This window comes from Parasteatoda tepidariorum, chromosome 12 (genome assembly GCF_982258835.1).
Source record: "Parasteatoda tepidariorum strain Cologne lab strain chromosome 12, Ptep-v5.0, whole genome shotgun sequence".
NCBI lineage: Eukaryota > Metazoa > Arthropoda > Arachnida > Araneae > Theridiidae > Parasteatoda > Parasteatoda tepidariorum.
In genome coordinates, this window is record NC_141766.1 from 28512088 (window position 1) to 28800445 (window position 288358).

Consider the following 288358-nt stretch of genomic DNA (forward strand, 5'->3'; position numbering starts at 1 on the left):
TGTAATTATTAAGCTTTGTGTTGTAAATTAATAATTAAATGTTACTAAAAAATTCATCGGAACATTTCCAGTCGTTTGCTTAGAATACATTCAAGTATACACTCAGTTTCTGAAAAGTAATCAAAGCTTTTAAAATCCTAGTATCAATGTTGGTGCAAGGAGATACATGGCTTTTACGCATGATATTTTCTTTTGTTTTATCTGTTCATATTGAATTGGCATTAATATTTTTACGTAAACTGATATTAAGTTGCTCCGTATTTTGCTCTGCCATTTACTACCCAGAAATCATGGATTTTTAGCCAGTAATTATTAAGCTTAGCGTCAAAATTAATAAGGAAACGTTACCAAAAATTTCATCGGAACATTTCCAGTCGTTTACTTAGATTTCATTCAAGTATACACTCAGTTTCCGAAAAATATTCAAAGCTTTTAAAATCCTTGTATCAATGTTGATGCAAGGAGATACATGGCTTTTACATATAAATTTTTCTTACGCTTTTTCTGTATACATTCAATTGACATAAATAATTTTCACAAGCAAACATCAAGTTCCAATTTTATTTTGCTCTGCCCTGCCCCACCCTGTAATTATGGACCTTAGACTGTAATTATTAAGCTTTGTGTTGAAAATTAATAAGGAAAAATTACTAAAAATTTCATCGGAACATTTCCAGTCGTTTACTTAGATTATATTCAAGTATACACTCAGTTTCCGAAAAGTAATCAAAGCTTTTAAAATCCTAGTATCAATGTTGGTGCAAGGAAAAACATGGCTTTTATATATGATTTTTTTCTTATGTGTTATCTGTACATATTGAATTGGCATTAATATTTTTACGTAAACTGATATCAAGTTGATCCGTATTTTGCTCGCCCATTTACTACCCTGAAATCATGGATATTATCCAGTAATTATTAAGCTTTGCGTTAAAAATTAATAAGGAAACGTTACCAAAAATTTCATCGGAACATTTCCAGTCGTTTACTTAGATTTCATTCTAGTATACACTCAGTTTCCGAAAAGTAATTAAAGCTTTTAAAATCCTAGTATCAATGTTGGTGCAAGGAGATACATTGCTTTTACATATGAATTTTTCCTATGTTTTATTTGTACATATTCAATTGGCATAAATCATTTTCGCAAGCAAACATCAAGTTCCAATTTTATTTTGCTCTGTCCTTCCCCACCCTGCAATTATGGACCTTAGACAGAAATTATTAAGCTTTGTGTTGAAAATTAATAAGGAAACGCTACTAAAAATTTCATCGGAACATTTCCAGTCGTTTACTTAGATTATATTCAAGTATACACTCAGTTTCCGAAAAATAATCAAAGCTTTTAAAATCCTTGCATCAATGTTGATGCAAGGAGATACATGGCTTTTACATATAAATTTTTCTTACGCTTTTTCTGTATACATTCAATTGACATAAATAATTTTCACAACAAACATCAAGTTCCAATTTTATTTTGCTCTGCCCTGCCCCACCCTGTAATTTTGGACCTTAGACTGTAATTATTAAACTTTGTGTTGAAAATTAATAAGGAAACGTTACTAAAAATTTCATCGGAACATTTCCAGTCGTTTACTTAGATTACATTCAAGTATACACTCAGTTTCCGAAAAGTAATTAAAGCTTTTAAAATCCTAGTATCAATGCTGGTGCAAGGAGATACATTGCTTTTACAAATGATTTTTTCCTACGTTTTATTTGTACATATTCAATTGGCATTAATCATTTTCACAAGCAAGCATCAAGTTCCAATTTTATTTTGCTCTGCCCTGCCCCACCCTGTAATTATGGACCTTAGACTGTAATTATTAAGCTTTGTGTTGAAAATTAATAAGGAAAAATTACTAAAAATTTCATCGGAACATTTCCAGTCGTTTACTTAGATTATATTCAAGTATACACTCAGTTTCCGAAAAGTAATCAAAGCTTTTAAAATCCTAGTATCAATGTTGGTGCAAGGAAAAACATGGCTTTTATATATGATTTTTTTCTTATGTGTTATCTGTACATATTGAATTGGCATTAATATTTTTACGTAAACTGATATCAAGTTGATCCGTATTTTGCTCGCCCATTTACTACCCTGAAATCATGGATATTATCCAGTAATTATTAAGCTTTGCGTTAAAAATTAATAAGGAATCGTTGCCAAAAATTTCATCGGTACATTTCCAGTCGTTTACTTAGATTTCATTCTAGTATACACTCAGTTTCCGAAAAGTAATTAAAGCTTTTAAAATCCTAGTATCAATGTTGGTGCAAGGAGATATATGGCTTTTACATATGATTCTTTTCTATGTTTTATCTGTACATATTCAATTGGCATTAATCATTTTCACAAGCAAACAGGAAGTTCCAATTTTATTTTGCTCTGCCCTGATCCTCCTTGTAATTATGGACTTTGGCCTGTAATAATTAAGCTTAGTGTTGTAAATTAATAATTAAATGTTACTAAAAAATTCATCGGAACATTTCCTGTCGTTTACTTAGAATACATTCAAGTATACACTCAGTTTCCGAAAAGTAATCAAAGCTTTTAAAATCCTAGTATCAATGTTGGTGCAAGGAGATACATGGCTTTTACGCATGATATTTTCTTTCTTTTTATCTGTTCATATTGAATTGGCATTAATATTTTTACGTAAACTGATATTAAGTTGCTCCGTATTTTGCTCTGCCATTTACTACCCTGAAATCATGGATTTTTAGCCAGTAATTATTAAGCTTAGCGTTAAAAATTAATAAGGAATCGTTAATAAAAATTTTTTCGGAACTTTTCCAGTCGTGTACTTAGATTACATTAAAGTATACACTCAGTTTCCGAAAAGTAATTAAAGCCTTTAAAATCCTAGTATCAATGTTGGTGCAAGGAGATACATTGCTTTTACATATGATTTTTCCTAGGTTTTATTTGTACATATTCAATTGGCATTAATCATTTTCACAAGCAAACAGGAAGTTCCAATTTTATTTTGCTCTGCCCTGCCCCGCCCTATAATTACGGACTTTGGCCAGTAATTATTAAGCTTTGTGTTGAAAATTAATAAGGAAACGCTACTAAAAATTTCATCGGAACATTTCCAGTCGTTTACTTAGATTATTTTATAGTATACACTCAGTTTCCGAAAAGTAATCAAAGCTTTTAAAATCCTAGTATCAATGTTGGTGCAAGGAGATACATGGCTTTTACATATAAATTTTTCTTACGCTTTTTCTGTATACATTCAAATGGCATAAATCATTTTCACAAGCAAACATCAAGTTCCAATTTTATTTTGCTCTGCCCTGCCCCACCCTGAAATTATGGACCTTAGACTGGAATTATTAAGCTTAGTGTTGTAAATTAATAATTAAATGTTACTAAAAAATTCATCGGAACATTTCCAGTCGTTTACTTAGAATACATTCAAGTATACACTCAGTTTCCGAAAAGTAATCAAAGCTTTTAAAATCCTAGTATCAATGTTGGTGCAAGGAGATACATGGCTTTTACGCATGATATTTTCTTTTGTTTTATCTGTTCATATTGAATTGGCATTAATATTATAACGTAAACTGATATTAAGTTGCTCCGTATTTTGCTCTGCCATTTACTACTCTGAAATCATGGATATTATCCAGTAATTATTAAGCTTAGCGTTAAAAATTAATAAGGAAACGTTACCAAAAATTTCATCGGAACATTTCCAGTCGTTTACTTAGATTATATTCAAGTATACACTCAGTATCCGAAAAGTAATCAAAGATTTTAAAATCCTAGTATCAATGTTGGTGCAAGGAAAAACATGGCTTTTATATATGATTTTTTTCTTATGTTTTATCTGTACATATTGAATTGGCATTAATATTTTTACGTAAACTGATATCAAGTTGATCCGTATTTTGCTCTGCCATTTACTACCCTGAAATCATGGATATTATCCAGTAATTATTAAGCTTAGCGTTAAAAATTAATAAGGAAACGTTACCAAAAATTTCATCGGAACATTTCCAGTCGTTTACTTAGATTACATTCAAGTATACACTCAGTTTCCGAAAAGTAATTAAAGCCTTTAAAATCCTAGTATCAATGTTGGAGCAAGGAGATACATTGCTTTTACATATGATTTTTTCCTATGTTTTATTTGTACATATTCAATTGAAATAAATCATTTTCACAAGCAAACATCAAGTTCCAATTTTATTTTGCTCTGCCCTACCCCACCCTGCAATTATGGACCTTAGACTGAAATTATTAAGCTTTGTGTTGAAAATTAATAAGGAAACGCTACTAAAAATTTCATCGGAACATTTACAGTCGTTTACTTAGATTATATTCAAGTATACACTCAGTTTCCGAAAAGTAATCAAAGCTTTTAAAATCCTTGTATCAATGTTGGTGCAAGGAGATACATGGCTTTTACATATAAATTTTTCTTACGCTTTTTCTGTGTACATTCAATTGACATAAATCATTTTCACAAGCAAACATCAAGTTCCAATTTTATTTTGCTCTGCCCTGCCCCACCCTGTAATTATGGACCTTAGACTGTAATTATTAAACTTTGTGTTGAAAATTAGTAAGGAAATGTTACTAAAAATTTCATCGGAACCTTTTTTAGTCGTTTACTTAGATTACATTCAAGTATACACTCAGTTTCCGAAAAGTAATTAAAGCTTTTAAAATCCTAGTATCAATGTTGGTGCAAGGAGATACATTGCTTCTACATATAAATTTTTCTTACGTTTTTTCTGTATATATTCAATTGGCATAAATCATTTTCACAAGCAAACATCAAGTTCCAATTTTACTTTGCTCTGCCCTGCCCCTCCCTGTAATTATGGACCTAAGACTGTAATTATTAAGCTTTGTGTTGTAAATTAATAATCAAATGTAACTAAAAATTTCATCGGAACATTTCCAGTCGTTTACTTAGAATACATTCAAGTATACACTCAGTTTCCGAAAAGTAATCAAAGCTTTTAAAATCCTAGTATCAATGTTGGTGCAAGGAGATACATGGCTTTTACATATCAATTTTTCTTACGTTTTTTCTGTATATATTCAATTGGCATAAATCATTTTCCCAAGCAAACATCAAGTTCCAATTTTATTTTGCTCTGCCCTGCCCCACCCTGTAATCATGGACCTTAGACTGTAATTATTAAGCTTTGTGTTGAAAATTAATAAGGAAACGTTACTAAAAATTTCTTCGGAACATTTCCAGTCTTTTTCTTAGATTATATTCAAGTATACACTCAGTTTTCGAAAAGTAATCTAAGCTTTTAAAATTCTAGTATCAAAGTTGGTGCAAGGAATAACATGGCTTTTTTATATGATTTTTTTCTTATGTTTTATCTGTACAGATTGAATTGGCATTAATATTTTTACGTAAACTGATATCAAGTTGATCCGTATTTTGCTCTGCCGTACACTACCCTGAAATCATGGACTTTGGCCAGTAATTATTAAGCTTAGCGTTATAAATTAATAAGGAAACGGTACTAAAAATTTCATCGGAACATTTCCAGTCGTTTACTTAGATTACATTCAAGTATACACTCAGTTTCCGAAAAGTAATCAAAGTTTTTAAATTCCTAATATCAATATTGGTGCAAGGAGATACATAGCTTTTACATATGATTTTTTCCTATGTTTTATGTGTACATATTCAATTGGCATTAATCATTTTCACAAGTAAACATGAAGTTCCAATTTTATTTTGCTCTGTCCCGCCCCTCCCTGTATTTATGGACTTTGGCCTGTAATTATTAAGCTTTGTGTTGTTTAATAAGGAGAATTAATTTTAAATAATTAATAAGGAAACGTTACTAAAAATTTCATCGGAACATTTCCAGTCGTTTACTTAGATTACATTCAAGTATACACTCAGTTTCCGAAAAATAATCAAAGCTTTTAAAATCCTAGTATCAATGTTGGTGCAAGGCTTTAGTCAATGATTTTTTCTTCCGTTTTTTTGTGCATATTCAATTGCCATTTATCTTCTTTCGCAAACTAATATTAAGTTACGCCGTATTTTGCTCTTCCATACTCCCCCCTGAAATGAACTTTAGCCAGTAATTATTAAGCTTGTCGTTGAAAAAAAATAAAATAAAGAGATTTTACTACAAAAATCCTCGGAAAATTTCAAGTCGTTTACTTAGATTACATTCAAATATACTCTCTGGTTCCGAAAAGTAATAAAAGCTTTTAAGCTCCTAGTATCATGGTATGTAGTATGTAGTTGGTACTTCTTGTTCCCAGTATATATTATCAATGTTATCATTTTTCATTTTGCAAAGTTAAATAAAAGCATTCCAACTCCTTGTGTTTAGCTTCTTTTAGGAGAAAACTCATATTGACATATTATTGTTTATTGTAATTATTTTATCGCTTTTTAATTGTCCAAAATTTGACGCACTCAAATCGTTGCTCGTTAATAACCTGTCTTACCTTGATTAAATTTATTGCTCATGTATACTATTTGTGACTTTAACGTGATCTTTTCATACTATAATCGCTTATACTTGTTCACATAATTACACGGTAAGTTTACTTAATTAGTGATATTAATACAGTAGGGAACCGATTATCCAGATCGATCGGTACCATCGTTATTCCGGATAAATGATTTTTCTGATTTTCTGAATCGATGCAAAAAGCCGTTTTTTTATTGTTAAACCCTACTAAAAAAAACAAAAATAGTTAGAAATAATCTTAAAAAGAAGAAAAAACGAATAAGTAATACACTAATGATTATTTCCAAAATGATGGTAAGGAAAACATCTTTCAAAAAAGGAGAGAAATCCTAAAATCTTATGAGGAAAAAAAAAATTTTTTTCATCGAATTTCGTTCCGGTTTTTTGGTTTTCCGGTTTTCTGATTTCGGGATAACGGGTTCTGTACTGTATATATTTTTTTTGCATTGAATATCTTTTTTAATGGAAATTAAAACTTCTTAAAATTGTAAATAAATTTTATACGTAATGTTGTTTTAAACTGACTTTGTTATATCTTACTAATGCAGTAAGTACACATTAAAAATATTATTTTATTCCAATGTATTGTTTATTCGTATCTCGACCTGCCCTATTTAAGGGCATACGAGAGTAGATACATAAAACATATATTAAACATACATAAAACACTAGAAATTATATCAACAACAATTATTTTAAAATCACAGATGTCAGTGGCAACAGCCCGACAGAAAAAGTATAACATCACAAGTAACAACACAAAGGTATAACATCAATGGCATCTGCTAAAATTGAGCCATTATAGAATTAAAAGTAAAAGATATTTGGACCAACAGACCCTTATGACTTTTTGGAGAGATATGGGGTCTCTCAGTATTCACTGCAGGCACTTTTATAAAAAATTCTGATAAGGATTATGTACTACTGAATTGCTTAAAAACTGTGGCTTGTAGAGAGAAACTTATTACAGGTCTGCTGAAATCAGCCATTAAGTTTATTCTTATCTCGCCCCACCCTATTTTAGGGCATACGAGAGTTGATAAATACACAAATGATACCTTAAAAATACATAAATCTCTAAAAGTTACATCAACAGTGAATATAAAAATCTGAATATCTAAAATAATGTTCAGTACAATTCTATAAAACAAGTTAAAACCAAATAAAATAATAAAGTAGTAAAAAGGTTAAAAAAAAATTAAAAAAAAACACAAAATCACCCAAAAACCAATAAATGTTAAAACTTTGCAGGAACATGCAAAACAGTGATAAAATATAGAAGTTAAAATTCGATAAAGAGGTTAAAAGGCAGAACAAGTTAAGAATCAAAACAATCAGTTAAAAGTTGATAAAAGCAATGCTTGTTAAATTAAAAATTTATAAAAACAATACAAGTTAAAACGTAGAGAAGTTTAAAATGAAATTAGATTGATACACAAGACACCAGCAATAGTGTTCGCAGGCTCCGAGCATAGTTAAATGTGGTTCAGCGTGTCCTCCAATGTTACCTTTATAATTTGTTTAACTATGTTTCTACAGACCAACTTAGCAAAGCATTGGTGCAAATTTTGTCCTGCAAAATGGTTTCCACGGAGTGTCTGGAAGTGTGGGCAGTTCAAGATCAAGTGTTCGATTGTCTGATTGTCCCCACAGTAGGTACAATTTGGGTTTTTATTGAAAAGTCTATTTTGGTATTCTCCAAACACCCCGTGTCCAGTAAGTAATTGGTTTAGGTAAAAGTTGGCCTGTAGTCGTTTGGTGGAAGGGTCTTTAAAAAAAATATAGGTTTGTCGACCTCTCTTTATTCCAATGTATGCAAGAAAGATTTAAATCTTCATTTTAACACCGAAATGAAGCGAACAGTGCTACAAATTTATTTATTGCACGTATTTCTTATTTTGTATTTATTAATTTTAGCGATATTCAATTAATTTTCAATGTTTTTACTTAACTGGTTGTAACAGCGTCGCTAAATTGAAAATGTAAGCTAATTGAGCACATTATGAAATTATTCTCCAATTTCAAAAACTGTAGTTATATTTGTTATTTTAACTAATTTTAATTTATTTAGAACGCTTGACTAACCACTGTTGAATGATTATGTTTATTTATACTTCGTATATTTTAAAAGTTAGAGTTATTCTTTGCGTTTTTTTAAATTACTCTAAGTAAATTACATATATAATTTGCACAGTACACAACTCATTTGTCATTATCATTATAGCAAGTTTGAGATTCTTAATGTTTTAAAGCTAATACAATTCATTTAACAGAGTTCTACAAAATATAATTAATGAATAACTTGTACTCGTTATTGCAAGGAATCGTTTTGAATGATTTGAGCTTAAGCTATAATTATAATAAATCAAACTTCGCTATGATAATCATAATTACAACTGATATTAAAAATATTAAAGATCCATGAATGCATGAATTCCTCATTTAATAAGCATATAAGCACAACTTTTGTACTTTTTGTCATTTAGTAATACAGAACTTAAAAGTTTAAGGATTTATTATTTAGTTTCGAACAAGCATGAGCATTTAAAGCAATTCTTTTCTGTTCATAAGGTAATTTGTGTATAAAAGGGATTTTCTGTTAGAATCGTGTACTGTTATACGTTTTCACCAATCGAATATCAAGCAATATCAAGAAATTAGAAAGACATATTAAGTGTTTTTCAAAATATTTCTTGAACAAGTGATTAAATGAAAAAAGTACCTTTGAAACTTTTAGTAGTGACAATTAATAATAATTGTACAAGAGATGCGTTAATTTTTTTAATTAATTTGCACCCTTCACAATTATTTGGTATGGAAAATTAAGGTCAGAGGAAATAAAATAGAATTATTAAATTCGGGGAATTAAAATGCTTTAATTATTTAGTTTCTATAAACGGGAATTCCTCTTATAAACATGTAGTATTTACACATTTCCTTAGCTTGATTTCTGAAAGCAATGTCAGGAAAATATTAGAAAGGCATATAAAATTCTTTTCTAAATGTTTGTTATACAAGCAAATATACTTTATTAAATTTAAATTTTATATTGCACAATTTAATAATTACAATTACAATCTCGTTCCATTCACAATTAATTGGTGCAGAAAAGTAAGCTAGGTGAAACAAAAGGGTTTAATAATTTGATGTGAAAACAAGAATTTCTCTTAAAAAAGTGAAGTGTAACAATTTCTTAGTTTAAATTTCAAAAGCAATATCAAAAAATGCAGAAAAGAATTTTTTTTAAAAAACACTCTTTAAACATGTGTAGAAATAATATAAAAAATTAAAGTTAGGTTCAATTTAAAAAACATACAAGAGACAAAATTTTTAAAATTTTTGCCTCTTCATTGATCTACTATTAATAGTTTTTTTGTTTTGTTTTTTTTTCTTTTTATCAGTCCACTTTAGGATAATTTAACGAAAAGTTTAAAATGCAGCATTAACAGGAAAGACATTCAGAGTTTCTCCCATCATAATTGATTTGCGCATTTTTTCAAAAAACAAAGATGTTATCTCTAAATTTTATGTTTGTTGTGCAATGATTTTTTTACATTTACATAAGTATATTATTATATTTACATAAGTATATTATTATATTTACATAAGTATTTCAAATGTGTTCCAAGTATGGGGCGTTAACACAACATATGCAAATTTTAATGGAAAGTTTATATTCTAAATACGTTTTACGATTTTTATTTTACTCCCTTCATAGTTAATAGGTTTTTGAAATGAATGTTTTTTTCTGCTTTATTTTTTAATTTCCTAAATTAATACAAAAATTTAGGAATTGCTACCTTTTTAGACTTTAGTACAGTAAGTTTCAGTTATTACGAAGTTTTATTTGAAACTTAATGCTTTCTTAAATTCCTTTTTAACACTCTTAAATGCAATTTGCAACTGTGGATAATTTCTTTTAAGGAACCTCTATTTTTGTGACTCTAAAGAAACCTAAAGAATTCAACAAAAAATATTTAAAAATTTGGCATTCAGGGATTGTTGTGGCATTGTGATTTTGTATAGTACCCCAATAATGTACTTTGTACTTAAATTAAATATACTCAAACACAAGACGTAATTATCTTTATAAAAACATTAAGCCATGAATACATTTACATCGAAGTATTGCAAACTTTTTAAATATTTCTCATTAAGTAATTTTTCGCTAGGGAACTTATTTTTTGTTGAAGTTATGCAAATACACAATTTTTCCCAATTCGGGAGTGGAATTCTGTAATTAATTTTATTCCTTATGCTACAGATTTTTAAATGATATTTTTAGTCTAGTCTTGTCAAAATGTTTTAAATTTTTGTGTTTAAAAGGCGGAGCAGAAACGTTAAGACTAGTTTCTTAAGTAGTTAGGACACATTATAATTTAAATTGCATTAAAATCCAGACCCGGACATGGTTGGTCGTTGTAAGCAATTCGGGGAGCTTCCCTATACCTTTTCAGAATCACATGAAGAAACAGTTTATTATACTGAAGTCCCCCTTGCCGCGTATGACATTTCCGGGCAAGCAATTTCAATTCTGATGATGTGCCCTTACTCCCCCAGAAGTTTGTCGCAACATATATGCAATCCTCTGTCAAGTTATATTTTTTTGCTTTTTAACGTTTACAGTTTGACAAGAAATATACTGAAAATGTCATTAAAAAACAGTAGCTGGGAGAGAGAAACTGATTGCAGATTTGAAATCGGAGATACGAAATTATCCAATATATGTCAAAAATTCTCATGAAACAGAAAAGAAAAAAGAAACTTCGCGTAATTCATTGTTTAAGATGTTCAACTAAGATATACACGTTTGGACAGCAGCTTTAGAAAAAAGAAAATTAAAAATTTTAGTCAAAAACTTAGATCCGGAAATGTTAATTTTAATTTGTGAGTTCATCGCCATGTCTTTCTATTTAATGAAACGAATTAAATATTTTGCTCAGAGTCATAAAAATTTTTCGCTCGAAGAAAATTTCATACAATATAGGAAGCAGTCTATTAAATTTTTTCATGACAAATTTAAAATATTAGCAAAATGGACTAAATATTTGACTTGCATAAAAATCTTTAATACGGTTCTTAACACTTTTATAATTAATAAAATGCTTAAATGATTGCACTAAAAATGCCACGTATTATCATTGCGAATTGAGTCACTAAAAAGGAAACTGTATGTTTGCTAACAATTGCCGAGAAATTGGATGACACAGGATTTCAGATAAAAAATTTTATTGTTAAATGTAGCAATTTTTTGAAAAATAGTGTTAAATAAATAATGGATTTGAATTAGTTTTCATAAAATATTATTAGATAATTTAAAAACAAATTCAAAACAACGATAATGATTGTCTTCGTTCCAACTTATAATTCATAAAAATACGATGAAATACGCAGAATTTATAAGTGGTTAAACATTCAATTGATATATTCTGATATTCGATATATGATGATTATTTTATATTGTTAAAGTTTAATTAATATGCGTTCGGAAATTAAAAGGTATACATTGATTACGTTCAAGTATACTGCTCATTTTCCGAACAATAACAAAAGCATTACATCTCCTAGTGTCATTGTTGATACTAGGTAGAATCATGCTTTGACTAATATTTATTTTATTGATTATTTTATATTGTTAAAGTTTAATTAATATGTGTTCGGAAATTAAAAGGTATACATTGATTACGTTCAAGTATACTGATCATTTTCCGAAAAATAAGAAAAGCATTACATCTCCTAGTGTCATTGTTGATACTAGGTAGAATCATGCTTTGACAAATATTTATTTTATTGATTATTTTATATTGTTAAAGTTTAATTAATATGTGTTCGGAAATTAAAAGGTATACATTGATTACGTTCAAGTATACTGCTCATTTTCCGAAAAATAAGAAAAGCATTACATCTCCTAGTGTCATTGTTGATACTAGGTGGAATCATGCTTTACAAATATTTATTTTATTGATTATTTTACATTGTTAAAGTTTAATTAATATGTGTTCGGAAATTAAAAGGTATACATTTATTAATTTCAAGTATACTGCTCATTTTCCGAAAAATAACAAAAGCATTACATCTCCTAGTGTCATTGTTGATACTAGGTAGAATCATGCTTTGACTAATATTTATTTTATTGATTATTTTATATTGTTAAAGTTTAATTAATGGGTGTTCGGAAATCAAAAGGTATACATTGATTACGCTCAAGTATACTGCTCATTTTCCGAAAAATAAGAAAAGCATTACATCTCCTAGTGTCATTGTTGATACTAGGTAGAATCATGCTTTGACTAATATTTATTTTATTGATTATTTTATATTGTTAAAGTTTAATTAATATGTGTTCGGAAATTAAAAGGTATACATAGATTACGTTCAAGTATACTGCTCATTTTCCGAAAAATAAGAAAAGCATTACATCTCCTAGTGTCATTGTTGATACTAGGTGGAATCATGCTTTACAAATATTTATTTTATTGATTATTTTACATTGTTAAAGTTTAATTAATATGTGTTCGGAAATTAAAAGGTATACATTTATTAATTTCAAGTATACTGCTCATTTTCCGAAAAATAACGAAAGCATTACATATCCTAATGTCAATGTTGATACTAGGTAGAATCATGCGTTGACAAATATTTATTTTATTGATTATTTTATATTGTTAAAGTTTAATTAATGGGTGTTCGGAAATCAAAAGGTATACATTGATTACGCTCAAGTATACTGCTCATTTTCCGAAAAATAACAAAAGCATTACATCTCCTAGTGTCATTGTTGATACTAGGTAGAATCATGCTTTGAAAAATATTTATTTTATTGATTATTTTATATTGTTAAAGTTTAATTAATTGGTACTCGGAAACTAAAAGGTATACACTGATTAATTTCAAGTATACTGCTCATTTTCCGAAAAATAACAAAAGCATTACAACTCCTAGTATCATTGTTGATACTAGGTAGAATCATGCTTTGACAAATAATTATTTTATTGTTTTTCAACAGTATAAAATTTGCAGCATTTAAAGAGTAGCCCGTAAACTACTCGGTATACCTGATTGCATATAAGTTGTTATTTTCCGTTAATCAATCAAGGCTTTTTAAGTTTTAGTGCTAATATTGGGTTTTAACAATTGTTTATTTTATTGTTTCTTAATTGTATAATTTTATTTAAAGTGTGTTTGAGATTATGCGGTATGAATTGATTGCAATTAAATATACTGTTCAGTTTCCAAAAGTCAAACAAAGCTTTTAAAATTCTTGTATACTGGAGGATATCAAGCTTTAAAACTTGATGTTTTTCTTCTTATTTAGCTGTATAAATTTAATTAATAGGTTCGGAAATTGACTGCATCTGTTCTGTACTTTTAATTATTTTGATCATTTTCTGAACATTAATAAAGTAATAAAGCAACTTCGGTCTATATTGATCTAGGAGAAATCTAGCTTTGACAAATGTTAAATTTATAGTATTTTAATTGTAGGAAATTTGCTGCACTCAAATATTTGATCGGAAATAACCAGGTGATTATAATCAAATATACTACTCATTTCCGTTTTACGTTTCCTAGTTTTAAGTATACTTTCATTTTCCAAAAAACCGTCAAGGCTTTTAAAAATGACTTGAAAAGGGTGCGTTTCTGTTAAATTGGGTGAATCTTTTGAAAAGGCTAGGGAATATGGACTTTGACATTTGTTTATTTTTATGTTACTTAGTTGTATAATTAGTTGTTAAATTTATATGATCGGAAATTTCCCAGTATACATTGATTACGTTCAATTATGCTAATTATTTTCCGAAAATTATTAAAAGCAACAGAATTCCTGGTGTCGATCTTGATACTAGGAAGAAACTTGCTTTGACAATTGTTTTTTTATTGCTTTTTAATTTTATGAGACTTGTTGCACCCAAATATTTGCTTGTCAGTATTGTCAAATATTTTGAATTTTTTTTCCTTTGTTCTTATTTTGCATAAGTTCTATTAATATGTTTGTAAATTACTCGGTATACACTGATTAATTTCAATTATACTAATTATTTTTCGAATATTATTAAAAGCATTAAAATTTCTAGAGTAGATCTTGATACTAGAAGAAATCTTGCTCGGAAAATTGCTTATTTAATTATTTTTTTATTGTATAAAATTTTTTGCGCTCAAACAGCTTCTTGGAATTTTCTCGGTATGCTTTGATTACATTTAGGTATACTTTTATCATCCGAAAATCAATACAAACACTTAAATTCCATGTGCCAAAATTACAGTGTAAATGATATTGAGGTGTAATATATTTTTATTTTGTTGTTTCTTAATTGTATTAATTTATTTTAATTGTTTTGGAGATTAAGCGTATACATTGATTACATTTAAATATGCTGTTCATTTTCTAAAAGCCAAATAAAGCTCTTAAAAATCTCATGAAAAAGGTGGTACTGAGGGATATCAAGTTTTGACATTTGTTTCTTTCGTTTTTATTTAGTTGTATAAGCTGAATTTATACGTTTGGAAATTTTCCGGTATACATTGATTACTTAGTAAAATTATATTGACCATTTTCCGAAATTTGTAAAAGCTATGAAACTTCTAGTGTCTATAGGGATCTAAGAAAAATCTTCCTTTGACAAATGTTCATTTTAATCTTTCTTAATTGTATAAAATTTGTCGCTCTCAAATAATTGTTCAGAAATAACCAGTTTTACCCTGATTACATTTAGGTATGCTACTATTTTCCGAAAATCTATACAAGCTCTTAAATCCCTAGTACCAATATTGGTTATAGAAACAATGGGTTGCAACAAAATTTTATTTCATTGTTTCGTAATTTTATTTTAACCGTGTTGGAGATAAAGTGGTCTACATTGATTACATTCTAATCTACTGTTCCCTTTCCAAATGTTGAGCAAAGCTTTTAAAGTCTCGTGAAAAAGGTGGTACAGGGATATATCAGGCTTTGAAGTTTGTTTCTTTTGTTCTTATTCAGTTGTATATGTACACCAGGAGAAATCTTTCTTTGAGAAATGTTTATTTAAATGTTTTTTAATTGAATAAAATTTGAGAGACTGAAACAGTTTGCTCGGAAATAAACAGATATACCTTGAACACATTGAAGTACACTGCTCGTTTCCGTAATATTTTAAGTATACTGTTCATTTCCCAAAAACCAGTCAATGCTTTAAATAATCTCGTGAGAAAGGTAGTACTAGGGAATATCTGTCTCAGACATTTGTTATTTAGTAGTATAAGTTTAATTAGTATGTTCAGAAACTACCCGGTATACATTGCTACTTTAAATTATACTAATCATTTTTCGAAAAATATTAAAATTCCTAGTGTCGATGGTGATAGTAAGAGAAACCTTGCTTTGAAAACTGTTCTCTTTTGCTTTTTTTTCATCGTATAAAATTTTACGAAAACAAATAGTTGCTTGGAAATTACCCGGTATACCTTGATAACATTTGGGTATACTGCTATTTTCCAAAAATTAATACAAGCTCTTAAATTCCTAGTGCCAATATTGGTTGTAGGAGAAAATGAGCTTTAACAATATTTCATTTCATTTTTTTCTTATTTGCGTAATTTTATTTTAACTGCTTTATTTTCACAGTGTGAAACTGCACAATATGTAAAATAAACTTGTTCACTCATCATCCGTTTGCAACTGATGTTTGTAAATCCGATGGTAAAGGTAAATCACTTTACACCCGCACGCCTTAACACTGTTTATGAACTAATGATGTCAGAAAAATTACAAGAATTTAAAGAACGCTCTTGTTCTGCATTAGAGATCATTGACAGTATGAATCTGCAAAGTGTGTGAAACAAACTTGTTCACTAATCGTCCGTTTGTAACTGATGCTTGTAAATCCGATGGTAAAAAGTCCGTAATTCTCGTTACCCACCATCTTATTAAAGGTAAATCACTTGACACCGGCACGCCTTAGCACTGTTTATGAACCAATGATGTCAGAAAAATTACAAGAATTTAAAGAGCGCTCTTGTACTGCATTTGAGATCATTGACAGTATGAATCTGCAAAATGTGTAAAACAAACTTGTTCACTAATCGTCCGTTCGTAACTGATGTTTGTAAATTCGAAGGTAAAAGGTCTGAAATTCTCGTTACCCACCATCTTATTAAAGGTAAATCACTTTACACCCGTACACCTTAGTACTGTTTATGAACCAATGGTGTCAGAAAAATTGCAAGAATTTATAGAACTCTCTTGTACTGCATTAGAGATCATTGACAGCATGAATCTGCACAATGTGTAAAATAAACTTGTTCACTAATCGTCCGTTTGTAATTGATTTATTGAAATTACATACATTTGCTGACTTGTGTGCTCAATATAGGCTTATAAGTCATTGTCAAGTAGAAAATACAGATAGAACAATTCAGAGAAAGGCATCACAAAGAATACATCCAGGGTTACGGCGGGATTCGAACCCGCTACCTCCACGCTTAACAGAGCGTTTGGAGCGGCTTGTAATTGATGTTTGTAAATTCGATGGTAGAATGTCCGAAAACTAGGTTGCCATCGTCTTTTTAAGGATTAATCACTTTTCACCCATACTCTTTACGAACCACCAATGTCAGAAAAATTAAAGAATTTGAAGAACGCACTTATGTATGAATTATTTATGAACGCATTAGGGACCATTAACAGTGTGAAACCACAAAATGTGTAAAACTAACTTGATCACGTATCGTCCGTTTATAACTTATATTTGAAAATGATTTGGTGAAAGATCTGGAAATCGTGGTGGTCATCCTATTAAGAGTAAATCGTCACTCGCGTGTCTTAGGCTTTGTTTCTGAATCACTGATGTCGAAAACATTACAAAAATTTAAGGAACGCGCTTGTTCAAGTACTTGTATTGAGGATCAAAGACAGTGTGAAACTGAAAAATGTGTAAAACTAACTTGATCACGTATCGTCCGTTTATAACTTATATTTGAAAATGATTTGGTGAAAGATCTGGAAATCGTGGTGGTCATCCTATTAAGAGTAAATCGTCACTCGCGTGTCTTAGGCTTTGTTTTTGAATCACTGATGTCGAAAACATTACAAAAGTTTAAGGAACGCGCTTGTACAAGTACTTGAATTGAGGATCAAAGACAGTGTGAAACTGCAAAATGTGTAAACCGAATTTGTTCACGTGTCGTCCTTTTTTAACTGATGTTTGTAAATCACATGTTGAAATGCCCGGAAATGTAGGTGGCCTCCTTATTAAGGGTGAATCATTTGTCACCCGCGCACCTTAGACATTGTTTATGTACCGCCAACATCGAAAACATTAAAAGAATTTAGAGAATACATTTGTACTGAATCAGGATTCTAGCAGTAAAATACTGTAAAATGTGTAAAACGATTTTTATTATAAAAGGTGGGGCATCTTCCGTTTATATCTGAAAAATATCTTCGCATATTTTTCTTTAATAATTTGTATAATTTTCTTTTGTATATATTTCTTTAATAGTAACGTGAGTTACAGTTTTAAAAAAGGTAAACTCTTAAAATCACGTCATTCGTTTGTGCTAAATTTTTGCTTCTGAAACTCGTGTGTTACTTTACATAATACGAAGTTTTTTGAAGTGCTGCGCGTTTAATCACGTGTTATCAAAACAAAAGCAGAGCCTTCTCCAAAATCAGGATAATTAGCATGCATACTCCAGTTGACATAACCATATGGTTTTTAAATTACACCTAATATAACCGCTTCCCTGGTCATCCTGAATTAACTCGGGTATGTATATATTGCAAATATTTATTATCTCGAGTAAACCCAGGCTTTGCAGAATTTGTCAGTGAGTTTTTTTTGTTTTTGTTTATTTATTTTTCATCGCGTTTTTACTCGGCCAGAAGCAAAAAGGAAAAATAAATCTGCTGCGATTAAAAGTTAGCCAAGCTTTGTTTGGGTTGCAGTTGCGGCTCATTTACGTCGCACAAGAGCTGCACAATGGGCTATTGGCGTCGGTCTGGGAAGCATCCCTGATGATGATCCGAAGACGTGCCGTCAGTAGATTAAGTGACCGGACTAGATCTGTTCAGACAACGCCTCCTATAACTGAAAGCCTCCACATGGTTTTTTATAGGTAGTCCGATCAGACCACTGTGAAGGATATCCACTTTCCGAACGAGTCATTTAACACAAAATCCAGTTAAAATAACAAAGTGGTAGCAAATATATGACTAAAAATTTGCTTTATTTATGAATATTACTGCTTTGTCTTATTCACTTGTCAACCACTACAGATTCAATTCTCAAGTATATATGATAAATTTCTCTCAATTACTTTTATAAAAGGTTTTGGGTACATGCGCACAACTGGTTCACTTTTTAAATAGTTTGCGCGGACTACTTATAAAAGACCGTGTGGAGGCTTTTTGATGTAGGAGGTGATGGGATGGCACCCCTGCTTCGGTGGCCTGACGAGCTGCACCCAAAAATCGAGCACTTTACGGTAGAACAGTTTAACGAGGACCAATACCGCACACTCTCTGTCCCTACGAAGACTGATCCAAGTGGTCACCCGCCTGCACACTGACTCCAGCCAGTGATGCTTGACTGCTGTGATCTGCTGAGAAAGGTGTCTTAATGATTAGTCCAATGTAGGACAAGCTTTGTTTGGGAATCTTGCTGTTCGATTGTGGGACTTCACATTAGTTTTGTGCAATTATATATACGATGGTTGCTGAATTTGCATAAAAAGAGAGTGAAAAAAATGACGTGTCACTTCCATGGCGTATCACTTTATGTTGTTCTTTGCTTTAAAAACTACCATATAAAGATTAATATTTAACTTTTTTCATTAGCCTGAGATAATTCGGGATGATAAACTGATGGTAAAATAAATGTTTTTTGCGCATAAAAAAATTTAAATTTAAACTTTATAGATTAGAAGAAACATCAGTGTTTGGAGTATATATACCGGAATACCGTAAATATATACCGGACAATGGCACTTGACCTTAAAAAAACATCAGTGTAGGGTATACCGGACAAATGTATACCGGTCAGTGGCACTTAACCTTAAAAAAACATCAGTGTAGGGTATACCGGGAAAATGTATACCGAGCAGTGGCACTTAGCCTTAAAAAAACATCAGTGTAGGGTATACCGGGCAAATGTATACCGGGCAGTGGCACTTAACCTTAAAAAAACATCAGTGTAGGGTTAAAATATCGATTAAATGTAATTATATCCATGAATAAATTCATATCAAATCGAATGTAATAAATATTTCGGACATTCACCAAAGCATATCTGTGATTGTCGACATACACCGGTGAGGGTCCGAATGTTTAAGAATGTAATGAAATATTCGATCTTTCACCGACGTATTTGGTGTTTGTCGACATTCACCCGTGAAAGTCAACAACCACCGATTTCGGTCTTTCGCCGTAACATATATATTGTTCATACACATTTTAAAATAATTTTCAGGGATAAATAAATAGGCACTTTTATGACCGTTTTCTTGAAAATTAACCGATTACTAAGGGATTAAACTTCAAGTCCGATTATCTAGTACAATTCAACTTTGAATGTTTCTTTAATAATAAACATACGATCATAAGATTTCATAATAAAAAAGTACTAATAAAGTGTTACTCTTCAATCTAGATATTTCTTTAATAAATATACGTGATGGTAAATCTAAGCAAAAAAAGTATTTCACTTTGATAATTGAAGTATGTATTGGTTTTTCTCAAATTACTAATTTTAGTCTTTATATTTTTAATAGATCATTGAATACTTACCAACTTAGCAAAAATTTACTGCAGACGCAATCACTGTGAAAACAAAATTCGGAATTTAAGCTAAGAATGAAAATTTATGAAGCGTGGTCAGATATAGGCGAATGTATCAACAATCAATGGCGAAGGTATTTTTTTATGTACAAAAATCTGCAAAATCTCTTGCTTATCTTATAAGAAACGTGACGTAAATGGTAGAGATCACAATTACTAATAGATGATTTTTCGCATTTACTATTGCTTAAAGCTTGATACAAGTTCTTCCTACTTCGACAAAAAGTGAAAAATACGTGGCGATACTAAAAATTACTGATGAGTTGGTAAATTGTGAGAATATTGTTTGGTCTTGCTTCAAACAGTTCAAATTATTTGAGTGATGTTCCTTGTTTTATGGCTGATTTAAAAATAAAAAAAATCTTAGTTTTTTTTACCAGAAAAACATCGAGAATAGGCTTGTTGTCTCTGAGAAAAAATTTTTTTCTTCTAAACAAGTTTTACTTTGGTCAAGTATGATCGAGTTTGATATTATTGGATACTCTAAATATTTCACATGTGCATTAAAGAAAGTATTTTGCACGAGTGAATATTTTTCAAGATCTTTGACAGTTTTTATCCTTTTCGGACACCCTGTGTGCATTTAATATACATTTAGTATTTATTATGAAAGACTTAATATACATTTTAAGAGTCCTTGTCGAAAATTAAGCACATATTTTGACAAAGTATCAATTTTCTCTAAACAAGTTTTACTTCCTTTGAATATTTTTAATTTACTGAATGAATATTTCCAAAATATTATACTAATGAATTAAATAAAAATTTTTGTAATGTGAATGTATTTTTCAAAATGTTTGACTATGTTATAACCTGTGTACGGGAGTTTGGTATAGATCAATTTATAATATCCTTGTCGAAAATGAAGTAAGAAATTATACATATTAGAGATCATAAGTTAGTATTTAAAGGGCGAGAAAAAGCTCATTTGAAATCTGTCAAATCACTAGTGAGGAAGGTGGGATGAAAAACCAAGAAGTAGGATTGATTTTCAGAAATATTTGTGCAAATAGATTATTTTTTCTCTTGAATAAGTTGTGTCTTATTTTTACCTACAAAGACAAATTATATCAATTTAATAACTCGCAGTCTGCAGATCTATATTAACCTATATTAATCTATATAGTCCTATATTAGACCCCTTAAAATTTGTATAGCATTCTTCAACGAAAAATTTGAACCACATAATTTTTTAATGAAATATTTTTATTTTTATTTTTTTCTGAACACAGAGATACCAACTTGCTTTAGACAGTGGATAAATATTTTCGAGTGGTAGTTTCTTAATGTATTATCTTAATGATTCTTGGTTTACTGATTTCGGTTCACAGGGATTTTACTCACCACTATTTCTTAATAATTCAAGCTTTAATAAAATAGCAAAATTACAGAGATGCCAACTGCTCAGGACACGCCAAAATAATTTAAAAAACGTTAAAGAGTTACAAACTAAATTTTGCAAATACTTGACTAATTTTGCCTGCTTCTTAAAAAGTTTAGAGTGACATAAGTTTAAAGAGTTGTGAATTATATAAACCTACGAATAATTTAGAAATAGTGGTAGATAAAAATCTAATAATTTGAATTTATTTAACCAGGAATTACAATTAACAAGCTACCACTTAAAAATATTTATTCGCTGTCCGGAGCAAGTTGGCATCTCTGAAATTAACAAAAAAGCTGAAAATATTAATTTGTAGTTCTCTACCGTTTTTTCAAATATTTTTTTCGAATCCGGAGCAGTTGGCAACTTTGTTAACAGGGTGTTCTGTTATGACCACCCTTTCAATGTATTTTTGAAATTCGTGTCAAAAATTAATTAAAAAAAAGTAAACACATTTTAGCTCTGAAGTTAATATTGAAACAAAAAATCAACACAAACGCTATTGAAGTCTGAGAAATGCTAGTTAGCAAGGTAGGATCAAAAACATTAAAGCCAGTTTGACTACCTGATGAAATTTAAAGATATTTCTTTAAAGTGTCTTCAAACTCTTCTCTTTTCTCGGGAAATTAAACAAATTTTGAATTCTTATGTCCCGTATTCCTCAGTAGTGATATGTTTGATCTATATTGTATTTTGGTTTCATTTTTGACTTAAAAGTTTGTATGTCTAAATTACACATTTTTGCCGCAATTTATGACAAAGACTATTAAATATGATAACTACGAAAAACTAGGTAAGTTACAATTTATAAACTATACATTGTTACGACACTCTTCGTAATTAGAACATGCGTCCCTCTTCTCCACTCTCCTCTCTGTTCTCTCTTTTTTCCTACGGCAGTATGCTTTAGTAATGAGTTGAACTGTACTTGTGTGGAGAAGAAGTTAAATTTGCTGATACTGTGGTAATAGAGAGGGGGGAAATGTGGAGAGATGGGAAATCGCAAAATCTTGAGGTGTCTATCCTATTTACAAAAAGTGTAGTTTGGCTTCAATGCAAACTGCATGTATTGTAATAAAAATATATTAAGAGAAATAATATTTTACAATAAACTGGTTTTAATACGAAAATTTGTGAATATGAAACAAAATAACATAATTTTTTTTTCAAGAATCAACATAATTTCTAAACAAAGGACAGATTGATTTGTTCGCTTTTCAAAATAAATCACAAAAAATATAATAAATATGACTTAATAAAATATACAAATGATATTAACTCTATTTTCTTGATCTAAGGCTATACCACTTTTTCTTTGGTTTTGGCTTCTCAACTTTCTTGAAAACATATCCAGGATCTAAAGTCAGGCTTTGATGTTTGGCAATCTAAAAAATATTTAAGATATTTTTCAGATTAAAACCATTAAAAAGGAACTTATTCATATAAGCCAAAGAAAATTGAAGCATGATTTTACATATATTTAAAAACATTTTTTGATATTTTTATGACTTAATTATCCCGTTAAGGATCATGATCATATATACATCATGATTCTTTTACAGGTTACGATATTATTTATGAGACGAGCCTTAACAACACCAGCAGCCCACAGACGTCATTTTAATTTGTAAAGTTTCATTTATTTTTTTAAACGACACCAGATGGCAGTTGCACTTTGTTATAATTTCAGATAATGTCACACAGAGGGTAGATCTTCAATATGGGCTTTATGGCTCCAGTTGTTTTTATATTTGTTTATTTATTTATTTATTTTGAACCGGAATTATCTATTTGTTTATTTATTTATTTTGAACCGGAATTATATATTTGTTTATTTATTTATTTTGAACCGGAATTATATATTTGTTTATTTATTTATTTTGAACCGGAATTATATATTTGTTTATTTATTTATTTTGAACCGGAATTATATATTTGTTTATTTATTTATTTTGAACCGGAATTATATATTTGTTTATTTAAATATTTTGAACCGGAATTATATATTTGTTTATTTATATATTTTTAATTTTTTTAAGCATAATATCCAGGACTAAAGAGAAGATATAGAAGGGCTGGTTCATTCCATACTCAAAGCTGAAGATACGATTCCCCACCCCATGACGTCACGCCACACACAGAAAATCAGATCTGGAGGATATGAAAACTTTGCTGCTTTCAGTAAGAAATGAGTTGAATAATCGACGCTTTTTTGATAATAGCTGTCAAACTTTATACAGCTAATAAATTATTTCTGTTCAAAGATATAGTATTCATACTTTTTCCTGGTATTCCTTATAGTATTAAAAAAAAAAAAAAACATTTTAAAGTTCGAAAAATATCTCAATGGTTGTCGTCATTGTTTTCTTATCATTTTCTAATTTTAGTTTTTAACTCTCTCTGTTAAGTAAACGAAAGTATTTATTTATTTGACACTTTTATAGTAACATTTTGTCCGATAATACTACGTTACTATAAAAGTGTCCTTATATTTTATTAATTGGGATGCCTAATTTTAATATATTTTCTTATTTATAATTGTAATAGAAATTTTTTTGCACGTATTATCACTAGGAAACAAAAATCTTAAAATACTAATTAATAAAAAAATAATCTTTGAGAATGTAATAATAGAAAACACTTGCTCATAAATATTTAAAATTAAGGCGTTATAATCAAAACACATAAATATTCTAAATAATGACATTAAAAAATATCTTATTAAATTGAAGAGTTTTTAAGCATTAATAAGTTTTATTTTTGAAGTTCAGTACTTTTTTTTTTTTTTTTTTTTTGATCTTATACATTTTTTTTCTTTTCTGTTTAAAGTTAGACAGTATCAATTTCAATGGCGAAATTAAAAGTTCTTAAACGTCTAAACAAAAAACATGTTAATATAATGCTTTTATTCACAGCAGGACAAATTTTTCCAGTACATTTTATAATTCATTTGATGCCGCCTTTATGCTTTCTGAAATAAAACATGGTAAATTGAGTTTTCTCATTTTGTGTTCATAATAATCCTTGTCGGTCGCTATCGCGCAAACTCATATTTGACTACCACTGTTAAATTTTTGCAATTGGATGAGAGGAAAATCTCCTCAATATAAATAAAAAATACCGAAAACAATGAATGTATAGAAATAAGTTTAAAAAAGATGCTAGTTACATGCGAAATAATTTATTTTTAAGGCGAGAAGTTCATGCTTCGCCACCGTGACGTCACTGACTGAAATCAGAAGATCGGAGCGGCACGAGTCTCTTCAAAGGAGTGACCTAAGGCCTGATAATATCTGTTAAAAAATTGTTGATGCATACAAATTTCATCTGATTGTGGCCGATGGGTGATAATGTGATTTTAATTCATTGAAACATTTCAAAAACTCGTGATATGAATTTTAATTTGTTTTCTTTAATTTACAGATTATTACCTACAGAGCCATCTGTCGAAACGAACTATAAACTCAGGAACTCTGAAGCAAAAAATGAACAAATGAATGCCCAGTATGAATTTCTTGCAAGATAGGTTTTTTTTTAATCTTTATTTTTAAGAGTCTTCCCTGTCATAAATATTTAATATTTTAAATATATATTTTCCTATTATAACTTCAGTCTAATTAGGGGTACGCTGTTTATGCATGTCCGCATTGCTGTGAATGCGATCTAACTTTCTTAACTGCATCAATTTCGACTTATAATAATGCTTTTTATTATTTCTTTAAAATGTAACGCATGTGTTCCTGATCAAAAACACATCCAAACTTTTATACACTTTGGAAGTAAATTAAAATTTAAAAAAAAGAAGGAGGTAGCCGTTCATATGACATTCTAATGCTATCGCAACAAAAATTTACCCTTGGTTTATTTTAAGATGACTAAAACTTAGTCATCTTAAAATGAACCTAGGGTAAATTTTTGTTGATCTTGCATTCATTAAAGCAAATTTATAGTTTTATTGACTTTGATAAGATGTTGTTCATTACTTTATATTTTTAAAAATGATAAAATGAAAAATGAATAATCAAAATTTCTTTCAATAATTTATTCAATAATTTTATAATTTTATTCCATAATTTTTTTTTTTAACTTCATATCAGTTTATAGGCATTTCAGAAAATAAGTGACGAAGAAAATTGTTAAAGCACGATTTGGCCAAGAACCAACAATGATCCAAGGTAGTTAAATGCTTTATTTAATGTTCGGAAAAATCATTCAATATAAATAAAAAAAATATTTATATTTAGACATTTTCCGATTAAGAAACTATTTTCATGTAATATTCTCATTTGTATCAATTTCAACTTATAATAATATTTTTTAATGTTTCATTAAGAGGAAACACAGTAAACAACACAGTAAAGTTTTTGAAAAAAATTTTAAAAAATTATTTTACTCGTATTTTTCGATAGACTTTTTTTCAAAATTTATGAACGAAAATATTGAATTGAGTTTCGTAAAATGCAAAAGTTTCAACATAACAAGTCGAGCTCGGTGTGCGACGCTTGGACGCGGTGTGCGACACAGGACGCGCTGTGACATGCATGAACTAATGAACTTATGCGTTCAGTTGATTAATGGATTTGCCTCACTCATATCAAATCATTTTAGTAAAAGCCTTAGTGGTTCAGGGGATAGAGTCCTCGCCTCCCAATAAAATAAACCTAGTTAAAAAAAAAACTTGTACATTTCTACAAAAAATAGACTGAAAACGTCATTAAAAAACTGTAGCTTGAAGAGAGAAACCGATAACAGATTTGAAATCAGCGATACGAAAGTATCTCCTTCCAATGAGGTGATCGGGGTTCGAATCCCAGCGATGGCTGGTCTATACGAATTCCACACCCCACTCGCACTAACCAAAGTGCTTACGTAAAATATCGCCAGTGGTAGATGGATCATGGGTTAGAGTCCCCTTGCGGTCAGGATAACTTAGGGTGGTTTTCGTGGTTTTCCTTTCCATTTAACACAAATGCGTCTTTGTTTTATCCAAAAGTCCGCCACGAAGGCAGATTTTCTCCCAATACTTGATCCAAAAGTTCCCTTGAGGGCTATGGTGTTGAATATTGGTAGTCGTAAATCCTAAAATAGGGTCGGCTGTTCAACGACGGTAATATATTTATAAATCCAAAACCTTTTAGTAAAACACTATCATTTTTACTATTTTATAGAATTTTTTTTCTAAAATTATTTAAGAATAAGAATTAATAGTATTCTTAATATAAATGGTTTAAATTACAACTTATTTAGCTGTGATAATTTTATTGAAGGCTTCAAGAGGTCATTTGTTTCGTTTTCTAGGGACGGTAGGTCGGTACTTAATTTACGTCGCACTAGAGCAGCACATTGGCGACCGCCTGGGAAACATCCTTGAGGATGATCCGAAGACGTGCCATTGCAATTTTGATCCTGTGCAATGGGGATGGCTCCCCTGGTTTGGGAGCTCGACGACCTGTGATCGAAGACGAACACTTTAAGGTAGAGCAGTTAACGAGGACTGATACCGCGTTCCCTCGGTCCCTACGCAGGCTGATCAAAGTGATCACCCACCCACTTACTGACCGCAGCCAGTGATGCTTGACTTCGATGTTCTACTGGGAACCTCGTATTTACGATCAGTTACGACTGCTGGACTGTTTTATAGGGACAGTTTTGGAAGAATTAGAAACAAATGTGGCCCAAACAAATTTACAAAATAAAGATAACCGCAGAATTTTGATTAGCATTTGCGAAATCTAAAAGTAATGCAGAAATAGCATCTTATTGACCTGGTATTGATGTATTATAGTTGGAGGCAAAATTTTATATATTTAGATGGATTATTGATTACAAAATTTTAACGTTATTTACTCGAAATTATGTTTCTCTTACTCGCTGTATCTGCAATTAGCTCAGTTTTCAACCAATGTAATCACCAATAAGAAAAAAAATGGACCACCCAAAATAACTGTTGATTTAATGATCTGATCTTCACGTTCTAGGACTCAGTTTTAATGGTTCAAAGGGGTGACTTCACATAGTTTAATTAAATTGTGCAGCCGATATTTTAAGTTACGAAACCATGCACACAAAATTACTTTCTCTCAATAAACATACCATTTTTTTTGATGGATATGGATTTCTGACCCCAAAAATCGGTTAAATAGTTCATGAGAAATTGAATTTCAAAAATTTCGGATATTCCAAATTCGAGGTGGTTCGTTCTTGTTTTGCGCGCTGTACTTTAATATAATTTTTGTCGCATGAAGGGACTTTTAAATTAGGTTGACTTGTTTTGAGTAATCTAGAAAATTGTAACTTACTTCGTGTCACTTTTTCGAACTTTTTTTTTAGAAACACCCCCATTTTGTGAAACTAAAAATTATTTTTTTAACATCCTGAGTGCAAAGAAAATTAAATTCAAGTAATTTGAAAATATCAAAACGGAATTAAATTTGAATGATTTTTTTAACTCGAATAATTTCAGAAATAAGTTATAAACATTGTATAATATAAACGTTAATTTTTTAGTATTTTATTACTCGTTAAAATGAAGATTAAAATATATATGATAGGATAAAATGTATTAAGTTTAGTTTATCATAATAGTTGCAAAATTCATTAAAATAAACCTTTTTTACAGGCTTTTACTGTGATGTTCCTCCATACGGAAAAGTGTTTGAAAACCCAGTAAATTGACGATGGAAATTGAGCGAGACTAAAAAATCATGTAAGTTAAAAACTATAATAAGAAAAAAAGTTAAAAAAAGAGAGAAGAAAAAAAGAAAAAGTTTGAAGAAGTGGAGTAATAGAAGCCAAAATCTTCCATTGTAGCGCCAAGCAATAAGTAGGATTAGGTAATATTTCATTAAAATGTTACGCATGTTTTTTTTTTAAATCAAAAACACACCCATACTTCAACAGCATACTTCGAAAATGATTAATGAAACAAAATTACAAAAAAATAACCTTTCAGATGACCTTTTAATGTTATCGCAACTCATAATTTTATTTATTTCAAAATGAGCGTTAGATTTAAGCTGCCTCTAGTAGGTATTTATTAAAGCAAAATTATCATCCTATCAACATTAATAGGACGTTATTCATTGCTTTAAGTCTTTAAAGATGATAAAATGGAAATTATGTCAAATTTTTATTCAATAAATCGTTTTTGTATTAAATTTTATATTAGTTTAGAAGTTTTTAGAAAATATTTGTCAAAGCACGATTTGGCCTAGAACCAACAATGATACTAGGTAGTTAAATGCTTTATTTAATGTTCGGAAGATTCATTAAATATAAATAAAAAAAATATTTATATTTAGACATTCTCCGATTAAAAAGAAGCCCCCATTTTCATATAATTTTCTTACTTGTAGCAATTTAAATTTATACTAAAAAAGCTCGTTAACATTTATTTAATATTTTACACTTGTATTCTTGATCAATAGCACAGCTAGTTTCAGAATTTGTTAATAAAAGAAAGCAGTTCAGGTGATTAAATTAAGTTATTACAGCTGATAATTCTATTTATCTCAAAATGAACTTACAAGCTTTTCAGAAAATAATTGTCAGAACACGATTTGGCCTAGAACCAACAATGATCCTAGGTAGTTAAATGCTTTATTTAATTTTCGGATGATTCAGTAAATATAAATAAAAGAAATTATTTATATTTAGATGTTTTCCGATTTGAAAAACTAATGTTTTCAAGTTGACCAATGTTCTGCTGTTCTCATATAAAAATAAAAGATTATTAAGATTTTTGCTTGTAAATTTATTTTGCAAATTTTGAAAGCATAAATCTTAAGTAATGATGAAGGCAATGGTTAAATTAAAAAAAAAATAGAAAATATAATGACACAAAAAATTTATAATCTTGTACTTGTTTTTAGCATTTAAATGTGCTTTAGACATCATGTATTTCAAAATCTCAGCTGCTGAATAAAAATCTCATAAAATAATAAAAATCTCATAATAGCTTACAGTATTTTCTACTTAATGTTTGTTTCAGATAATTATGATAGGATATTAGTTTTAAACTTGGATAAAAATAAAATTAGAAAACATTACAAATAAAAAAAAAATATCTGACAAACCATTAGTGACTAATAAACACGCTAAAATCTGTTCAAAAAGTTTAAAATTAACAACTCTTTCCAGCACATTTCTTCCAGCTTATTATTGAAAGTGAATGCAATGACTTTTTCTGCTTTAATTAGGAATAATTTGAAATGGTGGTAGTTTTGATTGAATAAGATAGATTCTATTGAATAGAAGATTGAATAGATTTTTTATTTTATATTTCCAATGGCAACGGAAATTGACAAACTCTTATAAGATTAACAAAGAACAGAAATTGAGAAAATAACACTCTAAGTGAAAAAAGTCAATGTCCCAACAGCAGATGTCGAGCTTTCTAGTATCGCTTCACCAAGATTAGACCCCCACGCAGAGATTAACCCCAAGATTTGCCCTTACTGCATCCCAACAAATGGTTCCTGTACATGATTACGTCTCTTCCACAAAGATGTCAATTCGTGAAAATATCAATTCGGTGAAGATTAAAATTTCTATACAATTTGGAAACACATTCTATTTAATAGTAAGACTCTCTATTGCGTCAAATATTAACGATAAAAAAATAAGAAATTTAAAACTCGTAGCACTTTCGCATTTATACGACCACAGAAAGATAAAGAATTTACACTAGCTTTCTGCAATCTTAGAAAAATTTTGAAAGTGGTTTTTAAAGCTATTTCATTAACTCTATTCTATTCATTAGCTATTCATTAACAAATAACTTTTTATTGCCACTAATATAAATAATTCATGAGATATTTAGTACTACAAAAAGACTAAAAAAGAAAATGAAGTTGTTAATATAGCGACGAATTTGCTGTAGCCTTCATAAAATTTTGCCAACCATTTTTTTACATTTTAGTCTACGACAGTCGAAATATTAAGGGAACTGGAAAGTAATGCAGTTTCTGTGCATTTTATATTTGTTATCAAAATTTTATTTTTATTCAATAATATATTCACCCTCGTTAGCAACAACTTTTCAATGCCGGATCGAAAATGAATCAAAAAAGATGAATTAATTCTTAAGACTAACGAATATTTAATGAGCCGAAACGGCATTACTTTCCGGTCCTCCTAATAGATAAATAAATAAAAAAGAATTGAGTGTCTACCACTTCTAAGATATTTAATCGCCAGTGGCATCCTTGATTTTATAATTGATGATTATTTCAAGAATAGGAAAATAATGGAAGATATTACACTTACCATTGCAGGGTTTACTTCGTCGGTAGAAATTGTACCTGAAAGGAAAAATAATTGTTAAAAAAATGAAGAGATTCACAAACATTTATCGCGTCCTAATTTAACTAATTTTCTGAAATAGAAAGCAAATAAAACGTGAAATGCTTCGCATGGTATTAAAAAGTGTTATGCAAAAATTTTACGCTGATAATTTCAACAGTTTCGTTCACTTTCTGTACTTTATTGGCACATTTCAAATAAGACAGATAAGGCGTTCTAAGTAGGATAGATGAAACTCAATTTTATCAGAACCGTTTGTGATAAGTCAAGAGGCTAATCACGATGTGAAGAAAGCAGATTCTTCCTAACGGCCATCGTTTATATTCTTCAATGATAAATAAACAACTGATACAGATGAGAGAAGGCTCTAAAAGATGAGAGAAAGCTTACACACTGTAGAAATGCTATGTATTGTTGCGAATATAATTTTAGAATACTCAAGAAAAAAAATTAAGGAACTATTTTATGTATTATATTGAAAAACTAGTTCATAGCACATGCATTTGGATGCAATACCATTTACACATCATATAATATCATTTATGCATTTATAACAAAAGTTACAAAGATAATAACTTTTTTCACGTTTCTCGCACAAAAATCAAATGTCTAAATTTTTATTTTATAATAAAGATCAAAGTCTAATAATTCTAATCCATTTATTTTTATTTTTGCTGCATAAGAAGAATTTTCATAATTTTCAAGCACTCTTTGTATTACTGAACTTTGCTATCTGTTCTTCTTGGCGACTTTTTTTTTTCAAAACAGAAAGTTTTAACAGGAAAGAACCACTTTCTCCAACAATATCTTCTGCAATGAAAATGAATTTCGGTATGTCCCTTACATTTTTCAAATTTAATTTAAAGAGAATTTTTGCTTAAATATTTATTTACAGAATTTGCGTTTTTTTCTCATTTGAAAAAAAAAGCATTTTAACGCTATATTTCAAGCACTCTTTGTATTACTGAACTTTGCTATCTGTTCTTCTTGGCGACTTTTTTTTTTTTCGAAACAGAAAGTTTTAACAGGAAAGTACCACTTTCTCCAACAAGATCTTCTGCAATGAAAATGAATTTCGGTATGTCCCTTATACTTTTTCAATTTTATTTAAAGAGAATTTTTGCCTAAATATTTATTTGAAAAATTTGCGTTTTTTTCTCATTCGAAAAAACAAAGCATTTTAACGCTATTTTTTAAACTAAAGTCTCGTACACAACCGAATGTTTTGATGTACTTCAAAACAATAATCTATTTATCATCGTAATATCGTGTTCAGTTCTGTGTTTACAACTCTTATTTTATACAAATACACACACACATTGGTCCTGCCTAATTCGGATGGGGGAATTTCAAATCAGAAATTAATTTTGAACCTAGAGCTACAGTTTTTTTTAGTCTATGACATTTGACATTTTTAGACATCATAAATTGACATTTTTAGTTTAATTTTTGTCGAAATGTAAAAAATTAAAAACGTTATATATGGATGGGGGGGGGGGAGGACACGTAAATCTTGCAACAAACTTTCTAAGGAATCTAAGTATGAAGACTGAATTAAACAAAAATGAAGTCCAGAATTTAAGTAAAATAAGTCAAAATAGAACAGCGTTATAAGCAGCTAAAACCCTAATTGTCTTAGGTACACAAACTTAAATATAAATGTGAGAATTTAAATAAAACTGAACAAATTTTAAAGATACGCATGTTGGCACAAACAGTACTTCAGGAGACACACTGTCATGCTAACATACTAGCCAGTGGTTTACCAAAAACTAAATTGTGATCGCTGGATATTACAGGTATTGTATTATTTTCTTATTTTGTTTTCTATTTTCTTTTGCCTCGGGACATAGTCAGTTTTTTGTTTAACCACTGACTACAGAAATGTTTCAACATGTTAGCATGACAGTGAATGAACCCTAATGAAGTACTGTTACTGCTAACATGCGTATCTTAAAAATTTGTTTGGTTTTTGTGTAAATTCTCCCATTATATATTTAAACTTCTAGGGAAGTCAGCGCACATCATCAAGATTAATTTTACTTTGGAATTCATGCCCGGAAATGTTGTCGTACGCGACTAGGGGCTCCTCCCTATAACAATCTTTTCCAGAAGGACAAGAAAAATTAGTTCATAAAAGAAAGCTCCCCAAGCTGCGTAGGATGGCATTTCCGTTTTTAATCCTGAAGATTATCCTTAAATTTCAGCTAAAGAATTATGAAATATTTTAGAAATGTTTTTGGTGAAATATTTTTTTAAAAAATAATTTACCAGTTATTAAAACATACATCAAGGTCTGTCAAAATTCAAGTTTTTATGAATTAATTAAAGAAAGAATGAAAAACTTCAGCTATTTCAAATTTTCTTTAGAAAAATACATAAAACTTAGCAACTATGACACTGTTTTTAGTTTATTTTATAACCGTAGTTGAAAAGCCAACTCAATCTTGAGTTCACGAATACTGATATTCAACTCCATAGCATTGTAAATTTGAACCGAATCCAGAAGACAAGGGAACTCCTGGATCAAGTATTGGGTAGTGGAATTTTTACGGGAACTAACCCGCTATTGCGTTGCAGGAGGAGGAAAACCTCGAAAACCTTCCACGGCAAGGGGTCCATCCATGGGGTTTAATCCATGATCCGTCTACCACGGAGGATATTTTAGGTCAGCACTGTGGTCGGTGTGAGCAGGGTGTGTAATTCGTATCGACCAGCCATCGCTGGGATTCGAACCAGGGTTACCTCATTGGAAGGAGATGCTTTCATAACGTTGATTCCAAATCTACGATCGGTTTCTCTCTCCAAGCTACAATTTTTTAATAACATTTTTAAACTATTTTCTGTCAAATTGAGCAAGTTTAAAAACGTTTTATACAACAGGAGGTCGCGTAAATGTTGCAACAAGCTTTTAGGGGAGTTAAGGCACATCACAAGGATTAAAACTGCGTAGGAAGCCATGTTCGGAAATGTCCTTATACGCTGCTAGGGGCATTTTCCTATCATGAACTGTTTCTTCGTGTGCTTTCTTTGTGTGTTTCCGCATTTTTTGGCATTTCCGGGTACGGGTTATTATGCAATTTTAATCCTGATGATATGCCCTAACTCCCCTAGAAGAAGGCGCTACAATCCTAGAACATTTACGCGATTTCCAGTTATATATAACGCTTTTAAAACTTGTACATATGGACAAAAAATAGTCTAAAAATGCCATTTAAAAAAAATCCGCTGCTTTAGGAACAAAGCTAATTTAAATTTCAAATCCCCTCACTCGAATCAGGCAAGATCGAATGTTTGTATAAATGCAACCAGAAGTTTGTTCCCCAATGTAATCAATCTATATCTGTGTTTCACCGACATTGGTGAAACAGAGTAAACATGAATACTCAAAACGTTATTTCAGTATACTGTTGCTTTTTGACATACCGACTAGATCTCTAAGAAATGTTTTTATGATTCGTAGTTTTCATATTGTTTATTACAATCATATTTCCTATAAAAAGGTTTATTTACAACTACCTCGGGGAGTAGGGTGAGGATTAGTGTAGGAGTGTTGTTTATTACAATCCTATAAATAAAAAGGTTTATTTACAACTACCTCGGGGAGTAGGGTGAGGATAAGGCTGAGGGCTAGCTGTTTTTGCTTTTCTCGGTGAAATAGATATCCCACAATTACAAATTGATAATTTGTTAGCTACAAATCGTTTGCGGTCGCCCCCTTTTACATGGTGGACGCTAGAGGAAGGGGGGTTTCAACGGCGAGAGGACCACTCGTCTGGTCAGCAGATGGGGGAGATAAGGAGTTGACCCCGTTCGAGGAGTCTGTCGAGGCACACGTAGGCACAAGCCATTTTACATGCAGAAAGGTAGACCCCCTGGAATGCTGTGGTCAATGGCACGTGGCATCCATGTCTAATTGGTTGATATCCATGTCTAATGAGGGAGGGCTTTCCTTCAACTTTGCGAGGTAGTTCTCTCCGTTAGTGTAGGAGTGTTGTTTATTACAATCCTATAAATAAAAAGGTTTATTTACAACTACCTCGGGGAGTAGGGTGAGGATTAGTGTAGGAGTGTTGTTTATTACAATCCTATAAATAAAAAGGTTTATTTACAACTACCTCGGGGAGTAGGGTGAGGATTAGTGTAGGAGTGTTGTTTATTACAATCCTATAAATAAAAAGGTTTATTTACAACTACCTCGGGGAGTAGGGTGAGGATTAGTGTAGGAGTGTTGTTTATTACAATCCTATAAATAAAAAGGTTTATTTACAACTACCTCGGGGAGTAGGGTGAGGATTAGTGTAGGAGTGTTGTTCATCTTCAGATGAGGCCAAATCAGGTATTCTTTCATCTCTTAAAGTTGATAAACTTGAAGTTGAACCAGCAACCGCTATTAAAAGCAATGGTTTAAAAACAATGGTTAATGGTTAAGTAAATAAATGTTAATATTAAAATATAGTGATAGAAATAATTGTGTTTCTTTGTTTCTAAAAATTAGACTTTCTTAACTTATATCTTAATTAGGTATTTACAGTAACAGGTGGAGAAATGTTTTTAAAATTTTGCTTCTATTATAGTTGGCGCAACAAGAATACTGCTATGCAATTGATGAAACAACAGAAGAGCTTCACGATGGATTTTGTGAAAAGTTACTTGACAGCGATTTTCTTTCTATTGCTAATGCTACAAACGCTAAAATAGAATTTCAAAAAACTCATTTAACAAATTCAGATAAAAGAAAAAAATTGAGAAAAAAGAACCCGAATTTCGCTTCCATTATAGTTGATGCAACTAGAATACAGCTGTGCAATTGAAAAAACAACGTAAGTGCTTTACGATAGATTTTCAGTAATTCGAGTGATCAAAATATCAGTAAGTTTTTCCGAAGCACTTTGGTAATGGTTTTGTTAAATGCAATACAATATTTTTTTTTTACTCTATAACGATTTTTTTGACCATATGTTTAGCAGTAAATGAGGTTAAATTTGGAAATTTCACTATGTTATCTTTGAGAATTTTATAAAACGGATTTTCAGTTCTGTAATTATATCTAAATGTGCAGTAAAGTGTCGTGGTGGTGCCATCTGTTGGAAGAGTAACGAAAGTTACTGAATGCGAATTAAATTAAATAATATTTATTTCTTTTTCTTTTATTTCAAAAAATTAGAAAAAAACACGAGTTTAAAGATAAGTAAATTGAAGTATGCAGGTTATTACTTTCCAGTTTTAATTGTACTTTTACTGTGATAAATTGTTGAGCCTGAGAAAGATCCAAAACTATAATTTTGAAAACTAAACATTTCGATAAACTGTTGTCATACGAACAGAAAGAATTACCATAAGAATATTTTCAATACCGTACATGTTGACTTAACAAACCAAAATTACGCTTTTTTTTAAAAAAAATTTTTTTTTTCAAGAAATGTCATTACCAAACAGAACGGTAATTTTGTAAAATTTATTTTTCCGTGTGCAGTAATGTCTTAATGTGAAAAAGTCTCAATTATTAATCTCAATTATTTTGTCGCTTACATTGATTTTTCTATGGTACGGTAAAACAAATATATTAAAAAAAGTTTTAGTTTAGAAATATGTTAAAGATAATATCCTTTCCGTTAAGAGAGTTTCAGTTTAAAAATCATATCTTTTACTTTTAAAATAGAGTATGATAATATAAAGTAAGAAATAAATATAGTAAGAATAGAGTAAGAAATAAAATAGCGGATTGAAATAAAATAGAGGATTGGAATGAGCAAGAGGAAATAAAATAGAGGATAATAGAGAATTAAAATAGAAGATAAATCAAAATTATACATTTCCAATTTTGACCCACAACAAAATTTTATATAGATAAATCGATAAATTCTGTAGATTGAATATATCTAGGGAAGGAAATAAAGTTTTTGTGTATCATTTTATTTTATTCAAATTCTTTTGTTTGTTGTTATTTTTATTATTTATTTGTTGTTACCAAATATCACTGAGATTTCTGAAAGAAATTTTAGTGAACGAGGTATGTTTTTTCTGTTAGTGTTTTAAAATGTTCATTAAATTTATACATTTAGTGGTAAGGAAAATGTATAACAATTTGTATATGAGAGAGTTTATTGACATGCCAGTTTTTTTTTTATGTTCCTTAAGGTTTTGTCGATTAAATTCCGTACTTTTAGAAACTTAAATCAAACAAGAGAAGAAACTACCAAATTATTGGAAGATGGGATTTTATATTAAATAACTTTACGATAAAGAATCTAAAATATTTAAAAAATTGTCCAAATTGTAAAAATACTGAATAAATTATTTTATTTATTCACCATTAAATAGATATATGAATTTATGTATTTAATGGTAAGGAAATACATAACGATTTCTACGTGACTGTTTTCATGACTATTTTTTTTAAAGGTTCTTTAGGGTTTTGTAGATTAAATTCCGTGTTTTTAAAAACTTTAACTCTTCAAACGGGAGAGCAAGCTACAAAACTATTGGAAGATACAATTTTACATTAAAAAAAATTACAAAAAATAATCTAAAATATTTGAAAATTGCCCAAATTTCAAAAATAAATTTTTTTTGGTGAAAAAAATTTGGTAAGAAGAGAGTTTAATTTATGGGAGAAAAAGAAATTGTTATGATCTTACAAGGAGAGGCAATGGAAATTCTAGGGAAATTCACTTACGGATAAAATTTGGTATATTAGTAATATACTTTAAGGGTGCTAATATTTTGAATCTAGTCCTCTATTTCCGAGAAAAATCCATTTAAAAATTCAATCATATTTTATATTCTAATTAATTCTTCACTTCGATAACGGAGCAGTGGTCTAAAAGCAGAGAACCAGCCTAACAGCAAAACGGTGAGAAACGTGCAGTGGAACTGTTTTTTTTTTTTTTTTTTTTTTCCTAATAAAGTTTTTAGTTTTATTTTATCGTTTACAAGTAATTTAAATTACTATAGAAATACAATTTTTAATAAAATTGAAATGGTTTGAGTGATAATATTTAAAAAAACGTGCTTACAATGGGAAAATAGTTAGATTTTTGTTACTTAATTTAATAATAAATTTTTATGAATTTTTATTATAATTTGGAAAAAAAAATTAATCGTGAAAAAAATTAAAACAAAAAATTACTTGGCATCATTCACAAGTATTAGATATAATTGTTCACATGAACAGCGTCTATGAAGTTGATCTGTTGAAAAACATATTTCATTAACGTTCAAAAAGATTCGTCAATCTGTTGATAATTTAAATACCTTTTACAAAACATTAGCGATGAACAGTTGTTTTTATTTTAGTCTAGTATTCACGTGAATTTATTTTTTGATTTCATTCAATTAAGTATTCAGAATTCTGTAAACACTTTATTAGATTTTTCCTTGACGATAAAAACACCATAAGATTTTTGTAGATCAATGAATTTTAGATAAGCCATTATAAAATCTAACTTTTTAATTTCTCTAACCTTTCATTTATAAACATTATTATTCTTATCAATATTTAATTATGAAAGATTTAATTATTTCTATAATTCAAATGTCAATAATATCTAATAACTAAAAAAATACAACGAAAACTAAATTATATTTAAATTAATATAATTTTTAAAAATATCTATTCTTACTCTTAAATGTAAAGGAAAAAAATAAACGAATAAAGTTTTAAAAAAAATACTCTAATTTAAAATTCAAGTAATATTTAAAAATCAAAGAACTCCAACTCGTATTTAGGCAGGTAACTTGCCTCTCTCTCTCTCTCTCTCTCTCTCTCTCTCTCTCTCTCTCTATATATATATATATATATATATATATATATATATATATATATATATATATATATATATAATTTTGAATGCTATTAGAACTTTATAAGTTAGTTACACTTACGGGTAGACATAAAATTTTTAAATGAAAGATCTATTGTGTAAAATATTTACCGGTCACATAGCTGGAAGTATTTGATACTGATGATCTTGCTGATGCTGAATCATGATCGTACGACTCAGCAGAAAAAGATTGACGTGCTTCGGCAAATGGATCGTCGTAGAAAGACTCTCCTACACTTTTTACTTCAAAAACATTCGACAATCGAAATTCATCGGGTTTAATTTTCTCTTCTTCTGATGAGGAACCAAATTTGTTATCTCCATCTTCTAAATGTTCTTTGCTTTTAATCTTTTGAAGAGGTTTTTTGAACCAATTTTCTTCTGTTGATGATTTACGTTGATCATCATCAGATATTCCTGTGCTTAAATACTGTTCTTTGTGTTTCTTCCTTTCAACAGGCTTTTTGTACCAATTATCTTCCGTTGATGATTTACGCTGTTCACTAGCAGATACTCCAGCACCAATAAAGTGTTCTTTGCTCTTTTTCCTTTCAACAGGCCTTTTAAACCAACTGTCTTCAATCGATGATTTTCTTCGATCTTCATCTGACATTCCTACACCATGACTATCTTCTGATAACGTTCGTAATCGGAATTGATCATCAATTATTGATTCATCATCTTCTTCTGTCTGATATAATGAGTTACGACCAACATTTGCGTACAGCTGGCTTTCTTCTACGTCTACATCATCGTATCTCTCATACCGATCCTCTTCATAAGCGGGAGGTGCTTGTTTTTGTCCCTTGGACCTACTATAACTAGTTTGGTCATATGCAGTCGTTAATTGCCTATTTGGTGGCAAAGATGCTGCGTATTTGATTTTCTGCATCCATTCTTGTCTCTTAATGTCGCTTAAAGCTTCAAATAAAAAGGCTGATCTGTCAGATACTTCAAGTCTGAAAACATACTTCTTTTTGTGATAGTCTGATGGTATGAAACAATTGGCTTTTAATATGTTTACGGGTGGACTTGCAGCTTTACTGTTTTGGAACATTTTTTTATCTTTGAAAAAACAGAGCAACTGTCCACACAAAACTGTGTAGTAACTTTTCCACTGTCTCATTGTTGAGCGTTTGCCTCCACTTAGTACTTCTTGTTTGCGAGCAAGGAATCCTTCTGCTGTTGTAGGTGGTAATTCTTTAGGTGGCACATACGTCGGTGGTTCCTCCACAATTTCTAAAATAAAAATAAAAACATTTATAAAATAAATATAATAATTTGAATACAGACAAATTACGCTCCCATAAAAAATTGGTTCAAATTTGATCCAAAATGTCAGTACTTTTAAACATAACAAGAGGCAAACTTGATGCAAACTAAAAAAAAAAAAAGAAGGTTAAAATTAACCACTTTCCCGGTCAAGTTGAACCATAGTATCGTGTAAGCAAGTTGAGAAACGATTTTTCTTAAACTTAGTCTAACTTGACAGGTGACCAGCAGTGACAATCTGTATCTTTAGCTTCGGAGTTTTAGCGCACCCTTTAACAATTGATTCATCTTGTATTGCTCTCCATCAAGCCTGACTTGGGGCCTTGGGCCAACGAGTCCACAATTGTTTGGTGTCCTCTTGCTGTAGCAGCTACTGCCACGCTCCTGACATTATCTACGAGCCGCAACTTCAATTTTACACGAGGCCTGATATCAGGTTTATGACGTCACAAACTGAACGAAAACCTGATTTTCGACATACGATTCTCCTCAGATTTCAGACAAGCGTTGTCATAAAAAACAACAACTTCGAATCAGGCCAGAATTAAGGTTCGAGATGATTTGCTTTTTGCGCTCACGTGTTTTTTTTCCCTTGCTAATCTTCGCAAGGTGGGTTTCTTAACATCAGGAATTGTGTAAATTTGGCAAGCATTTTTCAAGTTCGTGACGTCAGAAACCTGTTTTCAGACGTCTTCTTTTAGTCTTCGTGTGAGAGCCTGGGGCGAGGCTTGATTGATCATAAGAAAAATGATAATATGGTTAAACATGAAACTAAATTAAGATTGTTGTAATTTTAAATAATATTATGGTTCAACATGCTTCAAAATTTCAAATTGTATAGTGCCCTTAAAAATATGTCTTATGCCAATATTAAAACAATGTACCTGGTATTATAGATTCTCTTTTCCCAATGACAGGTGTTCTGGGTAATACAGAACCAGGTCTTTCTCTGAGGGATCTTCTACTTCCTATTCGAGTAAATTTAGGTTCCTCTGATAATGAGTTCTCAAAATTCAAATAATCACCATCGTAGTCAATTTCACTCACTCCTGTTGGCACACGTTCTTTTTGCCGTTCCTGGAAATAAAAATAGAGTAGTCATTTCTAATTGCATATACGAAGCGTCTTTTAACCCATTTTATCTATCTATCTATCTATCTATCTATCTATCTATATATATATATATATATATATATATATATATATATATTTGGATCTAAAGTCAAAGCTCCGTCTTTTAATTAAAATGTTATTACTTATTTATTCTAACGTAAAATTAAATTGGAAGCTGTGAAAAATTATTAATCTACTTCATAAAAAATTTGAAGAATTTTTTTCTTTTTTGAAAAATAAAAGTGCCGGAAGAAAAGCTACTTAGTGCATTTTATAAAATGATATTTCAGATGTTAATTTGGAGGGTGAATAAGTATTATTATATTAAAACAGAACAAAAAATACAATTTCTGAGAAAAAAATCATTTAAAAAAAAAAATAGAATCTAATTACTTTTTCAGTGTAGGTAAAACGTGTAGCTTTGTGGATTCAATAAAAATGTATTATGAATGTAGAAAGTAAAATATACCTCTAAAAGTCTCTCTTCTTCTTTACGTCTGATTTCTTCCAGTCTTTGCTGTTCTTCTTTCTTTTCTTCTTCAATTCGTTTCTTTTCTCTTTCTACTTCATCCTCAGATGCTTTTCTTTCAACCTGAAAATCACGATCAAAAAATGATTTTAAAAAATTGAAATGAATTTTTAAAACAAAAAAATAATTTTAATAAAAAAAATAATATAAATTTTAGATTTTTCAATTCTATCTGTGGAAATTTCTAAGGCAGAGTGATCAGCCATTTCAAGTAGGAGTTCCTCTTATGTCATTACATTCATGATACATGTGCTGATGAAAGAATTAATGTATGCATGATATCCACAACTAAACTAAGGGACATACATAAAGGACAATGGCGTGGTGGTTAGGGCTCTAAGAACCATCTCGTTATACCGGAGTTCGATCCCCGGTTGCGAGTTAAAGCCCCCCCCCCCTTCTCTGCTTCAGACTGATAAGTACCAGCTTGTCTGAGAAGTATAGATGGCCGTCATATGCCGTTTGTCGCAAAATTGTGTAGACCGACAAAATAGCTGTTTGCGGGATTGTTTCGTTATGTATTGGAAGAAAATATGTCCTAGTACCTAATAAGAAAAAAATCATAAGAAAATATCGTCAAATACAAGTTACCAATCTTTATATTAAAAGCGAAATCCTTATTTCTTTGGAAAATCTTGGGTAGTTGCCGAGGGATCAATTAAATGATAACTTTAGATTGAAGACCAATCCAGAAACGATTGGTAATTACCAGGACGCATAGGCCATCACGTTAACAGATATATACAAACGTTAATTTCTTTTGGCTTAACTGATTTCACTTAACGTTAATTTCTAATTTTGATTGTAATTGTCTCCGAATTATTCCAAAAAGTTTTTTTCAAGTCATTTTGTCTTCTTTCTGCTTATTGATTTAATTTTGCGTTAAGTTAGATTTTTAATTGCGTTTTTTTTATTCTAAAATATTTTGCCATGTTTTTTAGACTTATGTTTTAACTTAATTAACTTGTAAATATTTGTACATAATTCTTGTAAATATTTGTACATAATTCTTGTAAATATTTGATTGTTTACTTTTGTATTATTTTCTCGAATTTTTTGTATTTTATAATTCAACTTATGTTTAAACATTGTGATTTAATATTTAATATCTTACTTAACTATTTATTGTTACCTGATACATTTCACATATTTATTCCCTCATTTTACAAATTGTTTATTATATGTCTATTATTTCCGACAAATCAGTTAATGTGGCTTCGTGGTTCTGTACCGAGTTGCCTATTTCCAACGTTCTAGCGTACGAACCTTTTATTCAGGCACTGGTACAGTGACAGTTAGCAGCAGATGAGTATTTCTTTAAGAAAAAAGTAATTAATTTTTTTTTTTAAATTAGCATTTTTTTCAAGCTTCAAAACAACTATTCATTCTGTTTTAATGTTTTTCCCCATTGCTTGCAAATATTAAAATCACGCTTGCCCTCTGAGTTTTAGTGAGATAAATATTTCTTTCTGAATATTAAATGTAATAATTAATATTAGGTATATTTTAACATTAAGTTAGTTAAACTTTTTTGGGGGGATCTAAGTTAAGAAATGCACTTGAACTAAACGTTAAAAAGGTAATTTTCATGTTAAAATATAAAAGACGGTTCGGTTTTAGAGTTCATTTTGAAACACGAAATTGTTGCACAGATAAATAATAACGAAAATAATGGCTTAATAATTGATTAAAAGCATTATTTAATGTATGTTTTAAGCAAAAATAGTTTTCATATCCAGATTTGAGACGCAGTAATTTAAATCTATATGAATCATTCAGTTTTAATTTATTTTTTGTCAGAGAATTTATTTTTAATCATGTTTTAAAAAAGTTTAAATATGTTTTGGGAAAACTCAAGTGTAGATAAAAATCTTTTAAATTTGGAAAGCTTACGCCAATCTTGAGTAACGAGCCATATGGAATCCTTTACATTGTATGAATAATTTTACATTGTATGAATCAAACAGAATCAGGATCAGTCGCCAAAAGCTAATTAATGTAGCCATATGAACTAACTAAAGTTATAGACTAATGCGACGTTATCTTTCAAACTAAACTTTTATGATTTGATATAAGTATTAAAGCAGTCAGCCTGTTATCCCAGTAATATATAAATTTTATTGGGCTTGATTGAAGAGAAAATTTAACTGTTACTGACTTTTCGTTTACTATAATGTTTCGACGGATGGGTCACCAATAGCTTATTAATGCAACGTAAACTAACAAAAGTTATAGACTAATGTGACGTTATCTTTCAAACTAAACTTCTATGATGGGATATAAGTATTAAACCAGTCAGCATGTCACCCCAGTAATATATAGTGAACAGTAATATATAAACTTTACTGGTCTTGACTAAAGAGAATTTTTCGTTTACAATAATGATTGTGTCGCCGATTGAAAATATACTTTCAAAAATCTAGTCCCACAGTCAACTTCATATTTTACACATCCATTTAAGTTTAAATCTATAGCTATATAATTCTATGTCAATAGAAACTCTAAAAAGCACTTCAGAAGAACAGAATATTTTTTTAAATAAAAGTTACAACACAAATGAATGATTTGAATATTTTATAGAATATTTTAAATTTTTTAATTTTAGAAATAATTAAAAACGGTAAAATAAATAAGGAATTCTATTTTGACTTTTACTATCATTCTTTGATTGTCTCTACTTCGAGATTCATTCGTAAAGATAAAGATGACGTAACACTGCACGTCAAAGAAAAAACAATAAGCACCAGAGGGCGTAAAAAAATTTGTGAGCCGATAAATATTACTTTATTTACTAAACACAGTTTCAAGATGAACGCAACACCTGTTTTTATCGGAAGAGAAGCCGTTGAATGTTGTTTGAAAGAAAAATGGGCTGATTTAGTATCTTTAATAGAAAATGCTTTGAAATCATATTCGCAAGGAAAGGTCGTTCAACCAGTACGAAGTATTGTGTCAGTAGATAAACATAATGGGTAAGTGCGACGAATTAAACTTTTTTCAGGCAAAGAGTTTTTTAAGTTTAAATAATTTTATCTGACATTTCTCTTGTTATCACAATGCTGAACTTGATTGCTAAGGGCAAAGATAATATGTACTTAAGCTATTGTATTTTAATCGCTGTCGTTATTAAGAGTTTTTTATGGGTAGGAAGTTGCTATGGAAACCGGCATAACAAATAATGAGGGGTAAAACCGAGAGAAGAAGTGAATCAAAAATTCAGTGAATCAGTGAATCAACAAATCAATAAACTGGTAAAGCAGTTTGATAATAAAAATGGTTCATAAATCTTAGTTGCGTATAAAAGAAGTTGAAAATCACACCTTCTTTAATTGCTTTGCCTCACTGGTTAATAATATATATATATATCCACAGTATTTTAAATTGCAATATTCGGGAACTTATCAACATTATATTTCAAACTTTAGTGTGATCTAATGCGTACACTTAAAGCGCTCTAATTTAGCATAAACTTACTTCGTAATAAATTAAGATCGTAGCTAAGAAATAAACTAATTAATAAGAGGTAAACTAAGAAATCGTAAGCCTGCATATTACTCTTGAAATTCTATTCTGTGATTTGGCTTAGTTAAATGGCATAACATATATCCTATAGAATATCGGATATATTTCTCCTGCTATATTAGAGATATAACATAACATATCCTATGACATGGCGAACCAATGGCACGCGTGCCATTTATGGCACCCGACACAATATTTTGGGCACGCCACCGATCACATTTGTTATTACACTATGAAGCATATGTAACAATTAAATTAAAATTCACAAAAAACACGCAAAATAATAAACAATTATTAATAAAAAAAATTAACAATTAATGCTAAAAAAGCAATTAATAACCATAAAAAACAAGCTAACAATAAATAACTAACAAAAAAAAATAAACAGTCCTGCTTAAACTAACATCTTACAACCTAATATAAGTTATTTGTCATCTAATCTGCAACAACAGAAGTCATACTGATGTTACTTTAAGTTGAATTACGCGTATAACTGAGACATTGCAAAATATTTTTTTTTCTCAATGTAATTAAAGAGTTTTGAGTTGATAGTATTTAGTATTATTATTTTCCCAATAATCACGAAGGCAAAATTATTTGACGGCACGTCTATGACCTCATTAAACAATTTTTTGGAAAAAATAGCACGTTGGTGTATAAAGGTTCGCCACCCCTGTTATAGGACATACTATTTCCAATGTTCATATGTTATATGATATTCTTTATCGAGTATAAAATTTGCTGTAAACATTTTAGACGCTTATTGACAATGCCAGCCTATGATGAAGATTCAGACAGTTTAGCTACAAAAATTGCTACTGTTTATCCAGATAACAAAAAGGAATCGATTCCAACAATTCAAACTGTTATTCTGTTATACGATGCCTCTCATGGAACTTTAAAAGCAGTAAGTATTCCTCAAGTTAATTATTCCCTATCTTATAACAAATACAATACTAAGTAAAGCTTGTAAGACTGTAAAAATTTGCAGTAAGTATTCCTCAAGTAAATTATTCTCTATCTTATAACAAATACAATGCTAAATAAAGCTTGTAAGACTGTAAAAATTTGCAGTAAGCAGTAAGTATTCCACAAGTAAATTATTCCCTATCTTATAACAAATACAATACTAAGTAAAGCTTGTAAGACTGTAAAAATTTGCAGTAAGCAGTAAGTATTCCTCAAGTAAATTATTATCTATCTTATAACAAATAAAATACTAAGTAAAGCTTCTAAAACTAAAAATTTCAAAATATCTAATATGCATACATTTTGTTCTTAGGGGTCTCCTTCAGGCAGATAATAGGATTTATTTTTTCCATATTAAACAATGGACAGTTATAAATCCAAAATTTTCTTATTTATTAAGTAATGAATGGAAATTTTTGTTTCATTTTATTCATTGAAATATTTTCTACTGAGCTTAGTAATCGAATTTTAAATTTTATGTTCTGAATATTTTTTAAACTTGAACTTTTAGACTGCGAAAAAGATTAAAAATACGTACAACCTAAAAATTTAGAATTCCTTAGATAAGATCAATAGAACAAATTTTAATGATTAAAATGAAACAAAAATTATTTTTCTTACATGATGGAAAAATGAACGCTTAATCACACGTAAATCAGTGTTCATTACTTTCTGTCATGGGGTATTTATTAATAATTATAACCGGCGTTAAGCAGCTGACCCAATTCTCAATTTACAACAATCAAGGTTCAACTCAGTTGCCTTGTAATTTTGAACCCGGTCCAGAAGATAAGGGAACTCTTGGATCTAGTATTGGGACGAACTACCCTTCGTCTAGGACTTTTAATGAAACAAACCCGCATTTGCATTACATGGTGTAAAAAAAAAAGAAAACCTCCTACTTTTATTCAGACGACAGGAGAATTTTACCCCATGAATCATCTACCACTGAGGAGATTCTTATATCAGCACTGTGATTCCAGCGTATCGTCCAGCCAACGCTGCGATTTGAACCTAGGGTACCTCATTGAGAGGTGAACAATCTATCCTTTAAACCACCGAGACTCAGCTTTAAATGTTTGAAAAAAAAGGAAAATCTAATCACAAGCCTTGAGCGTTTAAAATTTCATCTCGAAATGCATGGGGAAATTTTTCCCAGGCCAGGAGTAGAGAATGCATCGTATTAGAGAAAACTTTCAAATTGTTTTCTCTTAAACTATTTTAAGTAATGTAAAAAAGAAATTAATTAATTAATTGAGTAGTTTGTAAGAAAACTAAGTAACTAAGTAAAAAAATATTGTTCGAAAATAAATGGTTTGTTAAAAGAAGATCAGCATCTCCCTATTCCATCTTGCTCCTTTACAACGACAACAATGAATACCTTAACAGTGTTTCAAAGAAGCTTTATAGACAATTTAAGACATGCATTTATAGAAAATAAGGTAAATAAAATAAGACTAGCACATTTTCGAATTTATCACTGACCATTACTATACATCATATTCATATGACTCTTTTATTTCAGATACTGTATGCAGAAATAATAACAGATATGAGAACGGCTGCCGCTTCAATGGTTGCAACAAAAGTAACTCAGTTTTTCTTTCTTTAAATAGTTTGTTCAGTTTAAACAAAATTTTATTAGGGTTTGCTCTTTCTCTGTGTTTACGAATGATCCCAGATAAGGTCATAACATTGCAATAATCAGTGGAACTGATGAAATTTAATTTGAGTTCTGGTTCGTGACACAAAAATCATGAAAATTTTAATTTTTCAATTTTTGATGATAAAAATGTTTTTGTTTAAATTGGAAATGTTTTTCTGTAATTCTTTTTTAATTTTATGATAAAATCATCTTTAATCTATGAGAGATAATAAGACAATTGCAGAATTTGTAATATAACAAAATATTTTTGTTATTTCAATTTATTTTGCTTTTATTAAATTGAAACAGGATTTTTAAATTTTCATATATAAATCTAATCCTAAATTTAATAAAAAAAGATGGTCTGTGACCTTAAACTTAAAATGCCCGTAAATGTCATGCCCTTTTTTAATTTTCTTGAACTGATAATAGCTCAAAACTCCCCTGGAGACAATGTAGACGAGATTTTTGGTGTGTTGATTTTTCTTTCAAATCTTTTTTTTTTTTCATTTCAGCATCTGGCTCCAAAAAACGCCCAGCATATTAGTATTCTTGGAGCAGGATCTCAAGCTCGAAGCCATTATCAAGTTCTGAAGAACTTTGTGGACATTAAAAAGGTAATACTGATTTACCATCACGAGAAAAACTCTCGCAGGGATCTCAACTCGAAAACTACCAGTTTTTTCTCATTAAAAGCTACAGCTCCCACAGTTCCCATGATGTTAGGTTAAAAGTACGAAAAATGAAGCAATAGTTGTAAATTAACTTTTTTATTTGATGCAGAATAACTTTTTCTTAAAAAAAAATAAGTGAGTTGAAAATTTAAACGTTGTTATTTCTGTCAAGCCTGTAACCTTTGTTTTGTTCTTATTTAATTACAGGTTTCAGTGTGGAATGTGAATAAGGAGAGCGGAGAAAAATTGGCTGAAGAAATCAGAGCAAGTGGAATACAGTGCGAATATTATTCGAGTGTTGAGTATGCAGTAAAAGATGCCGACATTATTAATGTTGTGACAATGGCAACACAGCCCATCCTGATGAAGAAATGGATCAAGGAAGGAGCTCATATAAATGGTAACAATGAGTGCGTTTTTGCTTTGGAAGCGTAGGAAGTTCTCTACAACAATTTAAACTTAAGTGTTTGTTAAGTCTTTCAGTCACAGATAAGGTCGAGAAAGCCTCCTTGATTTCAGTTTAGATATTTGAAATTAACTAAATAATTCCTTTTCTAGTATTAAATTGTGTCTCCAAAATTAATTTTTTAAAGGTTTTCTTTTTATTATTATTTTCTAAAATTACATTTTTTGATTTTTATGAGAAGACTTAATATTACTTAAAAGTATAAAATAGTCTACTTTGAAATTTTTTAATGACATTTCATTTTACTTCATTTCCGGTGTTAAACAATTGATGGCTTTTATTTTTTTTACTATAAATACCAGTATCAGAAGAATCTCAGAGACAGGAATACTTTTTGCGTAAAAATAATCTACCTTTGCATTGCATGAAGGGAAAACCCCAAAACATCCGATGGTCAGTTAGGCTGCAATGAAATCCTATAACCTGTCTACCAATGTGCAAATCTTACACCAACACTATTGTCAATGCAGTTGGACAAATTCATGGATCAGTTCAACATACGATGGAATAAATATATAATTTAATGGAATAAGATCAGGAATTTATGTCCAAGGGCTCGGATATATAACTGACAACGCTTTCTTGTTAAACTTAGAGATTGCATGTTAATTATGTAATCAGAAAATACGTCATAAAAATAATTAAACCAGTCATTACAGGATTTTGATGGAGAACATCAAATGAAAAAATTATCTCAAAACCACTACACGACTGAGATATTCGTGCCATAAATTTGCATCTACCTCATAGAATTACTATTAACTGAAAAAGTTCGATTATATGACTGATTATTTTAAGGTCCTTAAGTGATCCATTCCCCCTTCAGTAGTAAAGTATATGTTTTTCATTAAGCGCAGGGCCGTTTTATCCATTAAGCACTGTAGGCAACTGCGTAGGGGCCCCGCCACGTTCAGGGGCCCTGTGCTACAGAGAAAAAAATTGAAATATTTCTTAAACAGTAAAAATTTAATTCGAAATTTCAATGACGATTGTCTTGCTCTATACATTAAATCGACGCTATTTTAGTACATTTCTGAACGCATTCCAAATTAGATATTAATATTATGGTAGTTAGTTCATACATAACGCAGTAATATAATCGCAAGCAATTTTATCGCGGTAATTTTAACGCCGACTAATCAGATGACTATATAGCAAGAGCAGCTTTTTTAACACAACACGCTTGAAAAACGCGAAAATTCTACATTGTGAATGCACACTTACTGTTCTGGTACCTACCATAGGTATGTATATTCTATGGCCAAGCTACCAAAGAGTATGTAAAAATAAGGTTGGCAGTACTAGTTCTTTCGTCGCATGACTGGGAAATTCCCCGATCCGCTAAATACATACGTTGTATTGTGTCATAGACAACATTTTTGAAACATTTTTAATGTAATCGTTGAATTTTCACTTCAGGATGTCTTGAACGATTTTGTAACAAAAAAAGTTAGAAGAGTTAATATTTAAGCTTATTGTATGATTTTTTTTAAATGCATATATTAATTACTTATATTCTTTTCGTTTGATTCAATATTTTTATTGAGTAATGTGATAATATACCTATGTAGTAAAAAACAACGTAATTATGAATAAAGTGTTGTGTTAGCGAAAAAATATATTAGGAAGTTAGAAGACGGTAGGGGGGGGGGCGAGACGAGCATTGCCTAGGGGCCGCGACATGCATAAGCCGGTCCTGATTAAGCGTCTCAAAAATGTTGAACGATTTGAAAATTAAGTAAAGGAAAATGGAAGAATTTAGAAATGTATTGCTTGCTGTCAGAATGTATGTATGGTTCGTATGGTGGAAATGTATGCATAGTTTGATTGTGGAAATGCATGGTTTGCTGAGAACCACTTCATTTATTCTCTTCAAGCTAAAAAATACTTACAAAATTTGGCAATAGATGGCGTTTCTAAGGGAGAAAACTAATAATGTTTCCCAAATGATCACTATTTGAAACAGCGTTTTGCAAGTATTTTAATTGCAATGGTCTGATACGAAGCTGCAATCCGGTTGTCTTACGGAAGGTTACTTTTTTTACTAGGTTCTCATTGCCATATTTATCGATATAGCCATAAAGATGTAAAAATTATTTTAATTTTCTTACACTTAGCTGCGCCATCTGTTGACAAACATAGTTAAAAAATGATATTTATGGAACATTTTTTAAGCAAACTGCAGCTAAATTTCTATCTTCTTCCATTTTCCTTTAATCGATTTTTCAATTCTTAGGAGTAAATTTTTGGGACACTCCGTGAAATGGCTATCAACAAAATTATACTTTAATTTGTGATCGAAATTTAGATTAACCATTTTTTTTTAAAAAAAATTAGCCGTGGGTGCACCGTTTCCGGATTGGCAAGAACTTGAAGAAGATCTGATGCATTCATCTGTTGTGTATGTTGACAGCTATGAAGGGGCGAAGAAAGAATCTGGAGACATAATCAAATCCGGGGTAACAATTTGCGAAATTATTTGATTTTATAAGGTATTTGCTATATAAATTTAATTCGGGAAATGATAGATATACAATAAAATTAAATAAAATTTTTTACTTATGTTTTGGTCAGAAATTTTATTATAAGCTACTAACAATTCAATATTGATTACTCGGCAATTCATTTTTTTAAAAAAAATTAGGTATTTTTTACTAATATAAATTACCTTAAATTATTTTATAATAGTTTACTACTGTAGTTTACTATCTATCCATTTATTTCAGTTTCGAATTGCACAAATCTACAATTGTCCTACACTATCCATATCTATCAATTCCGTTTCATTAATCTCAGTTTATTGCTATAACTATAAAGAAGTGGGCATTTTGATTAATTTTCTTTAGTTCTTTTCAGAGATGCAAAACAGTATAAGTAAATACCTGTTATCAAAAGTGTTAATAACCAAAGAAATGAGAGATGTAAATTTAAAAGTTTAACTTGAATAATACTACTTAAAAATTAACTTAAAAAATACTACTTTTCGCAGATTAAAAATAAATAAGTAAAGGAATAAATATTTTTTTAGTACATTTCCAGAGAGTAAAATTTTTAAAATCTGTTGGAAAACATTTTTGTAAATCAGTGTGCTGCAAGTATTCAGTGGCTACATAACAGCCTGGTTAAACAGGTTTTTGATGACTTTAAACCAATTCTTTCTTGTTATCGGCTACGATATTAATTGAGATGAATCTGATGCCATCTTTGTTTCTGTTTTTTTCTTTTTTTACTGAAATATCAATTTTTGAGCCCTAATGTCAGACTAACAGAGATTAAATTATTGTTTTAAGTGTGTTTGTTATGGATTATCCTGCATAAAGCGAGTGCGTGCTAGTTTTAATAATTGAACGTATCGTATATTTTAATTACAAAATTGGTAATTTCTTCCATAGGCAGAAATTTATGCAGAAATTGGAGAAGTGGTTTCAGGCACTAAAAAAGCATACCCAGAGAAAACAACGATATTCAAATCTTTAGGTAAAAGTACTGTTTGATTTACATTTTTATTATATAAGTTAATGCCGATACATTAATGCCGATTTCGTATTCTATTTTTAGGTATGGCAGTTGAAGATGTTGTAGCAGCTGAATTCGTTTATAAAATCTACTCTCAACTTCAAACAATATTTTGAAACACTCTGCCTTTCGTTTCCTTCAAAATGAATGTCTTATGGTGTAATTCAAATTGATTCAACTAATGCAATAAAAATTCCATCGCAAGGAAAAACTATGACTATTGATTCAGTCAATTCACTGCGAATTCTATCAGAAGACGAAAAGCTATGACTACTGATTCTGTCAATCCAATGCAAATTCTGTCAGAAGACAAAAGGCTATGACTACTGATTCAATCAATTCAATGCAAAATCTATCACAAGGCAAAAAACAAAAACAGCTATGACTACTGATTCAATCAGTCTAATGAAAATTCGATCACAAGCCAAAATTTATGGCTTGATTCGATCAATCCAATGAAAATCCAATCATATGTAAAATAAAATATGACTGTTTTGTTTAATACTTTTTATAATTAAGAAACCGGTTAGTGAAATTCACCATGTATTACAAACAGAGTAAATTTTAAAAATAAGAAAATAAAATTTTGCATGAATAAAAAATTGTATTTTTTATGCTTTGGTCATTCCTTTCATTTGTCTTCTTTTTCAAAGAAAAACAACATTTTAGTTATTTTATATGTTCTCAAAATGTTACCTACTGCCTAAAGCTTGAACTTCTGTGCTAAGAAATAACTGAATTTATAAATTCTGTATTTTTAACTACAAGTAAACTCTATGGGAATTGATCAACTAAACAAACCCATAACGCACTAGAGAAAATAACCCCAACTATTTGCAACTTTACTTTTACACACTTTTACGCAGCCCTCATTTATTCATTTACTTTTATTTTTAAAAGTTATCAACAGATGGCAGCACAGACCACATGGAGGAAAATAACTTCCCATCAACGTTTAAAAACTGATGAAGTTATTCCCACGTCCTTATAAAGTGCTAAGATAAATGAAATACTAACTTTAAATAATGCTTAATGCTAGAAGCTACTAGAGAGAACTTCTCAAAGGATTAAAAATATTTACAAACCTTTGTTGTTTCCAATAACTCTTGAAATTTCGAATTGTAGAGTTCGAGTTTCTTTTCGAATTGTTCGTGCCTCTGAATAAGATAGTCAACTTCCTCAATCGAGCGACCATTTTCTTCATTCAAATTGTGTTCTTGCGTGCTCAACCAAGTTTCTAAACCAATCAGTTTTTTCTTAAATAGCTGTAATATAAAAACTATTATCAAACCGTTATATGAAAACTATAATTTAAGGAATTACTAAATAAAATAAAATATGGCATTAAAAGTTAAATTTTAAGCATTTATTATTATTTTTTTAATTTTAATTTATAGTGAATTGAATTTTAACTTTTGATTCAGTTTATGGTTTTATAGTTATTATCAGTAAAATATAATTTTCGCATAAAATTTTAAAATTTCATTTTATATTTACTTCAAATAAAGAAGAAAACGTAATATTCGAAAAAAGCACGAACTAAAATAGAAATGTGATATTGAAAGTTAAATTTTATACATTTTTTCATTTTATTTTACATTTACTTAATTGTGAATTGAGTTTTATCTTCTGATTCAGTTTATAATATACACCAATATGGTATGTTGGTTTACAGTAGTTAAATATAATCGTGACATTGAAATTTCAAAATATTATTATGGATTTTCTTCAAATAAAAAAGAGAACATTATATTTGAGAGAATTACTAAATAAAATAAAAGTTTTGTATTGAAAGTCCAGTTTTATTGATTTATTTATTTGTTTGTTTTCATTTAATTGGCAATTGAGTTTTATCTTCTGATCAGTTTAATGTTTATTTGGTACATTGTTTACAGTAGTAAAATATAATTATCACATAAAACTTTAAAATTTCATTTTGTATTTGCTTCAAATTAAAAAAAAAACATTATATTTGAAAAGTATGAACTAAAATAAAAATTTAATATTGAAAGTTAAATTTTAAAATTTTTTTATTTGTTTCTTTTTTTCATTAAATTGTGAATTATGTTTTATCTTCTAATTCAGTTTTTTTTTATATGGTATATTGTGTTAGATTAGTAAAACATAATTACCACGTTTCCATTTTACATTTACTGCAAATAAAAAAGAAAACATTATATTTGAAAGAATTACCGCACAAAATAAAAAAATTTGGTATTGAAGTAAAACTTACGAAATTTTTTCTTTTTTATTGAAGGAATTTAAAAGTGAACTGAAATTTTACTTCTGATTCAGTTTTTTTCCCACAAAGTAAACAGCATTTTTGTTTTTTAAAATAGGTTGATGTTTTTTAATGAAAGTGCTGAAAGGATTTTTTTTTTCTAAAAAAGTGCTTATACCTTACATTAAATTATTTAAAAAACTACACTTACTTGAAGATCAAGATTTTGTTCATAAAGTGACTTTCTTTTTTCCCAAGTTTCAAGAAGTTCTTTAAAGGAAGAACTGACTGTTTCTACCTTGGTTTCAACGTCATGAGATAAAAAGTGACCACTATCTATTATTTCTTTTCCTCGAGCTTCAAAAACATAAAATGATCTCATTTGAGTGTCAATTTCCGATTTATATCCCTCATGTTGAGCTAAAAGAGCTTCACAAGCTGATACCTCTTGAGGTAAGTCTTTGTTTGTCAATAAGGCTGACATCTCATAAACCCAGGCACTGCAAGATTAGATATTTTTATAATATTTACAGACATTTAAATTAAAATTACAGTACTTACAGGGTGACAGTTATTGAACTATATGAAATAAAATCGCCATAACTTTTGAACGGTTAGCGTGATGAAGTTCAAACATCAGGGTTGGCCTAAGGGCATTTTTATTTTATATTATATAACCGTCGTTGAACAGCCAACCCAATTTTTGGGTTTACGACTACTAATGCTCAACTCCGCAGCTTTGTAATTTTGAACCCAATCCGGAAGACAAGGGAACTCCTGGATCAAGTATTGGGAGAATTTTTGCCCTCATGTAGGACTTTTTTGATGCAACTAACCCGCATTTGAGTTAAATGGAGAGGAAGACCACGAGAACCTCCCATGGTTAGCCTGACGGCAAAGGGACTCTAACCCGTGATCCGTCTACCACTGAGGATATTTCACATCTGCACTGTGGTCGATGCAAGCTGGATGCGGATTCGTATCGACCAGTCATTCGAATCCGGTTCACCTGATTGGAAGACGAACGTTCTGAGAGAACGTTTCTGAGATCCCCTGAGTCATCGCAGCTATGCGAATGCGCACATAACTTGTTGTTGTCGGCCATTTGATGAGCTGGAAAAGTACTTTGACGACGGCATTCTGGCTTTGGGGAGCGCAGAGGACACTAAAATGGGACTCACATGGCCACCATATTCTTCGGATCTAAACAATACGTGACTCATTTTTTGTAGGGCTATATAAGACAATGTGTGCATGAATTAGCCCAAAACCATTGCTGAACTGAAAACTGCCATTCAGGAGGTGAGGTTTAGACACTTGAGCTAATCATTCAAAATTTTGCTATTCGTCTACGCCACATCATAACCAATGATGACAGGCATATCAAACATGTCATTACCTAAATCCAAATGTCTGTAGTGACATTTACGTGTTGAATAAAGTTTGTGGACTCTGTAGTTTTTAAATTATTTATGTTTTATTTTATGTAACTCAATAATTATCACCCTGTATATTACCGCTATTAAACTTATGAAATCAAGTTACAGGGATATTTAGCAATATTTAGATAAATAGAATAATTATATACGTGGATTATATATTGACATACATTACGCAAATTAAACAAACATATATTTTATATTATCAAAAATAATATTTATCATTACACTACAGGATTACGGTTTCTTTTTTCGTTAGGAAAACCAACTACATGAGGTGTTAAGTTTCAATTCGGTTCAGTCAAAAATTTTTGGTAATAAACATGTTTAGTTCGAAGTCCAAAAATGATTCTTTTTCAAATTCCTGGAATGATTTTGATCAAAAACGCCTCCTTCCAAAAAAAGATAGATTTGAGGAATACGATAGATATGTTCGTAGTCAAGAATTCGAAAAACTATCAATTGCTGCACATTGTTGGAACCTTCGGCATAAATTCAATTTCGACAATTTAGAAATTATTCCCAACCCCAGTCATATAAGCTCATCTTGATGTCATGGAATTCTGTTTTATTCATATTAATGCTGATTCCTTTGTTAACGATATTAGTTCCTCACCACCTCCCGTAGCGCGTGGAAATACACGTTGCGAGAGGTGGTGACTGTGGAACAAGAAAAAACCCCAGTGATCTCTAGGTCACTGTGGTTTTTCTTGTTCTGTTTTTCTTCTTTTTTCTTTCTAGTCCATTGTGGTTTTTCTAGTTTTGTTTTATACCCTTATTTTTCCATTTTTCGTTGTTAACTTTGCATTTTTTGTTTCAAATCACTTGTGTTGGCAAGTCTTAAAAACTGGCGCCTATTTTTGAAGACACTATAATAATCTCTCATTTTTATAAGAAATAAAAACAGATTATTTTTTTGAAGAACTTTAGGTAACAAAAGAATCTGTTTTTTAATTTATTTATTTTTATTTGAAAGAAACAAAACAAAAAAAAATACATTAAAGGCTGAGTTTTGCAAAGTTTCCAAATGGAATTCTTCCATAAAACACACAATGGTTCAAACCATTGAATTGAACCATTAAAATGTAGTTTGGTTCAATGGTTTAAATCATTGAATTGAACCATTAAAATGTAGTTTGTTGTAGTTTGTAAAAAAACACGATTATTATCTGAAATCGAATTTTTGAAGTATGACTTTTTTGAAATTCGATTTCTCAGATTTGCTATATCAAATTATATTCTTTAAAATAATGTAAAAAGTTGCATACCTTACAATTTAAACTTTTTTCGACTAATATTAAATAAAATAAAGACAAATGATAAATATTTATTAAAAGTTATTATTTTTTTTTATATGAAATTATCTTTGGATATATAAATTTCATAAATGTGTGCAAAAAAGTTTTACTTCGTTAAAAAGTTCTCGAACTATGGCGAAATGTGCAAAAAGTAAAATTAAGATTAAGGGGTCCAAACTTTTGACCGCTGGCCTGGCGAAACTGTTAGGACCATATTTCCCAGATTGCGACTACCCCCTATATTTTGGGGATCAAAAATCCTAATGCGTCGAAAAAATATATGTTTATTCAGAAAAAGTATGTTTTTGTGTCTGATTTCGTAATTTAAAATATCGTCTGCACAAATTAATTTGCATATTTGAAGTATACTTATTCTTTGAGGTATACTTACTGGAAATCTCTGGCCTCGTCAAAATAGGACTGAAGTTGCTCAGATTGTAAGAGTTTATCTTTTCTTCCTGTTGATTTTTCTTTGCATTTCATCCAAGAAATTTGTACAGTTTGATGCTTGTCCTCAATTTCACCTTTTGAATCAGGGAATTGTTTTTTCAATTCAGTTGCTTCTTCGTCAAGTGCTTGTATTTGTTCTTCAATTGCTTTTAGGTCACCCTAATGGAATATTTTTTAATTATGCTTAAACATTCAATGATGAATTTTGTATGTAAGTCAGGCATGCATTAAAATGTTGAATTTGTTTTTAAGCTTGGACTACAAATTATAAACTTATTTGAAGCTTTAGCAGGTAAAACTGTATTTAGTGTAAAAGTTTTAAAAATGCAGTTAATGATGCATGCATTAGTATAGTGGTTATTAATAAATCACTTAAAAAGCAGTATAAAAAAAATTTTAAAAATTACAAATTTGTAAGATTCCAGCCTGTTTTCTTACGTTTCACATTTCAATTGAGTTTTCAGTTGATACAAGTTTATTTGTAATCTTTGCTTGTGAGGATTTTAATTCAAACTTCGAAATAATTAAAAAAAATTAATGCATAAAATATAAAACACTTAGATTATAATTCAATTCAACAGTCAGTGAAGGTAGCTAAGTTTCACTAAAATAGTCTCATACATAAATAAAAAAAAATATCAGATTTTGTAGTTTGAACTGCTCCAGCTACTTTTAAAGTACTTTAAACTACCTTTAAAGCATTTTCGTTCGTTAAATAGTTATCTAGTATAATTAAGCTGTTTAGAATATATTAACATGGCTAAAGTTAGTTATAACTGAAAAATTCAATAAATAATTCATTTGAAGTATCATAAAGAAATATGTCTTACTTCAACTGTTTCATGATGTCTTGAAAGAGTTTTTATACTTTCTAAATCATGGCCATAATCTTGTGATGAAAGAGCGACATCTTTCTCGTTTATCCAGCTTTCTGTTTCATCCACACTTTTGTAAAATGTATGAACTAACTTTTCTCGTTCCAAAACCTAAAAATAAAAGCTATTTTAAAAGTATTGCATTCCTAGTGTTTTATCAGATAATTTAATAAAATTCAGGACGAAAAATAGTTGAGAAAAACTAGTAATTTCCTTTTGTTACCGATGTTGGACAATCGATTTAGATAACAAATGAGCTGCTTTTGATGTTTAACTATGTAGCTTAATTATAAGACGAAGAGACTCCTGGATCAAACGTTAGGACAAACTTATTATTGCAGTGAATATTTTAATTAATAAATTAAAATTTAATTTGTGTTTCGAGGAAAGAAAACCTTCGAAACACTTCAACGATTAGAACAATGGCAAATGACTTCAAACCACGATCATTTCACCGCTTGAGGTTTATTTCTGTCACCAATGTGATATGTGTAACGAATCAACCAGCAATAACCAGCATTCAATTCTAGCTCCCTTTAGTCGGAAGCCAGTACTCTATTCTTTAAACTATCTATGACCATGCTGCATTATCCATCCAGCCATCGATTGCTATCAAACCTAGTCTGCATTGGTGGAAAGTCAACGCTTTATTCCTTAAGCTACCTATGACCATGCTGCATCATCCAGACATTGATAGCTGTCAAGCCTAGACCGCATTAGTGGAAAGCCAGAGCTCTATTCTTATGACCATGCTACATCATTCAGTCATCGATGGCTATCAAATCTAGACGGCATTAGTTGGAAGCCAGCTCTCTATTTTTTAAGCTATCTACTACTATGCTACATCATCCAGCCATCGATGGCTATTAAACCTCGACCGCAATAGTGGGAGGCCAGAGCTCTATTCTTTAAGCTGTCTATGATCATGCTACATCATTCAGTCATCGATGGCTATCAAACCTAGACCGCATAGGTGGAAAGCCAGCTTTTTGTTCTTTGGGTTATCTGCGACCATGCTACATCAACCACTCATCGATAGCAATCAAACCTAGGCCACATTAGTGGGTATCCAGCGTACTGTCCTTTAAGCTATCTACGACCATGCTAAATCAACCACTCATCAATGACAATCAAGTCTTAGCAGCATTAATGGTCCCAACAGTTTGGTTAGGAGAGCGTTCCAAAGTTTGGACCCCCTAATGTTAATTTTAATTTTTGCGTATTTTTGTGAATTTTAACTCAAGAAATTTTTAAGCGTATTGAAATTTTTGGCACACAAAGATAAAATTTGTTTATCCAAAGATAATTCCAAGCAAAAAATAATTTTTAGTTAATATTTATTATTTTTTATTATTTTATTTAATAATTGTCGAAAAATTTGAATTGTAAAGTGCAAAATTTATTGCATTATTTTAAAGAATGTAATTTTACATTGTAAAATACAAAATTTGAGCAAAATCCGTTGAATACTTCCTTAGAAATAGAATTTCAAAAATTCAGCTATTTAAAAGGGGTCCAAACTTTGGAAACTTGTTTTTTACAACTTGTTTACAACTTGTCTTGTTGTCAAACAAACTTGTTTTTAATCTTCTGACCAAACTATTAGAACCATATTTCCCAGAATGCTGCTACCCCCTATATTTTGGGGATCAGAAATCCGAATCCATAAAAAAAAAGTACGTTTACTCAGAGGAAATAATTTTTTGTGTCGAATTTCGTGACTTCAAATATCATCTGCACTTAATTAGCATATTTCAGGTCATTCTCTCAAGAAAGTAATATTAAGTCCTAGAACGTGAAAATCCAATCATTTGATCAAAAGTAATTCTGGGTGATTCGTTTTTTTTTTGTTCACTGTATAGGAAAAGTTTGTAGAACAACACAAAGTGTAATTATGTTTCATACCCAAAATGGATTTATTCGAAGTAAATTAGTTAAATATTCCGAACACCCACACCAATACAAAGATAATTTTGGTTGTGAATTTTATCTAGAATTCATAGATAATAGAAATAATTTATGAACGAAAATTATTTACCTGTTGTCTATTATCTACTGCTTCTTTGCATTTCAGCCATGCTACATTAAGATCTTTTAAAATTTCATTGACACTTTCTAATTCCATATGTCCTTGTTCTATTAGATAATTTCCTTTTACCTCCAATTCTGCGACATTCATTTCATAACCTCGAAGTTTATTACTGAAGAGTTCGAACTTTTGCAGCAAAGTCTGTAAACAAGATTATTTACAAAATATATAAACAATTTATTTACATTAAATAATTGAGAGATATTATAAACAAAACGCATTACTTTTCTAATTTTTTGTTGCAGAATTGTGTCAGTCAGACATCTAAATGCTATTTTTAAATTTACAAAACAAAAAAAAAAACGCATCGATAAAATAGTCGAATACAATTTTCAAAAATACATGGATATAGAAAATTGATTTAATTCTATCGACCTTAATGCTATTTTTTAATTTTTTCAAGAAAATGTATTGATGGATTAGTTGAAGACAATTTAAAAAATGTATGGATATAGAAAATTGATTTAATTCGATTAAATCCATTAATATATTCCAATAAGTGTTATTTCTAATATATATATATATATATATATATATATATATATATATATATATATATATATATATATATATATATATATATATATATATATATATATATATATATATATATATATATATATATATATATATATATATATATATATATATATATATATATATATATATATATATATATATATATATATATATATATATATATATATATATATATATATATATATATATATATATATGTATATATATATGTATATATACACTACCGGTCAAAAGTTTGCGAAAATTTTGAAATCTACAAAAAAAAGTTCTAAATTCAAATGTTCATAGAACTGCGAAAAATCATTCAAATTGCATGAAAATTTGATATGTTCTAAGGTGAACCCTCTACAGTTAGCTACATATGATCAAATTGCAATACTTTGTTTTTTGCGAACTGAATCCAGCTTTTCATCACGAGTTGTTTCTATGGTGAAAAAAATTGTTAAGTTTGAACACTTGCCAAACTTGCAAAAAAAAATTTTTTGTACTTTCTGTTAATAGAAAATAGTTATTTGAACAGTTCTATGTAAGCCCTCAAAATTTCAAATTGATTTGATTTTTTTTTGACGAAGTTATAGAATTTTGAAAAACATGTGTACTTTTCTCGATTTTTAAGCATTCCACATTTGCGGTCCTTTGGTCTATACATCTTCGACCAAAGAACTTTTTAATTTTAATGTTTTCTATATTTTCAAATAATTAATATTGATTATAAAACAAATATTCTTATTTATTATAGTAATTATTGTTACTACATAGAATTTATTATGAATAAAATTAAAACAATATCTCATAGATGTCACATTTCAGCGAAAATTTGTTTGTTCTTGCAAACGATGCTCTGATATTTGAATCGAAGTCAGTTATGGGACATTTTACAACAGGAATGGAACTCTATATCACTTGAAGTAATTACTGGTTTATTAGAACGAATGCTATGCATATGTAAGGCTATAATAAAAGCAAATGGTGGATGGTTCGAGGAATCTAAGATTTAAATGTTAATTTATTTAATTACAAAATACGAATAAGAATATGTTAAATATTTGACCTGTTGTAAATAAAATAGTTTAATAAAAATGAAAATTTTTTATACTATTGTTATTATTTTTTTAGAATTATTTATGTAATTATTGTTATAACTTTTTATTTTAATTTAATATAAAGTAAAAATATCACAACAAAACTAATACATGTAAGCAATAAATATAAACAATAAATATAAACAATAATAATTACAATAATGAATAAGAGTATTTGTTTCATAATAAATATTAATTATTTGAAAATATAGAAAACATAAAAATTAAAAAGTTCTTTGATAGAAGATGTATAGACCAGAAGACTGCATATGTGGAATGCTCAAAAATCGAGAGAAGTACACATGTTTTTCAAAATTCTATAACTTCGTCAAAAAAAAAATCGAATCGATTTGAAATTTTGAGGGCTTACATAGAACTGTTCAAATAACTATTTTCTATTAACAGAAAGTACAAAAAATATTTTTTGCAAGTTTGGCAAGTGTTCAAACTTAACAACTTTTTTCACCATAGAAACAACTCGTGATGAAAAGCTGGATTCAGTTCGCAAAAAACAAAGTATTGCAATTTGATCATATGTAACTAACAATAGAGGGTTCACTTTAGAACATATCAAATTTTCATGTCATTTGAATGATTTTTCGCAGTTGTATGAACATTTGAATTTAGACCTTTTCTTTGCAGATTTCAAAATTTTCGCAAACTTTTGACCGGTAGTGTATATATATATATATATATATATATATATATATATATATATATATATATATATATATATATATATATATATATATATATATATATATATATATATATATATATATATATATATATATATATATATTTTAAAAGTCTTGCTACTGTAAATATAAATGGTTCATCAAAAAAAGGAGGAAAAAAAAAAGAAAGATTAGTCTATAATCAAAACCTTATTTTCGTGAAGATCCGATCATTAGATCAAAAGTTATTCAGGATGGTCCGTTTTTTTGGTGCACTGTACATCAATCAAAGCATCAAGCAAGTGGATCAGTATATCAAGCAAACATATAATCAGATTGGTTTCGATAATTTTATTAGTTTCATTTTATCGTTTAATAGTTACTTATTTATTTTTATTTTTATTAAACTGCGGTGAAATTTATAAAACTTTTCAAATGAACTGCATTTGAAAAATGAAAATCGCACTTTGTATCTTTAAAAATATAGTACTATTTTTTCATTTTTAGTTCAAAGGACCATTTTCCATAGAAGTGGGATTCTTTGAGCATTTTCTTTTAACTTCTGATTAATTTTGAAAGAAAATAAACTTAAAATTTGTCATTTAACTTTTATTAAGTCACCCAAGAGGTAGCTAAAAAAAGCTTTTGATTATGTTTTACCTCAACATGTTCGACATCTCTTCCTAGTTCTGATAAAGTGGCAGAACCAGACATTGCTTTTAGTTGAGCTATTAGGTGTTTGACTTCTTTCTCATATAAGAAATATTCTTCTTTTTCTTTCAATACAGCTGTTTTCTTTAATATGTTCCTTCGTAATTCTTCAAAGTGGTCAGTCACTTCGTCCTAGAATTATGAAAATAATTTATAATAAATTTGTATTTGTGGTGTTCATGTTCGATTGCAAGTATGAAATTCATTATTTAAAATGAAAATAAAATAGCTTAATGTATTTTAAATAACATAATCTATCTATTATATTTTTTGATGACTATTCAGATAGAAAATAATTTGCTTGTTTGGTTTCCTGTTACATGATTATTTTCATGCTGCTGATTTTAAATCTACAAACGGATTTTCTCCCCAAACTGCAGCTTTCTTAAATAGCATTTCTGGTCTATTCTTTGTTAAAATGTACAACTTTTAAAACGTTATGCAGAACAGGGAGTCGCGTAAATATAGTGACTAACTTTTAGTGGAGTTAAAGCACATCATTGGGGTTAAATTTGCATAGGAGCCCTTAATGTTATCAGGCGCTTTCCTATTATGAGGTGTTCCATTGTGGGCTTCTGGAACATATCATGATAGAAAAGTGCCTCTAGCCGCGTACGATGACATTTCTGGGCATGAGTTCCTAAGCACTTTCACTTTTGATCATGTGCCCTATATCCCTCAGAAAATTATCGCAAAATTTACGTGATCCCCAGTTATAAATAACGTTTTTAATCTCGCACATTTTGACAAAAAAGTAGACTAAAAATGTCATTTAAAAAAATCTGTGGCCTTAGGAACAAAGCTAGTTTCAGATTTAAGAACCCAATACTCGAATTAGGTAAGATCACGTATTTTTAAAAATGCAACAAAAAATTTATTCCCCAGTGTTATCGTTTGCCTGACTTTAAATTAGTTTAAATATATTTTTAATAGATAAGCATATCTACTTTATTTTCTGAAGATTGATATTACATTTTACAAGACTACAAACTAATTTAAATAGATCTCAAAGTATATATATAAATTTATACTAGAATAGTTTTGAAAATTAATGCATTTTTTTATTGTAATATAAATTTTAAAAGATTTCATAAAGACTGATTTATATTTTAGTGACTAATTGAATGTTTAATTTAACTATCAGTAAAAGGTCTTCAATGCATGATTTTGGTAACTTTTTCGATTATTAATTATGTTTTGCTAATTATGTTACTTATATGACCATTTTTTATGATTAATTATGTTACTGCCAGACTTAAAATTAGCTTAAATAGATTTTTAAAAAATTAATATATCTATTTAATTTTTCGATGATTAATATTATGTATAACAAGATTTCAAGCCAGCTTAAATAGACCTCTATATCTTTTTAAGTATATTGGAATAATTTTGATTTATTAATTCATTTTTTATTGTAATATAAATTTCCTAAGGCTTCATAAAGATTTATTTATATTTTAGTGACAAATTGAATGATTAAAGTAATTGTCTGGAAAAAGGCTTCCAATACGCGATGCGAAATTCTATCATAAGAACTTATCAAAATTTGTATTAACGTAATTTATAAACAGTTCAATAAAAATAATTTTAAAAAAAGGTAATAAGAATATTTTTATGCTGATCGGTATGTTTTTAGTGAACACATTAATACAGTTATAGAAATCTCTATAATTTAAATATTGAAAAAATGTCATGTAGTATAGCGAATCCCAAATGGTTTGCAAAATTAAAAATATAATTTTTAATAATTCAAACCTTTTTTAAAAAAAGTTTAATTTGGGATTTATGTATTTGGTTCTAAATTCATAATAACATGTTAAAAACGGTGCATGAAAAAGAGAAATTATATTACATCTAAAGATGCACTCTTGTTTAAACTCTTTATGAGAGATCTTATATGGAAATCTAAAGCTGATGCCTGAAAAGGAGAAATTATACCATATTTGAAGCTACGTTGATCAAGAGTCTTTGAATTGTTTATGAGAGATATTATATGGAAGTCTAAAATTGGTGCCTGAAAAGGAGAAATTGTACGATATTTGAAGCTACGTTGATCAAGGATCTTTGAATTCTTTATGAGAGATCTTATATGAAAATCTGAAATTGGTGCATGAAAAGAAGACATTATACCATATTTGAAGCTGCGTTGATCAAGGATCTTTGAATTCTTTATGAGAGATCTCATAAGGAAGTCTAAGGCTGATGCCTGAAGAGGAGAAATTATACCATATTTGAAGCTACGTTGATTAATAATCTTTAAATTCTTTATGAGAGGTCTTATATGGAAATCTAAAATTGGTGCATGAAAAGAAGAAATTATACCATATTTGAAGCTACGTTGATCAAGGATCTTTGAATTCTTTATGAGAGATCTCATATGGAAATCTGATATTGGGGCCTGAAAAGGAGAAATTATACCATATTTGAAGCTACGTTGATCAAGGATCTTCGAACTCTTTATGAGAGATCATATATGGAATAATGCTCAAAATGGCAAATACTAGACTGCACACATTTGTTGACGTCTATTTTTTCAATGAAAAAACTGGGTGACAGGTTTTATTAAATTTGATTAAATATTTGGTGCATTTTTAATGATTTTTGTTAGTTTACTATAATCTAGTTATGTCCTCTCTTCAATCAAACTTAAACATTCCGAAGAAATAAGATTTGTTTAATCAGTAAAGATGCAAATTTATGCATTTTTATTGGTACTATCTTTTACTATTCTGCATGCTTTGTGGGATACGCAGAATTCTACCCATTAACGAAACAGAAAATAAACCCATAAGTAAGACAACTTTAAATGATAATCAATTTTAAATTCTAAACAACCTGCTTTTTCTGGATGTTCTCGCAATCAAAATGGTTTCTTGCAATTAAGCTGGCGCTGATATCTTCTAAATTTTGTATGGTACTTCGAAATGCAGCAGATGCTGCATCAACTGCATTCAGCTTTTTCTGTATAGCCTGAAAAAAATCATTAATTAAAGAGTAATTAAAAAGACATTTGTATACTTAATCTATTTCATACTAATAATATCAACTCCTTTAAAAATTATTTGATTAAAATAATTTTGTTTTACCTGCACAGAGTATACGTCTGGCTCAATGTTATAACCAATAACTTGAGATAATTTTTCCTTAACCCATATTTCCGCTTGATTTGCTTCAAAGAAGTACTAGATAAGAAAAATAAAATTATCTTATAATCGGTTAAATACATTAGACATTACTACATTTATGATATAATTAAATACCTTATACTTGGATTAGAACCATTTTGAATTAAAATTGCTATTTCGTATAGTGAATTCTAAAAACTATATTATAATCGGTAAAATAATTTAGTCTTTACCACATTTATGATCTAATTAAATTTATCATACTTGATTAGAACCATCGTAATTTTAAAAAATTTTACATCGAGAATTCTACACTCATATCATCGATTTGCAAATAAGAACTCTTTAGAATCCATTAATTGAATTAAATTTCTAATTAGTTTTATTGCCAGGTAAGGATTTTAAAACATAATTCTGACCAAATTTAGATAATTAAAGGAAAGAAAATTTTATTACTAGCATATATATTGCTCAAACTAGGGTCTGAAATTGTGAGGTCTCGTATAATGTTTTATTATTTGAAATAAAATTCTCCGAAATATTTTGTTAATTAAATCGTAATTCAGACCTTTTGAAACAATATTATTATTACATTGAATAAAGAAAGTTAAATAAAAATTATAAAGTAACTTATCTTTTTTAATATCTTTAAAACTTTGTTATCTTTAAAATGAATATTACTTTTTCTCAAAATTTCAGTTATTTCTTTATTATGTCACATTTCCCTTGTTATGTTATATTTTCTTTATTATGTCAGGCATTCCTTATTATGTTATGCGTAATTATGCGTATTTTTGTTTCAACACGTACATTTTATATATTGAAAGTAATTTTATAGCTCATGAGATGATTATAATTTTAATAACAGTATAGGTAAAGAAAATTAAACAATTTGATTTACAACCATTTTAATATAACGTTGCTTTATTTAATTTTAATATTTTATGTATTTCATTTTTAAAACAGCGTTGAACCAACTACCCATTTATGGGTTTATAGCTATCATTATTCATTTTCATACTTTTATTTATTTTATAACCCACGTTGAACGGCTAACTCTTGGTAGCCTTGGAATTTTGAAACTCCCCCAGAGGACAAGGAACTCTCTGGATCAAGCATTGGGGTCTAGCCTTCGAGGAGGACTTTTTTATGAAATAACTTTTTGATGAGGAAAAACACGAAAATCTCCCACGGTTAGTCCGATGGCAAAAGAATTCTACCCCATGATCCGTCTACCACTCAGGAGATTCTTATGTCAGCACTGTGGTTGGGGCGTGCCAGAAGCAGAATTCGTATCGTCTAGTCAACGCTGCGATTCGAACCTGTTTCACCTCATTGGTAGGCGATCGATCTATCTCCACAGTCACCGCGACTTTTAACACGCATGTGCGTCATACGGTGAGGACAACTTCAATAAACTTTTCACGGTTAGCCCGATGGCAGAAGGATTTTAACCCATGGCTCATTTTCCACTGAGGATATTTTACGTCAGCACTGTGGTCGGTGCGAGCCGGGAGCTGAATTCGTATCGATCGGGAGCGGCTGAGATTTGAACCCGGGCCTGGGTTGTCTCACCGAAAGGCGAGCGCTCTATCTCCTTATCCATAATGGCTCCATCTGTATCGTTGTGATAAATTTAATGTAACATATAGAAATAAAATTAAGCTTTATTAAGGAATGAAATTTGTGTTATATAAATTCGAGAAACTTAACTCTAGCCCTTGATTTTGTAAGAATAATATATAATTTTATCAAATTTTTTTTAATAGCCATAAAGTAAATTAATCAACCTTTTGTGCTTCAAGGGCATCGGCCAATCTTAGTCTTCGTAAACTAGCTGCATCTTTCAGAACTTGGAAGCGTTGTTCTAATTGGTTCACCTTTTCTTCAGCTGCCTCACCCTTAGCTCTTCGACCACGTTCTACAACTGATGATATGAGAGGCTCTCGAGATATTATCTCTGTCTCCAAGGCCTTAAAACAACAACAAGAAAAAGATAATGATTAGTTACAGTAATTTTTATTCCATATTAAATGAATGAGATTATATCAGCTTCGAATCAGACCTGTAAATTTTTCTGAAAAGCTTGAATGGTCATGATATCATCGTAGTATTCGTCCGATTCGCATAACTTTATGTTTTCTTCAATCCAAGAAAGTTCGTCATTAATATCTTTCTCCAGCTCAGACAGCCAAAGAGCACCTTCTAAATCTATACTTTTCTCATGTAGACCATTCTCCACAGAACGATATCTAAAAAATAAAATTGTTAGTAGATAAAAAAACTTAAAAACTTTTTATCTTCCTGTAAAGGCATTGTCAAAATATACCAACATGAGAAATTTAATAGCATACAATTATAAACTGTAAAACTTATTGTTGATGTCATATAAACATAGAATGCTTAATTAATCTGTAACCTAATCAAATTGGGTTGTTCGTAAAGTGATTTCGTTTATTATTAACGGAGGACTTAATTGTATTTTTTCGCAGCCACATATAGCTACACAAACATTTTATGCAACTATATGTGGCGCGACGAAAAAAGTGCATTTGTTTATTTCGCCACTAGAAATCCATAAAAATCACTCAAGCACTTCATATTTAAATAAAACAAAGTACCAAAAGATAATATCCATATAATGTCGAAACGATAAAATTAGTTTTCATAAATTAAAATATAAATAACAAAAGAAAACGATAAAATTATAATCCAACTAGTAATTAAACTTTTTAGCGCAACGGGGAGCTACATGCGTTAGTTTAAGAAACGTTCCTTTATTGCGTGATACAGAGTTAGGGGGAATACTTCTTAAATAAGGGAATACTTTCAGATATATTTTATATTCTCTAAACATTGAAACACATTTTTAATTCTCAAACGAACACCAAGAAATTTGAACTGGTAGACAAGTTTAAGGCTTAATATATTCGTAACTACAAATAAGTAAAATTTTAAAAATCAAATTTAGATTGAAAACCTATAAAAGTTAGTGTGAGACTTTAATGTTTGCTTAAAAAGAAAGAAATCTTGCAGTTTTATGAAAGGAAATGCTACCAAATTTTAAAAGTATTATAAAATGTTGTTTTTGGTTTACTATTACAATAAAAATAGAAAATAATATTTCCGAAAAAAAAAACAAAGCTGAAAATGGAATTAAACACTATATCGAGCTGTCAAATACTATTTTTTCTAATTACTACCAAAACATTTTACCTCTGAATAGCTTCCTTTAGTTCAAATGCAATGTTATCTTTAGAAAAGTGATTTGCTTGCTGAAATTCCTCTGAAACTTCTCCTAAATATCGAAGAGTATCGGAATTCTCTTCGGCTTCTCTTTGTAGTTCCTAAAAATGAAAAAAAGGAGCATTGAAGCAATAGTTCACAAAATTACTCTATGGAACCTAGGAGTTCCTTTGAAGAATCACAGGGGTTCCGTAAGTAGGGATTATTTTTTAACCAATAAGACCTGTAATTATATTTACATTGAATAAACATTCCATTATTTATTTTATTTTTCATTTTTATGAAATTATTCCAAAAACAAATCAGTGAAAAAAATATTATTTATAAACTTCTTTTTCAAATGCCAAAACATTGAAAAAAAATACGAAAAAGATATGCATTTTAGACAAGATGCCGCTCAAGACTTTTGAATTCATCTGCTTGTAATGTCTAAGTTTTATACTATTATTGATTAAATGGTGAAAAAACTCATTTCATTATTCACAATAATTATTTACAAAACGTTTGGAAGCATTCCTCTGATTAATTTGTTTGCAACTACTAAAGAACTTAATCTATTAAATCGGAATTTCGCCAAAAGAAGGTACACTATCTGGCCATTAATGACCGGACACCTCTCATTTCGGATACATGAGGTGCTAGTATCAAGTCAGTAGGGCGTAGGGTCGCCACGCGCCTGAATCACAGCTTTAACCCTTCTAGGAAGGCTATCCACTAGGTGTTGGTACACGGCGGCAGGTATTGCCCGCCATTCCTCCTGTAACATGGCGAAGAGTTGAGTGGTGGTTTTGGGGCGTTGTGGTCTGGCCCTCAACCGGCGCACCAACTCATGCCAGAGATGCTCAATTGGATTGATGTCGGGTCTTTGGGATGGCCAGTAAAGTTCTTGCGCCCCCATTTCATCAAACCAGTCCGTGATGGCATGTGCTTTATGAATGGCAGCGTTATCGTGTTGAAACACAAACGGGCCATTACCGAACTGTTGCCACAGGGTGGAAAGCGCCGAATTGTCTAGGATGTCTCTATACCCTTCTGCGTTCAGGATTCCACGCACTAACACCAAAGGTTCAAGGCCAAACCATGAGAAACAGGACCACACCATAATTCCTCCACCGCCGTACTTCACAGTGGGGACAATGCACTCCGGTAGATATCGTTCTGCGGGCATTCGCCAGGTCCACACCCGTCCATCAGAGTGCCACAGCATGTAGCGTGACTCATCACTCCACATAACGCTTTTCCATTGCTCTACTGTCCACTGGCGACGTGCTCTGCGACACTGAAATCAGTGGCGGGCGTTTGATGGAGAGATGTTTGGCTTATGTGCTGCTGCTCGTCCATGGAATCCTTGTGCAATCAGCTCCCGATGAATGGTACGTGTATTGGCAACACTGCCAGATGCAGCCCGGATGCTGGTAGCGACAGTGTCCAACGACATTTGTCGGTTTGCCTTCACTGCACGTCGAAGAGATCGTCGATCCCTGTAAGACATTATTTTGGGGTTGCCGGGTCGGGACTGCGGTTTTATCACTCCCTCTCGTTCCCATTTCAACACGACGTCACCAACTATTGACCGATGTATCTGAAACTTGTCGGAGATGGCATGTATGGAATTACCAAATCGGTGGGAGCCTATGATCATGCCCTTTTCCGCCTCATTCAGCTCTCACCGTCCACTCATTTTCACTGTTAACGCTCGTATGGCCGTCGCCTGCTTGCGAATGGTCTTCCCCCCACCACAGGTTGCGTATTTATTCCACCAGGACGAGTCCACCTGCCTTTCAAGGGGTGTCCGGTCATTAATGGCTAGATAGTGTAGATCGGTTATGGCTTCTTTGCTAGAAAATATTAGCAATTGCCAATTAGTTAGTCACATGAATTTCTAAATTTACATAATTATTGTTAATTATTCGATTACACCGTACCTGAATTTGATGTAGCTGTTGTTGAAGTGAATCGTAATTTGCATCATAATCTTCAAACAATATTTGACCTTCAGCTTCTTCCAGCCAATAGTGAACATCTTCTAACTTTCTTGTGAATTGTAAAGCCTGAAAATATCATTGTTTTAGATGCAAAACCTTTCAAAATTATTGAATTTAAGGTATCCGACTGGATTCGGTACAAAGTTTTTTTAAAAAAACAGCTTTACTTAAAATTTAAATTTTTTTTTGAAAGCAGGGGTCCAAAAATTATATCTCTGAAGTAAACTTTATAAGTTTATAAAATATCTTTAAAAGTTTATAAAATATCTTATAAGGGCAAACTTGAGTATAAAAACAGGAAATTTTTCATGTCAAGCTAACAGTTAATTTTAATTGTAATATAACTAATTGTAATGCATGGGTATCAAAATATTTTTTATCAATCAATAATATAATTATCTGAGTTTTATATTAAAGTCTTAAAAAATTTTCAAATGCGTAATGAAATAGAACTAAATATATTACTAAATATTGATTTTTTAAAGAAATATTCTAAATATTGTTACTTAAAGCATGATAAAAGTAAAAAATTCACACTTAGATTTTAACAAAACATTATTAATATTATACAAAATCTATTCTATTCAAAGGATTCTATAATAAGGTTTATTTGTAATGTGTGTTAGGGTTAAAAGTTTTTTCCAAAATCAGCGTTTCTCTGTAAATGTATTTAAAGTATGTAATCACCGAAAATAATAAACAATTTATTTTAAATTAATTAAATAATTCAAATCCTAACACTCATCGTCAATTTGAAGAGATTTAGTATGCTAGTAAGTAAAAGTTTAAATATAGACTATGTAAAAAAAATTCAAAATTTTCGTCAAAATTGCCCATTTTTAACCCTGTAGAATGCCTTTTTTTTTTTTTGTCGTATGCCTGTTTAGGCAGTGGGCGTGCGATTGTTCCTGTTCTTCAGTGGCGCCATCTATGGCCAGAAATTCGACTTCTGCCCCGCCATTCACACAACCACAACCCTCTTATAGGGCGGGTCACATTCACACACAAAGGAGAAAGGACATAGAACACACAGAGAGAGAGAAAGAAACATCCATGCCTTGCCCGGGATTCGAAACCAGGACCTTTCTGATGCAAAGACAGTTTACTGCCCCCTACACAGGCCGGTCGGCAGTAGAATACCTTAAAATATGAATTTAGAATCTTACATCTGACGCTTCCATAAGTTTTTCTTTTCTTAAATTAGATGCATTCAACAACTGTTCCCATTGGTTTTCAACATTTTCTGCATGTTGTTTAATCTCGGTCGAGGCAAAGTGGTTTTCTTGAATTAGTTTTTCAGCTTGTTTGGTGAAATCAACAACACGGCTATGATTGGCCATTATTTCAGCTTCAAAAGCCATATGTTTTTGGGTTTTACTTAAAAGGTTAGTTAAGTCTCTATAAGAATCATCTGAAGCAACGCGGATTTTTTCATCCATCCAATGCGTAATCTGAAAAAAGAAAATATGAAACAATTAAACATGTCTTTTTTTCGAAAAGTAATTTATTTTGAGATTCATTCAATGAAACAATTTAGCCAACAATTATTATAGGGTGTCCATCGAAGAACTGATTTATTTAAAAATTAAAAATCTCGGAAACAAAAAGTGATAGATACATATATAAATAATGCTGAAACTGACCTTTTTCTGTTTACCTTTTCTAAAAAACTACTTATGCTATCGCTTTGAAATTTTTTGGAGATATTTGAGATTACGTCAGTTGTATGCTGTGATCATGTTTAAGCGTTTGCAGGAATATTTTCTGAGTTATGAAAGATTTTTGATGATACTTTTTTAAAAGTTAAAAGTTCATAGTTCATAATTTTTTTAAATTTTTTTTGTTGCCAAATATATGTATTAACAGTTATCATAATGTAAACATGCTTATGTAAATATTCTGCCAAAAAAAACTGAAGCAATATCTTATTTATATGCTTAAGAAAGGTATATTGAAAAAAGTCGATTTTAGCAATTTTGAAAAATGCCTGCAGACTTCTCTTAAAATTACAGTTTTTTTAAAAAATATTTTGTGTCGATCTTTTTTTGTATTATTCAATTTTAATTAGCTAAATTTGTCACTAATGGTACCTGTCTCATTTGTCACTAATGTTACTTGCCTCATTTGTAGACTAATGGTACCTGCCTCATTTTGTGGTTGAAGCTTTTTTTTTTCATAAATAAATAAATTTCATTAAATATAGAAATAACATTTAAAAAAAATACTCTTAATTTATATTTCCTATTCATATATTTTATTTGGTTATGAAGCATTTTCTTCAAAAAAAATTTTTTTTTGTTGAAATGTTTAAACAAATTTTAAAAAAAAAATTGACATTGGGAAGAAGTTGTTTCGATTAAAATTATTGAAGGAGATTAGAGAGAAGTATAGGAGGAGCAAATTGATTAGAAAAAATTGATTTTGAACTAAATACTAATGAAACTGGCTATTTCAGAAGTTTACTAAAGCCTTAACTGATCCCAGACTTCAAGCTTTGTAAAACAAAATGCCCCAAGTCATCCATGTTGATGAGACATACTTTTCTAATATTTTTTTTCTTATCAATTTGATGAAAATTACTTATAAGTTTGTTTTTTTCGTACTTATTTAAATTGTTCGATAAATAATTAAATATATAAGGTTTGGTTTTGAAATTTATTATTATCCAGTAACATACCTCATACATATCCAGAAGAAATTTCTGCAGAGTCTTAGCGTCTTCAAGGATTTTCTTACGACGCTTGCAATTTTCTTGCAAAGTGTCTCTTCTCCGACATATCTCATCACATTGCGCTTCAATTTGTTCATAATTATGATGATCTCTTAAATCTCTAGCCATCAATTCTATTTCTCGTATTTTTTCGAAATTAGCTGTACACGTTTCCTCAAAATTTTCATGCTTACGTATAAGAGCTTCAACACTGGACATGGAGTCCTAATCATTGAAAAACAATAAGGGCATTAATGTAGTTGTATTCAATTTTCTTTTTCAAATTAAGTACATTTTAAAAGTGTGATAAAAGGTAAATGACATACTCCAATATCTTGATTTGCTAAGAAAGCTTCTTTCACAGACAACCAGTTTTCGATTTGTTTGGTTTTTTCTAAGAAAAGCTGAAAGAAGTTACAATAATAAATAAAAAAAAGGATTAAAAAAATTTATACGAAGGATGTAAATTTATAAAATGGGTTAAAAAAGTGTATTTATTTAGAGTGTATACTGGTTGTTCCACAACTACCAAATTTAAACACACTAAAAAAAAAGATAAAAAACTACCAGAATATAGTAAAAGTTACGTTGTTTCAGGATCTAGGTGAACATCGAGAAGCTCGGTAATTTTTACCGAAACACTTGGTAATAATTATTGTAAAATTCAGAATAAAATATTGTTGACCATTTAAAAAAAAATGTGAGAATTTAAATAAAAACCATACAAATATAAAAGATACGCATGTTAGCACAAACAGTATTTCTTCAGGTTTGGGCTACATATATATATATATTTTTTGTATATATTTAGGTTATTTTAACTGTAACTTTCTCTTCGTTGATTATATATATGTACACGTGTATTTTTCAGTGTACTTTTAACTTATTTTCGTTTAAATTGTGCTTCTCTGAATATACAATTTTATTTTGAGGTATTGTATTATATTCTTATTTTGTTTTCCATTATGGGTCCTAAGGTCACAGCCAGTGTTTGTATTAACCACTGACTGCAGAAAGGCTTCAGGATATTAGCAGGACAGTTAATAATTTTTACGGTAATAATTACCGTAAAATCACTGAATCACTCAAATTAAACAAGCATTAATGTAAAAATTAGGGTACAATATTATATGCTAAAAAAGGATTCGACGATAAAATTGATTTTATGGATGATGCACACAAAGGGCCGATACTTTATACCGTAACTTGATCAGGAATTTCTTACAGTGTAGGCATATTTACATTTATTTATGACGGTTTAGTCAGAAAACCATAAATCATTACATGATTATGCTGCTTAAAAATGATTATAAACCAACTTCTTTCAAAGTTTGTGGAAGAAAAATGTTTTACCTCAATATTTTATACACGTCATTGTTTGATATTTAATAGCTAACAAAGAAAGGGAAAAATAAATTTCTGTCTAAAAAGAAATAGATTTTAAAATATTAATTTCTGGTCAATATTTTATTTGTTTCACAAGCAAAACTCACCTAATGCGCAAACTAATCAATTTTTTAGGTTTTCTGAGCAGCTTACTTGCGCATCAAGGTGCGAAGACTTTCTCATTCATCGCCGTTAATGCAATGTAAATTATTTTAACAATCAGTAACTCAACTTAGAAAAAAAATTACCGAATGCGGTCCGAGGACCTCACGAATAATTTCAACTCAGCTCGACTTTTACATCTCGGAGTTGTTGATTTAACATAAAATAAAGAATATTTGGGCATTATTTCAGATTTAGCTTCCAGTAAGATATTAGACAAGTGCAGGAAATATTAATATCATTTAAATTCTATTACCTGCTGATCTCTGCATTGCATGAGATCTGTATACCGATTATGCCAAACATTATCTAAATTGTAGCTGGTCTCTTGCAGTGATTGCATGCATTTCTCTATATCGGCATGGGCTAATCCAGGTTGACGCAAATATTGTTGACCTTTTTCTTGAAGATCGTTTATTTCTTGTTGACGTACAGTTATTTGCGCCTGAAAAAATACACAAATTAATAATTTAGTTATTAAAAGCAAATAATAAGTGCTTTCACTAACTTATTGCAACTCGATAAAAAGTGAAAAGCAAATATGACTTGATATATTCAAAAATGAAAATAATAGTAAAAACGGGTATTAGAAGATATAAAAATTAATAAAAAAAAGAAAGGAAATCTATTCAATGTAGCTGAAAACCATATTGTGCCAATAATAGTTTTTATACAATATCCAATAATAATTTTTGCCAATTTAATTTTTTATCTATTTAAAAAAGTAAATAGATAATGATGATTGAATATGTAGTAAAAATATTTCGTTACAGTTAATGAAGTAATAAATGCGTTTTAAGATATTTATAAAACAATTAAAAATTTTATTCACAAATAAAAATGAACTCACATGGCATAATATTGAAAATGTTTTCAATGCATAATATTAAAATTAAATTAAATTAAATTAAATTAAATTAAATTAAATTAAATTAAATTAAATTAAATTAAATTAAATTAAATTAAATTAAATTAAATTAAATTAAATTAAATTAAATTAAATTAAATTAAATTAAATTAAATTAAATTAAACACAATAAAATCAAATAAAATGCAACATAATAAAAAATGAAGTAAAAAAACAATAAAATACTTGCCTTTATATCGGAATGAATATTTAGCAGTTCTTGAGCATCACTACTGTTTGATGGAAGTTCCCCAAATTCAATTTCAGCAACAATTTCATTTATAATTCTAAGCTACAAAATTTATTAAGATATATTTGAAGAAAATTCAAAGTAGTATAAAAATACACTTGTATTACGAGTTAAAATATACGAAATGCTTTAGCTTGTGAAATAACAGGAATGATTTAAAATGATTTTAAAACTCAGAATAGTGCAAAACAAACTGAAATTTCCTCTGTACCTTCTGTTCAAAACCTATCAGCTAGAATAACAGCCAAATTCTTGAGTACGTAGTTCAATTTTCTGAATTAAAAAAAAGCTTGTATTTTAGTAGATAAAGTTTAAAATGGAACTACATTTGTGGAATTATATGATGTTGAAAGTTTTTTTTTTTAATTTCATGCACATCTTATGTAACGATAGTGAGTACTAATTTTTAAAAAAAATTGATTTTTCTAACTGTGACTTTAACTTTTCCAGATCAAGCAATACGGAGGAAACTGCTTTGAGGAAAAACTTATGGCCCGTATTATCAGAATGTAATAAAATTTACACCTCCAAAAAAAAAAACTTTCACAAAATTTTTTGGCTAGTTTTTACCTAAATGCTTTGATAATGATTTTGGTACAACTAACGATAAAATATGATTTCAGAATAGGGCGAATGTTGACAATCACATAATCGCTTTGGTGAATGTCCGAAATATTTATTACATTCGACTTGATATGAATTTATTCGTAAATATAATTACATTTATTCGATATTTTAATTAAACATTCAAACATCAGTGTTTGGAGTATCGGGCCATACATTTACATTTGACCGACATACATTTGCTCGGTATACCCTACACTGATGTTTTTTCAAGGTTAAGTGCCACTGTCCGGTATACCCTAGACTGATGTTTTTTTAAGGTGAAGTGCCACTGCCCGATATGTTTACACTGATGTTTTTTTAAGGTTAAGTGCCACTTCCCGGTATACATTTGTCCGGTATACCCTACACTGATGTTTTTTAAGGTTAAGTGCCACTGCCGGTATACATTTGCCCGGTATACCCTACACTGATGTTTTTTTAAGGTCAATTGCCATTGCCCGGTATATATTTGCCCGATACTCCACACACTGATGTTTCTTCTAATCTATCGTCAGTAAGTATTAAAATATAGAATAAATATAAATATATCAAATAAATATCATAATATCAACGAATAAATTAATATAAAATTGGATATAACAAATATTTCGGACATTCACCAAAGCGACTATGTGATTGTTGACATTCACCGGTGAGAGTCGACATTCTCCAGATTTCGGTCATTCACCGTAACATATATGGGTGATTCACACGAAGCGTGACAATTCGGACCAAAAAATTTCTTCAAATTTAAAGTCTTCAAAATAATCTAAAATTTTTTTGTATACTTCTTTAGCTACACTTATTAATATCTTATAGACAGCAGTGTAGTTTATTGACATTTGCTCGAGAAAAAAAATAAAATAGAAATTCACCAAATCTTGAATGCCAGGAAAATGACATATTACCTTAAAAGTTTAAAAAACAGTCATTTTAAGTTAATAGTAAGCAACTCAACTTAAGCCTTTATGTTAGATGGACCATAAACTGCTTAAACTAATTCTTTTTATCCACTGTAGAAAGAAACAAAAAATTTTTTGTTGCTGCTATGTACAGAATAAAATTGTGTATAATAATCATTCATTAGATAAATAAATAACTTTGATTACATCCAAACATATTACAATCACACATAAACTTGGTATTAGGTTAATATTTGCTTTCCCTCTTTACAGTATTAGGAGTTAAAAAGAATTTCTGGTAACACTTCAATGTCCTGGCATTCATAAGCCAGGATAATGACAAATTCGCCATTTTATGGCATATAACTTTACTTTAATTTAATATTTTGGCCGAAGACGCTTATATTCTGCAGAAAACAACAGTATTTCTTAAAATAACTCAGATAAATCTATGTAGTTTTTGTTATTAATGATTTCAAGAAGTCAGGAAAATGACAGCATGAAAACCTACTCACCTTGAAAAATTTTTTGAAATAGATTTTGAGCCAGAAAATTGTTCTTTATTCAAGCAACAAGACATGTTCAGATAGGAGGGTATCTAATCAATCTATTAACATAAGATATTGATTCCTGGCGCTATCTGTTTCGGTTATAAATCACTAAATAAAAGTAGCCAGGAAAATGACAGATTTTCATGGGACAAACAAATTATTGACAGAAAAAATTATTTTAAACGAAGTTTTAGTAAACAATACCCTCTGTGTATATTCTAGAAATGCTTACATAGGATAAGATAAAAAAAATTAAACTTTGAAAAATGTATGGGAAGTTTTGAAGCTAGTTATTATTGAAAATATTGTTAGGGACATACATGCCTGGAAAATGAAATTTTGATATTCAATTAAATTTTTTAAGTATACAAAACAGTCAATGCTATTGCAAAGTCATTTTAAAAGGCTAACAGTAATGCTATTTATTAATTTTTTTTAAAAAAAGTTCTTTTAGTATTATAGTATTAGATCTTGGAGCAAGGGACAGTGAATATCATGTTTCGTGAGAATCACCCATATATATATAGCAAGCGAGATCCAGTGTTAGAATCTAGCTTCAAAAGTAGTAGCAAGAAATAACTCTCTTCTTTTAGATATACTCACGTAATCATTCACATCTTTTACATATTTCAGACTGGTGTGAGCCAATTCTATATAATGTTTTCTGTAAATTAAAAATATCAAGATTATTTCTCTTTAACATTGGTAGAAAAGTTAAGATAATATGTATAATAAGTTGTAATATGATATATATAATAAGGTAAAATAATAATGAGTATAATAGTAATGTGCAGTTGTTGCAAATTTTTAGTTTTGGCACTTAAAATGTTATGTGGCAATTCTTTGAAATTTTGGAGTCGTTTTCTATGTACGGAAAAAAACGTGCCTGCAATAATTTTTCATAACCAAACACAAAGGTGTTTTTTTTAATTGAAGTTGGGAAAAACATTTCAGTTATCGAAACAAAATATATTTTCTGATATACATATATTTTATTTCATAATTTTATATTTTATAATCGTCATTGAACAGCCGATCCAATTTTGGGTTTATGATTACTAATGTAGTCTTGCAATTTTGAACCCAATCCAGAAGAAAGCAGAACTTCTGCATCAAGTATTTTTTTATTATCAAGCATATCCTGTATCAAGTATAATTTTCTTTCGTGGAGAACTTTTTTGATGGAATTAACGAGCCTTTGCGTTATATGGAAAGGAAAACCACGAAAACCTCCCAAAGTTAGCTTGACGGCAAGGTCCGTCTACCTCTAGGGATATTTTACGTCAGCATTGTGGTTGGTGCTAGCCGAAGCGGAATTTGTATCTTTTAATTTTTTTGAATGTATTAATTTCTTTAATGTTTTAAGATAATAAGTTGTTTATCTCTAATCTACGCCTTATAAAGTAAGTATTGATCAGCAATCTGAAATAGAAATGCAAACCCTATCCTGCCTACTTTTTCTGGTATGCAAGAGGGTTCTAATTTTAAATGGAGCTCTACTTCGGGTGGCAATATAAGTTTCCTTCATTTCCTTGCATTGTTAAAACTTCCGGATCAAATTACGATAAAAGTACGGCCCTTTTTATGTTAAAATCCATTTTTACCAGAACACGTTAAGGAGCAAAAAATCCGATATGCCATAATTATTGCAGCAATAATTACTGTAAAATCATTGACTCACTCTAATAGATTAAATATAACTGTGAAAACTACTGGTATAATATTCTATGGTAAAAATGGTCTTCACGGTATGAATTACGAAAATGAAATGAAATTAATCATTTTTTCATCAACCAATATAGTTTATCTCTAATCAAAATTTTAATCACTGTAACCAAAAATAATATTTAAAAATGATATTTACAATTATTATGTTTTAAATAGTTACGGTGAGGAAATAAAACGGTGAAAAGTATTTAATTTATTCTCTTGCTATAAACCTCTAACACAAACAAAAAAATCATCACATTTTTTAAGCAATACACCGCAATTTTTTTAAAAATAAAACAAGCAGTGTGACAATAAAAGTGTGACAATAATTAAATTATTTTCCCTTTTTTCAGTCCTTTTGAAAAACGAGGATTAAAAAAAAATCTGTAATTATCTTATTCTTTCTTGTTCTTTGAAATGATTGTACTTCAAATCAAAATGATTCCTCGAGTATTAAATTAACTAGTTTTTAAATATTAAATCTAGTTATATTGATAAATAACACTGTTGATGCACTGTTGATAACACTGATAAATAATAAGTTTCATACTTCTCTTTCAATTCTTTTTGTAAGATGTCCCATTCCTTCTGAGCTTGACTCATTTTATCATTTATTTTATAAGATGATAATTCGTGCAATTCACTTAAAATTCTTGCATCTTGCTCTTGTTTCTGCAAAAAAAAGAACATCACTAATAAGATTAACTAACAGTTTTACTCTTGGTATGCCTTATTATTGTTATTATACACTGTAAAAAATACCGTAAAATTTACGGTTTTAAAATTGCGTCTGGATTTTTTGTTTAACCCGTAAATTTTGCATAGGTAAATCGATAGCCTCAACGGCTTTTTGTCATACAAAAAAAAAATTTTTACCGTAAAAACTACATAAGAATTCCGTAATCAAACTGGATTTTTTGTGAAACAAAATGAGTTTTTTTCAACAATAGCAAAAATGTCCCACCAGGCATTTACCGTATGGAAACAAGTTTTCTTTGTGAAAGTTACGACGTAAATCTGTCTTTGCTATAGATATGAATATTTTATATCGGCCAGTCATCTCTAGGATTCGAACCTGGGTCATTCCATTGCGAGGCGCGTGATAGGAAGAATTTCGGCTCATTATTGTATCAATTTGACAAAAGTCAAGTAGCAGTTTTATTTACATGATGTTTGAAATCACAAAGCAATTGCTAAAAAATAAAAGTAAGTATGGAAAATAATCGTAAAATAATTGGAGAAAATGTCAAGTTATATTACGGAACGCAGCACTGCATGGCAAAAACTAAAATTTCAACTGACGATTTTAATCCGTTTGTGATTAGGATTAAAAACGAAAAAAAAAACGGCTTTGAGCAGTTATACAAATTTTTTACAGTGTACTCACATCACGTTATTATTGTTATTATACAATAAATAAGACTATAGTTAAAAAGAAGTGCTCTAATAAGATTAGTTAATAATTTAACGGTTTCTAAGCTTTATTAGTGTTATTATACTGTACACCAAAGAAAGGGACCACCCTGAATAACTTTTAATCTAAAGATCAGATCGTGTCAAAAAGATCGTAAAAAAGTCGTATATTTAAAATTTAAACTATCAGGAACTATTCAACTGGTTTCGATCAAATTTCGTATTTTGCCATGTAAAATCACATACTTTAAAAAAATGTAAAAATGGTATACCTTACAATTTAAAACTTTTTTGACTATTATTATATAATAAAATGAAAAATAATAAATATTTATTATAATTTATTTTTTGCATAGTATTATCTTTAGACAAATGAATTTTAGAATTGTGTGCAAAAAGTTTTCAATTTGCTTTAAAAGTCTTTGAGATATATGGCAAAATACGATAACTCCTGAAATACGGGAAACTCCTGACCTAAGTATGGGGACCATATTTCGCCGATTGCTGCTACCCTCCATATCTTGGAGTTCAGAAATCCAAATTTGATGAAAAATAGGCATGTTTATTCAGAGCATGGACGTTTTTGTGTCCAATTTTGCAACTTAAAATATCGTCTGCTCTAATTAATTAGCATATTTGAGGTTCCATGATCGTACCATGATGATTGAGTCCAAGAACGTAAAAATCAAATCATTAGATTAAAAGATATTCAGGGTGGGTCCGTTTTTTTATGCTCTTTACACGTAAAGATATAATTACAATTTACCTAGTTAAAATTGAATTAAAACTCGAGGAATGCTTACTTCGAACATCAATAAAATATGAGTAATAAAACTCAGTCTAAATATATTGTTAAAATTATAAACAAAAGTTTAAAAAAAATCTTTAAAAGTTCTTAAAAAAAACTATTGCAATATCTTACTTTTATTTCTTTTTCTAAAACTGTTAGATCTAGCTGTAATTCTTCCATTTTTCTCTGCATTGATTGTACACTACTTAATTCTTCAGCTTCTTCTCTTGATGAAAGCACTAGAGTCTATAAAAAAAATATTTTCTGAAAATAATTTCAATAAAATAACACCACTTATGTAAAACTATGGCAGCAGTTGGAAGCAAATGTTTAAAGAATGAAGTCAATCCATAATGGACTGTATACAAAATTTAAAATTTAATTTATAGTTCATTACTATTTATAACTTTAGAAATTCTATGTTGTGACTAAAACATTTAGCAAATGCCAGGTAAACTACTTGAATCAAATATTTGAGTACTTTTAAAATGGGAAAACTGGATTTAATAGTGTTATTCAGAACGAAAATTAATTTCTATATATATATATATATATATATATATACTAGTATCACATTTCAATAAAATTTTGATCCCAAAATCCCATAATTTTTTAAACATTGTGGAAAAATGCACTCTAGAGCATATTTTTGCTTTACTTTTAACAAGATTCAAAAGTATGAATTAAGGGTGGTTATTACGTAACACCTTTCACAAGGTTAAGAAATTAATGTAAGCAATTAAGCAATGTTACAAAGTTTTAGTTACTTTTTCTCTTATTCTTTCAATAGTGTCATCAACGTCCCTGATAAATGAGTGAACCTGAGCAGCATCTACTAACTTTTGCCTGTACAATGACATATCTTCTTTTAAACTGATCCACCTATAAAGAAATGATAATTTCGTTTGGCAAAACGAAATCATTTTCATAGAAGAAAATAAATTAATTATCTTAAAATTTTAATTTTCATGTATGCATTCAGAAAAGATAGTGCATTATATAAAAACAATTGATTATGATTTTTGTCATCCATCAGAACATATTTTCATTATAAACTAAGATTTTTTGTACCTAAAATAACCGTCCAAGCGCCAGAGGGAAAGAGAAAAGAGGAAGACCTAAAACAAGATGGTTAAATAGAGTTGAAAAATGGGTAAAGGATTTGATGAAGGGAGCAAGATGGAGAAATATATAGCATCGAATGCGATGGTTTTGACTGTTAACCGGTGTCCTTGATGCTTTGTAAATAAAAATATTAGAAATTTTCTTTTTCAAATTCCGCTGAATTATTAGTCGGTACCTCAAAATGCATGATTTTATTTTAATGCTATTGAAAGAAAAACTAACTAATCTTTAGAAGAAGTGTTTAATTTTGCTATTTAATTTATTCTCACTCCATATAATTAAGTCATTCTTACATTCTACATATTGTCTTAACTTTTGAAAATGTTTTCTTAAAGTAAAATTTAATTAATAAATTCCTATATAGGCTCTTAGCTCATATGTCAAATTTATTATTTTAAAAAATTATCGCATTAAATTAATGTATTCCTTTATTTATGCTCTTTTGACTTGGCCCGGTTACATGTGTACACAAAATAAAATATAAGTCTTTGTTTTGAAAAAAATTACACGCGTAATGAAAAACACACAGCTAAAAAGAAAATGCAATAGCGGAAATGTTTTGAAAACTGTTAAAGTTTCATATTTCTGCTTGAATTATTACGATTTTATTTTTAAATTTAAACTTAATTGTAGATTAAATTTAAACAATACATAACAAAGCATTTTTTTATTAAATTATATTCACTAAATTAATTACTCAAATAATTTTGAGAAAAAACGTTATAGTATGGCTATAAAGAGTTTTTGATGAGAAAACAAATATTTGAATGATTATTCGATGTTACAAAGTTTTTATTGCTTTTATAAAATTACTTGATCGGCACTTAATTTAGGTGTGTGAAATTCAAATTTAAAATTAGTTTTGCTCCTAAAGCTTCGTATTTTTTTGAAAAGACATTTTCAATCTATTTTTTACCGAAATGTACAAGTTTGAAAACGTTATATAGGTTTATATAGTTAAGAAGTTTAAAAACGCTATTAGGGGGTCACGTAAATGCTGCGGCGAACTTTTCAGGGAGTTCGGGCAAATCATCAGGATTGAAATTGCATGTGATATCATGTTCGGAAATGTACGCGTACGTGGCTAAGGATCTATTATGACCTGTTCAAAAGCTCAAAAAGTAGCAGCACATAATAGGGAAAGCACACCTAGGGGCATATGACGACATTTATGCATGAGTTCCAATGCAATTTTATTCCTAATGATGTGCTTTAACTAACACAGAAGTTTGCGGCAACATTTACGCAGCTCCTGTTATATACAAAGCTTTTCATCTTGTACATTTCGACAAAAGATATTTAAGAAAACTGTAATTTGGAGAGGAAACCAATTGCAGATTTGCAATCAATCATATTAAAGCCATTTTAAAACAGCTGATCCGATTTTGGGTTTACGACTACAATTGTTCAACTCCGTAACCTTGTAGTTTTGGACTAATCTGGAAGACAAGGGAACTCCTGGATCAGGTCCCAAAGATGTATGATTTGTTATGGGAGAAAAGAGAACGTTGTGACTCTACAAATTTAACGTGCACCAGTCATCATTTATTACACGAGGAGTATTCGGCCGGCGGTAATCGAACCCATGACCCCTTAGATGGAAGCCTATTGGCCTACCAAGCAGGCTATCCTGGCCCCAATTAAAGCTACTTTTTTTTAACCGTCGTTGAACAGCCGAGCCAATTTAATGGGTTTACTACTACTAATGTTCATCTCCATAGCCTTGTAATTTTGAACCCAATCCGGAAGACAAGGGAACTCCTGGATCGAGTATTGGGGGAAATTCGCCTTTGTGGAGGACTTTTTGATGGAGCTAACCCGCATTTGCGCTACATGGAGAGGAAGGCCACAAGAACCTCCCACTGTTTGCCTGACGATAAGGGGACTCTAACCCATGATCCAAGCCAGATGCGGAATTCATATCGACTGGGATTCGAGCCCGGATCTCCTCATTGGAAGGCGAACGCTCTATCATCTGAACCATCACGGCTCATTCAAAGCTGTTGCCATATTAAAGTCTTAACATATTATTTACCTTTAATATCCTATTTAAGTTTGAGTATATTGTGCATTTTAAATCACACATTTAAGCCTTGGTATATTAAGCATTTTATTAGCAAATTTAAACTTAAGTGTTGAAATTATTTCAATAACATATATAAACCTTTATTTTAGCAAACAATAAACGCACCTGTCCCAAATCACTTCGTAGCGAGTATAAACTCCTTGCAAATCATCATTTCTTGAGAGTTTTGTAGCCAGATTTCTCATTTCTATGAGTGTTGCTTGATCTAATTTTGAATCCTAAGAAAAATCAAGTATTTATGAATATGTATATGTATTTGTTACTAAATTAAAGATATATTAAGGTTCGTTTCCTATAAAGATTTTTACACTACCGATTAAAAAAAATATTTAAAAAATTTTTCATAGAAAAAAGTAGGTTAGAGAATTGTTAAGAAATGTTTCTATCAGATTTTTTTATTAAATAGATAGCTCAAAGTAAACATTTTAAATTAAATAATTTTTCTTCAGATTTTTAAAAGAAAAGTATTTTTAGCAAAAGTACTAAAGAATACTTTTATTTCTGTGACCAGTCATAGAGAGAAGATAATTTTTTACTTTATTTCATAAAATTATTGCTCATATTTCACACGGAGAAAAATATTCTGCTAAATTACCGTTCTATAATAAAATTTCTGGTAAAAAAACAAACAAACATACTTCTACCAGTATGTACGGTATTTAAACCATTCATTTGATAATTTTTCCGTTCATATGGTATCGGTTTACCGGAAATTCTGTTGTTTAAAATTATAATTCCTAGTATCACACATTTAGTAAACATAACGAAACAGTAAATTTAACCAAATAAATGGTTTTTATGCTATGATAAAATTATCTAATTTTATCACATATTATGAAACTACATTTTAGCTTTAATTTTATTAAAATAATTACCAAAGCATTTCGGTAAAAATTATCGAGATTTTTGATGTTCCCATGGAGTTAGAAGCACGGTAAATTTTATCATATTCTATTAGTTTAAACCATACTTTCTTTCTCTGCGCACCAACAAATATTTCATTTTATAACCGGAATAAAAAGCTAACCCAAATGTGAGTTTACGACGACTAATATTCTATTCTGTAGCTTTGTAATTTTGAACCCAATCCAGAAGACAAGGGAACTTTTAGGTCAAGAATTAGGAGAAATATGCCTTTTTGGAGGGCTTTTTGATTGAACTAACCTACACTTGCGTTACATGGAGAGAAAAACCATGAAAACCTCTCATGGTTAGCCTGACGGCAAGTGTCCACCAACAAATATTTCATTTTATAACCATCATTGAACAGCCGACCAAATTTTGAATTTAAGACTACCGATGTTCAACTCCGCAGCCTTGAAATTTTAAGCCCAATTCAGAAAACAAGGGAACTCCTGGATCAAGTATCGGGAGAAATTTGCCTTTGTGAAGGAAGTTTCGATGGAACTAACCCGCATTTGCATTACAAAGAGAGGAAAACCACCAGAACCTCCTACGGTGAGCCTGACAAAGGAGACTTTGGCACATGATCCGTCTGCCAATGAGGATGTTTCCGTCAGCATTGTGGTCGGTGCGAGCCGGTAACTGAATTCGAATCGACCTGCCATCATTTTGATTTGGACCCGGCTCACCTCATTGGAAAGCTAGCACTCTATCCCCTGAGTCAGCACGACTCAACAACAAATATTAATAACATTCTACATCGGTCTTAAATTCCTGTAAAATTTACTCCCTCTAGTAATCAGTATACGTAAATTTTTTTTATTTAGAATGCTTATCAGCTTAAAGTGGTTGTTCCAAGTTAGAAGCATAATTTTAACTCGTATTTTCACTGCTCTACATTTTTGACGATTTAGCAATCATTGAGATTTGTTTCGCTCTATATGTGACTACCATTTCTCCATGGAATCACCTGATTTTTAATTGAATGAGGAATCTTAAATATTTGGCCAGAATAATTTCTTAGTTGTGTGTTATTTTAGTGCTCAGACTTTTCACTAATTTTATCTGGTTCTTTAAATAATTTGTACAGCATGAAAGGATAGTTCAGCGGTTAGGTTACTTGCTTGCTAGTCGGTTTTTATTCTCGACAATGAATGAGTACTCATTTACTCACACTCTTTTTATTGTACGTTGTATTATTTTCTAATTGAATGAGTAAATCTATAGGCAGCATTAAGCCTTGTGTTTGATGAAATAGAAATTGGTTAAAATCAAACTATAGATAAAAGTAATTTCTTAAAATGAAATGTTCACTCTTAGCATTTCTCAGGTAAAGATTTCGTCATCAATAAAGAAAATGTCCGATTACTCGAAAAGTATCAAAATTTTACCGTTTTCAATAATCAAGGTCATTAACGAAAGTTGCTGAAATTTTTTCCCTTCTGAAGATTTTTCACTTTTTCTTATTAAATAACGTTAGTTTTCTTAATAAGAATTCATAGTAGCATTCTATTGCATTTTATATAGTCATAACAACACTAATGCATCTCGCAATTATTTCATAATAACTCATCATCATCATTGGCACGACAGCCCTTTCTGATTCTGGGCCTTCCTCAGAAGCTATTCCCATTCTGCCCTTCTCTCAACAATTGATTTCCAGTTCTTTACTTTTAGGATGGCAAATTTCCCATCCACACAGTCTTTTCATCTCTTTTTGGATCTTCCTCTTGGCTTTTTATTGGAGGGGGTTCCATTAAAGACTCTTAATGCTGCTTATTCTGGGCTCATTCTCACTACATGCCCGGCCTATCTTATTCTACTTAGTTTAATAGATTTAATGATGTCATCACTATTAAAGATCTTATATATTTCAAAATTATATCTTTTTTTCTAGTTGTTGTTATCGAGGATAGCCTTCACCTCCTAGATAAGAGCAGGCCTAAGCACGGGTTACCATAAATATTCTTTAGTAGTCCAAACGTAATGACGTATTTCGTATTTTCAACCACTGCGCAGCTTAGTACCCTTAACGAAATGACATCTTTCTTATTTTTCATCTACTGCGCAGTTAACTTCGTTAGAACGGACTACTAAATTGATCCGTGCTGAGGCCTTCCTTCTTCTAGGAGGTGTTGGAATAGCGCCAAAGATGGTTCGTAGGACCTTCCTTTCGAAGGTTGCTAATAACTTTTCTTCCAGTTTTGTTAAAGTCCATGTCTCTGAAGCATAAATCAAAACTGACTTGATTAATACCTTATAAAGTAAAATCTTCGTCTTTCTTTTTATTTAGTGGGATTTCAATAATGATCTTAAACCATAGAAGCAGCGATTGGCTGCGATTATTCTTTTTCTGATTTCAGGATTAATGTCATTTTGATAGTTTACTTCTGATCCTAGATAAGTAAAATTTTTTACAGATTCAAATTTAAAAGAATCTACTTCAAACAATTTAGGGATGGTTTCCATTGTACCGCAATAAATATATTTTGTTTTCTCCACATTCACTCTTAAGTTCATTTTTCTAGCTGATTTTTCCAGTGCCAGAAAAGTTTCACTTAGTGCAGTCCTAGATCTTGCGATGATGTCTACATCATCGACGTATGCCAAAATCTGCACTTTCATGATAACTGAGAGAATCTGAATAAACACAGGTATTGCTAAGCCCATTTTTTTTATCTTCTTGGATATTAGCGTAGTGTTATTTTACTATCATTGGTTAATAATTGCAGTAATTTAAAAATAATATATAGTCCCTGTGGGAAATGTTGAATCTTACTTTACGTAATTCTGGGTTATTTCATATCCTGTATACCTCAATTTAATATCAGCTTTATTTTAGATAATTGCAAGGTTTGGAGCAATATAGTCATAAGCTACAATTTTTCAAAAATAACACTTTGCACCAATCTGTTTTTTAGCATAGTTAAGGTACAGATTGGTCCAAACTGTTTCTTTGAAAGGTATTTTAAAAGTTTTCAATCTTTTCACCAGATGGCAGCACAATGCATACAAACATCCATATTGACTACATGGAAATCGTGAGGTTTCCCCGAAAAAATGCTCTTCTGAACGATTTGAAAAAGTGTTTTATCATTATATTGCCCAAGACTTTCAATCCCATTACTTTGAGAGAAAATGATTATCTAATTAATATTTAATAAAGACTATATAAATTTGAAATACCGAATTAACGTCATCCAGTTTAGATTGAATAGCCATGCAATGTTCATAATCTTTCCCTACATCATTTGCTTGTATCATCAGCTCCTAGAAATATAAAAGTTTATAGTAGAACAATACATTTTAAACTAATAGCTGGTATTAATGTGAATTTGAGGGAAACATTTTTCAGACCTTCTCTTTGATCCAAGATTCAGCTTTTTCAAAAGATTCGTGAAGAGCTAGCATGTCTCTAGCTTGAGCCAAATCAGTTCCAACTTTTGCAGCATTCGTTTTAATTTCCTCCCAGTCTTCCAAAATGTATTGGAGTCTCGTTTTGGCTTCGTCAGTTGGACTAAATTCTCTACTTTGCTGGAATAAAAATCAAACATTTTTGGGTTATAAATAACTTTTTTTTACTATAAAACTCAATGCGATGCACTTTGTTTTTCTCCTTTCTTTAAAATGTTTAATCAAAAACATGCAAAATATGGTACTTCAATGAAATGTTTATGTATTGGTTGCCTAAAAAACTGCATCCATTTATTTCTGTATCAAAAATTCGTCGTAAAATAGATGAGCAATTAAGTTTCAAAGTAGCCGGATCAAGCTATTGGTCAAAAATGACATCACTAGGTGTGGGAAGGAAGATTGTAGATATCAGCTGGAACTTACTTTACTTTAGCTACAGATTTCGATTAAATTTCAAAGTAGCCGGATGACGCTATTGGTCGAAAATGACATCCCTACATGTGGAAAGGGCGATGGTAAGTATGCACTGGCGTTTACTTTACTTTAACTACAGATTTCGATTAAATTTCAAAATAGCCGGATCACTGTATTGGTTCAAAATAACATCACTATGTGTTTGATCAGTTGGCGTTTACTTTATTTTAGCTACAAGTTTCGTTTTCATGCTCTAGATTTATTTGATTCTTATAACTGTTTACACGATATCAGTATCACATTTTATTTTCCTGAAAGAAATTGTTACAAAATTTCGCGAATTATCAATAGTATTTGCATTTTGAACAATTTTAAAAATTAAATTTAATATTTATTAAGTCGTATGCATTATACATTATAACATTTGCAACAGAACCAAACAAATACTGTCTAAGTCGCAGTATTTATATTTATTACCTATCAGGTCTTAAAAAAAAACTTAATTTAAGTAAGTTGCACTGCTATTACTTTTCTTGCCATCAGTGCCTTTTTAAAAATCAGTAAATTGTATTATTATTTTCTCTTGTTCAGCCCTTTCTTTCATTTAAATAAAAGAATTTGAAATATTAGACTGAAAAGTAAGTTTGAAAATAATGTATTTATATATCTTGTGGATGTAACAAAACGTCTTAATGGTAATTATAAATTATTAAATAGAAATAATGAAAAATAAGAAATATAACTTGTTAAAAGGCAAAACTTGTTAAAGGCAGCAATTTTCCAAAATCGCATTAGCGCCAGCCTCTACATGCCATCTTCCTTCCACAAGTAGTGATGTCATTTTCAACCAATAACGTGGCCCGGTCACTTTGAAGTTAAATCACTCGTTGATGCGTCGAAATATCTTTTTAGCGCTTTTCCAAAATTGAACATTTAAGAGAGAAGTTTTGTTGATTGTGTACAAATGACGTAGGCGAATTGTTTGGAGAAGCTCATCAGAATTATAATTACGGCAATCAGGAATAGAGCCTGGAGAACGTTTCAATGCAACTGGAATAACATTGGATCCAAAGACTTAACAATCATACCAATAAAATATTCTGAGTGTGAGGGGCAGTGATTGCTTTGAAAGAAGATTGACTTTTATCAATCGAACTTGAGGGAATGTTGAATTAGTGTTTCTTTTGGGTACATAAGCATACACAACAGAAAGACATTCTGTTATGCATGCTAAATTACGCAATAAGATACTATTCCTTGCTTGAATAAAATATTATATTCATACGAAAGAGTGTTATTTTGGGTATTTCCCTAAAAAAACTAAGAAAGAAATCACTAGTTATTTTTAAATTAATGGCTAGTTGTGTAGTTTAGAGAGTAGAAGAAAAAACCACCCTGAATAAATTTTGATCAAAAGATCGGATCTTTACGTTCTAGGGCTCAATATAATTTTTTTAACTTCTAATTTTTAATAAATACGATTTAAAAAAAACTACTATTTAACGATTCTTTTGGGATAAAGGCAATTTAAAAAAAATATATATATTTTTTAGAAAATTTCATTTCTTATCAACTATTTGGCCAATTTCACTCATTTTTTTTTATTTTGCCAAATAAAATTACATTCTTTAAAACGATGTAAAAAATTGCTTACCTTATAGTTTTTTTCGACTATTAATAAAAATTAATAAATATTTACAAAAAGTTATTTTGTGCATTAAATTATCATGATATAAACGAATTTTGATGCCTTTTGTCATCCCTCTAAATTTTTTGGTCAATTTTTGGAAGCACACGCAAAACAAATAGAATGATAAATATCACAATAAATATAACTTACTTGAACAATCTGATTAATAAAAGATTCGTGAGCGTCAAGTTCAGATTGAACTGCAAGTTGTTTTTGTAAACATCTAATTTTTTCTTCATCACTTAGTTTATTGTAATCCTTTGAAACTAATCTCAATTTATTTTTCTTTTCTTGAATCCATGCTTCAGCCTAAAAAAATAAAAATGATTTCATAAATGATTTATTTTTTTCTGATAGGAAATATTTAAATATGCTCTAAACATAAACGAAACATATTATTCCCTGACTTTGTCTATTTGTCAAAAGTTTGTCAATTTTATCATCTGTATTATTTTTAAACTTTAATTCTAGAAAAGACCCAATGAGTTCTATTTTTTAAGATAAAATATTCAATAACGATATAAACATGGATGTGATGTTTTAGTTATGTTTAAATTACATAAACCAACATCAAGGTTAACAGATTAAATAAATAATACCCAGGAACTGAAGCGGTAAGATATTACTTAGTTAAAAACATCATTCGCTTCAAAAATATATCAATAGGACGAAATAGTCGACTCGCTTCGAGTGCTCAAAAACAGGCACCCTTTCTCAAGACTTGCCAGACGCGAATGAGAAGAAACTAAAGTGATTTAAAACATAAAACGTTGATGAAAAATAGAAAAACAAAGGCTAGAAACAAAAAATTTATATGATGTTAACAGTTTTGTTTCTCACCTTCATATTTTCAGTTTTTCATTGCCAACTTAGTTTATATTTTAAATCATTTTTGTTTCTTTTCATTCACATCTGGTAAGTCTTGAAAATGGGTGCCTGTTTTTGAACGCTTGAAACAGGTCGACAGTTTTTTCCCTATTTCTATAGTTTTGAAGTGAATGCAGTTTCTAATCAAGTAATAAAGGTTTGTTGATGTAAAATAGTAAACAGTAGTTTGTAAGCTGCTCATTCTACAATGTGAATTTACGGTGAGGAAACGATCCGAAATTATAATTTTAAATTAGTTTTTTTTAAATTACTACGAATAAAATTATTTTTATCGATTAGCATTATGTACCTCAATCGATGTATACAATCATACTTATAAATGTTTTACAGAAATATGTATAATTAATTTTATACGTCACATGCGAAAAAAAATTGTGGAATTACACGACAAAATTATTTGGATATCATATTCTTCAAACTTTTATGCAAAGTAAACATTCAGTACCAATTTTGAATGTATAATATTACAAATTGTCAACTAATTTCACAAATTAATAACATTCAATACCAAACATTTGACAGTTATAAAAACATTCAGTACCAATTTGAATACATAATTAATATAAAAAACTGCCTATGAACTTGCCAAGTTAATAAAATTAAGAATGTAAATTTTGTAGATTTATAACTATAACGTTTCATTTAAAAAAAATGGGAAGATAATTATAAAATAAGATTTCTTCTAAGAAGGCTTCATAATAAAAATATTCGTATAATTTTGAAATTTTTTTATATGATATTAATACAGTCCTTTAATTCTTTTTAAATAAATGTACCACGTGTTCTGAACAGGATGAAATATATACCGTCTACAGGCTTGTTTTAAAAAAAAAATTATATGAAATTAAAAGTTACTTTAAGAAAACTAAAAAAAAAAAATTACAAATTCTTGAAGAATAACAAAAAAACTATATCAATGTTGCTTCAAGAAGAAATGTTTATTTAATTTAAATGCTTACCTCTATTGTGTCTCGTTTGAACTTAGCATGCTGTAAGGCTTCCGAAAGACTTCTACATCTTTCGGAACTGAAGTCTATTAAGCGTCTTCGCCTATAAAAAACAATGAAAATTACCATTGTAGCACTCATAAGTACATATTAATTTCTATTTCACTCTTTAAAACGATATGATTATGCTTTAGGAAGATAATTATAGAATATAAAGTCATACTACAATGAAATCTCTTGGTAGCATGGTTAGTAGTATTGTAGTATAACAGGTAACATTACAGGTGTTTATTATAACAATTTACCTTTCAGATAGATCTTCAATTTTTTTATCAATTTTTTCTGCCTCTTCAACATGTTGCTTTATAAGAATTTCACCCTGTTCTTTCCAATGTGCAAACTATGGAAAAATCACAAACATGGTAAGTTTACTGTAAATCAATCCAATATATATGTCAAATTGTATGTCATTTAAAATAATTTAAGACTAGACGATAAATTCATCAAAAGTTGCTCTAAAATGAAACTTTAAAGTCCGTAAAAGTGGTACTAAAATAGTACCAAAAAGTTAACAAATGTGGCTCTAAAATTCGATAAGAAAAGTAATCAAAAGTGGCCTTAAAATCAGACGAAAAATTCAGCAAAAGTAGTTTAAAAATTAGACGAAGAGTCAGCAAAAGTAGCTTTAAAAAGAATATTTTAAAAACTAAATGGAAACATAGAAATTAAACAGTTTTTACAAATCAACAAAAAATAATGATGCAGTTTGAATAATCTTCATCTACAATAGATAATTCTCAAAAGAGTCAAGGAATTAGAAATGAAGGAAAAATTAATTTCTTTCAAACTGTTTCTTTAGTTTAGATCGGAAAATAAGGGGAATAGTTTCGTAGTAATGCTAAAAATTAGTTTATTACATACTTAGCTCATAATTTGTAGGTTTTCTTAATAAAATTCAAAAAGAATTTTGGTTTTCAGAAATGGATTATTTAATAATACAATTAAATAATATTGTAATGATCTTTTGAATAAGAATTTCTTATCATAAAAAGCAGTGGTTTTTCCTTCCAGATTTAAGTTTAACAAATATTTTTTTGTTTGTTATGGATTATTAAATTTTATATTCTATGTAATTGTTAATTTTTTAGTACGGGCGAAACTTTCTCCTTTGTACTATTTTACATGTTTCGTTGTGCACTTTTTCTTAAATTAATGTTTTGGAAAGTACTTAGCCATGCATGATTGTTTTTATTTTTGAAAATGAATATATAACGTAATGAGCTGTACTGGCTAATGATATTGGTTAATTTTGATATGAAAATTAAAAAGCCTCAGTTTTATTTTGCAATTGATCTGTACTTTTACGAGAGAAAAAATAATTTAATGAATGAATTCAACAACGAAGAAAAAATATTTTATTACATTCTTTCAGAATTTAGATTTATTTTGATTTAAAACAGTAAACAACAGAAAACGAAAAATTTAGAAATTTTTAAGAATGAGGAAGAAAAACTCCAAAGTATAAAATGAGATAAATAGAGGTTAAATACAAGCATAAAATGGTTGTAAAAACTGAAGACTTAGTTCGAAAAAAAAACGACTAGTGGTCTGGTTTTGGAAAAAATTTACATTTTTATTTGCAGTTGAAATTTGAAATTGGATCAATTAATACTCTACCTTTTCTTCTTGAGTTTCCATAAGCTTCTGAAATTCTAAATGTTTCTTCAAATCATCCGATATATCTTCGACTATTTCTTTTCTTTCACTCCCACATAATTGAACCTAATAAAAAATTGATAGAAGCAATTAATTTTCCATAATTTGTTTGATGGTCATAATATTAATCTCATTCAAAATATTTGTAAAAACATTTTGCTTATTTTTAACATTTTTGCTAAAATGATCAAAATCTATAACGTAACATTCGTAATTGACTATATATCAATTTCTAATCAGTGTTTAGGGGTTAGTTTATTATAACGGGAAAATTTAATTATTTGAATAGATTAATATATTTGTTTAAATCTGCTTTATTTTTCAGTTTACACAAATATGAAATTCTAGTATTTTTTAAAAAAATTACTTCTACATAAAGATTCAGATATTGATTTTAAGCGTCTTAGAATTATTTGTATTTTAATTTTATTCTAAACATAATTTTATTTTATTTAGCTTTTAGCAAATATTTATTTTCAATATAATATTTTTATAATGGCTTTCAATTATTAAAAACATAAAGTATATATTTTAGTTTTCGCATAGTTTTTTTATCACATGAAGTAATTTATAGATACAAAAGAGTCATAATAGCATTAATAAATGTTTAACTAAGAGAAAAAAGAACTTTTTCTTAAAAAATAAAATTTTAAGAAAACGGTATTTTTCAGCTTTCCTTAACTACTCAAAAGTTCTATATTTACCTCCTTTTGGGCTATAGCCGCTTGAATTTGTTTTGCATCGTTGAAGAAAAGGACTACACCCTTCTTTTGCTGAATGAGTGTAGATCGCCTGTTATAAGCATCTCGAACTTTAATGCAAATATCGGATAAAGATTTTAACTTCTCATCAACCTAAGAGTGAAAATGCAGAAATTTATAACATTTCTTCAGAATTTTTTTTTTACTTTTCATAGAATTTTTCATGGATATACTGCAAAAAGTGACCACATTAATAAGTGACAAATGTGAGGTTAAGTATATAATTTGTAAAAACGTTTTTTACTTTCTTTAGGGAAAAACCTCAAGACAATATATAAATGTAATCTAAAAAAATTTAGCAAACATTCTTGTATTACTTCTTTGTCGAAATTTTCTTTCTTAATTCATTATTTAAAAAGAAACACTTTCACACATTCACAGCCTATTCTAAAAATAGATTAAAGAATGTAGAGCTAACAATTTTAAGGTTTTCCTTTAGACAAACGTGAGAACCTTGAAAATTCCTATACCAATCTTTGACCAAATTACAATTGATAATTAATAATATATATATATATATATATATATATATATATATATATATATATACTGTTTAAATTAAATATATTATCTCATTTTTGGCAATCATTTTTTGCATGCCTAGGAAAATATAAATTAAGACATACTTTCATGCATTTATACTTTTTATGATTTGTTTCTCGTTTCGTAAAATTCAAACAGGAACATAGTTCAACCAAATACATCTTTATACCCAATGTTTTATCAAAGTGTTTATAAGAGTTAAGAGATTTTATTACTAATTCTGTTTCAAAATATCAATTGCATGTGGAAACCTGAGGATATATATGTGGAAATCTGTGGATTTCTGAAAGCGGTAACATTTTTCAATGCATGTCCCATCCTGCTTGATGAGCTTTTCTGTGATAAAAATCCTACATTGAAAATTTTTTCAAACGTCTACGGACTTCTTGTATCGTTAAAAAATTTGAATTAGTTCGCTAAAAAGCAGAAATATCATTTTGAAAAGATATCAGTAGCTTTCGGAATAAAAAAAATTTTCAGATTTGAAATTCCTACACTCGCATTAGGTAAGATCAAGTACTTGTAGAAACGCAACAAAAAAATTGTTCCTCAGTGAGACTAGCGTACGGTTCCCTCTGATCAAGTTATACTTTTTCCACAATACTAATTGATTTTCCCCAATAAAAATGACATGACTTTTCTAAGCTCATACTTGTTGACAAAAAAAGTTACTTACTTGAGATTGGAACATATCGGATGTCTTCAACAAATCACCCTCTTGATTTAATTCGTCATACCGTGCTAAGCGGGATTCTATTTCATCGCCTAAAAGTATGTGTTCCTTCTCCAGCTGTTGAAGATCTCTGGACAAAATTCCTGAATCTAAATCGAGACATACTGATTTCGCCCAGGTTTCTTCTTCTCTTACCTAAGAAATTAAAATAATTAAGACATTTCCGATGCTTTAAAATCTCAAGAAAAATTTAAAAAAGCACTTTTAAAAAGCACACACATAGTTAGATTACTGTTGGATACTTACAAGTATTCTCTATCTACTTTAACTTAATGAAACTGGTTTTGATTATGAACAGAGAAAGCGATCAAATAAATTAAGTTAAAAAAGCACTTTTAAAAGACACACACATTAGATAGATTATTGTTGGATACGTACAAGTATTCTTTATCTACTTTCGCTTAAAGAAACTGGTTTGGATCATGAACAGAGAAGGCGATCAAATATATAGGACGGGTAGCAAGGGGCGGTGCAGAGTATCGGTCCAGCTGTGTTTCAAATATTTACTTGAGGTGGCAGCAAGTATTAACATTTTTGAGTCAGTAAATATTTTTCATTCTGAGTTTAGTCACTGATAAAGGCTCTTCTTTATCGAACCGAAATTATAGTAAGCGCACCGGACAAAAAATTAGTCACCCTTGGAGAAATCATGAAAAACATCATTTAATAGAAAATAACACCGCCTTTGGATTCGATAACAGCCTGGAATCGGTTAGGAAGTGAGTGCACAAGGTTTTGGAGGTACGTCGAATCCAGTTCAAGCCACTCGCTAAGGATTTGATCGCGCAAATCCACCAAATTGCGAGGATGCTGATTTCGGCGTTTTACACGTTATTCCAACATGTCCCACAAATTTTCAATGGAGTTGAAGTCAGTTGATTTTACAGGTCAGTCGAGATTTATTGAGTGTCTGAGGGCTCATAAAACTAGTCATATGCTCTTCCAGTCCGATGAACTTTGTTGTTGTCATATTGAAAAATAGAGGTATCGACAACACACTCTTCATGAAGATGTTAACTGAAAGGCTATATATGATCATCCAGAATGTTAAAATAAACAAGTTGGTTCATGTTAGTGGCCACCTCAATGAGGGGGCCCAATCCATAATAAGAAAAATGCACTCAAAATAAGACTGACCCATCTTCGGCTTGAATCTGACCTAGCACACAATCCGGATGAAATGCTTCATCTGCTCTCCGTTGCACTGGAGGACGTGTGTCTTTTGAATAAAGGCAAAAACGTGATTCATCAGACCATATTACATTCCACCAGTCAGAAACTGTCCTCGTTCGGTGACTTCTAGCCCACTGAAGTCGCGCAGCTTTAGTGAGCAATGGCCTCTTACGCGATGTTCGATTCCAAATGTTCATTGCATGCAGTTTTAGTTGCAATGCTCTCTCCCTAACAGGTTAGGATGGACCTTCATTTACAAACTGAAGGAATTCCTGGCAGGTTTTGAAGTGATTTTGATTGACAAGTCGGGAAGCACGTCTCCGTCCCCTTTCAAGCAGGATCTTTTTCCGGCCACAATTCTGACGTCGTCCTTCGTGACCACGTGTATTACACCACTGCTTGTAGACGCGTTGAACAGTCAGCATCGAAACACCAACAAATCCAGCAACTTCATTCACCGTATGACCATTGGCATGGCCAAACACAATTGCTCGTTTTTGCCATTCGATCACATCCTTACACTTATCCATATTTACACACAATTTCCGCTTCAAACAAAAATATCTCACTGATAGCTACTTGCCTTTGATCACGTTGAAGCAGTGTGCACGCAATTGAGCACGTCACTTGAGCACTGCATCATCTAACGAAATCAAACCATACATCGGTGCTTGCGAACTAGGGTGACTAATTTTTTGTCCGGTGAGCTTATGTTGGTTTATTTGTTATTGTGTGTGCGTTTTTCTCGTTGCGTAGTATTCAAAATTTTCTTTCGATATAAAATATACAAAGTGAAGTAAATTGTAAACAATTCCGGATCAATTTATCGTAAAAAGTAGTGGCATCCTGAGTGCAGTATCCGTAAAATTCATTTTTACGGTAAAATTTTATACCGTTATTTAACAGAAATATTGATTTAATTTCAGTTCCGTGATTTTATAATATTATTGCTCTAAAATTACGGTAAATCAAATTTTTTGCTCTGTAAAACTTTACGGTTAAAAAGTGCTTGTTATCTGAAATTTTTTTTACTGTGAAATTATTTTTTAAAACAATTTATTGACAACACATTTAGTTGTCACAAGTGTTAACATTATGTTTTGGAACGAAATATTTGGTAAATTTGACATAAATGATTTTATGAAATGAATTTAATTAAATAATTACAGTAGAGTTTCGATAATTCGAGGTGGACGGGGCAGAGCCAACCTTGAACTTTCGAAAAATCGAATTATCGAAAACTTAAAATTAAATAAATGGAAACAAAGAAATGTTTAAATTTCAGTATTTAATTGAAAAATATATTATAACATAATTTTTTTAATGTTTGTAATGTATCATTGTCTCCGATTACCCCCAGATCAAACCGTTTCATTGCAAAGAAAAAAGCTCAGGGTTCTCATAGATCTAACGTTCAAGTAAGTTAATGTTAAATTCTTTTACAGGGGTCTGTCTTGGTTTTTTTGAGAGGTAACTTTTTTGTGAAAATTTTGACATAATTTGTGAAAAATTAAAAATTATATTAAAAAATCAACACAAAAATATGGTAAAGATATTGTTTCTTAAGGGATACAAAAATAAAATTTTAAGAAAAAGTACTTTGTGAAACTACCGTCTTTCCTAAAGTTGAATTTGTGAAGGTACCGCTAAACGGTAGTAAATTCGGCCTGGACAGACCCCTGCTATCTTTATTTTTTGGTGTAACTGTATTTTATTTTGAAGGCATGCTTAAATGCAATTAAATAAAATTAATAACTCAAAATAATCTAAAATGTAAACAATCAGCGCCCCCCCAGAGGGCCTCGGTAAAATTATCAAACGTTGGCAGGTCCGCGGTGATAAAAACGTTGCGGAACACTGCATTAGATCACCGGGATACAATTACTGCATTGCACCAAGTTACACTATTCATTATATTACCGCACCAGGTTAATTTTACTTTAAAATAATTGTCTAATGTTTTTTGCTTAAACACACTGTTCACATGATGACTGGGGTACATTTACTGCATTACACCAAGTTGCAATATTCATTATATTAATGCAACGGGTTAATTGTACTTGAAAATAGTTGTCTAATGTTTTTTGCTTAAACACACTGCTAACATGATGACCGGGGTACATTTACTGCATTACACCAAGTAACAATATTCAGTATATTACTGACCCAGGTTAATTATTCCTTAAAATTGTTAACTGTACTTAATTGCCTAATATTTTACATGTAAACACACTGTTAACAGGATGACTGGTGTACATTTAATGTATTGCACCAAGTAACAATATCCAGTATATTACTGGACCAGGTTAATTGTACTTTAAAATAATTGTCTAATATTTTTTTCTCAAACACACTATTAACATTCTTCAGTATTTAATACGCAAATATGTTTTTCAACATTCAGTACTAGTAATCGTCGTAAAACCAAGCGTAGTAATCATTCTACGTGTTGCGTGTGCGTTGGTCATTGCTTGGGAGCAAGACTGATTTTTTTCCCCACTAGCTCGGGTTTATGGGAGACTCGAACAATCGAGACTAAAATTGAGTCGCTCAGAAGCCAATGCGGTTAAGTCCAAAACACAAAAATTGAGAAAATTAATGTTTTTTGATACATTAGTTTTTGAAATTCTTGGTTTATTAATTTAATTAGAAAAGTGCATAAAATCTTTTTTCGAGGTGCAAACTCTGCAAAAAAACAAGATATGCACAGGATGTGTAAATAAAAACGTAAGTATTTATTGAAATAATGACAGTATCTTAAAAATTTTAGGACTTATACCTTTTGGCAGCTGAAAAAGATAAGAAATATATGTAAAAATAATAAAATAACATTTATTGTCACAAGTTTTATGTTTATTCATCATAACAAACATCATCTTCTTCCGAGTTATTTAAATGTAAATCTTGATCTCCACGTGTTGTCCTTAATGTCCTGTAAAAGTCGTGCTTAATTGGAGGTATATACTAACTAAAACTAAAAATACCACATTTTAAAAAAATACTACGAAAGATACCATACCCCTTTTTTTTGGTGAAAAAAGTCTACCGTAGTATTAAAAATACTACGTCTGGCAACCCTGAGTTACTATGAATTTCTTGTTTTTCAGTGTTACCAACAAATATCGAAAGAAGAAGAAGAATTTAATTTTTATTTCAAAGTTTATGTAAAAAAATATTGTTAAAAGGTGGACTTATTCACAATGGCTTCTGAAATTATTATACAATATATTCAGAAGATATTAAAAAAAGGGCTGTATAACCTAGAAAAAAGTAACCAACGAGCAAATCCTTTAATAACTAAGAAGATTATTATTTATTTCATCAAAATTTCCAAAAATCAGAAAATATCAAAAAATGAACTTAACCGCATTGGCTTCTGAGCGGCCCAATTATCGAGACTCTACTGTAGTATTTAGCATAAAAAACATACTTGGAATGAAATACTTACGTCAATAAATATTCATAAAGTAAATTATCGCACTTACTGTTGCTAAAAATTTGTGAACTTGCTGAGCTACTAGCAGTTGATCTTTCCTCGCTGATACTCTCTGTTGCAAAAGGTTCCAATTTTCAACAACAAGTGCGAGCTGCATCTGAATGTGTTCCTCATTTCCTCCGGGATACACTTCTTGCAATCTTTGACTATCTTTTAAAAGTATGTGAACCTAATATAAATGAATAAACTTAGTTATACAGCTAATACAATAAGTAATCAGAAACCAATCTAATAATCATTAATTAAATTTTTTTCAGGATTATTGCATTGCTCTACTCGATTAATTCACAAATCCGCAACATATTAAAGCAATTTTACATCAAAAAACGTGATTTACCTACTACTCTATGCGAAAAACATTAACCTTCGGTTTAAATATTTCAGAAAAGTGAGATACCAAGGTACCACGAATTGAGTTATTGCCATACCAACAGAAAAAAATCCAAATACTTTTAAGAGGAATATTAAAATTAAAATCCAAATACTTTTAAGAGGAATATTAAAATTAAAATCCAAATACTTTTAAGAGGAATATTAAAATTAAAATCCAAATACTTTTAAAAATCTAAATACTTTTAAGAGCTAATATACTATAATATACTAAATACTATATCAAAAAACGTGATTTACCAACTACTTTATGAGGAAAACACTAATTATCGGTTTAAATATCTCAGAAAAGTGAGATAATAAGGTACCAAGAATTGAGTTATCACCATACCAACAGCAAAAAATCCAAATACTTTTAAGAGGAATCTTAAAATTAAAATCCAAATACTTTCAGAAATCTAAATACTTTTAAGAGGAACGCTACATCTAAAAACGTGATTTGCCTACTACTTTATGAGGAAAACACTAATCATCAGTTTAAATATCTCAGAAAAGTGAGATACCAAGGTACCAAGAATTGAGTTATCACCATACCAACAGAAAAAAATCCAAACTGGTAAAATAATTCTGCTTCTCAGGGGGTGTTACTTTAGGGGGGGGGGGCAGAATTGGCAGAATGATTTCTGGAGTGACAGTGATATATGATAGAGGGCCAACTACAACTGTGCATCAACACATTGACAAGTCAAACACATGTAACCTTACGGCAACCTTGCTTCAGAATTTTCCTTTTATTGTCACGAAAATGTTTGTATTAAAAACCTTTTTTCAATAAAGTAAAAATATTGCAGTTTCAAACCTTTCATTCTAAAAGGATTAAAAATTATTTTTTAAAGCTTTCTTAAAAAGTATTGTCACTTAGGGAAAATGGTCACTTTGGTCCATAATGACGTTTTTGCTGACGTCACACTAGTGATAGGATCAAATTGCATTGTCCATTAAAATTTCATGACAAGGTGGATTTTAGTCGAGTATGAAAGAGTTTGCGAAAAGAAACCTTTTAATTACCTAGATTTAAGATTATTTTCACCTCGAGACTAGCTTTATTCAAGGATTTTTACACGGTTAAAAACTCTAAGTCAACCTCGATTTAAAGTTTTTATATCGAAGGTTGCTTTCCAAGGCTTTGGATTAGGATAATGTGCGTAGAATAGAGCAGATTGTCACAGACCTCGTTTTGAGGCTAACCTCAAAAATCCTAACCTCAAAAATCCAACCAGGTTTAAACGGAAACCGCATAAAAAATATTTTTAGATTTACACTCTAGGTGTCAAGTTGGATTAGGATAATTAGGTTACGTCAAGGTGGATTTTAGCTGAGTATGAAAGAGTTTGCGAAAAGAAACCTTTTAATACCTAGATTTAAGATTATTTTCACCTCGAGACTAGCTTTATTCAAGGATTTTTAAACGGTTAAGAACTCTAAGTCAACCTCGATTTAAAGTTTTTATATCGAAGGTTGCTTTCCAAGGCTTTGGATTAGGATAATGTGCGTAGAATAGAGCAGATTGTCACAGACCTCGTTTTGAGGTTAGAAGGTTTAAACGGAAACCGCATAAAAAATATTTTTAGATTTACACTCTAGGTGTCAAGTTGGATTAGGATAATTAGATTACATCAAGGTGGATTTTAGCTGAGTATGAAAGAGTTTGCGAAACGAAACCTTTTAATTACCTAGATTTAAGATTATTTTCACCTCGAGACTAGCTTTATTCAAGGATTTTTACACGGTTAAAAACTCTAAGTCAACCTTGATTTAAGGTTTTTATATGGAAGGTTGTTTTCCAAGGCTTTGGATTAGGATAATGGGCGTGGAACAGAGCAGATTGTCACAGACCTCGTTTTGAGGTTAGAAGGTTTAAACGGAAACCGCATAAAAAATATTTTTAGATTTACACTCTAGGTGTCAAGTTGGATTAGGATAATTAGGTTACGTCAAGGTGGATTTTAGCTGAGTATGAAAGAGTTTGCGAAAAGAAACCTTTTAATTACCTAGATTTAAGATTATTTTCACCTCGAGACTAGCTTTATTCAAGGATTTTTAAACGGTTAAAAACTCTAAGTCAACCTCGATTTAAGGTTTTTATATCGAAGGTTGTTTTCCAAGGCTTTGGATCAGGATAATGTGCGTAGAATAGAGCAGATTGTCACAGACCTCGTTTTAAGGTTAGAAGGTTTAAGCGGAAACCGTATAAAAAATCTTTTTAGGTTTACACTGAAAGGTTTTTGCTGAGGGAAAATAAACCTTATTTCGCTATCTGGGAAATGATCCAAGGATAACTGAACAATGTAAGCATTAGTTTCGAATTTTGATTGTGGTTCGAGGTTTGCGATCTAACTTCTTTTTTTTCGTTTTATTGCGAAATATCCAGAATAAACTTTCTAAATATTAATCTAGATTAACTAAAAATTACAATAATTAGTATATGCTTACAAGATAATCGGGATCAACTTACTTCAAACTTCGTAAATTTTTAAGATATTCTAATCGAACTTATTTGATTAGTCGCCAAATACAATTTATTACAAAATTATGAAGAAAAAAAAAGTTGCCTTTTTTCCGCGCATACGCAATATAAAAGAACTACTTTAATTTCATAAATATTGCTCAGCTTATTTTTCAAATTTTAAAGAAAAAATTTTTAAATTAATTTTTAATTGCGCTAAAAATTTTGCTAAATTTTATTGAATGTTTTTAAAGTTATAGCAAAAAACGTAAGACAAAAAAATAAGATTTTTATGAAAATGTCCATATCTCCATAAATATTTAAGCTACGCTTACGAAATTTCATGCAATTATTGCATATAATAACCAAAATGATTTTTAAAAGTTACAAATTTATTGCAACATATTTTGGCATAGGGTGTTCAAAACAACTATTTTCCGTTTTCAATTTATTGTCGGTCTTTCAAACCTTTAAAACCTCAGGTTTCTTTCACAATTATTTAAAAATAAAGGAAATCGCTTAGTTAAGTTACAGTATACCAATATACTAGAACCAACACCTGCTAGAAAAGAGAAGACCACCGTACGGGTTACCAGAAATGAGAAATCTGATTCTTAAGTAGTCCGAACGTTGTGACATCTTTCTTATTTTCCCCAATTGCGCAATTTCTGCTCATTATGTCGGACTACTAAATTGATCCATGAGAAAGCTTTTTCTCTTTAAAGAGATGGTGCTAGAACTATGTAGTCCAAAAGTTGTGACATCTTTCTTATTTTCCCAAATTGCGCAATTTCTGCGCATTATGTCGGACTACTCTAATTGATCCATACGAAAGCTTTCTCTCCTTTAGGAGATGTTTCTAGAACTATGTAGTACAAACGTTGTGACCTCTTCCTTATTTTCCCCCAATTGCGCAATTTCTGCTCATTATGTCGGACTACTAGATTGATCCGTGAGAAAGTTTTCTCTCTTCTAGGAGATGTTGCTAGAACTCACATTAAACTAAAGTATATTGTAACATTACTCATTCATCTTAAAGTTTGTGACAGCTGTTATCTCATAAAACCATAAAATTTTAACAACGTTGATTCGTTGAAATTTACTATGGATTTCAATGAGTCGGATCATAATTCAAGTTATTGAGTATATATAAAAACTTTTTGCAACTAAAAACGTGATGATCATTAAAAAATCTTTTAGAGCAGCACTTCATCGATTTTAATATCCTATATTGATAAACTAACTTGTGCTTCAATTCCTAAAAGTTCATTTTCAACATTATCGTGCTTTTTAAGTAAATCTTGAACTTGATTAAGGTTGTTTCCAAGTTCTTGTGGTATTGTTCGATAATGTCCATGAATTCTAGATAATATGTCTGTAACGTCACGGTGGTAACGATGTATTTCTGACGCTGCTTCCATTTTGAAAGATCTTGCTTCGATGCTTTCAACAAGTTCTAACCATCGTGCACTGTAAAGAACAAATCATTTTAACCATTAAAATTTCGTTTTATAAATAAATTATAACAAAACTTGCCAACTACTCTAAGCTGAAAAAATTGTGGTGTAATATCTCTTCAAATACGATGGTGAGGCCCCAAAAACAATTGTACAAAGAACACTTTATTTCGGGTCATTGAGGTCATTGTACGATTTAAAGTGTGTGATTTAAATTTAAAGATTTAAAATTGAATAATTATACCCCAAAATATCTTCTTTTCTCACTATATGGAATACATTTTCGTTTCCGAAAACACCATTGGCGGGATTTTAGTATCAAAATTTCAATAAATGATGAGTACAATATCGCAAGTAATTTATTTGCAATCTGGAATGAGCTGGCGATATATATGTTATTGCGATTAACCGAAATTGGTGATTGTTGACTTCTACCAGTGAATGTTGACAAATGTCAGTCTGAAATGTATACTGGGTCTAGTTAAGTGCCACTGGGTCTAGTTAAGCGCCATGGTATACATTTACCAGGTATGCCCTACATCAATGCATTTTTAAGATCAAGTGCCACTGCCTTGTATGCATTTAACCGGTGCTCCAAACACTGATGCTTCCCCAAATTTATCCTCAGCATAATTAAAGTATCGAATAAAAATAATGATATCAACGAATAAATTAATACAAAATCGGATATAACAAATATTTCGGACATTCACGAAATCGACGATGTGATTGTTGACATTCACCGTTGAAAGTCGACATTCTTTCGATTTCAGCCATTCACGGTATTATATATCATAATATTTTTTAGTAAAATGACTGCTTTAGTATTTCTGATATATTATTAAAAAATTTTTAAAAAAAATTGCTGACAAAAGAAAATTTTTTTTCCACACTCAGCTGTATTGATCTTAAATATTTATAAAAAAATAATTTTCCCTTAAGTGCCAAGTAGCACTGAATGTTATTATCCAATCTCAAAGTTATAGTAAATGATTACTGAGAATTTCCATTCTAGTTGGTTACTGAGTTCAAAATCTTTCTAAAATTCGGACCTCCCTTTTTATAAACTCTTAAAAATCAAACCGAAATGATTAAAATATATTCATTTATCTCCCAAGAAGCAATACACAAGTCTTCATAATATATGCTCTGATTTTAGAATATATGATAATAGCAAGCAATTCAATCAATACAAAAAAATTTAAAAAATAATAGCAAACCTTAAGTAATCCAAACTCTCCCTTACATCTGTGACAAAGTAACAATTACTATTTATCAGTCTTTTTGCAAACTCCTCATATTGCATAACTCGTTTTGAGCCACTTTCCACACGAGTTTTAAAAAATTCAAAGTTTTGGTTCAGTACCTGCAGATTAAATAATTTATATTACTTACAATATTGTGAAAGCATTGAAGCATATAAAGCATTAAAAATAAAATAATTCGCAAATATTTTTAAACAATTATTTAAATTACGAGAATTCAAGTCATGGCTAAAATGCTATGAAATTTGAGAATATTAATAGGAAAGAACACTAATTAAATTTATGTTAGACGGGAATTCATATCTTCGTCGAAATACCATAAATTTTGAGAATATTAATCATTATGAACTCGAATTAAATTTATACTAGGCAAACTTTATCATCACGTCAAGCACAAAAAGTAGTACATAAAAGTAAATAATTTAAACCACTGTTTATGGTAATTATTTATTACTTTTTATTATTATAATTATTATTATTATAATTATTATGATTATAATTATTATAATTATTATGATTATGATTATTATTATTATAATTATTATTATTATGATTATTATTATTATAATCATTATCATTTATTATTATAATTATTATCACTTATTATTATAATAATTATCATTTATTATTATAATTATTTATTAATTATTTAATTGTTATCTTACCATTTTCAACCAAAACAGTCAGATAACAATAAAAAAGATGGTATTCAAACTCTTAACTGTGAGAAAAATCGTTTATTGACTGTTTTCTCCTAATACATAAAAAAAAATTCTATTTGAGAATAGAATTTAATAATAATTTTTATGCAAAGATTAACTGCTTTCATATTTTACTAATATTAGTAACTGAAGCTGTCATTGTTTGCAGTAAACTTTTCCACCAACAGAAACATCATAAATTATGAATTAATTTCAATAAATTCAATTCGATTAAATTAAATTAAGTATGCAATAAAAATTCAATTTTTATTTACCAAAACGTGCTCATAATCTTCACCATAATCTTCTGATGCGGCTATTTCTATTTGTTCAGCAATCCATTCCTTTAGCTCTTCTGTTTCATTTTCAAATTCATATCGGCTTTTGGATTCCAATAATTTTTGCCTTTTCACAGTACACAATTTTTGAAGGTTTTTCATTTCTTGATTGATAACATCCTGAAATTTGGTTAAGTTTTAAATAAAATGCCTATATAAGTTGTATTAGTATGTAAGTGAAATGCATGCAAGATATATAAGTGTGTATGACAGTAAAATTAATTATGGCCTAATTGCACATGCAATGACGACTTGTAAGCTTAATCAAAACCAGAAAAAATTCAATCTAGTAATATTGTTAGTATGAAAAACTAAGTTTTATGAATAAAAAGATTTCATTTACAGTTTGTTTTAAGTTTTTATATTCTATTTTTCTTCCTTCTTGCCATGACACGTTTACATGGAGTTACAAGAAACCGTGTATGGTTGTTAGAATAAGGCTTCTCTTATATAGCACATATAAGGACAATTATTTATTAAATTCTACAGCCTATATTCTATAGCTTGTAGTCACATTGGGGTTCGATGTAGATGTTTCATACAAATCTTTCTGCATTGATTCATGACTTAAAATAGTCATATATAAATAATTTCTGCTGCATAAATAATTATTTAACAAAAATTGTGTCTCAAACAAAATTGTGGTCGAAATTTCCCGCAAAGTCGAAAGATTCCATCTCGAAATTTTCCCACAAATCCAGTCGTTAATTTCCCGCAAATCTCAAGATTCAGCATTTAATGAAACAAAATGAATAGATTTTAACATGCAAAGAATGCTGTATACATAAAGCACTTGGAATATTTTAAGAACAGTAATAGTTTAGAATAAGTTTAAAATTTGCATTCACGCATTAAATGTTAAGACTATCATTATAAATTTTGAAGTTGATTTTACCATTCTATTCTTTATAATCTTGGAATCTGGATGATTTGATTCAATTAAATTTTCTGCCTGATTTCCAAGTTCATCGACTAATCCCTTGTACGAATCAATTTCCAACTCCAATGCCTGTAAATTGAAACCATCAATGAAACAGAAAGCACTTTACAATAAAAATTGAAAAAACAATTGGAAAGATTAATTTTTATAAACTCGTTTGTAAGCATCAAACATGTATAAATCAAAACATGCATAAAATCAAACTAAAGTATTATTTAGAACAAAAAACTAATTTATTGAATAGAATCAGAATACACGAATCTGTTTAAATTAGGTGAGTTTTTGCAATTAAAATTATAAGAATAATATTGCGAAGATCTACAATAATTAGTAAAAATACTAAAACTACTGAAGATTCTATTTGTAAGTCTACTGAAACTTTTGAAGATACTATTTGTAAATCTGCAGAAACTACTGAGGATACTATTTGCAAGTCTACTGAAACTACTGAAGATACTATTTGTAAGTCTATGGAAACTACTGAATATACTATTTGTAAGCAGGGCTGACAACTTCTACGCTTTTTGTAAAAGTTTTTTCTAGTGGCATCCATGTTTATGTTTCAATGTTTTATCTTCATTTAATTCATTGAAAATTATTTTCCGCAACACTGTATATAAATGATTTAAAAGTTGATATACAACACCAATTTGATCCAGCTTTTTCATGGTAAGGATTTTAAAATGTTGGCGAAATTACCAAAAATTCTAAGAGCTATGGTGTTTAAATGCCTACCACTCTAAAATATCTCGCAAAAAGCGTAGTAATTGGCAGGCCTGTTTTATAAGTCTACTGAAACTACTGAAGATACTATTTGTAAGCAGGGCTGCCAACTTCCTACGCTTTTTGTAAGAGTCAAAAAGTGTAGTAATTAGCAAACCTGTTTGTAAGTCTGCTAAAACTACTGAAAATACTATTTGTAAGTCTACTGAATAGATTAAATTTTATACTTGGAATTATAAGTACAGGAAATTTAATAGAAAATGTTACTTAAGAACGCTGTTTTATAAGAAATTTCAAAATAGTTTTATACATATTGTAATATTTAAAACTAGGGACCCTGCTTGCTGCACTCACCTTACGCCGGAACAGCTTTCACAGCTCCCTTCGGATTGCTTCGCAATTCAAACTCGTTTCGTTCGCTCATTGGATACTGGCGTATTTAAGAGTAACTTTGAATGTATGCTGATACTCGTTTTTAAATAAATTTTTAAAAATATGCAACATATGCTGCCTCTGCAGCCCTTGATTTATAAACATTTCGTCCAATTTACGAACATTACACTGAAAAAAAGTATGATCAAAACATCCGCAATATGGTATTGATTATATGGTATTGATTTATAAACATTTCATCCAATTTACGAACATTACACTGAAAAAAAGTATGATCAAAACATCCGCAATATGGTACATTTAACCTTGTTACTGACTCTATAGGAGTACCAAAAATCTGGATAATTTTTAACGGAATGTTTTGGTAATGATTTCGGTAAAATTAAGAATTGAATATCATTTTTTAATATGTCATAAAACTCGGTGAATATGGTAAAATTTATAAGTTTCATCTTAATACCTTTGAGCGTGGCATACCAAATGAATGGTTTAAATACCGTATATTTCGGATTTTAATACCAGAACCATATAGTACCATATCCTTAGTTAAGATCCTTACCATCTAGTACAGTAATTTTAACAGAATTTTTTTTTCTGTCTGCACTTTGATGTCAACAAAGTTATAAATTTTCGTATTTCGTACTAATTAGTTATGAATATATCTTTCCAAAGAGTAAAAATTCAAAATAAATTTCTATTAAACAGTGCCGGTATTTCATTATTAAGTTTGCAAAATACTAATAAAAAATTAAGTCATACATAATCAGCGAACAGTAAAAGTAAACAATAAAGCCATTATTATTGCAAATTGGAATTACCTGAAATTATCGCTCTTTTTTAATTTTTTGTTATATTTGTTACACACAGTTCGTTAAGAAAACATAAATTCTCTTCTTTACCTTATGTTTTGTTAAAAGCTTTATGACAGCATCTTCATCTTTTCCATAATCAGCGTTTGTAAGAATTTCTAACTTCTCAGCAATCCAAGCATCGATATCTGCTGCTTCACTGTAAAACTACAAATAGAATAACATAACATTCCACCTTTATTGTTTTATTATATTATATTTTAAGATGTTTCGTTGATTCATCTTTATTGGATATAAATGAAGTTTATACTGAGTTAGCATAATTCAAAATTCAATTCATAGTTCATAGAAATAATTCAAAATTCAATTCATGGTTCATAGAAATAATTCAAAATTCAATTCATAGTTCATAAAAATAATTCATAGCTTATAGAAATAATTCATAGTTCAAAAGGTCAGATATTTAAAATTCGATTTCTCAGGAACTATTCGACCGATTTTGCATTATACATTTTGCCTTGTAAAATCATATTCTGCAGAATGATACATAATTTGTATACCTTACAATTCGATATTTTTTCGACCATTATTATATAAAATAATAAAAAATTATAAAAATATACTAAAAGTTACTATTTGTCTGTAATTATCTTCGGATAAACAAATTTTATAATTGTGTGCAAAAAATTTTCAATTCACTTAAAAAGTTCCTGAGATATGGCGAAATACGCAGAAAATAAAATTAACATTAGCGGTTTCAAACTTCGGAACGCTCTCCTGACCAAACTATGGGGACTATATTTGCCAGATTTCCCAAATTGCTATACCCCCTTTATTATGGGTTTCAGAAATCTTAATCCGTCAAAAAAAAAGGTATGTTTATTTAGAGAAAGTATGTTTTTGTGGCTGATTTCGTCACTTAAAATATCTTCTGCACTAGTTATTTGGCATATTTTAGGTAACCCCAATCCAATCATTGAGATTGAGTATTAGAACGTGAAGGCCCGATTATTAGATCAAAAATTATTCAGAGTGGTCTACTTTTTTCCGCACTGTACACTATTTGTTGTAAAGGAACTGCCACCATTTTTGTTATTTAGCAACTAAAATTTATAATTACAGTAAAATATAATACACATAGGAGTCAGTAAAGTTAGTTCCATTATACAGTAAAAAATTATTAATTAAGAATGCATATTTGTACCAATTTCTTGAAATAAAATTAGTTTGTAAATCAAACATACGCGTAGCACAGCGAGGATATTAAAGTGAATTTGAAGTAGGATTAACAGAACAGAAGCGGATAGAAATTATACATTACAAAATTATTTAATACAGTTCTCAGAAATTAAATTTGGTTCATGTGATTAAAATCAGCGTTGATCAGCAACAAACTCTCACTAATTTATTCTGGATTGCAAGCAAACTACTAGAGTGCCAACATTTGTGTTGTTAGAAGTGAAAATAATTCTCATATGGTGAGAAAGCATGGTAGTTTGGTGTAAGCTTGTTCAGTTTTAGCTGTTTTGATTGGACCGTGGTGGCTCAGGGGCTAGAGCGCTTGCCTACCAATGAGGTGGCCCGGGTTCGAGTCCCAACGATGGGTGGTTGATTCAAATTTCGCACCCGTCTCGCACCGACTACAGCGCTGACGTAAAATATCATCAGTGGATAGAGTTCCTTTGCCGTCAAGCTAACCGTGAGAAGTTTTAGTGGTTTAATTCTCCATGTAGCGCAAATGTGGGTTAGTTCCCACTGCTTATTTTCACTTCTAACAACACAAATGTCAAAAAGTCTTCCACGAAGGCAAATTTCTTCCAATATTTGATCCAGGAGTTCCCTTGTCTCCTGGATTGTATAAAATGATTTTATTCAAATTAGGCAGATTTGAATAAAAATCACTTAGTAGTGTAATCATAATAATCATTTAGTGTAATCAATGTAGAGTTCCTTTGCCGTCAAGCTAACCGTGAGAAGTTTTCTTGGTTTAATTCTCCATGTAACTTGAATGTGGATTGGTTCCCTCAAAAAGTCCTCCTCGAAGGCAAATTTCTTCCAATATTTTATCCATGAGTTACCTTGTCTTCTGGATTGGGTTCGAAACTGAAAGGCTATGGAGTAGAACATCCGTAGTCGTAAACCCAAAGCTGGGTCGGCTGTCGTGACGGTTTTAAAATGAAATAAAAAAAGAGTTTAGATTTAATTACATTCTTTAAATCGTATGTGAAAGCTTGTTTCGGTGTTAACCTGGAAAAAAGTGTTCCTTTACACAATTGTTTTGAATTCTTCAACATCATGTAAAGAAATATTTTTACTTATACGATGTATTACAATTATAGTAGAACGATGTATAGTATTACAATAATAACGCTCGTTTCGGTGTTAACCTATTAAAAAGTGCTCCTTTACGCAAATGCTTTAGATTCTTCAACATCATATTCGGAAAGATTATTACGTATACGATATATAGTATTACCATAAGAGTAGTGCGATGTATAGTATTACAGTAATAAAATGATCAATAAAAAATGGTTAAAACCGTAAGGAAGGAAGAAGAAAAATAATATAACAACTATTGTGACTAAAATTTACAAAATAAATGAATCATGTCATTATAATTTACCATATGAAGCAAAATTTTAAATTCCTTTTTTATCATTTTGCTTTTATAAATATTAACTTAAAATCAGACATTACTAGGAAAATATAGAAAAAGTATATTTTATTAAAGTTATTATTTTCTTATAAGAAAATATATCAGGTAACTACTCAATACTTACTGATTGTGCTTTATAACTAATGTTTGCTTTTTCTTTCTGAGTGTTAAACTCTTTTAACAGTTGAGTCCATTGTTCTTTCATCAAAATTGATGGTTGAGTAACGTCTACAGGACATTCATCTTCAGTGACAAGTAGAAGAACTTTTTCTTGAAGATTTTCAATGACAGCTTTATGGTTTTCAATTGCTAGTTCAAGATTCTGTAAATTGAATGTTATAATAACTAATTACTTGTTCATATCTGGTGTCTTAAAAAGTTATTAAAATCTTTGTCTAAAAGAAGACACATTCATGAACTTAAGCATATTCAGTAATATGAGCAACAATTGCAATGTTATGATTTTCATTCTAACTTTTTCTCGTTGATTTGTCAATGAAAGTTTTATGATTTTCGATCGCTAGTTCAAGATTTAGTAAATTTAATGTTATAGTAACGAATAAGTTGTTCATATCTGGTACCTTAAAAATGTTATTAAAATCTTTGTCTGAAAAGAAGGAGAGTATTTGCGTTCATGAACTTAAACATGTTATGTTTCATGAGCTTCGATCAAACTCTCAGAATTTTCATTCTAAAATCATGGTAAATTAACCGGCAATAGTCTGTTTATCCTATTAACCCAAAAATTTATGGTTAGGAACATTTTTTAACTTTACGATTTTGAAACCGTTTACAACTAATAAGGTTGAAAAACAATAAATACGAAACTGTACGGAATTCTTTTTTTTTCTTTTTTTTTTTTGCATTCAACGTTAGACAAAGGTGTAATTGTTTAAATATCAGTGCGTAAGTTTTGTTTTTGGTATTCGATTTGATTAATTTCAAATGATAATTATACAAGCACATTCGGTAAAAAAAAGTCGTATGCATTTTTGGGTACATATTTCTGCTAATTTCATAGCACATTTAGTGTACATAATTTTGTTACTGGTCAGAGCATGTATTAAGTACCGAAAGTGGTTGCTTTTCTTAAATATATCACTATATCGTAAATTTCATTTGCATTTAGATATATTAGATTTAATGTTCCCCACTGAACATCAAACTGACTCTAACGTAAACATTACATAATTTTTTAATTTATGAAAAGGGTTTAATATTTCACAAACATGGACCAAGTCTGCCTTATATTTTTAAACATCAGTTTATTTTTAAGAAGTTTTAGAAACTTATTGTTTATGTGTTAGCTTTAAGAACTTAATAAATAATTTACAGAATAGCTTATAAAAACTATGTAAGTGCATTTTGTACTTACTCCAATTTTCTTTTGGAATTTTTGAGCATCCAACAAATTGCGAATAACCGGGACTGTTGAAAGTAATACCATTTGCTCTGAAATCCACGTTTGTTCTCTCTCAACATCTGATTTGAATTGATAAAATTTCAAACAAGTTTCAAGTTTCTGTCTTCTTTCAGCCAAAGGCTTTTCTAATTCATCTGATCTAAAATGAAATAAAATTTAAGATTCATCTCTTATTTTAAAATATCCTTAAACCTATTTAAATTCAAAGGATGACATCAGATTCGAAACGGCTTCAGGGATGAAGTGTTCCTTTTCCAATAAGAAGATGCCGGTTTGAACCCAACGATGACTGGTTCATTTTGCATACAGCATTCAGTTCGCAACGACCATGGATAGTGGGATCAAGTCCCCTTCCAGCATAGTTTCGCCTAATAGAGAATTTCATTGTTTTCTTATCCTTGTAACGCATTGTAAACTAGTTTCAGTCAATGAGTCCTTCACGAAAAATTGTTGATCCCAGAGTTTCCTTGTTCTCTGGATTGTGTTGCAAATTGAAAGTCTACCAATCTGAGCATTGATAGCCATTAAGTTAAAATCAATCAGTTGCTCATCAGTAATGAACAAATGAAACAAAATAGATTAAACATGTCAACTTTAATAGACATTTCAATATGAGAAAGTTATGTCAACATGGATTCAAACCTCCATATCCTAGAATAAAAAGTTATGCTTTGGAGTGAACAAAAATCGTGTAAATCATTGTTTATCTATTGGTGTATGTTGAATTAATTATTTCGAAGCAATCATGACTAAACATATGGTCAAATAAAAAACTTGTCTTCACTCATCACGAAAATTCAAATTATTAGACTGTGTCAATAAACTTCAAGTTGATCGCTGGAAGCATCAACAGTGGTTTACTCCATTGTTGATAATATTGGCAGGAAATGACTGCTTTGTGAAAATGTGTCATCAACATATGTCGCGATCGAAAATTCTTTAAACGATAAAAATAGCAAAACTGTAATTAAAAACAGCTTTAGTAAAGAAATTAAATAATTTTCTCGTTATTACTATCATTTTATTACGATTTAATTTTTCATTTCACGAGATCAAGGTCAATGAAGTTAAACAATACACGTTTTTCTAGTTGATAATAATGCATTACCCAAGTAATAAATTAAATATGATAACTCGTAAATCCCCTTTAAAGCAGATTTACATATACATACCAACGTCTTGGTTCTCCGTGTTTTTTAAAACATTTTATAGAGTTCACATTTATTGGGTTGACAAATTAATTCCCGCCGTTTATTTATTTATTAACATTCTTATTTTTAATATTGTTGATAATGCCCTATCTAGATCATAAATAAAATATGATAACTGGTAAATCCCCTTTGTAACAGTGTTGTATTTATATACCCACGTCTGGGCTCTTTGTGTTCCCTAAACCATTTTATAGAAGTCACACATATTGGGTAGGAAAATTAATCCCCGCCGTTTTTTAAATTTATTTTTTAACATTCTTGTCTTTTAAGATTATTTATAATGCATTATCCAGATCACAAACTAAATATGATAATACCCAGGTTATAAATCAAATATGATAACTCGTAAATCCCCTTTAATGCAGATTTACATACCAACGTCTTGGTTCTCCGTGTTTTCTAAAACATTATATAGAGTTCACATTTATTGGGTTGGCAAATTAATCCCCGCCGTTTTTTATTTATTTATTTTTTAACATTCTACATCTCATTAAATGCTTTTGGCATAATATATTATTCGAAAGAGGGTGCTTTGTTTTACCGAATCTCTGTATCAGTAAAATGGAATGTCAAGTTGTAGAAAATGAACAGAAGAAAAAACGATTTTCGAGAACTACTTGATTTTGCTTTTAATCAAGGTTTCAGACAGCAATAGCTGTTCATGACATTTGTGCTATTTATGTAGAGTGTCTCATAGCTAAAAGAACCACTCCTGTTTGATATGCAAAGTTTACAAACATAAACTTTGATTTAAAATTGTTCTTTGGTTGTTAATCAACTTTCGCACGATAATTTGCTAGAAATGACATAACTAACAAAAAAAAAGAGAATGTTACACTTTAAGCTTTAAAGCAATTTTCAAAAAAGCGGGAACTTAGATGCCAACTAAATAACTTTGAAACTATAAATTAAATGTTTGTAATACATCATTAATAAAATTATCATTGTTCTTACTTATTGGTCATTTTTGTGAGAAGTTTTTGTATAGCCTCTTCTTCGCAATTAGCTTCAATTAGTTGATTTCCTTGCCCAACCAACAGTGATATCTTTGGCAGTAATGAGCTTTTTTCGTTTTCTACAGTCTAAAATATTAATAAAGTAAATAAAATTATTCATCTAATTAAATTGTGTTCTTTTATGATAGATCATAAAGCAACACCTAAAAACATGAAGTAATGCATTAATATATTAAACGAAACATGAAAATTAAATAATACACCACTTAAAACAATAAAACAGTTGAAGAAACTGTTTTTGGGAGTTCATTTAATTTTTTAATACTTACCCAACGGAATCCAAATCGAATCAAAAGCTTCTAGAAGTGTAGATTGATTTAATTATACAATGTCTATAATTTATGCCTATAACTGTTACAATTCCGTAGTAGTTTGAAGAAACGATTGTGCGTTATAAAAAATAAGCAAATGATATACACTCTTTCAAATTTTTGAAGCACTCTTTCTCAAGATCACTTGCCTCCAGATCTTTAACACGTTCACGCCGGGGTGACCCACCAGTGGGTCACGCTAGATTGTCTCATCTTGGCAACGCACCGGAGTAAAAACTGGTAACAATAAATTTCAATTTTTAGTTTTTTTCCGGGAATAATAAAAATCCATAACTACCAATTGTTTTTAACGGATGCAGTTTTTATATTGAATTGCTTCTTCGTCGTGATAAATTTCCTTACAGTGAATTGTTATTGTTGAGAATAGATTAACTCCTCCCGAATATTATCTAATATTGAAATAGTTCTTCTACCAGTATTTTCTCTTTTCCCGTACCAGTATTTCACTTTTCCCGGCGTGAACGTGTTAATCAAACTTATTATGCTTCGAAGATTTTTTTCCATAATTAGTTGAAGAAACTGTTTTGGGAAGTTAATTAAATTTTTGAGAACTTACCCAACGGAATTGATACATCCTCTCGAAGCAAGAGCTTCTAGAAGTGTAGATTGATTTAATTATGCAATGTTTATAATTTATGCCTATAACTGTTACAATTCCGTAGTAGTTTGAAGATACGATTGTACGTTATAAAAAATAATCAAATGATATCCATTCTTTCTAATGTTTGAAGCACTCTTTCTCCAGTTAACTTACCGCAAGATCTTTATTTGAATTTTCTACACAAATCTTTTGCATAATTAGTTGAAGAATCAGTTTTTGTGAGTTCATTTATTTTTATTAGAGATTACACGATGGAATCGATAAAGTCTCTCAAAGCGAGAGTTTCTAGAAGTGTAGATTGATTTACTTTTACAATGTCCTTAAGTGATGTCCATAACTACTAAAATTGCGTAGTAGTTGCAAAGTATGATTATATGTCATAAAAAATGGGTAAATGATATACACTTTTCAACTCTTTGAAATACCCATTTCCAAGTTAACCTACTTCTAGATCTTTAATTGAACTTTTTACGCTTCTCAAATCTTTTCCATAATTAGTTGAAAAAACTGTTTTTGTGAGTTCCTTTAATTTTTTTTGCAGCTTACTCGCCGAAATTGCCAAAATCTTTCAAAGCAAGAGCTTCTAGAAGTGTAGATTGATTTACTTCTACAATGTCTATAAGTTACTGCTATAACTACTGAAATTCCTGGTGGAAAGTATGATTATACGCCATTAAAAATAAGTAAATGATACACACTTTTTTAAATATTTGAAACACCATTATCAAGTTAACATACCTCTAGATCTTTAATTAAACTTTTTACGCTTCGCAAATCTTTTCCATAATTAGTAGAAGAAACTGCTTTTATGAGTTCATTTAATTTTTTTAGAATTTGCTCGACAGAATTGCTAAAATCTTTCAAAGCAAGAGCTTTTTGAAGTGTAAATTGGTTTAATTCTACAATGTTTATAAGTTATGCCTATAACTACTAAAATTTCCTAGTGTTTGCTAAGTATAATTATACACCATAAAAAATAAGTAAATCACATACATTTTTCAAATATTTGAAACACCATTCTCAAGTTAACATACCTCTAGATCTTTAATTAAACTTTTTACGCTTCGCAAATCTTTTCCATAATTAGTAGAAGAAACTGCTTTTATGAGTTCATTTAATTTTTTTAGAATTTGCTCGACAGAATTGCTAAAATCTCTCAAAGCAAGAGCTTTTTGAAGTGTAGATTGATTTAATTCCACAAGGTCTATAAGTTCATTCCAGGAATTCCCAAGCTCTTCAAGTATTGATGCAACTTCATTTTGATTGACATTCGTGTTGTCTTTAACTAGGGTTTCTCCTCTCTGAAACAAGAAATAATTTTTTTAAATTTCAAAAACTATTTTTATTTTTTTAAATATTTGTCAATAATAAAAACTACATATTACCAATAGAGTGTTTGTTAATCTATCACGATTTGCTGAAATTTCTGCTTCAAATGTTTGTTGTCTTTTCATTTTATAAGGAAGGTTCACAGAAATATCAATTGTCAAATCTTTGGCAAGTTTTGTTTTCTCCAAAATCCAAGTATTCATCTGAAAATGAAGGAAAGTTTAAATATCACAATTGGTTTTCAAAACCACTTCCATTTGTTTACTAAATTTTAATTAAATAGTTTTAAGCATAGATTTTAGATTAATTTCTAGAATGCAACTGAGCTATTGATTGTTTTAAGAAGCATTTCTTTCTCAAAAAGTAAATTTATAATTTTCTAACAAGTGAAAAATTACGAATAATTTTAGTGTTTATAATTATTTAGTTTTTAAAATGTTATAAAGTAGTAAAAATCTCAATTTGGTAAAAAATAAAAAGTAAAGATCGAATAAATGAAGAAAGCTTAATGCAGCGTTTTTACCAGTCACGAAATGTTTTGTGATATTTATTCCAAATTCAACAATTTTCAGGTATTTTTTACCTAACTAATTTATAAAATACAATTCGAAAACGAATTCGAAATTGAGGAATAGGAATATTTTTTTTTAAAAAAAAGTGGTGTTTAAAAGAAGCACTATGAGAGATTTTAGTTTGAGATTCTCGTAAAGTGCGTTGCAAAAAATTCCGAATCAAATTGCGGTAAAATATTTTTACTGTAAAATCTATTTTTACCGTAACATGTTACGGAACAAAAAATCTGATACATCTTAATTTTCACAGTAATTATCGTAAAATTACTAAATAACTCTCATTAAATACATATTTTACGGATAATGCACCCTACGGTGCCAATAATACGGTAATTTTATTCAGAATTTTTCAGGGCGTGGACACTGATGAATTATTAATGACAATATCATTACATTGTCAGAATTATTGATCGACAGAAAGTTGAGTCAATTATCTCAACTAAAGTGATTACTTAACCACCAATGAAAAAGTTACTAAATGAAAGGTTAGCTAATTTTTTTTTTTTTAAATCAGAATCTTTCATAAATATTGTAAGGTTAATATAAGACTAGCAAAAAAAAAAGGAAAACGACTTAAATATTATGTTTGAGAACGATAATGGAAGAATATTAAAACGTAACGCCTGGCATTATTTCAATCAATGGGAACAAAATGTGCTAAAAAAACGAATACTCTTTTACCTCAAAAGCATCAGCTTTAAATTCTTGAAATTCAAAAATATCTAAAAGGATATTTTTCCTGTTTTCAGCCAGCTGTTTCACTTTTTCTCTTTGTTCCACAGTTTGATCTTTCTTGATTTTTATGCTGAAATAGATTTAACTGTATCATTATCTAAGCACATATTCAAATAATCCATGTTTTTAAATCATTAAAATCTCGTACATTAATATGGCAAACTTTTGTTGGTTACATCCTTTCAAGCCATGAATCAAGATATTAGCTAATACATGAATGGCTTGTATATTCATAGATTAGACTCTGGCATTCATATGTTAGGTATCTTGCATCCATATACTTATAAATTAGCTTCTTTAAAAAATAAATTAAATTAAATATCCTTAAATAAAAGTAAAAAAAAGTTGTCTTTATTCCGAATAGGTACTTACGAATAGGAATAGGTATACAGTAGGTTTTCATCTAAGATCGTAACTTAATTCCCTAAGAGCTTCCCTCAATTCTTGAATGTTAGTCTTTTATATTAGAGAATGCGATTATTAAGCCAAAGGTTATTCAAGTCGAGATATCGTTTATTTTTACTGGTAATTTAGAAAATTTTTAATCATTGCACTAGAATACGTACAATTTTATAATAATATCATGCCAAAGACAAAAATTCATGACGGTTTTTCATTGATGGACCAGCATAAATGTGATGGTTACCATTTTGAATTTCCATCAAAAACCATCATGCAGCTTGATGGGACCATCAAATCTGCTCAACATCTCACGTTAGGAATTATTACTTTTTCATGTTAAGCCAACATAGCATACTCATCATACTATGACGAATTTTTATAATAGGCCAACAACAAAAAAAAAACATCATGATCCAACATAAATTACTGGTTATCATTAAAATTTTCGATCATGAACCATCAAGCTTTTCCTTGGGATCATCAAGACTGCCATCAAAAAAAATTCAACAATATTTGCAAGCTACACATTATAATTTTCCATCACAAACCATCGAGCTTTCTGTTGGGACCATTAAGACTGCCCAACATCCCGATATTGAAATTGATTCAGCTTTATGTTGGGTCAATCCACTCTCTTTGCTTTGGTTTGGGGGGGGACCTCTTTCACTTCTTTATATCTTACCTTTATAAGATGCGTTACCAGACGATGATCATTTTAGCTGCTCACCGCATCAAACGAAGAGAGTGTTTTCCACTACCAGCTCACACCCACACACTCCTAATCTACCTTTCTTACCCTTAATAAAAAAAATTATTGACTTTTTAGCTCCCGTCATATGAATTTTCAATTTATTTAACTGACTATTGATGTCCATCATTGTACTGAAACAACGTTTTCCATCACGAAATGAAGGTAGTTGTTGACCCAAGAACTTCAAACATAACTTGTTGGTTGATCATCATAGTGCTAAAGCAACATTTTCCATCATGAGATGGTGGAATTTGTTGGTCAAAGAATTTCTAACATAGCATGTTGGTTGACCATCATATAATAAAAATCATCTTCCATCATGAAATGATGGAGGTTTGTTGACCCATCAAAATTCATTACCACATGATGGGAATTATCCGATGATGTTAACCTGTAAATAGTGCTGGGCCAGCAAGAAACTAACATGAACCATCAAAAAATCTTGATGGTCTCATTAAGATTTCATCAGCATCAAGATTGGGCATATTTCATCAAGATTGGGCATATTTCATCATCATCAAGATTGGGCATAAACCATCAAAAAATCTTGATGGTCTCATCAAGATTTCATCGTCATCAAGATTGGGCATATTGATTGCTTTGAAAATTTAACTAAATAAAAACGATATAGTTTCCTGTATATTGTTTTACTGTGAAAAAATCGAAGGATATTTATTAAATATTAGTTTTCTACTTAATTTTAAACACTTAAAATTTTTTGGCACTATCTTAAAATAAATGATCATTTCATATATATTGCTTCTTTAGATTTCTTAGCTTCTTACATGGTCATTAAAACTATTTCTAAAAAAATCTTTATAAAACGCTTGTTTAACGTTGAATCATAATATTGTGCATTAAATCATAATCTCGTATTAAATCATAGTAGCATATAAAAAAAAATCGTTTTCATTTACCAAGCCTAATAATAAATTATATTTAAAAAAAAAAGTTCAGAAATGTAATGGGGAAACAAAACAAGCATGCAAAGTAATCAACGGAGAACTAAACTAGATACTTTGAAAAAAGTAACATTAACTGTAACATTATTGCACATTCATGACTGCATAAGTTACAGACATTCTTTTTCAGAAGAATTATAATAAATCTAATAATATTTATATGCAGTCAGGGTAGTATTTTCCAAACACTTTACATAAATAAACTTCACACTTGAGTGTGTAAAGATAAATTAATATGATAAAACATCAAAAAATTAACCATACTATTCACTTTCTGTATGTCCGGCATCTATCAGTGAATCAGACATTTTTTCATATGCATTAAAGCGAGATTCTTGAGCTTTCATTGTTTCAACGAGAGTTTCAAGATGCCGTAGTAAAATTTCAGCATCACTTAAGGTATCCTAAAAGTATACAATATGAAGTAAAAAAGAATCAAATAATAAAAGTTAAATAAGTACATGATTAAATAATACTGAAATAAAATGTATCTGCAGGGTAAATTTTGTAGTTTTCGAAAAGTTCGTTAAAAATTATTATTATTTTTTTTTTAAATTTTATTTTTTTGATATTGCGTGTTTAATTTTTTTAAAAATAATTAATCAGCAAGGCTTGAAAATTAAATACTTAATTGCAAGTTTTACATATATTATACCTAAGTATGCTTAAAGCAATGTCGATGTATATTTTGTAAACATAATAATAAACAAAATTTGTAAAGATACAAAATTAAAATATTTTTACAGACATTGAAAAAAAAACAGATCTCTAAATTTTTTATTACAAACGAAGGCATTTTAGATGGAAATGAATGCAAGGGCGCCGGCAGCGGGGTGCAAGAGGGTGCACTTGCACCCCCCAGGCTTTTTCCTAAACAATTAAAGAGATACAGAAAAACAAATTTGTCATAAAATTTTTTCATTAAAAATTTTTTTATTAAAAAACAAATAATTAAGTAATTATTCATACATAACAATTAAAAAATTGTTTAATCAAACAAGAATTGTAATCGTCTTGTTTGCTGTCCAAATCTATTTATAACTTTTTCAATGAATTCTGAGTCATCTTTGATTCTTTTCTTATGCACACTGAGCATGCAGAGACTTGGCAGATATCTAAGCTATATTTTTAAATTTCATTTAATGAAATATAAATAATATTATATTTTCGATTAGTTATTTAGTTTAAGAAAGGTGTATAACACAAACTGACTTCTCGCAACTGTAAAACTTCATCATCACAATAAATACCAATGTTAAGCGTGCACAAACACACTAGTATACGAAAATACTGTTTGTAGTTATTTGTGTTTCAAAGTCAGTAGCTATGCCAGTGCCATCAATACAGTTTCTTGAGGCATAATTTGCTAGTACAAGAAATTCGTATTTTTTTTTAAATATCTTGTTAGCAATGAAGAAATGTATCTTGAAAAACATTAACAGATGAAAGTATATGTAATAACAGAATATTTTAACCCTTTAATGGGCCCTTTATTTCTAGTAAAGGTAAATTAAAGTATTTTTGGAATTGAAGTTGTTTTAAGAATAGTAATTGATATAAAAAAAAAAACTCATTTAGTTTATAAAAATGCCATTTTTTTGGTGGTAAATATATTTAACATGACCTATTAGGAACTTACTGACTTTAATTTTTCTTTATTTATAAAATAAATTCCTTAAATGCTACAAACTTCAAAAAGGAATCATGTATTTTATAACTTTTATACGTTTTTTAAAAGTGACAAATGGTTACCAATTTTATTCAAACTCACTTCAAGAAAGCTGAAGATATTGAAAAATGGAACCCTAAATTAAAAGTGGTAAAACGTGGTGGTAAATATACTTACCACGGCCTTCAAAAGGGTTAAATAATTTTTTTTTTTTGGGGGGGGGGCTTGTTAGAGTTAGTAGTTTGTTAGAGGGTTGCACCCCCTTTTCTATTATTCTACCTGCGCCTTTGAATGAATGCATTTTAGTAATTTTAATATTAAATAAATCTTCATTAATTGTTATTTTACCTTTGCTTTAAAATAATTTGTATGTAAAATAATGACAAAAAATATAAGATTAAAATATAAATTGATAAAACTAACGATATTGTTTATTCGAATTTATACAGAATTAAAACTATTTCATAACCAAATTTTGGGGTTTATTTCATTTCATTGAAATAAATTAATTTCACCATTAGTAGAGTTTCAAGTAACTTCCAATAGAGGGAGCCACTATATATGGCTTTCTAACTCAAGTTAGTCGGGGAGGGGGTCGCATTTAAGATTTCACTAAAATATTGATTATGTATTAGAAAAACTACAGTATCTGGCCTTATTATTAGACGCACTATAAGATTCTATGTAAAATCTTAATTAGCAGGTGATAATATGCAGCTTTATTGTTTTTAAGCTACTGAAACCAGTTTGCACCTGTTTACGTTCGTGTATCAATTGGTTAAATTAAACAATATATAATATAATTTCAACGACTGGATAAATGAGACAATGTATTATATAAATATAGAATATTTATTATATCAGTATTTTATAATAATTAGACCAAATTTTTAGACGCGCTGTAGTTTTTTAATAATTACATGTTTTGCACGAGTTTATAGGCAATACTTTTATATTTAAACATACATGTAATGGGTTTTTATTAAGGAGATTTTTAATATACTTCCTATTTGAATTTATTTTTAACGTATTGCATTACAATGTTAATCAATTGATACACGAACGATAATTGATACACGATCAATTGATACACGAATTAGTGCAAACCGGTTTCAGCAGCACAAAAACAATAAAGCTGTATAGTATCACCTAATAATTAAGATTTTACATAGAGTCTTATAGTGCCTTTAACCAGGGACTGTATATCTATGTTACCCTTTGTTCTGTTGATATCAGAAGAGTACTTTGGGTTGAGCATAGTCTTTGCAGGTGATCAGTTTCTTTATTAAACAGGTGCAAATCTCGTTTTTGTTGTAGCCAAACTTCTTTTTCAACCCAAAGATCTGAAACAGTAGCTTTAGATTCTTCCAATTGTGCTAAAAGAGGTCTCACTTCAGCATGTTGATCTTGAATGGTATTACCTAATTCTTCAGCTTCCTCAAATCTACACAGTAAATAAATAAATAAAAATAAAGCTGTGAGATAATCAATATTTCAAAATTCAGAGGCAAATACTAGTATAAGGATGAATTATACTTTTTGTAAAAATAATTGGAGTCTCGCGTGATTTCCCCACTCCCCACACTTTTCCCCTCTTCATTACCATGGTTTAAATAACAGAGCTACGATAGCTCAGGGGATAGAGCGTTCGCCTTTCAATGAGGTGGACAGGGTTTGAATCCCGGCTATGTCTGGTCGATACGAATTCCGCATATGGCTTGCACCGAGCACAGTGCTGACGTGAAATATACTCAGTGGTAGACGGATCATTGGTTGGAGTCTCCTAGCCGTCAGGCTAACCGGGGGAAGCTCTCGTGGTCTTCCTCACCATGCAACGCAAATGCAGGATAGTTCTATCAAAAAGTCCTCCACAAAGGCAAATTTCTCCCAATACTTGACCAGGAGTTCCCTTGTCTTCTGGATTGGTTTAAAAATTACATGGCTACGGAGTTGAACATTAGTACTCGCAAACCCGAAAATTGGGTCGGCTGTTCAACGACGGTAATAAAATAAAAAGTATATTTCAATAATCACGATATTTCAAAACTACGGTATGCAGAGGGGGAAAATATGAAGAGTGGAGAAATCGTCTAGTCTTGAGACGCACGTGAATTATTTATACCTGTTTATCGAATCTTTTAAAACAAAGTAAATTCCTTAAATCCCTTTTTTTCTGCTTAAATTTTGAGCAAAGATATTGATTGCTTATTATTAATTTAAGTTATTTAAACTTTTGCTGCTTATTAACTACGCATCATTTCTTTAATTGAGAAGAAAACTAGTCAATTTAAAGTGATATAAATAACAATACCGCGGATTCTGCGCTATTAAAAATTATCAGTAGCAAATTTAACTTTGTTTAATTTTGTTGAAACATTAATATGATGCTAATTTGAATTCTATTATCGTATTTATTCATCGTGTAATCATTACATAAAGTAAATTTTCTTCACCTTAAATAAGGTATTAAATGGAATCAAGTGTGATAAAATTGTGTCATAGTCAATCGAATTAAAAAAGGATTAAATTTCGCAATAATATGGTTTAACTACGTACCGTAATATGGTTACAGCAGTTTTGAAAAATTCAAAAAGGATTAAATTTCGTAATAATATGATTTAACTACGTACCGTAATATGGTTACAGCAAATTTGAAAAATTCAAAATGGACTAAATTTCGTTCTAATAGGGTTTAACTACACGCCGTTGTATGGTTAAAGAAAATTTGAATAGTAGTATTATAGTTCACCGCGCGTCAAAATTTCGATGTCACAAAATTTTACATTTTTTATGTTTATAGGATCGTATTTGTTATGAGAAGTGCCACTTTAAACACGATTTAAAAACATTGATTTGTACGTATAATATATTAGTATAAAATGTTTAGTACTTTCCTATTATTTTGTAATCTAATCTTACTTTTGCTGTGTAGTTATTTTAAAATTCGATAGATGGAGACACTGCACATTTTATAAAAATAATTTTTAAAATTATTTTTATAAAATAAATTGTTATACAGTCGTCTCCACTCAATTGCATATCTGATAATCGAATAACCAGCTTATACGAATAAAATTAAATCGAACCACATCATTTTTTATGAAACTAATGTTAAATTTCCCCGGTTAAAGAGATATTTGCTGTTCTTGTCCCCGCCTACCTGCCTAAAGAAGAGATACTGAAATGAAATATTTATTTTTGAGAAATGCTTCACCAGCTGAAATGGAATTTCCGTTTTTCAGTTAAGATAAGTATACAACAGGTGGTCACTTCAATAGGGACTTCTTGTTCATTAGTTGGTCTAAAGTTGAAGAATGAATCAAATATTGCTGTCAGTTATCAAATCTTTGGTACTCCTAATGTAATCTTACTTTGTAATGTAATCTTACTTTTGCTGTGTAGTTAGTTTATAAATTGATAGATAGAGACACTAAACACTTTATAAAAATAATTTTTAAATATTTTTTTATGAAGTTATTTGTTGGTTATTTGTTGAAGTTATTTGTTTTTTATGAAGTTATTTGTAGGTCAAACTTCAGTTTTTATAAAAAATGTTGCTACAACTATTATTGTAATATATAAAAACTATTTTTATAGAATCTTTGTATTTTGTTGTCTTTACTGCGTCAACATATTTCTTATTACTTGAAATATTTTTTTTAAAAAATATTAAATATACATGTTTATTTTTTATAATGGACTGGTGGACTTTATGAATTAGAAATTTTAGAATGACTAATGAAGAACGGAAGTTATGAATATATTTCTAATTATATATAATTTTTCATTTAAAGCATTAATTGTATATATATTCTTTTTCTTTAATTTTATTTTGGATTAAATGGAATTTACGAATTAAAATTTCTAGAATTACGAATAACGCATTACTGATTATTAATAACTATGTAATAGATATTTACATAATATTTAAAGTTTTGTTCTATACTTATCATGGATCAAATTTGCATAAGTTTAAAAAAAATTAAAATATTAAAATTTGTGAGTTAAGTTTGTTTATTGTTTTAAGTTTTCTTATTGTTTAAAAAAGTTTTTTTTAAATAATTTACAGTTAAATATGCGAAGATAAATATCTTAAAAATAATAAGTAAAAAAAAAACTTATAGTAAAACAATGCAATTCATAATAGTAAATAAATCAAACTTAGGTTTTAACATATCCAATTGTGTTAGTACTATTATCATTTAAAAAAAAAACTTAATTTAAAATTTTAAGTGGCGTCCTTTATCAATCTGTAAAGTAACTAAGCAGCTGTTCAAATTGGAACAACTCGAAATGTTTTTTTTTATGCAGTATTTAAAGTATGACAGCTAATAAAAATACATGTTATCAAAACGATTTTTTGTGGAGCGTACAGAGCGTTATTTTGTGGAACGCTGTTTAGTCTGCAGATTCTGATAAATTCTATTTGAAATTTATTATTTACCAGAAATATATAAAGTATTAACTACTTTCTAAACCTATTACATTGGAATGACACATGACGAATAATTGAGTGGAATGACGACTTTATTTTCATTTTACCTTCCAATATTTAAATATTTTGAAATTAAAAAAACGCACCTGTGCATTTGAGTTGATATTTCATCCTTTACGTCATGGTGTTCTTTAATTACATTATCCACAACTCCAAGATCACCAATTTTTTCTCTTACATTCAATTTTGTAACCATCATGTATGACCATTCAAGCTTTGAAAAAATTTAATAACAGAAATAAATTAACAACCAATATGTTAACACAGGTTCATGATAAAAAAGAAACCTAAAAAAGCTAAAAAGTAAAAATTTTGACATAGCTTATTTTCTTAATACTGCATTTTCATATATTAGCGAAAACAATACAATTTTAGTCGAACTATATCTATTATCTTCAGAGATAATTAAATATTTTAAGTTATCTGAGTTAACAACATAAAACGTTTGCAAAAATGTTACACCAAGAAACAGAAAATAAAAGTGCATAATTTTTTAGTTAGAGATTTCCCTTTCAGTATGAATTCCATTGCTTGATTTTTTTTCAATCATAGATTGCATCAAAATTATCTTGAGAACAAGAATGAATGCGTTTTTTTTTTCAATTATAGATTGCATCAAAATTATCTTAAGAACAAGAATGAATGCGTTTTTTTTTTCAATTATAGATTGCATCAAGATTATCTTAAGAACAAGAATGAATGCGTTTTTTTTTCAATTATAGATTGCATCAAAATTATCTTAAAAACAAGAATGACTGAGTTCATAAGTTTTCAAAGATTAAAAAAAGCAAGTAAATAAAAACATTACGTATCGAAAAAATGTAAGTATACATCATGAAATATTATAAGAGATTTCGAAAGTAATATAGTAATGAGAGGACGAAAATCAAGTATATACTGTATATAATTTTAAAAAACAATGTAAGCAATTAAGGAGGGACAAAAAAAAAATTTTTACTGTAGTAACTAAAGTAAAATACTGTCGTCTGCATACTCCTGATAAAATATAAATCTCTGGAGGAAATATTTATCAGCAAAAGGGTTTAAGGCATACTTTAATGCACCATAACTTTTTCAAATGTGAATATTTACATCAAACTGTTCTTTAATATTCACATAAATACTCTCCTGTACTTTTGTAACTTTTTACTGTAGTATTTAAAGTAAAATATTGACATTTGCCTACCCCTGACAAAATATAAAGCTTTGGTTGAAATTTACTACAATAGGGTTTAGAGCTACTACAATAGGGTTTAGAACATATTTTAATACACCATAATTTTTCAATGGTGATATTCTTACATCAAACTGTTCCTTAGTATTCACATAAACTCTCTCCTATACTTTTGTCCCTTTTTACTGCAGTCATGAAAGTAAAATACTGATGTTGCCGACCCTTGTAAAAATATAAAGCTTTGAAGATAATTTTTTTATTAAATCAGGGTTTAGATCATATTGTAATGCGCCATAATTTTTCAATTTTTCCTATGTTTATATTTTTGCTCCAAACTGTTCCTTAGTATTCATATAATCATTCCCTTCTATTTTTGTCACTTTTTACTGTAGTATTTCAAGTAAAATACTGACGTTTGCCTACCTCTAGCATAATATAAAGGTATTGTGGTATTTTCTTCATATCTGGGTTTAGAGCATATTGTAAAACACCATAGTTTTTCCAAAGTTGATATTTTTACTCCAAACTGTTCCTTATTATTCTCACAAACACTTTCCCGAGAAATTTGAAAATGAGATTTATTACGTTGTTCGATGTCTCTTACTTCAAATGTTTATGAATGAAAGGAAATAGTAATGTGACAAATTAAAAGAAAAGAGGGATACGTTTTACGTTTATTTGTTTATTGTATAATATTAACAAATGTTAAATGGAAATTAAAGTATTAATCTACACTAATTTATTTAGCACTGAAATATTTTCTTGTGATTCAAACTAATCAACATTCTTAAATACTTCGTTTAAATCATAAATTTAGCAAAAACAAAAAAATAAATAAGTAAGACAAATAAATAAAATTCATCAATAAAATAATATTTATAACATTTTTAGTATTAAATATAAAATTTAATTTATAAAGATGTAAAGCATTAAAAATATTAAAACTTAAATACATAAAGGTAAGTATTACATTTTGAAATAAATAAATTTATTTGAAAATAATTACCAGATCAGAAGCATAATTTTTGAAAATCTGCAATCCAGCTGTTTCTTCTAATTTCTGTTTTCTTTCTTTTATCGATAACTACCAAGAAAAGAAATTACTTCATAAATGCCATTTCATGCAATGAATACATTCGATGTAAAACATTTAAGATACATAAAAAAATAAAAAATATTTAATTAAGCTCTTGTTCAAACGCATATACAGCAGTTACTCGTCAGCAAATTACGGAAAAACCGGTTTTTTCGATGGGACTTTCTTACAAATTATTTCAATGCATTGTTATTTATTTCAGAACTAAAACAGGACTTAGTGGTGTGATCGGTAGGGTACTCGCCTACCCCGCCTTCGGTTGGGGTTCGATTCCCTTTGGTAAAAGCTGATTGGTTGATCCGTTTCGATCGTGTTTCGGTGTTTTCTGATTGGACGCGAATGTAATGTTACCTGTGATTTCAGAACAGAGAAGAAATTCACTTAGCTTTTACTTACTTTATTTCTGTATCGTAACTGAGTCTTCTAGTAAATATTTTTGCGAAAAATTTTCGTATTTAATTCTTTGTAATTCCTGAAAAATTACTATCGGCTAATGCTCACGCGAGTTTTATGTCAATTGAAGGAATTTTGAAGAAATAGGGGAAAAAATTGAATTGCGAAATTTTTGATTTTGATCCACGTGACATGTATAAAGTATAAATCTATAATGAACTCAAAGAAATAAGTAACTTAAATTCTAAACGACCAACTGAAATGTTACTTTAAATTTACATCTTTAAGAATTTAAGAGTTTGTTGCAAATAATTAAGTTTGTAGCATAAATAGTGAAAAGAGTTAATAGACTAACAAGACACAATTTACTAATAAGCATACATGGCAGTACTTTTACTTTCGTTACTTGTACCGCCGGTACAAGTAAAAAGTACGTACTTTTACTTGTACTTCGTTACTTTTTAAATTTAGTACTTTTACTTGTACTTTCGTTACTTTTTTAGGGAAAAAGTAAAAGTATTTGTAACGGAAATATCAAATGAAATCGTTACTTTTTTCTAAAACTCGGTAAGCTTTCTTAAAATAAATAAATAAATAAATAAATAAAAAAGCTGTGAATGCAATATATATGCATTCACAGCTAACTTCGTTTTTAAATACCTTCTGTTTCAACTTATACTGCACATTCAATTATTTTTTACTAGCTCAAAGATCACAAAGCTGTCTGAAACCCCGTGTTTGCTTTGTTTATGTTTGTGTTTTTAAAACGCGTTTCTAAAGAGTAAAACAATTTTAAATCAATGGTAATTTAACTAAACAAAAATAATAAACTAAAAATTAAAGTCAATAGATAAAATTTCTTTTTCGTGCAAATCCATAAAAAGCTTGATATTAAAATTATATTTGATTTTAAAATTATATTATACGATTATATTATAAAGCTATATTATAATATTCCTCCGAATTTAAAAATAAATTAATATCCATAACTTTCAAAATTAAAACTAATTAAATAAATAACAACAATTTTGCAAAAACATTAAAGAACATAAGAATATTATTCAATAAAATTTTAAGTTACTTTGAATTTTCGATTTCCTAAAAATGTACTTTTAAATCGTTACTTTTTTTGTTTAGTACTTGTACTTTTACTTGTACTTTTTACTCGTTACTTTTTAAAGTAAGAACTTTTTACTTTTTACTCGTTACTTTTTTTAAAAATACTTGTACTTTTACTCGTTACTTTTTAAAAGTAACGTTGCCATATATGCTAATAAGTTAACAATGATTCCAAGAGTAATTTTTCTTTGATCAAAAATACCATAAAAAATATGATTTTATTTTATTCATTTATTTTTTACTTTACATAAAAAAATTTATTTTTTATTTTTTTCTATTTAAATTTATTTTTCATAACGAAATGGTTTTCGTGCTTAATTTGTTTATTCCTTTTTCTTTTTTTATGTTTTGCGCTATAAAATGATAAAAAAAATTATGTCGACTTTTTAGTTCATAACCAACCTTTAAATGACAGTTACTTATAAATGATTTATTTATTAAAAAGTTAGTGCAAAAATTTTCATAAAATAATATTTAAAGAAGAGCAACGCTGATCTGCAAGTAAAAAAAACAAAGAATCCCCATTAAGCTGAAGGAATTAAAGATAATTCATCAATGTCAAAGAATTAAACATCTAAAGTAATTTTAAAGTATATTATTTTAATCCAGTATTTTGAGAAATATTGAAATATAATTTGACTAAAATGAATTGGATTGAATTTGAAAAAAAAATAATAATTAATTTAGCATTTTTAAGTAAGGTAATGCTCAATTAATAACTTCATTTCAAATTATGCTTTTCAAGCATTTAATGCAGGGTTATTCATAATTCCCTCCAGGGTTTCGAAGCGTTATAGTAAAAAAAACGAAGACGAATATGGCAAAAAAGAACGTATGAAGTTATTCCGAAAGTATTCAAGTTTTAATTTAAGCAGTTGCCGGTAGATGGCAGCAACATGTACCATTGAAGCCTGTTGTAGTAAAGAAAAATGGCGCTTACAGGCGGAGGGGATTATGTACAGCTCTGTATATATATATATATATATATATATATATATATATATATATATATATATACATATATATATATACATATATATATATATATATATATATATATATATATATATATATATATATATATATATATATATATATATATATATATATATATATATATATATATATATATTTATTTCATAACAGGCGTTTAACAGCCTATCGAATTCCAATTTTATGATTATCAATGCTTAACTTGTAGTTTTGAACACCACCCAAAAGTCAAAAGAGCTCCTGGATCAAGTACAGCCTCCATGGAGCACATTTTGAAGAACTCACCCGCATTTGTGTAACATGGAGAGTATGCCACGGAAACCTCCAAGGTCAGCCCGATGGCAAAAGTACTCTAATCCATGATTTATCTATCACTGATAATATTTTACTTCAGCGTTGTGGACGCTGCGAGCCGGGTGCAAACATAATATCGACCAGCCAGCGCCGTGATTTGAACCTAGGCTACCTCATTGGAAGCCGAGCCTTTATCACCTGGACCACCTTGGCTAAATTATGATAATTGAAGAAAAATTCAAATTACTTGAATTCGTTTAATATTATTCTGCAGAAAACTCATTTAAAAATAAAATACTACCTGGCAAACACCCCATTTTTCATTCAGGTCTTTTACTTTTCTTTGAATTTGTTCTTTCTGATCAGGATATGAGTTTGAAACGCTGAAAATAAAGGAAATTTTTTCATTTTCTTCATGCATGAATGTGGATTATACAAGATGTTCTATAATAAAAATTCTTAGTACATATTTTTAGAGTAACTAAAAAAATGGTGTAATTAAAGAGTATGTAATTTTATTTTATAACCGTTGTTCAGCAGCCGACCCAAATTTAAGTTTACGGCTATCATTGTTCAACTCCGTAGCCTTGTAATTTTGAACCCAATCCAGAAGACAAGGGAACTCCTGTATCAGTACCCTCATAGGTAATGATTTGTTATGGGAACAGGGAGGACTTTGCGACCACGACAGATTTAAGGTGCATTAGGCATCATTTAATACACGGGGATTCTTCGGCCGGATGGATTCGGACTACGGTTTTCTCGAACACATGTCCAACGCCCTACCAGTCAGGCCGGACATGAAATGATGTAATTAAAAAAATATACCCATAGATGTTGCAATTTTACATAGGTGGTCCGTTCGCGTTTTAAAATATGCCTATCAGATTTAGCCACCTTTATCCAAATGACGAAAACTAGTTATTTGTAAAATGCAGGAAAAAATTTATTGTGCAGTGCTCAAAATAAATAAATAAAAATAATAAGCAAAAATAATAAACTATTTAAAAAAAACTTATGGTTGGATCTTCGCTACTCAGTCTTAATGGTTTGAGAAGATGACCCCAAATATGCTAATTAGTGTTTTTTTTGTTTTTTTGTTGTTTTTTTTTTCCTTTGGTCGTATGCCTGTTTTAGGCAGTGGGGGTGCGATTGTTCTTGTTTTTCAGTGGCGCCATCTATGACCAGGAATTCAACTTCTGCCATGCCATTCACACAACCACAACCCGTTTATAGAGTGGGTCACATTCATACACAAAGTAGAAAGGACATAGAACACAGAGAGAGAGAGAAAGATGCCTTGCCCGGGATTCGAACCCAGGACCTTTCTCATTCAAGGACAGTTCCCTGCCACCTCGATTTCAAAGGAATTATTCGTTCAATTTATTGAAACCTCGAAAGATAGATAGATAGATAGATTAAAAAATTCTTACTTTTCTGCCAGAACAAGAGCTTGTTTTAAGCGTTCCTCGGCAGGCTCAAGTTCTCGCTGTACAGCCTAAATGTGAACAAAAAAAATTTCCGTCTTAATGACATTGATTTCAACATTTATTTTAATGTTGACCAATTTATGTAAATTAAATCAAAGATTTTTCAAAGCATGATCAAAAAAATAATTTTAAAATAAGTCAAATAAAAGTAAAATATTTGAGAATAATTAAAAAAATAATATTTTAAATATTTATGCAGTAAAAAAAAGACCTATTGCAAAAATATTTTGAAAAATCATTAACTTTAGTCGCAAATTGTTTTGAGACTGAAAATATAAAATAAAAAAAATTTGAGTATTATTCCAAGAAAAGAAAATATTTTGTACATCAACTGTTAAACCGTTTTGAAAGTTAATTAAAGAAAGATTAATTTTTTATAGAATTAACTCCAGAAAGGCAAAATATTTTGAGAATGAAACAAAAAAAAATAATTACAATATTATTCCCAGAAAAAAAATATTTTGTGCATCAATTGAAGAAAATTAAACTCTTTTAAAAGTTAACTAAAGAAAGATTAATTTTTTTAGAATGAACCCCAGAAAGGCAAAATATTTTCAGAATAAAGCAAAAAAGTATTATTCCCAGAAAATATAATATTTTGTGCATCAACTGAAGAGTTAAACTGTTTGAAAATTAATTAAAAAAGATTAATAATTAACCCCTAAAAGGTAAATTATTTTGAGAATCAATTAATGTAAGACAATATGCTTATTTAAAAATGAAAAATAAACAAATTATTAATCAAGTAAATCTAAACAAAATCTTACTTCTTGTCTCCTTCTTAAAGTATCAAGATTCTTTATTTCTTCAACTAATTCTGATCCTTGTGACTGGCTTTTTTCGTCCAAAAACGCAATGGTTTCATCACAAGTACGATGTGCTAACATTAAGCTGTGATTGAATACATGAAAAGTGTATGTTAACAGACTGTCAAAAACTTATAAGATAATTTCAATACCACAAATTATTAAAAGTTAAGTTTTGTCATGATAAAACCTTTCTTGGAGGATTGAAATGAAAGAAAAACATCAAAATACACAGAAATTGACAGATCTAGAGTTTCAAGATAACAACTATTGTTATCATTTGTGTACAGTCATGTAAGAAAGAAAATATTTTAACAGGTGTTAAGAGTTTGTAAACATTTCTCACATTTTACTTCCTGTGAAACATTTCCTTACGGCATAAAGTAACTTTAATTAGCTTTTGAACTAACAGGCATTTTGTTCCCGAATTATTCTTAAAGTTATAATAAATGTAAGATTTTTAACACTCAGAAGTATTCAGAAAATTGCACATTAATTAAAATAATAAAAATAAATAAAAATGAAAAATAATAAAAAATAATAAAAATAAAAACATTATTATTTAATTAGTATATATCTCTTTAACAATAGTGTATAAGTTATTACCTGATTAAAAATTTCATTCGCTTCAGAAATGTATGAATAGAAAATAGCAGTTAACATGCTTCAAGCGCTCAAAAATAGGCTCCCATTTTCAAGACTTTCCAAACAATTGTTTTTCTCCCGTTTGTTATAAAATACTAATATACTTTCCCGTTTTGTTTTGAAAGTCATTTTTAGGCCTGTTAACGAAATCAAATTTATGTCTCTTAAAGATCCTATTAGCTTTAAAAATCGCTAAGGCTTTTATCGCATTCCTTTTCATTGCGATTTTGACTACATCGGGCAAACTAGACATGCTTTAAAATTTAGACTTAGGGAATACGATAGATATATCCGTTATCAAGAATATGAAAATACAACAATTGCTGCACATTGGTAGAATCTTGGGAATAAATTCAATTTCGACAGGGCCATAATTATTTATACCCCATTCACATTAGCTCATCTTGATGCCTTAGAATCTTGTCTTCTTTGTAATAATGCTGGTTTTCTTGTTAACAACATTAGTTTTTCACAACTTCTTCATAGCGCGTGGAAATGCATTTTACCCTAATTTGATTTTTCTGTTTTCTTGTTCTGTTTTTTTTTTTTTAAATCTTTTTTTTCTCTCGGCTACTGTGCTTTTTCTAGATTTGGTTCTCACCTTTATTTTCTCATTTTTCGTTAGCAACTTTAAGTTTTATATTTCAAATCACTTTTCTTTCTTCTTATTCTCACCTGGCAAGTCGTGAAAATGAGCGTCTATTTTTGAGCGCTTGCTTGTCGACATTTTATTTCCTATTTATATATCTTTGAAGGTATTTTAATCGGGTAATACCTTACAGCTTCGTGGGATGATATATTTAGTATATAATATATTTTCCCAGGATTTTATTTTTAAAATGAATATTTACTTTCACTATTATGGACCTAGTTCGATAATGATTTGAAAAAAACATGCAATGAGAGAAGTAATGCTATTGTATTAAAATGCTTTTTTTTCTTCGTATCAAATGAAATTTTGAAATTAAACATCAAATGAGTATTGAAAAGAATTTGCCAAGTTTTCGAAATAGAATTTTTTATTCTCTGATGAAGAAAACAATTCTCTTCTATAGATTTTACTAGTGTCATTGTTTGGATATCCCTTATTGTTTTATTGTTAACTTTATTGTCAACTCTAAAAACTCTTGTTATCTCAATTGTTAAAGTGTAACAACAAACCTGAGCACCATTGGTATTGGTCAGTAAACGGGTGGATGATTACTTTGATCAGCCTGTTGAGGGTGCGCGATATCAGTTCTCGTAAAACTGTTTTACTAGTAGAGCCCTCGAATTCGCTCGTAGGTGGTTGGGCTAACAATGAGACGGAGCCATTTATTCTGCTTAAATCACAATTGTGATGACATATGTTCCAATTATCCCCACAGATCTTTCCTGGATAATAATTTACTACAACTATTCAGTCTTGTCAGGTTTCTCTTGAAGGCTGGATGAGAAGTTGCATATATTTATGTCATACAGGGTCATTGAAAAAATTATATAGCCTCCTCGGTTACCCGACCTATCATGTCTTGATTTCTGGGGTCATATGAAAACACTGGCTTATGATACCCCTGTTGACATGACTGAGGAGCTGATTGCTAGAATCTCAGCAGCTGCCGGAGAAATTCGAGATATGCCTGGAGTATTGCAGAATGTTCGAATGTCCATGCGCCGGAGATGTGAGGTGTACATTGTAGACGGTGACAGAAACTTCGAACACTAACTTTGACCCATGTACCATGTAATTTTTTCATTGCATTATTAAAACGATTTCTCACTGGCGGGCTCTTTTCTTTATGGTGCTTCTGTGTACATCACCGCTTCAGGAAAGCATTTCCGACCCCGCATTGCTATATGATTTCGAGTCGCCAGGATGCACCCTACCCCTCTTAGGAGTTCTGAAACGTTTAACTGAGACACCCTGTCTATATATATATATATATATAAATATATATATATATATATATATATATATATATATATATATATATATATATATATATATATATATATATATATATATATATATATATATATATATATATATATATATATATATATATATATATATATATATATATATATATATATATATATATATATATATATATATATATATATATATATATATATATATATATATATATATATATATATATATATATATATATATATAAGCACACCGGACAGAAAATTAGTCACCCTTGGAAAAATCATGAAAAACATCATTTAATGGCAAGTAATACCACCTTTGGATTCGATAACAACCTGGAATCGGTTAGGAAGTGAGTCCACAAGGTTTTGGAGGTACGTCGAATTCAGTTTAAGCCACTCGTTGAGGATTTGATAGCGCAAATCCACCAAATTGCGAGGATGCTGATTTCGGCGTCTTACACGTTATTCCAGCATGTCCCACAAATTTTCAATGGAGTTGAAGTCAGGTGATTTTGCAGACCAGTCGAGATGTAATTGAGTGTCTGAGTGTTCATAAAACCAGTCATATAATCTTCCACTCCGCTGAACTTTGCTGTTGTCATCTTGAAAAATAGGGGTATCGACAACACACTCTTCATGAAGATGTTGACTGAAAGGCAATATCTAATCAACCAGAATGTTAAAATAAACATGTTGATTCATGTTAATGGCCACCTCAGTGAGGGGGCCCAATTCATGATAAGAAAAACGCTCCCAAAACATGACAGACCTATCTTCGCTTTGAACCTGGCCTAGAACACAGTCAGGATGAAATGCTTTATCTGCTCTTCGTTGCCCTCGACGACATGCGCCTTTTGAATAAAGGCAAAAGGTGATTCATCAGACTATATTACATTCCACCAGTCAGCAGCCGTCCACGTTCGGTGACTTCTAGCCCACTGAAGTCGAGCAGCTTTATGTGCTTGTGTGAGCAATGGCCTCTTACGAGATGTTCGACTCCAAATGTTCATTGTATGCAAATCTAGTCGCAATGTTCTCTCCCTAACAGGTTGGGATGAACCTTTACTTACTAACTGAAGCAATTTCTGTCAGGTTTGGAAGTGATTTTGATTGACAAGTCGGGAAGCACGCTTCCGGCCCCTTTCAAGCAGGATCTTTTTCCGGCCACAATTCTGACGTCGTCCTTCGTGACCACGTGTATTACACCACTGCTTGTAGACAAGGTGAACAGTCAGCATCGAAACGCCAACAAATCCAGCAACTTCATTCACCGTATGACCATTGGCAAGGCCAAACACAATTGCCCCTTTTTGCCACGCGATCACATCCTTACACTTATCCACATTTACACACAATTTCCGCTTCAAACAAAAATATCTCACTGGTAGCTACTTGCCTTTGAACACGCTGAAGCAGTGTGCACGGAATTCAGCACGTCACTTGACTACTGTATCATCAAACGAAATCGAAAGATACATCGGTGCTTGCGAACTAGGGTGACTAATTTTTTGTCCGGTGAGCTTATATATATAGTGTTTTTCAACTTGTATATGCCTTTTTTTAAGTTAACAAAAGAATTTATACTGAAATGAAATTTAAAAACTCACAATTATTAGTTTCCATTTATCAACTAACTCTTACCTCGTAAACCCTTTTAGATTCCTCTCCTTAAAACTAGTCAAGTCATGTAGATGCTTCCACCTAAAATTTTAATTTGGATTTAAAATACCTAAATTTTAATTCTCTCGATTTAAAAGATGAGATTTAAAAAATAATTTTAGTTTACGTTCAAACATATTTACCTGCGATAAGCATCGTCAAACAAAATTTTTGCTGTTGGTGCTTGTTCTGCATTTTCTTCTTCTAATTGTTCTGTCAGGTTCTTTAACTCATCAATAACTAAACCATGATATGCTAGATCTCTGAGAAAAGCCTGTACAAAAAATATTTTTAATCTTCCAAACTGTCTAAAATTAATGCTCGTTATGCTATTATATTATATTACTATAACTTAATATATAGTTATAATAAGTTATTTGATCTAAAAATAGAAGAATACCGAAAAAGCATTTATGCGTTCTTTATATTTGTTTTTATAGATCTTATGATATGTTTATTTTTTTCAAACCTTATGTTATATTTGTCTTTATAGATCTCATGCTATATTTGTCTTTATAGATCTTATGTTATATTTATTTTTTTAGATCTTATGTTATATTTGTACAAAGAAATTTTTTAATCTTCCAAACTGTCTAAAATTAATGCTTGTTATGCAATTATATTGCAATTATATTATATTACTATAACTTAATATATAGTTATAATAAGTTATTTGATCTAAAAATAGAAGAATACCGAAAAAGCACTTATGCGTTCTTTATATTTGTTTTTATAGATCTTATGATATGTTTATTTTTTTCAAACCTTATGTTATATTTGTCTTTATAGATCTCATGCTATATTTGTCTTTATAGATCTTATGTTATATTTATTTTTTTAGATCTTATGTTATATTTGTACAAAGAAATTTTTTAATCTTCCAAACTGTCTAAAATTAATGCTTGTTATGCAATTATATTGCAATTATATTATATTACTATAACTTAATATATAGTTATAATAAGTTATTTGATCTAAAAATAGAAGAATACCGAAAAAGCACTTATGCGTTCTTTATATTTGTTTTTATAGATCTTATGATATGTTTATTTTTTTCAAACCTTATGTTATATTTGTCTTTATAGATCTCATGCTATATTTGTCTTTATAGATCTTATGTTATATTTATTTTTTTAGATCTTATGTTATATTTGTACAAAGAAATTTTTTAATCTTCCAAACTGTCTAAAATTAATGCTTGTTATGCAATTATATTGCAATTATATTATATTACTATAACTTAATATATAGTTATAATAAGTTATTTGATCTAAAAATAGAAGAATACCGAAAAAGCACTTATGCGTTCTTTATATTTGTTTTTATAGATCTTATGATATGTTTATTTTTTTCAAACCTTATGTTATATTTGTCTTTATAGATCTCATGCTATATTTGTCTTTATAGATCTTATGTTATATTTATTTTTTTAGATCTTATGTTATATTTGTACAAAGAAATTTTTTAATCTTCCAAACTGTCTAAAATTAATGCTTGTTATGCAATTATATTATATTACTATAACTTAATATATAGTTATAATAAGTTATTTGATCTAAAAATAGAAGAATACCGAAAAAGCACTTATGCGTTCTTTATATTTGTTTTTATAGATCTTATGATATGTTTATTTTTTTCAAACCTTATGTTATATTTGTCTTTATAGATCTCATGCTATATTTGTCTTTATAGATCTTATGTTATATTTATTTTTTTAGATCTTATGTTATATTTGTACAAAGAAATTTTTTAATCTTCCAAACTGTCTAAAATTAATGCTTGTTATGCAATTATATTGCAATTATATTATATTACTATAACTTAATATATAGTTATAATAAGTTATTTGATCTAAAAATAGAAGAATACCGAAAAAGCACTTATGCGTTCTTTATATTTGTTTTTATAGATCTTATGATATGTTTATTTTTTTCAAACCTTATGTTATATTTGTCTTTATAGATCTCATGCTATATTTGTCTTTATAGATCTTATGTTATATTTATTTTTTTAGATCTTATGTTATATTTGTACAAAGAAATTTTTTAATCTTCCAAACTGTCTAAAATTAATGCTTGTTATGCAATTATATTGCAATTATATTATATTACTATAACTTAATATATAGTTATAATAAGTTATTTGATCTAAAAATAGAAGAATACCGAAAAAGCACTTATGCGTTCTTTATATTTGTTTTTATAGATCTTATGATATGTTTATTTTTTTCAAACCTTATGTTATATTTGTCTTTATAGATCTCATGCTATATTTGTCTTTATAGATCTTATGTTATATTTATTTTTTTAGATCTTATGTTATATTTGTACAAAGAAATTTTTTAATCTTCCAAACTGTCTAAAATTAATGCTTGTTATGCAATTATATTGCAATTATATTATATTACTATAACTTAATATATATTTATAATAAGTTATTTGATCTAAAAATAGAAGAATACCGAAAAAGCACATATGCGTTCTTTTTATTTGTTTTTATAGATCTTATGTTATATTTATTTTTTTCATATCTTATGTTATATTTGTCTTTATAAATCTCATGCTATATTTGTCTTTATAGATCTTATGTTATATTTATGTTTTTAGATCTTATGCTATATTTATTATCCAAATATGATTTATCTTATACTTGTTTTTATAGATCTTATGTCATATTTGTGTTTATATAGGGCAATTCCGCACGGAGAAAGAAATTCAAGTAAAATTATAGTACTGTATGGTAATGACATTTTTGTTCGAAAAATCCATAATCCTGGTTAATAGAATAAAAATATGCAGTATTTAAACTATTAATTTGTTAATTTTTCTGTTCATATGGTAATGGTTTACCATAAATTGTGGTTTATAAAAATCTAACTCTTTTTACCACTCACTTAATAAGAAATACAAAGCTGAAAAGTAAATTTAACCGAATAAATGGTTTTTATGACATGCTCTAAGGTATCATAATAAAATTTTCAAAAATTATCACACATGTAAAAAAAATAGATTTTATTAATAATTTTACCAAATTCTTTACCTAAGCGTTTCGGTAAAAAGTATCGAGCTTTTTGCTATTTCTATAGATCCAGAAACACGGTAAATATTACCATATTCTGGTAGTCTTGTCAATAATTTTTTTCTCAGTGCTTAATTACCACTCTCAATATATATTTTCAAAATCCTTGTCAAATATGAAACTAATAAATTAGTCATATTAAGGTCCACAAATTAGTATGGAACGTGACAAAACATACGAATGCTATCAAAATTCAATGAATTGATTATGAAGAAGCCAATTTCCTTAAAAAACATCGAAACCTATTTTTTTGCCGGAGCAAACACTGATAGGTTAAAAGTGAGTAGTATAAATGCCTCCTAATTAAATCAGGCAATCAAACTAATTTTGAAAATTTTAGTTATCCTCAGTAGTGATTCATACCATTTCGAATAAAAATGATAAGCTTATGGCACATGTTGTAAAAACGGACCATGATCACAAAGCCTTAAGTATGTTTCACATACAACACAAAATATGAAATGAAAGTAAATTACTTCAAAGCTTTTTTCCATTTTATCAGCTTCTTCTTCAAAATTACTTGCATTCATATCATGTTCCTGAAATATGTATATAATATCAATAAATGTTTAATAAGTAGCGTATGCTTTAGAAAGCAACATGTAAGTACTTAATAATCTCAATTTTCTAACTATTAAATTGCCAAAAAAATATCAGTACATTTTAAAATTTAAAATCAAATGTCAAAATTAAAAAATTAAGTCATTTGAATGATCTTGAAACTGCGGTATTATAATACAAATAATGTAAATAACATAATATATGTAAATCATAAATAATATGAACAGTCATTATAAATAATTATAAACATTGCACGTAGAAAAAAAATCTGGAAAAATTACCGAACTGTATGGTAGCCATATTTCTGGTATAATTATTTTAATAAAACAAAATATACAATATTCATTTTGTAATTTTTCCTTTCCTAACGGATTTACTAGAAATTTTGGTTTTCAAAGTAATAATTCTTATTACCTAACATTTAATAAAAGTACAAGTCAAAAAATTAAATTTATCCGAATAAGTGGCTTATATGCCTGCTCTAAGGTATCGTGATAAAATTACCAAATTTTATCGCGTTTACTAATTTTTAACACATATTATTATAAATAATATTTTGTTGTTAATTTTACCGAAATCATTACCACAGTGCTTTGGTAAAACTGCCGTGCTTTATGGTGTTCCCATTAAGTTAGGAACACGGCAAACTTTACCATATTCTGGTAGATTTAACTATACTTTTTTTTCTCAGTGTTCAAACGTTTAGTATTTAAAAAAAAATTAAGTTCGATATTAATAGGGATATTTTATGTAATTTGAACCATCTTCAACCTCAGATACTATGATACCAGTATGAAATGATATCAAAACAGTTCTTCATTTAATATGTGAATATATTTTTGACATTGTTAATTTGTAATTGTTATTAAAGTTATTTGGCTGGGATAGCTCTTTTGGCAGGGAGCTGGACTCACTTTTGTGAGAACGGGAGATCGAATCCAACCGGTCGAAGACTCCCCGTGTAGTAAATAGTGATTGGTGCACATTAAATCTGTCGAGTCACGAAGTCCTCCTTCTTCCCATAACAAATCAATACCTCTGGGGCTACTGAATTGGAGATTACTCATTCTCTGGTTCAGGTCCAAATTACGATTTATGGATGAATGAATAGATCCGCCCTATAAACGGGCGTGAGGTATGGGTGTTGCGAATTCATGGTCATAAATGGCGCCATTGGAAAACAATAGCAATCGCACCACCTCTGTCTTAATGGCAGACGACGACAACAACAACAACATTAAAGTTAATTGTGTAAGCTTCAAACTGAGGCACCATGACACTAACGTTTTTCGATAAAAAGTGAATGTTTAACATTAGTCTATTAAATATATGTACTTTTAGTTTACAAATTGAATGACAAAATGAAAAGTTCCTTTCATTTACGTTAAGAGGGGGTTAGATTAATTTTTTACAATACCCTACACAAGAGCTAAAATATTTTTAAAGGAAATTAGATTTTTGTGAGTTTCCAAAAACTTATTAGGCATTTTTTAATTATCTTACAATGTTCCTTGAATCATTAAAAATCTATAAATGCAACATCCGAAAAAAACAAGACGAAAAGATATTTAGTTATGCTGTTCATCCCTCACCTAACTTCCTAATTTTACCTATTATTTTCTCTTGCTTGATTTCTCAAAAACATTTCCGGTAACCAACTTTAAAAAAAATTTCTGGGGGTATTTGTTTGAAAAAAATGTGATCGTTAAGACACGGTTCCCAGCAGATCACCGAAGTCAAGCATCACTTGCTGCGGTCAGTGTGCGGGTGGGTGACCACCTGGATCAGTCTGCATTGGGACCGAGGGTGTGCGGTATTGGTCCTTGTTAAACTGCTCTACCGTAAAGTGCTCGACTTCGCGTGCTGGTCGTCGGGTTACAGAAGCGGGGGGGGCAATCCCCTCTGCAGAGGATCAAAATTGTGATGGCATGCCTTCGGATCATCCTCAGGAATGTTTCCCAGACAGTCGCCAGTAGCCAATTGTCAGCTCTAGTGCGACGTAAATGAACTACAACAACAACAATTAAAAAAAAATGTAAAACACTTAGTAAAAAATGAAAATCTAGTTTGTTTTTTCGACTTCTGAGATTTGTATGTTTGATAGTTCGTAATACTACTAAAAGCTTATAATTTCGTCTTGTTTCCATAATAATCTTGCTGGCATAGAAACTGAATAGTGTTTAATTTAAACATTCATTTTGGCAAAAAAATATGAAGAAATTAAAGGGCTTTTTCTTTTCAAGTTTCTGCAAAGCAAGCTTAACTGAAAGTTTTAATAAAAAATTAATATTTCTGTGTATAGGTAAATTGGCAAATCAGAATGAAATCAAGAAATGAACCCTCTGTCTCAAAAATTCACTTGAAACAGTCACCTCAAAAAATCACCTCACGCAGGCTTGCCGATATAGGCGAGTGGCATCAGAGACAACAGCAAAACAACTCAGAAAAAGAGAATTTTGAAGAAATTATGAATACCTTTTGCCTCATCCAAGATTCCATTTCTTGGCAACCATCTCGAACTCGGAAATACATGTTATTGTGTTGCAATCTTTTTTGTCTTTCCTACATTAGTATATATAAATAATATATAGCAATAATATAAAGATAAATATATAGCATGTTAATTTCCTTCAATGAAAACAGACATAAACAATCATATTTTCTCACCTGAACTTAAGGTGTTTTTTAATTTTTTTTAATTAAAAACTATATCATATTAAGAAAAAGAAGCATTTTTATTTGTCATGACCAGTTGTTTATCATTTTTTTTTATAATTTGATAATTGATAGAAAAAAAAGAGTTGAATGAAATCGAAAAAGCGATACCGATTATTCTGAAAAGTATAAAATATCTTAACAATATTTTTCTGATCGACACGGTAGCTCATAAATTGCAGCTTTAGTATTTTTAAAATATTTTTCAATAACATTCTACAATGCTAAAAATAACGTCCTTTAGTGTACTGATCTGAAGTCACGGTTCCCAGAAGAACACCGGAATCAAGCCTCATTGGTTGCAGTCAGTGGGCGGGTGGGTGACAGCTTTGGCCAACCTACGAAAGGATCGAGAGTGTGCGGTATCGGTCTTCGTTAAACTGTTCTACCGTAAAGTGCTCCGCTTCGCTCTCATGTTGTTGGGGTCTCAAAGCGGGTAGTCATCCTCTCCCCAGAGGATCAAAATTGTGATGGCATGACGTCGGATCATTGTCAAGGATGTTATTCAGACCCTCCCCAATATCCCATTGTGTGCCGCGATGGCTCAGGGGGTAGAGCGTTTGCCTTCCAATGAGGTGAACCGGGGTTCGATCCCGGCTATGGCTAGTCGATACGAATTCTGCTTTCGGCTTGCACCGACCACAGCGCTGACGTGAAATATCCTCAGTGGTAGACGGGTAGTCGTAAGCCCAAAAAATGGGTCGGCTGTTCAACAACGGTTATAAAATTAATTAAAATAGCCCATTGTGAGCCGTAGTGGCTCAGCGGATGTGAAGTGAGCTGAACTGGATTCGAATCTCAGTGATAGCAGGCTGATACGAGATCCACACCCGGGTCGCACTGAGCGGAGTGCTGACGTAAAAGCATTCTCAGTGTGAGATGGAGGATGGGTAAGAGTTCCTTTACCGTTAGGCTAACTTTGGGAGATTTTCGCGGTTTTCCTCTCCATGTAACGCAATTGCGGGTTAGTTGCTTTAAAATGTCCTCCACGAAAGAAAATTTCTCCCACTACTTGATTCCGAAGTTCCCTTGTCTTCTGGATTGTGTTCAAAATTAAAGGCTACGCAGTTGAACATTAGCAGTCGTAAACCCAAAATATTGGGTCGGCTGTTCAAGGATGGTTTCAAAACAGCCCATTGTGCAGCTCTTGTATGATGTTAATAAACAACTACAACTATAGTCTACCAATGAAAAGAACACCCCTACCCATTCATCTGGAGCTGTGGTGGTGACTATATTTACGAGGTTTAAGTACTTTAAGGATGACCTTAGACTTTATGGCGAGAGGAGTTCTTTCTACTGACAAACATTACAAAAATATCAACAATACAATAACAATACAATTTATTTGAAATAAAAGTTTCATATTTTAACTTGTATTTTTAAAAATTATTATTGCACCTTGGATACAAAAGAATTTTCGGTTGAGATTAAAAACATTCGTACACAGATATGTACTTACTTCACATTGTTGTTGTAGCTCAGAAAATGCCTTTTCAATGCGTGTTTGACGATTAGTAACCTGGTCACTTACTGAATCTATCCCTGAATATTCTACAGAAAAGAGAAAAAAAATAGTCGGATGAAGAAAACATCTTTCCAAAAATCTTTCCAAAAACGGATCACTTCCAAACAATATATATATATATATATATATATATATATATATATATATATATATATATATATATATATATATATATATATATATATATATATATATATATATATATATATATATATATATATATATATATCAATCAGTTTTTAAAATTATCCAGTATAATATTACCTTGCGCACATCCATTTCGGGCCCATCCTTGGTAACTAACAAATCAAATCTCAGAATAACAAATCACTTCAGCAGTGCAGTAAGAACGACACTTTGAAACCCTCTTGTTACACTCAATTTGCGCTTCTGTTTTCATCTTTTGTTTTCATATTTTGTAATCTGGCAATCTTTCTGCGTAAACATTTTTAAATCATTCTTGAAAAATTTTTCGTCGATGTAAGTTGATCTGATTTTGCTACTCGCTTTATAGCCCCTTTTCAATGTTTTTTCTTTTTATTTCATTTTATTTTCTGTTTTTACATGTTATTTTTACTTATTTGTACTTTTTCTGATCTATTTTATTTATTGTTATTTTTATTAAAAAAATTTTTGAGTGCTCCTCACACTATTGTATTAATATATTTTGCTTTGGCTTTATTGATACAATATCAGAAAGCACTCTGTTTTCCGGATATAATCGTGTTGGCTGAAGAAAAGATTATATCTTTTTTTTCCAGTTTTCTAAATAAAATTTCATTCATTTTTTATATGTATATATATAAACTGTTGTTTGTTAATTTTTACTTATTATTCTCCCCCCCCCCTTTTTTTTCATATGTCTATAATTTTTCTTTGTTTTATTCTTCATTTTGAACTTATCTGAAGAGTTCTGTTTACTTGCATCTTAAGCGCAATAAATGAAACTTATTGTTTTTCTTAACTTTCTTCGTGTTTTCTTATATTTTTTTATGTATATATATATATATATATATATATATATATATATATATATATATATATATATATATATATATATATATATATATATATATATATATATATATATATATATATATATAATATATATATATATATTTAATTTGTACATATTCTTCATTGAATTTTTCATGATTTGCAAAATTAATTGTTCATAAATTTTTGAACATAAATGAAAAAAAATTCAAACAATCTTTTTTCGATTTTATATTTCTGCACAAATAAAATTCCGATAATTTAACAGATTTTCAGTAATTATTAGATTGTATTTCTACAATTAAAAAATATTAAAATATATTTTTGTTTTTAATTAGAATGTCAGAAGAAAATCTATATATAAAAGGGTGTATCTGTATATAAAAAGGGGCATAGGTGTACAAAGGGTTGATTACTCATCTTTACAAAATCGAGCTATCTTTACATTTCTAATAAAGATTTTCTCTTCAGTGCTTTAAGAACATAGAATTTTTGAAATTTTATTATTTAAATTCAGAAAAAAAGCATAGTCAAAACGACCAGAATTTAATTAAATATTTACCATGTTTTTGGCTCCATGGGAATATAAACAATTTCGCTAATTTTGACTGAATCACTTTGTTAATGATTTCGGTAAAATTAACTATTAAATATGATTTTATAATGTGATAAAATTTGGTAAATGTGGTAAAGTTAGGTAATTTTATCACGATACCTTAGATTATGGCATAAAAACCAATTGTTCGGTTAAATTTATTTTTCAGTTTTGTATTTTTTACTAAATGTCTGGTAATAAGAACAATCATTTGAAAAGGCAGAGCCTACGATAAACGATTACATTTTAAGGAAAATTTTCCACATGAATGGTTTAAACACCGTAAATTTTGGCTTATAATATCAGTATTTTTTTCACCTACCAGAAATGTTATTACCATTCAGTACGGTAATTTCACATGATTTTTTTTTCGAGTAAAAGCAATTTCATTCAAATGATGTAATTTGTAATTTAAACTAAAATAGTTTAAAATTATATTAAAATAAGTGAAATCAATATCTTTAGTATCAAATGTATCGAAATATATATAAAGAATGTGGAAATGTCCTGAAACAATTAATGTTTTTATCTGTGAAGGTTTGACAATTTGCAGATGATTTTTTCAAAATTAGCTACTTTTTAAAAAAGTATTTTAAATTTGCTGCACTTTTAGAAAAGTATCGACAGGTTTAAGATTGACGAGTCAAGCCATTACACTTAAATAGACAATTTTTTTAACATGAATAAAAACGGTTAACTCAGCACCTTATTAAAGTTGCAACGGATTTTAACTATGTCATTTTTCAAAATTCCAATTGTGTACCATCAGTACGTGTCCAAACAGTGTACCATCATTAGAAACAGAAAATTAAAAACATAAGAAGTTTAATTTAAAAAAAATATTATTCAAAGTGGAAAAAAATATAAAATATTATTAAACACAAAAATAAATATAATTATATAAAATATAGAAAAACATGCATGATTTTTGTTCTTCAAAATTTTTTCACTTTATATGATTTAAGCATTTTGTATTGAAAATTGGGTTTTAGAACCACCAACCTTTACATCAAGATCGTATTAATATGATACCGAAATAAATTGTTTCATCATTTAAAATTTTTTGTCGATCGTCGTAGTAGATTAATCATTATTTTCCTCTTTTAAATCCAAAACAGAAGCCAAAAAAAAATAGATGAACATCTTTTACCATTGAACATCATAAACTGTGAAACTATACTTATAGGCATAGTTAAAAAAAAAAATCCTTGCAAATTTCGCTATCGGAAATGTTACTTAATTGATCGATTTAACCTGATGAATAATTAAACTTATTGATTATTACTTAAATGATTGACTAAATGATTATCCTCAAAAAGCTGTGTTTCAAGTGACTGTTTAATTCAACGATGGTCAAAATTAGGGTTTTTATTTGCCATGACTGATTTTTTTTAGTAGACAAAGCTTTTTTTGTTACATTTTATTATATTTCAATTGCTTGATTTAAAACTTATAAATATACTTTTTATTATTTATTTAACCAATTAAATATGCATTTCTGTGGAAAATGTCTCACCTGGACTCATAGAGGGTTGTTTTCCTCTTGACAACAAATTTGCGCTTGAAAACTTTTGGATTCTCTAAAATAAATAAAAATAAAAGGTAAGTGTATTTTGCAAAAAAATATGTTTTAAAAAATTTTGAAAACGAATTACTGTTACTTAGTGGTCCAGATTAAAAACTTGATTACTTCCGTTTTGAGAAGACGTAGGGAAATGGGCAAATATGAAAACACACCTTACGAAGCAAGATGATAGGAATTTTTTTTTCAAAAAAAATGGAAGTATTAATGTAATTGCTTATGTTTACTGTCTTAAGAAAAACTTGACATAATGTTACTGGATATCCCAAAAAGTAATTAATGAAAAGTCGAAAAAGGTAGAAATATATGGTTTGTTGTGTATTGTTCAGGAAACCAGTTTATTTATTTTCTTCAAGTTTCAAAATTAGTTTCGAAATTCACCCACAGATGTCAGTACTATCTGAGAAAAACAATAAAAAAATATTTTCAAAATAGCTACCATTTGGAGGAGCCGTGAAGTGCAGTCGCGCAATCTCAGGACTAAATTAAAAAACGCATATTCAACTATTTCTGTTAGATTGTTCTTACATGCTGTAAAAGGCATTGTTTTATTATTTTCTTAGTTAAAAGTGCAATCTTTTGACGACTTAGTGACTAATTTTTAAATTCTACAAGAATATATTACCCATTTTGATAATCAGAAGACAGCAAATCATGAATTTATATTTCCTAATACTTTTTTTATTTATCTATTTCTTTCTTTCTTTCCTTTTATCCTCCGACCACACTGTAAAAATGACTGCTCAAATTTCATGAAACTGTCTTCGTTTTCGACGAAACCGTTTCCTGGCACATGCTCCGAGCGAAAATTTCGTCAGAGTGACGAAATAACCATCGTCTCCACTTTTTCGATGAAATGAATTTCGTCAATAGTATAGAAATATTTCGTCGTTCTATTTTATTCAAAAAAAAAAAAAAAAAAATCGTCAAGCCTAATATATCTAATTTTTCCGATAATCACTTAATCGTGGGCACCATATAGCTGGATTAATGCCACTTTAGTAACAAAAGAAAGACATATGGAACAAAGAGATAAAGTGTCCCCATGACCGAAATGGGATTCGAAACCTGGATCTTCCTGGGAATAGGCCAACTACTTGACCACATACAAGCCGGTCAGCTTATTTCGTCACTTTATTTTCAATCGTCTAGTCTTCATCCTAGTTTCGTCATTCTAGTTAACAATTTCCCAGAATACACCACGATGAGGTGCCGAGTGGAGGAAACATTTTCATCATATATTCGAGAGTTTCCATTTCGTAACAAATCACGTGATTTCGCGAAAAAATATTACCCAAAATTAGCGAAATATAGCTAAAGGATATCCGAATCTTCAAAACTGAGAGTCTTTTTTTCCTGAGTTTTATTTCTTTTTCTGTAATTTTGGGACTCTCGTTAGATTTAAATTAATTTGACTCAACGTACAGTTATCAAAGTTTACACCTACATGACTCATAAATTCAATGCAAAAGAAAACTTTACTTGAGGTGAATGGGACTCAGATATTTTCCTAGCTTCTTCTGACAGTATTCCAATTTCAGATGAATATGCAGCAATTTCTTGCTGCATGTACACGTGCCTTCGTGATAAAGCCTAAAAATAGTTTTAATACAATCAAACTTGAGTTTAACATAGAATACAATTCATAGAATACATAGAATAGAATACGTAGAATAGAATACATAGAATAGAATACATAGAATAGGATACATAGAATAGAATACATAGAATAGAATACTTAGAATAGAATACATAGAATAGAATACATGGAATACATAGAATGGAATAAATAGAATACATAGAATAGAATACATAGAACAGAATACATAGAATAGAATACATAGAATAGAATTCAAAATCTTGACGTTTTAAAATATTTCTAAAATGCATATATATTTGATAAATAAGTAACCGAAATTGTAGCTCCTGTTTCCCGTTAAATATAATTCTACATAAGTTATCTTCGAATACTATTTTACTTCCATCTTCATTTTTTCTACTTAAAAATAACACTAATGTTTAAAGTAAATAGGAAAAAAAACAAATGTCTAGAGTTTATTTAAATACTCATAACTCGTTTTTAACTAAGTACTATCTCGTATTCTATTAAAGGAAGTATACATGAAGAAGAATAAAGAGTAAAGAATTAGTTTCCAAACGCTATTTTATTGAAAGATAAAAAAAATTGGAAATTCAATTACTTTTTATAGCATCTATAACAACTATAAATATCCTATTGCAGCATATACTTGCTATACTACACTGTAAAAACTTTCTGATGAAGTTAGAGTAAACTGTATTGGCTCCCTGATAGTAGATGATCAGTAGGATTCCTGTTGCCATAAAATTCATTTTTACAATAAAATTCTACACCGTAATTTTTACAGTAATATTTATTTAATTGCAATGATTCAGTGACTTTAAATATTACTGTAAAAATTAGGATCACATTTTTTGTTCCGTAAAGTTTAACGATATGAAATACTGGCATACTTAGTACCGGTACTTTTTACCGTAACTTTATTCGAGATTTTTTACAGTATAGTTTCGTTCGAGCGTTTAATACTTTTTAACAAAAGTAAATGTTATATAAGAAAATGTTCTTTACTTCGACTTGATTTTTGAGGTGCTTAAGATCAAAAATTATGTTTTTACATTAACAAAGACCGTTATTTTTTATGTGACAGTGCAGTTTTCAATTTAAAACTCATTTGCAAAATGCTATTTTAACCTTTTGGGAACGGATGGTACAAAAGTGATACATTAAAAGTAATTACTCCTTACTACGGTTACGGTACAACAGGCCTAATATTTTATTACTTTGTTTCAACTTATCTTCAATATATGAGCATTTTATACTCAATATTTATAAACAGTATATAATCATAATAGATACATTTAAAGATTACCTCACACGTGAGTTCATCAGTTCCATAGTCTAGGCTAAGAAGTATGTGAAGCTGTTCTGAAATCCAAGATTCAGCTTCATCGGCGTCCACTGAATACTGTTGAAGAAAATATTCTCAATTTGTTAAAAATGCTAAAATCATCAGCGTTTAATTAAAAGAAGGGAGTAATTTTAATCATCTCCAAGTATAAAAATCTTTCAATTTCGAAATACGTAGTTGGATTTTCTAGGCTAGGAATTAAACTATAATAAAAAATTTCTATTCGTGGTATATGGGTAAATAGATAGGTTTTCTTATAAAAAACTCATACATTTAATTTGTAATTATTAATTTCCTTACATTGATAAATATATTTACTGAAAAATACGAAATCAATAACACTGAGAAACAAATTTTTTTTTTATTACATGAGATTTTTTAAACTGATATTTGACATTTTTGCCTCGGTAATTTCAAATCTGCAATCTTTTTCTCTCTCCAGGCAATAGTTTTTCCTTAAATGACATTTTTAGTCTCTTTTTTGTTGACATTTGCAAGCATAAAAACGTTATATATGACAGGGGTTCCCATAAATGCTGCAATAAACTTTCAGAAGAGTTATATCATATCATCAGGATTAAAGCTGCTTAGATACCCATGCCCGGAAATGTTGTCATACGCCGCTAGAGGAGCTTCCTTATTACTTATAATCCGTGAAATCCGCGAAAGACATGTTCCAGCATCTGAAGACAGTAAAAGCGAGGATAAAGTGGAAGTTCCTCCTTCCAAAAATGAAGCTCTGCACTGCACTGAAGTTCTGAGAAAATATTTTTCTTCAATATCTGGCACAGAGGAAGATTTGAACTCTGTGTACAAACTCGAAAAGAGAATTATGCTAAGTAATCCCCATACCAAACAAACCTGTATTGATGGCTTTTTCATTCCTAAATAAATTAAAGTAAATATGTAAACCATACTGTTTGTCATTCTATTGATGCTATGTTTTAATTGAATTGTTTTAATGTAAATTCTTTAACGCTTTTTTTTATTTTAAGAAATTGAAATTTCGTTGCTGTATGTAATAATTGTTAATTTATGGGTATTTTCCCAATTTTTTGAAAAACAATGCAACTCCGGTTTATTCGTCACTCCGCTAAATTCGTCAGTTTTTCAGAGTTCCCGAGAGTGTCGAATTAACGAGGTTTGACTGTATATATAAAATCCTGATAATTAAGAAATAATTACAGATAAGGAAGTTTAACAATAAATGTCGTTTATAAACATAAATCATTTCATTATTTCGTTGTACACTTTAAAAAATTCGTGATCAAATTCCGGTATAAATATCGGCACTTTGGGTTCATCATAAGCGAAGTCCATTTTTACCGTAAAATATTACAGCGCAATTTTTACAGTAATATTTATTTAATGAGAGTGATTCAGTAATTTTACGGTAATTACTGTAAAAATTACGGTATATCAGATTTTTTACTTTTGTAACATGTTCAGATAAAAGTGGATTTTACGGTAAAAAGTACAGACAACCTGAGTGCCAGTACTTTTTACCGTAATTTGATCCGGAATTTTTTACAGTGTAGTAAAAGATTGATTACCTGATGAAACTGTACAGTGTGATCAATGCGACTTGATTTGTCGTCATATAACTCTTTTAGTTCATCAAAAGCTCTCTGGAGTTTGAGGTCCTGTATGTCAGATGAGAGGTCTTTCTGTAATTGTATTTCTGAACCCAGAAACTAGAAAAAAATTACATTTCATTTTTTTAATCAAAAAAATAACTTAGTAAAAGGATTTGGTAATCTGAATTCCTTTGTTCAATGCGAAAAATAAAAAACGGACCACCCTGAATAACTTTTGGTCCAATGATCATATCTTTACGTTCTGGGACTCATTCTTAAAGTCTTGAGGGGGGGGACCTCAAAATGAGCTAATTAATTAGTGCAGACGATATTTTAAGTTACGATATCAGATACAAAAACGTATTTTCTCTACTGGATACTCTTTTATACTCTTTTACCTGTATACTCTTGGATACTCTTTCATTTTACCCTAAGTAAACACACCTTTTTTTTCGATGGATGTGAATTTCTGACCTTTGAAATATAAAGTAGTCGCAATCAGGTAGTCGGAATTTGGTGATAGTGGTCCCTATAATTTAGTCGGGAGAGTGGTCCAAAGTTTGGACTACATAATATTAATTTTACTTTTTACTAATTTTCATATCTTGAAAACTTTTTAAATGCACAAAATTATAAAATGTATTTATCCAAAATTAATTCCATGCGAAAAATAAATTTTAGTAACTATTCATTATTTTCTATTATTTTATTAATAATAGTAAAAAAATTGAATTGTGGGGTATACAATTTTAGATGTAATCTTAAAGTACTTTACATATCAAAATACAAAATTTGAGCAAAATCGGTCGAATAGTTCCTTAGAAATTGAATTTTAAAAACGTCGCAAATTTAAAATTTGATTTCTCAGGAACTATTAAACTGATCGCTTAAATTTTGTATTTTGCCATTTAAAATTATCTTCTCTAAAAGGATGCATGTGTGCATATCTTACAAATAAAATTTTTCCGACAATAACTAAATATTATTCAAAAAAATAATAAATATTTACTGAAAGTTATATTCTGCATGGAATTATTCTTAGATAAACGAATTTTATAATTGTGTTCGAGACTTTTTCAATTCGGTTAAGAAGTTCTCGAGATATAGCGAAATACGCAAAAAGTAAAATTAACGTTAAAGAGTTCAAACTTTGGATCGCTTTCCTGACTAAACTATTGGGACCATATTTCCAAGATTGCGGCTACGCATTATTCGTAGCGGGTCAGAAATCCAATTCTTTGGAGAAAAAAAAGGTATGTTTGCTCAGAAAAAGTACGATTTTGTGTCTGATGTCGTAACTTAAAATATCGTCTACACTAATTAATTACCATATTTGAAGTCATCCCCTTGAACCACTAAGATTGAGTCCTAGAACGTGAAGATCCGATTATTAGATCAAAAGTTATTTTGGGTGGTCTGTTTATTCATGTTTTTGCGCTCTCTGTACATTTTACTCTTTCAATAATAATTTATTTAAGTAATCAAAAAATTATAAACGCACTGTCAGAAAACTTCACAATTTTAATATTATGTTGAACCATAATATTGGTATCTTGAACTCTAATTTAAATAACTTCTTTAATATTAGTACCTTGAACTATAATGTAGTGTAACCTAAAAAGGAGGTCAATCTGACAGCTTTTTTTTGTTCAATTACACCAATTTAGGAATTGCCAATTTGCCCGTTATAATTTAGATTGGCATCACATTAAAATGAGGCAAGCAAATTTAAACCATCAAAAATTTCTTAAATTGGCAACTTAGCAATATACAGACGGTTAAAATAATTTAACAAGTTGATTGAAAATCAGATACTTATCTAGTTAATTTTCTAGAAAGATCTAGTTGGAAAAATTTCTTTAGATATTTGTCTTTGAATTAGTTTAAAAAAATTTACTTCTTAAATGAAGTATTCTTCTTCACCTAATTTACTTAAATTTTCAGGAAAATTGAAATTTTTTAGGACAAGCAAAATTACCTATTATTCCTTTAGGATCTGCAAGGATCACAGCTGCAAGATTGCAAGATTTCTTAGGAAAGATTTTCTAAATAGTGCTTTTGTTTTAATAAATAAATTTTTTAAAGATTCAATAAAAATGCCATAAACATCACGGCAAATCAATTATTTAAAGACATGCATATAGAATTTATTAGTTACGCAGTTATGTTTCCAAGTGTTGACAAAATAGCTAAATTTTAGAATTTTTATCCCCCTTTTATTCAAAGTTCCTCTATGATTTTTTTTAATTTTTTCGAACAACAAGATGGCAGCTACTCCATTATAGTATTTAGGAGAAAAGGATTCGCTCTATATTATTAAACAATATATCAAGAACATATCTCAAATTGGCTTCATTTTATTATTGAAACTTACTTTGTGTTTCTTTTGAAGGAGTAACGCACTTGCTAGATCTTTGCAATTAACATCTGAGCTACAGTATTGATGCTTTTCATGAATCCACGAATAAATTTCTTCAATTTGATCGAGCTGTTCTTTTCGCTTGATAAGATCATCCAACTGAACTCGTTTGGCGTTAGAAACCTGCACAAGGCTAAAAACAAATTTTCGTTCAAAATAAGGTGTTTAAAAATTCTAAAAAAGTAAAATATCTATTGAAACACAAATTTTCACTTATTCTAAACGTCTTTCCACTAATACTCTATATAAATATGTAACACGAGTAAGCATGTTTTATACATAAAATAGTCTACCGATAAAAATGTTCTATAAATATTTTTAAATGAATTGAATAGTCCCTCTGCGTACAGGAGTCAGGGGAAAAATTTTAAAAATCAATCAAAAGACGATGATGAATAGCACGATAAAAGCAGATGGATATTAAATAGATATGAAGACAGTTTGTAAAACTTAATTTGATTTCGTCTTCAATATTTGTAAGTTACGGTTTGTTTTTGCCTTCAAGGCTAAAATTAGTTTGTATCGCCTGTCGCCATGCCATGCTAATTCTGCTATCGTATTTCCTATTATTGCATGATAAAGTATAGTAAAGCACTCCTGCAACAGCCCATTGTGGGCCAGATTGAGGCTAAGGCTCCACAATTTTGCGACCAACAGCATGGGGCAATGCTGTCAAAACTGCGAACAGGCCGCCTTTACTTCCCAGACAAGCTAGTACCTATCGATTTGAGCAGGTTGAGCATCAAGCGATCACTGAGGATTGAACCCCAGTTCTTCACAATGATAGTTCAGTGCTTAAACCGCTGAGCCATCGTGGCTCGCATGATGAGCTTATATATATATATATATATATATATATATATATATATATATATATATATATATATATATATATATATATATATATATATATATATATATATATATATATATATATATATATATATATATATATATATATATATATATATATATATATAAATTAAAGACATATGAAAAAAAGGGGTTTTTCTTGTATTTATTTATTATATATATATATATATATATATTGAAAAGTGTTCATGGCTCTATTGTTTAATAATTAGAATTTTTTTTAAGCTATAAGAAAATGTAAAACATTTTTAAATTTTGTGTCCATGACACTGTTATTATTCATAACTCTATTGCTTACTATTTTTAATCATTTGTGATCTCTTTTAAAAAGGGAAAACAGTTCTCTGAACATACATACCTTTGATGATATTCTTTTAATTTAGCCAATTGGTTTTTCAATACAGTTACATCCTTCGTTTTCTCCTGACTTAGCACTTTAACATCTAATCGTCGAACATATTCACCCCATGATGTTATCTGTACTTCTCTTACTGCATGATTTTGAGAACTGGCTTCAAGGTCTAAAGGTTCACTTTCAGATTCTATGTCGACCTTTAATAAATAAGAGAAGTTACAGTTGTCATTACGGTTGTTATAATTCATTTTTAAAATATCGAAAAAATGTGTTGTCAGTTTTTCCACTAAGAATAGACAGATCATAGTAATTTCATGTTCATCTCATCAGTCGTTCATTTTTAATTTATTCATTTTCATTTAATTTATTTCATTTTAATTTATTTAAAGACTCATTTGAATAAAATTTCAAACGTAATATTAATATATAATAATATATAAAATTATAAATAATGATGCATGTTTGAAGGTGTGCTTAAAAACACATCTTGAATATTTCACAAAATTGCATAATTTTTGGAAATCGATCTATATTTTAAAATCTATAAAAATTTAAAATCTATAATAATTTTTGATTCATCTTTATTTCACTGGGAAACTGTTTTAAACTTCACATATTTTCCTGAAAACATAAATGACTCATAAGTTTTATCATAACTTTAGTTCAAAGTTCATGAATTTTTATCATTACGGAAGTTTATGAAAACTTGTTTGGACATCCAATTTTAAAAATAATGTAATTTCGAAAAAAATACATCGATATTGAAAATTTCAAAATTGAGTACAAAATAACATAAAAAATCAATAGACATTAATTATGAGAAAATAAAAAATTCCGACTCAGGAAAGTCGTAATTGTACTTTACAGTACTTGCTTTATTTTGTACACATGTATTGTAACAAATTGCTGACTTAATTAAATTGCATTAGTTTTAAAATAACATTTTTATTAGCATGCAAAGAACAATTTTTTAAAAGAAACATAGTAAACCAGTAGATTTAAAGGGGTTTGGAAACTTTTCTCATTAGACTCGTTTGACAGTTGGAAAAAACTGAAGACTGAAATTTTCTCAGAAATGTATTTTTTAAATCGGTTAACATGATTCTTCAAAAACTAATTAATGAATATTATTAAAACTTTGCACACTTTTTCCAGATACGATCACGTAGAGATTGAACGGAGTATATATATTTTTTTAATTTTTATCACAATTTGTTTTTAAGGCAGTAAATGGTCCTGATTTTACCAAAATCAGTGCTTTTTTTTAATACAGCTCTATCAAAAATTACGAGCTAAAATTAACGACCTATAGAAAATAATAATGAATATTATTATTAATTTTAAAGCTATTAAGAGTTTTTCTGACACCCGTGTGATCATTTATTTTGTTGTTGTTGTCGTCTGCCATTAAGGCAGAGGGGATGCGATCGTTCTGATTTTCAAGTGGCTCCCTCTAGGGCCAGGAATTCCACTTATTTTACAGTCATAGGTCACACCCGTTTCTAGTTCAGACCCATTCATACATCCATTCACTCATCAACAGATAGTAATTTTGACCAGAATCAGGGAACGATCAGCCTCCAATATTGTACCCTTTGAGGTATTGATTTGTTATGGAAACATATAGGACTTTGTGACCCGACAGATTTAACGTGCACCAGTCACCATTTACCACACGGAGAATCTTCAGCCTGTTGGATACGAACTTCCGTTCTCACAAAAGTGAGTCCAGAGCATTGCCAAACAAGCTATCCTGGCAGATCATTTTCTTGTTGTAAGTGATTTAAGTAAGAAAACTCTCAATGGTTGAATTTAAAGTCTTTACACGAAAATATGAAAAAATAATGTTCAAATGCATTTTATATGCTTAAATTTAAAATAATTTATTGTATTTAAAAACTATAGAAAGTATGCTTTATCTACCCTTGCTTGTTATGAGTGTTAAAAGGAGCTTTCAAATCTATTACTGAGAAAAAAATTTGTTTCAAACATTGTCTATTATGTTAGACAAAAAAAGTTTTAATATAAGAATTGGAAAACGATTTCGAAAGGCGTCCATTTAAAAAAAAAAATTTTTTTTAAACTATGTATTATGTAACAGCGTGAAACCAGTAGGCTTTCGTGCTACATATAATTTAAATTGAAGAAGGTGCAACGCATTTGAATGATCATTTTATCATATTTCTCATAGAAAATAAAAAAGCAGTGTTTATTTTTTCATATCATAAGGATAGAACACCCTTAATTTCATAATTTACACAATAAATAAATGAATAAATAAATAACAATTTTATAACAACCTGCATCTGGTTCATTTCGTCAGATAAGGAATCCATTTCCTCCAAAATGCTCATAACTTTTCGCAAATTGGCGAATTTTTCATCAAATTTTTTAAGCAGCTCAATGACATAGTTCCATTGTGTTTCTATTTCATTTTTCCTGTGAAGATATTTTAAAACAGGTTTAGTTACCATGCACAAAAAGAAACTGCACTAATATTAGTTTGCATTTTTATGATATGTATCATTCATCTTTCCCCCTATTTTTTGACTTGTATGTATAAACGGAATATTTCTGCTATCTATAATTCAAAACGTCTCATTAAAATTTGACAGATTGGCAAATCAGGCATTTTCACGTTTAAACAGTAGATTGTTAAGATGGCAAATTCAAAAAAAAAAAAAAAAAAAAAAAAAAAAAAAAAAACTACAGTGACCTCTCACTTATGCACCACCTCTTTTATGCACCTTTTTCAGTGATACGACGATTTTTATAGGTCCCAGTACATTAGATAGGAAAATAATGATAAACATCCTTCGTTTATGCGTCGCTCTAAAAGTAAATTTTTCAATTATGCGCCGAAATTTTAGGCTAACATGTTAATTTTTCAAGCCTTTAAATATTTTTTCTTTTTTTAAAAAAATGTTTTAAATTCAAAATGAAGCAAATAAGCAATCCTTGTTACAGATAAAAAGAAATATATGTTGTTAGATCCTATTGAATTTGCTTCCCCCTGTGACCTTTTCATTTTTGCTGTTTCTGGAAAGACATTCTTTCTAGAATTTCGAATAGGGTGTCTTATTTGTTACACCAACAACAATGAAAGCGCATTCATCTCTTAGAAAATGACCATTCCTCTTGTCCAGAGGTTAGTTTTACTCTCATGCTGTTTTCTTGAAAAAAAAGACACCTGGAATACGAAAGAGGAAAGAGACCGCGATCACTTACTTGCTATCAGATGGACATCATGAGTAAATAAAAGGAGGTGATCATTGACAGAAGTACTTGAACAACTTATTCTACAGCATATTATGACGTCAAGTACTTTTCTTAGAAATTTATCATGTTATGTTTCACCCCCTCCCATAAAACTCAAATTTTTTGTGAAGAGCTGTTTATTTATAACTAACTAAAACTTGTGGACGATGAGAACGTGGTGGATGATGCTGATGAGGATGATAAAGTTCCTCCAAATCACACAGCAGTATTGAAAGTCTTAGACACTATTCGTGATTATTTGCAATTTAATTTTGCTTCTGAAACTCCCCTTTATCCCATTTATGTGAACTGGAAAAAACTGTTTTTGAATAACGTCGGCAAAAATAAATACAAACATGTATTAAGATTATTTTGTACGAAAATAAATTGTCTTATGGTATGTTAATTTTTTTTGTTTGTATAGTTATAGTAAATACCAAAACAGTATAAATATTAACATTTAGTCTTTAGAAACATATTTATTCATATTGTCACTACAATTTACTTTGCGTTTTAGAATTTTGAAGTTTTTCACTTATGCGCCTCTTTCACTTATGCGCTTTTTCCTCTTGGCCCCTACACCGGTGCATAAGTGAGAGTTCACTGAATGTTTTTACTGTGGAAAATAACTTTTTGATTAGCTTTTTTACTATTTTGCTATCTCAACACGAATTGTTTTTTTCACATGAACAATATAAATATTATCTCTCACATTAAATAACAACTATATTTTAAGTACCAGTAACAAAATATTAGGAAAGCAAATTGTTGCTCAATAAACTACAACAATTGTATTATAAATACCATTATTGTTATGCGACACTAAAATCAGATTCTTTTAATAATCTGAGGTTAACCTTTTCGTAAAAGATTTTTTAAACGTTTTTTCTTCAAAAAAAAATTCTAAATTTTACTTCAATTCCATGAAATTAAACATAATAAATATTAGATTTTTTAACTCTGTTAAAATTACTTTTAACAAAATCTTTTTAAAAAAAACTTTAAAATACTTTGTTGTTAAAATAAAAAATAGGAAGTAATTTAGTTATCGAACCACAATATACTTTTACAGAAACATTATTTTCATTTTATGATAATCAGAAATCAATAGACAAATTATTTTCATTGATCACAAACTATTTTTTATTAACATCTTTTGCTAATTAAATTATATAAAACCCCTAAAGTAATTCCTTCAATTATGCGAATAAAGTCTTTTAATAGTTTATTCTTTTAACGCACTTTTAAAGAGAAAAGTTATATTTAAAATATTTTTGTTTAGTGAAATATTTTTGCAATAAATTATTTTATTTTATTTTACAACAATCGTTGAACAGCTGACCCAATTTTAGGCTTACAACTACTAATGTTCAACTCCGTAACTTAGTAATTTTGAATCCAATCTAGAAGACAAGGGAGCTTCTTGATCAAGTTTTGCTTTCCTGGAGGTATTTTTGATGAAACTAACCCACATTAGCGTTACATAAAGTGGAAAACCATGATTATCTCCCACAGTCAGGCAGACGGCAAGAGGACTCTAACCCATGATCCATCTAACACTCAGGATGTTTTACGTCAGCACTGTGGTCGGGGTCATCTGGGTGCGGAATTCGAGCTGGGGTTCGATAGCTGGGATGCGAACCCGGTTCACCTCATTGGGAGATTAACGGTCTATCCTCTGAGTCAATAAAATTATTTAATATAATTAACAGATCTATGAATGACTTTTTATGAGAACATAATTATCGTTATTACTCAGCTGAAAATATACATGACTTTTGTAACAGGGAACTTCTGTCTCTGCGAAATATTTAGCAACGTGTGCTACGCCATCAAACTTAGACCTGCTTGAGTTCGATACTAAATAATTTATTTTTGTCATCGGAAATTTTCCAAAAGTAGCCAAAATTGGCATTTTCGAAGTCGAAAACAAATAAATAAATGATTGTTGGCTAGGTGAAACATTTGCCATTATTGATGTTTGCCATTATTGATGTTAATGCACCCTTTACAGTGTATGTAGACACTTGATCCGGTGTTTACTTGAAATAAAGTATTCACTTACAGTGTTTTTCAAGGTTTTCAACAACGAATTCAGAACCGTTTTACCGTTTCTACAATGTAGTTAATTAATTTAGTTTATGCAATGGAAAATCAGAAAAAAATCTCTACTATTTTAAAATCAATTTGTTCCTTACAAAATAACACGAATCACTAGTAAACAAAATTAAGTATTTACTTTTCAATGACTTTCTCCTTTTCTCTGTAATTTCCTTGAATTAAGGTATCAGCAATGGCAACAAAATCTTTGATCATAATTTCCTGAAATAAGACACAAAAAGTTCACAAATTATAAAAAAAAGTTAAAGAGATGCTAAAAAAATAAGTAAGAAAATATAATATAGTTTTGTGTTAGTCTATTATTTATATAACTTTCATTTACCCTTGCAACAATGCCCGTGCGGATTGCTTCATGCTTTTTGAATGTTGCATCAGCTTGCTTTATGTTGGAACCGTAGTTTGGATCCATCAGTATATTTCGCATATCATTCAAAAAACTTTCTCTCACAGCTCTCTGAAAGAAAAATTAAACCCACAGTTAAAGCATAACTCTGACTCATATATATTGTTATTGAAAATACCATTGCTAAACAAGGCTGATTAAAAATATAATTCCATGTTTAAGAAACAATCATTCAAAATTCCAATGTTAAACAAACGATCGTTGAAAATACCAGTACTTCTAAATAGAAGTGTTAAATGAATGCCCATCAAAACTCATGCAATTGATCACATATACGTGCTGAATGGCATTCATGGTTGTTTGGTAAGCTGAATGACATTCATGGCATTCTTTTAACACATGTTTCAAATAAATGCTACTCAGCACACAAGTGTTAAGGTACATCACTAGGAACACAAATGTTAAATAAATTACAGTTTAAAATCAATGGATCAAATTTAAATTAGTTTAAAACCCATGGGTAAAATCAAAGCTCTGATTAGGTATATTAATTTTGATTTTGTGCGATGTAAATGAATTTAATCATAATTATAAATACCTCAAAATATCGCAGAACACATCATCAGCTTCAAAGTAAAATCTATCTAGTTGACATAACTTTAGTTTTGAATTATTCTAATTAAAAACCATATCATTCACGATTTTCATTTGAGATTCCAAGAACGTGAAATTTTGCTCAAAAGTTTGATGTTTCAAAAATATCAATAGATAACTTAATAATAAGTTATTTAATTTGTAGTGCAGTCAGATTTTCAGAGTATGTGATGCACTAAAAAAACTTTTTTTTTTAGTATTTTAGTTTCATAGATTTTGTTATTAAACTATTAACACGTTGAACGCCATGCTAATTTGACATGTCTTGCCCGTCAGGCCACAACGGTAAATAACTAGAAACTAAATTTGCAACTATTAGACATATTTTGCTAGTTTTTAAAATGTTTAGCATGACATATCTGAAAAAAGGGGTGAATTATATAAGCCTACGAATTTTTTAGAAACAGTGGTGGATAAAAACCTAGTAAATAGAATTTATTAAACCAAGAATCACAATAATTAAGTAAATTTTGAAAAAATTTTCTGCAATTCCATAAAAGAGTGTAAATTTTGTAGTTCCATATCATGTTATACGCTGTTAGCCAGCTGTTTTTCGCGGCCCATTTGAAAGATCAGTGTCAACCAGCTGTTTTTCGCTGCCCATGTGAAAGATCAGTGTCAGCCAGCTGTTTTTCGCGGCCCATGTGAAAGATCAGTGTCAGCCAACTGTTTTTCGCGGTCCATGTGAAAGATCAGTGTCAGCCACCGAAGGTTGACGCAGCCTAAATGTAATTTCAGTGTCAGCCACCGGTGGCTGACGCGGCCTAAATGGAAGATCCAGTTTCAGCCACCGATGGCTGACGCGGCGCTCAACATGTTAAAAGAGCCATGATTTCTCAGGGGAGAGAGCGTTTGCCTTCCATTGAGGTGCATCGTATGTTCGAATCTCTGCAATTGCTGGTCGATACGAATTCCACATTCGGTTGGCATCGACCGCATTTCTGACGTGAAGTATCCTCAGTGGTATACGAATCATAGGTTTGAGTCCCCTTGCCGTCAGACTAACCGTGGGAGGTTCTCGTAATCTTTCTCTCCGTATTACACAAATGCGGGTTAGTTCCATCAAAAAGACATCCACGAAGACAAATTTCTCCCAATACTTGACCAGGAGTTCCCTCGTCCTCTGGATTGGGTTCAAAATGTCAAGGCTACGGAGTGGAGCATTAGTTATCATAAACCCCCAAAAAAAATTGGGTCTGTTGCTCAACGACGGTTATAAAATAAAATATGAAATAAACATTTTAAAAAAATTTTAAAAATGAACAAAAAAAAATTCAATAAATGAAACACTTCTATATTACCTTCTTTTCAAATTTATATGCTAAATTTTCCAATTTCTCCTGTTCTTTAAGTTGTTCTCTTACATCTATTTCATGCTGATATTCTGCATGTTCTAAATCACTCCATGCTTTTTCTATCTCTGCAGGACTTGAATCATCAGGTGGTATCCAAACATTTTTTCCCAATCTCTTCATTTGAATGGCAAACAGAAGAGCTTCAATCTCATTTTTGGACTGATTTCTAAAATGTATTTGGTATCATCATTTTTATAAATATTTAGAACTTAAATGTGCCTTCCTTAAGTATCTTAGAAACAATGATACAATACAAACATTGGGTGACAATTATTGAGCTAAACTAGTAGTCAGCAACCTATGACCCGAGGGTCACCTACGTACTATATTTAAGAAATATTGGATTATCCCATCTGCACTTTTTGTATTCTAAAAATAAGTATTAATTGAAAAAGCACGTGCTGTATATATATATATATATATATATATATATATATATATATATATATATATATATATATATATATATATATATATATATATATATATATATATATATATATATATATATATATATATATATATATATATATATATATTATTTTAGTCTGAAGATATTTTCGAGATAATTTTGCTATTCTGTTTCTAAAGTTGTCCAGCGAGGAAATACTGCTTAAATATCTGCATTTAATATGAAGAAAATGTTAGAGGATTATTTTATCATTTAGACGTTTTTGAGATATTCATTGTGATATACATTTGTGATATACAAAAAAAAAAACCTTTTGTAATATACATTGCACTTGCTCTGGATAGTAAAAAAATAATTTGGTGCAAAGAATAATTTGAAAAAAATTGTTTTGATTTCTTAAAAAATTACACGACTGTTCCTGAAGAATTCCACGGATATTTCATTTCTCTAAAGGTAAAAATAGTGTTTAATTATCTTAACAATCAACATCAGATAACCAGAAACAACTTCTAAAACTGCAAAAGGCATGAAATAAGTAAAAAAAATCTGACAAAATGACAAAAACTGACGGGCAAACGTTTGATGCCGATCGCTGACGCTGAAGTAATTTTATTTTATTTTATTACCGTCGTTGAGCAGCCGACCCGATTTTGGGTTTACGACTACTGGTGTTCAACGCCGAGCCTTATAATTTTGAACCTAATCCCGAAGACAAGGGAACTCCTAGATCAAGTATTGGGTGAAATTTGCCGTCGTGGAGAACTTTTTGATGTAACTAAACCGCATTTGCGCTGCATGGAATGGAAAACCCCGAAACCTCCCAATGTTAACCTGATGACAAGGTGACTCTAACCCATGATCCGTCTACCTCTGTGGATATTTTTCGTCTGCACTGTGGTCGGTGCGAGTCGGGTGCGGAATTCGAATCAACCAGCCATTTCTAGGATTCAATCCCGGTTCACCTCATTGGTAGGTGAACGCTTGATTCCCTGATTCAAAACGGCTCGCTGAAATAATAGATCATATCTTTGCTAGGTATAAAACATGACATATTTGTAAACTTAGATGGTTTTCATTTGAATTCCTCTTGATTCTTGAATTCGTTGTTCTCCATATTTATTGAATTCATTGTTGTTAATTTTTTTCCTATACTGAGTGTCCCATATCTTATACTTATATTTCTTAAAATCTGCAGCGAAAAAAAAATTAAAAAATATGCAAAATAGCGGCTGCAAATGATTTTCTTTCCGGGGAGGATAAAAAAGAACCGTTCTGAAAATAGAACGAATAATTTTCGCAAAAATCAAAATTAAAAACATTTTACTTTCCGGAGAAAAGCCGAAAGAACGTGAAATGTGGTTTAATGATTTTAAACCAGCTCCTCAAACTTCCTCAATTGATTCGTCAGATTTTGATAACTATTTTTCCCCACTCAAATTAATATGTTACCTCTAAGTGTTTCTATTTTTGATACGAATTTTTTAAAATAGATATTTAGGGTGGCATTAACGGAACACACTGCTCATTATAATAAAATATTTTAAGATAAAATGCTTTAAATTTACTTCAATGGTTTTTCTTTTGTTCGATATTCTTTAAAACTGATTATTTCCTGTTGAATGGATTCTAGTGAATCCAATGGTGGCATGTATTTGAATTCATATACTTTAGAATGAATCCATTCAAGAAGCTCTGATGCTTGATTATCATAATCTTGTTTCATTTTGTCGATTTCCATCATTTTCTGCATTACCTGTTTATAAAAAGGTGAAATTAGTGACTTCGTATGCAAAAAAACAAAATGATTAAAACTATTCCTTAAAACTCAAAGATGTACCCAAAATGATTAATTTAAAAAAAAGGAGAAAATCAAAATGTTTGATTTGCTGCGTTGTGCTTAGGAAACTAGTTATATGTCGCATTTACAATTTGCGCAATGTAACAATTTACTCTTTTGGTTAAATCTTATCTTTTAATTTTTTTAAACCTTTATTTCCTTTTTTTTTATATAACAGTTTAAATTTATGTATTATTAATGTGTTATATACATCTAAAGTTTAAAAAAGAATTAATAAATTTTCTTTTTCTTTCATAATCTTGCATATTATGTATCCCTGTTCATTTCACGAAAAATTAATTCCTACTAGCGTGACACACATGTATAAACTTAATACGACATCAAATGGATAAACATATAATTTTTTTTAAATATTTTGTCTGGCAAAATTTCATTTTCTTTTCCTAAACAATATTAACTTTCTGGTAGCTCTTCCTCACGGGTCAACTCTGTCATTTCACTTCCTGTAGAGAGAGATACCCGTCTATACCCGCCTTTTTTTTCCTTATTTTTTTTTAAAAAAAAAGGGGGGGAGCTTACTGTTTGTCTACGATAGGTACTCTGTCCGCCATTCGTCTGGAGGGGTGGCGGGGACTATGGTAACGAGGTATGATTATTTCAAGTAGGGGTGCGAGGTCCCTCTTTAAGACTGGTTTCGGTGGGAGAAAAGGAGACTTCTTTCTTTGATCTATTGTATTAGCCCTAGAGTTAAGAGAAATGAGCATTCGCGCCTGAAACATCGTTTAGAGCGTGTGATTCCTTTTTTTTAATCTTTTCTCTTTTTCAAAAGCTTCTGTTTTAGAAAAAAAATTAAAAAAATTTATATGTATGTATGGAATATGTATGGAAATTGTATAAAATTGTTTAAAGCAGCTCAATGTTTTATTAATAAATAACTCATCTATAAATGTATCATACATAGTAAATTGGTTATTAAGAAAAAAATAAATTTGCTAATAAAAACTGTTTTTAATAAATAGTGAAAAAAAACTGTACAGGTTACAATAAAATATGAATAAGAAAACGTAATTTAAGCAAAAAAAACTTCAGATAATTTCAGATGGTTTGATGGGTGCTGATAAAAATCATCCTTGATAGTTTTAGATTTCATCCTAGTTGCGGTCACTTGCTTTCAGTTTCAAAAAAAAATAAATAAATAAATAAATGAATAAAATATTTAAAAATTAATAATCAAAACAAAGATATTTAATATTTCTCCGGCACAGATAACGTGAACTATTTTTATTTTCAGCAAAAGTTTTATCTCCTTTTAAAATCAGAGTTATTAAGTTTAAGCTCTTCACTTTTTCCAGAAAATTCAAGTAATAAAAGAAATTAACTGCTTTAAAAAATGTACAAGTTTAGAAATTAAACCATCTAACAATCAATGAACATTCATAATAAATATCGTAAAATTAAAAAGTAATATTAAAAAAACCTGTACTATCCAAAAGGTCAGAATTTGTTCACTTTTTTTCCTTGGTATTTAAAAAATAACAACTGATTGAATCGAGAGAATTATTTTAAGTAAGAAAGAAATATTCATGCGAATCTTAAAAAAGTTCTTGAATCAGATTAAATAAGTCTCCTACTGGTGGCTGAGTCAGCCAATCTGGTATACTCCCCATACAAGCTATCATCGAAGGCGAAAGAAAAGGAGACCTCTTCATCGAAGCCACCCTCCCTAAAATGCTCTCTTCTTGTTTCCATAGCACCAGACTGCCGCAGACTTTGTGGCGGACAGAGTACCTATCGTAGACAAACAGTACTTAATCTGATTCGTCGAATTTTCAAACTTTCCACTCTTTAAATTTAATTAGCTATCGCGTTTCTGGGTCTATACCAGTTAACGATTTTTAAAAAAAAAGATTTAACACTTTCTCTCTGATCTTCTTGCTTTTTACTCTAAACGGTATGTCCTCTGTTTTTCTCCGAATTGCGGACTTCGGTCCGTATTGAGAGAATTTATTTCCTTTTATCTTATATCCTTTTTCGTTGTCTTTAATTTTAAGGAAATCTACAAACCGTAATGAATTTCTGTAAACTGAATTTCTACTTTTCATGCCTTTGATTTCTGTTAATATAAAAGACCCTTTCAAATATAAGCGTTCCTTCTATATTTATCTTATCATCACAATTTAAATTTATCTTTCACTTATACCTTATTTTAAATTCTCTTGTCCCCCATTTTTAATTCTAGCCTTAATATGTTTTGCTGGTAAAAATGAGAGTTTGTCCTTAAATAAATGTCATACTGAATTAAAAGAATGCGTGAATTTATTTCTCTTCATTTGGTGATCGTTGTTGTATTTTCATTTTTCCAGTGAGTATTTTTTGTTATTGTTTTGAGTATTTGTTTTATTTCTCTTTGGATATGTCTCTAAATTGTGCTAAATGATATATTTATATTTGGATATAGCATGCCATTGTATTTTTATCTTTTTATTTATGATTTTGATTAATTTTTGTTTTCATCTTATTTCAAATTTGGTGATACCAATTTGTTCAAACCTCACATTTTGTGACCTCTTGAACCTATTGTTTTATTGTTATCCCTCGATATCATTGTACTACCACTTTTCCTTAATGATCACGTGCCCCTTAATTTAATTACTCATGATCCTATTTCCGGCCCTAAGTTGTGTACTTTGAAATCCATAATTGCCTTTTTTTTTTTTTACTCAATGACTATATCCAAATACATGTACAAATACAAAATATTATTTCGTTCCATTCCAATGTAGTATAATAATTTTATTATGATGTTTACATGTTTACATAATTTCGAAACCATCATAGTATAAATCAATCATTATACAATTCCTTCAATACATTATCTTAACACGTTCAAGCCGGGGTGACCCACCGGTGGGTCACGCTAGATTTTCTCATCTTGGCAGCGCACCGGAATAAAAACTGGTAACAATAAATTTCATTTTTTAGTTTTTTTCCAGGAATAATAAAAATCCATAACTACCAATTGTTTTTAATGGATGCAATTTCTATATTGAATTGCTTCTTCGCCGTGATAAATTTCCTTACAGCGAATTGTTATTGTTGAGAATAGATTAACTCCTCCCGAATATTGTGTAACATTGAGATAGTTCTTCTACCTGTATTTTCTCTTTTCCCGTACCAGTACTTTCACTTTTCCCGGCGTGAACGTGTTAATATATGAATAATTTACTTAATTTGTACCATATTTTTATTATTATTATTTAAAAAATAACAGAATGTGATCACCAAGTTTCAAAATTATTTATAAAATTATCTGATAGGGGGTACTGCTGACTAAAAAAAAAGGTTTTCCTTTGAATGTTCAATTTAAAATATTATACATGCTTTTTTATTTCTTCAGACTTTTTCACGCTGTTCAGAAAATAGTGTTATTTTGAAAGCATGGTTATACGTTTTTCAGTTTTTAGCACTATCTGTAGAAAACTTTGTTTCTTATTCTTAAACTTTCCGAAGCAGAATGCATTAAACGGAAATTTTTTTTTTTATCTCCGTTCATTTTTTTAACTGGGTTTTCAAATCGCCAGTCATTTGTGAGGCATCCAATATTACTCATTGCTTAGGAAATATTCAAATTGGAGATGGGAGTTGACTGAAATAGAAAATAAAAATTTATTCACAGTATAAACCTGTGTGTTTGATAACTAAATGTTAAAAGTAAACATAGTTACAATCAGTCAGATTATTAGAAAAAAACGTTCTTCGTAATTTGTTAAATGCAAGTAATAATAATAATTATTATTATTATTATCATCATAACTATAGTAATAATATTAATACTGATAATAATAACAATAGCAATAATAATAATGAGAAGAAAAAGAATATTAATTATAATAATAGCAATTAATAACATTTGTCACTTACATTGGCGATTCGTTTTCCTCCAGTAATTCCTACTTTTAACCTATCAAGGCCTTTTGAAAAAGTTGAAACATAAATTATAATTGACTTTTCATCTGGATTGGCTGTGTCAATGTCTGTAAAAATTGCACCAATCAGTTTAAAAGAACAAGTGTTCTGAATTTATTTTAATAATTTATAAAGGCAGTTTTTGTTAATTGGTTAAATGAGCATAAGGCAATTTACTTATAACCATGTAGACCTGCTTGAAGATAAAAATTTCGTCAAAATCAAGAGGTTCAATGTTACAAGTTGGTTAACACTATTGATTAACATTTAGCCTAATTGAGGAAATAACCATATAAATCCGTTTGAAGATAAAAATTTCGTCAAAATCAAGAGGTTCAATGTTACAAGTTGGTTAACACTATTGATTAACATTTAGCCTAATTGAGGAAATAACCATATAAACCCGTTTGAAGATAAAAATTTCGTCAAAATCAAGAGGTTCAATGTTACAAGTTGGTTAACACTATTGATTAAGGAATACAAAAAAAAAGTAAAATGATTATGAGTGAATGAATTCTCAAGTATCATCAGGATTCAAACTCCGGAAACATGCTTGAAAAGTGAATGCACTAACCATTGTATCATCCCATCAGACTATTCATATGGTTTCAAAGTCATATAAAAAATGTTGGAAAATTCTCAAAATGTACTGAAATGATTTAAGTCAGTGCGACATCAAACGACGCGTGTTTTTATGACGAAATGACTGTCAAAAATTATGAAAAGCTGAAAAGAAAAACTGATGTGTAATTTTCATGGAAATTACCTTTCTTTTAGCTATAAAATTTAGGGAAAATTCAATGCCTCAAAACTAACAGCATGCCTTGAGTGTTAGTAGTTAAAGTTGTTGTCGTCACTCATTAAGGCAGAGGGGGTGTGATTGTTCTTGTTTTCCGAGGGCGCCATCTATTGCCAAGAATTTGACTTCTGCCACGCACATACGCCACACCCGTTTATAGGGCTGATCCAGTCATACATCCATCCAATCATCCATAGATCCAGGAGTTCCCTTGTCTTCTGCATTGGGCTAAAAATTACAAGTCTACGGAGTTGAACATCGGTAGTCGTAAACCCAAAATTGGGTCGGCTGTTTAATGATGGTTATAAAATTAACTATTTGTTGGAGTCCTCTTGCCGTTAGGCTAACCGATGGAGGTTCTCGTGGTCGTCCTCTCCATGTAAAGCAAATGCGGGTTAGTTCCATCAAAAAGTCCTCCACGAAGGCAAAATGTCTCCCAATACTTGATCCAGCTGTTCCCTTGTCTTCTGGATTGAGTTCAAAATTACAAGGTTACGGAGTTGAACATCGGTAGTCGTAAACCCAAAATTGGGTCGGCTGTTCAACGACGGACATAAAATATAAAATAAAATCATCCATATATCGTAATTTTGACCAGAACCAGAAAATGATCAATCTCAAATTCAGTACCCTCAGAGGTATAATTTGTTATGGGAACATGGAGGACTTTGCGACCTGATATATTTAACATGCACCAGCCACCATTTAATACACAGGGAGTCTTTGACCGTCTGGATTCGAACTCCAGTTCTCACGAACATGAATCCAGCGTCCTGCAAAAACCAGGCTATCCCAGCCCTTTGTAGTCAAAGAGAGTTTAGAAATAGTGTTTTTTATACTCATTCAAAACTTGTATCGGTAAGATAAGGGGAAATAGTTTAAAGCTTTGTTCTTATTTGCTAAATTCGCGCACAGGTCGTCGGGCTACCGAAGCGGGGGTGCCATCCCCTCCGCTGAGGATCAAAATTGTGATGGCATGTCTTCGGATCATCCTCCGGGATGTTTCCCAGACCGTCGCCAATAGCCCATTGAGCAGCTCTAGTGCGACGTAAATTAGCAACAATAACATCTTATTTGCTAAACTTTATTTGTCCAAAAATATTAATTTTTAATTATCATATAAGCACACAATTACGCGTTTTTTTTTGTTGTTGTTAAGAATAGGTAAATAAATTACATGCTTTAAATGTATGCGTATCAACTAACAATAAGTAACTATATGTTTTTACCTTCAGGATCTAAAAGACGTGGCACGCCAATATGTTTTTGCGCTATATCAAAGGCATTTTCCAAATTACGCTTATGCTCATTTTTCTTAAGATCTTGAAAGTTGACAAGAGCCGGAACATGTGAATGAATAAGAGCATTGAAAGCAAGTCCGTCTCGCCAACTACGATGAAAATCTCTAACTCGAACATTGGGATACCTAAAAGAAAATATGTATAAATCTTTAACGTGCAACAGTTTTTTTTTTCAAAATTAATGTTTTCAAAATGTATAGTTTTTTGTAGTCAATGGAATTGATGTGATATTTTGTAATTGCATATTCTGTTATAGTTGTTGCCTAAAAGAAAATATGTATATTTAGTACATCTTTATCATGCAATTTTTCTGTAAAAATATACGGTATTTTCATCTTTTGAAACTATGTGTAAAGTGTTTTGTAGTCAATGGAATTAGAGTGGTATTTTCTGTTTACATATTCTGTTAGTGGTTGCCTAAAAGAAAATAAGCTTCAACATACTACAGTATTTTCAACCAAACGGAAGTTTCATTTTATGAAACAACGTGCAAAGCTTTTTGTTGTCTGTGCAATTGATGTGATATTTTCTGTTTGTATACTTCCTCTTTTAAGCCTTTATAAATATATATATTATACTTTATAAGTATATTATTATTACAATCGTCATTGAACAGCAGGCCCAATTTTATGGGTTTACGACTACTAATGTTCAACTCCGTAGCCTTGCAATTTTAAACCCAATCCAGAAGACAAGTGAACTCCTGGATTAAGTATTGGGAGAAACTTGCCTTCGTGGAAGACTTTTTGATGGAGCTAACCCGCATTTTCGTTACATGCAGAGGAAGACCACGAGAACCTCCCATGGTTAGACTGACAGTAAGAGGACTCTAACCCATGATCTGTCTACCACTGAGGATATTTCGCGTCAGCACTGTGGTCGGTGCAAGCCGGATAGTACATTTTGCTGTTATATTTATATGAACTTCATGAAAGTTTAAATGTCGATGGGAAGCTATTTTGCCACTGATGGTTTGTAGAGCCATCTGTTGTTAACTTCAAAAAATAAATAAAAACAAGAAGGGCTTTGTTTACCTAAATGAGGGTCATAGCAAAAGTTAGCATGGGGTCAAGAATAAAAGTCAACAATGTGAAGATATTTTCTTTTGTGCGTTATGTGTTCGCTCATTTGACCATTTCTCATCGAATTTATTTGTCATTATCAACACATAATTTAAAAATTTGGATATTTGTAAGCACAGGAAGTTTCAATTTTATGACTATTTCAATGGTTGGTAAAATTTAGAAAAAAACCATCCATATTCCCGCCAAAAAATGGTCTTAAAAATTGGATTAATTTTAGGCAAGAAGCTAAATGAATTTTTTTTTTTTTGATAAATAAATCTCAATCCCAAAAATACTTTTATTTAACATTACTAAATAAAATGTCCCTATAAAGGGTTAAGATTTTCATTACAAGACATTTCATTTGCTGTTTACCTCATTTCAATCTATTGATGCAAAAACGCAAAATTTTGTATTGATGTAAACGATACTTTATCAAAAAAGTGGATTCTCATTTTCGGTTTGACTACTTAGATATTTTCTAATGTTGGCTACCACTTTCATTTTAAAGTATTGCAGTTGCATTATGAATTCAAATTACCTAACGCATTCGCATTTTATAAAATAAGCACCTTTATGAAGAAAAAAAATGGTAACACATCAGGGAATAAAATCACTAGCTATTTCATTAATTTAACTTCCTATTTGGTTTAAGCGCCGTGGTAGCGCAGTGGTTAGAAACTCAAACTCCAGTCCGGAGGGTCCGGGGTTGGATCCTCGCACCACTAAGACCCATCGAGTACATGTAACATACGTACGCATAAAATCTGTGGGATCGAAAGTCCTTTGGTCTGTCGCTGAGCAAGGATCAGAAGAAAATTTCCTTCCCCTTCAGATTTATGTTTAAGTAGGGGAAGTAACCTCACGAATAAGTAACACTGTCATCTATCCGTTTGGTTCTGAGCTAGCACGCAATCTCACCCTTGCGGTGCTCTCTTAACAAATGAAAGGCGCACCATCCTGACTTAATTAGCAAAAGGTCAATGGCTGGAGAGCTTTGATTATCCAAGCGTTATTAGAAACAACAACAATGGAGATAACTCAGTTGCTACTTTCTATCGCCTGAGCTATTTTAGCTTTACGCACTAATCAAAAATTTGCACCTTAATACGATATCAAGTTGAACGATATTATTTTGCAAATTAGCACCATGGGTACAGGGATCTGGAGAAAAGTTCCTTCCTCTTCAGATCTCTGTCTATATTTAGAAAGTGTCTTCACAAATTGTGATGACATGTCTTTGTATTATCATCAGGGATATAACCTACACAGTCGCCAATAGCCCATTGTGCAACTCTAGTGCTTCATAAATAAAATACCTACATATTTGATTTAAATTTATAATAAGATTTTCTAAAAATTTGTATAGCAATGTTTTTCCTTAAATATTAATTGAATTTACGAACTTAATAGCTAATTTAATACTAATAAAATATAAATTAAATAGTAATAATTTAGTCATTATTTTTGAAAGGGGAATAGTTCAAATTGGAATTAAAAAAACTTTTTATTTCTTTTCACGAGTTTAATAATCCATATAGATTTTCAAAGTTTAATCAAATCATAGTGCTAACAACAATATTCCTAAGTGATTAATCAATATTTTTATATTCACTCCAACGCTAAACCTTGAATACCTCTAAATTTGATTAGGTAATCAAACTGATTTTGATGCTCTCAGACCTGCCTACTTCCCTTGCGATTCACTAAATTTTGATAGCATTGTTTTCCTTAAATATTAATTTAATTATCAAATTAAATTAATTATTAATATTAATGAAATGTAAATAAATGTTAATAATTTAGCCATTATTTGTAAAATTAGAATAATTCCACTTGAAAAAAAACACTTTATTTCTTTTTACGATTTTAATAATTGTTATTGGACTCATAGTGCTAACAACAAACACCCAACTTGTAACCTTCTCCAATATTTTTAAATTTATTCCAACGCTAACTCTTTAATATCTGGAAGTAAACGAAAATAGAATCATTCCATTTTCAAAGTTAACGTTACATTGAATAAACAAAAATTTTATTGCATACATGTATTTTTCTTTCATTTTTTTTCAAGGAATTTAAAAATATATATTAAGGGCAGTTATTGCGGAACACCCAACACAATAATTAAAACATATTTTAATTCATCCACACTTTAAAGTTATTGTAAGAAAACACATAACACAAAATCGCCATAGTTTATTATTAATTATCTTAATTTTAATATTTGAAAGAAATAGGTCAGTTTTCATTTCATCGCAACTTAAAAATATCAACGCCTACTCAAGATTGCATAGCTATCGTAATGAATCAAAGCTTAACAGAAGATAAGACAACAAATAATGCTATCATAATGAGATATATTCCAAAATGATATCTCAAAGTTTTTTGCACCCTTCAAAACGTTATGTATTTACAAAGTATAAAGAGATAAAGAATTTATTAGTAGCTCTAAAAAAAATTTCCGATTTATATATATAATTGCAGATTTCGTTTTTGTTTTTGCAATGTAATCTTTTCATAGTTCATTACCCCAAAATCCGTTTTCTCACAAACAACCATTAAAACTTGTAATGTCAATATATATAATGTTTGAATCTTGCTATAAAATCGTGGCCTAACCCTAGGAAAGACAGTAAAAGCAAACTGCAATTAGACTTATATTTCGGGCATAGCTCAGTAAGAAAATGGTTGTTTTTTCTAATGCTACTTGCCAATAGTAGCAAGCCTGCTTTTTAATTTTTTTTACATAACCGTCGTTGAACAGCCGACTCAATTTTATATGTTTACGACTACTAATGTTCAACTCCGTAGCCTTGTAATTTTGAAACCAATCCAGAAGACAAGGGAACTCCTGGATCGACTATTGGGAGAAATTTGTCTTCGTAGAGTTCCTTTTTTATGGAGCTAACTCGCATTTGCGTTACATGGAGAGGAAGACCACGAAAACCTCTCACTGTTATCCTGACGGCAAGGGGACTCTAACCCATGATCTGTCTACCACTGAGGATATTTCCCATCCGCCCTGTGGTCGGTGCAAGCCGGATGCGGAATTCGTATCGACTGGGATTCGAACCCGGTTCGCCTCATTTTAAGGCGAACGCTCTATCCCCTGAACCATCGCGACTCCAACAAGCCTGCTTGGTGAAAACAAGAGAATTTAAGGCAGAGGATGCGTTTCTTGTTTTTCAGTAGCGCCATTTATGGCCAATAAATACAACTTCAGCCGCATACGTCACAGCCCGCTTATAAGGCTGACCCATTTATACATCCATTCATTCACGGATCGTAATTTTGAGTTGAACCAGAGAATGATCAATCTCCAATTCAGTACCCCCAGAGGTATTATTTGTTATGGAAACATGAAGGACTTGATAACCCTACAGATTTAACGTGCACAAGTCACCATTTACTACACGGGGGGTCTTCAGCAACCGGGGATTGAACTCATGATCCCTTGGACATGGGCCCTACCCCCTACCAACGTAAGAAAATGGTTATTTGGTAAATGGTTAGTGGTTGGCTATTTAAATAAATAGGCACAGCACTTGACTTCTCCTCTTAAATAATTGTTATTATTATATATATCATTTTGAAACTAATTTGTACCTTTCCGAATAAAACTAATTTCAGATTTTAATCAAGTAGTTTTTCGAATGCAAAAATCACGCAAGTAATTTTTCAAATGCAAAAATCAAGTAAGATATTTTTCAAATGCAGAAAAAAAAATGTTCCCTTGTGTTATTCGTGGTGTTTAAAAAAATAATTAAATAAATAAAATGAACTTTTATATTTAACCCTTTCGCGCCGACTGTCACAAATACGTGACAGCATAAAACCGTATCAATCAGGGTAAAAATATAAAACTGGTAATCAAAGTATTTCTTTAACAGTTTATTTGTGGGCGGAGTTATAATTGTTTGATTTATTTAATTCACCAATACTTTGTTCGAAATAAAACTATTTAGTTATACTTTGAATTAACATTGATTATATATATGATTAAACTAACAATAATTATAGTAAAAGTAAAGTAAGTCTGTCCAATTAGCAACGACTACATTTAAGTTACCGTTTTTTATTTAATTACAACTTGATTCTGATTTTGTACGAATGCTTTTCTGAATCACCCGTCCCCAAGGGGTTAATGTGTCCCACGTTTTTCGGATTTAAAAATTTGGGTTCATTGTTTAATAGTGAAAAGACCAATTGAATGCTGGACAAGGATAATTTAATGTCGAGTCTGTAAAAAATGGTAAGAAAATTATTTCAGTATAGCTTGTTTCCGAGAAGAATTAAATATCCATGACTGCGAAGATTTTCTTAACTGTTATAGATATAAATAGGACTGTTTTTTTGTTCACCAGAGAAAATTTAAATAGTGTGGAATAGTTTACAATTCAGAAGAGCAATAGCTTATTTTTATGCTTTTTACGAATACATGTTAAAAATAAAATGGTTTTACCAACAGGTTTTTTATTACATTTTATCTCTGATGAGTTTTTTTTTTCTTAAGAGTTCAATTCGGACTGTTCAAAATAAAATATTCATTGCGAAATAATCAGGAAAATTTCTGAGGAATTTATAAAAATAATAACACTGAAAAAAAATTTTTTTTTTCTTAGCTTAAAAAAAATTTAAAAGAAAAGAAAAAAGATATTGGATAATTTCTTGTCGCTTACTTCAAATCTGCAATCAGTTTCACTCTCGAAGTTACAGTTTTTCAAAATGATATTTTTAGACTATTTTTTGTCGAAATGTGTGAGTTTAAAATATATATATAAATATATAACGGGGGGGCTGCAAAACTTTGCGATTAACTTTTTGGGGAGTTAGAGCACATCAAAAGGATTAAAACTACATGGGGACCAATGCCCGGAAATGTCGATTACCTTTAATGAAATGTTGCTGAAATGAAATGAGCTTCTGGACAGATCATAATAGAGAAAACGCCTCTAGTAGCGTATGACGACTTTTCCGAACATCAGTTCCTATGCCATGTGAAACCTGATAATGTAACCCTAACTCCCCTACTAGTTCATCGCAACATTTATGTGACACCCGCTCTATAGATAATGTTTTCAAATCTGTACATTTCGACAGAAAATAGATTTAAAATGTCCTTTAAAAAAATTAGCTTTAGGTGCAAAACTAAGTTCAGATTTTAAATCCTTACATTAGGCAAGATCAAGTATTTGTATAAAGGCAACAAAAACATTGTTGAATAGTAGAAATCTAGCATTTAACTTTTCCCTTCTCAAAAAAGAATTTAAATTTTAAAAAAAATAACATAATACGCAAATAGTTCATACCCATCTGTTTTTGTTTGACACCACAACAACAGAGATTCTTTTGCGATCTTTTGTATTGGATAATACGTTTGGTCAGGTGGGGGTGGAGGAATGGTATAGTCTGTTTCTGTCTCCTGTAAAACAATTTAAAAATTTAGGCCAACTTTCAAACCTAGAACACTGATAAATGGAAAATTTGAATATAACCAATTATATCACATTCATCAGATGAACGGTTAAAGAATCAGTTTTTACATGTTTAGGATTTTTATTTAGGTTTGTACATATTCGGGATTTTTATTTAGGATTGTACATGTTCAAGATTTTTCAGAAACTATTTTAAATGTTTAATATTTAAAAAAAGATTTTCTCAGTTTGAAACAAAATTTGAAAAGTAACTTAATGCTAGTAATTAAAATGTTGAAAAAGAAGTTTTGGTTAACTCTTAGACCATTACATGAGGATAACTTTAGCTATAATACTTCAAAAAGCATATTAGAGGATAGGAAAGTAATGTCGTTTCGGCACATTAAATATTCGTTACTCTTAAAGACCGATTCATTCTTTTGGATCCATTTCTATTCATTTTCGATACGGCATTGAAAGGTTGTTGCCAACGAGGGTTAATACATTGTTGATTAAAAAAAATCTTGATAACAAATATCAAATGCACCAAAACGACATTACTTTCTTATTCCCTACTATTTCAACTGTAATGGACTAACGTGTAAAGAAGTGGTGGGCAAACTTTTATGAAAGCTAGGGCAAATTTATTGCTATAGCAACAACTTCAGTTTCTTTTTAGTTTTGTTATAGTACTAAATACCTTATGAATTAATTATATTAGTGCCATTAACGAATAAGTTATTTCTTCAAAAAAAAAGAGTAAAAATGAAATAGCTTTAAAACCACTTTCAAAATTTTTCTAAGATTACAGAAAGCTGGAGTAAATTCTTTATCTTTCTGTGGTAGCATAAATACAAAAGTGCTACGAGTTTTAAATTTCTCTTTTCATCGTTAATATTTGGTGCAATAGAGAGTCTTAATATTAAATAAAATGTTATTAAAATTTGTGTAGAAAATTTATGTATTTTCATTTTCTATTAAAGCAGTTGAAGAAAAACTATCAAAAAGAATGTGAAAGTTTCTTTAAAACCATGAAAAATTAAGAAATGTTACGATACACATAAATACTTGCTACATTATAAATTGTTTATAAATTGAAACTTAAATATCTTTATAAACATTACCACATATTAAACAAATTAAAAAGTAACACTCTTTCGTTCCGGTAGACCACTCCGCTGAAATGACGTCACTCAATGGTGCACCGCGACACGAAGAGTGCACATTGCATGTCAATAAGCTAATGTTTGGATTTTCTTATTTAAGCGTTATATAATAATATATTCGGGGATTTTTGCAAGCATTATAAACAGAAATGCAATTTAGAGCAATTTAAAAAATTCCTAGTAGCATTCTAATAAGGGTGTAAAAATATTTTATAAAATAAATTATACAGAGCTCCAAGTAAAATTTTCAAATAAATGTTGTGAGCCTTGAAAAATTAATAACTGCTTTCCAATTTCTTGTAATATTTTACCTTGAATACCTCACTCTTAAATATAACACACGGAATAAACTTGTTTCAACATAGAAACGCATATTAAGCGCATTCTATTATTCTTCAAATGGTATTTAGCCAATCTAAATCAATGGAATATTAGCCAGTGGCAGTTTGAAGCAGATTGGGGCCTGTTATATAATAGTCTCACGCTGACACGTGCTATATACGGCACTTGTACACACAGGGCATCTCGTGGATGCCGACTAAATACGGCGTTAGTACACACAGGGTCTCTGGTGGATGTCGGACTAATACGGCACTCATAACGAAAGAATTAATATTCTAAAGTCTAAGATTTGCTGCTGAACATTTAGATCATTGTAATGACGCGTAATTATGTTAAAAACTATTATAAATTAAAACATCGATGTCAATAAACTATGAGAGTTATTACAGAAGCAATAAAATAAACCTTACATTTGCTGTTTTTGATATTTCACATCTGAGAATAATAGTCCAAAGCAAACCAAGAATAAGATGAGGTTTTCCATCAACAATGTCTTCTGACGATATATTTTCTAACCTCATCTGAAATAAAATAAAAAATATGTTTCAGGCTCTTTTAGATATAAATAATATATCTAAGTGATAAGACATGTCTAGCAGTAGACAAAACGAAACACAATTCGTAAGCTTACGTCGACGCAACAATGAAATTAAATTTAAATTCTGACAAAGATAATTTATTATATCGTGAACTTTAAGAAATTAAACTTTTAAAAGCATTGATATAAAATAAAATCATTGTTTTTAACAACTTTTTAACAAGAGAATATTTATAACTACCACAAAATAATGCATATTATATACAAAAAAAAAACATATTTAAATAAATAGGAAAAAATCAAAAATTTTGGACGAAATCAAAATTTAATTGATCGTTTTCGATGAAAAGATCGTGTCAGAGAAATGAGCTGTCGGTGATCTGAGATGTAGGCGGAGTGATCATGTCGGTAAAGTGACGTCTGCGATGTGATATGTCGGTGAAGTGATTTTCGGCGACATGAACGCAACTCATTTTCTCCGGTACTTATCCCTCTAGAGGAAACGTATGAAACCTCTCCTCACAGTATTTATATAAGAGCTTAACATTAATGATGTAGTTTTAATTGGTGGTAGTAAATATACTAATATCATATATTTTGCCTATATTTGTACATCTGGTACCTATTGAAATTGCACCAATTACCGTAATGCCAGTAGTGCTTATTACCGAAATTAATTAAGCATTATTTGCGTGATTAACAATATAGCGACTTTTAATATTTCTCTTAGTACCGTTTCTTTATTAATTTTGCTTTATAGTTCTTAGAGTATATAACTTTTTTTATTACAATTTGTACTCATTACCGAAATTAATTCTGCATCATTTGCTGCAATAATAGTTTGGTGACGTTTTACTCTTCTCTTAAATAGATGAGTATTATTTCCCCATTAATATTGCTTTTGTTTTTAATTTCAATCAGCAATTCTTACCAAAATTAATTAAGCATCTCTAGCATTAATAATAATATGGTTTTTCCTAAATGATTACGTTTGGGAAATGTTTTCCTAAACGATTTAGTACAATTTCAGTATTAATTTTGCCTTACAGGGCATAACATATTTAACGTTTAAACGTTTCCCCCATACAAATTAGTACTATTTCTCCATTTATTTGGCTTTCTTGAACATAGTCATTTTTTACTAAATTATTAATTAATAACAAATTTAATCAAGCAGCACTGGCATCAGTAAGAGTTTATACTTTTCTCCGATACAAATTAGTACTATTTCTCCATTAATTTTTCTTTTCAATAAATAACTTGTTATTTTTCACTTCAATTATTGTTGATTTTAAATTATTAATCATATATATAAGTGTATATAGATATACACCGAAGAGCCATTACATTATAACCACCCTCCATCTATAACAGTGGACTCTCCCAGGTTTTCATGGATTCTGGCTCAGGAACAATGTTTTCATGGGGCACATTAGGACCCATAATCCTCATAGAACAATCCCTGACGTCTGTAAGCTACTTAAACATAGTTGCAGACCAGGTACACCCATTCATGGCAGCAGTTTTTCCTGCGGGGGATGGTGTTTACCAACAGGATAATGCACCATGTCATAAGGGTCAAATCGTCGAGGAACATTCCAGTGACTTTCAAGTCATGTCTTGGCCCCAAATTCACCTGACCTTAATCCAATAAAGCATTTGTGGTCCTACTTGGAAAACCAAATTCGTGCTGCCACGCTACCCCCTCGCAATGTGAGGGAATTGCAGGACCAGTTGGTGAGCGCTTGGTACCAGATTCCTAAGACTACCTATCAGCACCTTGTGGATGCCACGGCGGGTGCTAGCAGTTTTGAAGGCTGAAGGTGGTCCTACATGTTATTAGCAGGGTGGTCATAATATAATGGCTCTTCTGTGTATATATATATATATATATATATATATATATATATATATATATATATATATATATATATATATATATATATATATATATATATATATATATGTATTAAACTCATGTCATGTGAAAATTGCAACACCATGAAGGACTTACGCGAGTGAGCTGAAATTTTCAGGAAATCCAAAGTAGAGCATGACATGCAAATGATTAGAATTTCAGACCCGTAGCGCATGCGTATGCTGAGCAGCACCCTCCGAACTACGGATGGATCCGAATAGATGGACGGCTGTAGCCAAGCGAGTATGGTTATCGGTGGTTATCTGCTAGTGGAAAATGTTAGCTTAGTCATTACTTATGCCTATTCGATGAAAGAGAGCGAGATTTCAACAACTTACGGAGTTTAAACGGGGGAGAATCATCGGTCTTCGTGAAGCTGGATTATCTTATCGTGCAGTAGCCGCTCGTGTGCGGCGTAACAGCAGCACAGTAATGCGTGTTTGAAAGCAGTGCATGGACGAGTGTCGGAAAACTCGGAAATCCAGGAGTGGACCCTGAAATGTCACGTCAACTCGCGATGATAGACACCTGTTCGGCGTTGTGCTAACGGACCGTACGACTAACTCTAGACAACTGGCAGCACTGTGGTCAATAGCTACAGGTGTTTCATTGCGTGCTTTATCAATTCGTGGACGTCTGCTGCAGCGTGGACTGCGCGCAAGGACTCCTTTATACAGGATCCCCCTCACGCTAATCCTTCGCCGCCTGCGGCTGCAATGGGCCAACCAGCATAGGAACTGGCTTGCTGATTGGCAGTGTGTCGTGTTTTCTGATCAATCTCGCTTCAATTTGTGGTACCATGATGGCCGCACTCGTGTCAGACACTATGCCGGCGAACGCCATCATCCCCATTAATAGTGCGTTATCGAACGCCACAGTGGACGAACACCCGTGGTTATGGTCTGCGATGACATAGCATATCATGGATGATCTCAATTGCTAGGAATTGTGGGTAATCTGAACAGCAACCGGTACATCAGTGAAGTTCTACAGCCCCAAGCTGTTCCCTTCCTTCAAGCCTTGCCAGGTTCTGTATTTCAACAGTACAATGCCCGCCCTCATATTGCTAGGACTGTTCAATCCTTCCTTGCATCGCGACAGGTACAGCTTCTTCTCTGGCTGGCGTATTCCCCGGATATGACGCCGATTGAACATGTGTGGGATTTCGTTGGTCGGCGTCTCGCTCGTAATCCTCATCCTGTTGCTTCTACAGACGAACTTTGGGTACGCATACAAACAGTATTGAATTCTCTTCCTCAGACAGACATTCAAAGTTTGCTTGACTTCATGCCATGTCGTGTAGCAGCACTTATTGCGAACCGTGGTGGTTACACAAAATACTGTTTTCGTTTTCTTGTTATTGTTTGTTTGCTTTGAAAGTTTAATCATTTATTTGTACCACTACCACTCAAATGTGTATTAAATTTCATTTAATTATGACGATTCCTTCATGGTGTTGCAATTTTCGCAAACAGGAGTTTATATATATATATATATATATATATATATATATATATATATATATATATATATATATATATATATATATATATATATATATATATATATATATATATATATATATATATATATATATATATATATATATATATATATATATATATAAATGCATCTCTACTTTAAGTTCCGGATGGCTTGTTAATCGTTGAGGTGTGAGAATAAGTAATCAGGTTTCATGCTACGTCGGTTATCAATTCTGATAGGGTAATGTAGATAAATTTTGAAAGTAAAGAAATTATTATTTTTACTTTTTTGCTATGTAAGAATGCTAAACATCTGCTGACATTTTCAATTTTGTTGATTCTTGCTGGACCTTTTGCAGGTTTGCCGAGCTTTTCTCCTGTCAGAGATTCTAGCAATTTCATTAACCTCAAGCCGTCTCCCAAATCTTGAAAAAGATCATCTATCTGTAATCCATACTGAAAAAAAAAATTATAATTTCAGCTTCTTTATGTATCTGTATAAACAAGTTTTTTTATTATATAGTTATAAAGTAATATATTTTCGGAATATTTTGTAAAAACATTTTGGCAATATACTCTTCATGAAAAAGTGAATTTATTTAGTAAATAATAACTTACTCGCATGGTTCCATCGGGTTTTAGAAAAATTTAATAGTGATAGTGAAAAAGAAATAAACGATCATTTAATTGCAGTGTTCCCCAACCCCCGATCAGCGGACCGGTCCGTTGATCAAATGGTACCGGACCGCCTATTTCATTGAAACTGAATTTAAATTCCTAAATTTATACCTCAATTAAAAATACCAGTGTTCCATTAAAATTTTATTTATTTAAGGAAAAAGGGGGCCCCCGAAGGTAGTGACATAAATTTGTTAATGTTCGTGATGTATCATTGTCTCCGATTATCCCCAGATGGAATCGTCTCATTGCAAAGAAACAAGTTTAAGGTTCTCATTGATTTAACGTTCTAGTAAGTTAAAATGTTCAATCATTTTATCTTTATTTTTTGTGTAACTGTATTTTATTTTGAAGGAATGTTTAAATACAATTAAATTAAAATTAATAAATCAAAATAATCTAAAATATAAACAATCAACGCCCCCCCCAGCGGGCAGTGGTTATCCTGTTATCAAACGTTGACAGGTCGGCAGTAATAAAAAGGTTGGGGAACACTGATTTAATCCATTTGTAAGTTAGTTTACGTCGAGTAATAGATATTGACAAAGATCTAAAATTCATCCGTATGATGCATAAATTTCCTAAATACTTAAACATACAGAATAAAATAGAGATAATACAGAGATAATGAGATAGAGTGATACAGAGATAATATTAAGCTAATAAATAATTCTAACAGATATATAGAATAAGGGCTGCTATCTTTCAACGCCTTTTAGAAAAATTTCTTCGAGTAGCAACTAAGTTAATGTTTTAATGTTTGATTCCTTGTTTTAAAAATTAGTTATTTTCGCCACCACTACATGGATATGATTCAGAAGTTCATATGTAAACACCACTACCTTCCTCCTCCCTCGTGATGAGGCTTTTAAATTTCTGGCAAAATTGACCAAAATTGTAAAAGCTTTAATTTATAAGTATGCATCACTGTTTAAAATATATTTAAAAATGCGTAGTAGTTGGTAGTTCTGTGAAGGAAAAAACTGCCGCTTCCCCAACAAAAGTTTTACAAAAATTCTATTTGTTTAAAAAAAATTGCTGTTCACTGCTCCTGAAAAATTTCAATGTTGTACTTCAATTGCAAACTTCAAATGTTGAAAGATATGCATACCTGCCAACTTTTACGCATTTGGAGTAAAATTTTATTTCTATCTTTAATGTGGTAGTAAAATGCATGCTTTGTATATATTCCTTGCATTTATAAACTTAATTTATAATCTTTTTGGACACCACTATTTTTAAAATAATAAAGCATATATACTAATATGTAATACTATCGTGGTAGTCCTCATAAGCTTTTTCAAAATACAGTGTATTTTTCTGCTTAAAATTGTAATTTAAATTCCATTTTACTACCACTGGGGAAAATCATCCTCGAAAGGATTAAAAGTTGGCAGGTATGGATATGCCTAGCAATGAGAGATTGCAAAACGGGGTCAATATATGAAAAACTTTTATATGGAAAAAAAATTGTGATATACATTTGTTCATAAAAAGTTGATATTATTTTTTTTTACCCAAAACTTTGGCTTTTAAAAAAAGTTCAGTACGTTAACTTCAAAGATAAACATATACTTTCAATATACAGGGGTTGAACAACAATATAGAAGCACTTCTATACTAGATCTACGTAAACAATTTTTTCTTTAAAAGCAAATGTTTTGGAAAATTTATGTGGTAAAACAGTCGGCACCGTTTGAAAGATAATGCGTCAAGCTTTTAGAAATGTGGTTCTTTTTACTCATGCACAATTAGCATCGACCTAAGTGAGCGTAAAGCTTTTTGTCCTCTCTCAATGACATTAACATTAAAAATGCATTCCAATGCGTGTATGTCACGGAGGAAAATCGGTGGTTGTTGACTTTCACCGGTGTATGTCGACAATCACAGATATGCTTGAATCACAGATATGTGAATGTCCGAAATATTTATTACATTCAATTTGATATGAATTTATTCGTAGATATAATTACATTTATTCGATATTTTAGCACTACACTGATGTTTTTTTAAGGTTAAGTGCCACTGTCCGGTATACGTTTGCCCGGTATACCCTACACCATGGGTCGCCAAACTTTTTTGATCATCGACCCCTATATAATTTTTCGAAATCTCCATCGACCCCCATAAAAGTAATTTTCTGTTAATTAAAATAAAAATCCATTAGATACTGTGTTTGTATATTTATTTTATGATTTTACACATTTATTAAAGTAATAGTACATTGTGTAACAATAGTTTTATGAAAAATACATTAATGCTGAAATTTAAATACCATAATATTTATTAAACAATAAGTAATTATAAATAAGTAGAAATAATAAGTAAAGTAACTACAGATTTATTGCTTCGTAATCTTAGCGGACTGTGCTAATCCATTATTAATGCTTACCTTCTTTTTTACGTGTATTGATAATTAAAATTGATATCTAAACTAAACGAATGGTTTTATCGAAATAATAACTAATAATCCAAAACTTTAAAAGTTTTAATAATGACACTGCAAACATTTAACACTGTTCACAGTTTGCAAAGATAGCTGAAACTGCGTATGATATTTGCGTTTGTAACGTCAATGCTCGCCACACGTGACATTTGGACAAGAGCACATATGCATATGACTTATAAACCAGAAGTGCAGAGTTCGTGCCATTGCTCGCTGGTACGTAAATACTGGTTTCACCCGAATAAATATACGTTTATTAATTTATGTTCTATAAAGAAACTGACATTAAGTCAATTATAAAAAAATTCACAAATTTTACACACTCAATTAAGTATGTGTGATTTGCGTATTAAAAACTGTTTTTTCTTCGACCCATCCGATTCGGATCGACCCCCATTCGACCCCCTGGCTCAGATCGACCCCCGCTTTCGTTAAATAGACCCCCGGGGGTCTATATAGACCACTTTGGTGACCTCTGCGCTACACTGATGCTTTTTATGGTTAAGTGCCACTGCCCGGTATTCCCTACACTGATGTTTTTCTAAGGTTAAGTGCCACTGCCCGATATACACTACACTGATGTTTATTTAAGGTTAAGTGCCACTGCCCGGTATACATTTGCACGGTATACCCTACACACTGATGTGTTTTAAGGTTAAGTGCCATTGCCCGGTATATGATTGCCCGATACTCCAAACACTGATGTTTCTTCTAATCTATCGTCAGTAAGTATTAAAATATAGAATAAATATAAATATATCAAATAAATATAATAATATTAACGAGTAAATTAATATAAAATTGGATATAACAAATATTTCGGACATTCACCAAAGCGACTACGTGAATGTCGACATTTTCCAGATTTGGATGTTTCACCGTAACATATATACACTATCTGGCCATTAATGACCGGACAACCCTCATTTCGGATACATGAGGTGCTAGTATCAAGTCAGTAAGGCGTAGGGCCGCCACGCGCCCGAATCACAGCTTTAACCCTTCTAGGAAGGCTATCCACTAGGTGTTGGTACACGGCGGCAGGTATTGCCCGCCATTCCTCCTGGAACATGGCAAAGAGTTGAGTGGTGGTTTTGGAGCGTTGTGGTCTGGCCCTCAACTCATCCCAGAGATGCTCAATGGGATTGATGTCGGGACTTTGGGATGGCCAGTCAAGCTCTTGCACCCCCATTTCATCGAACCAGTCCGTGATGGCATGTGCTTTATGAATGGCAGCGTTATCGTGTTGAAACACAAACGGGCCATTACCGAACTGTTGCCACAGAGTGGGAAGCGCCGAATTGTCGAGAATGTCTCTATACCCTTCTGCGTTCAGGGTTCGACGCACTAACACCAAGGGTCCAAGGCTAAACCATGAGAAACAGGACCACACCATAATTCCTCCACCGCCGAACTTCACAGTGTCCGGTCATTAATGGCTAGATAGTGTATATATATATATATATATATATATATATATATATATATATATATATATATATATATATATATATATATTTCAATACTATGCGAAATTGCTGGTATTAAAACTAGGAAGAAATTAACTTCCCTCCTCATTTTAAGGCATCCGAATTTTGCATGGGATAATATAACTTCATCTACAAAAAATTTTAAGTATGGTCTTTCGAATTGTGACAACAGTTTTGCCATTATAAAATCTTCCAAAACATTTATTGCCAAAAGAAAGATTTATTACATAAAATTAGTATAGAAGTGTTTCTATTATTTTCATCCACCTCTGATAAATAACATTAGTCCTCATCAAAATCAAAATAATCATCAAAATCGTTAAATCAAAATAACCTTTTCACAGAAAGTTATAAACCATTATTTCAAAAAAAAAAAAACAAATTTCGAATTCGATGAAGAATTTAGATAAAAATAAATAGTTTTTTATTAGTTAGCTTGTTAGTGATAAAACAATTTTTTAAACGTGAGGTAAAAGAAAAAGTTATACATTCAAAATTTTCAGTTTTTTTTAAACCTAAACTTAATTTACCATCTCATTTGATGGCCGGTATAGCCTGATTTGCAGGATGATGGACTCATGTTTGTGTAAACAGGAGTTCGAATCCAGCCGATCGAAGACTCCTCGTGCAGTAAATGACTAGTGCGCGTTAAATCTATCAGGTCACTAAGTCCTCCATGTTCTCATAGCAAATCAATGCCTCTGGGGGTACTGAATTGGAGAATGATAGTTCTCTGGTTCAGGTCAAAATTACGATCTGTGGAGGAATGAATAGATGTAGAAACGAGTCTGCCCTATAAACGGATGTGCCGTACGGGTGTGGTAGAAGTCAAACTCTTGGCCATAGATGGCGCCACTGGAAAACAAGAACAATTGTTTCCCCTCAACCTTAATGGCTGACGACAACATAATGCCATTTGATAGATGAAATATTGATGATTTAAACCCAATTTAAAAATAATAATAATTGAGCGGTAATGAAATAGTACTTCATTTTGTGATTTTAACGTCAAAAAACATTTTTTTTAGAGGATCTGCTTTGTAAAACCTTCCAAAACAAGATTTTTACGAGGTCAGTGTGCAGGTGGGTGACCACTTGGATCAGTCTGCGTAGGGACCGAGGGTGTGCGGTATTGGTCCTCGTTAAACTGTGCTACCGTGAAGTGCTCGACTTCGCGCGCAGGTCGTCGGACTACCGAAGCGATGGTGCCATCCCCTCCACAGAGGATCAAAATTGTGATGGCATGTCTTCGGATCATCCTCCGAGATGTTTCCCAGACCTTCGCCAATAACCCATTGTGCAGCTCTAGTGCGACGTAAATTAACAACAACAAAAGATTTTTACGTTGAGAAGTACAAAAGTGCTTCATCTTTTTTTTTTTTTTTTTTTTTTTTTGTTCAACCTCTTTATTTTAGTAGACAAGCCTATCTTGCTTCTTCAAATTAAACCTTAAAAAAAGAACCATGTTTTATTTTCGAGAAAAAAACTGTATTCTTAAAAGGCTTCTGGGCACAAACGGGCTTAAAAAATTTCTCTTTCGTTATTTTTAATCTGAAATCTTTTTATAAAAAATTATCTATCTTTTCAAACACCCACTTTTACGTCTGTTGATCTTGCTCATTTGATAAATATATGTATTTGTGAGATAAGAATGTTTACACTAAGACAATAGAAGCTCAAATTGTAATGCCTTAGATTTCTTTCTGCCATAAAATCATTTTCATTCTTGTTTCAAAAAGATATATAGAAGTTTTTGATGTCTCTATCCTGCAAGAAATAATAAAACTTCAAACCAATTTCTACAAAATAAACTAATTCTTTATTATCCGGATTTCTTTAATTTTTATGCTGTTAAATTTTTAAGTAATTAAGTTATCAGTAAAGTGCGGAAATCAGTTATTCTGCATATTATCTAAGCAATGTGAAAATACCGTTAAAATACTGATAAATGTTTTATTCCTCAAATTACCTTGGTAATCTCACATTACCTACACCGTAAAACCCATTTTTACCGGAACATGTTACGAAACAAAAACACTGATGAAACATAAATTTTACAGTAATAATTACGGTAAAATCATTGAATCACTCTAATTAAATTAATATTACTGTAAAAATTACGGTGCAATATTTTTCGTCAAAATGGATTTTACGATAAAATGAATTTTACAGATGATGCGCCCAAAGTGCCGGCATTTTATATCGTAATTTGATCCGGAATTTTTTTACAGTGCACGAGGCACTCGTGAGAGATAAAATAAGATCTTTACTGGACGACTTTAACCACAGGAGGCTTCTGTACGCTTAAATTAACATAATGTTATTTATTTATTTTTCGACATCTATGTAATCAAGCTTATACAATCAAAAAAGCAATAATGTGGTTGATAGAATCTATTATCAATCAATTAAATAACTATAAAACAGTCAATTAATCAAATAAATATTTAAAATGGTGTCCATTATCAATCAATAAAATAATTATGATAAAGTCAGTTGTCAATCAATTAAATAATTATATTACAAAGAATCAAGCAGTTTAAAATATTATTACAATTTAATGAGAATTATGATAATTAAATTGATGAGAACTGAATTACAACATTATTGCAGCGAAATTAGTGAAACAAATTTTGGAACTTTAACCATTAATGTAGTACAAATTACCAGGGAAAGTACAAATTACCAGGGAAAGTAGGAGTAGTACAAATTACCAGGGAAAAATGAGGAAACCTTTTCATTCCGCTGGCTGCGGTCAAAAAGCAGGTGAGGACCCAACTGATCATCCCGCGAAAGGACCCGAAGGGCACGCGCTATGTTCTTCGTTAAACTGCTTTACAGTTAAATGCTCGATTTCGTGTGAAGGTTGTCAGGCTATCAAAGCGTGGTAGCCATCCTCTCTGCAGAGGATCAAAATTATGATGATTTGTCTTTGGACAGTACTCAAGCATGTTTCCCAGACCGAATAGCCCATACTAGAGCCGTGATGGCTCAGGGGATAGAGCGCTCGCCTTCCAATGAGGTGAACCAGGTTAGAATCCCAACAATGGCTGGTCGATATGAATTAAGCATCCGGCTTGCACCGACTACAGTGCTGACGTAAAATATTCTCGGTGGTAGACAGATCATGAGTTTAGAGTCCCCTTGCCGTCAGGCAAACCGTGGGAGGTTTTCATGGTTTTCCTCTCCATGCAAGGAGAATGCGGGTTAGTTCCATCAAAAAGTCGTCCATGAAGGCAAATTTCTCCCCGTACATGATCCAGGAGTTCTTTTGTCTTCTAGATTTGTTTCAAAATTACATGGCTATGGAGTTGACCATTAGTAGTCGTAAACCCAAAAAATTGGGTCGACTGCTCAACGACAGTCATAAAAAAATAAAATAAATAAATAAATGAAATGGCCCATAATACTACTAAATATAATTTAAAATCGTACTGCTAGGTTGCACATACGGCAAATGGAAGAGATATCTTGTTATAGCATTTCAAAACTATAACTAGATAACCTAAAAATTATAAATGCATAAGTAACTCACAATATCGAATTATTTAGTTTGATTTACACTCGATATGAGTTACCTTTATTATATGTAGTCTTTAACCTCGTAGCTCAGACATGGCAAGAAGCAATAAAGTTTTTTGAACATTAGACAATATGTGATTGTGGAGTTTTTTATTGACTTGATTTCTTTAATATGAAAGACAGTCAATGATTCTTAAAACAGTCTTTTTTTGTTGAAAGATAAGGAGAAACTTTTGGAAAATCGATATGAAACTTTGTCATCAAGAATTAAAATACAGAAGTGGAAAATATTATTACAGATTGAAAAAAAATTAAGTGTACAATTACATGTAAATTAAGTATAAAATAAAGAATTTAAATATAGTTCATAAACATAATATTCTAAAGAAGTTACATATGTATTGTTCTTTTTCTCGGAAAAACTGATACTGTTAGATAAGAATCTTATCAATTGAATTACGTTTCAGATATCCAAAGAAAAGTTTTGCATTTTCTGAAAAAAATACATTAAAAAAAACCTTATTACGTTTAGGAATTTTTGATATCTATATTTCGACGCCCACAGTTCGATGGTTTGTTTGCTTGAAATCTTATAATGTTCGTTTACGGACGCGTTCGTTTCCATTCCGGAGTAATTCTACGAGGAAAAATGGATGATACGCACTTTTAAACACGTAGATTTATGAAGTCTAAAGGCGCGTAGAGCCAATTTATTACAAAATGGTCCTACATTTCTTAAATTTTCATTGCCGATCACGTGATATAGCTACAGAAAATTCTACCCCAGTTTATGTCAATAAAATAAATTAATCAAGATGCATATTGCCGGAATAACCTGATTTGCAGGGCGCTGTACTCGCGTTCGTGAGAACGGGGAATTTGAATCCAGCCGGCCGAAGACTCCCCGTGTAATAAATGGCGACTGCTGCACATTAAATCTGTCGGGTCACAAAGTCTATCATGTTCCCTTAACAAATTATACATCTAGGGGTACTGAATTGGAGATTGGTTGTTCTTTGGTTCAAATCAAAATTACGATCTGTTAATGAATGAATGTATGTATGAATTAGTCCGCCCTATAAGCAGATGCGACTTATGGGTGTGTCAGAAGTTGAATTCTTGGCCATAGATGGCACCACTAGAAAACAAGAACTATCGCACCCCTAGTCTGAATGGCATACGACAACAAAAGCAACAAAATTCGTATTATCATCCAACTATTTTTGCAGAAAATATGTTTTCCCAATACAACAACATATTGTTTATTAAAATAAAGTTATTGTGAAATTTGAAAACTAAAGTGATTGCTAACATAAGAAAATTTATCTTTGATTTTGCCTTTATAGATTACCACTTTTTAATCACAAAATAATGGTATAATCACCTGCAGTCGGCTGGCAGAGGAGGTGGGTGTTAATGAAATAAAAGCAAACATGGTCCAAGTTTTAAGATATTCATCGCTAAATCTAATGAATATGTCAGTGAAGTAATTGGGACCAAACATTTGAAGCGTCTGCAGAGATGCCAACTTGCTCCGGACACCAAATATGTGTTTCAAAGTGGTAGTTAATTAATTGTGATTCTTGGTTTAATAAATACAATTTGGTAAATTTTTATTCACCACTATTTCTAAATAGTTTGCAGGCTTATATAATTCACCACTTTATAGTACTTATGTCATGCTGTACCTTTTAAAAAGCAAGCAAAAATAGTCAAATATTTGCAAAATTTATTTTGAAGTTATTTACCGTTTTTTTAATTATGTTGGCGTGTCCGGAGCAGTTGGCATCTCTGCGTCTGTTCTTAATACGACAAAGGTGAAAACATTTAAATAGGCCCTTAGTAAGAATTTAAAATTTATTATTCGCCGAATTTTCTTTCATTTATCAATTTTGAAAAGAAAAAATAATAAACTGTTTTATTCGCTACCTCATCTAATATTGACAAATACTGCTAAAATGAACAAATTACGAAAACTTCATCTTATCTACCCTTAGGATTCATAAACTTTGTGCTGATAGAAAGCGTAAATTAATAAAAATATTTACAAAAAATAAAGATGTAAATAAAAGTAAAATTGTGTTTTCTGATATCGGGAACTCAGTGTTGACCATTTTTGAGCCTTCTCTGAAGATATTTTCCTACGGTGAAGCATAATTTAATTTCATTATTACGGCAAAAATTAACATTTTGTTATCATTTATAATCTTGAATTTGAAATCGTAAATTTTAGCCTTGGATTTAAAAAATAAATTTAAAAAGAATTTGAATATCATTACATATAAATTAATTAAATCTGCATACGATACATGATAAGCATGGGATGCTGCATACCAACTTGTACGGTCGTTGAAAAAGATTTTACTAAGTGGTAGTAAAAAAACAATTTAAGTTTGGAAGAATTTTCTACAAACAAACCTATAAGCATAATTAGCCAACTAATAGATCTTATCTAGATATTTTATTAAATTAAAGATTCGTTGTGGTAGTTGAAATTTTTTTTAGAAACTTTAAACTTCAAGATTTAAAACGTTAATTTCGCTATCACTAAGAAAAATTATTTCTCAACGGCAGTACAAATTGGCACTTATGATGCGTTCAGAGATACCAATTTGCTCTGGACTTCGGATAAATATTTTCGAGTGGTAGTCTCTTAATGTATAATTCATGGATTAGTAATTTTGATTTATATGATTTCTATTCACAACTATTTCTAAATAATTCAAAAACTTATGCGATACACCACCTTTTTTTAACAGTCAAGTCTGTGAAAAAGTTAGCGAAATCAACCGAAGAGTTGCAAATTTTCGTTCGTAGTTCACAGTTTTTTAAAAATATTTTGTCGAATCCGGAGCAGTTAGCATCTCTGTGTGTTATGGTCTTGCAAAAGTAAAAAAGAAAAATAGATAAAATTTTAAAAATATTTCTGCTTACAATTGTAATTCAATCATCCTCGAAACGATTAACCCGTTTTGTCCCGAATATATAAATTGAAATGATACAAAAAGTGGTTTTATGGAAAAAGTGGTATAATATATTATCGAAATTAATTGGTTTTTCTACTGTTAAGGCATTCAAAAAGTCTTTGAAAGATCAAAAAGTACTTGTTTCTTAGAATTTTAGATCTAATCAGAAATAACTAAAGCATTGTGGCATCTGAGAATCCTTTAATTCACCCAGATAAATGAAAATACTGAAAAAAGTTTCCCCCCACAATGAATGTTTTTGAAAAAAGGAACTGTCATAATTATATGACGCTGGGCGTTAACCGGTTAATAGATTTCCTCTTCTGAAAAATTAACAGGTAAGGGTCGCTTCTCGGCCTCAGGCGCCTGGTTAAAATTTGAAGTTGAAGTTATACATTATCTACCAATAAGTATTTGGACACGTGTGATTGAAAAGAAAGGCAAACTTTATTCATAATCAATAGTTGGTGCAGCCTCCACGACAGGCAATTACAACGTGAACCCTCCGGGGCATACTTTCCACAAGTCCTTGTGGGACGGCTGGAGGTATTTTCTTCCACTCGGCTTGGAGAAGACATGTAAGTTCCTTCACCGATTTTGGACTAGTAGTACACCCCTTAATTCAGCTATCCAACTCGTCCCAGAGGTCCTCGATAGGGTTCAGATCTGGGCTCTGGGCTGGCCAGTCCATTCGATTAACCCCATTGGCACCATACCAAGCCTTGGTGACCCTCGTAACATGACAGCTTGCATTGTCGTCCTGGAAGTAACAGGGGTCCATCCCGTAAAACTGCCACAACGTAGGAAGCACATTGTCATCCAAAATAGTGCAGTAGGCATCATGCATGGGACTAATGCCCATGTTGCTCCCTACACAATATATACCAGCGGAGGGCGTGACGTATCTCAGGACCACAGATATAGTCATTTGCATGGGTGTCCAAATACTTATTGGTAGATAGTGTAGATTAACCATTTCAATTGACTTTAACCCCTTGGGGACGGGTGATTCAGAAAAGCATTCGTACAAAATCAGAATCAAGTTGCAATTAAATAAAAAACGGTAACTTAAATGTAGTCTTTGCTAATTTGACAGACTTACTTTGCTTTTATTTTAATTATTATTAGTTTAATCATATATATAATCAATGTTAATTCAAAGTATAACTAAATAGTTTTAGTTTGAGCAAAGTAATGGTGAATTAAATAAATCAAACAATTATAACTCCGCCCACAAATAAACTGCTAAAGAAATACTTTGATTACCAGTTTTATCTCTTTACCCTGATTGATACGGTTTTTTCCTGTCACGTATTTGTGACAGTCGGCGCGAAAGGGTTAATGGTTATAACGTATAGTGCACGAAAATAAAATTTAAAAAGAACGAACACCCTGAATAACTTTTGATCTTAAGATCAAATTTTTACGGCACTCCATCTTAATGGTTTAAGAGCTTATTCTGAGTTAATTGATTAATAATAATCAAGAGTGCAGGTAAATAAAAAATAAATGAGCAACTACTTTTTATTAACCGGTTAACGCCCAGCGTCATATATTTAGGACAATTCCTTTTTTCAAAGACATTCATTGTGGTGGGAAACTTTTTTCAGCATTTTCATTTATCTGGGTGAATTAAAAAATTCTCAGATACCACAATGATTTAGTTATTTCTGATTAGATCAAGAATTGTAAGGAACAAGTACTTTTTGATCTATCAAAGACTTTTTGAATGCCATAACAGTGGAAAAACCAATTAACTTCGATAATATATTAAACCACTTTTTCCATAAAACCACTTTTTGTATCATTTTCATATATAAAGTGGGGACAAAACGGGTTAAAGCATAACTCAAAATGCATACTTTAAAGAAATGGACTTTACTTGAGTGTTTAAGAAAATGGATATAGCTCAAAATTTACGTTTAAGAAAATGAGCCTGCCTCAAAATGCGTATTTAGAAAAATGGTTATAGCTTAAAATTTTAATTTAAGAAAATGACATATCTCTACTTAGTAAAAAAGTGGACAACACATTTGTTTCAGTTTTTAAAATTATTCTTATGATCATTTGATTTTTTAAAAAAATGACCAGAGATATAAATGTATTTATAATGTATAAATATTATTGAACATTGTGAAAAATGAAAAGTGTTTATACTCATAACGTTTGAGCTAAAACTTTGATTATAATGTACTGACAATCAATCTTAATATTTCGAGAGAATAGCCTTAATATTCTAATTAATAAGTGCAGACCATATTTTAAGTTACGAAATCAGGCAACAAAAAAAACATTATTTCTCTAAATTTGATTTTTTGCAATTTCCCCTTATCTTTTGAACGATTTCAACGAAAAAAACTTTTTATGCACAGAATGATTAATTTTTTAATTCAAAAATAAATTCATGCTAAATACAATGCTTGCATGGACTATGAAAATTTTTAAAAGCGTAAAAACCAAGACTAGTCTCAATCATTTAATTATACATGTTAACCCACAAAATTTGAAGGGTAGTCAAGTAACAATGAAGCTCAGCTTCATTGCTACTTGATGCCAGCACTTGTATGCCAGCACATAAAAACTTCACAATATACTTATCGGGTTTTATATATTTCTTAAAACTGTTTAGATATAGCTGTAGTCAATTTCATTGTCAATCAAATTTGTTAAACCAAATATGCTTTTGCAAAGCATAGTTATTCATACCACTTAACAATAAATCTGAGAAAAATCTCCCGTCAAAAGAGGGAAATGTTCATGGATGATTTAATACATATGCGACCACCACTATACGCTTTTTTTTTAAATTTACTTATTGAAATTTTTTTTCAACAGCCGACCCAATTCTGAGTTTACAAATTTCATTGTCTAAATATGCAACCTTGTAATTTTGAACCAAACCCAGAAAACAAGGTAACTCCTGGATCAAACATTGAGACAAACAGGCTATCGTGGATGACTTTTCAATTAAATAACCCACGTTTGCGTTACATGGTGAGAAAAACTACGAAAAACTTCCAGTTTTAGCGTGAGGGTATTCTAACCCAGGATCCGTTTACCACTGAGAATATTTTACGTCAACACTGTGATCGTTGCGAGCCGGAAGCAGAAGAGGTATCAGGTAGCCACCCCTGGGATTCGAACCTGTTCCATCTCATTCGGTGGCGAACGCTTTATCCCCTGAGCCACCGGGCACATTATGTGTCAATATAAAAATATAATAAATCAGTATAAAAACTGTGCGATCCTTAAATGGTAAAACGTAAAATGTCGAATTAAAGTTTCAAGATTAATGAGAATCTTATATTTAACAAGATAATTTTTCAGATACAAACTTATTTTCCTTAAAAAATTGCATGCAGCTGTGGTCACAAATGTTTTAAAATATAACAATTTGTCACCAGTTTTACAAGAATATCAAAGGCCATGAAAACCTTGTGAAATATTAGCTAACAGACGAAAATATTCAATCTAAATGTAAGTAAACCTCACATTTTTCATGAAGACAGTTCAAGATGCATAGCTGCCAACTCTTTAGGGGGAAGGGGGTTCGGAAGATTTTATTTTCATACCTAAAGTGGTAGCGAGACTCTTGTTTACATTAAACTTTCTGAATTATAATAATAATCATAAAAGAGTCTGACCACCACTACGTATAAATAATTACAACAAATATATAAAAGTATAATAGTCTTAACGATAGCCGGGATAGCCAGGTTGGTAGGACCAAAATGTCGTCAATTCTATTCCAGCCGGCCGAAGACTCCCCGTGTAGAAAATAGTCACTGATGCACGCTACATATGTTGTGTCGCAAAGTCCTCCATGTTCTCCTAATACATCATACCTCTAAAGTACTGAATTGGAAATTGATCGCTCACTGGTTCAGGTCAAAATTGCGATCTGTGGATGAATGAATGGACGTATGAATGGTCGGCCCTATAAACGGGCAGTGACGTGTGTGTGGCTGAAGTCGTATTCTCGACTATAGATGGCACCACTGAAAAACAAGAAACGCACCTTCTGCCTTAAATTTGTTTGGTTTCACCAAACAGGCTTGCTGGTATTGGCCAGTGGAAATAGAAGCAACAACAAAGATGGCGAATGTTAACCTTTTCAAATTATAAATATATTTTTAAGTAAGATTGTTTTCTTTTTTTCTCTTTTTTTTTTTGGTAATTGTTTCACCACTTTTAGGAAAATCCATTCTAGGAAAGAGTGAAAGTTGGCTGGTATGAAGTTGGCATAATTGCAATAAAATAAAGAGTTGAAGCAAATCAAGCAGCAAATAAAGAGTTCAAATAAATCAAGCAGCAAATAAAGCGTTGAAATTTTTGGACATGGCTTTAAAATAGTTTAAAATGATAGCACTATAACGTATGAACTCATTTAGAGGAAATAAGATATTTTAATTAAGATCATCCTACTTCATCCACTAAATTCTTCATACATTTACTTCCTCAAGGTTTCTCAAGTAAGTTACAATTATGTAAGTTATAAATATGTAAGTTATAATTTAGTGGAAAAATGGTTATCACTAAATATTTACTTGTCCTAATGTATGGAAAATAAGTTAGTTAAATAAGAAAAATAACTGTTAATAAAACAGTTTTACCACACTTTTCCTGTATAATTCCTATGTGGTTTTTTCGTTTTCCTTTCTCTACAAAAATTAGAGATGCCGGATAACTTATACTTTGAATTTAGAACTGATACGTTAGGGGCAATTAAGCTTTAAGCAGACAACTAAACTTTGGTTGTTAATCCATTGCAAATTTTCTTTCTATAATAACTTACATCACATTCACTTACCTTTTGCAAATGTAGATTAGCCCATTTTGTAAATGTTTTTTTCTGTACATTCAAACGTTCCAATCGTAGACTTTCATAAGCAGCCTCTGCATGTTCAATGGACATTTTTAAAAAATGTTCAGAAACAGTAATCAAATATTCAAAATTTCATCACCACATCATTAATTAGTAACACAGTTTTAAAAAAGAATAAATACTAATTAGAACACTTCACAATAAACAAATAGGGTGTCATCAGTAGAAAAATTCTAAAACACAGGTGTAGAAAACCGTCAGTCAGTGCACGTGTTTTGTCAGCTAACAAAGAAGTTTTGCTTGGTGATTATTACAAAAAATTTCAGCTTATCTCTAATTTTATCCTCGAAAGGCATTCCTAAAGAGAACCATTTGAGATATCATTTTGAGCTCTTCTCTTAAAAAACAATTGAAGTATACTTTGAGTTTTTGAGTGATAACAATCTTTCGAAACAAATAATCGGAAGTTATATGCAATCTTTTATTTAATATGATAAATTTACCTACAGCGGTTGACTGATTGAAGCGTATGTAAATAATTTTTGCGTGAAATCATATTTATGACATAAAGCTTTTGCATCAATTATTCTTCAATGTAATAGTTCAGGGTGGTGATAATTAAAGTTACCTTGTTTAGAACAAGATAGAATCCGTTATAGCGCTGTCTTTGTTGCAATTACCTACACCTATTGTTAGCAATTTACCTACAACGGTTGATTGAATAAAACGTATGTAAATAATTTTTGCGAGAAATCATATTTATGACATAAAGCTTTTGCATCAATTATTCTTCAATGTAATAGTACAGGGTGGTGATAATTAAAGTTACCTTGTTTAGAACAAGATAGAATCCGTTATAGCACTGTCTTTGTTGCAATTACCTACAAATATTGTTAACAATTTACCTTCAGCTGTTGATTGAATATGGATATATTTCTTGAGAGAAATCATATTTTTGACATAAAGCTTTTGCATCAATTATTCTTCAATGTAATAGTACAGGGTGGTGATAATTAAAGTTACCTTGTTTAGAACAAGATAGAATCCGTTATAACGCTGTCTTTGTTGCAATTACCTACAAATATTGTTAACAATTTACCTTCAGCGGTTGATTGAATATGGATATATTTCTTGCGAGAAATCATATTTTTGACATAAAGCTTTTGCATCAATTATTCTTCAATGTAATAGTACAGTTTGGTGATAATTAAAGTTACCTTGTTTAGAACAAGATAGAATCCGTTATAGCGCTGTCTTTGTTGCAATTACCTACAAATATTGTTAACAATTTACCTTCAGCGGTTGATTGAATATGGATATATTTCTTGCGAGAAATCATATTTATGACATAAAGCTTTTGCATCAATTATTCTTCAATGTAATAGTACAGGGTGGTGATAATTAAAGTTACCTTGTTTAGAACAAGATAGAGTTTGTTATAGCAGTGTCTTTGTTGCAATTAACTACGCCTATTGTTAACAATTTACCTTCAACGGTTGATTGAATATGGAAATATTTTTTGCGAGAAATCATATTTATGACATAAAACTTTTCATCAATTATTCTTCAATGTAATAGTTCAGGGAGGTGATAATTAAAGTTACCTTGTTTAGAACAAGATAGAATCCGTTATAGCGCTGTCTTTGTTGCAATTACCTACACCTATTGTTAGCAATTTTCCTACAACGGTTGATTGAATAAAACGTACGTAAATAATTTTTGCGTGAAATCATATTTATGACATAAAGCTTTTGCGTCAATTATTCTTCAATGTAATAGTACAGGGTGTTGATAATTAAAGTTACCTTGTTTAGAACAAGATTAGAGTTCGCTATAGCGCTGTCTTTGTCGTAATTATCTACACCTATTGTTAACAATTTACCTTCAGCGGTTGATAGAATAAAGTGTATGGAAATATTTTTCGCGTGAAATCATATTTATGACATACAGCTTTTGCATCAATTATTCTTCGATGTAATAGTACAGGATGGTGATAATTAAAGTTACCTTGTTTTGAACAAGATAGAATACGTTACAGTGCTGTCTTTGTTGCAATTTCCTACACCCATTGTTAGCAATTTACCTACAACGGTTGATTGAATAAAACGTATAAAAAAAAATTTGCGTGAAATCATATTTATGACATAAAGCTTTTGCATCAATTATTCTTCAATGTAATAGTACAAGATGGTGAGAATTAAAGTTACCTTGTTTAGAACAAGATAGAATCCGTTATAGCGCTGTCTTTATTGCAATTACCTACACATATTGTTAGCAATTTACCTACAACGGTTGACTGAATAAAATGTATGTCAATAATATTTGCGTGAAATCATATTTATGACATAAAGCTTTTGCATCAATTATTCTTCAATGTAACAGTATAGGGTGGTGATAATTAAAGTTACCTTGTTTAGAACAGGATAGAGTCAATTATAGCAATGTCTTTGTTACAATTACCTACAGCAATTGTTTGAATAAAGCGTATGTAAATCAATTTTGCGTGAAATGATGTTTATGGCATAAAACTTTTGCATCAGTTATTCTTTTGTGTAATACTACATGGTGGTTATAATTGAATCTACCTTGTTTAGAACAAAGAGTTCGTTATAGATGACGAATGTAATTTAAATTTGGTACACGTGATAATTATATAACGGTTTAAAAAGATATGCAATAATAAATAGTTCAAATTGCTAACACCAGGTGAGAAAAGATTGCTTAATATTAAAATTTTCCGTCACTACAACGATAGTTGTTTTTTTTTTCTTTTCTTTTTAATTCTGATTTTTCGACTCAAACAATCGGAATTTATATGAATCTTTTATTCAACATTATAAATTTTCTTACAGCGATAGATTGAATAAAGCGAATGCAAATAATTTTTTAATAAAATCACATTTATGATACCAAACTTTCACTTCAATTATTCTTTGGTGTAATACTACAGAAAAGTCATAATTGAATCTACCTTGTTTAGCACAAGAAAGAGTCTGCTATAGATGACGATTGTAATAGAAAGTTGAAAGATGATAAGTGGACAACGGTACAAAAATATCTGTGATAATGAACAGTTCGAATTGCAACCACTAGGTGAGAAAAAGTCGCTTGACATTAGAATTTTCCGTTCCTATGACGACCGTTTGTTTTATTAATATTATTATTATTTATTCAGTTTGTTTATCAAGCGATAACTTTTAATGATTCCTTGTATAGTAAGAAAATGGGTGAGTAAATGAGCGAGTAAATAGATGGAAGAATCGAAGAAAGTAAAGATAGACGCATGCTTTGAGTTTTTGAGTGATAACAATGTTTCCAAATAAATAATCGGAAGTTATATGCAATCTTTTACTCTATATGATAAATTTACCTACAGCAATTGATTGAATGAATCGTATGTAAATAATTTTTACGTTATAGTACAGGGTAGTTATAATTGAAGTGACCTTGTCTAGAACAGAACAGTGTTCGTTATAGATGGCGAATGTTATCTAAATTTAATATACACGATATAAGAGTCTTGATGGCTCAAGGCGTTCTCCTTCCAATGAGGTGAACCGAATTCAAATCCCAGTGATGGCTGGTCGATACTAGTTCCGCATCCGGCTTGCACCGACCACAGTGCTGACGTGAAATATCCTCAGTGGTAGACGGATCATGGGTTAGAGTCCCCTTACCGTCAGGCTAACCATGGAAGGTTCTCGTGGTCTTTCTCTCCATGTAACGCAAATGCCGGTTAGATCCATCAAAAAGACCTCCATTAAGGCAAATTTCTCCCAATACTTAATCATGGAGTTCCTTTGTCTTCTGGATTGGGTTTGAAATTACAAGGTTACGTAGTTGAATTACAAGGTTAGTAGTCGTCAGCTGTTCAAAAATTGAGTCAGCTGTTCAATGACGGTTATAAAATATAAAATAAAATATACACGATATATGAACAATTTTTATAAAAAAAAATAGTTCAAATCATAACCACCAGGTTAGAAAAGGTCGCTTAAGTGGTCTCTACCATCGCTATCTTGGACTCCAGGTTAAATTTTTAAAATGTGTTTTCTAGTTTTCTTTGCTTTTTTTTTCACATTTGACAAAATTTTGATGATGTAGTATTATTAGGCAAATGGGCAAAAAATAAAGGGGTCGCTTTATAAGATTAAGAGAAATAACGATGGATAATTTTTAGAGCTTCTATGAATTTTCCCTTAAAACTTTAAAGCAATAAAATGATGCGATTTACGGTTTTGAGTAAGTATTGTTAAAACTACACATTTTACAGTTTTTAGATTTTATAAAATCTAATCTTATTACAGCTTAAATTAATGAAAAGCTATTTGGATGACGATCGCTAAAAATTTCTTTTAACGCTAATTGCACAAAAATAAAGATACTTTTCAAAAATCTGAAAACTAATAACTGTTAAATATTTAAATATATTTGAAAAATTGCTGATTGCAGAATTGTAATGGCTTAATTTTGAGAGAAAAAAGATTTTGCCTTCGTGGGGGACTTTTGATGGAACTAACCCACATTTTTGTTACATGGAGTGGAAAACCACGAAAACCTTCCACAGTTAGCTTAGCGGCAATGGGGTTTCTACGAAAAAACTCCCTTTTCTAACTTATCAAATTGAAGATAATGTCATTTTTATTTGTGTGTAAAAATACTCAAATAGGCTTTATTACAAATATTACTTTTATTTAATTAATTGTTATCACTCCAACCCGCCAAGCGTCACTGTCACAGGTCTACTAATTATTTTGAAAAGATAAAAAAAAAGATTGTAGAAGGACTATTTTATTTCTCTCTTTTTTCAGAAAAAGTAAACTACCCTTTAACTTTCTTTGTTATAAGTATAATAGTTTGTGACATTTCTTATGAGCTAAGTTATAAATAAAGGTCTTAGTGGCTAAAGCAGGTAAGTGAAATTTCCTGAGGTATTTATTAATAAAATAAAAGAACAAAAAATAGTCACATAAATATGTGTATGTAAATTGTATCAGAATCGGTTTTGCTTTCCCTTTAGGTTTAACGCAACTAATAGACGTTAGTTTTGAGCATGCTTACAGGATTTTTATTTCAAATTAGGTAGTGGTAAATTAAAGAAGGCAAAAAATTATTAACCCTGCCTTCTAATAAATCTATAAAAAAATAATTATTAACCCTGCCTTCTAATAAATCTATAACGAAAGAGTTCGTATTCCATTGTTTTTCTTACCCTGATCATAGCCACTTCAAAAATGTCACATACCTGGTTCATTCACTAAACTCTTCAACTATTAATAAGTTTTGACAGGCAAATAAAAATTATTTCTCTCAAACAAATGGAGGGGAAATATTATATTACCAATTATACATCCTTTGGAATTCTTTCTAAATATCATTTCATAAAATTCTTAGAAAGATAAGTTTTAATATCATAATTATAAATAAAATATGGTTCGTAATTGGTCATAGAGCTTTCATTTAAACCTAAACACTCCAGGATCTTTCAGCAGTTAAAAAAATTGTTGTAACCACATGTTTGTTAGACATTATTCATGATCTTATACATTTGAAACGCTTAGTGGATAAAACAGGTAAGTGACATTTTCACAATTTAGAGTAAAAGTGGTATCCGGTATGGATTTATTATAGATTTATTTCTCTGAAAACAAAATCAATTCTGTTAAATTAAATACTCCCATATTATGCAATCACTTTATTGTTTTCCCTGATTAATAAACATCTCTGAAAATGTCACTTACCTGCTTCTTCCACTAATCTCTTCCTTTATCATCTAACATCTGGAGAGAACTATATAAAGTAGTCACTAAATATTAATATGTAAAAATTTTAGAATAGTAGATAAAACATAGGTGGCATTGGTGAGTCGCCTTTAGAGTGTAAAAGGTTAAAAACAGTGGATGAAGTTGTAGGTCTATTGATTTGATTGGTAAGTTACCCTGCGTTATCTGCGTGATCAGAAAAATAAATCCTTCTAATAAAATTTCTAAACAGTTGTTTGAAAAATCACTACTTTACTTTTCTAATTTAATATTCTGAGAACAGGAATAATTTTTCTTAGAATTTCTTAAAAAGCAAAGAGGTCTTTAGAGAACTATGTTTCCGAATGTTTTTAGAAGTTTTGCTACTTCTTTTTTAGTTTTCTGAGGTCAGCTTAACCCTAGACACTAAAAGTGGCCTGTATATGAAAAACATCTACAGGAAAAAATTGATAGTAAATATCTGTTCGTGTCGCCAAGTGGATATTTCATACTGTTACCTACCACTTTAGCTTTACAAAAGCAACTCACGTGAGAAAGTTAGAAACAGAGTCTATCTCAGTACACTGCAATGAATCTGCGTTAACTGATTCGCTTGTGAGGATTTTGTTTAATTTTATAACAGTCATTGAACTACCGACCCATTTTGGGTTTACGACTACTAATTTTCAGCTCCGTAGTCTTTTAAATCTGAACACAATCCAGAAGACAAGTGAAATCCCCGATCAGGTATTTGGAGAAATGTTGCCTTTGTGGAGGATTTTTTCTTGGAAATAACCAGCATTTGCGTTACATGGAAAGGTAAACCACAAAAACCTCCCACGGCTAGTCTGAGAGCAAAGGGTCCGTAACCCATGATCTTTCTACCATTGAAGATATTTTTCGTCAGCACTGTGGTCAGTGTGAGTCGGGTGCGGAATTCGTTTCGACCAGTCATAGCTGGGATTCGAACCCGGTTCACCTCATTGGAAGGTGAACACTCTTTCCCCTGAGCCACCACAGCTCATTTGTAATGGTTTGTCGATAATGGTAAAATATGTGAAGTACGTTGGAAGGGAGAGGGGGAACCAAAGGGGAAAGTAAAGTTAAATAACAAGTGATAGTCTTTTGATGAATTCAATTTAAGAATACGAAATGATAAATTAAAAATTTTTTTCTCCATTGGCCACCTGGAGAATGACCTTTTGTCATACAGGCATCTGAAGGGCAGATTTGATGGCCAGTCTTTCAGGGGCACCATATTAGGTGGGCCAACATTGCTCCCACAGTAAGGACAGATAGTACAGAGAATGAAAGAACATCCATGCCTTGCCCGGGACTCGAACCCAGAACCTTTCTGATGTGAGGCCAGTTCCCTAACCCCTACACGAGCCGGTCGGCAGATAAATTACAATAATAATAAACAATTTCAATACACGATAAGAACAAGTTGAGATTAATACAAGATTATATATACAAAATAAATCGAGATTAATATTTACAATGCATATGTTCACACAACTGAAAGCGTAAGATCAAAATTGAATTATCAAATGAAACGCAGTAATAGTCAAAAGACAAGTTATAAGTCAACAGACTCTGTTAAAGTGGTGACCCAAGCTGGTAAATACCACTCGTTTCTGGGATGCTCATCACACTAAAAATTACCAATTAATCAAACCAACGGGTGCAACCCTAAAAGGGTTGCTCGCCTACCGCGGTGCGGATAAATTTTATTTTATTTTGTGACCATCGTTAAGCAGCCGACCCAAATTTGAGTTTACAACTTCCAATGTTCGATTCCGTAGCTTCGTAATTTTGAGTCCAATCCACAAGACAAGAGAACTGAACTCATGGATAAGTACCCCCAGGGGTATTGATTTGTAATGGAAATTTTGAGGACTTTGTGACCTCGACAGATTTAATGTGCCTCTATCACCACTTAATACATTCTTCTCCCGGCAGGATTCAAACTCCCTTTCTCACGAACACGAGTCCAACGCCTTACAAACCAGGCTATCCCGGCCGGTGCCGATTAATTTTATTTTATTTTATTTAATAACCGTCATTGAACAGTCGACACAATTTATGGGTTGACGGCTACTTATATTCAACTCCGTGACCTTGAAATTTTGAACCCAATCCAGAAGACAAGGGAACTCCTGGATCAAGCATTAGGAGAAATTTGTCTTCATGGCGAAGAAATTTGCATTGATGGAACTAACTCGCATTTGCGTTACATAGAGAGGAAAACCACGAAAGCAACCCATGGTATGACTGACGGCAAGGGGACTCTAACCCATGATCCATCCACCACTGAGGATATTTTACGTCATCACTGTGGCTGATACAAGGTGGCCGGGTATAGAATTCGTATGGACCAGCTATCGCTGGGATTCGAACCCTGTTCACCTCATTGGATAGCGAGCTCCCTATCCCTTGAACTACCGCGGCATGTGCCGCGGTAGTTCAGATTATATTTTACAACCGATGCCGATTATATTTTACAACCGTCATTGAACAGCAGAAGCAATTTTATGGGTTTACGACCACTAATGTTCAACTCCGTAGCCTCTTGTAATTTTGAACCCAATCCAGAAGACAAGGGAACTCTTGGATCGAGGATTGGGAGAAATTTGCCTTCCTGGCGGACTTTTTGATGGAGCTAACCCGCATTTGTATTACATGGAGATGAAGATCACGAGAGCCTCCCGCGGATAGCCTGACAGCAAGGAGACTCTAGCCCATGATCCGTCTACCACTTAGGATATTTCACGTCAGTACTGTGGTCGGTGCAAGTCGGATGTGGAATTCGTTTCGACTGGGGTTCGAACCCAGTTCACCTCATTAGAATGCGAACGCTCTATCCCCTGAGACATCGCGGCTCGTGCTGATTAATTGCTAGGGTGTAACTATGTATGTTAATTAAAGAATAAACGAAAATAATAAGTTGTGGTGAATATAGAGGAAAATGGGGCAACGCCATATCTAAACTAAACTCAGTAGGGCGACAGCCCACAGAGGACCAAGGCCTACTGCGCCCATCTCAATTTTCTTGACCTTGGGCTCTGGGATGCAGGAGCAGATGTTCCTGTCAGGTGGTCAGCCGAACGCGAAACCCGCAGTGTTTTGCTCCCAAGCATGCTTGCTACTCAACGCCATATCACCTGAGAAAAAAATGCCTCAATAAGCAACACTCGTTTACTGAAAACCCAAATATAAATATTTATATTTCAAATAAATTGTGTTAGACCAAACGAAAAATTGCCTCTTCGAAATAATTTTAAGAATAGCATTCCTGAACTACTACCTTTTCTTCTATGAAAAAAAGGACCGTCCTTTTGAAAAGACGATTTGCTCAAATATAAACTTTAAAGAAAAGCAAAATAAATTCTTTTATTTTACGAAATTTCAAAAATTCAGCAAGATTTAACAGCTCGATTTGATCCTTAAGACTCCTTATTTTCTAATGCAAAAAAAATTTATTTTGTAATTTTTATTGCGCACATAAGCAGGCTTCTGTAAGCCTTTACCAAGTAAACAAATAGCATAAGTTAGAGAAGGACATCACAAAGTTACATCCAGCGGTACGGCGGGTTACGAAACAGCTACCTAGCTTTAAAAGGTTATCAGATTTTAATAGTACTCTCGTGCACGATGTCTTATATTAGCTCGGTAACTTTGCGAATTGATTGATTGATTTGTTCATTTACGTCGCACTAGAGTTTCACAATGGGCTATTGGCGACGGTCTGGGAAACATCCCTGAGGATGATCCGAAGACATGCCATCACAATTTTGATCCTCTGCAGAGGGGATGGCACCCCCGCCTCGGTAGCCCGACGACCTGCACGCGGAGTCGAGCACTTTACGGTAGAACAGTTTAACGAGGACCAATACCGCACACCCTCGGTTCCTACGCAGATTGATCCAAGTGGTGACCCACCCGCACACTGACCGCAGTCAGTGATGCTTGACTTCGGTGATCTGCTGGGAACCGTGTCTTAACGATCAGTTCACTGCGGGACATCATAAGCCTGGGAGTATCTGTGTGCTGTCTTCTCTCATATACTATCTCACTATCTGTTCTTCAATTTAATTTTGAGTCCAAATTAAACAGTTCTACTGTTGACTTCGCGCGCTACAACGTCGGGCTACCAAAGCGGGGAGCTATGCTCTCTGCAGAGGATCAAAAATGCGATGGTATGTGTTCGGATCTTCTTCAGAGATATTTCCTTACCGTCGCCAATAGCCCATTATGCAGCTCTACTATTTGGGCCATTAGAGGACACGTAATTCACCGTCATTTCGCTGCGTCCAACGACATCCGTGGTTTTCTTGAAGTGCAGAGTTTTCGCTCTGACTTTGGTACGAACCAGTGACTTTATCTATCGCGTTTTTGGTTCTTAGCTGACTATAATTTTTAGAATCAAAACTTGAGTGCTTACAAGAAATCAATTCGATTGGTCCATATCAAATATATTAAATTCAAAAAAGTTGAAAAAGTTTAACAGTATAAAAAAGAAACGGGTTATTCTCAAAAATTAAAAATATTTAGTAGGAACCACTTGCTCTGCATTTTCAGAAGCACATATTCTATCTATAACCGCTGGAAAAACTTAGTTCTTTTCAAATTTCATTTCTCTGTGCTATGTTTTTAGATGTGTGGATTTACTAGTCAAGAGCTAAATCACGCTTTTTAATGTTTTAATTTACTGTTTATGTTATTCAATTTACTTTTTTTTAATAATTCAGCTTAATTCATCTTTTTGTGAGTAAGTATGTTTTATGCTAGCAATAAGTTTCATCTATTTCTTAGACATGTTTTTGTTAAATGTTATTACAGAAGCTTTTAAATTGTACTCTTTCCATCAGAATACATGAGACTTTCATTTTATTGTGTTATGTTACAGGTGAGAAAAATATACATGAAGCTAAGGTTAAATTCAACATTTAAGAGAATTATTAATCACAAAAATTAGTAATTTAATACCTTTTTAGTAAAATGTCTTTAGTTTAACGTTAAACCTAATGAATATTCATAAAGTTGATGTTTTCTGATTTAATCTGTTGAATTTGTTAATTCTTAGCAAAGGAATTGTACCTCATAATGGTTAAGCGTAATGTTAAATATCGAATTTTGGTTTTAATGAAAAATTACTGAACGCAGATGTTGTTGCATATTATATAAGAGCTAGGATGTACCACCATAGTGATACGCCTCATTTTTACATCAAACTATTCCTAAATATTATTTCCAGATAGATACATCGCAAATTTATAGGGTTTTCACTATATCACAGCACAGTACGCAAGCATTTTACTTTCCTAAACAATTTTTAAATTAGTGCTATATTGCTTCCAGCTCTTTATAGTGTAAAATTAAAATTATCTGCCTCATCTATTAGAGGTACTGGTTGTCGTTGCGAGGAACTAGGGTTCGATCTTCAGGGACGGCTTGAAGCCCACTCAGGGTTAGATCGCTGAGTACCAACTTGTCTGCGAAGTAGGGGTGGTCTGTGAGAGATGCTGAACACATTGCCCCATTGGTTATGAAATTGTGACGCCTTTCTTTTTGTTCAACAGCACATTAAAAAAATATTTTTAGACAAGAATGTGAACTGTTTAGTCAAGAATTTTTTTTTCAGTATTAATCCTGATTGTTTGTTTGTGTTTAAGTTTAGAAATACAGCTTGATTGTACTTTGTGTTTTAATCTGAACAAATACCGTATTTTAAACAACAATATTTCAATTTTTAAACTGTACAAAATGTGTACTTCAAGTTTATGCAGATGTAATCGGGGGAAATGTAAAAACAAATTTAACTTAATTGCATCGTACATGCTTGTAATTTTTTTTCTTTTTTTTTTTTTTTGCTATTTGTTTCACATTTTAACCTCACTAATCAAACCATCACGTAACATGGAATGAAATTCATGGTGTATATTCAGTTTCAAAATAATTAAATACAAGTACTTATGGTCTTTCCCAAATTCTAAGTTTCCACCTCAAAATTTGGTATCTAATATAGTTTATAAGCAGGCATTCGATTTTTTTCACCCATTCTACAATTAAATATGGGTTTTCTTCATTTTATTCCTACCGTTTTTTGTTTTCTTTTTAAGAAAATATTTTTTACATCCTTGTCTGGTGCTGTAAATCCCCATCAAGCTCTTCCGCCATTAAAGCTGTTTTACAATGCTCTGTTAAATCGAGAAATAATGCTTTTTTAGCAAATATGGTATTTTTATGTATTTTGTGAGCTTGTAACGCTTATTCCTGTAAATTAGAGTTCTGTCTACATTTATTATCAACCTCTATTCTAATTTTGAAAATATCGCAAAACTACCATGTGATGAAAAACTACAGTTGAGTTAAGCGAAAATGAGAATCATTTTGTGATCTAATTTTCAATAATTAAAAATCTGGACTAAAAAAATGCGAATTATTTATTTTAATAATTTTAATCAAAGTGGAAAAATCTTGCCTTGCGTGGCTTTCAAAAAAATTTAAGACTTTAAAATACGTTATCAGTTAGTCCTTTCTAAAGCCCAAATATTTATTTAGGACAAAATGGTAGTTATATAAGTGTTGCCTCGAGTCTATAACTTATAATCTGTGACTTATTACCCTTATGGAAAGAGTTACAAGAAATCCTCTTTAGATTTACTGTTAATAAAATCTTTGTATTTGAATTATAGTTAAGGTATTGTTTAATAGTGTACTTTGACGGAGTATCTTAGCCCATCATTTCATGTCATTGCAAATTTGCAACAGATTTCGATGCATCTGCATTGCACTATAAACGAAACAAGCGTCTCGTTCATGATGTTGCACATTTGAATCGAGCCTTCCTGCTTTGAATATATTCGAGTTTTGTCAAGCAGATGGCGTTAAGTCTCAATTAAGAATAGGGCGCAGCTTCGTATTTACAAAAATGGTTAAAAAAAAATTTTAGAATGAACATATCATTTTACTCCGTTTTTTAAACTTTGACATTTGTTCTTTTTTAAAAAAATTAATGAATCAAAAGAAATTCCCAATATGATATCGCCCATTTGTATAAATCACTTGGTAAATTTTCTCAAAATTTTTGAGACTTTGTTTTTAAGGCATTGTTTGTAAGCCTTAAGAACTTTTTTAAAGACTTTTAAAGTTCACGGTTGTTTTTACAAGATTACCACGGTTGCTATAAATTTATAATAGTGTTTTTAAATTTACGTTTTAGGAATTAAGAGTTTTCAAACTCACTTTATCGTTTTGAGTTCTGAATACGAAGACAACCCCTGAAAAGCTACATTTATAATTTACCTACAAACCCCGATTTCCGGGGCTTTGTCCATTATTATGTTTAGTACTTAAGTAAGAAAATTTCCTCCTTTAGTTGTTAAATTTGGGTTGAAAACTGAAAAGGCACGTTTTCAGCTGCGTCCGTATTTTAAAACCCATCGAGATACTTTGCAACTACAATATTTATGCTTTAAATGTTTTCTATTTCATTGTACCTAAACACAAACATAATTCAACTTTATTTTTCAACATTGTCTTGCAATCCAATTTTTTTTTAATAAATTTAATTTTTTTTAGATGTTTTCGCCCTGAAAGCACAATGTACCTACTAATAAAAAAGGTTTTATTGCTCACAATCTTAGCATATTTGAAGATTGCCATTATACTAGCTAACAGCATGCATTCTACTTTCCTTTGCATTTGTAAAGTAATTGCAGATATATTTCAATTGCCAGCATCACATTTACTGAATGTTTCACCTACTAGGAACAGTGATACTCAAAACATTTCGCATAGAAGTAGTCCTAAAGTTTCTACATTCGTTCAAACTGAGGAGCAATCGAAACAACTTGAAAACGCCGGTTCTAAATCTAGTACAGATGTAATTATTTACAATTTGAGCTCTACTCAGAAACTCGTTATAACTCAAGGAAATTGCAAAAGTAACAAATGCGAAAATTGTAAATTTGCTACTGAAATCACAACATACGAGAAAGTTGAAAATGTTACGGCACCATCTGTTGGTTTTGACGGTTCAAATATTAGTTACATGTCAATAGAAAGTGATGTAGTAGATTCAAAAATAGAAAATGGTTGTTATAGCTCCTCGACCAGTTCGTCTACTACAATCAGTGATGGATTTAATAGTCAATTAGTCTGTATCGAAGATTCTGAAGTTAAAACTGCAAACGCTGAAAATGCTAACAATAAAAGAGTATCTTTCGGAAATGTCGATACTTTTTTAAATTCCTGTGATAAGTTAGCTTTAGATCTAGAAGCTTTAGATTTCGAATGTTTAAAAGAAACAGAATCTGATAACACAAGTGTTAAATCTGACGATAAAGCTGCGAATAAACACAAAACATCTAGTCCTTTAAGCAAAGTTTTGCAGAATCATCAGAACGTAAGTACTGATTTAAGTATGTTTAAGGCTGACCAATCTCAAATACCTGAGAATAAAGATTTAGGAACAAGAACTAACTTAGATAACTGGAAAAATGAAGCTTTTGGTACGGATTTTAAACGACGATTGTCCTTGCCAGTAAAGCTGAATACAACCAATTCTGCTGTTATGAATTTCAAACTAGCTCAAAAGATGTTAATTGAAGATGCCCTAAAAAATACTTCCAGACATGAAAAAAGTTTGAAAGAAATAAAATATCCTTTTTCATCAGAAATAAGCTTAGACAGTAAACATAATGATGAAACATACGATAAAGGAGTCTTCAGTTGCAGTTCGTACGAATCCTTGCCAGTATCTGATCACATACGAAATGCTTTTAATAATAGTGCGGTGCTGAGTTTGTACGATGAAACTCTCCACAGCGAAGATAAGCCTGATTTTTCTTGTGTCGATCATTTGGTGGAAGGATTTGAAGAGACTAAAAGCAATCTATCAGTGCTAAACTTAGCTCTAGATAAGATAATCCCTTCTACAACGACAAGAAAGGACGAAAAACATGAAACAAAATTATGTTCGGACATAAATTTAGATTCAAGTGTTACAGAAATGTGTAATGTACTTAATAGATTTGTAACTGGTGAAGTAAAACTTATTCCTGAGAAATTTTCTAATTTTTCCGATAAAAGCTTATTAACAAATGGTAAAGACATATTACAAGCAGGTGTTAATTTTGAAAATAATGAACAATTTGGGATAAATGATTGTGAAGTAAGACGCTCCTCCACAAAAGAATACAATTCTTTTGATAATTCTTTAAGGAAACAGAGAAATGAAGAAATTAACAAGAAATCAGAAGAAATTGACATAGGTGAACCCATAGTCAATGAAATTAAATGCACGTCTTCAAGTTCATTAAAATCTGTGTATTTAGATGTAGATGAAGCGACTGATGTTGAAAATGCATTACTAACTCTGAAATACGAATCTGAAACAAATAAATCTGATAGCTGTGAAAATTTACAAAAAGTATGGCAACAATCTTATCATAAAATAGCATTCATTGATGAAAGCCCGCCCCATGAAACTAGTCATACAAACCAAAATATTTCAGAGACTAATTGCAAAGATCGTTCTTTTAACAAAGATGAAAAACACACACCGATAGAGGTAGACTTTGGAGATGAAACAAACAAATTTGCTAATAACTTACTTTCAATCCAGCAACGATGGTTTAAAAGTTTTGGAGAATTTACCGAAACCGATAAAAATGAGCCAAATGAAATAGCCTGTATGTCTTCGAGTCCAAATGGAAAGCATGCTGATCCAGTCGAATGGACGGGTGCTTGTGAAAACACTGTATTTAGTTTGAAAAACAAAGTGGGAACAAATAAACCTGCGAACAGTGTAAAGCAACAGTATAAAGCATTCACTGATGAAATCCCCCTATACGAATTGAATCACGCCGATCAAAATACTTTGGAGACAAATTGTCAAGAACAGCAATCTACGCTCTTTGAGGAAAATTCATCTTCTGGAGATTCAACTTCTGATAATTCTGTGGTTACAGTGAAAGACCTAAATGTTGCAGAAAATTAAGGTAATATTTAGGATATTTCAATTTTTATGTAATCTTTATTATATTATCTTAATTATAATCCTAATTATGCTTTACATTTTCAGGAAAACAACAACAATCGAGAATGTCTATCAAAATTAGTCAAAAACTATGAACTGTGATGTATGAATTATACAAATTGCATATAAATTTTGTGACTTTATTGTTTTTTACGTTATATCGACGAATTAATGTAACTGTATGAACATTGTTTTGAATTTAATTAATGAGACATAACTATAAATAACTTTATTTGTAGTTTGAATAAAAAAAAATTTAAAGTGTTAACTGAATTTAGCTTATTTTTATGTTAGATTTTAATGACATCCATTTCATTGACGTTAAGTTTAATGACAAGTCTTGTATGCAGAAATTCTACTTAAAGTTGTGGTAACATAGAAAATAAAAAATTAAATCGCATTATACTCATATATAATAATCAGCGAAGTTCCGTACATTGTGTCAATTGTCTGTAACCATTTGAATATTGCTCAAAGTGTTAAATGTTGATGACAGCAACGTTGTAATCTATTGCTCGGAGGACAGTCCTATCCTTGTTTGCCATAGTAGGATCCTTTTTACTTAGAAATGATGTTTAATTCTGAAAGATTCGTATGCCAAAACCTTCCTAAGACATCGTCTTAGTGCATAGATTAAATTATGCGAAATTGATATCTTCAAACTGTTTTATTTTCGATGAAATGTTTGCCTCTGATTTTGTTCATCTTTGAAGCGACGAAGGATGTTCAAATGGTTCTATTAAGTAACGAGATCTGCTGTTTGTGTGTGTGAGACACAAACACGCTTCAAAGGCTGTGTTAGTTTATATAATAACAGTATAATTTAAATTTCTAAGGACAAAAATATTAAAAGAAATTTAATATATTATAAGCCAATATAATTATATGCCACATTTTCAAATTATTCCAAGTACCATTTTGATTTAACAGATTCCCTTATAGGCAATAAGATGTTTCTGTGCATTATGCTGTTAAACAGTAGTACTTTCAAAAAATTGTAAAGTACTTATCTGGAAAAAAAATGCTAAGGAACAGTGAAAATGCTCTTCTGTATAAGTATGGCTAATCGCTATATTGCCCTAAGTTCTTTCCATTCGGAATAAGTTATATTTATTAAAAGAAAATTCATTTCTAATATTTGGATTAACTAAAACTTATTACAGCAGTCGCAATTATTCTCTGAACTTCACACATCAGGGGGAAAAATGTATGTCTGCAGAAAAAGTACTTTTTTGAATGCTTTTTTATTTTTAACTTTGATTTTAAATCGATGATTCATGAAAATTTTCTTCATTTTATATTTTATTTTAACTATCGTTAAACAGCCGACCCAGCTCCGCCTTTACAACTATCAATGAACCGGAGCCTTGTAATTTCGAACCCAACCCAGAAGACAGGGTAACTCCTCGATCAAGCAGTGTTAGAACTAACCTTCGTGAAGGACTTTTTGCTATAACTAACCCTTATTTACTTTACGTGGACGGAAAAACCAAGAAAACCTCTCACGGTAATTTTGTGTAGCATTAAATGTTGTAAAATCAACAGAAAAATTATTTCAGAAAATTTTTTTTTAGACCTTTTGAAAAAAAATCATTAAAACCCGTTAAAAAAAATTCTAAAGTATGTAACTAATTAATAAATTTTACTACCATAATATTTGATTAATGCAAATCTAAACTACAAATAATTTAACAAACTCTTTTCTTGTCAATAACGAAAACCTCTTTTAAGATGCATTAAAAAAAATTAGAAAAAAGTTACATTAATAACCAATTGATCGATATACGTACGCTGTCCTTAAAATAAAAAATACTTCCCGAGAGCTTATGATGCATCCCTGAAAAAAGACCTTACTCAGAGCTGCAAACGATTATGTATTCTCCACAATATTTTATTTATATAAAGTGGTAATAATCATTTGTAATTTTAAATGATTTTGATCACCACGACATTAAATAAATTAATCGTGAATATGAATACAAATTATTCAAATTATCGTATCTTTAAGCAAGCTTTGACAAATTAATAAAGTTATTTTTACCTATTCCAATTATATCGTCACTACCACTAAGCAATTATCCTCGGAAAGAATCGAAATTGGCATTTATGGTATACAGTACTGGTTAAATTACTATAATAATTAGTTTTTTTTTTTTAATTCTCTAGTATCAAGTTTGCAATGATGTTTAATAGGAAATACTTTTATCTTGAATAATTTCTGACAACTTCAAGAACATGTTTAGAAAATATCTAAGTTTTATTACAAAACCAGAATTTTACTACAGTGTTTGTACCTTATTTTGACAAAACTGAATACGGTTTATTAAATATATTTCTTTGAAAAATAAAGGAAAATTACTGGGGATTTTCCATTTCACTAACTATAAGTGTGTGCATAGTGCTCCATTAAAAAAAAAAAAAAAAAAAAAAAAAGACAAATTTTGAATAACTTTTGATCTAATGATCGGTTCTTCACGTTCTAGGATTCATTTTTAATGGTTCAGCCTCAAATAAACTAATTAGAGCAGACCCGATATTTTAAGTTACGAAATCAGACACAAAAAAATACTTTCTCTGAATAGATATAGCATTTCTTCAACGGATTCAAGTTTCGGAGAAATATGGTCCCCATAGCTTGACCCACTTAATGTTAATTTTACTTTTTGCCAATTTCACCATATCTCGAGAACTTAAGCGATTTGAAAATTTTTGTGCACACCATTAGAAAATTCGCTTTCTTAAAGATAATTACATGCAAAAAATAAATTTTATTAAATATTTATTGTTTTATTTAATAATAGTCGAAAATTTTTAAATTGCAAAGTATGCAACTTTTTACATCATTTTCAAGCATGTACTTGGAAAAATACAAAATTTGAGCGAATTCGGTAGAATAGTTTCCGAGAAATTGAATTTTAAAAAAGTCTTATACATAAAATTCACTTTCTTAGGAACTATTCAACCGTTTCGCTCAAATTTTGTATTTTACCATGTAAAATTAAATACCTTAAAATTATGTAAATAAATAATATACCTTACAATTAAAGTAACTAGCATATTTGAGGTCACCCGCTCGAACCATTAAGAATGAATCCTAGAAAGCGAAGGTTCAATCATTAGACCAAAAGTTATTCAAGATGGTCTGCTTTCTGTTTTGTGCACTGTATATATTTAAAATGTATTGAATCTGTCAAATCAAAGCAACCTTAATCCAGACAACAAGGGACCTTAAGACTAAAACTCTTATAACATGTAATTGTCAATAACATGTTCAAAGTAATGGTTACTTGTTTTTACCTTAAGGTGCGCTGAAGCTACAATTGTATCAATAAGAATGCAACTTCTTAAGTCTTTCATACTAAATGAATTTCATTTTACCTTGCAATATTAAAAATGTTAGAGGCTCTGAACTTTTTACGTTTTTACTCCTTATTTTTTACGTAATTCTCTAAGGACTTTTAAATTATTTCTTTCATCACTACACAGATAAACACAGTCTAGTCACATTCATGTGATCATCAGTTAAAAGCTATAATAACCATCTCTTCAAAAGCGGACGCTGCGAGATTGGCAGGAAGTAATTCAGTTAGGTTCCTGAAGATGTTCTCTGGGATATTAAGTCACGACGACTTCAGTACTATGGTCTGCTTTATTTTTACGTAATTCTCTAAGGACTTTTAAATTATTTCGTTCATCAATACACAGATAAACACAGTCTAGTCACATTCATGGGATCATCAGTTAAAAGCTAGAATAACCATCTCTCCAAAAGCGGACGCTGCGAGACTGGCAGGAAGTAATTCAGTTAGGTTCTTGAAGATGTTCTCTGGGATATTAAGCCACGACGACTTCAGTGCTATGGTCTGCTTTATGTTACGTGGTTGAAAAATCCATGACACGAGCAATCCAAAGAGGTGGTTCCACAGATTTTTAACTGGATTTAAATCTGGGTAGTTTGATGGCCAGTGGAAAACTGTAAACTCCTCTTGTTGCTCTTTGAACGATGCAAGCTTTATCACACGTCGCATTGTCCTGCTTGGAGATGCCATTATCATGAGGGAAAACAATTCCATTTAGAGGTGAGCATGGTCAGCCAGGACTCCTTCAATGATGAGAGCATCTAGAAAATGCTTCCTTCTCCAGCAATTGTTGCATGGTATTTGCTTTCAGACTTACACACCAACTTCCACCTGTCCGATGCAGCATAAAACTTAATTGTTTGGAAAAAGCCGCCTGTGGCAACTCGGTGGGTGTCCAAATGCAGTACTGGCATGCAAATTTCAGCCTTCGCCGTCCATGAACAACAGACAGAATACTCGTTCGAATGCATCTTGGCAGCCGTCATTCACCTCTGTCATCTATTGCTTGTGGTGTACCACATTTGTCACAGCACTGATTTTGGTTAGTGTCATTTTGCCATGCACGGTATACTTTACCATGACAGCAAGCGAATAATTAACGAAGTTCCTTCGCGAACAGCTAAAATAATGCTTCCACTCTAGGCCCGAAGGCCAATGATACCTTAAGGATAAATCGCTCCGTTTCTGCATTATGCCAACTACTGCAATGTTTTCAGATTCCCTTCAGACATCCTTCTGCTATTGATTATTTCACGTTGACGCCGAAAGTAGGTGGTGATCACATTGATATGACTGCATATGTATGCACCTTTTTTCCTATATCTAGATATTTAAGAGTTAGCATTCAAAAAAACAAAATCAAAAAAACATTGCCAAATGTAAATAAACTTAGCTTGCATCCAATACTATAATTTTATTAAGTTTTGAAAAGCAATGATTGTTAAAATCGTTAAAAAAAAATAAACGATTGTTTGATAAAAATGGACTTATTCCGCTTTTAAAAATAACGGCTCATGTCACATTTTCATTTCCCACTGGTTTTCCATAACAGTAATAAAGCAGGATAGACTGCTGTTTTTTCATTATTATTTTTACAAAAATAGATCTATTATGGCTGATCTGCTATAGATTTGATCCCTTGTTCTCTATGTAGAAATACAATTATATTAAAAAGAATGAGATTAAAGAAAATAGTACTTTAAGCAAACACATTTAATTGGAGCTTGAGATTATATTATAAAAAAATCTTTTTAATAATGTAGTCACAACTTGTAGAAAAGTAATAAATATTAAAGAAAGAGACGGAAAATGGACACAAAAGCAAGAAATACATTTATTGCACAGCTAATAAAAAACATTACACAGAATAAAACATAAATGAGACACAAAAACATATTGTCTCGCATAAAACTTCAAATTAGAATTAAAATGAAAAGTAGTTATGGCTATCAAGTACACAATATAGAACATAATATTTTCCAACATTTAAGTTTACAATATTTCACAATAGAATAGAAAAATGTAAACTTATTAATCCTGTAACTGCTAAATAACTAGGAAAAATAAAGGAAACATAGCCCAGCCAGGCAAAATTATTTTACTGAATAATAAAAAAAAAGCTGGCTTTCTGTGCAAAAAATGGGTTTGAAATTTATCAACCATATTTATCTAGAACATTGTTTCTCAACAGCCAGTCCCCAAACACTATTCACAAATCCACAATCTTATTACAGCAGAAGGAGAATTTATTAAACTGTTTTTAGTATTAAGATTAAAATTACAATTCAATTCAACGAACACATTTCAGTTCTGTATAAAAATTAGAAAAGTATATCCCCATCTTTAAGAAATAGCAATTAAGATTTTATTGCCGTTTTCTTCACCTTATTTATAGAGAACTACATCTTCGATAATGAGTTTTATTAAAACAAAATATTTGAATCAACTTAAACTGGCCTCTTCATTACATATTGATCTATTTGGTTTGACATCTAGAATCGATATGTTAGTTAGCAACTAATTTTTTTTAATGTTTATTATTTCCCTTTAATTTATTTCATATTTACTTGCATTCCTTAGCTACCTACATGTGGTTACACAATTGGTTAATCCGTGATAAAACAGTAAGATATTAAACCGATCCTTGATCCTTTGAGTATTTCTGGTTGAGAAACACTGATCTTTACAATATTAAAGAACAATAGTTACAGGATTAAACTTTTACTGCACAGTAAATAAAAGTTGTGGTACACAGAAGAATATACACAACATAATAGATGCACTGTGATGACCACCCTTCATATATAATTGATTTCTTGTAAATATTGCATAAAATATGCAAGTTAGAAGCAACAAATCAATATGTAAATGAGAAAAATATTTACACGCTATAGCCAATCATTATTAAGGTTGATAAAAGGAGAGAAAGATTTAAAATCAACTAAGATCAGCTATTTCTCAAACAAAAACAGGAATGTTATTTTTTGACTCTCTTTATAGTTTTCTAAAATAAACTGGTTTCAGATTATTTTACTCTCTTCTTATTCTCCACTTTCAATCTCTCTTTTGATATGTGACTACCAATAAACAGGACAAAAAAAAACAACCCTGAATAACTCTTGATCTAATAAGGGAATTTTAATGTACTAAGACTCAATCTTAATACTTTGAGGAGGTAACCTCAAATACGCCATTTAATTAGTGCAGACAATAATTTAAGTTATGAAACAATGCACAAAAATGTACTAGGAATGAACATACATAAACATACTAATGAATAAACATACCCTTTTTTACGATGGATTTGGATTCCTGGCCCTCAAACATGAGTGGTAGCTGTAATCTACAAAATATGGTCTCATATGAGCAGGCAAAAGTCTGGACCAAATAATGTTAGTTCTGCTTTTTGCGTATTTTGCCATATCACAAGAACTTTTTGCACGCAATTACAAAACTTGTTTATCAAAAGATAATTTCAGACAAAAAATTATTTTTAATTATTTATTTTATTTAATAATAGTCGAAGATATTTAAAACTGTAATGCATACAAATTTTAACATATATTTTAAGAATGTACTTCTACATGGTAAAATACTAAATTTGAATGGAATTGATCATATAGTTCCCAAGAAATTGAATTTTAAAAAAGTGACATTTTCAAAATTCAATTTTTCATGAACTATTCAACTGATTTCACTCAAACTTTGCAATTTACTATATAAGATTACATTCTTTAAAATTGTATACAATAAAATTTTTTTTTTTACTATTTTGAAATAAAATAATTATAATATACTTTTTGCATGGAATTCTTTGATAAATGAATTTTATAATTGCATGCAAACATTTTTCAATTGGCTTAAAAGGTTGTGGAGATACAACGTAATATGCAAAAAGTTAAATTATTATTAAGGGGTTCAAACATTCTACAACTCTCCTGACCAAACTATTGGAACCGTATTTTCCACATTGCAATTATTCCATAGATTTTGAGGGACAGAAATCTGTAGAAAATAAGGTATACTTATTCAGAGAAAGTATGTCTATGTGCCTGAATTCATAACTTAAAATATTGTCTGCACTGACTAATTAACATCTTTAAAGTTACCTCCTTAAAACTTAGATTGAGCCCTAGTACATTTAGATCAGTTATACAAGGTGCTCCCCTTTTGGCACACAGTACAGCTTTTCACATTTTTGGCAGGAATTCTTAAAATATATTTATTAAAGGCAATCATTACAGAACATTCTACACATAACAATTTAAACATTGTTTAAACTATAAAATACAAACAATTTGATCACAAAACTATTTCACTGGTCATGCACAATAATTGCAGCATGTTTTTAGTTCTGCACTTTAAAATGTTTAAATCACTGAAATAAATCAGTTCAACATGCATTTATGTCTTGTTTTAAAGAATATAAAATATATTTACAAAAAAATACTAACTTAAAAAATATTTATTTGAATTATAGAGAATGAATTATTTGGAGAAAAACATAGAATATGTTTCATGGAAAAAATGCAAAATGTTGAATTATTCTGTAAAATTTAAGACTAATAACTACACATTTCCCTTTTAAAAAAATGCACAAAAAACATCTATATATAGATAAAAAAAACTAGTACATTTCAAAAATATTGAACCTTTCATTAGAAATGTAAAAGATCTCACATCTTGTTTTTAAATGTAATACCAAGTTAAAGGTTTTTAAGCTTAGTTGGAAGCATGGAATGAAGTAATTATGATAATCAAATTATTTCTGAAGAAATTCACTGCTTATAAATGCAATAATATAACCGAATTATAAATATGAAGCAGTTAAAAAATAAATATTTTTAAGCATTATTTTATATTCATGTATTGAGTAGTGTGGGCTAATTATGAGTGAAATTGCGTAGTTACACACTCTGAATGAACATATTTAAAAATAGATCTGAATGCTTTAGAATAATTTGAAAGAGTAGCAGTGGGTGTAAGACTAAATAAATTGATATCAATCATGAATTTCAATAGATATGAATCGGTAAAATTCAAATTTTTGTAAATACACTTTTAATTAGAATTATTAACTAAATTTCTGAACTCTCTTTGTTATTAAATTGTAACATATTTTCTAAATATACCCTGTCCTATTTTTTTTTAATTACTGCTTTTAAAAAGAATGCTTTAGTATTTTAGTTGAACTCAATAACATGCTTCTGACAGCATTTAACATTATCATAACTGCAACTTTGCATACAAAAATCCAATAATTAGATCAAAAGGTAAAATACATTAAGTTTTTAAAATCATATAATTTTATTAAATAAGAAATGAAAACAATATTTTTAGATTTAAATTCATATAAACACTTGTTATTTTTTAAAGGATTTTTGCTAAGTCCTATGAACTTCTAACTTAACCCCTTGTAATATTTCAGTAAATGTTATACAATATCCAAAATTTTTATTTTTTGCCTCAGTTGAAAAATAATTATGAAGATATTGATAAAGAGGTTTTATTATGGCTAATTAAGCATAAGGGACTGAAAAGAATTGATTTTGCGATTTTTTTAAAATCATTTAACGAATGCTTAATAGACACTTTAATTCAGATCTCTTACGTCTTGATGCATTAACCTTTAAGAAAAATGTAAAAAAAGCTTTTAAAAAAATACCATAAAATAAATTATCAAACAGAGTATAAATAATTCAGAGATTCTATAACTGGCATGCTATAAATAGCATGTATTGTAGATGACTTGTCTCATTAATATTGAGAAATGAAAAAAAAAACTGTTTTAAAAGGATAAGAAACATATTTGATTATTTTACAATACTTTAAAACGTTACTCTAGTTGGAAAGGAAAAAAGGTAAACCACCAAATTTATACACAAACACATAGCTAAAAGGCTAAGAATCAAGTAAATTTCATAAAATGATAAATATTTATGCAAATTTACTTTAAATAAAGGGAATTTCAGGGATTTTTTTTAATATTTTAGTATATAGTGGGATATAAAATATTGAGCGAATATCTAAAAGTTTTAATTTCCAGCAATATTTTCCCTTTACAAGAAACATTAAATGAAAATTTCTGGAATAAAATCTTTTTAAAATGTTCATTGTTTTCTCAAATTCACAGTTTGGAATAGTAAAAGGTATAAAATTCATCTAAAGACAGTTACAAGCTTTAAAAAAAGTAGTACAAGTTATAAACAGTATTACAAATTTTAAACAGTATTACCACTTAAAAAAATGACGTGATAGCAAAAACTAAATATTTTTGCATTTATCAAAGTATAGTAAATTATATAACACAATAAATTACATAATAATATAACAAAGAATTTTTTTTTAATTTAAATTTACTTATGTCATTATTTAGTACCATTATTATTACAGGACGTGCAGTCAGATTTTTCAATAAAAAATATGCACCTTTTAAGTACTTTTTAAGTTATCAAACAATATTTTTAATCAATTTCCAAACGAAAAAATGTAATTAGGCTCTGTGCAATAATAAATTTTTCCCCATTGTTCCTTATTTATAAACGTAAAATCAATAAAATTCAAAAACATTTTCATAAACTTCACATTATCATGATAAAATAACTAGTTTATGATAAATATTGCAGAGAAACTTGTAAAAATCACAAAATATTTTATAATTTAGAATGACAATCGACACAGCAAAGAAAAAATATCTTTAAAGAAAATTAAGCACTTTTTACAAACTCCTAATAAGAAAAGCACCTTTAAGGACTTTTAAAAAATGTAAATAAAAAATAAGCACCTTCAAGCACTTTTTAAAAATGCTACACACCCTGTACTAGCTTAAATTCTCTATCTATAACCCAAGTACAAAAAAATTGTAAGGGATGTTTTAATAAATCAAGCAAAATATTGAAAATCAAGAGCATTCCTAATAAATCAAGAGATTAATTAGATGTTCCAGCAGTTACATAGATGGCAGCTATGTAAGTCTATAACAAGCATCATACATGAAATACTTGAAATGCAAAAATTACACTTATCACATAATAGATATTTATTGATGAGCAAAGTAAAACAGTGAAAATTGAAATCAATAAAAACACATTCTTAAAAGAGGATTATTTCAACAACACAAGAAATGAAGTTTTAAAAATATTAAAACAAGATGCTTAACTTTTGCATTTATATAGCATATCTTTCAACAATTTTGAAATATTAGACATACAAATAAGTACACATCATTATTTCATACATCAAATCAGAATCTTAAAGCATAAAAGTGTTGAGAAATGTTTATTATGTAGTTCAAATGGGAACAATTAATGATTTAAAAGTTAAACTTCTGTGGCTCAATACATTATTTTATAATTATTTGTGATAAATATATCGAGAATACTTTGTTCATTGAAAAGACAAGAAGAATCAAAATATTTTACAAAAATACGTGTATATATATTGACACGTGAATATAGCAAATTGCGTTCCAAGATATTTGAGCTCACAGTATAGTTTCACAAAAAAAAAAAATTTTTTTATCAAAAATTTTTTTTTTAAAACATAAGTGTTTAAAGATGTTAACTTAGGTAGAAATTATTAAAATTTGAATTTATACCGCTACAGAAAAAAAAATTTGCGATCAGACCAAATAATTAACAAAAATTTATTACTTTTGTAGTTTTAAAGTTGTTTTTTTTAAAAAACTAACAATAAAAAAACTTAATTTTTAAAAAGAATGGTCTCAACTTACTTTGAATAGTAAAATTTTTTTTCTTCAAATTTACGAGCAACATCATAACATTCAGCACACGCGAAATACTCAAAATGAAAAAAACTACACACATCGTTAATTGATATTTATTTATGTGCGAAGTAAAACAGTAATAATTTAAAACAATAAAAATAAAAACACATTCTTAAAAGAGTATTATTTTAGCAACACTGGAAATGAAGTTCAAGTATGATAATATAAAACATGATGCTTAACTTTTACATATACATACCACATTTTTTAAAATCATGAAATATTAGACATGCAAATACGAACACATCAATGTTTCAAACACCAAACCAGAATCTCGAAACATAAAACTGTTGAGAAGTTTACAATTCAAATGAAAATAATAATTTAAAAATTTACTCTCTATGGCTATGCACATTAGTTTGTACTTATGATACATAACATAGAGAACAATTTGTTCAACGAAAAAATAAGCAAAATTAAAATACTTTTTTAAAAATCAATGAAGATATACAATGACAAGTATATACTGCAATTTGCGTTCACAAATGATTGAGTTCATAGAATAGTTTCACTTTTGTAATCAAATAAGTTGTTTCAAAACAAAAAAATATTTAAAGATGTTAATTTAAGTAGAAGTAATGAAAATTTCAATTTATCTGTAATGGTGATCAAGTAGAAAATGTCAACAAAAATTATTATACCTTCAAAAGTTCACAGTTTATCGTAACATTGCTAACAGAAATCGGTTGATTGCACGAGTTGATCGTAAATCATAGTACTGATTGTGGTTATATTTGGACTTGAACTCCATCTCTGCAGCTCCTCTAGAAACTTTCTCTGCAAGATAAAAATATTTTAATGTAAAAACAGAAACCAACAATGAAAGCAACACAATGAAAAAATACTGTTATTACGAGAACACGGGTTGTTAAAAACTATTTCATGAATTAAACTAAAACAATAATTTTAAATAAATTTGATATAGTTTAGAAAAACCTAAATAAATATTTTTTCTATTTATAAATTTAAAACTCAGTTTGCTACTTATGAAGTTTAGTTATAAAGTTCAGTTATTAAATTACTCTCATTACTTCAAAATTCATTATTCATTACATTTCTATGCATATTACTAATAAAATATGGTACATAAATAGTATGCATGAACAAAAGGGACTAATTTAAAATACAAATGAATAGTATATATCAATCGCAAAAATGCTTTAACTTTATGTAATGTATAAATAAAGTTAAAACAATAATTAGTTTTATGAGATATTATTTGGTTTTTTATTTGGTTTTATTTATTCTCCACTGAAATCTTAATTTACTTAAAGTCCATTTTACCACATAAAATGTGCTTTAAGTAAATTAATATTAACTTAAAGCCTACGCTACTTAAAAGATAAGTTACTTAAAGCCCATTTTTTCATATTGGTATTCAAAACAATCTCTTCCGTTTACCATATTAAGCAATGAATTAAAATTTAAATGCACTAATTGTTATCATTTTTAAAAGTAAACAGCATTTTTAATCAAAATTGGAACTAGTTTTAGAATTGGCTTTCTTTTTTACATTATTCTTATGCAACTGCTATAGTAGCCAAAAGGTCAAGGGGAAGACGGTAATACACGTTCTTACAGTATGATTTTTAGTTATAAAAAAATAATTAACTTTTATTTATACCTTTTGAGTAATGATAGAAATTCATTTTATTCTTTGCATTTTATTCTGCAATGATATACTACTTTTAAAAGTAAAATTAACAGTAAGGAATTTAAAAATAACATTTAGAAAGTTTGGATATAATAAATTTTTAGTGAGTCAGCACTTGAATGACTACTTCATTAAATTTGAGTTTGCTTGAGGATATCTGAATAATAATCCCTGTTAATTATTACAAATTATTAAGTTCCTAAAAATGATTTAAGTTCAATTTAGTGTATAAACCAGTAAACATATTAATTGCACAGCCCAATTTATAGAAATTCCGTGTGCAACAAAGAAATTTTTTAAAAAAAACTGTTGGTATAAAATTAAACAACTCATTCCAAAACTTCAACTAGGTGAGTAAGTAGGCTAGATACGTAGCTGTAAAATGGTAATATATGTGGGTGGTCATTACAGATGTCATTTACAAACCATTAAATAGATTCAACTTGCTACTGACCATGTGACAGTAGGTATGACAGTAGGTTCTGATCAAAAGTTTTGAAATCAAATTTTTGAACAGTTCTTCACTTTCATTGATACATTAATTTTATAAACTCACATTTCCAATAATGGAAAAAAGTTCTTTCTGTAGATGCATAAAACAAAATCTTATGCCAGTTTGTTGCTGGAAAAAAGAAATGCTATCATTCAACTTTTTGATGTTTTTTTTATAAAAAAAATTTCAAAAAAGCTCTTAATACAAAAACAATTAAAAATATTATAAACAATTTTTCAGCACAATAGCTTTCATTTTTAATAATTTTGGTTGATGGAGTAGTTAACTTCTAATGCATAGAATGAAAATTGCACCCAAGCAAATGTTATGCTCCATTTATTAGATTTAAAGATAAAAAAATCAGTTTTGCATGTTTTTAAGGTAAGTTTTATTAATAAACTCAGACCATTTAAATATTGTATATAATTCCAATCAGTTTTAAGAACAATTCTGAGTTACATTAATGTATATTAATCCTTTATAAGGCTGGGGTAAGTATACTTATCACCAAGTTCATTAAATTTCAACTGCTGTTGGGAAGCTATTTTCTCAACTATGACTTGTGCAGTCATCTGCTGATAACTTCAGAATATACAGAAAATAAATAAATAAAATGAAGGTCAAATATGAGTAACAGTAAAGGTTAGAGTGTAGTTAAGAAGACAGACCAACACTGAAAGCTATTTTCTCTTGTGTGTTATGCGTTCATTCATGTAATCATTTCTCAGAGAGTTTATTTACAGTTATGAGCACGGAATTTATATCCCAAAAGTTTAAGTTTGATGGCCAAGTTTGATGGCCAATTCTTTACAGTACTTCAAATTTTGAAAATTCTATGTGTCCCATCAACAAAAAAAGTCTTAAAAATCAAATTAATGTTAGGTAAAAGAATACAATTTATTTTTCTAAATTAATGTCAATAACATTAAATATTTTAGCATGACATTACTAAAAAAAATGACAAAAAGGAATAAATAATACTAAAATAATAAAGATTCATTAATAAAACCTTCATATTCTTTCTCAGCTTTCTTTGTAGCAGCCACCTCTAAATTGCGTATTTCTTCTCTAAGTTTGGCATTATAATCATCGTATTCTTTAGAATCAGGGTCAAAATCATTACTGCTTCTACGAGCAACCGCTTCTTTAAATTTCTTTACTAATGCACACAACTATAAAAAATAAATATTTGTTAGTAAAATAAGATAAAATATAAATATCTAGAATGTATTCAGACGAGTTACAAATACTAATAGAGTTTATTTTTCTATTTTAAAAAGAGATAAATTTTATTTAATAGTATTAGTTTTAACATAATCCCATATTGCTTTTATTCAGTTAGAAATGCATGGTTCTTAGCAATGACTTTCTGCAAACTGCTCTTTTTTTTAAATTTATAGAATAAATATAAATAGGTGCAGAAAAAAGGCAAGCCTTAATATTTTTGTCACAAATTTTTGAAGTTAAGGCAATATTTTTCAAAGATTGAAGTCTAGAGAAATTCTACTTTCCCATTTTGATTAAAGTTAACTTTCAAATTTCACAAAATATTATTCGGAAAAATTTCAAAGTGAGTACAAACATCTAAAAAAAAAAATTCCTTATTTTCGGACTTATTTTATCAAATTTTCCAGATTTTTATAATAGGTGAAAAAAAATTTATTGTTAGTTTTTCAGTTATAACTTGTTCTTATGCATAGAACATATTACAAAACACTAATGCTTGTTATTAGAAATGTATTAATGTTAAAAAAAATTATTAAAAGACTATTTATTTAGAGAAAGTCTTGAGCTTTAATGTACTGTGCTTAAAATAAAAACAGCCACGAATAACTTGTGATCTAATGATCGAATCTTCACGTTCTAAGACTCATTCCTAATGGCTCAAAGGGGTGACCTCAAATATGCGAATTAATTAGTGCAGACAAAATTTTATCAATCTGGAAAATATGGTTCCCATAGTTTGGTCAGGAGAGGGGTCCAAAGTTTGGATCCCTTAACAGGGTTCCTACACTATTTTGAGAAAACAATATCCCGACTTTTGCAGGTTTTTCCTGATCTTTTACAATAAAATTCCTGACCTGCCATTTCCCACTCCAACAAAACTTTTAACATTGCAGTTTCAATTAGTCATAACATGCTACTTAGTCATAAGTATCATATATTGAATAGGATAAACACTTATATATGAGAGTGGAATTGTGTAACAGCACTTTATATCCCAATTTATATTTTAAGAAAACTTGTGACACATATTTTTAATTATCATGATTAGATTAAACTTTTAGTGTGTTTTTGTAGTTAGATACGAAAATTATTTAAATAAAAGGATTAAGAAAATCTGTTGGATTATAGAAATATTATTTTATTTAATGTTAAATGGAACTAAATGCATGAGTGTCATCAGGATATAGAGGGTTAATCAAATCTGTGAGATATGTATCAGTATCCTCAAATAATATTTACTCTTAAAACATACTAGAACACTTGTTATATTAAGTTATTAATTTTCAAAAATCACCAATTCACTTCAAATGGACGTTTCTTTTAAACGATAATATTGAAATATAAAGGGGAAAAAAGTCAAGAAAAGTTTATTATGTACAAATAAAAATTCAGATAGAAAAATTATGCAACTTGTGGGAAAAATAAAATCAAAAATATCTTCTTTTTTTCAGTATTTTTAAATTTATTTCTGTAATACTGTAAGCCTCCGGGGAAACTTAGGGGCTTCTATGTTATATAATATTTCTCAACATATTTTGTTGTTTGACAATTTCTGAATCAAGAACATCCAGTTCTGTTGCAGCAGTTTTCGTTAATTTAGATTTTCTTAATTTCAAATCATCTATCTTTTCTTTTATTCGTTTTCTAGAAATTTCAGATTTTTTATTCCCTTTGTTTTTCTTTTTTTGGGCTTCTAATGCATGTCTCCATCTTGTTCTAAATCCTTTTACAGCATCTAGCATTTTTTCATTAATGTCTATGTCTTTTATTCCACTTAGAAATGAAACATAATCATACACACGCCTTTGTGAAATAATAGAGTCTTCAATGAGGTTTTCAACCAATAAGCTTTTATTGATTGAAAACCCCCTTCGACTGTTGCGTTACCATGAGAGAGGATAAGAACAATTTTTATAACCTCCCACAAATTTTCAAATTTTTTTTCTCCCTGCAAATATTTCGGAAAAAATTATCTAATCTCTGTTGCTGTGGATTAAACTGCAAGAAACTCTTGGTCTCTTTTTTTTTTTTTTTTTTTTGGCAGTATCACAGAACAGTAAAAATTCCTTTTTTGCTTTTTCTGCTGTTGTTTCAGCTACCCAGTTATTAACATGTAGAATTTCCAGACAGGTATCCATCCTTTGTTGAGCAATGGATGGATGTTGAATGATCAACTCTGGAACTAAACTTGAAATGCCACCTGTCATACCATACAACAATGGACTTTTTTCGAGTATTTTTTCGACCATCTTCAAAAGGAATTTTCAATATTCTAACTTGAAATATCCCTTTTCTTTCTCACTGATTTTTATCATGTTCAAATATTTACTTGCTGCAAAACCTATATTCACATTATTAACACTTAATAGATTGTCATTGCTTCTTAAGTCAATACTTGCTATTTTTTTTTTTTTTTTTTTTTTTTTTTGCAGTTGTAGCATTGTCTATAACCGACTTTTTTACACAATGCCGCAAAAGATTTTGTGTTAGTTCCAATATACTTGAATATAAGTATGGACTGAGAGGTTTGGAGGTTTGAAAATTTAAAAGAAAAGGTTGAAATTCTTCAGAAATTAGCTTAAAGAATGCTAACTTTGGTAGCATTATCGGATCCTTAACACAGTCTTCGACATTTTTTACATTCCGGCTGGCTGAGAATTTTTTTTCTCTTCTATGTACCTTTTAATGTTGTCGAAAATTAATATGGCCCACTCCACACAAGATTTTCCAGCCACCTGATTTGTTAGAACTTTTTTGGAAAAATGTTGCTACCAGATTTTTATCAGATTACAGAATTTTTCCTTGAAACTTTATTTTTGCCTGTCAGTCTTTGAATGAACTGTAGTTTTTTTTTTCCTAACTTTATGAATATGTAAGAAAAATCCTGACTTTTTCCTGACTTTATAAATATGTTAGAAAAATCCTGATTTTTTAGCTCAATTTTAGAATATCCTGACTTTTGCAGGTTTTCCTGACCGTGTAGGAACCCTGCTTAATATTAATTTTACTTGCATACACTTATAAAAATTCTACACAAAAAAATTTTAGTACATATTTATATTTAGTATATATATATATATTTTTTTTAATAATTGTAGAAAAAATTTTGAATTGTGTGTTGAAGTGGAATATTTAAAATTTGATTCTTCAGGAATTATTTCAAATAAATGAATTTTATAGTTGTGTGCGAAATTTTTTTAATTCACTAAAAAAGTTCTGGAGATATGGTAAAATACGCAAGAAGTTAAACTAACAAGCTTCCAAGCTTTGAACCGCTCTCCTGACCAAACTATGAGAACCATATTTCCTAGATGCTACACCCCACATTTTAGGGTCAGGAATCCAAATTCATCAAAAAAAGGTATTATTATTCAGAGAAAGTATGTTCTTGTATCTGATTTCGTAACTTAAAATGTCTGCACTAATTAATTAGCGTATTTGAGATCCACCCCTTTGAACTATTGAGAATGAGTCTCAGAGCGTGAAGATCTGATCATTAGATCGAAAGTTATTAAGGGTGAGCCATTTTTTTATGCTCCGTACATTAAAATTAAACTAATTTTTCCTGAGTATTTGGTTATTTATGACCAAAATAGTGTGAATGAATTTTGTATTTTAACATAGTATTAGGGAATGTAGTAAATAAATATTTAAAATTAATGCAAATTTAAAAATAATATGCAGTTAATATCAACACTGGCTACATTTTACAGCAGCCCCTCAATTATGGTTGCAAATTTATGGCAAACAACCAAAAAAAAAAGAAATTAACAGATTTGCAAAAAAAATTTACACAATTGCAAATACAGTAGAGAATCAATTATCCGGGATGCTCGAGACCATCGCTATCCCGGATGTCTGAATTTCCCAGTTTTCTGGATCGACCAAAAAGTTTCGTTAATCAATGTTTTATTGAACCCGAATTAGAAGGAAAAAGTGATATGCATAAAGTAAGAGAAAAAAAAAGGTACTCCTAACTTTAAAAAGAAAAAAGAAATGGTAGAAAAATAACATTAAAAAGAATAAAAAAATTTGCAAGTTTAGACAAGAAAAACAAGTTTAAAAAATAAAAAATTCTCGTATTTATTTTTTAAAAATAATTACAATTCCTAAGTTAACTAATATAAACAAAACCAATGGTTAAATAACGCAATATATTTCATACCTAATTATACGGGGAAAACTTATTAATCTAAATAAAAACACTTGAAAACTATCGAACCGAAACGATAGTTAAAAAGGCACTAGCATAAATATTAAAATCCGGAACAAGGCAAGATCAACGGAATTTTTAAAAAAAAAACTAATGATAAAATTTATGAATAAAAAGAATTAATTTATTGAGAGCGAAATTTATCGTGAAAAGAAAAAAATATCAACGTAGTGGAATCAGGAAAACAAAACTTCAATCTGCTTCATAAAATAATCCTATGTTTAAATTAATAAACAATTCTCCTTTTTTTTTTTGTTGATAAAAACACGATATTTAATTACAGCAGATGCGATTCCACATCAATAAAAACTTGCAAATGATACCGCACTTCCAAAGAATTAAAATTTATTCAGAAGAAAAAGATTTTATTTTTATTAATCGATGTCAAATAGATATATATTTTTCTCTTTCATCTTCTGTTCACTGATATGCATGCAATGCATTTTCCCCACCCCCTCGTAAATCAAACAGAAAACGAAATCAGCATGCCACACCCTTGAGCTTGATTGACAGCTTAAAGGAGAAAATAAAACATTCCTCCCTTCCTTGCCTACAAGGTCACGGAGGAAATGACGTTTCTCTGGGTAAACAGGGGAAAAAATTCTCCCCTTCCTTACATTTTCCTCTACTCAGCTTCAATGATGAGTTCAATTTCCGCTTTTTTTTCATAATCATTCTAGTTTAAAATGGCAGGAAAACTGATCAAAATTTTTCCCGGTTTTCTGGTTTCCCGGTTATCTGGATACCGGATAAATGGTTCTCTACTGTACAAAGAGATATAAAATATATGCACTAAGATGTTTTGTAAAGTTAACTTTGTAACTTTTTAGGAGTGCACAACCTGCAGCCCGCCAACCCTCGAAATGCGGCCTGCGGCAAAATGAGAAACAAAAAATTACAATTTTTTAGAAAAAGAAAAAAATTCGGAAATTTTCGCATTTAAGCTTTTGACGCACCCAATTTCAATCAATGTAGTTTTGCGATAGTTTTTTTTTAAGGTTAATGCTACGGATTCACGAATAGTTTTGAAAATCCTAATATTTTTAATACGTCATTATTACGATACACGAATTTCGAATTTTAGTTATCACTTTTGGCGCTCTTTGTGTGTACCGATTTCATCGTGAATCCAATGACTTTTCGGTAGTTATTGCTACCCCCATTTCACGTAGTTTCTGAAATTGCAATCTTTGAATGTTATGAAATGCTTTATTTGCGCAAACTTCATAGCAAATGTTATTGACTTTTGATCCTTTTAGCGGCAGTTATTGCTACGCAGTTACGCGTTGCTTTTAAATTTTAGAACGATATGCGAGTCAAGAATAGCTAATTTAGATAACTGTTTTTAGACGTGGTTTATTTCTGCCCATTTTATCGCAAATTAAATTATTCTTCATTCATTACTTTGACAATTATTGCTACACATTTCTACTAAGTCCCGATATTTTTAATACGCTATTGTGACACTTTAATTTTGAATCCATAATTTAAATACATCACTTTTTGATGAGCTTTATTTACGCCGATTTCATTGTAATATATAAAGGGATTTTTATAGTTTTTTGGTAGTTATTTCTACACTGAAAAAAATTCTAATATTTTAAAAACAATAGTTTAACAGCACGTGAGTTTTGAAACATGCATTAAATTAATTACTCTTTATGTGCTCTATTTGTGCCGATTTTAACGTAAATAATAGAGGTTTTTGAACATATTTTTATTTGCTGTTATTAATGCATTTTTACTTGTGATATAGAATATTCCGATATTTTAATACAATATTACAACCCATGAAATTTAATTCTGTTTTAATTTTTTTGTAACTAAACAAAATCATCACATTTGGGAAAGGAATAAGAAAAACACAAAATGTGTCAATATGAATTTATATTAAATGCACTCCCTTTTGAAAAAAATAAATTAAAACATGTACAAATTTTTTAGTCCCATGAACACGTGCAAGTTTAACAGCACACAACCAATCTATTCTTTCTGTAGTCATATGAATTAAAAATCACATATTGCGATTTGTATTCAAGCTTTTTAAAAATCATAGGTTTTGATTCTTTTTGAAATTTAAATGTCACACATCGTAATTCGTATTTAAGTGATCCTAAAATTGCACATCGCATTTCGTATTAACATAACGAGATTTAAAAATCATCCATCGCGATTCATATTCAAGAAATTTAAAATTGCATATCGCGATTCGTGATCTAGCTTTAAAAAAATCATACATTGTTACTCCTCTCGCAATTCAAAAATCATACACAGCAATTCAAATTAATGCAATTTAAAGCAACATATCGTGATTCATATTCACGCGTTTTAAAAATCATACATTGAGATTCTCCTTGCAATATAAAAACCACACATCTCAATTCGTATTCTCTCAATTTGAAAACCAAGCATCAGGTTTTTTATTTACACAATTTAAAAATTACACAACGCTATTTGTATTCACGCGATTTAAAAATCAGGAAAGGAAGAACACCATCTGGGACAGGTTCCAAAGCTGATTAAGTTATTTGCCCTAAGTTTAATACTGCCCACAACAACAGCTTGGTCAAAAGACTTTTTTCCAGAATAAATTTGGCCTGTTTACAGAGTTTTTTAAATTTGGCCAAAATTACAGAGCAGACTTTAAACAAAATCATTAAATTTTCATTTAATGGCACGGAAAAGCTATCACATGATCAAGATAAAATTATCACAATATTTAAAAATTTTGCAAATTACAGGATAACGATCAAGAAATTTTTTAAACCATTTATATCATTTATGATTATATGCCAAGGAAATGATTTGTATATTATTAAGTTTTAACTGGAAAAACATTTAATCAAGATAAGTTTTGTAAAGTAATGCAAATTTTAATTCATGTTAATATACATGTGTATTAATTGCAAATAGTAAGTGTCATATAAAAAAAAATATTGGTCATAAAAAGTTGTAAGCAAGTATCGTAACAGTTTTTTATTATTTAGGAAAATAGCTCCTTCAAAATTAACGTTTTCTTTCTTTCTATTTCTTCCTTCTCTCAGCCCCTCTGCCTCTTAAAATTAATTTAAAATAAATGTTTTAAAGTTAAAGTATATAACTTTCATTAAATCAAAGTATTTAACTTGCATTTACTTTAATAATTAGAATATTAATTTATTTTAAATTTAATTCCATGAACAAACTTTTTAATGTTAAAATTTATGTTTAAATGGACTTTTGTATAATGTAATATAATAAAAAAAACATGAATTTCCCCATAGTTATTAATTATTTCAATTTATCTGAAGTTTTTAGTGATAAATTGATTTTGATTTTCTGATTCTGTTCTTTTTCCTAATAATCTGTTTTGCAGTTTTTAATTTTAAACAATTAAAAGTATTTTATTTTATGCAAAGATATTGCAAGGTTAATTGGCGAAAAGAATTTAGTGCCTAGAACAATATTTAGATAATAATTACTAATACAATTGCTATCAATATGTCTGTCTAAATATTTTGGCTTGCGGCCCTTCATTGGTCAATGCATGTGGCCTTGCACTCAAAAAGGTTGTGCACCCCTATTTTATGCAAAATTATAAAAAGTAATACGTAATTCATAAATATGATTTTTAATCACACATTAATAAAACATTAATCGGATTTAATATAAAAGAACTAAATACGTAAAAAAATTAAAGTACATGATTAAAAAATATGCTAAATACTTATCTATAAAACAAATTATGTTCAATATGCATAACATTCTACTTATCGCATATAATTTATTTATATTGTATACTCAAGGGGTGCAGAGTATGCTTGATTGTGTGAACAGGGTTCAGGAGAACTTAAGGAAACATATTGCCTGTTTCCATCTACTGTAAAATCCATGTTCAAAAATAAAGTTTAAATATTAAACCCAAAATTTGACAGAAAACTAATTTAAAATATCAGTTGAAGGCCAACATATCTCATCTCATTACGCAGTTATTCGTTGCTTCAATTATGACAGCCAGACTAGAAGGAATATTTTTTAACTTTAAATTAGTTTAGATCAAACTGTGAACTTGCTAATGGACTGAAAAGCAGAAAAACTTTGTTATGTTCAAATATTTTAATAAAAATAATTTTAGTTTAATGGAATTGCCATGACACTGGAGATTAAGTTTATATTTTGCACTTTAACGAGAACCAAAAATGTGTTTAATTTAATACTTGTTTATACGTTATTAGGTGAAGATTTTGTTTAATATAAAAGAAAGTTTTAATTATACACAGTGAACATATAATGAAATTACAGTAGGGAATCGATTATCCGGAACGATCGGGACAATCGCTATTCCGGATAACTGATTTTTCCAGTTTTCTGAATCGCTACAAAAAGCCGTTCTTTTATTGTTAAACCCAAGTAAAAAAATATATATATATTTGGAAATAATCTTAAAAAGAAGAAAAAACGATGAAGTAATACACTAATAATTATTTCCAAAATGATGGTAAGGTAAACATCTTTAAAAAAAGAAAGAAAAATCCTAAAATCTTATGAGGAAAAAAAAATTTTTTTTTTTAAATGGTGGGAAAATTTATCTAATTTCGTTCCGGTTTTTTGGTTTTCCGATTTCCGGATAACGGGTTCTGTACTATATTTATTAATGGAATAACAATGTATAATGCAGATATCGGTTGTTCATGTTCATTCTTAAAAATAAAAATGAATATACCACATGCTACGAAAGATCTGTGCAACTTATTTCCTGAATATATACAATGTTTTTAGAAATTCCAATCGTTAACTTTAGAGCTAATTATGAATAACATACAACACATTATACTTTATATTTTCAAAGAATCATTTCAGTAACTTCATAATTACACAATTCATTATAGATTTAGAAGGTAGAAATATGACTGAAATATTTACTCTTAAACCATTTCTTTTATTAATCCGTATGGCAGGAGTGCACAACCTGCGACTCGCCAACCACTGAAGTGTGGTCCGCAATTTTTGGGCTTTCTTTAAGCCGATTTTATCATAAATTTCAAGGATTTTTTTAAAGCAATTATTTCAATGTGATTTCAAAAATCGCGAATTTTTATTACGATATTATTACGACGCGCGAGATTCGGATTGCTCATTTAAATAATCACTTATTGGCACACTTTATTTTTGCCAATGACATCGTAAAAAAATTGGTTTTTTAATCTTTTTTTTTGCAATTCTTTCTTTCTTTTTTTTCAATCATTTTTTCAGCAGTTATTGATTTGCATTCTTACGTAGTATGAAAATTTATGATTAATTTATTACTACATGCGAGTTTCAAATCGCGCATTTGACACGCTTTATTCGTGCTGAGTTCAACATAACTTTAAGTGCTTCTTTATTTCAATTACTGCAATACTTTTCCACATGATTTAAATGATATCATTATTTAACCATGATGTTATTACGATACGTGAATTTCTAATCGCTAGCTACTTTTCCTTCGTTTTTTCGGTAACGAATGTGATTCAGTCGAATGTGGTAACGAATTGTGATTTAGTCAAATGCCGAATATTCGGCAAAAAAATCAGCCAAATACCGTATATTAGGGACCAAGTAGCAAAGCAAGCTTAGCAACTTTAGAAGCTTAGCAACACTGAAACCAAAATTTCAATTTCAAGAAAAATATTTTTTGGTATATGAATACAAGAAAAATATTTTATGTATTCATAAAACAACACTAAAAAATAAGACCTATCAGAAAGGCTTTTAAAATTGTCGCGCTATCATAAAAACTAAAGATTATCTACAAAAGCAACACTAAGTAAATAAAAATCGATCTTAATTCTCGAAATAAAATTTTAAACCTGAACATCTCAGTTTTTCAATTACCATATATTCAAGATAAAGTTAAAAAAAAAAATTAAGTCTAACAGAAATGCTCTTAAAAATTGCCATTGTAGAAAAAGAAATAAATAAAAATGTCGATAAAAAAATTGAAAAAACGGAAAAACTAAATAGAAACAAAAACCAAAAACATTCTTAATTTTGTATGTTTATATCTAATGCTGAAAATCTCAAGTTAAATTTTTCACATTGCCGTATTTTTAGAAGAAAAAAAATCGGTATAAAATTAAGTTTATTAGCAACGTTCATTAAACAAATGCTGTGTCATAATAAAAATGCCAAAAAAAAGAAAAGTTAATTAAGAAGAACAAAAGAAAAACAGCAAAAAACAAATTGTTCTTAGTTCCTAAAACAAAACTTTAACACTGAAAACTACAGTTTTCTATGTTACCGCTTATCTATATTACAGTACAGGGAAAAGTGACAATGAATTAATAGTATGAGACATTCCTTTAAAATGATATGTTATAATAAAAACAGCAAAAATGAAAAAAAATCCTCCTCAATTCTTAGAACTAAAAGTATCGAAAAAATGTTGAAATTGACTTGCATGAGTAAAATTATTTTTTTAAAAATAAAAGTATAACAACTCAAGGTTTTGAATGAACTTGATTTATTACTTAACAATTTCACTTAATATGCAATAACATTTGATATCTAAATGTTGCTTTAGTCATGCATACATGCAAAACGCTGTTTCCACCCTTGAAAACTGTTTTCACCCTTATTTATAAAAATGCATTTTAAGCCATATAGAATTATTGAGCAGAATACATTATTTAGCAGCATACAATTTGTAAGTTGTAGCATTAATATCAATTAATTGTTATGCTATTTTTTCAATAGATTAAATACCAATTTTGATATAAAGGAAATATTCAAGGAAGTATATTTTTTGATTAAAAAATACTTAAAATGAATAAAAATGAGAATAAGATAAATGAATTGCATAAATATATACACTTAAAATAGTAAAGGTTTGTTGTAATAGCAATGCAATGCAATGGTAGGAAAAATAAAGAACAAACTTTTTGTCATTCGTTTTACATCATAGAACTTAAAATTTAACAATATTATTTTTGATGCATTACAGCATTAAATAAATAAAAAAAATAATGCTTCAAAATGTTTTTAAATTTTCAAGATTTTAATTGTTTTTTTTTAACATAAAAAATGTTATTTGAAAATATTTCAATAATAAATATTCAACACACCACATACATAGTATACAAAATTATTTACACCCGTAAGAGAAAATATTTCTAACATTAAGTAATAAAATAAAATGTCATACCTGCAAACATTGGAGAAATAAAACAAATGGGAGATTTTACTAGCGACATTTTTTGGGTTATGTGTACAGTTTTGATACATTGTGTATACTTAAGCACTCATGTAAGCATTTAAAAATTGCAGATTTATATTTATTTAAAGTAATATAGATTGCCAAAAGCAATTAAAATTCAAAATTGTAAAAAAAATCATCCTTTTTTCATATGGTAATGTAAAAATGAAAGAACTTAAATAATGGAAAATTTAATTATGTAAAAAAAAAAACTAATTTAAATGACATAAAAGAAGATCAGAAAAACTTACTACTTCTGAAAGAATATAAGATTTCTTTCTTTGATCCAACAAAACATCATTAATTTTGACCATTACTTCTTCAGATTTAGTGGTTTCTTCTTTGAGTGGAGCAGCTTCCTCTTCATTCTTTTCAATGGTTGATTCGATCATTCGGTGGTAAATCAGATGCTCCACACTTTTGTAGCGATCTGGTTTGGGCTCCAGAGGTGATTTCGGTTGAGTTTTAGTTAGTTTACTAAAAAATGTATACAATATTAATTCCAAAATTTGTTTACATTAAGTGAATTAAAAAGATGAAAGCTAAATTTAAAATTGTTTGATTATATTTAAAAGAATTTTAAAATTTTTAACTTATTCAGTGAAGTCAACTGGCAGAAATCTGTCAAGAGTTTTAACCTAGTTTTATATTGAGGTAAAGCAGTACTTGGTAATTAAAAATATCAATCTTTTAGAAGTTAATCAGGGTGGCCACTCAAATCAAATTTTAAATTTCCCTGATTTTTCCAGGTTTTCCAGATAAAAATCTTAAAATTTCCAGGTTTTTGTTTCTTTTTCTTATAAAGTATAGGATGTGTACAAGAAAAGTGTCTATATTATAAAATATTTTATTCAAAATGTTTTTTTTTAACATATCATCTTGAAAAAAAATTTTTTTGACAGCCCGGCAGAATTTTTTATTTATTATTTGATGTTTTGGTAAAAAATTTTGAATCAAAAATCATATTAACCAAAAAAAAAACTTTTTTTTTTTAATTAAAATATGTTCCAACTAATTTTTGGAGAATTTTATGAGGTTAAAAATACAAAAACATTTTGTCAACATGGAAACCATAAATGAATTCAGCCTAAAGACAGAATTTAAAAACAGAAGCTAATATCTTAATCCCTTCTTCCACCTCCACCACAATCTTTCCTAAATTGCACAGTTCCATAGCGGACAAAGGTTTCTACATTCGTAAAGCAACCATGGAAGAATTTTATGTGTGCATTCTAGTTCAACAATGATGTTCAAATTTTGATGCAGCAAAGTATCGCTAAGTTGATGATATTTCAACTGTTTGGAGACACATTTCTGTCTTAAAAAAGTGGGTATAATGGATGAAATAATTTAAATTAAGAAAGTTAGAAAATATTTTAAATTAGTGAAATAAAAAAAATTATCAAAGAAAAAAATTTCCAGCTTTTCTTTAAAATTCCCAGATTTTTCCAGGTTTTCAAGATTTTCCAGGTGGGTGGCCACCCTGTTAACACTAAAAAAATTTATCAACACTATGCTTCCAGTATTTAATTTGATAAACATACATTAGAGCTGCACTAATTGGCAATTTGAAATACAGTCCGCGCATGTGGCCCTTCACTCAAAAAGGTTGTGCACCCCTACTATATAGGCCGCCCTGTTATATACACCTACCTACTAAATTTTCAAGTTTTAAATCAATAACACTGTGGCGTATCTCTGCGAAATTAAGGTACTTTTTATTATCGTGATGTAAAGTGTATGTTTCACCTTTAAGTGGAAATCAATCTCTTACACACATTCATAACCACTGTTAACTTTGTGGCAAAGGATTCAATAATTCATAAACCATATATTTCTAATTTGAAAACTGAAAGTGAAGTGTTGTAATAGGTAGTTTATTTTAGAGTTAAAAACATGATATTGACATGCTTTTGGATTTTATTTTTGCTTAGACTTCACAGTTCTCTTGATGTAAGTTATTTAGTAAATAAGGCTGCTCAAAACTAACACATGCCTCATACATGGAACAGAAATGAAAAACTTTGAAGGAAATGTATAAACGAAAAAGGACTGAACACAGTAAAACATCACTTAACACATTCTTCCAACAACTTTTCAAATGAAATATTATTAGTAACTCTATAGTCTCACAGCTTAGATTAGTTATTAATTTAATTTCCCTTATTAGTGCAAAAAATTACTAAGGCCTCATTATACAATCAATGTTCTTGGATTAATATTGATTAAAATTGATGAAAACTTTTGAATTTAAATAAAAAATTTGATGAAAAACAAGACAGCATGTCCAAATTTTCATCAAAGGTTTGGCTTAACCAATTTTCTCAAAAGTCATTGCACTTATAGAAACATCTAGAGTATGAGACTTTTTTCTGCATAATTTATGTTTCTTTTCCTTGTATGAGTTTCTCACAACAAGCATTCAATTGAAATTTTAAAAATAAATCTATACATAATATCAAATCATTTTATTTACATCCCCTAAAAATTTCAAAATGAAATTTACAATTTTTTAAGTTGACAAAAAAATCAAATTTTAGAATCGGGTCGGACAAGAACTGTTTTTCCTTAAAATTACAAATATTGTACACAAGCATTTATCGAATGTCAATAATCTTCCTTTCATAAAGTGAATTGAAAACATAGAAAATAAAGTAGCATTACCCTTCATTACAACGAATTAAACGTCTTAACCATTTTGCTTTTCTGGTATTAAGGTCAGGTTGACTACACAATTCGTTTTCTAAAGCAACCATCTTCTTTTTATATTTTACACAATATAGTTTCCTTAGTTTGTCTGCATTCTAAAAAGAAGAAAATTGAAAAAAAATTATACATTTAAAATTATAGTTTACATTTTAAATAAATACAATAAATAAATAATACAGTAAAATAATAAAAAAAGAACATTAATAATGTCACAGAAACAGACCTACAATCATTTTAGTATTATAATAAAGTATCTCTGTAAGCGTTAATTTCTTCTCAGGTTGTGTAGTTAATTTTTTCAACAAAAAATAAGCACACTTTAAAGTAATCAGTAAATATTTTTAAGCACTTTTTAAAAAATCATATTTAGGCTATGCACGCTAATAAATTTTTTTCTCCCTATTAAAAGTTCCTTATGTATATAACTGGTTCCCACTCAAACATTAAGAACTTTTCTCAAAAAAAATTAAGCGCTTTTTTTTAAAAACTGAATATTAAGGACCTTAAAATAGTATAATACAATTTATAGTATAATACAATTTATAGTATAATACAAATAGTATATACTACTTTATCTCAGTAAATTTAGAGTAGAGAGAACACTCCTTACTTGAGCACACCCCTTTACCAGGGAAAATGTTTCTTTTAACTAAATTAATATGACGGTTAATACTTCAGGCATTGAACCTCTCGATAAAATTGTAAGGAAATTTCCCAGCTACGCACTACTCTCCCATTGAATAACATGGGGAAACCAGTTTTTTCATGCAAAGAAGCTTGCAGCTAAAAGTTTGGAAAAAGCCAGAAGTATTGCTCAGATGGTTAAATAAATACATAATTAGAAATAAAAAATTACACTTAAATCTATTTAAACTTCATGTAATTACAATGATTAAAATTCAAAGAAAACTGTTTAAAAATACACTATATGAACTACTTGCATGATTCACATACTATCCTTTACCTTGATTCAAAAGGGGGGAATTTCATATAAATGTTCATTTTAAACGGTTTCAATACATCAGATCTTCATTACACATTTTGAATTTATTTTGCGATAAAGATACCATGGCTCCTCACAAATGTAAGTAGCAAGAAATAATTATAATTTGAATATCAGTTTCTTCATCTATTACTCTTAGTACTTAAACAGAATAAAAAATATCCTAACAAAAAAATAAGTCAAAATTACAAAGATAATTTTGTAAAAGTAAGATTTCTTGGTTTCGTTTCCACACATAATGAATAACCTTAATAATATAAACAAATATAATATTATAATCTTCTCAAGTCTCAACAACTGCTTACATATTCCTTACTTTTTCAGTTAAAATCCTTATTTTTATGTAATAGATGTAAATATCTCAAGTGAAATAAACAATGTGGATAAAAGCATGCTAACAGTTTTAGTTTTTTATAATTCTAAAAAAATAGTGCACAGATTTTTTTGCAATTAAAGATATGCCATAATCATGCAACTTTTCAATAAACTTCCACTTATGAGGATAGCAAGAACAGGGTGCGTAGCCAAATTTCTCAACAAAAAATAAGCACCTTTTAGGTACTTTTCAAGCACTCAAAAAATATTTTTATGCATTATATACATTAACAAAATGCAAAATAATTTTCACAGACTTCACATGATCATGATAAAACAACTAGTTTATGACAAAGAACTCTTTTCTTTATTATATTCGCAGTTATAAAATGATCAAGATATTTTGCGGATCGATATCAAAGAGTGGAAAATGAGAGAGTAACAATCTCATCGAACACAGCTCATAATACGTAGCTAAAATCAACATGGTAAAGAAAAAAAATCTCATATTCGAAAAGGGAAAATCAAGCACTTTTTAAAAACACCCAATGAAAAAAGCACCTTCAAGGGCTTTTAAAAAACGAAAATCGAAAATAAGCAACTATAAGCACTTTATAAAAATGCTACGCACCCTGAAGAAGGAGAGCAAAGTCAGTTACGAGGACAGCAGATCAGTAAAAAATTAAGACAAATGAATATATTTTTTAAACTGCAATAAACTTCCATTAGCATGTAACTTTAATAACTAACTTTGCTTATTATATAGATCGAACATAGATAACTCAAATGTCCAAAGTAAAGAAATTATTCCAAAATAAAATGTTATTGATTAATACAAATATAAATAACAGAAGCCCAAAATTACTTATTGCGATAAAAACTTTACAGAAAATGCACCAAACAAATCATCAATTGAATGAATTCAGTTTGGAATACATACCACATAAATTTTTAGAAACTATAGCATATTTCCAAAACATAAAAATCTGAAGATAAAACATACTCTAACAGATAGTTAATTCATAGCAACAGATGGCGCTACCTCTCTATCTGCACAAACAAAAACAATAGTCTTTGTTTTGACTCTTACCAAATGAGATGACGCAAGAAGAGCCACCCGAACCTTCTCTGGTTCCCGTTTTACCCCAATCAGCTTAGGTAAAACTTCAAGTTACTTTCTATTTTAGTCAATGCTATGTTGTTACTCATTATTGTAAAATGGATGTGTGAATGTATTATTAAAATACTGAGCTCTTCTTGATGGTGTTTCCTTCCATCCTCTTGGATCCTCACAATACTGTTTTGATAAGTTTTCTAGCTGCTGCTGTTTTCTTGCGTGAAAAGTTATCACATTGTAAAATTCTCAATAAAAGTGCAAAAATCTTATTTTCTTTCAAGGAATGGCAAATTAACCTACATTTTTGATGACTGGTTTTGAAAGTCAAGCAGTCTGGAAATGAATCCCTAATTATGTTGCAATTACAATGTAGCGATTTTTTTATTAAGTCAGTTGTAAGAAAAATGAATTATCCTTCTATTGATGAGTGCCAGAGTCTTTGTTTGCATTACAGAAAGCAGAAATAAAAAAAATCGAGGAGCTATTTCAAAATGGTAAGTTACAATTACAATAAAACATCTCACTTTTCTCATAAATTTTAAAAGTTAAAAACTATTACACATTTTACAAAAAGATAAGAAACATAAGTAATTCATTATTGAATCATTGGTCATTGAAGATGCACATGAGAACTTTTTCTTGCCAAATGAAAAGAAACTGCATTACAACTTCACAGACTATTAGTTTTAAACACCTACAAAAATTTTAAAGGAAGTTATAGAATAATAACATAAAGCCTCGACAAAATAGAAACTTTAAAATATACAAGTTCTATGGTAAAATATAAAAAAAGGTTCCCAATTTATCCCAACTTAAAAGTAGAGCTAATTATTTTTTTAGCACAAATCAATAAATCTCTTTTTGTACTTTAAATAATTGCAAATTTAGTCTCTGCAACACAATCTAAAAAACTCAATTGGCATGGTTAGGCCATACAGAAAGATTAAATGAAAATATGGGGCTGAGAAAAATCTTTAATAACAGATGAACTAAATACCCAGAAGACCCAAAAAGAGATGGTTAGATGATGTAATAAGGGATCTAACCATAATGAAAATTACCTAACGGAAATCTAAAGCCAAGAACAAGAAAATTAGAAACAACATCGGTTAACAACCCAAAATCCCCATTGGGGAATAGTGCCATAAAAGGATGGAAAATTATGCAAGAAAATTTTTTAAATCAGTATAACAGTATCAAAATACGCTAAACCTGAAAAAAGCATATATGTAACAGCACTTAAGAAAAAAATGTCAGAGTAGATTGTGGGGTTCAAAAAGGAGAGTTCTACAAAAAGATCATTACAGGATATTGATTAATAGTTCTTTATTTTAAATTTTAAAATATCAAGACAAAATAAAAACAAACAAATTTACAATCTATGATAAAAGCGAAATTTCTAACATCAAATCTACTACAAATATTTAATAGAATTTATGATAAATTTTATTTACATTCTTATGAGAAGCATTTAGTTAAGAATTTAAGTTAAACAGTATTTAAAACTATTGCTACTGTTTATTTCGTTAAAATAAATTTTAGAAATTAATTTTAATATATTAAAGTGGTTGTGTAGGAGGTTGAATTAAAAAAAAAAGAGTCAATAGCAAAAAGAATTTTCTGTTAATATTGAACATAGCGCATTTACCTTACAAGACTCTTCGAGGCTTTCAACTTCCCTCATGAGTTTTTCCTTTTTTTCCATTCTGTCTTCTGATATTTTGGCATTGAGTATTTTTTCTTGGGCCTCACTTAGTCTGTCAGTTAATTCTTCTATCTCAGTTCTGAGCTGAGAATTATCTTCTTCTGTAACAAAATTTCTCTCTGATGAGCCAATTCCGCTGTCAAGTACTCCATCCATGTTCTACAATTCATGCATAGATATAAATAAGAACATTCAAATGCATAATTAATAAACTAAAATTTAAAATAAAAACACTTCTAATAAAAAAATTCAAACTTTTATTATTTTGTTTTCACAAATGCAATTGGTTTAGTTTTATTGATAATGGTGTATTAGAACTACACTAATTAGCTATTGGCGATGGTGTGGGATCAATTCTTTATGATGATAAGAAAATTTCGGTATATGCATGCACTACACAACCAAAATTTAGAAAGGATGTGCGAAGTATTTTGCATTTCTCACTCTGAAACAGCCAGAGATATTACATTATAGTAGATTCCAAATCACTAAGACATGATCCAAGAAAGTGCTTTAAGTAGAAGCACCCAGACTTCAGAATAGAGAATCAGACCTTGGCCCATGTCATGGTAGGAGAAGAATATAACTGTTAACTAATGGGGCTGCTTATAAATATAATATCTCATAAATTAACTTGAAACTATGTTTGACGAAATTTTTCTAACAAACTTCTATTTAAGTAATTCATTATAAAACTACATATTAGATTTTGCATTAAGATTTTTGGGGAATACGTACCAGTCTTACTCACGCAAATAAATTGCATTGAACAGTAATAAAATGACATTGTAATGAATTTATTTTATATTTATCAAAAAAGGTAATGAAAACATGAATATAAATTTGTTGAAAAACATGAGACAATAATAACAGATTTTACAATTGTAATAAAGAAAGAGCAGCAAAAATCTATGTGCCTAGAGCCATATAATATATTAATCCATCTCTAATTCTCTCTTGAACTCATTTCAATAAAAGATTTACATTATATGTTTAATTATTATAGTTTATATAAAGTTACTACATCCTTCCCTAACTGAGGCGTAGGTAGGGTTTACAGTTCCTGAGGACAAACTCAGCTTTTGCACCACCTTGCATTATGTTGAGAGATTTATAGACACTTTAAAATGATTATGTAAAACCCACCACAATTGGCATTGGATAGGTAAATTTTAGGTAGAATAAGATTTTTCCACAAAAATTTTTTTTTTAAAACAATGTAACTTGACAACTTAAATAATTTTTAATTCAGTTTATAATTTAACAATATATGTTAATGTAGTTTCTATTCCATTTAAATGTTTTTGATCACATTTACTGTGTTTTATTTAATGATAAGGATTTATTCCAAGTGCATTTTATATTCAAAATATTGCTAATTTTTTATAAATACTTTTTTATAAAAAAAATTATTTTAAGTAAAGCAAACCATAATAATAGTAATAAAAATCATGTCCAAAAAAAGCTATGGGGCCCTTAATTTGCAAATAAAACTGGTGATATTTAAAAAGGGGAAACAGTTTATTCTGGAATTTATTTTCAAGTATTTTTCATAAGTTTTGCACCTCTCTAAGATTACACATGGGGACAGATGACCCCTAATGCCTCCCGTTAGCTACTCCACTGTTCCCTAATTAATTTCCTCTAGAATCTGAATAAATATATACTATATAAATATAAAACTTACATTTCCGTAAGATGTCCTGGAATTCTCTACATTAGAAGTATCTGCTTTTTTTAACTGTTCCAACTCCTGTTCAAGACGATGTACTACAGCAATAAGATCTGAGAAATAGGATACATTACATAAAATACCAGAAATAAAAATTAATTAAAAAGACAGACTCATAATAACCAAAATAAAAATTAAATACAGGGCTGCCACTGGGGTAATACTCCAAAAATAGTAACTTTAGTTGCTTCAGATATGAAAAAGTCTCCAAAATAGGTAAGTTTCCAGATGCAAAAAATAGTTACTAAAATTAGACATCCTCCTCAAACATAGTTCTACAATACTTAAACTTTAATAATAAAATCTAATGGAATTCTAGAAAAAAAGAAGAGAGAAAGTGGAAATACGGGACAAAAAAGCTTTTGATTTGTTATGCATGGTGCTACAGAAAATTATCCAATAGTAATAATTGTAAATAACAAATTATATTAATTATGTTTATTTAAAAATGCTAAAATAATAACTGAATGTTGAATCATAATTTTGTCAAAGGAATTATAAATTGCAATGTGTGAAATAAAAAATAGAATGTACAGAAATTAATGAGCATAACATAACTTAATTTTTTGCAAGAAAATGAATACTGCATAAGTGTTTTGATCAATAGTTTATCATTCTTTTGATATTTTTATAGAAGTGCTATGTATTAATAGAAAAATGTGCCATTTAAGTAAAATGAACTTTTAAATGAATACTGCTGGGAAATCAATAATTGTTTTCTTTAAAAGTAAGTTCTTTCATGTGTATTAGAAATATCTTACATAAGAAAAAATAAACTGTTAAAAAAAACTTAACCAGTTGTATGCTGAATATGAATTCAAAATTTGTGATTGAGATGATTGAATAGATATTAAATAAAAAATAAACTGAACAAATTTTAAAAAAAATTGTTTTAAAGATATTAAGCTTTACGTGTGGGCCAGTGGGGGTGGTGGTCCCAAGGAGTAAACTCTATAGAAAGGAGAAAATAAATCTAATACGCTTTCTAAAATAAATATAACATTTATGGAAATAAACGGCTAGTGTGGGATTAGACAAAATTGCGTAAAATGAAAATGCAAGAATAAAAATATGGTCTCAAATTAAAAAATATTTAATATTTAATACTTTAAAAGTTTTGCAAGTAATCACTAAAATAACTAATTTTTAAATACCAATATCACTAAATATAGTATTTCTTAAAACAGCTCTTAATTTTTCATTAAAAATATGCTCAGAATGAATGCCTGGACTAAACATGATAACACAGAAAAAAACCTAGGCAACAAAACTTTCTTATTATGTTAAATTAAATAAACTCTTGCAACTTTTGAAAGCAAACTCAAACAGGTCCAAAGGTTGTTTTCTCTGGTAATAACTCATGCCTGTAGCAGAAATGCCAACTGCTCCACTTTCTGTAAAATATTTTTTTAAGAGGTATACAGTATAGGACCCCAAATCCGGCACTCACGGGACCGACAAAATTCCGTATTTCGGAATTTGCCAAATTTCGGATCTCTTTGGGAAATTCCAATATGGCACCCATATATTACAATAATTCAATTATACTGCTAATTTCAGAAAATTAATTAATTCCAATAAATTTAGTTAAGTTTTGATCGTAGTAGGTGAATTTAAAACTGTCCTATCTTAAGAAATCTCATTAATTAAAATATAATCTATAGAATAGAAATAACAATACAGTGTAAAGTCGCGTATTCGGAATCGGTGGGACTTCCAGAAGTCCATATAATAGATTTTTCCGTACAATAGACCCCCAAGGTAAACAAAGCTTAAAATGATTCAATAAACGATCTGAATCTAAGAAGCAAAAAATAAATAAACATTATTCTTAAAGGGAATAATGTTTTAGCATTAGAATATCTAATCAATCAAATATAAAATATTAGAAAAAAAATATTATTGCTGAAAATATGGAAAACGAAAAAAATTTAACAGTTATGAAAATATTAATCCGCCATTTTGAACTAGAACGATTCAAGCAGGAAGAGGAAATTCATGTCATTCTGGAACAAAGCTTAAAATGATCTAAATCTAAGAAGCAAAAAATAAATAAACATTATTTTTAAGGGGAATGTTTTAGTATTAGAATATCTAATCAATAAAATATGAAATATTAGAAAAAAATATTACTGCTTAAAATATAGAAAACGAAAAAAAATTGACATATGAAAATAATAATCCGCCATTTGTAACTAGAATGATTCAAGCAAGAAAGGGAAATTCCCGTCATTCATTAAGGTGGGTAGGTGGAGGAGAAAAATTCATTTCCTCTTTATTTGTGAAAGAAAATAAGTGTAAAGAGGAGATCATTAAAGTTGAGGGTGGGGAAGTAACAAATTATTGTTATCTCTCCAATCATTGGCTATCAATCAAGCATAAAGGCGGGGCACGCTGATCGGGTTCTCTTTATTTTTTCTTCTGTGACTGAAAGAATGTTACCCCCTTTTCCCCCCGCCTCCTAAATATTACAAGGTATGGGGAAGAACGAATGTTTTGTTTTGCAAGGACGTGTATCCTTTTAGACCTATTCAAATTTTCCATTTTGACTTTTGACTCCCCCTCCACCTTAACGCTTGCCCTGTTTACCCTTTTCCACAGTATTTCTTCTTTCAATAAAAAGGTTCCAGGAAATGCCTCTCAGAATCAGTTGCGGTCTTTTGAAAACAAATCTCGCTCTTTTTCCTACATTCCAAGGGAGGAGCGTCACTAACGGTCACTCAATGGTTTTGGTAGATCTTCACTTCCCCTTTCTGGTGATTTATGGGTTCGATGCATAAATCAGAGGCTCAGTGCAAGCTAGAAAAAGAGAAAATGTGCCAGAAGACCTTTTTTTTTTTTTTAAGGAAAGGGGAAGATGAAGAGATGTTTGTTTATTTTGATTGTTAAAAAGTGTCCGGGAAATCGATCCTTCCGGGAAAGGGACGTTACACTGTATATATTTTTTATAAGCTAACAACAAATAATGATAAAAAGAAACAAGCTAACAACTAAATACGATTAAAAAAAACAAGCTATCAATTAAAAAAAAAAAACGAGCAGTTAATAACTAATAAAAAAAACAAAAGAGTATAATTTACATCAAGTAAGAAAAGCAGCAAAAGGATAGAATTCAGTTTGTATCCCACATGGTAGCTTCATTATCAAAACGGTGTGGCTAATTTATGGGCAAACTGGAGAGGGAAATGTGGGAACCAAGGGGTAAGAAGGGGGGAAAACCAGTAGAGCACTTGCAGAGCTGTCAAGATTGATTGATCAGTTTCTTCCAACTTGCTTTTCTTTATTTTGTTCATTGAAAATGCAGGTGTTTTTACTTTTCCCTTTCACTTTAGATATTTTAAACTGCTTTAGAAACAGATGTTTCCTTTGACACAGATTTTTTTTTCATGCTTTTTTTTATTAGAAAGATAAAATAAAGTTACTTACTTCAACAGAATAAAATTCCAAATCGAAAGAGAATATAAGTGATTTTTTTTTCTCTTATTAATAAAAATTTCTTTTAAAAAAAAAATTAGATTGAATTATGTGCCGAATTTCGGGTCCTGCCGAATTTCGGGATGCCGGATTAGGGGTCCCATACTGTACAAAAAAAAACATATCAGAAGAATTTTAGTTTATTTTGTTAGCACTTAAAAAGGTCATCGCAAGATAGCTATTGAATTATGTCTGTAAAGAATGGTAAAAAGAAACTTCATCTATAGCTCATATTTGTGGCATAATACATTCCACTGTAATTCCATTGATCAAATGAAGTGAAAAAAACAATACTTGTACATAAAATACCATACACACAGATGACTGTTCTTACCTGTAATGCAGCAAGAGAAAAAAGTCACTAATTAATTTTTAGTAGCTAATGGACATTTGGAAAAACATTTTGGAAAAAAAATTGTGGTCATTCGCTTACTTTTGTTCAAAGTCATTTGAGTCGCCTTTTTAGTTTTTAATGGCAGCCCTGTAAATAAAATTTTGCACTTACTTCTCACTTCATTTGAAACAATTCTTGCAGATTTTTTTGCTACATCTAAAAAAATTGATATATATTAGACAATATGCAAAATCAAACTAAATAAAAAATGAACTAAAAAAAAAATCTTGAATAAATCTCAATGCTTACTTGTCTTTTTATTTGGCAATTTTGAAGTTGGGCAGGATGATTTTGCATTACTAGTTTTGACAGTCTTTTGAGATTTACCATTTGAAGTACTAGGAATTTTTCTAGTCTGGGTGTGAGTGCTTTTGGCTTGACTTTGAGTGTGTTTTGCTTGACTTTGAGTGCTTTTTGCTTGAGTTTCAGTGCTTTTTGCTCGACTTTGAGTGCTTTTTGCACGACTAAGATTTTTCAAAACTGTGGAACTGCAACTTGGACCAGGGGGGTATATTATATTTGATTTTGAAAATGAACTGGATAAATTTGATACCTTGCTAGTTTTTACAGTCTCTCGTGATTCACCATTTGAAATACTAGGCCTTTTTCTAATCGGGCTTTGAGTACTTTTTACTCGGCGAGGAATTTTTATAACGGTGGAACTGCAACTTGGACCAGGGGGATATATTACATCGACCTTACGCTTTTTTGAAGTATTTTGAATTGAATAAAATCTTTTATCTTTGGACAGAGAATCAATGACTCGTTCCTTTTTCAATAGCGTATGAGTAAGTAGTTCATCTCCAGGTGGTAAATTAACAGCCCTTTCCTCTTCAGGTAGCGAAACAACAACCCTTTCATTTTCAGATATCAAATCAACACTTTCATTTTCAGATAGCAAATCAACTATCATTTCTTCTTTGGATGGCGAATCAACAACCCTTTCCTCTTCATCCTGTTCTTCATCACTAAGATACGGATGCACAGAATATATCTCTTCGATATCACTATTAGAAGTATCATCACTAATATTAATATTCTCTATGGAAGAATCCCAGTCAGTTTCCTCATTACCACTTTCTTTACCTGCAGACAGCTCACTTTTTTTTTTAATTAGAGCGATTTTGTTAAAGGCATTTTGATTTTTAAAAGTCTTATCACTACTACTTTTCTTACTCATTAAGCCAAAATGACTAGTATTTCCACTGCCTCTCTTACTCATTAAGCCAGAATGACTAGTATTTCCACTGCCTTTCTTACTCATTAAGCCAGAATGACTAGTATTTCCACTGCCTTTCTTACTCATTAAGCCAGAATGACTAGTATTTCTACTGCCTTTCTTACTCATTAAGCCAGAATGACTAGTATTTCTACTGCCTTTCTTACTCATTAAGCCAGAATGACTAGTATTTCTACTGCCTTTCTTACTCATTAAGCCAGAATGACTAGTATTTCCACTGCCTTTCTTACTCATTAAGCCAGAATGACTAGTATTTCTTCTGCCTATAGTCCTTCTCAAGTAGATTCTTCTATTTACACTCTGGTACTTAGAAGGTTCCTTTTTTCCAAAAAAACTATTATCACTTTTCCGTTTGTTATCAAAAACTGCAACAGTTTTTTCTTCTTGCAATTTTCTACAGGTTTTGCAGCTTAAAGAGTTTACTTTATTTGGGCAATTGTCAGTGCCTACAAAACATTTGGCAGGTGACATGCTATAAAAGTTAAAAAAAAAGACTGCAGTCAAAAAAATTATAAAACAGTTAACTCATAAGAAAATATTTTATGCATTCATTATTTTGAAAGTTTTATTTTAATTCATTTTCATTTAAATATTTTTAAAACAAAATGCTGAAATTTGTCACGCGATGGAATTCACACTATCACAAATGTTAAAATGAAATTATCTTAAACCTTTACTACCTTTTATCAGATTGCAATGCAAGTTGGTCTTATTCAAATGTAGTCCACAGTAGGCTCCAGGATTGGGTTCTTGAAGTCAAAAACTGATTCTTGAGATAATAAGAGTAAGATAACTGTAAAAAACTAAAGAATTAGCTGGCAAAAATCATAATGTATGAGGGTTTTTTTCATATAAATAATTAACAATAATATTATGGTAGAAATTATAGTTTAAAAAACTAATTAAGTAATCTGTGTTAATTATAAATTACAATTGATAACTTATAAATGTAGTAAACCAGGTTCAGAAATTATAAAAAATTTGAAATTTTAACATAAAACAGATATTTGTTATAATTTGTATATATTGTACCCATTTTTCATTCCATTTTCAATTAACTAAAAATATTATTTAAAAGGCCGGGATAGCCTTGTCGGTAGGGCGCTGGGCCCATGTCTGAGAGTTCGAACCCCGCCGGCCGAAGACTCCCCGCGTAGTTGGTGACTGATGCACGCTAAAATTCTGTCAAGTCGCAAAGTCCTCCATGTTCCCATAACAAATCGAAACCTCTGGGGGTACTGGATTGGAGATCGATCGTTCTCTGATTCAGGTCAAAGTTACGATCTGTGGATGAATGAATGGGCCTGCCTTATAAACTGGTGTGACGCAAGATGCGACAGAAGTTGAATTCTTGGCCATAGAGGGCGCCACTGAAAAAGAAGAATTGCACACTCTGCCTTAAATTTGTTCGGTTTCAACAAACAGTCTTGCCCGTGTGGCAAGTGGCATTAGAACCAGCCAACCATTATTTAAATTCTTCTGCAACTTTAAAGCAATTATGGTGAAAAAGAAAAAAGGTGGAAAATAAAAATATTTCCACTCTATACTTTCTAATAACTTATTTTCTTATGAAGCTTATTTTTTTAAAGAATATTTTTCCCCTTTCATGGCAAGCACTGAACTTTCGCTCTTTGCCTTCGAAGAAGCCAGAAGTGTTGCTCATTTTATGTAGTTAAATTTCTAGTAATTAAATTTATGAACTTTAATATAACTTAATCTAAAATACCAAAACTTGAAGTGAGCACTTAAAAACACATTAGCCACAAAATTGAAATTTTACTTGCCAGCAAAAAAAAATAAATAAATAAATAAACTTGTCTTTTTTTCAGAGGAAATGGAAGTAAAAATAATTATTAGAATGCATTAAGTTCTTTTCCTATTATTGGAATGTTTTATTGAACACAACTTTATGATAAAGTTTTCAGTACATCTATGGTAATTCATACAGGGGTCTATAAGTTAAGTATATTTACGCAATCAACAAGAGTATTTTTCACGCCATCTTCTATGCAACATACGTCGTATGTATGTCAAAATAGATTCTTTTCAACATTCATTATTTACAAGGCATAAATGTAATTTTCTAAGTTTTATCCATTATCATAAATGTTAAAACAGGCTCATGTCCAAAAATCACTAAACTTGATGCATTCACAACTTTTAAAAAGCTAGAATCAGGGTTGTTAATTTTTTGATGATTGATGATTTTAACTGTCATGTTAAAAACCCTAAATTTTTATGTAAGGATAATTATTAGCTATGATAATATGAAATATTTATAAATAATCATACAGATTGAATTACAACTGATCAATCATGTTCTTCAACTATTTTCACAATAAGCTCTCTTTTTTTAATAGACAATTGCTCTTGAAAACCCAAATTTTGGCATTAAAAATATTAAACATAATATGTAAAATTGCAATTCCTCCACTCTGTAAATTTTATTATTGAAAATAAAAATACAAAAAAGTCTTATAAAAAAACACTTAATCATCTTACTTATTACATATAAAACCAATTTTCATTTACACCCATTTTAACTCCTCTTTTCTCCAAAGAATGCGATTACAAAGAAATAGTTTTGAAGCTCCCTGTATTCCAAGTTCATTCTTCAGGTTCGTATGAATATGACCGAACTTGAAATTATTCTTTTGATTGATGCTGAGTGCATAAACTAGAATGTAGACCAACTAAAATTGTTTTCAAATATAATAAAATAACATGCAATTTGGACATTTATTCTAATAACTGGAAATTTAAATGTTCAATTAGTAGCCAGTGGCAGGTAGACTCTAATAACTTAATGGCCACTTTTACCTCAAATCTTATGAGTCTTTGATCGATATTGATAGTTCCATTTCATTTAACAGCTGTCACTTTTTCAAACTTTCCTTGCTTGGATTGTATTATATTTTTGCTAAAAAATTTATTTTAGAAATAATTTAAAGCTCACAAAAAGTAAATTCAACAATAAAAGTAATATAAATAAATGAAAAAATTTTATTAAACATATGAACTTAAAAAAAAATTTTTTTTTTAATATTTGGGGAGGAAAAATACCTTTAAATGAAGCATGTAAATTGTTTAAGAAATCTCCTTCCACGTGAATATTTTCACCACATATATTACATATATATACCCCCCCCCCCCCCCCCGTTGAGCAGCAGATCCAATTTAGAGTTTACGGCTACCAATGTGAGCGAAATTCGTATCATCCACACACTGGACATTTTAAATAAAATTTTATTTTTCAGACTCTCTCTCTGCATTATCATTAAAAAATTTTCAAAAACCGACCAAAAAGTGGTCGTTTTTTTATATTTAAATTAAGCTGCCAACTTTTTTATGTAGACTCATTAGTGTCATTATGTAGACTCACACTAAAATTAAGTGCTGTTAATTTTAGGTCTACTAATAACTATGCTAAATATCGAAAGTGACTTAATTAAACCTTTGAATTGATTGATTGAAAAATTATAAACTCAACTAAGCAAATGTTTATATTTTTTGTAAATTATAAGTTTACTTATCAGAGAATATATTATACTTATGATTTATTGGAAATATTCATGTGCATACAAGCAGGGGCACCAAAAATTCTCAAAATGTAATATTTCCTCAGAATAAAGTTTTTTTTCTTTTCTTTTCAGAACGAAATTTTCTTCGTATTTTTTTTTCTTTCTTTTTTTTAGTAAATGATCTTTTCAAAGTATTTTTGGAAAGTAAAGTTTAATAATGCTACAAACTTTTGACATTAAAAACAAAGAAAAATATTCATTAGATTTTACACAATTATTTTAACGAGCATAACTTGTTAAATCAAAATATATTGAATTAGTAATAATTTATTAAGCTATATCTCAGGTTCCACTCACAAACTTAACGAATTATAACCAATATATACACAAATTGATGAATTATAAGCAATATGTACCTGAATTTTCCCTAAAACCTCATTCGGGTGATAAAATATATTCTGCTCCCCTGCAAATAAGTAATAACAAATATTGAGAATCAAATAAAAATTTTATAAGTAGAGATCAAACAATTATTGGCAACTGGTTTAGTATTGCTTCAACTAAAAAATCTGCCTGAATTGTGGCATAAAAGAATTAAAATGAATATTCAGATTGATAATAATTAATAACTCATAGTTATTACCTGTAATATAAATTGAATAGTTTTAATAGAGCAAGTAATATTGATCTGAAAGTATTAAAAGTGCCATGTTTTTAGAAAAACCAATTAAGTTTCAACAATTTTGGCTAAATTTTTTTAATATTATATATAACATTAATCATAATTATAGTATATATACAAGTATTGTGTTCAATTTACTATTTAATGAAGTGTTCCCAATGAATCTTGTCTCAGGATATGGACAGTTTTAGTCAGATTTTGTCAGTTCATCATTTTCCGACAGGTATTTGATGTATCATACGAAAAACACCAGTTTTCAGCATTAAAAGTCCAACTTTGGGTAGAATGGCTAATACTATATGACGATTAAATAACTGCACATTTATTTAATTGACAGTACGTAAAAAGAAAAGTAACAAAATATTATGTTAAATGATGATATTGTATCAGTTGACATACATACTGAAATTGCAAGAAACATGTCACACCATATTTTTCAATGAGATATATTATTTTTAGCTAATTAGAACAAATAAATATTAAAAATAAATTTCTAAAAAAAAATGAACAGAACACTAGGTAAACTAAATAGAAAAACAAGACACAGGAATCTTTCAGTAACCAATTTCTCACCTCATTCATATTTCTATACAACCTAATTTTTTTTAGATGGCAATAAGAAAAATATCTGTGAAAAAATATCGAAGCTCTATAAATCAGTCGCTGGACCTATGCTATGACACCACAAAGGTCAATTAGATCTGAGCCTGGGGCTCTTCAATTTCTTAAAGTCAGAAAGACAACTTTAAAATCATATCCATTCTTCAATCTCAAATTGTAACTAGTTAGAAACTGAATAAAACATTTAAAAATAAGAGAAAAACTTACTTAAAAATGGTTAATGCAAATTCAAATACATTAAATATGCAAAATTGAAATGTCATTAGAAAACTTACAGAAATAGGTTTTCTTCCTTACATAATTAAAGGTAATTTTTAAGGAGATATTTAATTAATTGAAGAATATGACCCATTCTAAGCCAATATTCATATAGAAACTAAGGATAATATTGGTACAGGAAATGTCAGTTATTTGTCATAAGCAACTGCCATTGAATTTGTAAATTTAATGCCAATGCTTTGTAACAAAACTAGCCACAAAGATATTAAGAAGCAAATAATTTTTAGAGTCAAAAACTTTTATACTTGGAACATTGTTGTGATCACAATACGGAAATATTCCCTAGACCTGAATAACTGCAAATAAGAGCAAATTTGAAAAATTATTGCTTTGAAGTGAGCAGTGTGGCATCAGCTTAACTGTAACTTTGTATCAACTGTTTATGTTAGTTTCAGTTTCTGTATCTCGTCAGGTTGCTATTAAATGTGTTCATCGTGATGTCAGATCATACTCATCTATTTAATTATAAGTTTAAAGATACACAACCACGCATGGTGGCAGCGATAAACGAAAACAAAACTCGCATTCAATATTCTGATATTACATCACGACATCAGCTCCCGCATATCACATAACTCCGATAGAATCATTTTCATTTTTGATTTCGGCAGAATGGCCTAAATGGAAGCAAAGATTTATATGTTTTCGCACTGCTTCAGGACTAATTAAGAAGACAGAAGAAGAACAAGTAGATGCACTTATATATGTCAGGCGATAGAGCCAAAGATATATTTCTTTCTCTCAGTTTATCGGATGCAGGTAAAAAGAAATTTAAAGACGTTCTGAATAGCTTTGACACTCCTTTCGGCGCTAAACAAAACATAATAGTCGAACGTGCTCAGTTCAATCGGCGAATCCAAAAAGAAAGTGAGTCTGTCAATGATTTTATTACTATGTTATATGCTCTTGCTGACAAGTGTGAATATGGTAATTTAGATGACAAATTGCTTTGTGATCGTATAATTTTCGGTATAAAAGAACCTAATACGAAACCTTATACCTTAAGCGAAAAATTACAACTTTATTCTGAACTTACTCTGCAAGCTGCAATTGACAAAGTACATCTTTCGGAATCAGTTAAGAAACAACATTCACTGCTAATTGAAAATTCTACAATAACGCTATTAGTCAAAAAAAGAAATACATTAAAATAACTAATGCAGACAAAAGTAATTTTCATGATTCTAAAAGTAAATATCAAGATTCAAAAGCTAATTATCTGAAAAAATTTTCAAATGGTGTGGTAAACAGCCACATGCACAAAGAAACGGCCTAGCAAAAGACTCAAATTTTACAGAAAGTGCAGGAAAAGAGGACATTGGGATGTTTGTTTATCAGTATTAAAAGAGTCAATGAAATTTGTGATGCTGGTTTAGTAGGACTAGTGGGAAGTACACAAAACACAGATGAGTGGGTTGCTCCTGTTAAAATACTAGGAAAATGCATCCAATTTAAAATTGATAACGGTGCTGACCATTCTGTTATTCAAAGCAATATTGCATTCAGAGTACTAAAACATGCGAAAATAAAAGGTACAGATAAAGTGATTTTTGGCCCCGATAAAACATCCTTGAATTCAATGGGATAACTGCTTGAAAATGTTGAATATAATCGAAAGAAGTGCTTAGAAGAAATTCATGTTATTGAAGGACACCAAACATGTTTATTAGAAAAACCTGCAATAAAAATTCATTGGACTTGGACCCAATATCCAATTTCAGTCTATGCTCAACATTACCAGTTTTAATCCTTTTCAAGAATTTCCCCGATACTACTTTTGGAGAAAACTTAACTAGAAATATGGAGAATGCAAGAATTAAAGTTTTTCAGAAGTAGAAAAACCTACTGATTGGTGTTCTCCTGCTGTTATAGTACAAAAAAAAGATGGAAGCGTATAAAATATGCGTCGACTTTACAATCTTCAATAGAAGCATCAGAAGAGAATGGCACCCATTGCTCGCTCTTCTGATTCAACAGAATACAATTTATCACTTTTGGCTGGAGTGCAGATTTTTTCAAAATAAGACAAAAATTCCGGTTTTTGGCAATACCTCTTGATGAACAGTCTTCGTATCTCACAACATTCATCATACCCTTTGGCAGATTTCATTTCTTACGCCTACCATTCGGAATAGCATCTGCTCCAAAACATTTTCAACGTAGGATGTCGCAAGCTGTAGAAGGTCTTTAGGATCTGTGAATTATTTAGCAAGATTTATTCCACGGTCTTTAGACATTATTCCACCTTTGATTTCTGTGTAATACAAAAAGAATAAATTTGTTTGGAACTCTCCATAGGAGAGTGCACTAAGGAAGAAGATGAAAGACATGTTATCTGAACATATATTTACCACTTTTGAAGCAAACAAGCAATCAATTGTTACAGCTGACGCTCGTTCTCAGGGATTAGGAGCCACACTATGTCAAAAACATGATTCTACATTCAAAGTGGTAGCTTATGCACCCAGAACTCTAACTCCTATTGAAGAATGTTATGCTCAGATAAAAAAGAAGCCTATGCAATGCGAACATGGGCAATGCGAAAAATTTTCGAATTATCTAATGGGTACCAAGTCCCTTTCGGAGACAGATCATAAATCTCTTGTCCCAATACTTACTAGAAAATCTTTGGATGATTTAACACCTTGTCTATAATGTATCAGAATGAGGCTCATGAGATATTCTTTTGACGTATTCCACATTCCTGGAGAAAATCTTTGTGTAGCAAACGCACTATCTAGAGCACCACATCAACCAGAAACTCCAAATCTAGAATTGGAAGACGAAGTTGAAGCTTTTATCAATCAAGTCATAGAAACTGATCTGATATCTTCAGAGAGACTTTCTCAAATAAAACTAGAACAAGAGACTGACTCAACATGTAAGATGATCAATTATGCTTCTCACAGTTGGCCAGAGAAAAACAAGATAGTACCAACCTGTCTACACTTTTGGCATCTAAGATATGAAATCTCCATACAGAATGGCTTGTTAACGAGAGGAAACCAAATAATCGTGCCAAATAGACTACAACAGAAATATTGGGCAAAATCCATGAAGGGCACATGGGAAATAATAAATGTTGAGCTTCAGCAAATTCTACAGACTGGCCTGACATCAGTAAACAAATAGAGAAATTAGTTCGTGACTCTCCTTCATGTATACAGGAAGCTAAAAACTGTTTTGAACCTTTGAAACCAAGTAGTTTTCCTCAGAGACCATGGGAAATTGTAGCTATGGACTTATTTAAACTCCTAGCAGAATGGTATTTATTAGTAACAGAATTTTAATCACGTTATCCAGAAGTGGCAAAACTGGATAGTTTAGCATCAAAAGAAGTAATTTTATACAGCAAATCGAATTTCACCAGACATGGAATTCCAGATCTTGTAAGATCAGATAATGGACCACAGTTTGAAGTTACTAGAACAGCTGAGTTTCAAGACTTAATATGGCAAAAGTCTATGCTCTTAAGCACATTACTTCAAGCCCAAGGTATCCTCAAAGCAACGGTTTTGTTGAAGCAGAAGTGAAGAAAATTAAATTAAGATTCAAAAAGTCTAAAGATCCTTACTTGGCTATATTGAGTTATCAGACGACACCTTTAAAGAATGGTTACAGTCCTGCTGAATTGTTGATGGGACATCGACTACAATCAACCTTACCTTAAGCAATTTCACTAGTTCAACCGAAGCTCTTTCCGAAGGAGATAACAGAGGTAGCTTACCAGAAATTACCGATCCAGATCCTGCAGTCTTACCTCAGAAGAATGATGTATCTCAAAAAACTGTTGTCACTTGCCCTGGGAGAACTCCGAAAAGACTAAATATTTAAAAAGGGGGAGGTGTGGCATCAGCTATGTTAACTGTAATTTTGTATTAACTGTTTATGTTAGTTTCAGTATCTCGTCAGGTTGTTATTAAATGTGTTTGTTGTGATGTTAGACCATGCTCATCTATTTAATTATTAGTTAAAAGATACGTAACCACACAAGCTAAGCAGTGTTTGGATGATTTTACCTTTAAGACAGAAAATGATACTGGTATTTCATAACTGTGATGTCACAATAGGCATTACATATTTCCTAGCTTTTAAAGTTTCTTTAATTTCTTACTTACTTTTTTAAGTCATTCTCAATTGAACAGTACAGGGGTCTGTCTAGGTTTTTCTGAAAGGTACCTATTTTGCGAAAATTTTGACATAATTTGTGAAAAATTAAAAATTATATTAAAAGTCAACACAAAAACATGGTAAAAATATAGATTTATCGTTTCTTAAGGGATACAAAAATAAAATTTTAAGAAGAAGTATTTTGTGAAACTACCGTTTTTCCTAAAGTTGAATTTGTGAAACCACCGTTTTACCTAAAATTGAATTTGTGAAGGTACCGCTAACCGGTAGTAAATTCAGCCTAGACAGACCCCTGCTGTAATTACATGATATCAATTAGTTAATTTTCATTAAAACTTATAGAAAACAAACATAAAATATTTCATTTTCTTATCAATCAATCTAACAGCTAAATTTTTATTTTAATACTATTGTAGACTCATTAATTCCCTGTTGTGCCTCATCAAAAACAAAAATCTATTTCAAACTCATTATTCTTAATTTCTTACCACAAATATATTTCAGTTACATGGTTATACTAATTCTCACAGTTGGCAATTCCCGATCACCCAAGTATTTTCGAATCAAATATTGATAATGGGGTTGGGTTTCTTTTTTGGCTATGTTATCTTTCGATTATTCGCCAACTTTGGATCTCTTCTCCATGTTCTTAACAGTCCGTTGGGAACAAATTCATTCATTTTCAATTTATGGCAACTGGGGGTGCTCTTTTGGGCCTCCAGTTCCAACCATTGAATATTAATCTCAACTAAAAATTCTCTGTTGATCCCTTTAAGAGATTTCCTTTCTTCATTATTTTTATATTTTAAATATGGAGATTTTTAATCTACTAATAATTGCTTAATAAAGTAAATAATCACTTAACAATCTTACTCATTTCTATGTGATAATTATCATATTACATCCGAATTAAGATGCATATGTAATCGCCACAAGTCAATGATGATACTTCAACGACCACTAAAATATCAGTAATGGCGATCGCCGCTATTACTGAAATATTTAAAATGGCGATCACCGCCATTATAACAACCATACATTATTAAAATGTTAAACATAATATTTTTCACTTATTTTAACCTAAATTAATACAAAATAATGAAAAGAGTGTGAAAAATATGCTTCTAAAAAATACTACGTTAAAGGATCTGAATAGGGGCTAAAAATTTATGCAGGCCTTGGATCTCATTTATTGTTTATCGGCCGGCCATATGATTATGACAGTTCGCCCCCCAGAAAACAATAATGATATGGACGATAAAACGTACATATTCCAGGAAGATTTTTGTGGCAAAAAGCATTTTTTAATTTCCTCCTTAGGTGTTTCAAAACGTTGTTCAAAAAATAATCATTAAAGGAATAGATTAATTAAAAAAAATGATAACATACAACACAAAGACAGCGGACCATCATTTTAATTCAAAAATGAAAAATCAGTAGATCAGACTAACCTGTTTTAATAATTAAAATTGTCGACTTCGGGAGACGTTGATTTAACGAGACCGTTAGAACAGAAACCAGAACACATCTGTTAGCGTCCTTTTGTAAAGTGGTTGATGGAGATCACTGACGGAAATTTTTAAACTCTTACCCGCAAAGCGTTTATAGCTCACTTGTCATGAATTTCAGGATGGTAAATAGGTTTAATGGAGCCCTCGCACTGCAACACTCGAATACGCCATCTAGGGAGAAGACGTGCTCAATGTCTGGAGCATTCCTTTTGACTCTCCTCTTCTGTAAACAACAATCTCGGACTCTTGACCTGCTAGACTTCCGGTTAAAAGGATTACAACTGCTTGTTACAGCTTATTCTGCAAAGTGACATTCTCGAACAGAAAATTTTGTTTTTAATAAAGGAAATAAGTTTTATGATTTCTGAGCTCAAATTTGCTGTATTTCATAAAATATTAATGTTATTAAATAATTCTGGTAAATTTGAAGTGAAAATTTGTTTTAGTTATTAACAGATATATTGTTAAAAAAGACGACATGGTTGCTAGATATAGAAAGAACTCGCTTTTTTGGCACTCCCCATTTGGCCCCTTTTTACTTGTTTATTACTATTTGTTCATATTGCAATCGATGCACTATCATACGGTAATGTTGAAATATTGTTCTAGAAGTGAGATTAAGTTCATTTTGCAAATTACCATTTAGGTTTTAAATTTTGAAGTTGTTATATTGTTGACAAGGTAAGAAGAGTTTTATATAACGATTATTTTTTTTTTCAGATGATCATCTGTCGGTCTTATGTCGTAAAATGACAGTTCTTCAAATGACGATTCTTATAACGATTTTTTTTAAACACAGATAATAATAAATCAGGTAACAAACTCACGTATTCGTGATCGCAACACTCGAATACGCCATCTGGGGAGAGACCGGTTTCATGCCCTTAGCCCTTCCCTCTCCTCCTCTTTTCAGTTGTATAGGAATGTACTACGATATTTTCCCTTTTCTTAATATTTTTCCTTTTTATTTAATAAGAATATTTTTTAAAATTTCCATAATACTTTTCTTTAGAACAATGTTTAATGTAGTTTTCAGTTCCATATAGTTTTTCAAGTTAAAAGACTTCAATCTATATGAAAATCAAGAGAGAAACTAACGTACTTCCTTCCTCTATGACTTTCCACACGCTAATGGGGAAAGCATGTGAAGTGTTGCCATAGGAAAAGAGTTCTGCTCTACGCCACCTGCAGCCCATTTCGATCGCCAATACAAGAAATACTACTCAAGAGAGTCTCAAAACACATTGATCACGTGATGAGCCAAATGGCTTCAAAATACACCGAAAACAGTAACCCAAAAGTGTAGGCAGTAAAGAGCTTGCTGTACACCCTATTACAATCACCATCCATAGGAATGTATTGCTATGTTTCCCCTTTCCTTAATAATTTTTGTAATTAGATCATCAAAAATACATTTTAAAATTTTGCATGAAATTTACATTTGGCACTATGTTTATTGCAGTTTTCAGTTCCTTATAGTCTTGAAGCTACTTTTGAATTTGTTTGAAAACCTAGGCACTAACTGACAGGTGTCTATCCACACGCTAATGGTGTAAGTACGCCAAGCGTTGCTGTTGGTAAAAGGTTCTGCTATGGATGGATGATCGTGTAAAGCTAAGGGTGGTGGTGCTAGTGGTAAAATTGCTCTTTCAAGACTTTCGGGTTACTGCTTCCGATATATTTTTACGCGGCAGATTGAAAAAACGAGCCATCATATAATTGAATCATATCTTTTGTAGTATTTCACATGTACCGAGTTCTTTCTTTCAGCCTTTAAACTTCAGCATTATCATATTAATATTATAATCATTAGAATATTTTCTAATTAGGCTAACTTAAAAAGATATTTTTAAAGATATTTTTGGCGACATTTTATTCAAATGTAGCCAAATAAGGGATAAAATACAAAACATGGCAAACCTTAAGAATTATTCACAATGAGATATTAACTTTCCAAAATTTGTTTAGGCCTTACGACCTCTGAGAATCAATACATATCTGAAAGCTCTTATGAATGGTGCAATTATGTTTAGATTTGAACCTAAATTACAATAACAAAACTGCATAGAATATTAGGCTTGTTCACACATCGCCTTGTAGTCATAACATAAGCGGAGGGATACACCGGAAATTTTCTAAATTTCTTCCGGTTTAAGGACGCTCGTTATTGTTTACATTAGACCACCCATCCATACCATAGCCACCGAGAGTCATCTCAGTAGATTTGTGACGTCATCCTCCGAAAGTTAGCGAACCTTGAGGTAACGTGGCATTCAGATTCATATTAAAAGAAAACTATAAAAAATAGTTCAAACTTTTGGGCGAAGTAAAATATTTTTTCTTTAGCTAATTGAATAGCACTTAAATATTTTTAAGTTTTGAATTTTTAGCTGTTTATTAATCAATCTTATTTATCACTGTATAACTCAATAAAATGAACATGTAGGAGGACTGTTTGATCCATTTCATGAAGCATTATTATGTGTATTTCATAACAGAAAATGATTTAATAAGAACTTTTTTTTTCTTTTAGTTTTAAATCTTGGTTCACCATAACTGTTTTTAATATCAGTAGAATACCTTATTTAAGTGTACAATTTATTATTTTCTAATATGTAATCAAATATTAGATTTAATCATACATTTGAAGAAAATAAATTATACATTTTAATAATGACACGAATACGATACAAATAAAAATATGTCATATCATGACAGAAAAGGAACAAATAAAAAAAATTTAATTTTATTGGCACATTCATAAAATTTTTATTTTAAAATAGAATCGAAGGAACTCTTTCAGAATGGTATGATATACATTTAAATTCCAATCGAAATAATCCAAACATAAACACTGCAATTATTTACATATAAGCGACGCATATAATATTAAAATGGGAGAAAATAATTTAGCTAAGTAATTATTATAATGTAATAATAATAAATTAATTGTAAGTAATTTATCAAAGTATTTCGATCCTTAAGATTGCAAAACTTTAAAATTTATTGATGACAATCTTTCTTAAAAGATTTATTAAAAAATATCCCAAATTAGAGATTACTCTATAAAATTATTAGTGCAATATTTTGGAGCAGAAATTGTTCAATAATTGAAAACATTAAGACAAAAAAATATTGAATATCTTTATGAACTACATTTGAAATTGTCTACAAGTATTTGTTAAATCGTAATTTTTTAAAAATAAAAATTAAGATAGAGAAAATATAAAAGTGAAAGACCATTGAAGACGCTATTCAATATTTTATACAAAACTTTAACATTTGTCTTCAAATTAGTGTGAGAAATAGACTGGAATTGATTTATGATTAATTTACATTTTGTGAACCAACTATGGAGAAATGATTTTTGGGAGCGTCTACAAAAAGACGTAACAGAAAGCAATGCCGTGAAATCCAATCAGCTCGCTCAAAATCTCTTGGGGATACTACAGATGTAAAGAGAGTTTACATGCAAACGGGACTGTTGTTTAAATGAATGACAAATATTTGAAATTGAAGGCTAATCGCTTATCAGCTCTACACCACTGTTTGTGGCGTCACTAGAAGGGATTTGGTGATCTCAACGGTCATATTTCTTGGTGGCTTTGGCTATACGCCACCTGTTGTCCATTTCAACCACCATTAATCCTAGAGCTCTAGGCTGTTTGCTTGGCAGCCAGACTTTTCAATAAATACACCTATTTGATTGGCTGTAACCATCATCGTTTTCATCATTATTGCTTAATCGTTTTTTTTTCTGGCTCCTATCCAGTGGTCACATTTGGCATTCCTACCCAGTGGCGCACCCGAAAGTCATTTGGGGGGGGGGGTTAAAACTAATAACCTTAGTTTTACTTTTTATGAATGTTGAGAACAAAATATTTTCAATATTATTATTGTAATAAAGTTAAAAAAAAATTTAAATTGTGCAGTTATTTTTCATCAATAAATTAAATTTATTACGCAACGAACTGCTTATTAATTTTCATTGATTAAGAGAGATGGATTAAGTAAGAGCAAAGAAAAAATTTCTTACTTTAATTTTTGACTTTAGTCATTTTTTATGAAGTATTCAGAACAGTATCTTTAGAAAAAGTAATTTTTTAATAATATGAGACGCCTTGAATAACTTTTGATCTAATAATCGGATTTTCCACATACTAGGACTTCACGGGGTTCCACTTTCACGGGGGCGACCTCAAATATGCTAATAATTGGTGTATACGATATTTTAAGTTACGATATTTCATGTAGCCACAATCTAGAAAATATAGTCCGGATAGTTTGGCCAAGAGAATAGTCGAAAGTTTAAACTCTTTAATGTTCTTTTATTTAATGTTCCTTACCTTTTTGCGTTTTTCGCCATATCTGGAGAGCTTTTTAAGCGAATCTAAATTTTTTTGGCTCACAATTATAATTATTCATATTTATTATTATTTATTTTTTGTATTCTTCATAAATTACTTTAAAGAATTTAATGTAATATGACAAAGAATAAAATTTGAACTTAATCGGTCGGAAGGTTTCTGAGAAATCAAATTTTAACGATACGCCTTTTAAGATTCAATTTCTCAAAAGCTTTTCGTGCGATTTCGTGCAAATTTCGCATTTTGCCTCATAAAATTACTTTCTTTAAAAAGATTTACAATTTGTATACCTTGAAATTCAAAACTTTTCTACTATTATTATTTTAAAATATAAAAAAAAATAATTATTTAAAATTATTTTTTGCATCGAATTATCGTTTGATGGATGGTGTTTTCTACACTAGGGAACGCTGCAAGCTCGGTACCGCCTAAATTTTCCGGTTACTGTTTCCGCTGTATTTTAAAGCCATTTGGCATCATTGTGTTTTGAGATTCTTGCAAACAATGTATTTGATTACTTATTACTTGTGTTTACAATGCTAACAATACTGGTGTTTACAATGCTAAAAGTGTTAACACTAACGTAAGATGGCGCACAGCTTGCAACAAGAACAAACAGTAATAAACTTATGGAAAGATGCCAAATCAAGACTGCCAAAAAAGCGAGTTATTCAAAATCTAGCAACCATGTCACCTTTTTTAATAATAAATAACAAAGTAACTAAAACAAATTTTCACTCCAAACTCTCCAGAATTACATAATAACATAAATATCTTATGAAATACAGCAGATTTGAGCTCAGAAATTATCTAATTTATTTCTTTTATTGAAAACAAATGTATCCGTTTGAAAGCATCGCCTTTCAGAATAACATGCAGTAAGCAACTGTAAACTTTTTAACCGAAACTAGAGTAGGTGCCGAGCTCGAGATTGTTATTGTTTAAATTTCTATTGTAAACACCATTCATAAAACAATTTTATAATTGTGTGCAATAATTTTTTAAATCACTGTCGAACAGTTTTTTAGACATAACATGGCGAAATATGCAAAAATAAAAATTAACATTAGGGAGTCCAAACTTTCGATCGCTCTCCCGATCTAGTTATTTGGGACTACTTTTTCCCGGATTGCGGCTTCCGCTCATATTTTGCTGGTTAGGAATTCAAATCAGTCGAAAAAAGGTAAGCTTACTCAGAGAAAATACGCTTTTATGCCTTTTTTTTAAAAAAAAAATCCATCCATTAGATTAAAAGTTATTCAGGATGTTCTTTCTTTTTTTTTCTCCCTGTACCCGAGAGCTAGGCCGTTTAACGTGTCTAGTGAAATGGAATTTTTTAAATATGATTTTAAAATCTTGAATGTGAAAAACATGCGTGAGTTCTTTGCTACATGTTATAACTGGCACTGTAGCCATAATAGGCCAATAAGATAAATATTCACGGGAATAGCGACTCATTACAGAGGTAAAGAATGTCGATAGCACTCACTGTTTTTTTTTTTTTTTTTTACTCCTGAAGATGCCAAAAATCGACTCCACAAAATGAACTGATCCATCATCCATCATGTTTTGATAAATCATAAAATCTTTTCAAGGATATTATTTTTATCACAATTTTCTGCCATTAATAATAATTGAAATTGATCTATTAAATTTTATGAATTTAGTATCATTTAAAGATTCATCCAATAAAAGGTGGTTCGTTTGAAGTCTGCAGGAATATTATTCAATGTCTGACAGTGCGTGGCTTAGTTATTTGAATACATTATAGTTATTTGAATCGTTTTCTAAGTAAACAAACAAACAGCTAGTTAAGCGGAAGTAACTTCACCCGGTCCGAAGGAACTTCCGCTACATCGCTATAACCTTCTTATTATTATGTTTTGCATTAGATTTCCAAACATCGTTGGCGTTTTCTCTTATCTTGATAACGTTTACTGTTTGGAAATTTAAAAATATGTTTCATTAAATCGAAATGAGCTTTTCTATTATCACAAGTTGAATGATGATGGCAAGAAAAAATTGTCATTAAAAATAATATAAAATATATATTATAGAAAAAATAATATTCAGTTGTCTGATCCTTTTTCTGGAGAGTTATTTTAATGTTTTAAATATAAAATACAATTAAGAAAGTTAAGATATGAAATAAGTGAAGATATATTCACCTCGCAGATATACTAATTATTCATGGCATTCTAAAAACATGCACAGCTTAAAACTTGTAACTTTTTGATATGACATTAAAAGAAGTACAAAATGTAGCTTTATTGTAAATTTGTAACAGAAATTTTATTTTCTTTAGAAAATTACGCTTCATAATGGAATTTTTTTTTTCTTTCTTAAATAAAAGCAATATCTTCAATTCCCGCACTCAATCAATCAAAAAAAAAAAAAAAAAAAAAAAAAAAAAAAAAAAAAGAACAAGAGATATGTTACTTCATCAAATTTTCTTAAAATGCATTTATTTTATTTTTCTTTAGGAAGTTTAATTGTTTAAAGCAGGGGTGGTCAACACTGGAGCATCTTATGCACCACCTTTAGTGTAAAAAATCCTGAACATGGCAATTATTAATATAAATTTTATGTCAAGTCAATAAGTGCTACCGTATTAATGTTGTTCATTGAATTATTACATGTACAGTAATTTTTTTTCTAGATCAAATAAAGCTGTACGTTAGTAAATATCACAGATGTTATCTTTAAAATCTTGAATTGTTTCTAGTGAAATTTAAACAATGGCTAACATTTAACCAATCACAATTTTTTGCTCATCATTTTTATGTATTTAAGAGAGCAAGAAAATAATAAACAGAAAATTACATTTAATTAATTTTTTTTTTAAATGAAATAATTTTACAATTACAAATAATAAGGAGGAAACTTAAAAGGATACAAACACTAATGTGATTTCTGTATTGTTTTAATTTTTACTAATTCTTTTATATTTAAAATTTAAAAAAAATTTTTTTTTTTTCAATTTAAATTAAGTTTGTGTGCCACATAAAATGCCACCTCTGGTTTAAAGTAACTTTATTTTTTATATGTCAAATATAGCACACACGAATCTGAATTATTTAGTGTTAAAAGTCATGTTTCTCCATTCAGATATTACCTTAAATTTTACATTACATTATGGGAACATACCAATTTTATTTTAAATTACGCTTATGAAATCTTGGAATTTAAAGAATGAGAATACTCGATATATTAGAGAAAAAATTATTTTTGGAAAAATTTTAAGAAAATATATACAGAAAAGTTCGTTTTGTTCAGATTATATATTTTTTTTTATACTCAAAATTTCAGGAGAGGGATAGCATGGGCCCTTTGCTTCATCACTGAGTAGAAACAAATATAGCCCATGTTAAAAATAAAAAAAAATAGTGTAGAGCTTTATTCTGCAATAAATCCAGGTAATGTTTGCGTATAGATCTTTATATTGAGTTATTTAGAGATTTTAAAAACAAACACACTTCAAAGAACCTTTATTGGCGATCGAAATGGGCTGCAGGTGGCGTAGAGCAGAACTCTTTTCCTATGGCAACACTTCACATGCCTTCCCCATTAGCGTGTAGAAAGTCATAGAGGAAGGAAGTACGTTAGTTTCTCTCTTGATTTTCATATTGATTAAAATCTTTTAACTTGACAAACTATATGGAACTGAAAACTACATTAAACATAGTTCTGAAGAAAAGTGTCACGGAAATTTTTAAAAATATTTTTATTAAGTAAAGAGGAAAAATATTAAAAAAAGGGAAAATATCGTAGTACATTCCTATATAACTGAAAAGAGGAGGAGAGGGAAGGGAGAAGGGCTAAAGGCATGAAACCGGTCTCTCCCCAGATGGCGTATTCGAGTGTTGCGATCGCGAATTTTTTTTAACTTTTATGTATTCAAAGAACCTTTATTTCCTTTTTTAACTTTTATTTATTTAAAGAACCTTTATTTCTTTTTTAACTTTTATGTATTCAAAGACCCTTTATTTAACTTTTATGTATTTTTCCTAAAAATGAATTTTTCATATTAATCAACGATGATTGAATGATATTTGGTCAATTTAGGAATTGGTAACTGGGCGGAGTGAGCTTGACGCTAGCTTTTATCCATCAATCTTCTTATAACCCTATATTGATTGACCCTACAAACTTTTTCGCCAAAGCAATTGGCGTTGTTTAAACAAAAGCTATTGTTAGAGGAAGCCATTTTCTGTATTTGACTGCGCGGGATTTCATATTTTATCATTATGAATGTTTTAATTACAGGTAATTCTTATTAATTAAAGTTTTATAATATTAGTGTATGTTTCATAGCAGTATATAAAAAAATTACATGAAATTTAAAAAAGATTAATGAATTTTATTAAATATCTGTGAATACCACGCTTTAGATTTTAAAGTAAATAGTTTGTTTCTCCTCTATATGTAAAATGTATGTATTTTAAGAAAATCGTTATAAAAAAAAATTTATTTATCTAAGTTTTTCTCTGCTTCCTTAGAAATCCTTGGTTTGATCTGTCGAAAATGTGTGAAGCAGTTTAGTAATGAAATTTCATTTAGTTAAATTACTTGATTTATGTTTATTTTAGTGACATAATACAGAGGTATCTTTTTTTTCTAGGAAATATATTGCTAATTGAAATTTATTTTATATAGAAAGCTTAATATTTAATTTTCTTAAAAATAGTGAAGAGTTTTTTGATCATGTCTAAAATAATTTGTTTCGATTTTATTGAAAACTAATCTAAAAAAAAATTCTGAGAGAAATGGAACAAATTTAGATAATATTTATAATTTTCATTCACAGTTACTGCATTCATTATTATTCTTTTAGGTTGTCTTAACTATTGAATAAATTATGAGCATGCATACTTTTAAAAAAAGATTTTATTCTGTATGTTTCACATTTATGTGCAAAACAATTTGTACTCAGTAATTTGTTTTATTTAAATACATAATACAAATACTATAATAAATTAGAAGATAATTCAGATTAGCAAGTTATCCTTATTGGATATTAATATGAAATTGAATTTTTTCAATTATTTAACTTCTCAAACTATATCTATAATTGTATTTTTTTCATTAACCTAAGATTTTTAACAGTTTACGTATAAATGGACAATGTAAAGCAAACCTTTCATATTTCTTCTTTCTCTTCATAAAATACAAACTAATAAGATACTTTGTTATATTTTTTACTAGGTGATTCCCTTTAGAAGTATTTAGCTAATTACTTAAATGCTGAATGAAAATGGGATATCGATGTTTGCACACCCTGGAATCGGTGTGGACAAATTAAGTGTGCAGTTGTGAAGGGACGATAGTGTTTTTGTCTTAATTCATGTTGGTAAGTTGAAATGTAATTTATTTACATATTCAATGATTATATATCTAAACCATTTGTTGGCTCTGTTTGTATCTTGTGTAACTATTCTAATTCAGATACTGATTTTTTTTTTTCAATATTACTCATGGTTGTGCTATAAAATAATTTATTTTGCTTTTCTTAAAAATTAAGGAACTAATGATGTGCAATTGGGTACAATGCCCTACTTTAAAAAACTGGCTTTTGTGGTTAATAAAATTTGTGGGGTTATTGGTGAGATTTTGTTTGGTGATTTGTGGAAGAATAATTCTGGGCAGCCAGCCGCCAGGAACTAAAAAAAAAGAAGGGAACTCGGAAGGTATAACTCGTAACCACCCCCATGCAACTATCTACAAGTGTTTTTTTTTGTTATTAAATTTGCAAGTTTAAAATCTGTTGAACACCTTGGCGATTGTAGTTGGCTCGGCGGATCACAATACAGAAATATTCCTGAGATGTTTTTCTCGAACGAAGAGTTTAGAAATTTCTCATGCTGAAAGATCAGCGTATGCATCAACATTTTGCTAATCTTGAAAACGTCACTATAAAGCAATTCAATGAAGTAATTAAAACTTTGTGAATTTTACTTTGGCTAATGTTCTGTGAATCAGCTTTATCTGTGGATGAATGTACTAGTTAAGATCACATACATTTAAACTGCCAGGACCATATTCAACTGGCAAACATCTTTGAAGAATGCATGGCAAAGTTGCTAAAAAAGGAAGTGTATTTATTTATACACAACTTTATATACTAATTATATGAAAATATTGTAATCTTGTCTTGACATTTAGCCAGATAACCAGAACTCATCCCATACAAATAAGAAAGAGTAGTCACAGTCAAAAGTCTGTTTAGAAGAAATTTTGGTCCGTTAACGAACTATTCACAAAATATCTTTTCATAAAAACTGACATTTCACAAAATAATTTATCTTTTACTTAGACTCTTCACAAATTCGTTTATCTTCATTATTGTTTTGTTAATTGAATAAACCCTTCCCAAGAGGGGGGGGGAGAACGACAGATGTAAACGAAATAAATTTTGTCTTCGACAGACGTTCTTCCTTTATTCGTCCGAAATGAATATTCTGCATTCAGCAGTATAGGCAAAATACCAAATATTTGTATGTTGCATCTCTAATTTAGTAGCAGCAATTGCTGTTTATTTTTTAAATTTTAATTTTTTTAATTTTACAGTGTTGGGCATAATCTTGTAAGTCTTTACAATTTAAAAACTCTTTGAAAAAGTTTTTTTTTGCAATAACAGACCCTATTTGCACTAATTCACAAAAGCAGGACCCTGGTTGAAAGAATGTGACCTAACATTTATTTTATATTCACAAATTACGAGTAATTTTTTCTCAATTTTGCAAATGCGGACCTTTCACAAAATGTCTGGACAGATCCCTGACAGTACTTGAACAGATTTAGTACTATGATGCTGTAAAGAAAAATATTCAGAATGTATTCAGTAGAGAGTGTTATTTTCTAATATTCTTATCTGTGCTACTTTACACAATGCAGAAAAATGTTTAGATGCTATAGATTATTTTATGACTAATTCTCTCTCTCAATGATTCTGGTTCTACCCTTAAAGGACAGGGGGAAGATTGTTTAGAGCATTGTCCCTGAATTATAAATACCCTTCCACTCTAAACGCCTTTGGTAAAATATACTAAATGAATAATGCTAATAACACTAATGAATAATGCCCATTGCTATTTCAAAATAGCAATGGGTATAATGTTCAACACTAAAAGAGATTATAAAAAAAATTTCGATTGCACGGAGATTACTCTAATTCTATTCTTTGTTAGCTTGAATGAGATGTAGACTCAACAGAAGCTAATACGAGTGCCTCAGTTTGTATCTTTCTCTATTATTACTATAATGTTTTTTGTTATGATTATTCGGAGAATTGTATATTATTAACAGTGGCATTTTACCTTAATCATTGTGAGTTTTTTCCCCAAACTGTATTGTTTAGTACGGATTGTTTACTGTTAGTACAGCACTGTTTATAAATTATTACAGTATTAATAGAATAATTAAAGTCAATGAATTAAATGATCTTTTAATGTTTATCAGTATTTGTCTTTAATCAAACTCTGGTTAAGAAAAAGACAGTGCCCCACCAGTTAGTGTATTCCTCTTTTATTAATAAAATTAATAATATATATTTTTTTAATTAGATTATTTTAAAAATATTTATTACTTTTGTTTTTATCAGTGGCATTTATTGCATTCTAAATAAAAACTAATTTAATGTTTAAACTAGATACTAATAAGTTTAGAAAATTAATTTATGATTTTATTTTTTATTCTTGAAAAAGGTTTAGAAAATAATATTCATTAAAGAACTGGTGATGTCGACAGAATTTAGATGATTAGATACTAAAAAACTGGGCGCAGTGCAATCAAACCTGAACAATAGACAAACACATCAACATGTACTGGCTCATCATTAAAAGACAGCGTGGGGATAACTCGACATGCACATTCCATGATCCATCATGGACTCGTGCCTTTAAGAAGCCTACGTGGCTGTCTCTAGGGTAAACAGTGACTCAACAGTGCACACACCAACTGAACAATTGGCTGTGGGGTCATTTATGTTGTGTAAAGAAAATATAAAAAAAATCTGTGCTGTGACTAACTATTAAATTCTGTAATGTAATGTCCTGTGGTTGTCTTGTTCTTTAAGCCATTAGTCTTTATATGTAAACCCTGATTGATGCTGCAATAGAAATATTAAATAATATTAATCAGACACTTCCCCTCTCTTTCAGTTGTAAGTAACCTGACTAAATTGGGGATCTGCAAAAAGAATTTAAAAGAAAAAATCGAGCAACAAACCTAACGTTGCAATTATTTACACTCCTTTTTTATGTCTTGATTTTAAAGTGACAGATGTGTCAAATCCCCAAGTATGAGTTTGAGTGATGCTTCCACCCAAAAGAGCTGTGAGACCACTCTGAAAGTGTCGCAAGTATGCCATATGCGTGGAAAAAGATGGATATGCCAGGTTTAATAATTATTTTTTTTTTTCTGTTTATCTCTGCTTATAACTTAAAACAAATACTTCTGTGCTAAATGTTCTTTCACTCTGTAATTCAAATTGATTCAAACTACTGTATGCAATCCTTTATTAAATTCACAATTTGAAGAGTTGTGCTTTTATCTATATACTTAACCATTGGTTGAAATCTTAACAAGGTATCTTGATTACAATATTAATTTGAAGCAACTTGTTCTCTTCTAGCTTTTGCCTGGATTCTACTGATGATTCATGTTTGTCCCGGGGAATAGTCTCACAGCATTGTCTGCTTAAAGCTTTTCTGTGAGATATGTTTACCAGGACTTGTTTCTACAATGATGTATGCAGATTCTCATTTAGTTTGAAGAATATCTCTGTACCATAACAAGATAACATTTCAGTCATTGATTTTGCTATATGTATTAAATATAATTGTATATTTTTTAAATTCTTAAAAATAATTAAGCTCTTTATTTTCCGGCACGGTTGTCAGTTAATAATATAACTGAAGTCTTTGATTGGATTCTGATCCACTAGAATTTTAAGGTAATATGATTTCTATTTTTTTATCTAGAGAAATGATTTTATTTTACAGCTGACTGAGCAGACAATAGCATAGCTGCCAACTGTTCATAATTTTTTAGGATTTGTTCCTAATTTTTAAATCCAATCTGAAAATCTGATATTTTTATAAAAAATCTGAATTTTCATAAAATTTTTGATTTTAAACCAATCCTTTTTTCTGATTGCCACAAGCACGCATCCTGTGATTATTGTGCTAAAGTAATTTTTAGTAGCTTTTTATTGGAAAATATTATTCCAATAGCTGTCTGTTGCTGATTATTTCACTAAATTATTATTTTTGGAAATTTTTTTTTGTAGTATTTAAACACTTGCATCAGAAATATTTGTTTATGATGTAGATTATTATTTACCTGTGTTTTATAATTTGGAGATAAATAATTATATATTGATAGGTAATGTTTGTTTTTAATATATTATACCGGTATTCCTAATTATAAAATATTAATATTTTAAGTTTCCCACAAAAGATAGCGTTTATAGTTTTGTTTTACTAATTTACATATTTAAATATATGTCTATTAATGTTATGATTTAATAGTTAAATTTTTATCTTACTCTCGTAATTAGTGCATATAATTTTGTCTCATATAGTGTTCCTAATTTTTGATTCCTAAGGTTGGCAGCTATGCAATAGTTATAAAGAAAGACTTGGCTGCTTTTTTTCTCAGGATGATGCCACTAGTAGTGGTCATAGACCTTATATGATTGCATCTGCAAGCACCTTCATAGAGTCAAGCTAGCTACCATATTCTGTCTATTGTGTAAGAATAAAAACAAATATACGTGCTTCAAATTCTCAGATCCAACTTGAATAATTTTTTCTTCTTCCTTTTTTATACTTTTTACATATACTGTACTCTTACCACTAAAAATAAATATATTCGAAAGAAAATATATCTCATTTATTTATTCTTTCTTGAAGATGTATATCAAGAGAAAGATACTATTTTATAGTACATATGTATCCAAGGTGCTACTACTTTAACACTGCAACTATTTCAATTTAAATTAATCTCAAGTTAGAATTTAATGCTACTATATTTAATTAAAATTTTGAAAATACGTCCAATAGTACGTTTAGAAGTCATTTGACTAAAATATTGATAAGTATTGAACAAGAGCTAGCTCTTGACCTGAGAAAAAAACCAGAGTTTTGGGAAACGAAAAGCGTTAGTTAACTTATTTTTAACGAACTAATTTTTATAACTGTAATTCAACTTTTTTTTATTTTCAACTAGCTGAATATCCACTCTTCGAACAGGATTAATAAAATTAAAAAACAATAACTCGGTACTGAACAACCCAATGAAATCGTGGACAAAACTGAACGGTATATACTGACAAAATTAATAAGCAAAAACATAACAAAACCTGTTTTTTGTAGTTCAGCCCATTAAAATTGAGATTAACTGTATTCAGCATTACTAGGCATAATATCGAAATTTACCATTAACTTGAAATTTTTGTAAATGAGTAATTTTTTTAATTTATATAAAAGGAATTACCTATATTAATTAAGCATCATTGGCGGCAATAATAGTATGGCGCTTGTTTACGATTAATCTAAACGAATAAGTACCTGAACTCCATAAATGTTGCTTTTTGTAACATAATGGCTTACTTTTTAGTATTTCAATATGCATCTATTACATTACTTAAATGAACTGAGTGTCAGCATTAACACTTTGACTCAGAATTTTCATTAAATATATATTTTTTTTCATTATTTCTTTGTATTTATTCATGTCAGGATAAGTGAGAAATAAATTAAGAATTTTAATATTTGGTGAGATGAAATATAACGTGAAACACCATGTTTTTTTCTGAATAAAAAGTCAAATATTTCAAACGCGGCTCACTTTCAAACAATTTAACTAATATGCAGTTATTTAAATCTTAGCGAAGCAGTTATTTATAATTGAAACTTCTTTAATTTACAAAATCATTAATACATTTTTGAATATGAATCAAAAAAAGATTTTTCCAAACTAATTATTTTGAATTTTATATTTCAGTAAAATCTATAATTCCGTAATCTAACAAATATTTTTATCAGCTGTTTGACTTTTTATTTTTAAAGAGAGAATACCAAAATAATACATATATTCTTACTAGGAATTAAAAGGCCAAAGAAAAAGAAAAGAGGAACAGCGGTTAATAACACTGAAGTAATTTTCTACGTTTTTCCTAAGCAAATTAGTACCACTTTCCCATTAATTTTGCCTTTCATTGCAAAAGAATTTTTATTTTATTTTCATTACCGCTGTTTTTAAATTATTTACTTATACCGAAACACATTTTGACAGACGTGACAAATTAAATACGTGATTTCAGATAACTTTATAGATAATTTGGTGACATAGTGCTACCACGTAAATTTTTTTTTCATTGTTGTTGTTTACGTCGCACTAAAGCTGCTCAATGGGCTATTGGTAACGGTCTGGAAAACATTCCTGACAATCATCTGAGGACATGCCATCACAATTTTGAACTCTACATAGGTGAGGCTCCCTTCGCTTCGATAGACCGACGACATGCGCGTGAAGTCAAGTACTTACGTATAACATTTTAGCGAGGACCAATACCTCACACCCTCGGTCCCTTCACAGATTGATCCAAGTAGTTTTTCACCCGCACTCTGACAGCGGCCAGTGATGCTCGACTTCGGTGATCTGCTGAGAACGTGTCAACAATCAGTCAATTGCGGAACTGTTGTTGATTGAAATTATGACATAGCGAAAAAAAAAAACTAAATAAAGTACAAGCAATAACTCTTTTTTATCGTTATTAAATAGAGCTATAAAGTATCAATGATGTTATCTTTAAGATTTTTGAGGAAACAACGGCTAAGGCTTAACCAGTCAACCCCGCTTAAAAAAATATCATCAGTTCCAGCGAAATCTATGCAATTGAGCGGGTTATTCGATTAAAAGGATAGTGCAATATTCTATCCTAAATTTCTGCGAAATTTTATTTTTAATGGTATTTACTGCAAAGTATAGTGTTTTGATTAAAT

General features: G+C 30.0%; 4 protein-coding genes and 1 long non-coding RNA gene across 11 annotated transcripts; 3 read left to right on the forward strand and 2 right to left on the reverse strand.

Annotated features, from left to right (window-relative positions):
• Positions 1-22777: 22777 nt before the first annotated feature.
• On the reverse strand, positions 22778-206280 carry LOC107454829 (spectrin beta chain, non-erythrocytic 5). Its single transcript, XM_087155893.1, has 77 exons — positions 205804-206280; positions 190177-190347; positions 186362-186472; positions 184339-184451; positions 177891-178087; positions 175818-175930; positions 171664-171851; positions 169633-169852; positions 167657-167788; positions 167453-167535; positions 164256-164394; positions 161959-162152; positions 160683-160860; positions 158285-158425; positions 156693-156788; positions 155266-155376; positions 153718-153781; positions 150545-150636; positions 148843-148929; positions 146283-146345; positions 142872-143002; positions 142711-142770; positions 138469-138592; positions 137645-137709; positions 136513-136594; positions 133323-133400; positions 131229-131356; positions 127863-128091; positions 125243-125382; positions 122810-122933; positions 121613-121759; positions 121262-121528; positions 119233-119360; positions 117020-117206; positions 115769-115966; positions 113079-113195; positions 111019-111132; positions 110061-110243; positions 109040-109185; positions 107607-107832; positions 103516-103695; positions 98801-98992; positions 97525-97674; positions 96782-96886; positions 95410-95504; positions 95117-95207; positions 93420-93578; positions 91109-91285; positions 90938-91021; positions 86954-87066; positions 84405-84519; positions 83770-83883; positions 81985-82106; positions 80328-80388; positions 77606-77707; positions 76765-76953; positions 75287-75364; positions 74928-75185; positions 73417-73701; positions 72191-72316; positions 70236-70366; positions 69085-69271; positions 68810-68992; positions 66981-67076; positions 66730-66864; positions 63844-64026; positions 60834-61025; positions 58751-58906; positions 57862-58079; positions 54945-55233; positions 53598-53777; positions 41661-41783; positions 40963-41155; positions 38918-40045; positions 35254-35370; positions 30945-30979; positions 22778-23062 (listed from the first exon to the last, which is right to left on the reverse strand). The coding sequence occupies exons 1-77, from the start codon at positions 205906-205908 to the stop codon at positions 22958-22960; spliced, it is 11919 nt and encodes a 3972-aa protein (XP_087012019.1). The 5' UTR covers positions 205909-206280; the 3' UTR covers positions 22778-22957.
• LOC107454830 (ketimine reductase mu-crystallin) lies at positions 44444-53126 on the forward strand. Of its 2 annotated transcripts, none has more exons than XM_016072143.4 (8): positions 44444-44692; positions 45999-46149; positions 47737-47799; positions 48372-48473; positions 48738-48930; positions 51334-51455; positions 52389-52473; positions 52555-53126. In XM_016072143.4, exons 1-8 carry the CDS (start codon positions 44529-44531, stop codon positions 52626-52628), a joined length of 954 nt encoding a protein of 317 aa, XP_015927629.1. In that variant the 5' UTR covers positions 44444-44528; the 3' UTR covers positions 52629-53126. The 2 variants fall into 2 exon arrangements, with proteins under 2 accessions (XP_015927629.1, XP_087012020.1); XM_087155894.1 differs by lacking the exon at positions 44444-44692 and adding an exon at positions 44863-44971 and having other exon boundaries at positions 52555-52770.
• A 9625-nt stretch (positions 206281-215905) lies between the features above and the next one.
• LOC107454838 (uncharacterized) lies at positions 215906-221872 on the forward strand. 2 transcript variants are annotated; one of them, XM_087155895.1, is made up of 3 exons: positions 215906-216330; positions 219144-221566; positions 221650-221872. In XM_087155895.1, the coding sequence occupies exon 2, from the start codon at positions 219166-219168 to the stop codon at positions 221563-221565; it is 2400 nt and encodes a 799-aa protein (XP_087012021.1). In that variant the 5' UTR covers positions 215906-216330; positions 219144-219165; the 3' UTR covers position 221566; positions 221650-221872. The 2 variants fall into 2 exon arrangements, with proteins under 2 accessions (XP_087012021.1, XP_015927642.1); XM_016072156.5 differs by having other exon boundaries at positions 216088-216468.
• An 8410-nt stretch (positions 221873-230282) lies between these two features.
• On the reverse strand, positions 230283-272208 carry LOC107454836 (uncharacterized). 5 transcript variants are annotated; one of them, XM_043050342.3, is made up of 12 exons: positions 271924-272094; positions 268960-269110; positions 265176-265225; positions 261919-262031; positions 260248-261710; positions 260110-260154; positions 256086-256183; positions 254342-254557; positions 250214-250353; positions 247801-248026; positions 235906-236068; positions 230283-233526 (listed from the first exon to the last, which is right to left on the reverse strand). In XM_043050342.3, exons 5-12 carry the CDS (start codon positions 261707-261709, stop codon positions 233408-233410), a joined length of 2469 nt encoding a protein of 822 aa, XP_042906276.2. In that variant the 5' UTR covers position 261710; positions 261919-262031; positions 265176-265225; positions 268960-269110; positions 271924-272094; the 3' UTR covers positions 230283-233407. The 5 variants fall into 5 exon arrangements, with proteins under 5 accessions (XP_042906276.2, XP_087012145.1, XP_042906277.2 ...); XM_087156019.1 differs by lacking the exon at positions 268960-269110 and adding an exon at positions 264059-264158 and having other exon boundaries at positions 271924-272060; XM_043050343.3 differs by lacking the exon at positions 268960-269110 and having other exon boundaries at positions 271924-272208.
• An 8188-nt stretch (positions 272209-280396) lies between these two features.
• LOC147800999 (uncharacterized) lies at positions 280397-285311 on the forward strand. Its single transcript, XR_015430803.1, has 4 exons — positions 280397-280616; positions 281556-281700; positions 284510-284745; positions 284983-285311. It is a non-coding gene; the product is annotated as an uncharacterized LOC147800999 (long non-coding RNA).
• Positions 285312-288358: the final 3047 nt, after the last annotated feature.

Excerpts from the sequence above, each read along its gene's own strand:
- LOC107454836 (XM_043050343.3), bottom strand. The coding sequence starts at position 261,709 with ATGTCACCTGCCAAATGTTTTGTAGGCACTGACAATTGCCCAAATAAA. Across the intron at positions 254,558-256,085 it reads CCAGGACATCTTACGGAAAT|AACATGGATGGAGTACTTGA; the intron begins GTAAGTTTTATA and ends CATGAATTGTAG. Across the intron at positions 248,027-250,213 it reads TTAATTCGTTGTAATGAAGG|TAAACTAACTAAAACTCAAC; the intron begins GTAATGCTACTT and ends TACATTTTTTAG.
- LOC107454838 (XM_087155895.1), top strand. The coding sequence starts at position 219,166 with ATGTACCTACTAATAAAAAAGGTTTTATTGCTCACAATCTTAGCATAT.
- LOC107454829 (XM_087155893.1), bottom strand. The coding sequence starts at position 205,908 with ATGTCCATTGAACATGCAGAGGCTGCTTATGAAAGTCTACGATTGGAA. Across the intron at positions 169,853-171,663 it reads ACAAAAGAAAAACCATTGAA|AAATCAGTCCAAAAATGAGA; the intron begins GTAAATTTAAAG and ends AATACATTTTAG. Across the intron at positions 113,196-115,768 it reads TTAGTTATAAAGCACAATCA|TTTTACAGTGAAGCAGCAGA; the intron begins GTAAGTATTGAG and ends TTCTATTTGTAG.
- LOC107454830 (XM_016072143.4), top strand. The coding sequence starts at position 44,529 with ATGAACGCAACACCTGTTTTTATCGGAAGAGAAGCCGTTGAATGTTGT. Across the intron at positions 51,456-52,388 it reads GAGACATAATCAAATCCGGG|GCAGAAATTTATGCAGAAAT; the intron begins GTAACAATTTGC and ends TTTCTTCCATAG. Across the intron at positions 52,474-52,554 it reads AACGATATTCAAATCTTTAG|GTATGGCAGTTGAAGATGTT; the intron begins GTAAAAGTACTG and ends TTCTATTTTTAG.